The 215,368-nt window shown below is 42.8% G+C and overlaps 2 protein-coding genes across 7 annotated transcripts; one reads left to right on the forward strand and one right to left on the reverse strand.

Annotated features, from left to right (window-relative positions):
* Positions 1-94,633: 94,633 nt before the first annotated feature.
* LOC139765109 (protein D2-like) lies at positions 94,634-121,114 on the reverse strand. 4 transcript variants are annotated; one of them, XM_071692289.1, is made up of 6 exons: positions 120,983-121,114; positions 107,904-108,066; positions 106,672-106,755; positions 96,963-97,055; positions 95,888-95,936; positions 94,634-95,537 (listed from the first exon to the last, which is right to left on the reverse strand). In XM_071692289.1, exons 2-6 carry the CDS (start codon positions 108,054-108,056, stop codon positions 95,320-95,322), a joined length of 597 nt encoding a protein of 198 aa, XP_071548390.1. In that variant the 5' UTR covers positions 108,057-108,066; positions 120,983-121,114; the 3' UTR covers positions 94,634-95,319. The 4 variants fall into 4 exon arrangements, with proteins under 4 accessions (XP_071548390.1, XP_071548391.1, XP_071548388.1 ...); XM_071692290.1 differs by having other exon boundaries at positions 120,933-120,997; XM_071692287.1 differs by lacking the exon at positions 120,983-121,114 and adding an exon at positions 120,770-120,789.
* An 11,432-nt stretch (positions 121,115-132,546) lies between these two features.
* Tsp26A (Tetraspanin 26A) lies at positions 132,547-214,807 on the forward strand. Of its 3 annotated transcripts, XM_071692292.1 has the most exons (10): positions 132,569-132,767; positions 136,825-136,945; positions 142,257-142,330; positions 155,609-155,683; positions 158,218-158,316; positions 163,459-163,587; positions 168,099-168,149; positions 169,423-169,539; positions 170,054-170,167; positions 211,449-214,807. In XM_071692292.1, exons 1-10 carry the CDS (start codon positions 132,681-132,683, stop codon positions 211,515-211,517), a joined length of 936 nt encoding a protein of 311 aa, XP_071548393.1. In that variant the 5' UTR covers positions 132,569-132,680; the 3' UTR covers positions 211,518-214,807. The 3 variants fall into 3 exon arrangements, with proteins under 3 accessions (XP_071548395.1, XP_071548393.1, XP_071548394.1); XM_071692294.1 differs by lacking the exon at positions 169,423-169,539 and having other exon boundaries at positions 132,547-132,767; XM_071692293.1 differs by lacking the exon at positions 170,054-170,167.
* Positions 214,808-215,368: the final 561 nt, after the last annotated feature.

Consider the following 215,368-nt stretch of genomic DNA (forward strand, 5'->3'; position numbering starts at 1 on the left):
AGCCAACAACGTTACCAGGAAGAACGATCCACCAGGACGTGTTACGTGCCTCCTCACAGTGCAGGAATCAGGATGTGTATATATACATACGTATATATATATCCTCAAAGAAATATATAAATTCTAAGCGAAAAAGAAAAATTTATTTTCGTTTGTCATTTACATGTTGGTAATGACTTGAGTCGACTTAGTTCTGGTCCCTAATTACTGGGCAGCTGTAGCCTGCTTTGTCCTCCAGTGTTATAGTAATTTACAAGATGGTCAGTACACGACTGAGGAAGGTCGTGGGAAACATCTCAGCACAACAAGTGTTCCAGCTACTCATGATAATGTTACGAGTTTCTTTATGTATGCGGAAGTGACTGGCTCGGACCGTCTTACCCAAATCTAGGATCATCGTACTTAAGGGTCGTACCATCGTACCCAGCGATCGTGCTCAAGAGTTTAATGTTTACAGAGGTGAGGGGTGAGGACTGCTGCTGCAGGTGTTGCGGAAGCAGGAAGGTGGCTGGGGGTAAGGGGGGGAGGAAGAAGCCTCACCTCTCATGGTATGTGTTTTGCCTGGTGAGGCAGGCATGCTGTGGGACCCTGACCAAAAGCAGAGAGATAATGAAGGTGTTGGGTCGTGTTGCTAGGGATGTGAGGACGGGTGAGTGGGCCAGGCACTGGGGGGTGTGAGGGACTCCTGGTGACGGTGGTGTTCCTCAGGTATTAGGGAGAGGAGGCAGGAGAGGAGGCAGGAGACAGAGAGGGAACGTTAGTATGGTCCCTGGGAGAGAGAGACGTGGCCTGCAACAATGGTTGAGTCAGGCTACCCGTACCACTAAAATAATCTACAGTAAATATAACCATTACTGGCCGGTATTGCTTGCCAGATAAACAAAATGCGCTGGCAAGATGCCCGGCTTTTTAACCTCCCGCCTGCATTCGAGTCATGAAGCCACCATTACGTTGGTTCTATAAATAGACGCCAACATCACCAGTTGGCCGCCGACCAAAACACCAGACTTGAAGGGTACAAAAACTTGTTTTGGCTTGGGGTACCCAAGCTGGCTGCCATGATGAGGGGCTGGGCTGTTGACGGGCACCTGAGGTCTTCTGCAGCGCCTTCTGCCACTACTTCAGGCCCCGAGTAGTGCCCCTCTGCTCCGATGTACTGGTTACGCCGCAAAAAAGGCGCCAAGTTTAACAGAAAACAAAGAGAATCACCCAAGTCTGGGTTGCAGCCCACGCGAGAGTTGGTAGATCCAGTTTTTCCGACCCATGGCACTCGTGCTCCTCCCGTTGCCCATACACATCACACCACAATCAGATGCAAGCGGGCAACCGGCCAGCTCAGGTTGCGGCGACGCCCACCCAATCAGGGTGACGCCCTGCTACGTCATCATTTGTAGGCGACCAATGAAGGAGACGCCCTAAACGTCACAGATTGAAAGCGGGGCGGACGCCACGTCACATCAGGAGGAGGAGCTCGAGCCGTGACATCATCCATGACATCACCCGGGGCGACCTTGTCAGTGACGCCCCACAACCCTGCAGCTTCTCGAAGCGTATGACCCTCGCCCCCGGCCTGCTGGGATACTCACAGGGCGTACCAGACGCTTCTTCAAGGCAGCCCCCACTACCTTCCACAGGCACCCTCCACCCTCCCCCAGAGTTGCCCGCCTCCCCCAGGGGCGCCCTGCCACAACCAGGGTACACACGGCCACCACATATCCACCACCCAACGGCGCCTCACGAACCCCAGAGTCTCTTGCTATCATCACGAGTGTCACATTGTTCAAGGATCACCCAGGACCACCCCAACCTCCCTGAGGGCGCCTAACTATTGAAGGAGCCACTCCACCATCCCTGAAAACGTCCCACCATCACTGGAGGCACTGCGTTGCCTCCTGGAGGAGCGGGGTGACCAACAACACCCACAAAGAAGGACAGAGCAGCGTATCCTCGCCAGCGGGAGACCAGAACTCTCGGGGAAGCCTTGGAGAACCACTCGAGCGGTTGAGTCACTGAGAGGAAAGATGATCCCGAGTGAGAGGTCGTGGTGGATGAATTATTCTGAGGGCGAAGCAGAGCTGGTGTGCCTCTCACCGCCCGGAAGTCCGCGTTGTTCTTCAGGGAATGTGAGGCATGTCACTACGGCAGGCCAGCCCTGACTCACTCTCTGACACCTACCCCCTCCATGTTACTGGGAGAGAAAGAGAAACTTCCTGCTAGAGAGAGAGAGAGAGAGAGAGAGAGAGAGAGAGAGAGAGAGAGAGAGAGGAAGGGAGTGAGGGAGAGGGAGAGAGAGAGAGCAATTCTTACTACAGAAAGATTAATAGAGAAGTCAAGGAAGAGTGAAAATACCTCCAGCCAAGTCATGTGTTGCGTGAACACGGTATCACATGTGTTGTGTGAACCAACAGATGCGATAACTCGAATTTCGCTCTGAATGTGTTCCTCAACGATGCAGGGAACGTGAAGCATCCCGTCCCACTACGTAACATACTTCAAAAGAAAAAAGCACAATACGAAACAGTTTGTATAGATAAAAACAGGAGGACCTTCAAGTGCGCGGACGGGTTCCAGAAAAACGTAAACATTGTTGTCGATAAGAATAAGGATTTGAAAAAAGTTGAACGTGTTATTGTGTCTTTGATAACGCTTGTGAATCCACGATTAAACCATATGAATTCGTTTCATTATTGCCCGACGACTGCTCTAAACATTCAAGTATCAGTTGACATAAAAACATTACATTTATATGAATCATTATGTGCCTGCAATTATACCCCCCAGGGAAGCTATTGAACCCAAAAATGAAAAAGGACCATTGAGCATCAGACAGATCCGATTAAAAGGTTTGATTACGACTTAATGCACAGAGGCTATGGATTCAAATTACTTTTACCTCGTTAATTAACTATGAAGAATTTTTGCCGAGTCCTTTGTTGGTGGATTCTATAAGCGCGCTGAGTCTGAGCAGAATAAGGAATAATGATTAATGGTGACGATATGTTTTAGAAGTTGGCGAAGGTGTCGAGAAATATAGGTTTTGAAGGATGGAGAAACATCTGTGTACCGCAGGCCGCTCATAGCGAACATCCCCTAGGGGTGGATGAACAGATAGGGTGACTGTAGACCGACTGCCGCAACCAGGATTCGAACCTATGTGCCCGACCCTGGGCGGCCCCCGAATGCGTCACTTTTTATCTTTACTGTAAGGGGAGGAGGGAGTTCGACACTTATGAAGCCCCATCTCCTAAACATTCTCTGGCGTCGTACATCTATTTCAAACATTTGTATACTATGCACATTAACACTATCATTATTCAGTATACTCCAGTCATCCACCTCATTACACTATGATAGTAATTCTTCACAACTTTTGAACAAGTGTTTTCCATAGCTTCATGTTATGTCCTGTGGTTGTTCTATCCTGGTTTAAACCAAAGGTTATGATCAGGTCACCCCGCACTCATCTCACTTCCATTGTGGGTATATTCAAGATCTCTAACCTTCTCCTGTAACTCAACTCTCTTACTTCTGGCGCCATCTTTGTCGCTCTCCTCTGGACCTTCTCTATTAGCTCTTTCCTCTTCTTTAGGTGAGGTGACCAAACTTGAGAAGCATATTCTAGCTTTGGCTTTATGTATACATGTGTAACTCTCAACTGTGGTGTGTGTAAACTGTATCATGGTAGATATGTGTGTGTGTGTGTGTGTGTGTGTGTGTGTGTGTGTGTGTGTGTGTGTGTGTAAGACAAGACACTAGGAAATCCAAGACCATACTTAGGCACCGATGCTCATATGACGTCTAATTCCTTGTCCTTAACATTCATGACATTCAAATATCACTCTTGATCCTCCTGGTTGCTTCCTTCTACCACCCTCAGTCACGACCAGAGTGAGCACATGATAATCTTCGTACGTTTATCTGCTCAGCACACTGAAAGGAAGTCATGCATCTGGTAAACAAATGGAGACATTTTACATGGAAAATGTGCCGCGGGTAAATTTCTCTTTTCCTCTCATAAGCGGGACATGTTCTCACATCCTCTGGTGATAGAGTTTATTCCGAGACACCAGAAATGTAGTCGTGTCGAAAGACATCCGGTGGAGTTTGTCTGCGGGACGAGAGAACCGTTCATGTGGGATAAACAATACAGTGACAAGTGCTTCAGCAGGAGATAAGGTAGTCAGTCGTGCCAACCCTCGAACCTCGTGATTGGCTGGAGAACCCTTACCGGAGACGTTGGCACGACTGATAGTATGGTGGAAGTGTGTGTTGCTGAGATGCTCCTTGGATGACTCAAACGTGAGCTAAGTTAATCAAAAATGACTCAAACGTGAGCTAAGGTAGTCACAGATGACTCAAACTTGAGCTAAGTTAGTCAAAGATGACTCAAACTTGAGCTAAGGTAGTCAAAAATGACTCAAACGTGAGCTAAGGTAGTCACAGATGACTCAAACGTGACCTAAGGTAGTCACAGATGACTCAAACAGGAAGTGGAGTGACGATGAATGTGTCTGCGACGAATGGATTCCATAGAGTCACAGACGTGATCAGGTTAAAGCGGTTCTCTGTATGATCCTGATCCAGCATGTCGTAAGTCATTCTCACCAGAGGCCAGGGAGACTCGATGTCTGTCTCCAGCCGTCCTCCCAGCCAGCCTCCTCGACTAGTTCCTCACCTTGCGTTCTCTGTGTTCATCATCACCTTCCTCCAGCATCTCCTCCTCCTCCTCCTCCTCCTCCTCCTCCTCCTCCTCCTCCTCCTGATAGCCTCAGTCCCTCATTCTAACGTCCAGCTCCACGTCTGTCAGGGGTCACTGTTCAAACTCCTGCTCACACACCTCGCGTCTTCCATGCTTGATATATCATCAGTCTCCATTACCTCCTTCTTTTCAGTTGTTTTCCTGAATGGAACATTGAAATCTCTCATCTTGTGTCTGGTTCTGGTCATATTCATCACTCCTATGTGACCTCTACTGATTTTCCTACCGTCTCTGCTCAGATTACCTCACCAGCGACTCATCGCAGCCTGAATGTGTCTCTCGTGTTCATTCATGATAACTACGTCATCATCATACGTCATCATCACACGTCATCATCATACGTCAACATCATGCACTAACATTATCTCTGAGGTTATGATATATCGTGATGATTAATGACAAACAGACGGTCACAACATGAACACGTTAGGCAAGACGTAAGACAGTATGTTTCCAGCACGAGTGGTGGATGTATACAATAAACTAAGTGATAAAATTGTTAACGCTGACAACAAACAGTTTAGGAATTTGTTGATGGTGGAGAATGTTCAAGAGATGGTGCCCCACCAACACCGAACTCCCTCCCTGTACAGCACACTTTGTTGATTACAAGTGGGGCATTACGTACACTTTACCTGGCGTAATGTTTACATGGTACACGTACATATATTCAAGGTTTAGAGACGGGACAACACACGTGTACAACTCTCTCCTCGTAACACACACACACACACACACACACGGAACAAGCGACCTTTAAGCAGTGTTGTCAGCGTTGTAACTCCTGTAATAAAACCTCAATGAACCCCTGATCTCTGCCTCGAGCCCCCTAGCCTTCACCACCCACCCACCCACCCCACCCAACCCACTATCTTATTACCTCTTTAGTTCATCTCGCAACTCTTCTTGCTCAATATCTACTTCCCGAATATTCTCTCTCTCTCTCTCTCTCTCTCTCTCTCTCTCTCTCTCTCTCTCTCTCTCTCTCTCTCTCTCTCTGGTGTCCAGCGTTTCATGATCCTGGTCTCCTACACATGGTCGTCTGGCCGATAATGATGTAGGAGAAGACGCATCCCAGATTCCAGAGGCCACATCATAGGTTCCAGTGACCATCATGTTGGGTTCCAGTGATCAGTAACTTTCAAGGGCCAAATAAAGTAAGTCATCAACACGAGTGACATTCCAGTGACTTTCCATGAGTAACCACATCCAGGTCTTACCCCCTGACGAGCGTTCCAATGACTCTCCGGAACCAGCTAGTTATAGAAGTCCCCAAGAAATACTTTCCATGTGACTCTCCAGGATCATGTGTTGACAAACGTCACCAAGAAGGACTTTCCAGAGAATTTCTAAGACCACACAGCTGCAGTGGTCACTGCCACAATGATCCCTGGGACTCCCTACAGCCACACAGCTGCAGTGGTCACTGCCACAATGATCCCTGGGACTCCCTACAGCCACACAGCTGCAGTGGTCACTGCCACAATGATCCCTGAGACTTCCTACAGCCACACAGCTGTAGTGGTCACTACGACAACTGCTCCAGCGATTATCCCGGACGGTTAAGCCCCGGTAAGCTCCGTGCGCTGGCTCCCCGCTGAGCGGAAGTCTTGCTCATACCTTCGGCTGGCTCCCGGGCGCCAGGCTTCTGGAATGAGCCTTTTCCTGGAGGAGCATCAGGGGGGAAAGCAAGTATTCCAAATGCCTCCCTAGGAGTAAAGCAATCATTCAAGGTCTAAATACTTGGGGAGACAACTTTCCAAATGTTCGCTGATCAGGTGTTCGTTGGTCAGGTGTCCGCTGACTTAGAAATACACGACTTACAATGGCCTCTTTAGTAATTGAGGTCATGTGGTGTTTCATGATTCCCAGAATGTGTGTAGAGCAGATAATGAGATCTGTTACAAGAACAGACGAGGGGAGTTGATGAATGTGGTGACCATTATACAGGTGGAGGGAGAGACATTATGACGTGGTGCCCATTATATGAATGGCTGGGGAAGCTGACTACTGGTTACTACCCATCACAGGGCAGGATGGAACCAGAGAAGACATCATGATTACAAGGCTTATCAGTAGTGCCTCATGTTATCAGTAGTGCCTCATGTTATCAGTAGTGCCTCATGTTATCAGTAGTGCCTCATGTTATCAGTAGTGCCTCATGTTATCAGTAGTGCCTCGTGTTATCAGTAGTGCCTCATGTTATCATGGACCTCTGTGGTGTAGTGGTTAGCGTTCCTCACCGTGACGCATTCACAGGCCGCTCAGGGTCGAGCGCATAGGTTCGAATCCTAGCTGCGACAGTCGGTCCACAATCAGCTGTCCATCCACCGTTAAGATTGGTCGATGAAATAAGTACCTGGCTCAGGCTAGGGTGTGTGTATGTGTGTGTGTGTGTGTGTGTGTGAGGCAGGGAGAGAGAGAATATTACATACATACTGGTATATACATACATACATACTTTTTCTTTTAAACTATTCGCCATTTCCCGCGTTAGCGAGGTAGCGTTAAGAACAGAGGACTGGGCCTTTGTGAGATATCCTCACCTGGCCCCCCTCTGTTCCTCCTTTTGGAAAATTAAAAAAAAAAACGAGAGGGGAGGATTTCCAGCCCCCCGCTCCCTCCCCTTTTAGTCGCCTTCTACAACATGCAGGGAATACGTGGGAAGTATTCTTAATCCCCTATCCCCAGGGATAACTGGTATATACATACATACATACATACATACGCACATGTGATCGTCTATACCTACATAAGGCTGCAGCAGATGTGTGTTATCATCACACATGTCAAGGATGCTCGTGTGAGGCTCCTGCAGCCTCACGCAGTAGCAGGGAAGTGTTGGACTCATGTAGAGCGAGATGCTGCTCCTGTCTGTCAAGCGATGGTGGCACAGCTCAGCTGAAGGTGACATGCCGCTCTTGCCGTAACTCCAAGCAGGTGGAGTCCGGTAACACCGCTGAGGCAACACGCATGTATACCAGCAAAATGGTAGACAAACACAACAATTCAATCTGAAGACGAGTCTTATCTGGTCTCCCCCCCCCCACCACCACGTCACACTGACGCATTACACACACACACACACACACACACACACACACACACACACTGGCTCCGGAAATACCGTGAGGTTGAGACAGACAGCCAGAGCCAGTGAGTTAGTCACCTTTATTGGGAAACTCTGGAGACTTGACATAGTCTTGTATACACAACCATAACTCATTTACGTATACAAAATATTTTTTTGATATATATATATATATATATATATATATATATATATATATATATATATATATATATATATATATATATATATATATATTCGCCATTTCCCGCGTTAGCGACATAGCATCAAGAACAGATGACTGAGCTTTCGAGGGAAAATCCTCACTTGGCCCCCTTCTCTGTTCCTTCTTTTGGAAAAGTAAAAACTGGAGGGGAGGATTTCCAAATTAATTTTGATTTCAAACTTGTTAACTTTGATGTTTCCTCACTTTTCACAAAAGTTCCAATAGATGACCTTTCAGAATTTTTATTTGATGTCCTGGATGATATTCGTTTACCTGTTTCAAAGTCTATTTTCACTGAACTGATAAAAATTGTGCATAAAAGACTGTATTTCAATTCAATGGAGATTATCATGCTCAAAAATTTGGTATGGCAGTGGGTAACCCTCTTTCACCTGTACTAAGTTGTCTTTATATGGAATTTTTTGAAACAAAATTACTAAAGAATATCTTACCTTCTAACGCAGTTTGGTTTAGGTATGCAGATGATGTTCTTTGTGCTCGGCTAACAAATGAAAATTTACGAATATTTCTCCCTGTACTTAACAATTTAGTACCTTCGATCAAATTTACTGTAGAGAATGAAAATAATGGTATGTTACTATTTCTAGCTTGCATGATCCATAGGCAAGGAAACAAGTTTAAGTTTAGCATATACAGAAAACCAACCAATGTATGCTCTTATATCCATTATTACTCATCTCAACATGACAGACTTAAATTATCATCATTTCAATCTATGTTCCTTAGGGCATTACGTATTTGCAGTCCAGAGTATATTGATGATGAGTCTGAGATCATATATTCTATTGGATCTAAGTTAAAGTACCCTAGATCTTTCATTTTATAGAGTTTTATAGAGTTGAGCCCAAACCTCCCATTGACACCAAGAATCTCTTAGTTCTCCCTTTTGATAATAATTCTACTTTACTTCCTATGTTGCTTAAATCCTGTAATGTAAATGCTGCCTTCAGCAACAATAATACTATAAAGAATATCTTAATCAGGAATTCACCAGAAAATTCTCCTGGGTGCATCTATAAAGTGCCATGTAGAAATTGTGATAAGTTTCATGTTGAGCAGACTGGTAAGGAGCTTTCTGTTAGACTTAAGCAGCAGAAACATCGTATAAGAATGGGACAAGAATCAAATGCCTTGTTTAATGTTAAAAACTATGATCAATGTATTGACTGGAGTAATGCCATCTCAGTTATTAACTCTAACTCTATTACCATGAGAAATATCATTGAATCTTCTATTATTGAATACACAAAGAATTATAATCTTGATATTAGTGATGATCTATACAAATTGGATAACTTTATTGTTGATAGAATTTGTAAACAATTCGCCTTCTTGTCCACAAAATAAATTTATGATAAGCTCATTGCCTGTCTTGGTCAATCGCATGTTTAGTAAATGGCGTCCTAGCTACGTCTCTTCGTTGTATATCAACTGACTGTTATATTTCTCTCTTGTGTCTCCCTTGATGATGTGATTATTACACGAAAGTGCACTTGGGAACTTATCGTGTTTCATTTCCCCGTGGACTCATAGGAATATACTTGATCACGCGCAAAATTGTGAGCCTTTCCAATATATATATATATATATATATATATATATATATATATATATATATATATATATATATATATTCTTTTTTCTTTTTTTTGTCGCTGTCTCCCGCGTTTGCGAGCTAGCGCAAGGAAACAGACGAAAGAAATGGCCCAACCCACCCCCGTACACATGTATATACATAAACGTCCACACACGCAAATATACATACCTACACAGCTTTCCATGGTTTACCCCAGGCGCATCACATGTCCTGATTCATCCACTGACAGCACGTCAACCCCGGTATACCACATCGATCTAATTCACTCTATTCCTTGCCCTCCTTTCACCCTCCTGCATGTTCAGGCCCCGATCACACAAAATCTTTTTCACTCCATCTTTCCACCTCCAATTTGGTCTCCCACTTCTCCTCGTTCCCTCCACCTCCGACACATATATCCTCTTGGTCAATCTTTCCTCACTCATTCTCTCCATGTGCCCAAACCATTTCAAAACACCCTCTTCTGCTCTCTCAACCACGCTCTTTTTATTTCCACACATCTCTCTTACCCTTACGTTACTTACTCGATCAAACCACCTCACACCACACATTGTCCTCAGACATCTCATTTCCAGCACATCCACCCTCCTGCGCACAACTCTATCCATAGCCCACGCCTCGCAACCATACAACATTGTTGGAACCACTATTCCTTCAAACATACCCATTTTTGCTTTCCGAGATAATGTTCTCGACTTCCACACATTCTTCAAGGCTCCCAGGATTTTCGCCCCCTCCCCCACCCTATGATCCACTTCCGCTTCCATGGTTCCATCCGCTGCCAGATCCACTCCCAGATATCTAAAACACTTTACTTCCTCCAGTTTTTCTCCATTCAAACTTACCTCCCAATTGACTTGACCCTCAACCCTACTGTACCTAATAACCTTGCTCTTATTCACATTTACTCTTAACTTTCTTCTTTCACACACTTTACCAAACTCAGTCACCAGCTTCTGCAGTTTCTCACATGAATCAGCCACCAGCGCTGTATCATCAGCGAACAACAACCGACTCACTTCCCAAGCTCTCTCATCCACAACAGACTTCATATATGTATACATATATATATGTATATATATATATATATATATATATATATATATATATATTTGTGTGTGTGTATAAGCATAAACGTAGAAACATCTTTTTTTTGGATATTTCTTTTCACTCAGATGCAGGTTATCTCCTCTTTAGCTGATGTAAGCTATCTCTTCTTTTGCTTTTTATATCGGCTGAGAAGAGACCACATGTTCCCAGAGATTGTGTACATTTTTGCACATACCTTTCATTATGGCCAGGCCAATTGGAGGGCAGACATGAGCAACACACGTAATTCCTTCAACCAATCAGGAAGGAAGGAGTGAATGCCTTCGGTTCGATGATTGGTGGAGACTCGCCTTCTTCCCTCGCTAAGCTACGCCCCCGTCTCCCACTGCAGCCAATCACGGCTCGAACTAAGACTGTTTGCGGAAAGACATTAAGTTCCACCAGGATAATGGAAACTGGACCTTACCTCCCAAGTACTGCACAAGTTCTAGTCTGATTGAATGATAACGATTTCTACTTCCATCACTTGAGTGCCGCCTAGAGACAACCCGAGGTTCATCTGATGATTCCTTTTAATCAATCAAACTGTAATGTGTTTACTGTTCACTCACTGGGCACGACGACTTAATCTCCCTGAATACGACGACTTAACCCCCTGAATACGACGACTTAACCCCCATGAGTACGACAACTTAAACCCCTCAATACGACGACTTAACCCCCATGATTACAACGACTTAACCCCCATGAGTACGACAACTTAAACCCCTCAATACGACGACTTAACCCCCCTGAGTACGACGACTGAACCCCCTGAGTACGACGACTTTCCCAAAGTCTTACCATCATACCAGCCGTGTCCTCCCCACACTCAGACACTCCTCACCACACGGGAACCAACCCTTCCTCGGGTTGTTGATGACTGAGGCACCAACACTGCTGGGTGACGACCGACGACAGAGAGATGTGCATCATAAGTAACATCACTGCAGTGGATGTCGAGGTCGTATCCTAAGCATTGGACGCAGATCCCAGGTGCCTCTGTACCACATCCTACCAACGTTGGTGGATACCATGCCATCATCACTATTCTGGTGAGCCTCTTTCACTAGGGATGGCCTTAGCATTTTCCTCCTCCTTGTCGCCCCCCCCCCCCCCCGCACCTTCCTAATCTCCCTTCCTCTCCCACCCCTCCTCTTACTCTCCCTCCCTCCCTACCTCCCTCCCTCCCTACCGACAAGCACTCCCAACCCCTTCCAAACACACCCTCCCGAGGGAGGCTGCAAATCAACATTCCTGATCCAGCACGTCATGAGCTGCATACCCGAGTCTGTGGTACTACTGACTAGCCAGTACCACACACACACATACATACACACACACACACACACACACACACACACACACATACACACACACACACACACACACTGGTACAGAAATCAAGAAGTTGAGCAATCTGCTTCACTCGTCATTCTGCAACAGAAGCTGCTCAACTTATAAGAGATCATCTGGCCGCCCAGAAAGTGACCCCCACCTACACAACCTGAGAAACTTGCGAAACAAAACGTGAAAAGTGAAACAGTTTGATAGATCAAGACTTCATCACCAGCAACAGAGCACATACAGTGGTAGGAAACAGACCATGACTGAAGATGACCCACCTGGAGAGGTGATAATGAGGATGGGATGACTGAAGGTGACCCATCTGCTGAGGTGATGATGAGAGTGAGATGAGGATGATGTCAGCTTCAGAAAGAAATCAAAAGAAATCCAAAAATATCTAGATACCATTCACAAATGGCCGTGAGGGAACACAGAAGGGGGCCAAGTGAGGATTTTCCCTCCCAGGCTCAGTCTGTATTGTGTATACTCAAGATTGTGGTCAAGTCATGTGTTATACCACACGACCCACACACATGACAGATGTGACAACACAAACTTTACGACAGTCTCATCAGCTATGTTAACCTCTTGACCACGACGGTACGACCCCTGGGCACGACGGTACGACCCTTGACCACGACGGTACGACCCCTGGGCACGACGGTACGACCCTTGACCACGACGGTACGACCCCTGGGCACGAAGGTACGACCCTTGACCACGACGGTACGACCCCTGGGCACGACGGTACGACCCTTGACCACGACGGTACGACCCCTGGGCACGACGGTACGACCCTTGGCCACGACGGTACGACCCCTGAGCACGACGGTACGACCCTTGACCACGACGGACGAGCCTTGACCACGACGGTACGACAGATGAGTACGACGGTACGACCTTTGAGCAGGACCCAAGACTGAATTCATTTTTTCTTAGAAACAATTGTAAAAGTTTAACATGTAATGTTTCCCTGTACATGAGGCAGTAATGAGGTGTTGCCCGTTTCATGAGGCAGTAATGAGGTGTTGCCCTGTACATGAGGCAGTAATGAGGTGTTGCCCTGTACATGAGGCAGTAATGAGGTGTTGCCCTGTACATGAGGCAGTAATGAGGTGTTGCCCTGTACATGAGGCAGTAATGAGGTGTTGCCCTGTACATGAGGCAGTGAGGACTTATCTCAGATTAAGATCCTGGATGAAGACATGGCCTTTCTGCTTCCTTCTTTTCACTGCAACATTTCCAGCTGATCGACCTAAGCTGAACAGTGAAAAATGAAACTAAATTAATTCTCCCGAGTTTTATGTAAATACGAATAGTTTTTAACCTCTCTCTCTCTCTCTCTCTCTCTCTCTCTCTCTCTCTCTCTCTCTCTCTCCTCCACACACACACACACACACACACGTCACAGCCAGAACCCAACCATGTGCACGTGTGTGCCTACCTCACCAGCACCCGCCTCTCGCAACTCGCTCCGGGGTCAGATAGCCGTGGTGGGCGGACCAACACGCGCTGTACTATATCTTCAGAATCCCTTCACAATTACCGCCCGGGTCTATTCACTCGAGGCACCGAATATGGTCGCCGAAGTACGTAATGTAGCAGAGATAATCGCTGGTAAGAATCTGCGCGCGCACCTAGCGGCCAGGGGAGTGTGGGCTGGCCATAGCAACCAAAACATGGATGATGCCATCTATGTTCGACCTTGATCCACCGACCTTGGCTAGAGCTCTAAGAATGTAATAACATGAAACATCTACTCCTTTACTCCTCTTAAATATGTTTCCATGTATTAGAAAACCTGTTCATCAGCAGGACGGTCAGTACATACAGCGTATATGTAATATATCATGACACATATTGTTAAACCTTCACCGTGGGCGATCGTTCGAACGCAGCCGTCCTGCCTCAACCATAGCATTATGTTGGCGACTATCCTGTCATCGTTCCTAATGACCTTTTAATCTAGTGATGTAAACTCATAATGAACATGGCATCCGTAATGCTACCTCTCAGCCTCGTAGGTAATGACATGTATAATTAGTCATCAACTAAATGAAACTGAAGTAGACTGTAGATTTCGTATTAAGGAAGGTGACGTGAATGACAGACGAACAAAAACTAGACTACTTAAGGGTCTTGTTGCCCAATTAGACTGTCGAATAATCGGCCCTGTAGGGAGGTTGGGTAAACACCCTCGTCCCCCTGGTGGTGAGAATATAGAAGTAGTTCATGTTTCATCCCATGAACACAACGGCACGATCATTGAACACATCGATACGATCATTGAACACGACAATAAGATTATTGAATACGACAATACTATCATTGAACGCGACTCATGTAAGAAAAACAACAAAACGTTTAGATGTTTGGCCTCGCCTGGCAATGTCTTCCTCTGTACAGGATGTCCCTGATATTAAGACCTTCCCAGACACTACAGACAGACACTCACGGTGTGTGAGGCCGCCGAGCAGAGGTAGAGGGACCATGATACAGCAATGTGTGACACGTCAAGCATCCCTATAAGACCTGACTCAGGCCTGAAGTGTAGTCATGTAAAACGAGACCAATTGAATTTCCAACCTCAGCCTAAACTTAGCTTCGTGTGTTGACTTGTGCAACACTGTGCTCTACACCTTCTCTTTCCTCGGTATTTTCCCATTGTGTCTGTGGGTTGGGTTAAGGCTCTTCAATAACCATTTATAAACAAACCTAGTTAAACTGGTCTAGCTTTGCCAGGATGAGTTTCATCATACAGACTTCGTTTCAGAATTACTTGTTCAACTTGGCTTCGTTCTTCAGTCTTGGGGTAAGATAATGTTCTCCTCCTCCTCCACACATAACACTGCTATAATGTTCTTCAGTCATCCAGTTCCATCATGTTTTCCCAGGTGTTTCGTCCCTATGAGATCTACGTCGTCCAGTATGGTCGTTGATCAGGTATGGTGACACGATGATTCCCGCCGTGATGAGGTAATGCCGCCGCTTGTCCTGCCCTCTAAATATGGAGCAGACTCCTCGCACAATCCTGCCTCACTTTTTTCATTGTTTGTTGATCGATCCTCCTGTATGTCTCTCTTCAACCTCAAGTTATTAGGATTTACATGTGTGTGTGTGTGTGTGTGTGTGTGTGTGTGTGTGTGTAATAAGCATAGACCCACAAATCTAGCAGCGTTAGAAAAAAGGAGTTTGACAGACGTTACCAATAGAGAAACAAGGAGAGAGAGAGAGAGAGAGAGAGAGAGAGAGAGAGAGAGAGAGAGAGAGAGAGAGAGAGAAGCCGCCTGGCCATCACCAGAACCGCCCGGCGTCCAGGCTGCACCACGCTGTTCCATACCTCCTCCTCCTCCTCCTCCCTCGTGCTCCTCCTCCTCCCCGTGCTGCTCTCTGTGGCCCATGTTGGCGTGTGAGCGTCGTCACCACAGTCTATACCAGACCTACCTAACCTAACCCGTCCTTAGAAATCCAGATCAGCGAAAACCCTTTGAAATCACCATTCATTACCCTATACACCTCCTCTAGCACCTCCACCAGCGTACACACGTTCCCATGTGTACAGAAGCGCTCCCGTAATAAGAACCGGTGATGTCATGGTCCAAAATAGCCCTGGGATCATGGAAAGAAAGTTAAGAGCCAAAAATGGTATGGGCTACGGGACGACGCCTGTCCCTGGGGCGACGGAGGAGTCCACACTATCCCGGTATCTTATGGGATGACGCCCACGGATAGGCCGAAAGTCCCGATGGGAGAGATGGACAGACAGGGATGTGTAGATGGAGAGGTGTGGTGGGGATAGATGGAAAGATATGTTGGTGGATAGATAGAGAGAAAGTGGAAAGGGTAGAGTGAGAGAAGCAGAGACAGAGATAGGAAGAAATGTAGTGAGAATTGTACAATAAGTGAGATATGATAATAGATGGAGAGACAGAACGACACAGAGATAGAAGTATGAAAGGAGAGATGAAATGAGACGAGACGAACGGGAATGAGGGAGATGTACGAAAACAATGAGACCAAATAGTACGATCGAAAAGAAAAAGTTTACAATAACTAACACAGATGAAAATAAATCTGGAATTAATCAGAAATGAATGTTTTTACAAGAAACAGGCATTAAGATAACTATCATTATCATTATTATTAGCATTATCATTATTATCATCTTTATCATTGTCATCAAAAATAGAAATATACTAACATATATTTCATACGTATTCAGTTGATGTACTGTCATAAACCAGTCATGTGACTTAAACTGGTCAGAATCTAAAAGCCAAACAGGTGTTATCATAAACCGGGTAGGTCATGTTAACCCACTAGGTGATATAAACAGCTCAGGTGTCACAAACCAATTGTGATAAAAATCATTTACGTCATATAAAGTTATATAAAGCAGTCTGGTGACATCAACGAGGTAGTCTTATAAACCAGTTAGGGTAGATAGAGCAGGTAGATGTTATAAACTAGGTTAGGTTTATAAGCCAGTCAGGTGATATAAACCAGTAAAACCCGTCGCTCTCTTCACTGTCCAGAGTCAAGTCTTTCTTTTCTACAATCAGGTCAGTGAGACTGTGTGCAACAGTGATATAACTAGAATTTTGTTCTTTTTCTATATTTTTCTAGATGCACTGCCGGGCGTACGTCTGATTTACGACTACATGAACCACTTCCGTACGATGTATATTGTATGTGTACTTAATAACATTTATGTAGCCGGTTATACTCACGTGTGCTTCTCTGTGTTATGATCTACTGGTTGTGTGTATGGATGAAGCAGCAACGTTGCTTAGCATGTTATGGCCTCGAACACAACCAAATGGTCCATCCTTTATAGAGTCAGTTCTCAAGTGTTATCTAAAAGCTTCTTGGGGCATGAGGCTGTCCCGAGGTCTCTTCCTTAAGAGGTTGTTACAACATGAGGGCAACAAGCTATCTGTACAGACTCCACTCCAGGTCAAAGGTCAGGTCATCACACCCAAGGGTTGATTCACTCTAGTCAATGGTCGTCCCGTCGCGCTCAAGAGTCGTACCATCGTGTTCAAAGGGAGTACCGTCGTGCTCAAGGGTCGTACCGTCGTGCTCAAGGGTCGTACCGTCGTGCTCAAGGGTCGTACCGTCGTGCTCAAGGGTAGTACCGTCGTGCTCAAGGGTCGTACCGTCTTGCTCAAAAGTCGTACCGTCGTGCTCAAGAGTCGTACCGTCGTGCTCAAGGGTCGTACCATCATGCTCAAGGGTCGTACCGTCGTGCTCAAGGGTCGTACGGTCGTGATCAAGGGTCGTACCATCATGCTCAACGGTCGTACCGTCGTGCTCAAGAGTTGTACCGTCGTGCTCAAGGGTCGCACCTGCACACGGTAAGCCAGGTATGCTTGTGTGGTGGACTCGGGAGGAGGGAGGGTGAGGCGTTGCTTTCACATGCATGTGTAGGCGGTATTCGAACCCCATGTCCTACAGCGCAACAAGTGGTTGCTATAACCACTCAGCCAACAGGTCCTTCATAGGTAGGGTCAGAAACTGCCCAGGGATCGATAATGATGATGATAATGATAATAATAATAATAATGATAATAATAATAATGATAATAAGAATAATAATAGTAATAATGACAATAATACTAATGATGAGAATAGTGATAATAATAATAATAATAATAATAATGATAATAATAATAATAATGATAATAATAGTAATAATAATAATAGCAATAATGATGATAATGATAATGATAAGAATAGTGATAATAGTAATAATGATAACAATGATAATAATAATAATAATAATAATAATAATAATAATAATAATAATAATAATGATAATGATAATAATGATAATAATGATAATAATAATGATAATGATGATAATGAGGATGATGATGATAATTTCTATATCCTTAGTCATTGTCATTATTATCATTATCATGATTATCATTATGATCATCATCGTTGGTAATGCACAGTGCGTTACATGGCGACGGGCCTTAGCATCTTGGTCAAGGGTCGTACCGTCGTGCTCAAGGGTCGTACCGTCGTGCTCAAGGGTTTAGACATGCCGTGCTGACTGACCCTTGCTTGACCTTGGTCATCTGAACGTAATGAAGTCACCCGTTAACCAGCGCTTTGTACAAACACACAGACATACAGACACGCAGACACACACAAACGCAGACACACAGACAGGCAGAGCCCAGACACACAGACAAACGTGAAAGAAGACACCAGCAACAGACAAGCTACACCAACAGACGTCTGTAATGCAGAGGGTCCTATCATCTCCGCCCAGGCTGCCCACGCCGTGCCTGCACGGCTGTAACAGTACCGTGCACGGCTATTGCCAAGACAGGCGGCCCACCACGCGCCGTGCATGGACCACGTGTGCTGCACTCCCTCATGACTGCAGGTGCGGCCAAGACATCTGTCTCTGTTTCGTACGCGCAGGTGTCGTCACACTGGCCTCCACCGATAGTCCGTTTTTAGCGAAGGAGGAACGAGATCAACGCCCCAGACGCGTCCCTCTGAGCGGGGCAATCCGTGGCCAGGGGCGGGACCGGCTGGTGAAAGGAAGGGCGGGTTCATCTTGAGGGAAGGTAAGGAAGGTGACGAGGGAGAGGCAGACCACAGCAGACCTGGTGGTACATGACCACGTCGTCTGCTGCAGGACGGTACGAGTGTCCTGGGGTTGAAAAGCTTCTCTGTGGCGAGGCAGGAAGGTAGATGACAAGGCTTCTCCCCCACCCACCACTCCCTCCGGCACAAAAACCGAAGGTAAGAAAGCTGAGGCAGACCATCATTACATAGTGTAGAGCGTGTGTGACACTATAGAAATTATACAAGACAGTGTGAAGAACTAGTTCCCTGTTTTGGGGGCAGTCCGGCCCTTAGATATGATGGCTCGTCCGTAAAAAGTGTTAATTACAACACAATAAATCTGAATATTATCTTTTTCACACAACAATTGTTTTTGCTGATGATACGAAGATATCAGTGAAGCAGTTCTCCAGCTTTGATATCACGGAACAGATGTTCTTCCTTATGACAACATGTGGCAGCGTGTCACTCCAGTGTTCAACGACCTAACAAGTGTAAGGTCTTCGGCCGATGTTGTTGTTATTTTTATCCATTTCATATTGTCAGAGTTGGTCGCTGGACCTGCGTCTGATGTCGTCCTCAACGGTGAGGGAGGGGAGGAGGAGGGTGATCTTTAGTGGAGGAGGAGCTCGTCTTGGAGTGAGTTTGGTGTTTGCGTCGGGGGTCAGGAGGGTCGTTTGTGAAGGTAAGCGTGGGTGGGTGACAGTTATCGCCAGACGTTAATGATAACGACGGGTGGTGACCCACGAGGAGGCAGATGCTGGTTACCTGGGTGGCCAGGGTTCACCAGGACACCTTGAAGGAGGACTTAGAGGAAGATGGCGCTGACAGGTCCTGTGTTGGAGGGCGAAGGATGTGGTGGTGTTGGTGAGGCTCTGTGGAGTCCAGGTAGGTTCCAGGTGTTGGTAAGGTGGTGCGGAGGCCAGGCGATATTCGTGGACTTGAGGCGAAGTATTCATCCAGTGAACGTATCAACAGTTCTGCTTTCCTCCATTGTATTTGTTAAATCATTCCATGTGTTAACAATCTGTTGAAAAAGTATTTCGCCTCACGTGAGGTTAAACGTTTGCTATCGAGTTTGTATCCATCACTACGAGTGACATCAGACAAATAAAGTCTTAAATTGTTTGTTAAATCGAGATTATCAAAGGTTTTGATCATTAAGATACCTGTATTAGATCACCTATAAACCTTCTGTTTCCTAAGTTAGATAGTTCATCAGTCGTGTAGTCGTCATCTCTCATAGGATGTATTTCTTAGTCAGGGAATCATCATGGTAGCTCAGCACCGTACTCTCCAGCCTGTCTTTTAGGAGTAGGGTAAGAAAACGTAACAAATGAATTGTAAAGACTGAGGATGATTTCCATAGCCTGAGATTCGAGAGCCCCAACTATGAATCCAGGATTCATGTTCGCTCTCTTTGCTACATCTGTGCGCTGCTTCCTTAGCTCAGATTATCAAACCTGAGTCTTTTTCCTCATTTATCATCTTTAATTCAACAAAAGTCATAGCATACGTTACCCTTCAGTTCTCACCACTGGTATGTAAAACCTTACATTCATCGATATCAAAATTCATTTATATATATGATAGACAGCAGAACACAGCAGCAGCAGCGGGTCATTAGATATGTTTGGTGCCAGTGTGTGCGTGTGTGTGTGTGTGTGTGTGTGTGTGTGTGTGTGTACGTCAGCCGTTGCTCACATGTTACTACTCTAGACATCCTCTCAACAACAACAACAAAAACAACCACAACAACTTTGGCGTTAAAGACATATTTTTGTGAGAATATTTGTTTAATCTCTCTCTCTCTCTCTCTCTCTCTCTCTCTCTCTCTCTCTCTCTCTCTCTCTCTCTCTCTCTCTCTCCTTCCGGAACCTTCCACACCTTGAAAATCTTCTTATCTCTACCTGTAAGTCTTTTCATAACCATCTGCTGGCGCTACACGTACATACATCCTGTTGGCGGTGAGCTCCCCAACCTGGCCTCCCGCTGGGGTCACAAGGACCTTATCTGAGGACCAGCATTACATACTCTCCCCGACATACGTCTGTTCTAGAAATGGTAAAATGGTAGCTAGAGACACCATTCCTCCTGGACGTATCTATAAGGTCATCTTAGCAATCCTCATTATCTGTACAGTTATGATATACTTCGTATATCAAGACCAATGCATGACGGTCATGTTTTACACTCCATGATCGCATCATGAGAGACGAACTGCTTTACATGATCATATGACACCTGGTGCCTTCTGTTGGTTTGGTCTAGTAACATACAACACTCCCATCATGTTAAGTAGTGTATTGTGATAATGTATGATTATACAGCTGTTGGAATGTTGTGGCAACATAATATTCTCTTTCTGTATTATGCAATAAGTGTTTAAACAAGTGTAGTAATGTAAAATGTTCTCATGCATGACCATTTCACATATATATATGTATATATATATATATATATATATATATATATATATATATATATATATATATATATATATATATATATATATAAGCAGGGCATGTGAAGCGTCTGGGGTAAACCATGGAAAGCTGTGTAGGTATGTATATTTGCGTGTGTGGACGTATGTATATACATGTGTATGGGGGGGGGGGGCCATTTCTTTCGTCTGTTTCCTTGCGCTACCTCGCAAACGCGGGAGACAGCGACAAAGTATAATGATAATATAATATATATATATATATATATATATATATGATCCTCTCCGTCAGTCTACCTTCATTCATCATGAACCATTTGTGTAAACCACTTCAGCACACCCTGGTCAGCCTCCTCACTCAGGTCGGCCGTATTACCACAACCCTCTTACCGTGTCATTCCTTACACGATCAACCTTGCCAACACCACATGTTGTCCTCACGCATTCACTCTGCTACACGTACACCGTCTTCCTCTGTTTTGTACTCAGAGCCTTGCACTCGCTACCGTGTACCACCGCCTGCAGCAGTATATCCTCAAACATACCCATCTGTGCCCCTCACAGGTGCTGACGTCTACTCCTGCACACTCCTCAGTGTACCCTGAACCCTACACTGTACTATACTATTAGTCACCAGCCGACGTGCTGTATACACGTTACAGAATACAGCTGTCATGCTGTATATATATACAATTTTGTTTAGAAACTGCATTCGGTGACACACAGTGTAGTTCGTCACTCTGTCTTAAACACCATTTAAGTGGACGAATTTTAAGCTGTAGTATTGTACATTTTCTTTATCATAGAAAAGTTCTTTTACAACTATTGCATTAAGACCTATTTCGTCCAACAAGTGGTACATTACTGTCTTACATGATTGCTCGCGGGTCACTGGGCCGTTCTCAACCAGGTTTTCAAGATGGTGGTTTAGAAGGAGAGGCATGTTAATGGCGGGTCCACAAACCCCATTGTTCGTAGAGAATTGGGAGGGAACATATGGTTGTTTGGAGTCTGGTTAGATCGTGGGTTCACCATACTTTAATGAATGGTACTTTTTGATCATCAAGATATTACTTATCCTTATATATTAACCAAGAGCTGCTGGATACATCATTCTGTGAGGGATGCCCTGAGACATGACACGTCCAGAAATCTATTGTTACATCAGGTGTTGCTCAGCGGTGCATAACGATAATGATAAGAAGATATAAGATGAAATTCGTTACGTCAGAAGTTTAGGTAAGTGGGTCCTGGCCACAGTATGGTAAGTGGATCCTGGCCACAGTATGGTAAGTGGGTCCTGGCCACAGTATGGTAAGTGGGTCCTGGCAACAGTATGGTAAGTGAGGTTCTGGCCACAGTTACGTATCTGAAGTTAGACCTGGAGCTGCCGGGCGACAGGGTCGTTCTCCGAGGCGTGGACGACGGAGGCAAGATCTATCTACGACATCCTGACGATGTAGGAACAAGTGATGGAACTCCTGACGGAGGAAGTGGATATCGTGGCTGAATAACTTGAAGACGAGGCCAACAGTCTTTTAGAGACGACCATCATCTCCTCCTCTAATGAATCCTTTCATTACTGCGTTAGGAATGAATTACGTCGTTTGGATGGTTGAGTTAATCACCCTGGCATCCACTCCTACACTTTCTACATTTCATGACCCCAGTCAAAGCACGGGTAGCTGAGCAGTTTGTACATTATGTAAGTCTTGTCTAGCTGCAAGACCACGACAAAACCATTTTCCTTTTATTTTGAAAATCCATCGTCACATTGCAATTTGAATTATATATGAGAAAAAATACAAGCACAATATGGAGGCATTGAATCACCAAGTGGAAAATTTCTGACATACGGTTTTTGAAATTTGGCTTTGCAATTGTGGCTCGTTGTGGGCATGTACTGTGGTGCTCACAATGGGGGATTTTTGTGCTTCGTGTGAACTTGGTATTTTATAACCTGACTCAAAAATTTGTGGTGCTTGTGTTGTGGGAAAATTGATGATATGGAAAAGTGGGTTGATGTGATTGAATGGTGAGTTAAGTGGATGGCTAGATAGATGGAGTGATAATGAGTAAGTGGATGGCTAGATAGTAGGAGTGATGATGAGTGAGTGGATGGGTAGATAGATGGAGTGGTGATGAGTGAGTGGATGGGTAGATAGATGGAGTGATGATGAGTGAGTGGATGGCTAGATATATGGAGTGATAATAAGTAGGTGGAGGGGGTAATGGGCGTAGTCGTGTGGAAGTTTACATAGTAGACTGAGGTGTTAAGATGATAATTGCCTTGACAGTTATATAGATGAATGATTGAACTGGTGGTCGAGGGTTGGATTACATTACAAAAGGCTGCATAATTGATTAGACAAATATGAGTGAAAAGTGAGTATATGAACTGACTGACGAATTCAACTGCAGAGAAAATTGTTGCGTGGATGGAACTGAATGTAAGTTAATTTAGACTGGTAGAAGGATAGATCAAATGAGAATTTAGATGAAACATGACGTAGATTCTTACAGATGAGAGAAGAATAGACAGATAAACAGGATACATCCAGTGGTCATGTAGAGAGCAGATCAGTGGATAGGGAGTGACTGTGTGCTGAGGGAAGAGACAGGATGGAGTTGTCTTCTCGAGGATAATATCCAAAGGATTGATGAACTGAAAGCAAAGTTGAGGGACAGGTTCGTGCTGAGGTAAGAGATTAGCTACAGGATGATGGAATGGATAGCCAAGTTGAGGAGTAGGACATATATATATTAGGGATCAAGCATACACGAGGAAGAGTATGAATTGTTGACGCATGATTTGGCAATTCAATGAATAATGGATAATGATGGAGGATAAACGAACAGGGACGTGTGCATGTAAAGAAATGATGAGGATAGATTATCATTGACGGGTTAGTAAATCATTAAGGATAAATGAATGAAAATTGAAATTGATTATTGGAAGATCAAATGATGATATTTCTCGTGTGTCTGTTATGGAACTTCCTCCACCTCTTCCTTAACCACAGTGGAACCAAACACCTTTCAGTTTAGTAACTTTCTTCTGCCATCACCTCTCCTCATCCCGTCCCACTCTGTGTGTCACGATGATGGTTCCCTCTCTCCATTATACAGATATTAACTTCTCCTACCGCTCTTGTGAGCTGTCTGCGCGTATCCCAGCTCCCCAGATCTGCAACCACAACTGAAGTTTCCTGTGCTTTCTGTGTGGAGCCCAGCCACACGAGGATAGATCGTTATGATGCTTCGTACAGGGAAACTGGTTCTCATCCTTCCTTTACCTTTCCCTCCTCCCAACGTTGCGGGTTGGTCGGGTGTACACACACCTCAGGAGGCCACATTAACCCAACTTTGTCCCTCGTCCACAATCATCACCTCACCTTCCATGTACACTGGTCATGACCGGGGCTTGCTTAAGCCTTTGATATTTTGGCTACGGAGAGGAAACATAGTGAATTATCAACGTATAACTTACCTGTCAGTTGAATATGTAAATAAACAAAAAATATGTGTCAAATTGTATAATTTTCATGAAATTTTGAAAATTGAATAATTTCAAAAGAAGGGGGTTCAGTTTAAAGAGAAAAAGGTGAAGCGAAAGTTATATTTACATCCTAGAGCAAGCAGAGGTCATATCGAGGTCATGGCGAGGTCAGCAGAATGGAAGCTGCCGTAGTTAGTGTATGTAGATGAAGCTCGTATGTTAAGGTACGACTCGGGGAGTGAGTGAGGAGCCTCGTCATCGAGGGAGGGATGTGAAGGAAGTTGCTGACAGTGAATGCAAGAGATGGAAGTTGTTGCAAGTGACGTCATAGCATCGTTCCACAGTGGATGATGACAGAGCAGAACAGGAGGACGACCCTGGGGAAGCTAGAGTGAACGAGGATTAGTATACAAGCAGGATGAAGCGCAGGTCCACAGCAGGTCATGATGACTCGCCTGTGGCGTGCAGGACCCTTGCAGGAAGAGACACTTGTGCCAGTGGTAATGCATGGTTGTTGAACCCAACTGTATGTAAGACACGATTGATAAAAGATAAGAACAGAATAGATGGATTGCTTGCGCAGTCTGGATAAATGAGAGATGAGGACATGAGAGGGATATGTAATGTGAAGAAAAAATATTAGAAAGATACTTGGATGATAATCATTTAGAATAGTATGGTCATGTGAACCGTATTACAAATGACTGACTGGTGAAGAAGAAGACATACAAGAATGCAGCAGTGGGTACAAGGAGGAGAGGCAGACCACGAGGGCGGTGGGTAGATACAGTGGGAGATGTAGTACAGCTGAAGTGATCATACAGATTACAGTTGTGTGTGGTAGCGGCGTTACTGGACACACTGATCTCACTTGACGAATCAGCTAAGTGTGGAAAATGAAGTGAGAAGCACTTTTATAAGTGTAAACGTCTATTTCACTTTAATCTACTGAGCCAAGGTTTATGATGTGTGTGTGTGTGTGTGTGTGTGTGTGTGTGTGTGTAAAGACTGATATATATATATATATATATATATATATATATATATATATATATATATATATATATATATATCATGATGAGAGACTGGGAACACGAGTGTAAAACTCTCTCCCCGTACCACACAAGCAGTCATCATCAGATATTAACCACACAGCACCACAGACATACATGATCATATCAGCCACATAGTTAGGCCCACTATATTCTTGTCTGTAGGTAAGAAGGACGAGATGCCGTCTTTGTCGTGTGGCCGTCAGGTGACGGGTGTGCGGAGACAGAAGACAGAGGGACAGTCCCTCACAGACCTATGAGACAGGAGGCTCTGACAGAAACAGTTTATCACAGATCGGAAATTCCCGTCTTAGCCAGTCAGAGGCTCGCAACGTGGAGGGAAGTGCCGTGAAAACCTCAGTCTCGTCAGAGCTGTTAGTTTCCCTTCCTAGTCTCCCAAGAACCACATCTACACGACCCAAAACGAGCTAACTACAACTGCCTTGTAACTACTCACTGAATGACACCGATAGCCACTTCCTTGGCAACAACAGTCTGCTTCTCGTCGACCCAAAACTGACACAGTCACCAGAATACCCCAGTTACCTCGGCCACCACCAGCGCCTTGAGCCACACGAGACAAATTGTAGCTACCGACGTGTAGAGCAGAGGCAGGGAGCGGGTCCTGCACTTTCTATACCATCAAACAGTCTTATAAACATTTCAGTATTCTGGTCATGTACAATCTCCTTGTTTCACCTGTTCCAAGCATCCGAGAGTTTACAAATGTAGGTGAAAATGTTAGATTTACTGGAGTATACTGAAGGACTTCAGTACCTCTGATATTCCTTCCTCCTACAAGCAGAACAGAAAAAGATATTCATTCACAGCTTTATGTCCAGCCTCCTGGAGAAGACATACATCACGATATCAGAATCATCTGAGAAAAATTCGCATATATAGATTTCGTGTGAGGAATTAATCACCAAGACTGTACACAGGTTATGTACAAAGGTTTTCCCAGTTTAGTAAGACAGTTCCAGAAGGTTTATCGTACAGTATCGACACCACAACTTGTGTTCACTAGAGCGGGAGGTTCTGCAACAACTCCCAGACCATCAGTATCTACACGACCATACGACCCTTTCACAAAGCGTGACGACCTGCAGGTATGATTGTCTTTGACCTAATGGCTTAGGATCAGGTCAGAAGCCATGCCATGTAGTTTAAGGTCGTGTCATTCTGCTCAAAGGTTCGTTGAGCCAATTACTTGTTGATATGGCAGGAAATACTCAGTAAAGTTCTCGTGTTACAAACTGGATATGTCACCAGATTTCATGTAGCATGTGAGACGTGACACCTCTGTCACGTCACGCTACGACATCCGGGTGCTGTCTTACCTATAACGACCACTTCTACTTAATGTTCTGAAGGCTGTAGCAGCCAGTGTGAAGGTTAGGTACAACGACCATCCTTCCATCGTGTCTGGTTGACAGGGATTCTCTGTGTAACATCTAATCCAACTATGAAGACCACATCTCTAACCCGTTATAACTGACCGAGGCTTCTATACTTGTGTCTGTCTGTAACAACTCGTTACATCGTGTGACCGACGATCATGACCGCCTCGGTAAATAGGTCATGTGAGGACAAGTCGTTATGTGCATGAAGATCACAGCTGGTAGGTGGCTCGCACAGTCTGACCCGTACAGGAAGGTCATCTTGAGAGCTACAATGACCTTTATTTCAACTGTTCCAAATCTATAATTTTCATTTTCATGCCAAACATCTGTTGATGAAGTTCTTTAATATCTTATCTGCAAAAAGAAAATGTAAAACTATCTTCTTTCTCTCCATATGTATTAATATCATGTATACTCTCGCTTTCCCTGTTCTAATTCCAGGTCACCAACTTGTGTGAGTCAAGAGAATATTTCCCCAGCTGACCACCAGGGGGTTGTGCCATACTTTACCACAAGTGAGGAATGGCTTGCTGGTGGCTGGGGCCACCTGTAGGGCATTTCTATATCTTATTATAAGATAACCTGAGTTTATCGGAACAGTGTGGCCGGCGCCGTGCGTGACCGGCCGGCTGGCACATGAACACCAGGAGTTGGTTTTGTCTTTCACATTCCTAACGAGCAACATTATCGTACCCCCGACACCCCAGTTTGAACCTTAACTACTGTACCACAGATCATTACACACCCACACCCGATATTACCCTGCGTTACTGACTTTAATTACCCCATTGGTAATTACCAGTAGTTAGGTTAATGACACAACGAACTCACTGGTTGTGTCATGAGTACATGATAGCTACTGTAACCATGGTACAGGTAGTCCCTCAGGCTCCTGTAACCCTCGGTGATATCAAGTGTTTGCGCTGCTCTGGTGAATCCAGCTACGGACGTCCTGCCCCAATCGCCAAGCGGGTGTTCACTCCGTGTTATTGTCGCTGAGATTCGCCTCTACGGACTAGTGTGTGTGTGTGTGTGTGTGGTGGCGGACAACCTCACATGATTCTGGCGAGGCGGCCGACAAAATGGCCGGGACCAATCATTATCTTACTCCTGATTCGATGCAAGATTCACTTCGAAAAAAAAATTCAGACCATCTGAATGAGACTGACATGTCTGTGTGAGGCTCTGTATTGCAGTGATTCCCTCCCATACCTGACGTCCAGGATCATGTGCTTCACGACGCCGTCATGAAGCATGTGTTGTGGCGGGTCCGAGACTCCGACCCTGCAGGACCGATGTGGTTCAGAGTTTTGGTTTCTGAGGCTCAGGAGTCGAGGTTCGAAGCTTGTGTCAGGGTGATGTACTTTCTAAATCTTTGCCTGTGACGATACGACCCTTGAGCACGACGGTACGACCCTTGAACACGACGGTACGACCCTTGAGCACGACGGTACGACCCTTGAACACGACGGTACGACCCTTGAACACGACGATGCGACCCTTGAACACGACGGTACGACCCTTGAACACGACGGTACGACCCTTGAACACGACGGTACGACCCTTGAACACGACGGTACGATCCTTAAGCCCAACCTTACGGTCCTTGGCCACGACGACACGCCCTTTGGGTCTGATGGTGTGGTATACTCAAGAGACAATCTAATAATAATCATAAAAGAAAATAGAACCACGATACTTCAGCTTGAGTGGCATAATGACTCTAATTATAACACCATGTTAACCAGGCAATCAATAAACTAGTTTAACAAGGCAGATCTAAACCCATAAATTGGTAAAACTACCGTCGTAAGCTGTTCTTGCTGCAGGTCCTTGATGCATCAGGTCTAGATACGTTCTGTGTGATCTGTTTTGGGTTCAGTCCTGTGCTAAACTAGTTTAACAGATTCCATCTTACGTTAGGTCTAGTACTTATACTTTAATAGATCCTGTCTTATGCTCGGTCTCGTCCTTTATACACGAGTTTAAACATGAGAATCTTATCTTATAATACGTTTATTGTTCTGTAGAAGTAACTGGAGTGGAAGAGTTTAAACGTAGGTTCACTCAATGTACTAATGTAGACTTTCATTATTGGATACATATTTTGAATGAATGACTTAACCTTTATTTTAAGTTCAATATTATATGAGTTAGAGAGAGAAATTGAACCTTGAGCGGGCTTCGCGAGTATTACAGTATGCGGTATACAGCTCCGTGTTGAACTTTGATCATAGAGGGTTTACATGGTTTACACTGAGTTCACATCGGTAATTAAACTATGGTTTAGAATAATCCATCCTCTTTTGTAATTTAATTCTAAGGTAATTCTTTAAATTAAATTTTAGGGAGAATAAAAAGATGTTTTGGAGGAGGTAAATAAAGTGCGTAAGACAAGGGAGCAAATGGGAACTTCAGTGAAGGGCGCTAATGGGGAGGTGATAACAAGTAGTGGTGATGTGAGAAGGAGATGGAGTGAGTATTTTGAAAGTTTGTTGAATGTGTTTAATGATAAAGTGGCAGATATAGGGTGTTTTGGTCGAGGTGGTGTGCAAAGTGAGAGGGTTAGGGAAAATGATTTGGTAAACAGAGAAGAGGTAGTAAAAGCTTTGCGGAAGATGAAAGCCGGCAAGGCAGCGGATGGAACCATGGAAGCGGAAGTGAATCATAGGGTGGGGGAGGGGGCGAAAATCCTGGGAGCCTTGAAGAATGTGTGGAAGTCGAGAACATTATCTCGAAAGGCAAAAATGGGTATGTTTGAAGGAATAGTGGTTCCAACAATGTTGTATGGTTGCGAGGCGTGGGCTATGGATAGAGTTGTGCGCAGGAGGGTGGATGTGCTGGAAATGAGATGTTTGAGGACAATGTGTGGTGTGAGGTGGTTTGATCGAGTAAGTAACGTAAGGGTAAGAGAGATGTGTGGAAATAAAAAGAGCGTGGTTGAGAGAGCAGAAGAGGGTGTTTTGAAATGGTTTGGGCACATGCAGAGAATGAGTGAGGAAAGATTGACCAAGAGGATATATGTGTCGGAGGTGGAGGGAACGAGGAGAAGAGGGAGACCAAATTGGAGGTGGAAAGATGGAGTGAAAAAGATTTTGAGTGATCGGGGCCTGAACATGCAGGAGGGTGAAAGAAGGGCAAGGAATAGAGTGAATTGGAGCGATGTGGTATACTGGGGTTGACGTGCTGTCAGTGGATTGAATCAAGGCATGTGAAGCGTCTGAGGTAAACCATGGAAAGCTGTGTAGGTATGTATATTTGCGTGTGTGGACGTATGTATATACATGTGTATGGGGGTGGGTTGGGCCATTTCTTTCGTCTGTTTCCTTGCGCTACCTCGCAAACGCGGGAGACAGCGACAAAGCAAAAAAAAAAAAAAAAAAAAATATATATATATATATATATATATATATATATATATATATATATATTCTCGCCTGATTTAATTTCAGACATGAGTTCCCAGGTCACACTTAACTGAATTCAGGCGTCTTCAAACTCAAGGTAATTTTGACAAAAGCTGTAGTTGGTAAACAACTGAATCACTTATTGTATTGTGCTGCTGAAAGAGAAACATCCAATCAATCACATTAGATATGATTTTCCTTCATATATTTTTGAATGAATAATCATAATAATGATATTGGTGATAATAACAATAATGATAATGATGATAATGATAATAACAATAATTAATGATAATAATAGCTATGATAATGATAGTAATGGTAATGATAATAATAATAAATATGATAATAATAACAAAAATAATAATGATAATGATAATAATAATGATAATAATAATAATAATGATAATAATGATAATAATAATTATAATAATAGTAATAATGATAATGATAATAATAATGATGATAATGATAATAATTGATAATAATGATAATAACAAAATAATAATGATAATGATAATAGTGACAGTAATAACAATAATAGCAATGATAAAAATATTAGTAATAATAATGATAATAATAATAATAATAATGATAATAATAATAATAATAATAATAATAATAATAATAATAATAATAATAATAATAATAATGATAATGATAATAATAATAATACTGATGATAATAATAATAATCATAACAACGATTATAATAATGATAATGATACTAATAATAATTATAATAATGATAATAACGATAATAATAATAATAATGAATATCATACCTAATTCTGTTTTCTGCTTTAGGGAGGTAGCGCCAGGGAAAGCCAAATAATGGCCTCTCTTGTTTACGTCACCTGTCTAGCTCTAGTGTACAATGCGTCGAGAACAGATCCTTCCATCCACAGCCAAGTCCTACAGACTAATCCCTGGTTTGCCTTGACCGCTTCATATCCCTTATACTTCAGCCAAATGACAACACGTCGCCCCATGTATATCACATCAATTCATTCTTTTCCATGCACGCCTCTCACCCTCCCGAATGTTCAAATCCTTGTACCCTCCAAGCCTTTAGCCTCCTTTGCTCCATCCTTCAATGTCCTTCTTGGTCTTCTTATATGGAATGAACAGAGGCAGCCAAAGGCTGAAAATATGTAAACTGAAAAAATACGCACACTAAAGAGATCGAGGCTACAACAGTGTACCAAAGAGACAGTCTTTGAGCAGACATTTAATGTTAGTTGATGTGTTCAGAATGGTTGGAACAGAATCGTTGCCCATAAATTTCATAACATCTGCTCTTGGCAATTACCTGTTAAACTACAGGCGGTACAACCCAGTGCTGTAGTATTACCATCACGGTTGTTACAACTGTTGATATGACAACTGTTGTAATATTAGCAATATTTGCATAGTATCTGTTGACAGATACAAAATTTAATCATCTGTTGTAAGATGATCATTATCAACAGTGCATCTGTTGAAATATTTAACAGCAAACATTTTACTTTTATTGATCTACTGCTGTTAAATTCCTTTCTTTCGATATATGTAATGAAGAATGAACATATGTTAAAGTGTCATCGAGAGATTTTTGACATCAGTTGAAATATGTGCGGTAAAGATTTGATATAGTTTGAACTAAGAGGAAATATTCGCTATAAACATTTTAAGATCCGTTGTTCTGAGCGAGATGAAATCAATATCAATCTATCGTTACTGATATGAATTTAACCTTAATAAATCATCAACGATAATTATTTGATAATAGTTTACTTTCTAACGATAAAGATTAACATTCCTTTTTTGAGTATGTTCGATAATGAAGTCACACTAATTTGATCATTCGCGGCGGTTATCTACATGTTTAATTATTAGTAATTAATAGATTAATTGTTAGATATACTTGACACAAGTTTATAATACAGGAGTGACCCCTTGATCTTACAGGCACAACGTTATCAGTAAAGGTCTGACCTGACTTGATTGTTCGCGGTCATTGCTAAGCATATATTAGCCAGTCATCACCTGGTGATAGCGATTAGTGGTGTATTAATTAGCGGTCATGAAAAACACCTGTGGAGACAATAACCACTGTAGACATTATAGTTCACATGAAATATTTACGTTTATGTTGATGAATGACCCCATCTTAACTCGCCGTATATATATATATATATATATATATATACATATTTTTTTTAATTTACCATTAGCGATACTAGAGTTGTTAACACCTGTCCCTTACGTTTTATAGGCCAATCAAGCGAAACACCTGCACCTTATACATTAGCGATGGTAGCTCATTAATCATCTGCTGCTCCTGCTACATGTTAGCACTGATCAATCACAAACTTCCCAACTCTAACTTGTAACACCTTGTAAACCTCAATAGTTAGGTGTTAGCCGTGGCAGATCAACACCTGTACACTAACACCGCTGTTGCAACACCTCTTGTTGTATGGCATTAACGGATACATCTGGTTAAACATCTGTCAAAACATACGTGACGAGGTATGAACACCTGTACTCACCGCTAAGCAGATATTCCAGGAATGTTTTATCCTCTTCGTCCATCTTGTCAGGCCGGGGAAGGAAGACACCTGTAACCCACCTGTACAAGAGACAGTGGACATGTGGAACGTGTACTGGACATGTACAACACCTGTTTATCATGTGGCAACACTTTTGACTTTTTTAGGACAGACAGAACACCTGTTAAACATACAGGACACCTGTTGGAAATACAGGACATCTGCTAGACATGTAGAATACCTCTGTGGCCATACAGGACACCTACTGGATTTAAAAAACATCTGTGGGACAGACTCCACACCTTTTGAAACATACAGGGACAACAGATAGAGTCTAAGACATTTGTTAGATGTGTGGGATACCTGTTACACCTGTTACGACGTAAGTGGGATATGTGGGACAACAGTTAGACGTGCTAAACACTTGTTGAGTATGTGAAACACTTGTTGGTTACGTTAGATTCTTGATAGATATTTTGGAACATAGGTTAGATATGTTGGATATCTGTTGGCTTATGTTAGGTATATGTTGGATATGTTAGATTCAGATGGATATGCTTGACACCTGTTGAATATGATGGACACCTGTTGCCTTATGTCAGGTGCCTGTTGGATATGTTGGACACATGTTTTATATGTTAAGTAACTGTTGGATATGTTAAGCATCTAGATGTGTTAATCATTTATTGGCTATTTAGACAGCTGTTAGACATCTGTTCAATATGTGGAGCAATTGTTGGACACGTAGGAAAACATCTGTCAAACATAAAATGAGACATGACACCTGCTGAACATCTGGGACGAATCTTAGGATTGGATGGATTGGGCAAATGTTTGGGACACTTGGGATACAGAGGTAACGCTTGTCAGATATGTGCCTGTACGTATATATATATATATATATATATATATATATATATATATATATATATATATGGCTGGCACATAGAGCACTACTGATAAGGAAAGTATACACCCTGCTCATTATGTAAACTTGTTTACAAATAAAGTAAGCACTTGCTATACATCTGTGGTGGTAATCGTGTACGTCTGTGTGCCTGGAGAGGTGGACTTGCTACTGGTCCACACGTAAGGCATCCAAGTGTCAGCAGATGATGGAATATTTCTGCTTTTCTCATACATAACAGTTCTTAGTATGTATATGTCTGCTACCGGAAGGAAACATCTGTACACATGTTCTGGCCAGTAGGGAACTTACTCCCTAACACTTGTTTACACAAATCATATACATTGTATATATATATATATATATATATATATATATATATATATTTCTTTTATACTTCTCCCACTCAATTGCATTTTTTCCCTGCAAAAATCGTCCAAATGCCTCTCTCTTCTCTTTCACTAATACTCTTACTTCTTCATCCCACCACTCACTACCCTTTCTAAACAGCCCACCTCCCACTCTTCTCATGCCACAAGCATCTTTTGCGCAATCCATCACTAATTCCCTAAATACATCCCATTCCTCCCCGACTCCCCTTACTTCCATTGTTCTCACCTTTTTCCATTCTGTACACAGTCTCTCCTGGTACTTCCCCACACAGGTCTCCTTCCCAAGCTCACTTACTCTCACCACCTTCTTCACCCCAACATTCACTCCTCTTTTCTGAAAACCCATACTAATCTTCACCTTAGCCTCCACAAGATAATGATCAGACATCCCTCCAGTTGCACCTCTCAGCACATTAACATCCAAAAGTCTCTCTTTCGCACGCCTGTCAATTAACACGTAATCCAATAACGCTCTCTGGCCATCTCTCCTACTTACATAAGTATACTTATGTATATCTCGCTTTTTAAACCAGGTATTCCCAATCATCAGTCCTTTTTCAGCACATAAATCTACAAGCTCTTCACCATTTCCATTTACAACACTGAACACCCCATGCATACCAATTATTCCCTCAACTGCCACATTACTCACCTTTGCATTCAAATCACCCATCACTATAACCCGGTCTCGTGCATCAAAACCGCTAACACACTCATTTGGCTGCTCCCAAAACACTTGCCTCTCATGATCTTTCTTCTCATGCCCAGAGAAAGGTGCAAGAGGTGAAAAAAAGGGCAAATGAGAGTTGGGGTGAGAGACTATCAGTAAATTTTAGGGAGAATAAAAAGATGTTCTGGAAGGAGGTAAATAGGGTGCGTAAGACAAGGGAGCAAATGGGAACTTCAGTGAAGGGCGTAAATGGGGAGGTGATAACAAGTAGCGGTGATGTGAGAAGGAGATGGAATGAGTATTTTGAAGGTTTGTTGAATGTGTCTGATGACAGAGTGGCAGATATAGGGTGTTTTGGTCGAGGTGGTGTGCAAAGTGAGAGGGTTAGGGAAAATGATTTGATAAACAGAGAAGAGGTAGTAAAAGCTTTGCGGAAGATGAAAGCCGGCAAGGCAGCAGGTTTGGATGGTATTACAGTGGAATTTATTAAGAAAGGGGGTGACTGTATTGTTGACTGGTTGGTAAGGTTATTTAATGTATGTATGACTCATGGTGAGGTGCCTGAGGATTGGCGGAATGCGTGCATAGTGCCATTGTACAAAGGCAAAGGGGATAAGAGTGAGTGCTCAAATTACAGAGGTATAAGTTTGTTGAGTATTCCTGGTAAATTATATGGGAGGGTATTGATTGAGAGGGTGAAGGCATGTACAGAGCATCAGATTGGGGAAGAGCAGTGCGGTTTCAGAAGTGGTAGAGGATGTGTGGATCAGGTGTTTGCTTTGAAGAATGTATGTGAGAAATACTTAGAAAAGCAAATGGATTTGTATGTAGCATTTATGGATCTGGAGAAGGCATATGATAGAGTTGATAGAGATGCTCTGTGGAAGGTATTAAGAATATATGGTGTGGGAGGCAAGTTGTTAGAAGCAGTGAAAAGTTTTTATCGAGGATGTAAGGCATGTGTACGTGTAGGAAGAGAGGAAAGTGATTGGTTCTCAGTGAATGTAGGTTTGCGGCAGGGGTGTGTGATGTCTCCATGGTTGTTTAATTTGTTTATGGATGGGGTTGTAAAGGAGGTAAATGCAAGAGTCCTGGAAAGAGGGGCAAGTATGAAGTCTGTTGGGGATGAGAGAGCTTGGGAAGTGAGTCAATTGTTGTTCGCTGATGATACAGCGCTGGTGGCTGATTCATGTGAGAAACTGCAGAAGCTGGTGACTGAGTTTGGTAAAGTGTGTGGAAGAAGAAAGTTGAGAGTAAATGTGAATAAGAGCAAGGTTATTAGGTACAGTAGGGGTGAGGGTCAAGTCAATTGGGAGGTGAGTTTGAATGGAGAAAAACTGGAGGAAGTGAAGTGTTTTAGATATCTGGGAGTGGATCTGTCAGCGGATGGAACCATGGAAGCGGAAGTGGATCATAGGGTGGGGGAGGGGGCGAAAATTTTGGGAGCCTTGAAAAATGTGTGGAAGTCGAGAACATTATCTCGGAAAGCAAAAATGGGTATGTTTGAGGGAATAGTGGTTCCAACAATGCTGTATGGTTGCGAGGCGTGGGCTATGGATAGAGATGTGCGCAGGAGGATGGATGTGCTGGAAATGAGATGTTTGAGGACAATGTGTGGTGTGAGGTGGTTTGATCGAGTAAGTAACGTAAGGGTAAGAGAGATGTGTGGAAATAAAAAGAGCGTGGTCGAGAGAGCAGAAGAGGGTGTTTTGAAATGGTTTGGGCACATGGAGAGAATGAGTGAGGAGAGATTGACCAAGAGGATATATGTGTCGGAGGTGGAGGGAACGAGGAGAAGAGGGAGACCAAATTGGAGGTGGAAAGATGGAGTGAAAAAGATTTTGTGTGATCGGGGCCTGAACATGCAGGAGGGTGAAAGGAGGGCAAGAAATAGAGTGAATTGGAGTCATGTGGTATACAGGGGTTGACGTGCTGTCAGTGGATTGAAGCAAGGCATGTGAAGCGTCTGGGGTAAACCATGGAAAGCTGTATATATATATATATATATATATATATATATATATATATATATATATATATATATATATATATATATATATATATATATATATATATATATATATGTATATATATATGCTTTCAGAATAGTACATATATTCCAGACATATGACTTAGTATTTGCATTTGTTTCCACCATTGATCACACAGGTGTAGGACGCGGGCTCGGCCTGCAGGTGTCAGGGTGGCATTTGTACACATGCTCTCGTATAGACAGCATAGTACCTTGGGCAGCTGGGTAAGCCAGGAGGCAGAGGCAACTGTTGCACACAGTAATCATCTTTTTTTTAAAAGCTGTATTTATCTAATAGTTCAATAATCAAAACAAACCACTACACATTCACTTTGACGTAGACATATAATACTTTCGTAATTTCTATGGTACAAGGGTTTCTAAACTCCGTCATAGACGTGATACTTAGAGACAGTTTCTAACGATGGTTATTCTTTTTTCTTTCTTTCAAGGAAAATCTTCACATCTTCAACTGTTCTATATCAGGATTCTTATGAGAATTTCATTTGGTGTTTGGTCGTTTGCTGCGAGGAGGTTGTTATTAGTGATGGAGGCAGCACCGTAATGGCAGGTCATGGGTTGTTAGCGTGGGGTACTGGACGAGGCAGTTGGCTGGTAACCATGGCACCCACTACAAACAAAACTCACCAGCGCAAGGCTTCCACCCGCCTGACACGTAGTTTCCAGACGCCTGACACGTAGTTTCCAGCCGTCTGACACGTAGTTTCCAGCCGTCTGACACGTAGTTTCCAGCCGCCTGACACGTAGTTTCCAGCCGTCTGACACATAGTTTCCAGCCGCCTGACACGTAGTTTCCATCGACGTGACAAGGAGTGTCTTCCAACGACCGGACAAGAGGCACCTTCCAGGGGCTGGACGCGAGGTGGCTTCCAGCGAAGGTCTTGAACAGAGATGATGATATTTCAACCCACAGATCACAGATGGAGGTCCTGTGAGACAAGCTCCCGGGTGTTGACTGTAACATTTTGTCTCTCATGTACTTATGAGTAGCTGCTGGATGCTGTGTGTGTGTGTGTGTGTGTGTGTGTGTGTGTGTGTGTGTGTGTGTGTGTGTGTCTCATGTTGCATGATCCGTCTTGATTCCAATTGTAACTGTTGCCTCCTGGCTGTGCTGCTTGAGAGCTGGTTCCGCCCTTGACCCCGGCTCATTTAGGGCATATTCCTGTACCAACACCTACCGCACGAGCAACGCCTTAGGTAACAGGTTACAGTGAGCAGCTGCCCGGGGAAGTACTACCCTCCTCCGTACTCCGTGCGAGTACTGAAGTGATGCCTGGACCCGTCTTATTACACGTGTCAGTAAGTCAAGGAACCTCACATCTCGCGCTGCGCATCACTCACCTGTTTCCCTAAGTTCTGTTTCTTTTCTTCACGTTTCTTCCTTCACCTCTTCTTTCTTGTTGCACGAAACATATTTCCTCAGCAAGACACGAACTTTCCCTGTTCAAAAAGCAGGTTTTCTTCCTCAAAAGCTATTACATTACTCTTTGCCTCTTTTTTTTTTCCTTTCCTCTTCAGGCCTAGATTTGATGAGGACTTTTCCTCGTTGCCTGGGGCCTTCACTACGACAAAAAAAGAAAGTAGGATAAGATCAAATACCCCGGAAGTATGAGATAGACTTGACAGGGCCTGTCCGCTGAGCACCGCAGTAGGAGCAAGTATACACAGGCCTAACCGACTGATAATGTCTTTCATGAGAAATCTATTGATCTACTTCATATCTTGCTGGAGCGACGGGTAACCCAGGTCTCACAGGAGGAAATTAGTTCCAGGTTGATCCACAACACACGAGCGAAAACACTCAGACTTTGGATCAAACTTTAATGTTGACGTTCCATCGTGGCACGTCCACTGCTTCAGACGACACCAACCTCCCCTTCCTGCGGCCATACGCCTCACAGCCTCACTGTTTTGCGGCGATATATATATATATATATATATATATATATATATATATATATATATATATATATATATATATATATATATATGCTAATTCAGCATTTAGCAGTTTCTTGTTGAGGTTCTCAACTTGTCTAACGATTATCTTATACGTGTTAGGTGATTATATGATGTCCGTTTGACCTTTCATGTCTTTAGAAACACTATCATTGTAATGAAATGAGGAAGTAATCACACAGGTAAAGAGGTAATCTGGGGAAGTTAATTACCACTTGATTACAAGACCTCGACTGTGGCTGTTGTTTTCACAAGTCATGACCTGACCCTTACCCTGGGGTGATACCACGACCTGACCCTTACCCTGAGGTGATGCCACGACCTGACCCTTACCCCTGTGTGGTACCCGAACAGTACCCTGTGGTACGCCACTGATCAAGAAACATTTCGAGAAGACTCCCTCGTCATACGTCCTTGTTCCTCTCACTAAGATGTTCATCGAAGGCGTTTACTTCTCGTTCCTCCCTGGTCACCCAGCTTCTTAACTGGCCTTCTATACCTGTGCGCGCGTGTGTGTGTGTGTGTGTGTGTGTGTGTGTGTGTGTGTGTGTGTGTGTGTGTGTGTGTGTTCCCTGACTCCCTGTGGTCATGCCCACTGGTCGTTTTGATGTGACCCACCCACCAGAAGGGTCATGCAAGCAGCTGGATCAGGTACAGTCCTGAGTAATGGTGATAAAAAAAAAGTCATGTAGGAGAGGACGAGGTTGTCCCTGACGAGTCATGGGAAGGCTTTACGGAGGAAGCAAGACTGCAACACAAGTATCCAGAACATACCAACAACATACCTGTCCCTCATGTGTCACACAACGCAGTCCTACTGAGCAAATACTTACCGTTACACTACGTATGTGTTACGACGTCAGGTTTGGTAACGATGCAGCCGACGTTAGCCGTTACGTCCAGCCTCAAACATATAAGTTATGCCAGATTTACGAAGGCAAGATCAACCCCTGACGTTATGTGTACACCCATCGTGGAGGACATCACCCAGGACAACATAGCGGGGGTAGGTGACCCCGCCTCACTGGAATCTACGTTTGTGGTAACTGGGGAATCATCATCAGGTGAACCCTGGGGGACACCTGGGGCCGACACAAGCGAGGTATATATGCAAAATTGATTATCTTCTTTAGGAAGATGAACTGGGATGCGGAATTCCTCATTCGTAGTGAATAGTATTACGCGAACTTCTGGGAAATGGACGACGAGGAAGCCAGGAAATGGGCAACAAGGACTAGAGGGAAGGAGAAGAGAGCACAGAAAGAAGAGACAGTGTTTGCTGGAGGTGTTGTGAGAACGAAGACAGCTGAACCATGTCGAACCCACAGCAGCTAGGGAACGTTAGCGAGCTTCAAGAGAATAATATTACAATAAGAAAACACAAACAAAATGATGACGAGAAATACAACCTGGACAAGCAAGATAAATGGAAACTAAATGTTATTTAAAGAAGAAATGACTTGACTGAGGCAGCCAGATAGAAGGGTTACTGAGATGATGAAGGAAAAGTACGTCAAGATCTGAGCACAAAGTCTTATAGTCTGTTGACCTGCCGTCTCCGGGGCCACCAGACCTGAATGGACGAGAGGCCAGGGGAGGCAGTGACACCAGTGACGAGACTTAGGCTCAGGAAGGAGACCAGATCATTATGAGTCTCATGACACTTACGATAAGACGACCGACGTACGCAAAGTCGACCGACGTACGCAAAGGCTACAGAAACGCATGATGGATCTCGTTATATAGAAATTCGAGGGGAGAAGGACCAATGCTAAGACAGTCGGAGAAAACAAACCCTGAGCCTTATTTGGTCTGTCAACTTTTGTGTGATAAAGAGAAGCAGATTACTTAAGACGGGGAACCTACTTAACTGGGAGGAAACACAAGTTCAAGGGAAAGTCATATCCTACAAATGTTAACAATTGATAGAGTGAGCGTTGATACAGGGAGAGGGAATAGACGGGAGGTTAGATTTACTGAATTCAAACTGTCGCAAATCCTTTGGACAGAGTCGTCTCACATAACAGCAGGACAAGACTGAGTCGTCAAGCAGACATCTAAAGTAAGGATTCCTCGATGGATCATTGACCAAGTGGGAGGGAAACAGAAAATGTTTGTCAAATGTACTTTTGTCGGACTTGGCAAACATCAGCCGTGGTGTCCCGCAAGGCTGGAACCTGACGCCACCGTTGTTTCTATGTCTATGGTATTCGAGAGAAAAGAGAATTTGTGAACACGTTTGGGAATGATACTAAACTTACAAGATGAAACACAACGGTCTGAGACTGAGGCAAGTCACAGCGACCCGGAAAGACACCAGTACTGGCCATGTGCTCGTCCAGTGTAACCTAACCTGCACAAGAGCTAAGCCAGACTTTGAGTACTAGTTTACGTGGAGTGTTCCAGGACCCTCCAAGTGGAACAGTAACGAGGGGCTGAGCAGACTCTCACCAGAAACCAACGTTACAATAAAACTGAAGAACACGAATTAAACATTGGTCAATTGTCCAGCTAACCTTCAACCACTTGTAGATGATCGGAGGACCATGAAGGGGATATGTTATACCCAAAGTACAGTAAAACATAGATCAACACTTTCGTCTCCTTACTTAAAAGACATATACTTACTTACAGAGGTATAAACTTACATAAAGAGGTATATGCTAACTTAATAAGGCATTTACACACTTAACGAGGCATATATTCACTTAACACGGCATATGCTTGCTTAAAGAGGCATACACCTACTTAAAGAATCATACACCTACTTAAAGAATCATAAACTTACTTAAAAAGACATTTACTTACTTAAAGGGGTTTATAGTCATCTCAAAAGGCATACATTCAAAAAAGGCTTGTACTTATACTTATCTAAAGGAACATATACTTACTTAAAGAGATATATACATAAGTATATACAATGACATGATTGACTTGAATATGAAGCAACCCTTCCACGCAGGGAGTAACTGATAGGTGAGTAACGTGAAACTAAGAGAAACTATGTCAACAGGAGAAAATGAAGATTAAACTCTGGCGACAGAAGAGCCGTAGAAAGTGAGGCAAGAAATATGGAAATGGCTCTCTCTCTCTCTCTCTCTCTCTCTCTCTCTCTTTCTCTCTCTCTCTCTCTCTCTCTCTCTCTCTCTCTCTCTCTCTCTCTCTCTCTCTCTCTCTCTATATATATATATATATATATATATATATATATATATATATATATATATATATATCTTTCTTACATTCACGATAACAATTAACAAGAAACAGTGTTCTTTCCCTTCATCAGTGATTAAGTCAACATTTCCCCACCTCTGTAACTCTGTAGGACCAGACAGTTTCGTGTTGTGAGAGATTGTCTGGGAAAGTGAGGTGAAAGGTGAGTGAGAGACAGTATACGTGGGAGAGAACTGGGGAGGAGAAGAGATGGAAGAATTAGGGAGAGAAATAGTGGATGATGAGAACAGGAAGGTAGGGAAATCCTCCCACCCTGATGCTGAATGTCAGACCAGCCCGATAGCTACATATTGAACACATAGTCACTGCCTCACACAAACTAAGGATATGCCAGTGCATTGTGAACAGTGTGTCTATTGCTTGAACTAACACTACTCTGTATATACGACCCTTGTTTTGAATGACGACCTGATCATTACTCCATAATATATGGCTTCCACTCGAGCCATCTGAACTTATTGCTAAAAGCTGGTTTAGTTTCAGGAGGCATCACACCCGCTCGCCAAGGTCTCCTCACTTGCGCGGTAATGAACCTCTTGTCCAAATGTTATGGTCTTAGGGACTCATACAAGGCACTCTATCCTTGGCACTTCCTTCTTAGATACGCAAATCCATATGTCATCTTCACATGCAGCTGACTGCCTTCACGAGACACAAGTGTAAATGGCTACGAGAAACTGTTAATATCCTCCTCCACCCAATCACATGGTCGCAGTGCTTTCCATAAAAGCAATAATTCCTTTAAAGTTTCTCCTTCCGTAGATATATTCCTGGCTACCATATAACCTATTCCAGAATCTAAAATTACATCTCCACATGCCATATACAAGCACATTGTTCCATCTCTTCTGACGTCTTCAACATGAAGTGTAGAGACTAGTGTGTACGTCTTGCGTGAGGTTGCATGCGTGACCTCGGCACATTGACCAAGACGGGACGACCCTTGACCACGACGGTACGACCCTTGACCAAGACGATACGACCCATGAATCGACTGTACGACCCTTGCATGTGAAGGTATAACATCTGTCTTAACTGGAGAGCGTTAGGTGTAAGGTCACCACCAACATCAACATCGGCATCAAAATTATCAACATCACCACCATCACAACATCATCAACATTACTGGAATAGTAACCTTAGCAACACCAACAAAACAGTACCAACAACCTCACCCGTGGCCACTCCACCACCAGCAACCCCACCCGTGGCCACTCCACCACCAACAACCTCACCCGTGGCCACTCCACCACCAGCAACCCCACCCGTGGCCACTCCACCACCAGCAACCCCACCCGTGGCCACTCCACCACCAGCAACCTCACCCGTGGCCACTCCACCACCAACAACCTCACCCGTGGCCACTCCACCACCAACAACCTCACCCGTGGCCACTCCACCACCAGCAACCTCACCCGTGGCCACTCCACCACCAGCAACCCCACCCGTGTCCACCCCACCACCAACAACCTCACCCGTGGCCACTCCACCACCAGCAACCTCACCAGTGGCCACTCCACCACCAGCAACCTCACCCGTGGCCACCCCACCACCAACAACCTCACCCGTGGCCACTCCACCACCAACAACCCCACCCGTGGCCACCCCACCACCAACAACCTCACCCGTGGCCACTCCACCACCAACAACCTCACCCGTGGCCACCCCACCACCAACAACCTCACCCGTGGCCAACCCGCCACCAGGAACCTCACCAGTGGCCACCTCACCACCAACAACGCCATTCGTGGCCACTCCACCACCAGCAACCCCACCCGTGGCCACTCCACCACCAGCAACCTCACCTGTGGCCACTCCACCACCAGCAACCTCACCCGTGGCCACTCCACCACCAACAACCTCACCCGTGGCCAACCCGCCACCAGGAACCTCACCCGTAGCCACCTCACCACCAACAACGCCATTCGTGGCCACTCCACCACCAGCAACCCCACCCGTGGCCACTCCACCACCAGCAACCTCACCTGTGGCCACTCCACCACCAGCAACCTCACCCGTGGCCACTCCACCACCAGCAACCTCACCCGTGGCCACCCCACCACCAGCAACCCCACCCGTGGCCACTCCACCACCAGCAACCTCACCCGTGGCCACCCCACCACCAACAACCTCACCCGTGGCCAACCCGCCACCAGGAACCTCACCCGTAGCCACCTCACCACCAACAACGCCATTCGTGGCCACCCCGCCACCAGCAACCCCACCCGTAGCCACCTCACCACAAGCAACCCCACCCGTAGCCACCTCACCACCAGCAACCACAACCTGAGCCACCACAGGAGGGGGGGTTGGGGTCGTTGGCCTGGCATTGGTACCAGACTCGGCCGTCCGACCTCCCACCTACCTCTTCCCCCGACGGTTTTTTCACTAATAACTCCACCCACGGCCACCAGGCTGCAGGTGGCCCTGCGCATGCGCCTTGTGCTCCCACTACTACCTGTACACTGCTGGATTTACACTCATATATATCTTCTTTGCCTTCTGGAGCAAGAAGAATGTGGTGTTGCTTTGCTAAGTGGCTTTCAGTGTCGAAAGAGGTTGAATATTACTTTATTTCGTGTCTAATGATGCCATAATGGGTGTGTGTGTGTGTTTGTGTGTGTGTAAGCAGGCAGTGCGCATGCGCTGTGCGTGTTGATGTTGTGGGTGGCGCAGTGTTGCCAGAGGGCGTCCACACACCTCCCCCTCCACAGGCGGAGCACCGCCTTTCCCGCCATCGGACCCTCAGTACCAACCCAACATCCGTCGGGTGTGGATGTGCTCCATTGTCATCTTGAGGGCACTCATTCGAAACCACCTTGTTGTCAAACGAGCAATAACGTACTGCCCCGTGACCTACGGTGGTCAAACACCAGATTTCCCGCCATATGTATGAGTCTGATGGACTGGAAGTATCCAAATTCTGTGTGGACCAGACCTCATGGCCTTATATAGTTATGGGACCTGTAGCTGAAGCATAATGTCGACCCACTGAGAAAGAGCGAGTTTTTCCTGTGGTAAAGTTGTTTCTAATGGCACGTTGGACACGTGATGACTGAACTACCGTCAATAATTAATAAACTTATGTGTACGTTCAGTTCGTGTAGATGAACAAGTGTGGCAGCTTGAGGAACAAGACAACCACGCCAGGCGCAGTTGTTGACAAACTGTTTTGAAGATCGTAAATTACCTTTTTGGATCATATCCTCTGTTCTGCCAGTACTGAATTAAATATTTTTTCTTTAGATATAGTTTCTTGTCAGTTCCTTTCAGAATATCATCAGAAAATAAAGACCTGACAAGATTCAGGTGACGAGGTAATCTCATCTATTTTCCTACTATAGATGTTACAGTTTTCAAGATGCGAAGAAAGAAAACAATAAAGAACATCGTTGGAAGTGTTCCACGAGTGAACGTTACAAATATTCTTGATATATAAAAAGAATCTGAGATACTTGTTTTCTTATGAGGTTGGGGGGGACAGCTAGACGAGGAGGCCGCAAGGATAGCGTGACAATCAGGGTGCAGACTCCTCCATACACACATACTGACGGATCAACAGTTATATAAAGACACAGGCACATACTTTCCCTATTCCCCAATGCACAGGTTCCTCTCTGGCCCTTCCACTGCAGTACTCTTTGACGGAGCGACTTCCTTTCCTACCTTATCAACACCGGTGCTCCTCGAGGTTTGCTAGATGATCTCCTCACGTCTATTTCTGGAGCTGTTCATCCATATACTGCTGATTCTACTTTACATACTTCAACTCACTTTCTTTCTCCTCCGAATACTTGCTCTTTTTCTCATACTGAACACATTTCGTCTCTCTTACACTTGACATACATAAACCACCTTTCCTAAAAGCATGTGCCTCTTCCATCCTCTTACATTCCCCGCTCATTCCTCTCCCATTCTATTCCACAATAACAGTCTCCATATCCTGGCGTCCCAGGTAACAGACATGCCTCTCACGTCCGAGGCCACATGCACCTTTTGCGGGGATTCTGCAATGGTGGGGTCCATGGCACAAGACCCGCAGGCAAGCACTGGGTCGGACACCTAGTTCCCCAGGGTAAACTTGTTTACCAAGTCGACGACGTCTTTCGTCATAACTTTCATTCCACAACAATACGAATTATGGAAATTACAACGACTCAGGAACCTAGCGAGCAAGATATGATCCTGTTCTCCAGGAACATCCTGGCCATACGTCCTACTGGCCACCAGTCGTTAAGGTTCCTCGTGAGGCTGGGCGTCCTCTGAACCCGCCACGGAGGAACTATTCATGACACCCATGATGTGCTGGACCACTTGCCCTGCGGACGATCACATGGAAGGTTCATGAATAATGACTAAAATGTTCTGAATGAACAATACTACTCAGTGGGAAGTGATAGGTGGGCAGCGACGTGACGAATTCTGCTCATGTGGGCTCACGAGGTTGGACTACATGGGAGGTGACACACGACGGAAGACCTGATGGCCAATGACGAGGTTATCTGCTGGACAGTAGTTCTACCCAAGCATTCCTCACATGTACAGACAGACACAGAAGGACGGTAGAACAGACGGCTCCTCCCTACCCACCATTCCCTCCGGCATATCAGCAAGTGTAGGGTCCGTGATGGATTCCTTGGCCTCATCACAGGTAAATAAATGAATAACATGATCTGGGAGAGTCCATGTTCACAAACCCCATCCCTAGCGAGCGTTGTTGCCAGACAACACCTGAAGTCAACAAAAAAAATACAATCATGAGGCCAGGCAACTGAAATGATACTGAAGTCTCTGAAAACCTCATGAATATCTGAAGTATCCCTCGCGATCAGAACATGGGGGTGAGTTCGTCACTGAAATTACGACGAAAAAAATGGGAGAAGGAGTTGTGCGGTAGAAGAGGTTTGTGATGTGTAAGGGGCGTGGTAGAACGTCTGGGTACGAGCATTCGTTTCTTATGGCGCGCTGGGCAACAGGTGATCAATCTATCCAGATAAACAAGGGTTCGAGGGACCATCTTAAGGCAATGTGCACTGGTGCTTCGATTGTGTGCGCCTCATTCCGTTCTCTAATGTTTCTCTAGGGTTCATTCTCTACCCGCGCTGCACGGTGGTTGAGGCTTGGTCTTATGTGCTTGTCATATTCCGTCTATGCACACTAGGTCTCAAGTATGGTTCATGTCGGTATATCTAAACGTCACACAACAGATGAAACACCTGGAGATTAAGGTCAGCAGCTTGAGGATGATGGTACGAACCACAGGTCCGGTCAAAGGTCAACCCCTCATACCCAAGTGCCGTACCGTCATATACCCTTGGGTCTTAACCGTCATGCACGAGGAGATAAGTTCAGAGGTCATGGTCACAGTGTCACTTGACTCAAATTGGTCGTTCACAGACTGAGCATTGCAAGGTTGTACATGTCCAGTGACGCTGTGTGTTCGGGGCTGTAGGTGAAGGAGATGAGGTTATTTGCATAGAGGTTTGGGTCAGGGCTGACCTGGCTGACCAACACGGTGCTCTACGGTCGCGGGTAAGGGATGATGATACACTGCTGAATACGGTGCTCTACGGTCGTGGGTGAGGGATGATGATACGCTGTTAATATCTTCCGTCCAGTTCACTGGAATATTTCTGTCGAAGGTGAATGATCAGTTTGCTTGTTTGATCATCTTGGTGGCGTAAGTCATCACTCGATCATGTAACTTATTCCTCCTAAAATGTGATTTCATTTCCATCCTTTCTACATAGGATGATGAGCCGTCCTCTCGACCTACGTACACATGGTAATGTTGGAAAAGGAATGAGGATAACCTTTGCAATAATCCTCATCTTGGAAGACAAGGATCCGTAGGATGTCCGTCATGGTGCGTCCTGCTGTTATTTTTACCTCCAGGTAGAAATACACTTATGATCCTCTGAGTAGACGTTGATCTCCCGCTGTAGATAACTGGTCTAAGTATCTGCCACACCGGGAAAGTTCCGATTTTCCATTTGTTTTTCTCTGACGTGGCCGTATATAGTACCCAGCTTGGCGGTTCAGCAAGTACTTCAGTTTACGTTGATTTGATTTCGAGTCCAGAAGGCATGCATTGTATGGGTGGGTGGGTGGGTGTGGGAGGTTCACATTTTTCTATATCAAAACAGATATGATGTGGTTCATTTGATGCATTATAGAGACACAGTAGTGAAACACTGAAGATACAGTAGAGAAACACTGGAGATAAAGTAGTGAAACACTGAAGATACAGTAGAGAAACACTGGAGATAAAGTAGTGAAACACTGGAGATACAGTAGAGAAACACTGGAGATACAGTAGCGTGACAATCAGTATACAGTGCTGGAACTATAATACAACTTCTCAGGCCTCTGAATGCTGCCCAGATTCAGTTTCACAAGGCAGTGTATCCCATTCATCCACGACTCCTACACTAACACGTTCCTTAGTTAGTTTTATAACAGCCTCTAGTCGTCCTGCGTTTGCATCTTTCAATGACCAACTTACTCCTTACTCTTCTTTCTTACTTGGTGGACAAATTCATGGCTTCTAACATTTTCCTATAAATCCGTTCAATTAATTCTGGTATCGTTCTTGTTGTCCTCCTCTGGACCTTCTCTATGATATCTTAGTGATTCTTTTGGAATAATGACCAAACATGAGAGGCATACTCTAGCTTGGCTCAACGTAGGATATGAACACTTTCCTAAATATTTCCATGATGTAAACTTCCTCGTACTTCCCCATCGGTGAAGTTCTGGCGCCAGGCTAGGTACAGCGTCGACTCCCTGGTACCTCCTGCTCAGATTCCTGCAGCTTATTTCCTGCTGGATGGTGTTCGCATCGAGACCTTCCGTTCATGTATTACATACTTGAATTCACTTGGGATGAATCTCATTAGCCAACTCTGCTGTTTGTTGAGGGTCTCCTTGTAGGTTGTTGCAATCCCCTCAGTCTTGACTTCCGTCATGATCTTGGCATCATCTGCAAACATGTTCAGGCAGGAGTCCAATCCTCCTGACGGGTCATTCACATAGATCAAGAAGAGTAACAGTCCCAGGGCATGACCCTGCGGCACTCCACTGCTGACCCCGACCCATTTCGTGAAGGCTTCCCTGACGTACGTCCTTTGTGTTGGAGTATGAGAGACAGAGAGAAGGGGAGAGTGGTGGAAAGAGTTTGTGAGGAAGTAAATGTAGCTTTTTGTAAGCGTATTGTATAGGATTTGTGTGGATCTCGTGGGGGTGTGTGTTGGGTTGTTGTGTGGTAAGGTTGTGAAGGAGTGTCATTGAATCTGTGTGGGCGTGGTTTTTAATTTGTTTCAGATAGGGTCTATGTGTGAGTGGTGTGGGGTTACTGTGTGAGTGGTGTGGGATTGCTGTGTGAGTGGTGTGGGGTTACTGTGTGAGTGGTGTGGGGTTACTGTGTGAGTGGTGTGGGGTTACTGTGGATGTGGTGTGGGGTTTGTGTGAAATCACATATCTGAGGTTTGGGTTCTGGTGAAGGATGTAGGGTTGTGACAGCAGTGTTGTGAATCGACGTGCAGCTGGTGTGAGCTTAGGACTGGGTTCGTGTGTAGAAGGAATATCATGGTGGTTAAAAAGGGTTTCTACGGGAGTGGGTTTTTTTTAAGATCATTATTTGTCGGTTTTGATGGCCAGGTATTTAGATTTCATGTGTGGGATTTGGTATTGGTGATGTTTGGGAAGGTATGGCACCCATAGTGCCGTATTTCCCTACCCCACAACCGCCGCAACTCATCCTATTGTAAACAAACCTATCAAGCATAATTAAATAATAACCAGAGAGGCAACTCCCTCGAGACGCAGCTGGTGGTGCCTGAAGTTGTGTTGTCTCTCACTCAGTAGAGTCTCCTCTGCTGTACGTAAGTCATCCATTCACTTTCTGATTATCTTGTCCTTCCAAACCACACTAGTCAGGCAGACTGGGCCGTCTCTAGACCAGCTCCAAGTTTTCTTTCTTCTACTTAAGTATGACGTTTGTTCTCTTCCACTCTCTCGCCACTTAACGTTTTCTAACGACATTCTGAACAACATCTCCCATGGTTTTTCAAGTGTGTCTGCCACACACCATCAGCACACGTGCAGGTATTGTGTTAGCACCAAAAGATCAAGAGCCTTGTTTGAGTCAAGATGCCTTTATATATATATATATATATATATATATATATATATATATATATATATATATATATGCTGTGCTGTGCTGCACATGATCGTTGTTATGTGTCATCCAACGGTCAGTGGTGGGAGTGGTAAGCTCAGGGTCAGGGTGAGGGAGGGAGAGGCTGGTGTGGGGAAGCTGCCGCGGGATCACACACACCGGCGGGGACGACAAGCTACACAGGTGGCGAGAAGCTCCAGTTCGAGTTACCTTGGGAACCGAAAGTCTTCCATGATTCTGCCGTGGTCGACATCTGAGACATGTCCGTAGCTTGTGTCTTGTCTGTCTTACAGTGTTTGCCATAGTGTCTGTCCTCTGCTTCTCATTTACATCCATCGATCGGTTTAAAGTCCTTAAGGTTACGTGTCGGTGTAGGTTTCTTCAGTGATGCATAGTGAAGACTTATTTAGTACCGTCAGCAGCAGCGGTAGACGTAATTAGTAGGTGAGATGATCGGGTACTGGCTAGTAGTTGGCTATAGCTTGTATTTTACAGAACCTTTGGTACTGTACCTGATTTCCCTCTACCACAATGTTGCTTGGTTTCACTCAGTCCTGTGCCACAAGTGTAGACATTAATGATGAACTTTTCAAACTCTTCGTACCTGACGTGTCCGGACGCCTGCCACTGTACACGTTGGATGTGTCCAGGATTGTGTTATCACAGACAACTGTTTGTGTGGTGTCATGTGTATGAAAGATGTCCATGTTCCTCACCGGCGGAGCGGTACCTGATGTATTTCTTTACGTCCCACTGTATGTATACCCGTCCAGGGTGATCCTTGGTGTCTGGTGACCGAGGGAGGTGTCGTCCTGCCCACAGTGCTCCAGGTGTGAGAGGGGGATGTACGAACCTTCTTCATCAACACCATCTACAGCCTCCAACACCCAGCTCCCTCCTCCTTCATCGGTTTTAATTACCACAAAAACAGTGATGTGTCTCCATTACGGAGGTTCTGCCAGGTCGATCACCTGTGTGTGTGGGGAAGAGGGCAGTGTCGCGAACTTAGGATCATAATGTTATGACCTCATGGGTAAGGTCATGACCTCATTGACCTCATGGGTAAGGTCATAAGCTCAAAGATAATATCGTGACCTTTTGATATATGGCCATGACCTCGTGATAAGGTCATGACATTCTCTGCGCGTTTCGAAAATGAGATGAGGGAAATTGACATGATGGTAGGTCAGTAAAAGTCATCTTGAATTAGGTAAGGTCGTCGTCACCTTACTCTACATCACTGAAAGGTCGGGTCACCAGAGGTCACTCTTGTAAGATTTGTTAAGAGTAAGTACTGGAGGTCATGGGTGTGTTGCTGGAGCCGCCAGCCTGATGAAAGGTGTGGGCGTGGTGCTGGTGTGAGCATAGTGCTGGTGTGGGTGTGGTGCTGGTGTGAGCATAGTGCTGGTGTGGGCGTGGTGCTGGTGTGAGCATAGTGCTGGTGTGGGTGTGGTGCTGGTGTATTCATGAGTTTGAGTGAGGTAGGAAAGTGTAATCATTGTAATGTCAAGTTCCTGATATTGCTGCCCTGGGATCATGTTGCTGTGGGTACGACCTCTACCTGGTTGCTGAGGAGTAAGCGACGTGGGTCTGGGAGCCGTGTGGGAGAGAGTGGGGCAGCAACATGATGCTGGCGCATGATCGTGTGGGTGCACAGGACGCACGCCAGCCTCACACTCACTATACTACTACACATGTTGGCTCTGGTGCTAACCTGGCGAACATGTTACTTGCTCTTACTTGATCTTGACCCAAAGAAAATGATATTTGTCGTGAGTTCAAAATCTTCCTAATTCCATATATTCCTCCCAGCACCTACATTCTCCCCGCTAGTAACTATATCCTCCCCGACCCAGCACCTACATTCTCTCCCCCGGTATCTATATCCTCCCTGACTCATCACTTCTACCTCAACCTTAAGGCTGTCTGTCTGCCGACAATTTCCCAACAATATCCATTTGATCATCTGTTATCTGTAGTTTATTTATTATTCTGTGGTATACCTCTCCAGCCTTCTCTTTCCTTAACTCTCAAGTCTTCCATCAATCTCATAAGTACTCATAAACCCTCTCTCTCTTTCACACACTTTTTCCTTAACTTCATATGTGAAAGATGAAAGAATATGTACTTGTAGTGCTGAGACGTCTCGCCATCATGTTGTCTGGTTCATCAGGCTCTCTCTCTCTCTCTCTCTCTCTCTCTCTCTCTCTCTCTCTCTCTCTCTCTCTCTCTCTCTCTCTCTCTCTCTCTCTCTGCTGATAACATGTTCATCTTCCTTCATCCTTCCTGTTCATATCTGTTCTTCCTTCTATAACATCCTTGTCATCATTCCTCGCTAACTTCCTCCCCCCTGCTCCAGTTCTTCTTGCTCCATTAAAACGATTCTATTTCTTTCCTTCATATCATTCCCCTCTCATCCTTCCTTCCTTCCTTCCTTCCATCTCTCGTGTGCTGCTCCCCCCTGGCCGTACCCCCCATACCCTGGTATGCGCGGCCGTGCGCGCCTGGTGGGCGTGGAGGGCGTGGTGCACTCGTTCCCCCACGCCTGGACTCCTCAGGTCAACGCATCCGACCATCGACGCCGATTAAGCGAGTTTTCCGTAAGCGAGAGTCGAATAAGCGAGTGTTTACTAACTCTTACATGAGTGTTTACCAATCGAGGGCCAACTAATCGAGTGTTTATGTGAGTATTGCATAACCCGAACGAGTTAAGCGAGTGCTTGAAGGAGTATTATATAACCAAGATCTATTAAGTGAATGTTTCATCGAGAATAACCTAACCAGGACCAGTTAAGCGCACTTTAGTTACGTTTAAGTGAGGTTTCCATGAATTATCATCATTGTCTCATAATTTTTCAACCACTAGAAAAGCCGTTTCTCTGCTCACATGAACAACTTAACCTAATAAGTACCAATGTTTAACCTAGTTTTCTGAGGGTCAAGTTCGAATAATCTATTGTCAAATCATCTATGACCAAATATGTATGGCTCAGGCCACTGGAAACCAGTTGATGACATGAATAATCTTTAGATCAATTACCTGATTATTTGCTCATCGGCAAAGAGATAAATGATAGTTAGGACCCCCTCAAACTGGACCAGTTAATCGTACATCTCAAACTATAAGACCAGTTACCATGTATGCAGGTCTTCACGTACAACAAAAAACAAGATTCCAATCTTACGAGGCCAATCATCAGAACAGCCAATCACTAATGACAGACTATCAGAACGACCAGTCACAAACGACCAGTTAAACAAGCTTCCAGTCATAGCCAAAATTACAAAATGGCTAGGAATTTAAGGCCATTTACCCAAATGGACCATTGTTCGTGGCTCTGTAAATGAATGATTTATGACCAATGGCCAGTAAAGCTGATAGTTGATAGAGAAAGATCTATCCGTCTGCCTGATAATGAAAATAATGTAGTAGGTCGATGAGAGATCAATATAACATTAACATTCGGATCATTAGCCAAATAATGCATCATTAACAACTGGTTCATTAACAAGATATTTCAACATTATCAATATGACAACTTACAATCACCTGAGGCGATTTATCAATCTTGATAACAGTGAGTTCGTAATGAAATGAAGATATGATATAGAAATGATACAGAACTGAGAAACTATACAATGAATATAGTGATTCCCGGATCATGATGATTCTCGGGACAGTACATCCTAGACAGTCGTCAGTCCTCACACAGTACACAGCAAGAATGTACAAAATATAGGATTCTGGACCCACAACAGCTTTCTGATCCACCATCTTCGTAGAGGATTGGACGTTGGGAGTTGAAAGCTCATCCCAGCTTCCTACTTCAGCGCCTCACCATAGCTAACCAAGGAGGGAATGCAGGATATGTTATAGGTTCACATTCCCTCCCAGAGAAGCGGGTGATCTTAACAAGTATCATTCCAGACAACTTCTGGCTGAGAATGTTGTGATGGTCAGCTAATACTTTGTTTGTACTTTGACTCAGGAAAGATCAGTGGGGTAAGGGACCAGACAACATGTCACCGAAAAAAGATTTCTTCTTATGACTGATACTTGTTCTTTGTTCTCAAGCTATATGTTCCTTAAGTTTAACTCTGAGGTGATAACCCTGGAGAGAGAGAGAAGAGAGAGAGAGAGAGAGAGAGAGAGAGAGAGAGAGAGAGAGAGAGAGAGAGAGAGAGAGAGAGGGGGGGGGGGGGGACATATGACTGAGCCTTAGAGGAAAGTATTAGCGGTAGCGCTCCCGCTTGTTGCACAGGGGTCCCGGGTTCGATCCTGGCTGTTGGAGGTTTGTATGATATATATATATATATAAGGCAACCTCCAAGAATATCATTAACTCCCATTTCTAGTGGTAATGACATGCGAAAATAACCCAGGCGTAAATAGCAATTCACATTTGTTAAAAACATTTATAATAAATCGAGTGAAGCAAGTCTTCTAGTTAATGTTCAAACCTTTGTATTACAATTATCTGTATCTAACCATCCTATCGACATAAAGACATCATTAATTCTGAAGATGTTTTGATTCGCGCGCGGATGACAGCGCATGTGCAGGGCGACCTGCTGTCTGTCTGTCTCAAGGATAAATACTAGATCGTAAAGCAAGTCGCACCAAGTCTTCATGATGGGTGATCACTTAACACAATTAATGGATCCTCAGGAGTGTGGTAAGCCAGGCTCAGCCATCATGACTAATGGTCATCCCTATCCGAATTGTTGTCATTCAGAATCCAAAGGACTCCCCCCCCTCACACACACACACACACACACACACACACACACACACACGAGCTGCCCACTCCCCTGCAGGCAGCCAGCCACACTCCTCACTCCCTTACCTGACCCATCATCCTCCTGATCGTTGACACCTTCAGGCAGCGAGCGCTGCTCACAATCTAGCGTTCCTCAGTTGACAACTGGACATAAGCTCGTCAGGATTCATTTTGAAAACATTCAGATCCCTACGCACACACACGCACACACACACACACACACACACACACACACACACACACACACACACACACACGCCTCACATAATGAATTCCAGCCATCAATCATTCTGTCAACAAAGAGAACATTTCCTTCTTTCCCTTCCACTGTTTCCACTTCTGTTGTCATGGAGAGTTGAGTGCGACTGACGTGCGTGGGTGCCTCCCGCATCATCATCACTGTACCGACGTTCAAGATGCCAGAACGTGAATCTTGTGTACGATCCTTCAACGTTGTCATTTCAGAAGTTCACTAAGTCCATGATCTCTATTTTGTCAGTTGATCAAACCAAACTTTACAGAATGATTTGACCTGTATGGAATCATGCAAGTCGTAATGAGCGCCTCTCTTGCCCATCTGGTTTATGGAGTCCTCCTGTGTTTGCGTTCTTAGGTCCTCCTGACCGTCAGTACCTCACCATCCTCACTTAGTTTCAGTAATGCCCCGACCGTCGCCATCTTTACAACCACTAGCTGCCTCACGGAACTTCTCCTTCCCTACATAAGGAACTCATACAAGTCTGGACCATGAACGTCCAGGTTACGATACATCGTCTAAGCAAATGCTATTACCTCCCTGGACATCCATAGGTGATGAATGTGGCCTAACATGATTCCTGGTTGACAGTTCGGTGGTCAGTGTGCATCTGTCTGACTTAATGTGTACGTAAACAGTTACCATATTTACTTATGTAAACAATAGCCTGGACTAGATGTCGTACTTGCTCTCCTCAACTGATGTTTTCTAAATCATTTTCTATCTTTCCTCTATTTTCTCAAATGCACGACGGATGCTGAGGCTTGACCCCAGCGTGATAAAGTGTCTGGATCATGGATAGAAATGCAGAGACAGACAGAGAGACAGACAGAGAGACAGACAGAGACAGAGAGTTCAGTCGCCAGGCCTACCAAGATTAGCTGCGTCATGAGGGGCAGCCCTAACCACTGTCCATAAACTGCCTCCCTCCCGAGCCTCACCAGACCTCCCTCCCTCCCTCCCTGTGCCTGCCCTCCACCTTGCCCTCCTCCCAGCACACACATGCACAAGTTGAGGAACATTTTGGTACTCACGTCATGAGGCCAGGACGATGATGGGTCTCGGAGGAGCTGAGGGCATCTTCAGGGGTCGCTGTCTTCAGTGCCGTCCCCACAGGGTCTTATCAAGGGTCGCTGCCTTCGGGGCCTTATCAGGGGTCGCTACCTCCAATCCCGTCCCCTGAGGACCTTATCAGGGGTCGCTGCCTTCAGTGGCGTCCCTTCAGAGCTTCAGGTGTGTGTGTGTGTGTGTGTGTGTGTGTGTGTGTGTGTGTGTGTGTGTGTGTGTGTGTTGGGGAAGGGGGAGGGGGAGAGGGGAAGGAATAACCTGGTGGAGCGAGGTTCTCAGGGTAGAGGAGGAGAACGATGGACGAACAGAGTTATAAAAGATAATGGAGGACGGACAGAGAATGATATAGTAAAAGAGTGAGAGGTGTTTATACGAAGAGTCTGATCCTCACAGAGAATTAGAAGAGGAACAATATGTGTCACGAGGAGGGAGGGAACAATGAACCTTCAGGTTGTAAGTCCAGAAGGCACAGGCAGCCAGGCAACCTAGCACACTACCTTACGTCCAGGGAAACGTAGACGATGTATCAATGATTCTATATTGAACACCAGGAATAGAACGAGAGGAAAAGTACCTGTTGTTACGGCCGTTGTTTAGGTAGACATCAGGCACTTCAGGCAGAGTGAAAGATTTGACGGTGAATGAATAGCTATCGATCGATAGATGTTATGAAAGAAACCAGAGGAAAAGCGGAGTGGACGGGTAGGAGGGGGAGGTGGACGGGTGACGGGAAGTGGCGGTGTGTTTCTCCTATCTGCAAGTGACGATTGTTGGGTGGTTCCCTACAGTAGCCGTCTACCACTATCCACGGTCTTGCTGGGACCACTACCAGCGGTCCTGGTGGGAGCACAGAGGGACCTCGGGAGACCCAAGCACACGACCTGGGACCAGCAGTCTTGGGGAGAGTAAACAGGAGTTCAACAAGACCACAGATGGCGCTGCTGTGACCACCAGGGAATCGAGCAGAGGTCTTGGTCGCGCAACATATTGACCCATGTATGTATGTACGTGGGTTACTGACTCACTCTCCAGCAGATATTCATCGAAAATTAAAACTTTCTCATTTTCTTGCCACACACTCAACTATTGGTTGAGACACATACAGATCTCAAACTAATGTTCCACAAGTCCACACACACACTCACACTTGTGGCTGGCTCTGGCCTTACGCCATATTTCATGTTCTTCTCACACTTTCATCTGGTTTTGTAAGTCTACAGTTTAATCCCGCGAAAGTCATTGTAACTTTGAATTGATCTATTTTCTATCATCTAGCGCACGCGTTAAGTATAAAAGCACTTTCAGGTACAATCTACCACTTCGATATTTTTCTAAGTTACTTAAAGCAAATCTGAGAACACACTTGTATCACAGGATTTTAGCAATTCCTCTACGTTGCTACGCAAGCTACAAGGACACATTATTGGCAGTTGTGAAAGTTACTTTAAGGCTGCTTTTTTCTGCAATAAATCACTTTTTTCACTTTTATCGACATGTCTTCATCATAATATTTTACAACTTAATATAAACAGTGTCAGTCCACCTGTGTGTTTCAAGCAGTTTTGTGTTTGTTTTTTTGTAAAACAAAACGTTCGTCTCCGGAGAACTGGACATTTGTTCTACATATATTATTTTTCTGATCCTGTCAATAAAAGAAATTCTGTAACCTGTGAAAGAAGAACAGATATTGCTTTATCTATCGGGAATAAACACCAATGATTGGGAGAAAGATGTGGCTAAACACCTGTGGATATCATACATAAACAAACATATGTTTAAACATAATTATCATGGATAAAATAGCTATGGCTAAACACATATAGATATCATAAATAAACAAATATAAAGTTAAATGCATATCATCGACAAAACTTTGACTCAGTGATCAAACATAAAGATTCATCCTGAGATGTCTAGATCTAGACATGTGTCCTCATCTCTTCCCTCACAAACGGAGACAAATGAGAAAAAGTTAAGAATTATTTCCCGCGGTATTTGACCCGTGGCTTCCCAGCTGTCCCTCCACTCTAACCCGAGTGTGTGCTGGTCATGAGGTCGTCCCCAGTCGTACCTTGGCCTCCCTCCCACCGTACGACCATGGTCTGCTGCTATATAATGGTCGTCATCATTGGTGCTCTGGCCTCCTCCCGTCTGTACGACCATAATGACATGCCATGAGCCATGGGGACCAGATGGTTTATGGCTCAAGTTCAGACGAAGGAGTGTATGGCCTCTTCCTAAAATTTCGTAAATTTGTGTAAACGACATACATCTCCTCCACCTTACACACACACACACACACACACACACACACACACACACACATCCACACACACTTTCTCATCCACAACGAAGCTACTGAAGACTCAGCAAGACATCTTCAATGTCTAAGCAAACAGTTCGAAGCTGTGAGCAAAATTTGTGTTTAACACAGAACAATGATGTATGAGGGAAGCGCGAATTTATGAGTAAGATAACTCTTGTATGAGCAAAATAGCCATGTCTTATGAGATACTGGTGTATGAGGTCAACCCATCTTTTTGTATGAGGGGTACGCCTTCGTGGGTACTCATACTAGGGAGACTTTGGTATATAAGGAAGATGTCGTTGATGTATGGGGAGAGAACTGAGAGGAAGATGGTCTTGACGCTGGTGGATGATGCAGGTTGTCCTGATGAACATGGGGCTACAGTATGAGGAAGTCAGGAACAAGCAGTCCTGCTGTAGGAGGAAGGTAGTCCTGCTGTAGTGTGTTGGGGAAGCGGCCGGAGCGTGAGTCAGGCGGCGGGAGAGACAAGACAGACAGTCAGACTGGCAGCCACACGCGCCCCCTCCCTCACCCCTGACCTGCTGTGTGTCAGACGGTGCCTACATTACCCAAGGTCAGTGTCGTCCGCGATGCAACTCGGCCTAAACCTCCTCTTCCTCCTCCAGCGAAGCTGACAGTAGGTGGGGACGTGGCTGGTCGGGGTATGGGGCTCCGGGGCGGGACTGACCGGGGTGTGGGGTTCCGGGGCGGGGGCCCGGGGCTTGGGGGTAGAGGGTAGCGGAGCGAGAAGCAGCAGGAGGCCCCGTAAGGTCGGTAATACCGCTAGGGAGAGGCCCGGGCTCGGCCTAACAGGTCCCGCGGCTGTCGCATCCCGAGGCACCACAACGTCTGCTTCTTCGCTCTCGAGTTCCGTCGCGACGAGCTCCGGGAGGCGGTGATTACCCTCCCATCAAACTTTACCCTTGTGGGGTGACTCAGGCCGCAGCAGCGACCCCGTGGGCGTGATGGGAGGGCGTGGGTGGCGTGTGGAACCAGCAGGTGTGAGGGTGGGTGGCCAGGTGTAAGGGGCGGCAGACGAGGTAGAAGCGGCGCCCCACCCAATATGGAACGACACTGGGCCCATAGTCCTTTGACCCAGCCACTACTGAGGTGCATCCAGGTCACGTGACGTCACGCTGGGCAGCACCCTGGTCACGTGACGTCACGCTGTGCTCCAGAGCGTCACATACTCCTCCTCACCCTGAACACATCACACCCCCGCCGTACCTGCTGCCCTCCTCCTCACTACTCGCGTGCTCCCACATCATTCATGGGCTGCGACGCCCACTCCCCACGCCATTCACGGAGCCCACACACCCCCACACATTCCCAGTCCCCAACAAATGTCACTCCGTACGTAACCAGTGGGGAGTGGGCTGGCAGCTGATTGGCTGAGGGCCACTTCTCTCTCATTGTAACCAGTTCATAAAACAGCTGATGCCTCACCAGACCCAGCACTTCCGTACTAATAATGTCAACATGAATCCTGCTCGACACCCAGACCTTTTTGGACCATGTCGGTCTGGCCAACGTATAAACTCCTTCTGAAACTGAAGTTTTGCTGAGATCGTTTAACATATTGTTTTGAGAATTCTTTATCTTATTACAACTTTTCTTTGATTTCAGACTTTTCAATTGAAACACATATCTCGTATTTTATCTGTATTTCTTGACTCATCCGGATTTCATTGATGTGTTTGAAGTTATCAATCTGTTCAGCTTTTATCACTAAGTACGGCTTGAATCATTATGTCCAGCCTTTATTAATTTGTCCAGCCTTTAATGATCACTGTAGCCTTTGATTATCATCATGATCCTTTACGAACGTTTTCTATTTCCACATCCGAGACTGTGAACCTTTCTTCAGGAGGGGTTGACCTGAGCACACGCCCCGTCCGAGACTCCTTCCTCCTATAAGGTCTAATGTATAATGGTGTTCAGGATGGTGCTGGCCGACCGCCCACTCCTCTACCGACGCTTTACCCCACAACACATGTTTCCTCATCACTTATGACTCGCTTTTTTTCGTCTCATCTCTGTTTGTACTTAGTGACTTCACTCTGTCTTTCTACCTCCCTTTCTCCAGTCCTCTATCGTTTTTTCCACCCGGTGATAAAGATAAGATTAGAATCAGAAGAGACACAAGTGTAACCTGATTACCTTCACTTTATGGAGAACTGCAGTCGTCCGCCTTGGTCAGTTACCACCAGATCGTCTCCTGCACCACAACACTTCATGTTTCTTGAGTTGTTCTTCTCATATTATTGTGATCTGTTATAAAAACATTTCGTATATCACTTCCCTCCTTCTCTTCCTCTCAGTGCAGTGAGCGCTCCAAGCCACACATGCAAGACAGGAGGGGAAAATGTAGCATCAAGGAATGATATTGACGATGTTTTGTTGAGGTTAGAGAGTCGGTGAGACGCTGGGCAGACCCGGCCTCCTCTGCCTCACCAGGTCCAGGATGGGAACACATCACAGCCTCCCAGGCTGTCATCCAGGTCAGTAGGTCAGGCTCATGACCTGACAACTTCATCTGACTTTGATAATCGAATTTAGATTTGCTTTTACTGAACTTCAGGTTTGTTTCTCATTTATACTAAACAAGTAAATCCATGATGCACGAGACGAACTACTTCCATAACTCACTAACACTCACATCCATATAAACAAACGTCCACAAAATAACATGTGGGATTAACACACACACACACACACACACACACACACACACACACACACACACACACACACCTGAAACAGTAGGCTCCTGGCAATACTTCTTCCTCATTTTTTGTCTCCTCACCTCCTCATCAACAGCCTTTCCTCGTGTGAGCAGCGGTCCGTGAAAGAACAAGTCTTGTGATTCCTCCCTCTTGCTCTTACTTCCTCGTGTTATTGTTTTATATTGTCAGTTTTGAGTCACGCGGCTGACGATGTGGCTCTTGAACATCAGTCAGAATAAGTGTAAGAGGATGAGGACGGGAGACAGTCAAGGATGACCTCGGTATAAGTATGGCCTTGCAGGATATAAGTCACAGGATTCTATGTGTAGGTGAGACCTGCCTGCCCAGTCCCACATCAGGAGAATAGTTGGGGAAGCAAAGTGACTACTGACAGATATTAATATCATCTTTGGATATACTGATGATGAAATGTTTGTTGAGATATTCACATGACACATGAGGCTAAAACTGGATCAGGCCTTCCAACTCTGGCCAACGAACCTACAACAATACAGTGACATCATTGAGAAGAGCCAAAGAAGAGCAGTTAAGATGAGACATGCAGTATGAGAGATAAGCTGTAGTGAGAAAGTAAGGGTTACAGATTTGGGCTACATGGAGGGAAGGAAAGCGAGAGGTGACCTGAATGCAGCCTTCAAGCACCTAAGTCAGTTGGACGAAGGTGATAATGAAGAGTAGCTGCCTCGTGAGCTGCTGTACCCAGAGACCACAAGCTATGTACAAGATGTCAAGAAGTACAGGTCTAGTGTAAGGTGGCCGATGACTGGGTGACACTGAACATGGAAACTGCAGATGACGAAGGTGACACAGGTTAGAAAGGCTACTTGACTGCAGAGAAAGATGAAGAGATGAAGACACACGAGTGTAGTAGACCATTCCTCCCAAACTGTACAAAAGGATAACCACACACACACACACACACACACACACACACACACACACACACACACACACACACACACACACACACACGTCATAGGTAATATATTCATCATCAAGAACTTCGACATCAACTTATCGTCTAGAAATAAACTTTACAAATGAGTGACGTTTATCAGACGTTGTAAAATTCATATTTGACGACGAACCGAGAAAATGATCGTCCCAACCAATTGCCTCGCAAGTCACCCCTAATTAAGGATCCAAAACTATGATTTAGGAAAAACACGAGGTGTGAGATGTGGGTGGTGACGATCACCGGTTTTGCCTAATACGTGCAGAAGGTAATGCTATACGAACATTAAACAACAGAGGCGAGCCATCCATCATGACCTGGGACACGTTCTACACTCCACCCAACTTGTCCTTTGCCTCCATCACGGGCCTAACCTGTCCATGAGGCCCACACATACCTACTACATCCCGACACATTCTTAGCATTACCTGGAGGGACGGCAGGATAGTACACTCGGCTGCCATCTGTCACTTCTCTCCGCTAATGGTCGTCTGCAACCCACTCTCCCTGGGACACAGGTCTTTGGGCGGGAAGTTTACAGCGTAGGAATACAGAGCGGCTGTGTCATACTGGGGTTATGATCGAGGCTTCTGTGTCTCACAAGGTTCTTGGAAACCGCTATTACAGAATACTGAAACGATTCATGACTTGACCATGGCTGAAGACAACACAAACAGACTTAACCCTGGACATGAATGGCATGAGTCATGATAGAGTACATTGTCTCGTCATTCTACTTCCGTCACATTTCTCATCATCACACATCTTCCTTCTCTGGGGAAATTCACGATTGTACGTTATCTTCAACGAAATCAAGATCATTCTGTCTTTGGCGTGAGAAATTAGATAAACAGTGATAGCTAGACAAATGAACTATCTCACACATTAACAGAAGGTACATAGACAAATACTAACAGACAGGCGAACAGATGAGGAGGTAAGTTCACAGAGAGACAGACTAAAGGTAAAATATGTAGACAGACTGATAGATTTACAGAGGGCGAGTCAACAAAGACAGACTGACAGAAAAAAAAAAGACACAGTTTGACCAACATAGTGAAACAAATGATGTCACAAACACAGCCATAAAGAGATAAAACAGACACGAGAAATTTACAGAAAAGAAACTCCACACACACACACACACACACACACACACACACACACACACACACACACACACACACACACACACACACACACACACACACACACACACACACACACACACACACACATACACACTCACACAGGTTGTCACTGTGAACCTTTCCCCTCGTGACGTCACACTATGGAAGCATCACCAGGGTCAGGCCAGACGTCAGCGTAGCGACCAGCCCAGCAGGTGGAGTGTTGGCCGCTCCTGGCGCCACACCTGCACAACCACACGACGTTTACTGCAACGACACGTAAACAAATGCCATCGTTGTCTACCCAGACACAAGACAGAACAACAATAGTCGTCGAGTTGGTTACGTCATGACTTGTGTCACGACAGTGACTGAGTTAGACGTGTGTGAACGTCTGTGTGTACACCTTAAGGCGGGGGAGAGGGGGTCGTCGTTGCCTTGGACCGGTGTGAGGCGAAGCAATAAAATAGCGGGTCTTCAGTAACAGGATCTAGTGAGGGTTCGAATCCTGCCACGATGGACGAGAGACTCAGGGTAACATCAACACCATCTGTTGTTGATACAGTTCCAGATTAACCGTTTGGCCAGAAAGACCCGCACCCTCCACCAGGTGACCCACTCACAACCTCCTTCTTAAGATGCAAGTCTCCGTCAGTAGCAGGAGGAGAGCGGGGACCTGGACGTCATAAACTGGAAGTGTTCAGAGCAACTGGTGCCTCGTAGGCGACTGGTCATGTCTGCAGGGCATGATTTGCTCACCAGGTCTTCAGTCATGAGTATTCCTTTCATAGAAACAGTTCGATAGCAACAGTCAAAACCCAAGAGGCTGGTCCTACTGAAGCCATGATTACACCCACAAAAACACCCCACGTTTACATATCTTCGCCATGATGCCGTCGACCAGGCTGTCCACACCCACTCCCAGGACAGCCTCACCATCACTAATGCAACACCAGTAAAGATTTAAGATATAAAAGACGAGTTGTGAAATACTCTGAGGGTGAGGTGGGTCTGAGCGGCCACTACCCGCCCATCATGCCACCCTTGCTACACCGACACTGAATCACCATGAGACACAGACCACCTCACCTGCCTCCTTATGAGGCCAGATACAGACAGTTCCTCTCTCCCTGGTCGTCAGGTCGGGCCTGGGGAATGAGGTAATTGGGATGTTAGCAAAGTGAGACGCTTGACGGATTCTGAGTTTCGCTTATGGGCTACTCTTTGCGCCCTCTCCTGCCAGACCGACACAAACAGAAATAAAGAAGTTACCTTACCTATAAGTAGCGATGACGAGATTTTGTCATAAGGTATCGCGGCACTCACATATGCACGACAGTTTAGTGATCTTAAGACAGAAAATATGACCAGCCATCCTGACACGGGGGATATAGTAAGATGGTTCTGGACATCAACACTCCTACCTCAGGAGGGAAGTACTTCCCTGAGTGGCTGCTGTCTGCAACCCTGTGTTCACAAGGACCACATACATACACACGTAATAAGCAAAGTTATACTGGGGCGGCTAAACACCAAGATGCGGAGGTCCTTGATACGTTCGTGTTGTCCACAGGACTGAGAGCCTGATACCGGGACGGCTTGAGGCGCGAGCACCTGCTGAGGAGGATAACCAAGTCTCGTGAGGATTTACTACAATGTCGCTGGATGAACTGATGGCGAGGTGGATGGTGTAGTGTGCGGTGCGGGACACTCGCTATCCGTCACTAAACAATGGTAAACATAGAAAGAAAGGATGGAAGATGTAATAGAGAATGTGGAAGAGAATGGATAAGAAATAGTCATCTGACAACCGAATCCGTTTAACCATCTAGTCTCGAGCCAGTATCATTCAGATTCAGAAAACTAAACCTCATGTTAAGGTTTTATGGACGACTGTCTGAGTACAGAGCCAAGATCCATCAACAAACAGATGACAACAAACAAACAACATCCCAGATCAAATCTTGCAACAAAACAGAATCACTGACAGTGTCGTAAAGATCACTGATAGTAACCAAATGAAGAATAGAAGAATCAATACTTCACTAAACCTGATACGTTCCAACACGAGACTAAGACGTTACCGCTGTATACCAAACCATTGGTTATCAGGTATTACCTTGTAAGGGGGACAGATGGTGCGCACATGATGGTGTGCCAATCGTCGTGGTGACGTTCACTGGAACCTGTGATAACTTGGCTCATCTGGCATGAAACTGTCCACAGACAATACTACATCTGTACTGATAACTTGGACCTTGGAGAAGCCTTTACAACCTTTGGGAAGTCTTGGATTTGTGTGTGTGTGTTGGTAAGAGAACCATTTCCCTTGAGTGCAGTCAGCCTCAAACTATTACCCGTGAAGAGAGATAGACTCAGGTCATTGCCTTAATGTTGAGACAGCTGTCAATTCTTCGTCCTTGGTGAGAGAATCGTGGAATCCTTATGCCATAGTTTTGTAGTTAGACTTGAGTCCTACCTTATCCTGGTAGAAAAGTAAATAGATAACTTACGAAGAAATTCCTGTCAACTTTACCACCACAGTGATGAGTGTAAACAATGTCTGTCGTGGATGTGAAGATCAGTATTTGTCACACCTGCACTTAGCTGTGTCTAGGTATGTTTTCACATACTCAGTGGATGAATCATTCCTTATGAGTAAAAATATTTGCCTCATTCGAAGGAAAGCGTTTACCCACGAGTATATCATGTCCACCACCACCAGTACCTGTCTACACCTGGTGACCGGCTGGGTTATGAGGCAGAGTAGCTTCGTGGTGCCGTTATGTAGTGTCACTCGTGCGTAGTGAGATATGCTCGTGGACCTGGGCCAGTGTGCAGCCCCACCCCTCAGCCAGGACGGTAGAGAAATACTTTAGTATAGATTATATCGCCTCACCCAAGGACTGCGGTCTGCGAACTGGCTGGCAGATGGTGACGACGGAGTTACGACGGAGAAGCGAGCGGAGCGCGTCAGACGACGGACCAAGTAGCGCTGGCGCGCGTGGCGGCCGCTGTGCTCCGCCGCCGCCGCTCCTCCTCAGCTCAGTGTAACCAATGTCATAGTGCTAAGTATAGCAATAACACTATACCAGCGCTGATGACTGGTATCACATGATAGTCATCTATATTTTACATAACTATGTCTATTCGTATTTTAAGAGCGAACATAAAATCTTTTGCTGTTGTAGGTTTAGCGTTACCCAGAGTTCTTCAGTGTTTATAATACATCAACACATGTCCTACAGAGAGACTCTGGCTTAGGGACAGTGTCGACTCTCCCATGTCTCTCACAAACAACATCCTGCCGTTCATTTCCCACGGAATGATACTGACAGTGAAGCATTCTGCCACGGTGGCCGTCCTTATCACTGTACATATCCTCGGGTTGAATTTCATCAACACATCAGACGAACTTTTTGTCTTGATCTCCTCGTATGTTCACGCAAACCTCCTGGTGTTTTGTGTTCCTCAGGACCTCAGAGTGTGTGTCATTACCCATTCGTAGTATACGGGGAGGGAAGTCTACACTCGTGTGTTAAAGAATATTCTGTTCGGTGTAAAGGGAAATGAAACTGAAGGTTAGTAATGAAGAACAAATCTACCTGACATTAGGTGAAACAAATGTACTTATAGCAGACCTGTGGTAATAGAACTATGTCTTGCATCATATGATAAACACATCATCATTTCTCTACGTCTTGTGTGTCGTACAGGAGTGTTCCAGGGCAGCTGTAGCCACCTATCTAAGTGTCTGTCTTACCTATATATCGCCACAGAAGTAATCAGTCTCCATATCATCTATCTCCTGCAATATATATAACGCAGATGACGATCACCAGATAGATCGTCCACTTATATCATGCAGATATGGTGAGCTGCTCCACCTTAGCCTTCATTAGCCCAGTACTCGTCATGTCTGCATCATGGTTCTGAAGCCACTGGCGAGCTCGCTATATATGGCCACGACAAAGCGACTGGTCTCTCCACGTCTGATTATGGTACGTCAGGTAATTACCATTAGTAAAGTAGGATCAAGGCGGTCGCAAGCTTAGCTTGCTCAAACTCGCTAAAATATTTAACTTTGGATTAAACTAAGTTAAGTGTTAACCTTAGCTAACACAGTGAACATTTACATTATGTATATTACAGTGATACAACTCATATCAAAACTTTCTTTTAGTTACGAATTTATTCATAGTCTTCACTGTGCATAATAAGTCGTAAGATGTAAAATGCATGAATTTCAATACAGCTATTGTAGATATAGATAAATATGTGTTATGAGTATCAAGATCATACATTGTAGAGAGATATGGAGAGTTAATAACACAGATCATGATGCAGACAACGGGTTGAAGTTGATGTAGTCTACAGTCATGTGTTGATGTGGTCTACAAACTGACGTTAACGTAGGCAGGTCCACTGCTGACACCCTCCACCCCTGCAACAGCTTCAGGACAAATTACAAGAAGCTTTCAGAGGAAATACTGGAAATGTGGAGACCGTGGACGCTCCTGGAAGACTGTAGACAAGTGTAGACAGATCTGGACGTTCCAGGAGGGACTGTAGACAATGATGGAGGGACTCCAGGAAGAACTGCAGACAAGGGTGCAGGAATGTTATGGAAAGGAGGAGGATTAGCAACACTGGTATAGCTCCTGTATACCACCTGGATAACTCCCTTAACAAGAGAAAGAAACCAAGCTTTCATTCATTATAGGATATATATGGAACATTTCATTCATTACAGGAGATATCAGGGATTATTTCATTCATTACAGGAGATATCAGGGAATATTTCATTCATTACAGGAGAGATCAGGGAATATTTCATTCATTACAGGAGATATCAGGGAATATTTCATTCATTCCAAGGACATGATGAATATTTCATTCATTACAGGAGATATTATGGTAAGCAGAATCAGAAGGTGGACCTCACCATCAACAACCTCACGAATATCTACACTTTGAAAAATATTTATCAAGATGGAAGATACATACGACGTGGTGAAGTATGTATGTATGTATGTATGTATGTATGTATGTATGTATTAGTATGTAGAAGTATGACCGAGTGTAGAAGCAGGCGCTGACAGCCGATTACAAAATAACATGGAAGAACGGTGCTGACGTTACCAGAAACTACCTAAACACACACACGAAGACTGCTCTATCACACACACACACACACACAATTGCTTCATAAATCGTTACATGTAATTAGTGATCTGCTAATCAGGCGTTAACTAGAGTGGATTAAAAGATGTTCAGATAAACATCATCCTTACATATAAGGAGGAAATTTTGTTTTCATTTTTTTCTCGTCTTGGACAACGAGTTGTATTGGTGATGATATAAGACCGACCTTCCTGTAACCCGCTCCACGCCATGTAATTATCTTCGCTGATATTTCTCTCCGCCGTGACAGCTTGCTTGGTCTGATATGGCGTCCTTAACGAGCTCTTATACAGCGAACAGCCACGCACAGCGAACCAGCAGCACCGAGCTGCTTCGCCAGGACGCGCCGGGAGGCGAGAGGAGACGTGGATGTTCGCCCAGACATCCTGGACGTCTGCTACACATGGTAGGGACGGACGCACCCCATCACCATAGTGGTCAAGGATTGTAGGCTTCCGCTACCTAAAGCGTCAGCAGCATAGCTATATACAACGCCGTCACTATAGCTGTTTATAGCACCAGCGCTACAGCAGGAAGGTCTGCCAGGTCGGGTTCCTACCACCCAGATCTGACCTGGGAGTATTGGTGGCAGCCCATGTTGCATACGTGGCCGGCCGGTGACTGTGGTAATAACCCGGTGCGTCGGTCTGTATTGACCACACTATAATTACCGCTCGTATCAAAGGATATGCAGTGTCCTGCGCCAGGCCCAGGCCTTGTATAGAGGCGCCATCTTAACACTCATCGCTAAGGTACTCAGGATGCTTCTCCGTAACCCCCTGAGCACGACGGTACGATCTTTGAGCACGACGGTACGACCCTTGGACACGACATTATGACCCTTGACGCATGAAGGCACGACCCTTGTCGCACGACGGCACGACCCTGCGTAGGATGGGCCGACCTTTGCCCTAATCCTTAAAGTTCAGGTCAAAGGTCACGGCCTCATATCCAAGGGTTACACCGCCTTCCTCGAGTCATACCGTCCTCCTCGTGGGGTGACGTCATTCACTATGTCCTGTTCTTGACGAGGTACGATGGCGCTCGTCATACACTGATGGGTAGCAGGGCAATGGATCATTCATGACTTGTATGTATGATGAATGTCTACCACGTGTGGTGAGGGCATACTGCCCCTCTCATGGTGGTCCGTAGTGCGGTGGTCTGTGGTGTGGTGGCCCGCAGTGTGGTGGTCCGTAGTGTGGTGGTCCGTAGAAACGATGGTAACACTGGGATTTGCTAGCAAACCATCATCAGACTACCGTTAGAGGTCAAGGAAGTCTGTTTATTGGCTTGTTTTAGATGCTAATTATTATCATTATTGCTATTATTATTAATATTATTATCATCATCATTATTATTATTATCATTATCATTATCATTATTATCATTATCATTATTACTATTGTCATTATCATCATTATTATTATCATTGTCATTATTATTATCATCATTACTATTATTGTTACATTGGAACATGTTTAACTCGTTTCCTACCTCACCAGTGAGAGAATTTTAAGCCAATATTCTAAGATTCCTTGACATTTCTTGTAGACATCGACTCCCAGTTTATCTTTCAATCTTTCTCTTCCTTTAAGGAGACAGTTAAGACTATCTGGCACTTTGGTAAAATCTTCGTTCAACTTAGTGTTTCATATGATGGTCATGGGAGGCTGACTAAATCCTACCACAAGTTGATGGTTATAATTTTATTGAATTTCCATTTGTGTTGCTGGTTTGCGGTATGTTGCATCGAGACGTCCTTATTTTGTTGCCTTATTGACGAATATTGAATTTTCTTGTTTGTTTTGATGTACATACTTGTAAAACCTCTGAGAAATGTGTTTAGATCCTGAGTTTTATATTGTTGTTGGTATGTACTATACGTCAACAACACGCACTTTACTTCAACATGATGTTCGATAATTCAGTAACACGCACGATAAGCAACCTTTATGTACGGTAGTACACCATCACATACGGTAATTCACTAAGAAGGTAGATAATACACCATCAAGTACGTATACGATAATTCACCAACATGCACAAGATTTCCTCAACACGGACGATACATTGATACAATGTATGATCATTCACAAACACGTATGATATTTTACAGACACGTACAATACTTCATGAACTCGTGTATGATAGTTCACCATCAATTATGTTCCTGCACCAACTTGTACTTACTAGATCCCTACCAACACGTGTGAATGTAGCTTTACCTGTAGGTGCGATACTTCATCATCGCGTACAATACTCACTAACTTGTACGATACATCAACACGAACGACACTTTCCATCAAGTACGACATTTCCCTATCGCGTACGATACTTCAGCAAAGCTGCGAAAGATAACCCACGTTGCAGCTGGCCGACACGACGGGCCGGCCAGTCGTGTACCTGAGACGGGAGACAGTTGACGACGATCATAGCTGGAGAGGCGATCATGGAGACCAGCCTCTACAGGGACCATCAGTCTCGCTGTGCCTTGGTATGTACAGGTCAGGTTGGACAGGAGGGAAGGTGGGAGACTGGAGTGAGGGGTGATGGGGGAGTCGAGGGTGTGGCGGCAGCCTAGTAGAGAGGGTCTATCACCTCAGTGTGTGGTGGACCGACCATCAATAGATTATCACAAGGTCGGCAGGACGGTGTGAGGTGTGAGGGCAGCGCACCTCCCGAGATGTGAGGGTGATGCTCATCAGATAAGCACCAAAGATAAGATAACAATGACTGGTGGTGGATGGGGCGAGGGAGCAGGCGGGGAGGGGCTGAGGTTAGCCACACACACACACACACACACACACACACACACACACACACACATACCAACATTTTCCAGGTGTGGTTAGCGGCAGTACAGAACCCGCTGCTATGCACTGCAGCCAACGTCGCAATGTGTTATCAAAGGAACTACTGAGCCTCATAGCGTCATACGTCTGTTTATATCTTTCTTGACATAATATCAATCCGCCCAGAACGACCATTACCTTTGACCTGACTCCTAATCATCAAGACCAGATTATCGTACTCAAGGGTCATACCGTCGTGCTCTAGGGTCGTAGCGTCGTGCTCAAGGGTCGTAGCGTCGTGCTCAAGGGTCGTACCGTCGTGCTCTAGGGTCATTGCCGTCGTGCTCAAGGGTCGCACTATCGTGATCAGAAGATTGATCAAGAAACAATGAACATGTTTGATGGTTAAAGTCATCATCACTTGCTGTATTCATCTCTATGTCATGCTCCCACACACACTCATGTTCACACACACACACACACACACACACACACACACACACACTGTCATGATCAGAAATATCTCTATGTTTTACTGAAGAAACATATTTTCTTCTCTCACTAATTATGTTCATTTGATGCATAGGTAAACAAGGTCACACAACGTCTGACTTTACAAAAATAAATAAGACTTTTTTTCAGCATTTTTCTCGCATTTTTCTATTTATTATGAACAATTTACAGTGACGCTATTAGTTTACAAATTTATGGTCCTGTATAGATTTTTTCTCATAAAGAAACGAAAATATTGATATGATCGTAGGTAAAGCCCAACACTCGTCCACAAGTGAACTTAGTCATTTGTTGATGTAAAATATAATTTAAGAAGCAAAGAAACATGGAATATTGCTGGTGTTGCTGCAGATGATTATGGTCTATCTTCACGCCCAGCAAATTGTGCAACACTCATACGTACGATAGTCTCACAATGTGCTGTAGTTCTCATACGTACGATAGTCTCACAATGTGCTTAGTTCTCATACGTACGATAGTCTCACAATGTGTGTAGTTCTCAAACGTACTATTTTTCGATGTGTATGATGATCTCATTGTTCTTAAAGGTATGATATTCCTGCAATGTACGATTATTTTCTGAAAAGTACTATACTTTCACTGTGTCAGATATTTTGACAATGTACGATATTCTCAAAATATCGATGTTTGTTGTTTGTGAAGATCTCAGTGTAAGATGTTCTTATGTCTATAAAACATTTTCTTCTCATGTAACAGATTGAAACACCAAAGCTCCTCTCACTGTTTTACATCCAACAATTCACTTCCTCTTTCGTTGACTACAGTCCGCCTCCTTTTAAGGATTCAAACAGCAAAGTTTTCTACTCTTTCCATGAAGCCACAAAGGCCTAACAGTCTCTTGTTATGTCTTAACGTAAGTAGCGGCTACTCGCGCTTGTGTTGTCTGTTTCTTTCCTTCCATCGCTAAGCTTTGGAAGTCTTCAGCTTCTCATGCTTTTCCATACAGATATGACATGATGCTTTAAAGACAGGTTTTACCATTGGCTCCACAACTCTAACTCTATTCTTCTCTTTGTCTCCTTACATCTCTGTCGGGTTGACCATCTCCATACATCAGGTCAGACCTGGCCTTGATGGCAGACTACTATCCTCGGTAGGAGCCATCCACATGTGGTCAAACTTGACCTCTGTCACCTTGTGTCCTGGACCACTGCCTGCAGAACTAGATTAACCCTCACAACGTAACATGCACAGATCTTATTTTGGACAGCCAGTTACTGCAGGTGTATGTGGCCGGCTTGTCGCTTGTGTCTCTGTTCATTCAAAGTCTTCGATTTACAAGACTTTAATGTATCTCATCATATCATGACAGGGTTAGCCAACTCCTTCTTGAAGGGAAAAAAAATATGATTTTGCTTTCAAACTTAGCATAAAATAAATCCGTGATTCAAGAGAAATTCTTATACGAATCCAAGGAATTTCAAACCCAGTCAATATCATAAAATGAAGTTTTGTAATATTGGAAATAAAATTTCAGGTTTTCTAATATTTATGAATATTCGTGCATCCCATTAGCATGTAAGACAGCCCAGCGCCCTTCACGGCAGACGACGTTTTTGTATACTGTATACGATAAATGTCCAACCTTCAACGTCACATCTTGATATTTACAACACAAGTCTACGACGGTTCTAACCTGTACACACATCACGTCCTCAACCTAAGGACAACAACAAACAAACCGTCATAGATAGACAGACTGAAGACAACAATAATGGATGATCTTATCATTATCACACACACACACACACACACACACACACACACAATCCGTGCTAATAGCCATGTCTCATATTGCCTGGTCATTACAGGGGCGTCTCCCGTAACGTGTCTCTCTCTACCATCCAGCAACAGCCGGGAATTTATACCTTTAGCCAGAGGTGTTACAAGGCCCGGAAGGAGCTGGTCTGTACCCGGAGATGTTTTAGCAAGATATGTTGGATGTATGAGGTTGTTCCAGTGTTACTGACACCAATTTGATAATGGGTGTTTCTTTACGCTGGAGATCTGTTAGGTGTTCCCTTTCAATGTTAAAAAATATGACACACAGTTTGAGATAAAGGAACAATAAGACGTTATTGTAGCCTAAACAGGATGGGAAATCAGTGAGGGAACACAAGTTACGTAGCTTGGTGGGTGTAGAGAGGTATGAGTGACGCCTTGGGGAAACAGTGGGGGATAAGTAACTTGAGAGGGATGGGGTCGAGCCAGCCATGTAACAGATGAACAAATGTTTGTTTGACACATTCTGGTTTTCTTTTGAAATGCTCTGCCTTGTGAGAGACTGGGCATGTGTCTCGCGCCAGAAGAGGCTCGAGAGATATTCAAACTAGTTCCTAATTGAGACATTTATATTCAGTTGCTTACAGCCGTTTGAGAAAGTTGGTTTTGAAACGTAAATCCCTGTAAGAGACAGTCTCTGCTTGGTACGCGGTTTAAGAGATGTTTGAGAGATACTCAACCATTGATGATACGCATGTAGAGATTTTGATTATCAATTGATAGAAATTTATGGTCATGTTCCTGAGGTACATAGAGAGAAAATGTTGATATAAGTTACGTTAAGACGAAAAGTCTTTATATTGATATGACCAGGATATATGTTAGTGTGGTTAGCATATACGTACTACTCTCTCCCCTCACCTTACGCCAGAGCCAGTTGTGGGCCCTACCCCACCCCAGAGCCAGGTGTGAGGTTCCTACCCCACCCCAGAGCCAGGTGTGAGGTTCCTACCCCACCCCAGAGCCAGTTGTGGGCCCTACCCCACCCCAGAGCCAGTTATGGGCCCTACCCCACCCCAGAGCCAGGTGTGAGGTCCTTACCTTACCCGAACTTAGAGCCTGGTGTGGGGCCCTTAGCCCACACAAGAATCTGGTGTGGGATCCCTAGCCCATACTAGAGCCTGGTGTGGTCCTCCAGCTTACTCCATCCTGTCCTCTGTACAGTCAGCACCTCACCTGAAGCTTCACCTGCCTCGGCTCGTAACCCAGCCCACACCTGGGTAACTGGCCCACCAGTGCCTCACGCCCACACGCGAATCACACATGTGACCTAACCTTTGACCTAACCCTTAATGGTGAGGTCATAGGTCACCCTAATATGCACAAGAGTTGTACCATCGGGCTCACAAGGTCGCACTGTTTTACTCAAGGGTCGTACCGTCGTACTCAAGGGTCGTACCGTCGTACTCAAGGGTCGTACCGTCGTACTTAAGGGTCGTACCGTCGTACTCAAGGGTTTGACCTTAACATTCACAATGATATTACTAGTAATACTCACAGGGGAGAAATTCTCTTCTGAGACGATGGATATCTTTGTGAGAGCCGCATGTCTTTGTGAGAGATGGATATCTTTGTGAGTCAGTGGATATATTAAATTGTTAATACTAGCAAGATTGTGTCGTATTCCCTTTTATTCTTAGATATGTTTTGATCTGTTTTTGTCTTTGACATCTTCACTTTTACGGGGAATCGGATCGACAACCACGTCTTATGGCTACGTACAAGCCTTATAGCTCAATGACCAAAATCCTAAGTTCGCATATCTTTAAGTGACTACTCATACTGCTGTCTGTTATCTATCATATATCTATACGTATATACAAGGTGGTCAGGAAGAAAATGCCAGCGGAGAGGGTGGGATGGAGGAATGGGACAGCCATCAAAGTGCTGGATCACCGCGTCACCGTCACTAAACCCCTCGACCCCCAGGCGCTATTACCAACCCAGTCTATGGTCGCCTACCTCCTGCTGCTTACTAGTGGAGTAAGTAAGCGGGTCATTCAGCAGGGCTGGTGAACCAGTCATGCTGGTGCTTAACTCACGAAAATCTATTCCATACATTGACTAATTCATTCATTAGAATGAACTCGTACCATGGTATGATTTTTTTTTAAGGTTCTGTGTGGGGGGAAAATAATGATGAAACTGATGATCCAAGATTAGAGACACAGACTTTGGGACTAATGACGAAGATTTGTTGCAGTGATATACTTGGGGAGAAGCAACATGGCGGCCAGAAAGACCCCGACGATAGCAGGAGATGTAGTCATCATCTCGAGCACAAGCAGAGTGAGGCAGCGACCCATCACCATGGCAACAGACGTGCCATAAATAGTCGCATAATGGTTCACTGGCGGGGATGGATGAGGGAGAGTGTTGGAGAGGTGGGGAGGACATGATGGAGAGATGGGGGAGGCGTGCTGGAGAGGTGGGGGAGGACATGCTGGAGAGATGGGGAGGCGTGTTGGAGAGATGCGCGAGAGGTAACGTGTTGGAGAGGGGCGTGTTAAAGACACAGGATTTGGAAGAGGGTGTTTAGAGAGACAGGATGTGGGAGAAGGTGTTGGAGAGACAGGATGCAGGAGAAGGTGTTGGAGAGACAGGATGCAGGAGAAGGTGTTGGAGAGACAGGATGCAGGAGAAGGTGTTGGAGAGACAGGATGCAGGAGAAGGTGTTGGAGAGACAGGATGTAAAAGAGCAAACTGCACGGTAAAGAAAGACAATGTAGATTCTAGGATAAGAATGGAGACTGTGTGGCGAGCCGTGAGGACAGTATGGTGGAGTTGTGGTGTGGGAGGCGTGTGTGGGGGAGTTATACTGGTGTGGGATGTGGGAGGCATGTGTGGGGAGTTATGCTGGAGCGGGTATGTAGGGGGAAGGTCAAGGGTAAAGATGTTTCCTGCACTACACATCAAGGACCACATTCCTCAGCACAACCGGAAACATTTCCCTGAAAATTCTGCAAATGTTAGCTTGGTTGTGTGGTAGGAGAGAGAGTGTGTGGTTAAGAGAGCAGAAGAGGGTGTGTTGAAATGGTTTGGTCACATGGAGAGAATGAGTGAGGAAAGGTTGACCAAGAGGATATATGTGTCAGAGGTAGAGGGAACAAGGAGAAGCGGGAGACCAAATTGGAGGTAGAAGGATGAAGTGAAAAAGATTTTGAGCGATCGGGGCCTGAACATGCAGGAGGGTGAGAGTTTTATGATAAAAGAATAATTTGGGTTGTCCTAAACCCGGCTACGGATACATAAAACACATCTATCCAGGTTTTCACTCATTTCTCCGTCCTGGGTTCGCACGAGGGTAGAGGGAGGGCCACCACTCGATCGCCAGGAACGCCCCAGACTATTCTAGATTGGCCTTCACCCATCTTGGTTCATGTCCAGTGTCTGGAGTGTTGAAAAGTCACCCCTGAGGACGAACGCTTGCCTCGAGGTATTCAAAGGTTAGATCTTTAATTCAAGATTATTATTTAAAGTCAGACGTCACGCCATTGAAGGCGTTCGTTGGTGGTACTCGGGGCTGAGGTCTTGAATTATGATGGTGGAGACAACTAAAGGTCAGAACCACAATATTTACTGATAGGATCTTTAAAGTCGAATATCTAGAGATATTCAGAGTCTAGAACCGTAGAACTGAGTTATTAAAAGTATCTATTTGTTCAACATCTACGTCGAATGTAAAAGGATATCAAAATGCCAGAGCCAAGTCGTTCATAGGTACCTAACACTGCCAGGCTAACAGTAAAATCAATAAACCTTGCAACCTGACGCTGGTGTTGGTATCATGATATCAAATAGCAATATCTCTAATCACTGTCTATTGTTCTCTGATTGGTCGTGTGTTAAGTGATCGTAAAGTACTTTCGTTGATGATTGGGTGTTTGTTATATCCCAAATGTTTGACTAAGTATGTTAGGATAACCGTACGACAGAAAATATTACCTTAATAAACACGAAAATATATGAAAACATTTCACATAAGTTATTCACAATGCGTTCTGTGTAAACACATGATCTATGATGTACTCTTGGGTATAAGAAGCTGTCTTAGACTTGGGTTTGCAGGTTGCGCTCAGACAGACGCTGCAACCCCTTTCTAGTTACGTTTTCTTTGCGTTCGTCCACACTTTACGTTCTAAAGTATAACTTTATAAGAACAGTCAGATGAACAGCATCCTTGATAACTAACCTCCCTGTGCATAATGATAATATATTACACGAAGGATATATCTCCATACATACTCTCAAAATAGATATCTCTCATATACAAGTGACAGCAGATAACTACACCATATATACAAGATGAGAGAAAGGGCAATATGGCCCAGTGAGTTGTTATATGTGGGTTGCTCAGGGTAAAGTATAGTTTGGTTGTATATGATATAAAACTTCCTCGCTAATGGTATGTTACAAAGTTCATAGCACGAAAAGCTTTCAGTTATATACGAAGCTACAATATATTTTGTTGATATTCTTTAATACACACACACACACACACACACACACACACACACACACACACACACACACACACACATATATATATATATATATATATATATATATATATATATATATATATATATATATATATATATACCTTGTGAAGCGTCTGGGGTAAACCATGGAAAGCTGTGTAGGTATGTATATTTGCGTGTCTGGACGTGTGTATGTACATGTGTATGGGGGGGGGGGAGGTTGGGCCATTTCTTTCGTCTGTTTCCTTGCGCTACCTCGCAAACGCGGGAGACAGCGACAAAGTATAAAAAAAAAAAAAAAAAAAAAAAACCTTGTCATACAACCATTGTGTTCTTATCTTTCACTGTAAATCAAATCCAGACACCTGAGTAAAATGTCACTGAGCTTATGTAAGAGATGAGCTAAATATCATGAAACACAAATATGAATTTCTCACCAACACTAAGTTCTTGAAGCATTTACTCTAAGAAGAGAAAGAAAACACAGAAGAGGAAAGAGTTAGCACAACTAGTTTAAAATCTTGATTAATACCACAAGAGAAAAGTTAGTTCTCAAACTGTTGACCTGCTCCTCAGTGCTCACACTATGCAAATTATGTGACACATCTGCTGTAATAGTAGACTGTAAGTGTTTACGTCCTGCATGAATTTGCAACCAAGATTCAAAATTGACTGGAAGAAAAATGGGACAATATATCTTGCTCAAGCTTATGCTGCACGTCTACAGAACCTATGTATACATATCTAGCTGTAGTATTGCAGCATTATACATCATTGAGTGTGTTTCAGCATATGCAGCGTCATGCAGTGCCTTCGAAAACAGTTGAAGAATTATGTAATGCCTAATGATGCATTTTGGTACAACATCTACAATACCCTTTAACACGTCTACAGCATTATACAGTACCCTTTAACATATCTACAGCATTATACAATATTGTTCCATATACTTTCAGCATTATTAAGTCCCCATGAACACTTAAGTGTTGCATTACACTGCACCCATGAGTGCAGCTCCAGCTGTATAGAATGCTATGCAGATAATCACAGCATCATACTACATATATGAGTGTACCTCCAGCACTATACAGTACCCACTCGTGCTCAAGTACATTATGTACCACTGTAGCGCTGTAACCATTAAAATGCTTGCATTGTACAGTACCCATAGGTAGAGTTGCAGCATTATATATTACACATAGATATAGCTGCAGAATTATAAGGTGTCCATTGATACTTGAATGTTGTGCCCAGGAATATAGCCACAGCATTATAAAGTATCCATGAACACTTAAATATATAATATATTACCCACGAATATAGGTACAGCATAAAACAGTACCCATAGATATAGTTACAGCATTTTACAATACCCAGGAATACATTTGCAGTATCATACTATTCCCATGAATATAGATGCATCATTATACAGAGACCATGAATATAGTCGCAGCATTATGCAATTCCCATGTATATAGTTACAACAATATACTATACACATAGATATAGCTGCAGCGTAATACAGTACCCAAGAATACAGCTGCAGCATTATAAGACATCGGTAAATAAAGTTGCAGTTCAATACAAACCCAAGAATATAGTTCCAGTATTGCACAGAATATAAGAGCAGTATTGTACAATATTTATGAATATAGCTGCAGCATTATACAGTACTTACGAACACAGACGCGGCATTATGCAAAATCTGTGAATATAGTCGCAGAATTATACAATACCCATGAATGTAGTTACAGCATTATGCAATACCAATGAACATAGCTGCAGCATTACATGATACCCATGAACATAGCTGCAGCATTACATGATACCCATGAACATAGCTGCAGCATTGACCAGGGTCATGTATCTAGCAGTAACAGGTGTCGTCAAGGAGGAAGAGGATGGGAGTCGCTATACCTGGCTAACAACGCTTCCGCTCTGCCCTCCTTACCCGGGCCGCGAGCTGTGCGGAAGAGCTACCAATGTATCTTTGGTGCCGTGACGTTGTGACGTGCTCGCCTCTGCTCATAATCACCTCAGGTTACTGCAGATGCCTCAACCTGGACTGTTCTAGCGTTCTTTTACATGAACTTCCCGCGATAAGAGCGTTCAAGCCAGCCGGAAAGCACCAGGAACAGCGCTTGCTGCCAAAGTTGACTCTTTACGACGCCAATCGTGAGATTTTCACGAGACAAAAACGTAAACAAAACGTCACGACGCCATATTGGCGACGACTTCCAAATTTAGGAACTTTAGTTCTCATACCTGATCGCTAGATCGATGACGCTTACAATCAAAATGGCGCCTGTAGGCGGAAGGGAAACAAACCGATGCGCGGGATATCCTGCTTGTTTCCGGGCCGTCAAGCAATTTATTCCGGTCGAATCTGAACAGATTTTCAATCTTGTTTTGAAATCCACCATCATGGCGCCTGAAATTCGATATGATGAGGCAGCGCTTAAATCTATTCTTTAATGGCATCAGTAAATACTAACATATATAGATATAGAGTATATTCATGAATATAAACCTATATTTCTTGTGTAGAAACATTGATAATGGGCACTAGTGCCCACACCAAGGTTGGGTACAAAAGATAAAATTAGGATACAGCGTTTACGGTCTTCAGATGCCGACAGACACATGTCTCAGAAAAACATGAATTGGAAGACGTGTGAATAATGTATAAAGACAGCCATACACACAGTCTTCCACTAGAAAGACAGAGGCAAACATGAACTCTGCTAATGCTTGGATTACTACTTTTGCGACCATAGAATATAAGAAATAAGAATGAGGAAAAAATAATGTCCGGGAGAAAGAAATAGAGTTAGTAGATTGGGATGTTCAACCCCAATTTTGTATGGATTATACAGATGACCCTGATCGCTGAGGCTTCTCCAGTTCGGGGAACTTTCACAACTTGATGAGATAAAAGATTAAGTCAAAAAGATTACGGTCGGTGTGTTCAACACGCGGGAGACCGTCCGTGAGTAACTAGTTCTGTGCAACTACCTCACACACTCCTGATGTCACGACGTCACTGTTGGTGGAGACATGACAGAGTCCCAGATATATACGTCTGAAGACGTGAGGAGTCCTGTCGGGGAACGTCTGGCCTGAGAAGTGACCCAACACTTCCCTGCAACTGATTGTAGCTCAGTCTCAAAGCTGCGGAAGGCCCATGTGAGGGGACATGGCCTTTTTTTTTATAACGATAATGATATTGCTTCGTGATCGCTTTTAATCCCCCCAGCTCAGCACTGAAGTGGGCGTCTTCAGCACAAACTACTACTCAGTTTAAGTTATTCTTGGATCCCGCTTGCTTTTTTGTGACTATAAGGCACAGGAAGGCGTCAACAAGAACACATTCAAATATCAGCAAAGGAACAACGCATTTTCAGAACTGATATTAGACTTTCCAAATGAATTCTAAGATTCGCGTAATGATCACACACACACACACACACACACACACACACACACACACACACACACCAGCAAGTGAGAACACACTTCAGACCTCGCCAGTGTAGGTGGAGGGAGGGATGTATCAGTCATTTCCCAGACTCCTGTTAACTCCAGCCCTGACTGGCACAGTGCACGGGCGTCCACTCCTCTCATCAGGAGGTCTGCATGAACCTTCACGTGTATGCAAAAGAAACTTGAAAATACCTCGAAAAATATTCCGGTAACTTATTGACCAACTCCGTGTTCGGCAAACGACGGGAAATAAAAAAGGACTGGCCTGGGAGATCACAGCACGGCCTGGGGAGAACCACAGGACTGACTGGGGAGACCACAGGACTGACTGAGGAGACCACAGGACTGACTGGGGAGACCACAGGACTGACTGGGGAGACCACATCACGGCCTAGGGAGACCCCAGGACTGGCTGGGGAGACCACAGGAGTGGCTGGGGAGACACCAGGACCAGGATGAAGCGCTTGGTACAGGAGAGAGAGAATTCAGGAACGAACAGTTGGGTTATTGATGCTGGTTCAATGAAAGCCTCTCGTTAGCCCGCCTTACTGTTCACTGCTCTTCATCCGACCAAAACTAACTCGAAAAAATGACCGATGAAAATAGTGACGTCAGCAGTGAGAAGAGATATTGATATTGATTGTACTTGGGTCCAAATTATTGGGTTTCATTCTTATCCATCTGACTCCCCATCTGTCTATCTATCTAAGATTATTCCTTTACCAGTTTAATTAGATAGATAAGTTGGCAGATTTACCTTCTCCTTCCTAACTCTCTTCATTTCCCTGCACCAGTATTCTTACATCTTCATTCCACAGTGTAGTATCTCTCTCGCCAGACTCTGCACATGATGGTGGAAACACGTCGCTCCCAGCCTTCAGTAAAAGAGTGTTCAGTCCCATGTACATGAGGACTTTTGTAGAATTAGGTAAACTTTTTTTCGATGTAACTCAACAGTAACTTCACTTGTGACATGCCAACATAGATAGCTTGTAGGTGGATGTATCACAAAAGTCAGAATTCCATTTTGATATATTTCATCTTTATTATTATCATATTTAGTCATAAACGTTCAGTAGTACGAAGTCGATATATGTCAATACAACATATTAATTAGACTCATTATATTGTTCTACCTGGAAGTACGTGTGGAAGGCGTAGGTAATGGCAGTAATTATAGCTTTGTCCAGGATATTTGAGGACCGGAATATCCTATGAATATCAATCATATTAACAGTATTCTTTTGGGCTATCCCTAGCTAGGGTCTCCACAGGACTAGGAAAACAGGGAAAAAACATGGAAAGAAATTCTTTCTCAGGGAGAAATCAGGAAATTTGAACGAAAAGGGAAATGTTGGAGAAGTGAGCAGGTACATTAATACCAGAAAGGTTATCAGGAAGTTGTGGTGAAGTTGTGGTAATGAAAAACTTGCAGGTGAATCATCACATCCAGCTACAGAATGATCACCAACCACCTCCTCTGTAGCCACCTACCATATCTGTAACTACTATGTCCTACAGTAAATATCGGGGTATAGAAATACAGGTTAAATTAACTCCGAATCTGAATTAGAATTGAAGAATTTATGATGATGAAAAGTGCCGCTATTATGGGTGGCTAATTACACGGTTGATTAGTGTCATTTTATTTACCACGCCACTGGTGATGACGTGGGCAAGATAGTGCCGCACATATGACGGGTCTGCTCATACAAGAACAGATGGGGTCACACAGGCTCCTGCGGGTCACACAGGCTCCTGCGGGTCACACAGGCTCCTGCGCTGAGGGAGGGATGGCCACACATGGCTTTCCTTTCGATTTCCAAAACAAATTCAAAATTATTCGGGAAAAAAATCAACGTATTTTAGTTGTACGTGGAATCTAGCGGGGAGCATCAGGGTCTCCGAAAAATAACTTTGAAAATAAGTCAGGGAAAATCAGTCGTTTTAATGAAATCTAACTTTGATCAGGAAAATCGTGGATTTTTTCTTTTTTTCTCTTTCTGAGGAATCCATGAAGCTATTGAGTGTATGATGAATGTGGTATGTACGTGTTGGGTGTGCTGTATGATTATACATTCATCATATCAGTTAGGTATATCATGAGTATATCACTCGAGTGTATGATATGATTCCGTCGTGGCTAGCTTTAGTGCATGACGGGTGAGTGACTTGAGAGTGTAGTGAGTGTATCACTTCAGCATGAGGATATCATGTGAGTGTCATGAGTGGATGACATATCACTTGACTTTGCTGTGAGTGTGAGACAAGTGTGTTGCTTCTGTGCGTTGCAACAAGTGTGTATAAAGTGTATGATTCTTGACTATGTGTTGAGTGCACCAGTGACTACACCTCAACCATAGCTAATATGTGTGAGCCATGGAATTAGAGACAGAAATGCAAAATGTCTCTCTCTCTCTCTCTCTCTCTCTCTCTCTCTCTCTCTCTCTCTCTCTCTCTCTCTCTCTCTCTCTCTCTCTCTCTCTCTACACACACACACACACACACACACACACACAACATTACGTTACGATACAAGATGGCGTGGCCTCAACGCGAGGTAGGCCTAAGACGGGGAAAACCTCAACACGGGGTGCCCCTACACGGGGTCATCGCAGCAAGGGTTAGTTTTAACGCAGGGTAACCCCAGGGGAGAGTAATGACACGAAGGTAATGTGAATCGTCAAAAACAATACCGTTATCCTGGGGGATAACTACACTGTTATCCTGGGGGATAGCTACATCGTTACCATGGGGGATAACTACATCGTTACCATGGGGGATAACTACATCGTTACCATGGGGGATAACTACATCGTTACCATGGGGGTTAACTACTCAGCTATCCTGGGATGTCGGGGAACAAAGTCTACGGACGTTCCTCTCCAAGTCCCGCCACCTGACCACTGACCACACACTGAGCCAGGTAATCAAGGAGCACCAACAACAACATGATCACTCTAGCACCATCCTCGTGGGCAAAATTCATTTGCATACGTAAGTGAGTCATTGATGACACGGGTGAGTTGTATTAAGATACAACAACGCACATGTACAAAGGTCAAGTACCTGTGTCATCTTCAGTAATTACATTAAGTACAGTCTGTATCCCACCTCCACACACTATGTAAATGTAAGATATCATAGTATGCAAATTCTCTCTCTCTCTCTCTCTCTCTCTCTCTCTCTCTCTCTCTCTCTCTCTCTCTCTCTCTCTCTCTCTCTCTCTCTCTCTCTCTCTCTCTAAACACACACACACACACACACACACACACACACACACACACACAAGGAAAAAATACAAAATCTGTTATTTCTTGAGAGTAGGGAGTGAGTGCAGAGCGGGTGGTGGCCACGCCAGTGGTGTCCCTCCCTCCACACCTGCACACGTGCGGGTGATTAGCGGTGGGTTGGACACCTGCTGCTGCTGTTGCTGCGGCTACAGTTACGTAGGAATGACGCCCCAACCAGCCAGTGACGTGAGGACAAGACACATGTGCTCAGGGCACGTAGCACTTGAGGCTAGGATATAAAAAACTGAATGTACTAAGGTCTGGGACATGTACACCAGTTCAGTCTGAGATGTACTTACTGCGAGGGAACTAGAGGATCGTGTGGGTCCCCAGGTCAGTCACTGTTAGCTCTCGTGAGGTCACAAACATGTTCTGCACCTGTTAAGGCTCGACTCATAACCACACGACACGTTACCGTCTCAACACACAGGCCAGTAATGCCACAGACCTGCCTGGGCTTCACCGGAGGCACACAACACAACTCACAACTCAAGTTCTGGAAATAACCATTTACGATTGCTTGCTTGTGCCTCCCTCAGGTCGTCACTCACAACTACTGAGAAAACCAAGAGCCACACTGGCCGACGATACACCGACTTCCTTCCTTGTTGTGTTAGCCATCATGGCGTACACTGACCCAGTCTCGACCTTTCCTGAACGCACTGGTAGAACGCGACTACGACGCGTGTCTGGTGGGAACCACCGGCGTGTTCCTGTACACCAGATGCCCGACACTGACTGTCTCACGACGCACTCACTTCCTGCTTACCCAAGTCGCTCACCCACCGTGTCAGGGGACCCACCAGGACCACGTGAGGGCCCGCTAAGGGCCCACGGAGTCCACTCGGGTCCCACCAGGAAGCGGTGCCACCGGGAGACTCGACCCTTAAAAAGGGCCCTGGTGTGAGTGACGAAGGTTCCTCTCGCTGACTTGATTAATGACTCGGAGTGTGAGGGCGGAGGTTGGCTGAGGGTGAGGCCGAGGGAACTCTCGGTGCACGAGTGAGTGTGTGGGGCGGCGGGAGAGGCGGGAGGACACCGTCCAACGCCCACCATCACCAGATGTGGACGCGTGTGCGGCGGGACGCAGAGGACCCGGCCCCGAGTCAGCCCGCAGCCACGTCGTTCAAGGCACTGGAGGTTCCCAGCGCTCGCACTCCCAGCTGCCCCGCCACGCCACGCCGCACCAACTTCCCGCCCCTTACCTACACCTGCCGCCCGACCTACCCACACCCACACACACCAGGCCTACCCACACATGCTAGGTCTACCCACACACACCAGGCCTACCCACACATGCTAGGTCTACCCACACACACCAGGCCTACCCACACATACACCAGGCCTATCCCACACACACCAGGCCTACCCACACACACCAAACCTACCCACACATACACCAGGCCTACCTACACACATCAGGCCTACCCACACATACACCAGGCCTACCCACACGCACCAAACCTACCCACACATACACCAGGCCTACCTACACACATCAGGCCTACCCACACATACACCAGGCCTACCTACACACACATACACACACACCAAACCTACCCCACACACACCAGGCCTACCCACACACACACACCAGGCCTACTCACACACACCAGGCCTACCCACACATGCTATACCTACCCAAATACACCAGGCCTACCCAAACATACACCAGGCCTACCCACACACACCAGGCCTACCCACGCATGCTAGACCTACCGACACACACCAAGCCTACCCACGCACACACCAGGCCTACCTACACATACACCAGGCCCACCCACACATACACTAGGCCTACCCGCACATACACCAGGCCTACCCACACATACACCAGGCCTACCCACACACACCAGGCCTACCTACACATACACCAGGCCTACCCACACATACGCTAGGCCTACCCACACATACACCAGGCCTACCCACACACACACACCAGGCCTACCCACACATACACTAGCCCTGCCTACACACACACACCAGGCCTACCCTCACATATACCAGGCCAACCCACACATACACCAGCCCTACCCACATATACACCAGCCCTACCCACACATACACCAGGCCTACCCACAAACACCAGGCCTACCCACACACACCAGGCCTACCCACACACATTCAGCAGGTCTAGCAACAAACCTGACATAGCATCACACACCTGATACAGCGCCACAGCGGCACACACCTGACACAGCGCCACCACCTGACACAGGAGGGAGGCCCGGGTGCCTTGTGGCTGGTGTTCGGGCGTGGGCGCCGCGACACGTGGGCAGCGGCCGCCCACGCCACCTCCACATGGCCGGCTCCGTACTTCCGCACGCCCCCCCACACTGCTCCTGCCACTTACTCCCACACGCCACTTACTGCGGCCTTCACAGCGCCACTTACCACCACCCGTCAACGATATCTCGACCCCCTCCCCCTCCCTCAACGCCTCAACGGCTCTCATCCACCACAACACACACACACACACACACACACACACACACACACACATGGGTCTCCTTGACGTAGTGTTAGGTTTACTGACCATGAGTCAGCACGAGGCCAGCAGGGGTCGGGCCTACATGGGTTCGAGTCCTGGGCACAGCAGTTGGCCCACACCCAACCCAGGTGTTTATCTTCTCCTCGAGGCTTGTCGATCAATGGGTACCTGGCTCCGGCGTACAGACCTGCTACATATAGTCGACGGGTACCTGGCTCCGGCGTATAGACCTGCTACATATAGTCGTCTTCATGAAGCATATTTCTCAGTGACGGCTTTGGTATTATTGCTCTTCTCTGAATTTATTCTTGTTTTTGTTTGTTCTTCATCCTTGGTCATGTTTGGTGGCCAGAGCTGAAGAAGGCGAGTGTTGCACATGATGTGTGAGCAGTAAGGCATTATAACCCTGCCTGAGCGGTGCCACACCTGACTGTGTCTACAGCCAGAACACATGTGTCCTGCTGGCGTAACTTCCTGCAGGTCGTCACTGATCCTCATCTGCAGGTCTTATGACCAGCTTTACTGCTGCTCATGATGAAGGTGTCGTCGTCCAGCACCCCCGCTCCATGCTAGGGCTGGACACACACACCTTCATTTCCTCCTCCACCAGGTAGTCGTCATCGCGCCCCCCGGAGCTCGGCCTTGAAGGATGACAAAGATCGCCTTTAATGGCTCAGAGTAACGTGCTAACCCACAACCCATCACACATGGCAATGTTTTCTTTCATCAGGCGACCTTGAAGACCATCGTCTTTATGGGCAAATCTGATAATGTTGACGTCACGGGAGGTTATCACACTCTCACGTCCCCTGTGTCACGCTGAGCCCTCTGCTCCATCTCACCAAAACTCTGTAGCGTCACCAGGCACATGTGTTGTACTGACTACCTTCCCAAAACCCACTCTTTACACACACACACACACACACACACACTAAACTACAATTACCACAGGATATATTACCATATCCTCTCCAATACCTCACTATTTTCTGATTCCATATTTCCTTCAAATTTTCACGTTCATCATTCTTACTTGATGAATGATCTCTTCACATCATCTCAACTTTTTCTTTTTTCACAGAAGCTGTCCTGTGCTGGTGGCTCCGTGTGAGACACTACACTTCTTTTTCTGAGTGTGAGTCAGACTGACCCACACATCTATCCGCAGCTCACAATCTTTATTTACCTTTCAATACCCCTGAACACAACCACCTTTGTTAAGACTACAGAACAACCCAAGTATTTCATGTTTATATAATCATGTCTCCATATTTTCTCTCCATTCATAAATATTCCATATTTGATCCAGTATGATCGCTATTATCTCAGCGTCATCTTTCTTTCTCGTATCCTCCGACCTTCTGTACTTGTAACCATTTCCTAAATGCTTTCTGTGAAGTGTAAGGTCAAAGCCAGATCAACAAAACACCGGTTTGTGCCATCGTGATCAAGGGTCATATAGTTAGGTTTAAGGGTCGTACCGTCGTCCACGAGTCGGACCGTCGTGCTGAAGGGATTAAACAGCCATACGACTTAACGAGCTTCGTTACTATCTCACCTAAGACCTCGATCGATTCGCTCGAACCACTACATTGTATCGTCCTCGCCCTGTGACCGTCTTCACAATAGACCATTCCAGCTTCGACCATTTCCTGAGAAGTGGTTGTCTCTAACACCTTAGATGATCGTAAGTCTAAACGATCAACCTACAGTTCCGCGTCCACACGAAGCCCAGGAACCATGCAGGACTCAGAACCTGGCCAGCCAGCCAGCCTGGGTGCAGGCAGCGTAGAGGGGAGGAAGACCCGAGCCACGGCCTTCACTCACCACTCACACCTTGTTGACTGATATCATATTATTTATCTATGACACACACACACACACACACACACACACACACACACACACACATTTCCCGCGTTAGCGAGGTAGCGTTAAGAACAGAGGACTGGGCCTTTGAGAGAATATCCTCACATGGCCCCCTTCTCTGTTCCTTCTTTTGGAAAATAAAAAAAAAAAAAAACGAGAGGGGAGGCTTTCTAGCCCCCCGCTCCCTCCCCTTTTAGTCGCCTTTTACGACACGCAGACATGAAGCCTCAGGCAGATACGTGACCAACATTTTATTCCATCAATATCATTAACGATGAGGTGACCCATGTTACAGTCACACATGTGAGGAATATAATGTGGCGGGTGAACACTGTCGCCTCATACGGGGAGGGTGGGGGTAAACACTACCTCCACCCTTCCCCCAAGTTGGTGGACTCGAAGCCTATTGGAGAGAGAGAGAGAGAGAGAGAGAGAGAGAGAGAGAGAGAGAGAGAGAGAGAGAGAGAGAGAGACGTAGTGGACAGACGGAGGCTACTGGTGTAGGGTCATTACCCCATGGACGTATTCTGGCCCTATACAGGTGAAGCAATACGTCGGAACGCTAGCGAATGTGGATTCTGCGTGGAGGCGTGGGTAACGGCGTGGAGGCGTGGGCGTGGAGGCGTGGGTAGCGGCGTGGAAGCGTGGGTGGTGGCGTAAAGGCGTAGGCGGGAAGATGGTGCGTGTGAGGCACGTGGCTACCACGGCAGAACAGGTGGTGGTGGACGGGAGAGTCGAGGCGCGGCAACCTCCCACGACCAGACGCTCACTACCCGCGCCTCGCGCTCACACATTCACGCCCTCCCAGTCACGCACGAGTGGTGCTGCCACCCCGCCCGTAAGTGGCTCCCGTCGGGGGCGGGCGCGTGGGTGGCTCCTGGGGCAAGACAGTGTTATGACACAAGAGGTGTAACTCTGCAGGTGTCGTAAAGGTGTTGTGGTGGCCTTAATGTGAGGTCGTGAGGCCGTCTGCTTCCTCTTGCTACTGCCTTCTGGAGATGTATTGAAGATGTGTGTCGGAGGTCACGACCTGTTAGGTCAAAGGTGATACGAGAAGGTCACCTGTTTGTTATTTCTGTTCCCTCGACCCGAAGTGGGGATGAAGGTCAAGTTATGTGTCTATACCCAGGTTCGCATCCCGTCTGTAGCCACCGGTACTAAATCCCTGAGAAGGGACTTTATTTCTGTGAAGATGGAAGAGCAAAATGTATCTGTAAAATTGTCTTTACTTGCGTTGGTAACGTAACCCTTGATTACGACGACTTAACCCCTTAAATACAACAATCTGATCCTCTACGTACGTACGCGATGCCATAATCCAGTGGTGTGACCCCAGTATGACCAGGATTCAACGGTCTGAGTATAACAATTCGTTCCATCGATCCGATCAAAGCTCCGGCTTAGAGGCGGAACCGAATCAAACATTCCCGCCTCTGTGCACCGCCTCACATCCAACTTTAACCTGCAGACTCTTTCGCGCTCCTTCCTAAATACATTTAGATTTGTATCGCTCCTGTACAGAGAAATCCCGTTGACCCTGACATTATAACCATAGGTGAACCTGGCTCAACTCTGGCTACAGATCGTGGCACTTCTTTTATATTAGTTCTCCAGGAAGAGATAACACATACCCAGCTGAAGGACGGAGTGACGCCACGTACAGTAATGTGTACAGTACACGCAGGAGGTGTTGCACTGGTAGCACTCTATCTCTCGTGTAATGACCTGTGTGTACTGTGCACCGTGGAGCCTCATCTCCCGATCTTTCGCTCTTGTCATACAAGTTTTCAGATTCCTGTAAGATTCCTTCCATACACTGTCGGCATCAGCAACTCCAATACTCACTTTCTTCCATTTATCCGCTAATCTTATAAATGTTCTTCACGTCTTTTCTAACAAGTTTCTTCCTTAATTCTGTGTTCTGTCCTCAGGTTGGTCTCTCTCTGCATCATTCGAAGAACTCTTCACTGTCTACGTCATCAAAATACTTTAAAAACTTAGTTTGCGATCAAGTCACCCCTTACTCTTTTTCTTCTGTAGTAGACATACAGACGGCATCTAAACCTCCCACTATAGCTGGTCCCCTTCACTTCCCAACGCTAACCTTACAGAGATATTATTCACCTCAGATGGAGCTTAATGAGTCACGTCATCGACCTACATATGGTGTTAGAGGACAGAGAAGCAGTCAACGTGTCTGTGTTTGTCTGTCTGTCTCTTCCCCAGTGTCCATATTTTGACTAATGCATATTGGATTTTCCTCAGACTTGTTGAGGCAGACGCTCACTCCTCCAGTCATCAGATCACACCTTAATATGCAACAAAATCCTTCAGCTGAAGCTACATATCCCATGAGGCAGCTAAGTATAGCTGCTGATCAATGTCTCTCTCTCTCTCTCTCTCTCTCTCTCTCTCTCTCTCTCTCTCTCTCTCTCTCTCTCTCTCTCTCTCTCTCTCTCTCTCTCTCTCTCTCTCTCTCTCTCTCTATGTACCCACGCCCTGGCTGCCCCTGCGCTCCAGGTTAGTGCCAAGATCTTGTTCGTTATGGATTCTGGAAGTTCCACGATGGATCATCTGATGACAAGTCACGCACAGGGGAAGGGACAGGTCCCAGGACGTCCCCGACCCCTGCCAGTGATGAGGGAAGTTCCCACATACTGATAAGACGCCAACAGTCTACGGCTTCCTCCAACCTCGGCTTCTGTCTTACTAAAAGCAAATCATAAAGTAGCAGAATCTCATTATCACACAATTCGTAATTACACACACTTATGGCCCCCACCTGTGCCATCCACCCAGCATCACATGTGGCCTCATGTTGTACCATCCAGCCTGCATCACATGTGGCCTCATGTTGTACCATCCACCCTGCATCCCATGTGGCCTCATGTTGTACCATCCATCCTGCATCACATGTGGTCTCATGTTGTACCATCCATCCTGCATCACATGTGGCCTCATGTTGTACCATCCACCCAGCATCACATGTGGCCTCATGTGTACCATCCACCCTGCATCACATGTGGCCTCATGTTGTACCATCCATCCTGCATCACATGTGGTCTCATGTTGTACCATCCATCCTGCATCACATGTGGTCTCATGTTGTACCATCCATCCTGCATCACATGTGGCCTCATGTTGTACCATCCACCCAGCATCACATGTGGCCTCATGTGTACCATCCACCCAGCATCACATGTGGCCTCATGTTGTACCGTCCACACCTGTACCACGCTCCTGTTATTTACTATAATGCTGGCCACAAACCCAACTTGCAGGATATTATTGACTAAAGCCAGTATGTGTCATGCCTGGTAAGAATATACAACGATGAGGCAAATGGTAGACTGTGTCAGAGGTTGACCTAACGTGTCACAGGCGGGCGGGTCATCCCCAGGAATATCATTGTCTCCCCTCCACCGCTGATGATAACTCCTCCCCTCGACGTGCAACATTCTCCCACACACGACCATCACCAAGATGGTGTCTCGCTACGCTATATTCAGCCTCAAGGGATGAGATGGGGTGCTTGTGTCCAGTTAATGTAATCAACGGTAGGGGAGGGAGGCTCCCAGCTTCCTGATGGAGCCAATATAGAGTGTGTGTGTGAGGTCAGAGCATCGGTCATCTGAATCCTACAAAACTGGTGATTTGATTCCTCAATGTATTAATATAAGATCTTATATATAGCATATTGCTTACTTCAGCTATATATAGAACATTCAGGCAAATCACTTTATGTGTGTGTGTGTGTGTGTGTGTGTGTGTGTGTGTGTGTGCATTAGTGTCTTAGTAAGATGACCACAGGATAGTTTACGAATAATTCTTCAGTGTTGTCTTCAGTGTAGTAGTTTCATGATTGGCAGATGAAGTAGTGTAACCCGTACATGTCTGGAGAGGTGGAGTTTCAGGCGGGGTATATCTGGTGAGGTGAAGTTAAACATTGGGTGGAGTGAGTGAGTGAGTGTGTGGTTCGGGGGGAATTGTTCGATGCTAGTTGAGTCATTACGGTATGAATGTGTTTTGTTGCTACTCTGGTTGTTGCACAAGGGTGAGAATAGTGGTTGTAGCCTGGGACATAAGTACATAAATAACATGAAACAAAGAATTCAAAATATATGCGATTATACAATAGTTGATATGCTAAAAATATAAAGGACCCAGAACCATCCCAAAGTCTGTTTTAACTCCGGCAGGTACTATACTCATCACCTCCCACCTGACCTCGGGCGGGTGGTCGTGGGTGTCGAGGACTGTCACGTTAAGAGAGGCTACTGCGACTATATTAAGACAACCAACCCCTAGGGAAGCGTCAGCCCAGTCCAGGAGTGTGTACCCGCTTCCTTCTTCAGTTGACGGTGAGCGGGCTATTTTCATACGGTCTCTAGCTTGTTAGGAAGGGATAACAAGGCCATCCATCTGTGGTGGGTATGAAGGCTCAGGTGCAACGCTGGGGAAGGCTGGTGTCAAAGGAGGACACATGGCCGGGATTGTGTTAGGTGTTGCTGGTCGTTGTGTGGGTCTAGCTAGAGACTCCTGGTGGATTATGTAGATGCTAATGTTAGCAATGTTTGCCTCTTGGTAAGGAAATGTGAATGTTAGTTGTATACCAAGATGTGTTATACGCAAGTGCTTGGCCTTATGTTTAGGTAGAATGCATGCATCTACATACATGCATTCGTTGTTTGATTCACGATATATATATATATATATATATATATATATATATATATATATATATATATATATATATATATATATATATATATACTAGACCAAAGGAGAAATGGCAGGATAGGGTACCAGGAACCCTGAGCAAGTACTTGCCAACTTTACAAGGACCAAGACTGATGTCTGCTGATAGACTGAGGTGGAGTGGCAGGCTGAAGACCTTCCTGGGGACTGATACATTGTTCTTATCAACTGGAAACGCGCGTATAGACAAGTCTTGCTTCCTTGTGCGTACCGCTCCTTTTTTTGGGTATTCAGTAAGATCAAGTATTAGTTCCATAATATTAACATGTAAAGGAAACAAAGCCTTCACATCATCATGTTTATTGACACTAGAATAGAACAAGCCATAACTTCTCACTCAAAGCCTCAAGCACTAATCATAACTAACATATCTACCTAGCTCAGATGAACAGTAAACTCTCACACATAATTAGACCTCCATATAAATCAAGTAAAGACAGTTTTCCTATAATAAGTCCAAGTCCTTCACATATTCCGGGACAGTTTATGCAGCAGATGATCGTATGATGGTCGCCAGGTGTTGACAGCCACCATCTGCTGTATACTGACCTTATACCAATAATCTTGCAAAGGTAAACAAATGATAATGTTTACAGAAACAGTTGAGGAAAAGCAAAGTTATTATAATTATCAAAAGTCTTACAAGGTAAAGCGATGCCAAGCTGTAAACATAACAACAACAAATAAATCCAAACTTTCATATTCTAATAAAGGAAAACGATATATGTTGTATACTGATTGATCCTTTCTAAGCTATATTAGGCTGACTGGCTAACTAAAATTTTATCTCTCAGTACAAATGACAACAAAGAGAAAAAAAATCATCTCCATCTTCTGAAGCAAATAGTTATGACGGGAACACATCCCACAGAGGCACCATCATCCGTGGCCAAGAAAGACACGGAGGATAGCGTTGTGTTGCTACAACTGTGTCGAGCAAATCCTGTGTTTAGAGCCTGGGTTGCCGCTCCTAAATGCGAGCAGCAAACTCAGCGAGGAACATGTTGTGAGCGACGGGGCCGCACAGATCATAGTTCTGGGCGTATAAGTGTAGGTCGAAGCGAGACCTCCTCTTGAAGGTCCCAGGGAAGGGCACGAACTCAGGGTCTTCGGGAGGGAACTCCTCGTACAGGTATATTACGTACCTGTGGACCCCCGTACCCTCTGGTGGTGTGGGCCTCGCGTACTCTGGTGAAGAGGTAACACTAAACTTTGAACATCACCGAATGTCATGATAACGAAATATTTCACATAATACGTACGGAACATTATTGAAATGAATGTTGATAAATATGAGAAATATCAAAAATGCTTAATTCTAATGAAGGTTCAAAATTTCCAAGACCTAACCACGGGACAACACACATCTTTAGTGCAGGTGAGGGGTTATGAGAGACATCTGGAATCACCTACAACCCAACCATCATAGTAGTTCACTAACATCTCTGGTGCAGGTATTACATGAAAATTTAGGTTCCTACCTGAACTTTGATTTATTCATATTATTCATCCATGACCATGATGTTTCACGTACTTACCCACCACGCTAGTGCCAGTCAACTGATCTCCAGACAGTAAATCTTTCCCCTGTTATGGAAAAATAAGACATTATTTACAGCGCCAACTGTACAAACTCATACTTTGCCAGAAATAAATTTGAAAAGGTCAGATTACATTTCTAAAATGATGTGTACAAATGACTAAGTTGTCGTGACTGTTGTAGTTGGTGGAAATGTAATACCTCCAGTGAGAGCAATGTCTCACAACTTAACATCATTATTTTCTCTCAAATCACATTTCTAATATTATCTTTATAAATAGAATAAAACACGTTACCATAAAAGCTTTATAAACGTTTCACTATTCCATGTAAGCTAACCTTCAATGCTTTCTCAGAATGACCCATCATCATACACCCGTCATACGATGACCCATCATCATACACCCATCATACAATGACCCATCATCATACACCCGTCATACAATGACCCATCATCATACACCCATCATACAATGACCCATCATCATACACCCCTCATAAATGAATTAGAAAGGTATGTTAGCAGCAGTAGACCAGCTGGTCCTTCCCGGGCTGGTGGTGGGAGCGGTACAGATCAGAGCGAGAGATAAGCTTGGTCAGAGCAGAACAACAAACAAGATTTAAGGAGAAATGAATATCTGTACACCTTATGTGTTACGCAGGAGGCGCACGTACTGTCAGCCGTGAACACGAAGCAATGTCTGGTCTGTTCCTAAAAGTACCTATGGTGCTGCTTTCAGCAGCGTTAAGTGGTACATCAGTCCAGAGGGGGACTGGCGGAGCCAGGGGAGGGAAGGTGGAGCCAGGGGAGGGAAGGTGGAGCCAGGGGAGGGAAGGTGGAGCCAGGGGAGGGAAGGTGGAGCCAGGGGAGGGAAGGTGGAGCCAGGGGAGGGAAGGTGGAGCCAGGGGAGGGAGGACGTTAGTGGTGGCAGGTTAGGGGTGACTAATGGTGTTAGTTCAGGTTGTTGGGTGTGGGAGGTGTTACGTTAACGTGGCTTATGGTCTGTGATGGTGGTCAGATGATGATGGTCAAGGCTATGTTGCACCAGCACGAGACCCACGTGAGTGCTCACCGAGATGCCAGCACGCAGCAGGTGGAGGTAGGCCTGACCATCAGTGTGGCCGGGGGCGTCAGGATCAACCATCACCAACGTGTACGTCTTGAGCTGCGAGGAGAAAAAACACGAGGCATTACATCTCTCAGGTCAGGTCTGCCATTGATCACAGCACACAGTGGAGGAGGTTCATAATGTTACCGAAGACGGCACGGACAACTGAGTGAACCCAGCCTAGGCCATGTCATTAACACTCTCTCTCTCTCTCTCTCTCTCTCTCTCTCTCTCTCTCTCTCTCTCTCTCTCTCTCTCTCTCTCTCTCTCTCTCTCTCTCTCTCTCGTACCGCAGCTGTAGACCACATTCGACCACACATCAAGACAATGTTCTCCCACTCGATCTCTCGAGGTTCTGCTTGAGGGCAGTAGGTAGGGCATCGTGTGTGTGTGTGTGTGTGTGTGTGTGGCATCTGTCTTCAACAGGCTAACTAGACCTGTCTGGTTCTGTGATGCCACACCCCAAGAATGACTGGTGACCTGAAATAACCTCATTGTCAAATGACGATCGCTAATGTTAGCGACTCGACCCCGAGCATACCTGCCTGATATAGAAACGCTAACTGCTGCATTATGGGAACGTGCGTCTTTTTCCCCACACGGCGAGTGTACCGGCACGAGAGCAGCAGCCTTGGCTGCCAGTGACAGAGACGACGACCGAAAAATGTCGAACCCTCGAGCAGGTCGACTGTCACCGCGGCCATGCAGGAGAACAAGGATACTTCACGAAGAAGAATGCCGGGCTCTGGTGACAGCAAAGGGCTGCACGCAGGCGTATCCTTCCAGACTTGTCAGCTACAGTGCATGAGGATATTCAGCCATGTTCTTTCAGTCTCTGAATACCGACGTCTGGTTCAGCCAGGCAGTGGCGTGTGTACCCACTTGTTTTCCTTGTCAAACCCCTGTTCCCCGGGCAACCCGTGCCCACATACATCTCAATCACCTGTGCCCATGAATCACTCAGCATCTCATTGTCCACATCAACACCTCCGCTGGGAACAATACCTTAAGGTCGGGTGATCGCCTTGACAGATGGAAGGCGATAGTGGGAGAGATCTTATCCACACTCATGTTCCGTGCGACCATTGAGGTTTAGACCTACCTGTTCATATACGAGGCTGTGTATGTGTGTGTGTGTGTGTGTGTGTGTGTGTGTATGTGTGTGTGTTCTCTGTAGGCAAGGATGATGAAGATACAGCAGTAGTGGTAACAGATTAACATCTGTTACCACTACTGCAGGTACTGCTCCCACTCCCTCGCAGTGCAGGAAACACAACACAACACAACGCAACACAACACAATGTTTCTGTTGTAACAGCTTGCATAATACATGTGACAAGCCTTGGCTGCAGTACGAAGTTCCACCTTAAAGCCAGCAGGTGGCATTTCAGTGTAAATATAACCACAAAGATAAAGATTACAAATATTGATCAACCACTTCCTTCACCAGACCCATGACACAACACCAAAACATTGTCTCCTCTGCTCTCCATCTACTTATTTAGGCCATTTTGTAATGACGAACTGTAGTACGTGGGAGTGTTCAAGCTAATCCTTCCTGCGGGAGATGTGGCTACAATCATCCTTTTACATCACCGAGTAACAGGAGGAGAGGGAGTCTAGCTCAGGGATGGAGGTGAGTGGGAGCAGACACGTCAGCCATCCACGCTAAAGATGAGACACACACACATACTGAGCCTCACTAACACCAGCTGATGTAACAATAATCGTCAGGTTCATAACAACGGGAAAAGATCGTCCACGACACACACACACACACACACACACACACACACACACACACACACACACATAAACGGATGACAGTTAATCTGGTAACAAAAGAAAGTATATGAGCGAGAAATGTACTTACGATTAACAAATAACTACGAGAGAGAAACAGACAGACCGACAGAGAAATACCCTATGAATGTTGTGCCATGAAAGACAAACTCTAACCTGCCAAATTTTGCTTTGAGGAAGAGGAAGAAAAGAATGTCTACGACATCTTGTCACGAGTGAAATAACCATGAGATGTTATCATGATGATAAATCTCTGAGTATCAGCAATAAGAATATTACGTAAAAATACCATCCTTCCAGCAGCAGGACACACCTGGTCTGGACCAGGCAGGTGTATGGGACCAGAGTATCATCTGGACCTGAACCCTCCCTCCTCATAACACAAATTAATGACCAACCATCTCTCTCAGACTGCCCTCATACCTTCCATCTCGGTTCTCATTCATCCAGTGTTTCCATCTCCCTACATACCTAGACTCCCTCACTGCACATGTTACCCTCCATATAGGGACAAATCATGGTTAGTATCTTTTCTGTTACTTTCAACTTTCCTTACGTCATATCTTCTGTCCTCTGCTTCCATCCTCCCTAGTCTCATCCCTCAGCTCTCTCCAGCCTGCATTTTGGGCAGAATCTAGTCGTAAGTACCGTAGATATTCTTTCCCTGTACGTCATGTCGTCAACACTCGCAAGTACTCCTCTCTCTCTCTCTCTCTCTCTCTCTCTCTCTCTCTCTCTCTCTCTCTCTCTCTCTCTCTCTCTCTCTCTCTCTCTCTCTCTCTCTCTCTCTCTCTCTCTCTCTCTCTGCCATACTAGACAGACATAGACATCGCCTCTCGGCGTTACGAGACACGTCCTAGCAAGAACGGCCTGAGGGCAGTCGGCAACAAGAGCTGTATCCCTCCTGTAACACCAGACCGGAACGTGTGACGACCGACCTACTGCCATATGACGTCACATTTCATAATACACTTCATCTAGCGGCCGGGGGGAGAGGGGGGAGGGAGGGGGATCACCTTTTAACCTTCTGTATTATATCAGTTACAATGTTGTCGTTTAATCTTAAGTTATTTCACTGTCGTTTGAGAGTCACTTATCACTTACAGGGCTTCTCTCTCTCTCTCTCTCTCTCTCTCTCTCTCTCTCTCTCTCTCTCTCTCTCTCTCTCTCTCTCTCTCTCTCTCTCTCTCTCTCTCTCTCTCCAACACCACACACACACACACACACACACACTCTTTTTCTCCACTCTTTTCCCTCCCCTGCGCAAGCTTAAAGGTAACACGAGACGGAGACAACCACCTTAAAGGTGAGCGACCACAGTACTTTCCCGAGCTCAGCCCAGGAACAGGCGGCAGCAGCAGCAGGGGCGAGGGGCCAGGCTGACGTGAGGGTAAATGGAGGGTAGGGTCATGCACAGGTAAGGCAAGGTGGGGAAGTGTAGGGTAGGGTCATGCACAGGTAAGGCAAGAAGCTCAGGCGAGGCACATTAAGGAGACAGGTCGAGCTGTGAGGAGGGTGTGGGTCAGGCGTACGAGGACGCGCCATCTGGTGAAGGGAAACAAGTTTAGGTCAGGTGGAAACTCTGGTGTGACCATCTGTGGTCGAGACACCCACCTGCTGGGTGTTGATCACATGGCAGCACATGAGAAGGATATGTAGGGAACATGAGGACGGACGACCTGGGACCAGGTTATGTGCTGCATGACGGCAATGGTGTCCCGGGGCCATGAGGGCAGTGGTGTCCCGGGGCCATGAGGGCCGGTGGGCGGGGCAGGAGGTAGGACGGGTGGGTGGGGGCGGGGCAAGGGAGAGCAGGTCAGGACGAACCTGAGTTGTGAGAGGAAACCCCAGAGGTTCGGGGGATGAGGAGAGGCGGGGGAGGAGGGGAGCGGGGAAGGACAACTAGAGGTCAGGTCAGGTCAGGTCAGGACAGGGGGGAACGACTGGTGGGTGGGGTAGGGTGAGGGGGGGATGGACAGTGGAGGGACAAGCACAGGTCAGGGTGACTGTGGTCAGGTCAGGCAGGACCTACCCCCAGGTTGTGACCAGGAACGGGTAAGCGGGATATCTGGCACAGTATAACAACCAGTATAACAACCAAATGTTCAACCTTGTCTTATAAGGGGACATTCCCTTCAAGTACGTGACCTCTGTCTTACTGGGGAAATAAATCCATGAATCATTCCCTCCATGATCATTTAACACGAGGCCATTAACTTCCCCGCCCTAGTAATACGAGGAAAAAACCATTCCTCCTCATCAGTGTAACAAGATTCATTGTAGGTAAATGAAAGCTTTGCTTACGCTGAAGGTAATAACAAATCCGGGAGGCGCATGGCCATTGGCTGGCTGGCTGGTGACGTCACGCGCGTGGGAGGGTTCATTCACAAATCGTGACGCAGGTAGTCCCGAGTAGTGACGTCAGGGGCGTGATCAATACAGGCGGGCGGGCGGGCGGGCGGCGGCGCTGGTGCGGCCCCACACAACCCTACTACTACCCCACTTTCATTCACATTCTTGATTCTTCCCTCTCTCTCTCTCTCTCTCTCTCTCTCTCTCTCTCTCTCTCTCTCTCTCTCTCTCTCTCTCTCTCTCTCTCTCTCTCTCTCTCTCTCTCTCTCTCTCTCTCTCATCTTTGACCACTTCCAGTCTTCCTCTCCCCATACGTCATTCCTCGCCTCTGTATTTCGTCTGCCATTTAACGTTACCCTTTTCTCCAGGCTGGGTCTGTCCTCTGCCCTCCACCCTCCCATACCTGACACCTTCACCCTTTACCACCCCCTACCCCAACCCACCACCCCTTAATCCTGGGCTATTCTACCTGGCTGGTCATACACGATATATATATGTGTGTGTGTGTGTGTGTGTGTGTGTGTGTGTGTGTGTGTGAATATCAACACCGTCCACCATGCTCATGGTATCAGACAATAACTGCACATATAGTAAGAGCAGATAAGGACAAACATCAAGAAACTAGCACGTTTGTTATGTAGTTAGGTTTCTGGCGTGTCCACCACCTGGGTCATTAAGGTCAACATCGTCAACCAACAACCGAAGAAGCATATGAAGTACTGACATGTAAGATCATCATCACATTCCTCTGAGATCATCATCACATTCCTCTGAGATCATCATCACATTCCTCTGAGATCATGCTATACGTCAAGTGACATGTATGAGAAGAAGGTAAACACAAGTATACCCCAAGTTGATCCTTAATACGAAAGACGTTGCTCATAATGTTACATTAGCCCACACCTCACGGCAGGCAGCACCATACAGACTGCAGATATGTGTGTGTGTGTGTGTGTGTGTGTGTGTGTGTGTGTGTGTGTGTGTGTGTGTGTGTGTGTGTGTGTGTGCCCGGCCTCCTGCTGCACACCGGACCATTTCCCGCTCTGATGCCACGCTGACCCACACACCATCTCCTTTAACCTGGATCCTGCAGCCACATCTCATTCATCCCAAGCTTGACCCCCGTCCCATACCTCTCCCGCTCCACCAACCCAATTTAAACAAACTCGTTCGATACAGAAGGTGAGGATGACCAGGGTGACATACTTGACCCAGACTGGGCCGACCTCTGACCCGAGACATCGTGGATGACGAGGCAGCGTAGCGGCCAGGCGGGCCGTGTTACTAGGCCGGCCAGCCAGGCCCGGGCTCACCTCCTGCTTTCATTCATACCGGCATCAATTATGCTACGTCATCGCTCCTCTCCCTCATATTTACAGGTTACTGGTATGGCTGGGGCGAGGGCCTTGCCAGCCGTGCCACAGAATGAGTGAGCGTAAGGTGTTAGTAGGCCGGCCTGTGTACAGGTGACTGCAGCTCTCGCGTGTTCATTCATAACTCGGTTCATTCATGGTCGCCTCGGTCGTGCTCTTCACCCACTGTATTTACTTGATCTCATTTTTGAATGACCGACTTGCAGTGGAGTCACGCATAAGTTGTACCCATCACACGTCTCTACTGACGTCCACCGAATCCTGCAAGTTGTCGTTAATGCGAGAGCCGCTCTTCACCTCGCCATCATGTCACTCTGCCCAAGAGAATATGTTGTTATCACAGTCATGTGTGCCATGACTCAGTCACACGGCATGTTGATAGGTCTGTACCATTCTTGGCAGTCAGCCATGAGGGAGTACCTCGCTGGTCAGCACTACAGTACTGGCCACTCGTTCTCCCTCGTTCACTGGAACGTCTGCAAGGGAGAGGAGAGGACGCGATCAACTCCCTCCATCAGAAGTCAGTGATACAAGTTGCAGTGTTGTAGTCAGCAGGGAAATTGTTTAGGTGCTTACATTACACCTTCCAGTGTCTGCTTCCTTCTCTGGCTCCCAGCAAGGCCACGTAAAAAGCTACAACCTGCGACACTGAGTAGTAAATAAACTGAATTGGGTTGACGTCGGTCACTTGGTACTTGTATGTCGCATCCAGCTTAATACTGGTGACCAGAGCCTGGTTCTGACCACAGGGAATTACGAGCCACCACCAGGGTCGTGAAGGTCAATGACATTGTTCACCACAGCTTGGCTCTGCACAAGGTTGTGTGATCACTATATATGCATCCCACGCCACAGCATAAGACCCAACACTATTTAAAGAGCATCACTTGTACTATAAACAGAATTGTACAGATTAGAACAGTCAGTGAAGTATGGCACAGAAAAAGACAAGGCTTGAAAAGAGGATGGACGCTATCGGCAAAAACGCTGCTTATATGAAGAGAGAAGAGAGAGGAGGTAACAAATACCTGGGTCATCAGCCACCCCCAGTGCCATAGTAACATCAGAGAAAGGTCAAAGGTGCACCCGTGCCATGAGTTGAAGGTGAGGGGACCGAGTGAGTGGACGTGCTGGGATGTGTGGGTTTGGGGAGAGGCGTGAATGAAGCGTGGGGAGAGGTGCGGCCTGGATGAGGGGAGATAGAGAGCAACTAGGCAGGGACAAGAGGAGCCCGTGAGAGGCGTAGCATGCATGAGGAAAGTACTGAAGGGAATGGAGGGAAGGCTGAGGGGGAAGGGGTGGCCTGGGTGATAGGAAGCGAAGAGGCCTAGCCTGGGTGAGGGGAGGTGGTGAGAGGCCTAGCCTGGGTGAGGGGTGCTAATGCATGGCAGGAATCAGGTGGTGAGGCGAGGAGCACACGAGGGAAAGTTGTGATAGGCGTGGCGTGGGTGAGGGAGCATCTGCTGGCTGGAGAGTGGAGACAGTGTCGCGTGGTCAGGGGTGTCATGCTCTGAGCCTGGAAGGGCGTGAGTAAGGCTGCATGATGAGGGGCGTGAGTGAGGCTGCATGATGAGGGGCGTGAGTGAGGCTGCATGATGAGGAGCGTGAGTGAGGCTGCATGATGAGGGGTGTGAGTGAGGCTGCATGATGAGGGGCGTGAGTGAGGCTGCATGATGAGGGGTGTGAGTGAGGCTGCATGATGAGGGGCGTGAGTGAGGCTGCATGGTGAGAGGCGTGAGTGAGGCTGCATGGTGAGGGGTGTGAGTGAGGCTGCATGGTAAGAGGTGTGAGGGTCGGAAAGAGTAGAAGCGTATGATATCAGTTAATAAATGGGTGGGTGATAAAGAGGCGTGGGTGTAGGACGAGATGAGAAGTGAAGGAAAGCGAGCGAGAGCTGGCGGCGGCAGAGGACGTGGGAGGGAGGCAGGTGAGAGCCAAGGTCACCGGTGAGTGAGAGGAGAACATGACGCGCAGGAAACAGATAAAGCAGAGAGCGGCATCCAGTCACCCAGGCAGCCCAGCACCCACCCTACGTACTGCACACGACGCCACCCAACATGTAATAAAGCACTATGTTATCAGCGGCACGTTAGCGCAGCAGCAGCAGCAGCAGCCAACACTTTCAGTATAGCATTATATTCCCAGCTGTGAAAAGCTGAAAAAAGGAGGAAAAAAAAAACACATAACAGAAGCTCCTGCGCTGAAGAGGATACATCCATATTATATAATGAGTAAGTAATGTATACATCCTAATATGATAAGTTCATTGGGAAAACAGAGAAATGTTTGAAGTAGATACCAGGGTATTAGGCTCTGTGCTATATGAGCGGCTCCCACCCTCTGTAACAGCAAGTGGCAGGTAGATGGGTCTTGCCACACACTGTAACAGCAAGTGGCAGGTAGATGAGTCTTGCCACACACTGCAACAGCAAGTGGCAGGTAGATGGGTCTTGCCACACACAGTAACAGCAAGTGGCAGGTAGATGGGTCGTAGCACATAATACAAGGGCAAGTGTGATGCAGATAGATAGAGTACAACACATCAAACAATATATACAGTAAGGAAGTCAGGATATCACATGATATACAGATCATAATGAAAATCTTCAAAGAAAATAGTTCTATTTCTAAGCCGTTCAGCAGACAGGATCAGAGGAGCCACGAAGCTGGTGCACCGCCCGCCCCAAGTACTGGTGCGCGCAAAGGCAGCGGTATGCACAGAGTGCCTGGCGGAGGCACGATGGCTTTTAAACTGAAATGATGACTGATGAAACGGGTAATCTCGCACTCAGTTAACAAACAAACCTCCTCAGGCAATCTCGATGATGAAAAACCACAACTCGTAGTGTATATAAGTAAAGTTCTACACACAGTGGAGCTCCGTGGCAGCATAGGACATGGGGTACGTCGTACGTTATCTAACAAAGAAGAATGAAAACTCAGCACCAGAGTAGCGGAGGTCGTGTTCCCTATGAATGGATCAAGACAAAGTTCACTACAGTGTTATGAAGGTAAAAGGTGACGTCAAGGTAAGGTGTATGAGGTATGGAAGTGGATATGTACACCAGACATGAGGGTTCAGGAAGGTGTGAGTACACCAGACATGAGGGTTCTGCAGAAAATGCTCAGGATGAAAAACTGTATCGGTCGTATATGGACTCTAAAAAAAAAAGCTTATATCAAAATGAAGTCGGAGGAGGATTTTGAACGATTTGAATCTTGATTTTCTGTTAAGACTGTAAACTGATCATTTACGAGTGGAGTGATGGAGTAAATGAGGCTACGAAACGGTGGAAGTCAATATGAAAGTCACGGTTGTAGAATTCATCATGGCTTCATAGCATTCTTATGGCGTCAGTAACACGTCAGGTGAGTGATGTGGGATGACAGGGGTACGACTCTCCTCACCTACCAGGCGCTGATGAATAATCTGTATACTGAATTCAAAAGGAATCTAACGGAGGGTAAACAGCTCCGATGGCTGGAAATCCCTAATGTGCAGAGGCAATCTAAAACAAACATGACAGAAATGATACAAACATCAAGTTATAGATGATCGATGGAGAATGGTAGAGGAAAAATGCGTGGAGAGGGGAAACACAGCGGGGGCTCTCGTTTTTAAAGAGGACCAGGACAATAACCAAGCCAAGGAAAGGTGGAAGGTCATTATCGATGGTAGCATGGAGGAGGCGTTGGTGGGTGGAGGAGCACGTGATTAGGTACGCCGTGAGTACGGCTGTCTGAGGAGAGGCAGGCGTACACGAGACAGGGTCCCGACACGAGGCCCTCCACCACACACACAGAGACGCCGGCCACAGCTGATGCCTTTCAGTGGATTCGCAAGGTTTGTGTCACCAACCAAGGCGGGAACCTCCTCAGGCCAACGCACAGCAAAGCTTGACAGGCCAACGCAAGGCAGAGAGATACAACTTACGAATAATTTCCCATACGAGGAAGCGAAAGTGAGTCTTACAACACATTACAACAAACGTTCTATTTTCTTACTAAATCTAATTTTAAACGCGCCCTTCATGCACTTATGACTGGGCTCATGATCTGAAAAATAACAGAGCAAGTGAGTGATCAGGGAAGCAGAACTCCTCGGCCAACATGTCTATACAACATCAGTCTTTGTTACTTACTGGATCAGCCTGGTGGTAGGTGACGGCAAGCATGGTCTTCAACATTTCCTTGTCATACAGACCTCCACAGCTCTCCAAGGTAACCTGTGATGAAAAGGATACGTCAACCCTCCAGTGTATCTTGTTAGGTCAGGAGTAAAGAGTCCACAGCATATATCGACTTTTATGGAAACTGTGGTGCAGAATGTTACTACTAAACATAAGATACATATGTTATGTTTGCTGATGTACCGGGAACACTATATCATAGTTGGTGGGCCTGGCAGTCCCTGGAAGACTCGTCATAACGCAGGATGCTGTTCAGTGTTGTGGAATTTCAGAAAAAAAATTTCCCCCACCATCACCACCACCGTCCATTGAGTGACGAAGGTGGCTGAAGGTAAATGTCATGTACGTGCGAGCTTTGTAAGGTCAGCGTCCTCATTTACAGGTTATCATATTAATGAGAAATAATGGTATCAAGAATACAGGAAATTTACAGACGAGTTACAAGTACAGAAGTAAAAGTATCCAGGACTGCCCCTGGATTTTGAAATAAGAACACAGCTTTACAACATCCTTGGGGGTTGGGATCAGGGGACTGGAAGCACTGACCTCCTCTCGTATGGCTCTCTGAAAGCAGGAACTGCAGCCAAGCCAGGAATCTTCCTTCATAATGGGACAAGTCGCGTTCCAGGTGCTATCTTGCTAGGCGGCAGGATCGTAAGGCATGGGGTATATACCTCCTGCTGCCTTACCTTATCATACACACATTATTTCCTCAAATGGTAAACCAAATCATTCATCTTGATCTACTTTACATGGCAGAATGTAGCACTATTTAACTTCTGACATTATCTTCCTTATGACCACATTATATTACCTAACCTTGCTAGTCACTCTTCCAGGTAATTCTTGCTGAGATTTCTTTCGAAGCTTCAAAAACGTTAGTAAAGCAAAACTTGTGGGAAGTAAAGCAAAACTTGTGGAAAAGTAGTAAAGCAATAATACTTGGAAGGGCAAAGCTCTATGGCGGGAGTTAAACTGACTTTCCACTAAAGACGTACCCAGATAAAGCGACTATCGCTACGGCTGCTATAAAGTGTGAGCAGCTTCTGCCTAGTCTTCTGAGTACAGCTTTCCTTCTGTACAGAAAGTCGTCTGTCATACAGCCAGCATGAACGGTTTGGAGTGAACCTGACCCACTGAGGAGTCAGCTACGTCGACCTCCCGGCCGGTGGAAGGAAACTCACCTGCTCGAAGATGACCGTGAGTTTGGGATCATCTGTGCAGCGCCATGATGGTTGCTGAAGCTGGCAGCGGGAGGCGATGGTGGCCCTCTCACTACACAACACGGACCCCACCACCAGCAGCGTCACCAGGGTCTTCACGTACTCCAGCGCCATCTTGTGTCGCCTGTGGATGAGATTTTGACACATTCAAGTACCATGGCGAGGCTGTATCATTCCCATCAAAGAATTTCTCACTCCTATGAATCCACATTTCTCTGCAACAGGATGTAGAGCAGCCTTGGGCCGCAGGCCACTCTGGCGTGAACCCTGGCCAACACCACAACTGTTTCTTAGAATGAGTTCTGGTGTTACCCAGGACCCATCCCAGAAACTCCTGCTCTGCTTCCTGTATTCATGAGCTGTGCTATGATACCCCAGGATGAGTGACCGATGGTGAGAGGTCACCATCCCAGACGGTGTTGACGCTGCTTCCTACATACGTCAGATTACTCACAACAAGAGGAGGAGGAGGAGGAGGAGGAGGAACCTTCTTTAGTCTCATTATTACATGCAGTTAACAGTGTCAGTGCTACAAAATAAAGCACTTCCTCTGAGTTTGTTTGCTGGTAGATCACCGAACAAAATAAGGTAATAACTAACATATCCATGAGAGTGTATACGTAGGCACATATCAAACAATTTTCGCATTCAAATACCTGAGCATCAGTCTCCGTCAGATAGGATAAAATTCAGTAGAATTAACTTCAATTTCCCGAGAGAAAGATGAAAGACAACGATCCATGCCAGGCTGACCTAACCCTGGAATGGTGGGCTCTGGACTGTGCATCAACACCACCTGTGTCTCTACTGCCACAACCATACGTAGTCATAAAAGCAACCATGCCAGTCGATGCCCAGGGAAAAGTACCACAACATACGCAACCCCGCACCATTGATCACCACCTCCTACGCAAACGCTCTCTGCATATGAATTCACACTGAAGAATTTCTATTATGTAACTCCTTTGGTACCACGGTATGATGATCGACCACGACCTCTGACCCGACCCTTGGGTGTCTCAGGTCACACTCTCAACCCCAAAGGTCGTGCTCAAGGGGTTAACATGATCACAGTGTCGTCAAACCTTCACATGACCATCGTAAAGGCAGCTTCAAACCTGCGCAGAAGAGGCGCACAAACTCAGAATTTCCGTGGGCCAGCTGCAGTCTACAGCAACGTGTGGTAAGCCCAAACTTCCACACTACTCACTCAACCACACAGTACTCGCACCACACACCACGCATCACAGCCTTAACAACCACACTCTATCACTCATCAAGAGAGGCATACAAACTAGGAGCAATCAATGATACTTTTCTCACATACGTAATGATATTTCACATTCAAAGGGGCGCATTTTGGAAGTTATCTTGCCAAACTGATACCAAGTACCAGTCAGGTGTTGTAAAGGTTATCATGCCATTATATGTAAATATATACATATATAGACCTGTACACCCGCTCTCACCTCTGGCAAATAACGACAAACTTGTTTGTGCAAAGCGCCACTCAATTACAGAGGTGCGCGTCCACTGCGACCGTTTTCGCTCGATTATATCCTCGTCAGGAGGACGGGAGTGTGCCAGATGCACAGGTCATGGTGCAGCAGGCCTATCAAACTACGCCATTATAATCAATTCACACATGTACCTCACCTAATTCAGCAATCATGGGATAATGTGAGGTTTCCATTCATTCCCCCCAAAACGAACAACATTTAGCACGATGATTTACAACTTTTACTGAGAAGAGAGTAACACAGATATGCCATATTAGCGACCACTTAACCTGGGGTAGAGTCGGTCTGGCGTAGTGTACATATCATTACCGCGACGACACATATGCAGACCCTGCCCACATGAGGCAGCGCCCACGCCTCTGCTACTACCCACAGCTCTACGCTGCCCACGCACCACTGGCCGGCCACTTCTTACCTGCCTCTCCCCGCTCCGTACCCATCATGGTCATGTTAGAGATTCACGTTACCCAGGCTACACTCACCGCACGTATGTCACCCTCCACACAACCCTAACTTATGCATTACTCCATGAGGCAGGCATTCCGCCTTCCCAGTTACCTCCTCAAAAAAGGCTTCAATCATTATCATGGCCTCCAGCCAGCGCAACAAGCTTGCCTCAACTTACGCATATTCCTTGGCCATTCTTGGTCGTCCTCCCAACTATTTACAACACAGGAATGCATGACCAGCCTTAGAGCAGTTCACTTATTTGACACTCTGCGTACATTTCGTCAGCTGATGAATAACACATGAAATGTCCAGCATCACCAAATATTTTCCCACACCTGATCGTCATTTTCCGCGATAGCAAAGTAGCACCACGAACGGACGAAGAAAGGCCGCATCCACTATCATCCATTCTCTAGCTGCCATGTGTAATGAGCCGAAACCACAGCTCCCTATCCACAACCAGGCCCCAGAGACCTTTCCATGGTTTATCTCGGACGCTTCACATGACAGTCCACTGACAGCACGTCGACCTCAGTATAGCACATCGTTCCAATTCACTCTATCCCATGCACTCATATCACCTTCCTGCTTATACACACACACACACACACACACACACACACACACACACACACACACACACACATATATATATATATATATATATATATATATATATATATATATATATATATATATATATATATATATATATATATATATATATATATATATATATATATCCAATTAATTATATATATATAAATATATATAATTAATTGGATGAATTACACAGCTGTAACTTCTCCTGTTATTGAATCTCGTAAATCATGTGACAAAAAAAATAGAACAAAATATTTTCCACAGGCTGAGGCTAAACCCTGAATGAATGTTATCTACACACACGTGAAAAGAAGTCACAAGGAAAATCTACTGAGTATTTTGTGGTCAATATGAATACTAGAGTCTTGCCTTAAGCCATAGAATATATGTACACACCTACTCCAAAATCCAGGCAACCTCCATGCATCACCCACCACCCACCCATTCACCACACACACACACACACACACACACACACACACACACACACACACACACACACACACACAAACACACGTACATAAATGCAGGTATATCATATGTCCATGTAAGCCACACACTACCCAGACCTATCTGACACCCACACGTTTACATGCCCTGACAACACATCACCCACCCACACCACTACGCCCACAGTTCGAACAAACGCTGACACGCCCACACAGATACAATGCTCACATTCATGACCCACATAACACCTACAAATTCCCAGTCCACAAGATACCCACATGCTCACGACCCATACATACAAGATACCCACATGTTCAAGACCCATACATACGAGATACCCACACGTTCAAGATCCACACATACGAGATACCCTCATGCTCAGGATACCCACACATAAAATCACATATTCAAGGCATCCACACGTTCAGGACAGTCACACACGCAAGATACCTACAATATCAAGACGACCGTTCCACCCACAAGTGAACCAGCTACACACCATCCTCACCTTCATAACCACCACACAACCGCTGTACACATGTCAACAGCTGATCAACACCAGCATATGCCCAAGGAAGTCTTCCCGCCTGTCAGCCCACAGATTCGTGAGACACCCCACGCGTTCACACATCCGCGCTACATCACACGTGCCCGACACCCACACACCACCCACACATGCCCACACACCACCCACACGTGCTCGACACCCACACACCACCTACACGTGCCCGACACCCACACATACGTGCTAGACACCCACACACCACCCACACGTGCCCGACACCCACACACACGTGCCCGACACCCACACACCACCCACACGTGCCCGAAACCATATTCACGACTGAGTGCAAGCCACCAGCCAATTCAGCCCACACAATCACACCCACACACCCGCACTAGACATCCATTCATCACACAGTAAGACCCATGATCTAACTGTAGGCCATATTTCACCCACGTCCCAACACTGGATTAATCTATACCAATTTTTTCCACGAGGATTTGCCTTAAAGTGTTCCAGTTGGTGCAATATGGTACACTCTGCTCTCCTAATATGGTCTCACCAGGAGTGGATAAACTGGTTTACGACGTCACCAGCCTTGTAGTAACTCGTGGTCGCGGTAACGTAACCAAGACAGCCCCTCCGACGCCTCGCCAACTCCGACGCCAAATCTATAAGACGACGACGACTCCCTGAATTTCGCAACGACCCGTCGCTCGCCTCCGACGCCACGTATGTGCCGACCGTTCCATACATATGTGGACTCAAAGATCTGACTTTAAACTCGTCTCTTAAACTGTTATAAATATTCCCATTTGGAAGAAATCCACACGTCATCCTACGCCACCCATCACCACACATCATCCTACGCCACCCATCACCATACATCATCATACGTCACCCATCACCATACATCATCATGCCAACTGGTATATTTGTATGGTTGGCTGCCATCAGTAGTGGGACTCAATGTTGAAAGAATATTAAAAAAGAATCATAGTTTCTACCCAGCTGTTCGTCAGGCAGACGTCACCATCAGACAACAGCCTAGTGTACAGCTGTCACCTGCAACGTGTCTGACCCAGACTGCTGCTGCCATACATGCCCATCAAACATCCCGTGTGCGGCCCCCACCAGGCCCACCCCGGCCACGGGCTCTCCAGAGCGAGGTCCCGGACTTTACGTAGGTGCTCATACTGTGTCAGTGTTGACAGATGAATATGGTGACCAAGAGGCTGCATACCTTTCCTGGCAGCCATAGTCAACAGCCGCATGCGTCCACCGCACCTTCCATGAGAGGACTACAACCTCCAAACACAGGATGGCGCAGGAACCAAACACCCACCAGGACCTGACCTCCCGATCCTCAAACACGGATCATCTTTCTCATCTCCTTCAAATATGACGAAAGACATAAACCACAAGACTGGCTTTAAATGTCCAAGAAAATGCTGACGGCCATAAGTCACACCCAGAGATGATATGGAGCAGCCAGCACCTCCTGATGACAGGCCTTCTCGGCAGGGCATCTAAACAGTCGTGAGTCGTTATTTCACATGGAAGGAGACTGAAGGAGCTTCTCTGTCCACTGTCCCTCTCTATACATTACTGATCTCACTACACACATTATCAGACTTCATCTAGTACATTTCCCCCAGTGTGAGGGAACTTTACTAAGTAAGATAGGAGGAGGTTATGTCCGGTGGAGGTTCAGGCGCCACCCCCCCCCCCCCCCTCTCTCTCTCTCTCTCTCTCTCTCTCTCTCTCTCTCTCTCTCTCTCTCTCTCTCTCCCCCCCCAAGTGGTATCAAGTACAGTGATATCTTCAATCGCTCCCTCCTATCATCACGCATTTGCAGCCTTTTGAATACAATAGATCACTATCATCATAAAAATACATCCTTGCTTACTCATCGGCATTTAGAAAAAATCTACAAACTATTTCCTTTATTGTTTCCTTAGGAAAAACCAACAAATCCCATGTTTGGTCAAGACAATACAAGCTTCACGAGTTTTGAAAACACTACCTTGCCAGTCAAGCAAGACCTTACATGTATACATTAGAAGGTTGACAGCAGCCTCACCTGCATTCCCGAGGAAGTCAATTTCATTTCTCAAATTCTCCACAACCTCTGCCTTTACAAGCAGTGACAACCCTGAACCACAACCTTCCTGCCTGTAAAGGTAGTGTTAAACCTGAATCTCATTTCAGTATAGTTTTTGTGTGTGTTTTGTCTTTATTTATGATTGCGTTCCCGATCATCACACACCATACCTCACCAACCATAAACCACCAGTCTTACCTCAACCAACCATATCAACCACACCACCATGTTCTACACCATACCATCACCCACGCAACACCGAACCATCCACACATCGGGCCTGACCCAAGGGTCGTACCGTCGTGCTCTAGGGTCTTACCGTCGTACTCAAGGGTCGTACCGTCGTGCTCAAGGGTCTTACCGTCGTGCTCAAGGGTCGTACCGTCGTGCTCAAGTTTTGATACTTAAACTGCAGCACAATCAGCTGGTACACACACACACACACACACACACACACACACACACACACACACACACACACACACACACCTATCATCTTTACTGTTCAATATGACGGTCAAATAGCATCAGGCCAAGTATCAAGTCCTTTTCATTACCTGTCTACCAAATGTTCTTGCCTCGTTTACCTTACCCCACACCCACGATGCTCCAACGCATCCAAGCCACCTACATCCCACGCCCACGCCAACCAGGCTCCAACGCACCCAGGCCACCCACACTCCACACCCACGCCAACCAGACTTTAACGCACCTAAACCACCACATCCACTCCAATCAGACTCCAAGACAACCAAGCCACCCACACCCATGCCAAACACACTCCATCGTCGTCTTTCCATCACTATCCCTATCAAACTCGACACACCCACGTCAACACCGACCACACACCAACATACCTAGCCAGCCCACAACACCGTCACCACCCACACAACTTGACTTTTTAAAGCATGTCAAGGGCAAGAGTCCCCTGCTCTATACATTATAATGATCTGGTAATCCCCATTAAAATTTCTCAACGCTTGTCTCTATGTGTAACTGTTCACGCGGTCTTGCATTCCCCAACATAGAGCGAGTAATTTATACTTGCCAGCAACACTCTCCCGTTACAGGTATATTTACCGGGTTGTATGAAAAAAAAAAATGGTTAAGAAAGCATGGTGTAAATGAACGCTTCACCGTTCGTTCTCGTTTGAATACGTAAATCTAATAATGTAATCACATAAGCATATCACTTTCAAGACTTAGCAACATCAGTTTTTTTCACTAATTAATTATGCATCAGATGGACTGACTAATTCGTTCGCTCGGTGTAACAAAATTAATCTGAGAATCACAACTGCGCTATCTGTATGAATGAATATGTAACGTGTCGTAAGATTACTGAAGACATTATTAGCTCAGCCATCCTCATGTTTACAGATCAGAGTCTACATTGGATATTTTCCATTCCTGGACCATCATATGTTTCAGATTCCCTTGCATCTTAACAACCCATATGTTTCTGTATGATTTAACGTGTTAAGATTATATCAGAACCGGAAGCATCTTTATCTAACTAGAGCACTTAAACATTACCTTTTCATACTTTATATGTTCTTATAATTCAATAAAAAAATAACTGAAATTATCATTATCTGACCCCAGTGGTGAACAAACTGCACTTGAATAACTGAATTGCAGTATATACCAACCAAAAATTTCTTCTCTCTTCCATAAACGTCAAAACGTTGCTATATATAAAGTGCATCTGATAAACCTGGGCAAAATATGGCATAACAGGTTGCAGTATGTACACCACACAACACTGCCTGCTTAGCTCAATTGCCAGCTTGCTGAAATAGTGATAAAAAAAAATCATCCGTCAGAAACACGTAACATGTGCAAGATTTTTAGAAAATAGATAAACGTTATATAATATCTGAACAAAGAGCGTAGCTTTCCAACTAAGTCGCAGTAAATACAAACCATCACAAGATACGTCATAAAGTACTACAGGAGACAAAATATTAATAGCGTGATGGCAACGATGACCGAAACGCCCCTAGAACAAAGTTTTTTTTTATAGTACAAAGTGATCGAAGCTGACATTTAAGCAACAATAACTCACAACTAACTTAAGAAAAAATAATCTTCATTTGAAACTAATCATTGGTAACAGAAACCAAAACATTAAGCAGACAAAGAGAAGCGGAAGGAGGGACAGAACAGAAGTACAAAACCCTTTTGGATATTGTTCCGTGCGTTATACAAGGCTTCAGTCAGTAAGAGGACGAGTAACGCGACCGGCATATTCTTCCGTAACCCAACATGATCTGGTCTATAGACAAGCACTGGATACTGCTAATTCCTTGTATATAGGGCAACGTACACAGCCCAGAACTAAAATGCTATGAAGTATACATCTGAATACGAAGTATACAAGCCCACTTCAAAGGCAAACTAAGCAAAGAACAAGAAATACTAAGCTACGCTCAACACATAAAGAGAATATGCTATTCAGCTTAACGTTAAAAGAAGAAATCTATAAATCCAAAACCTACACGGAGATGAAGCTGTAGAGTCTAAATACAAGAAAAAGTTTTTAAAGCCTTACTTTAGGCAAAGTACAGCACTCAAGTGTAAGGACTAACTGAGGAGAAACAAGCCGGATCAATAGTCTGAGCCCGAAATAAACGCAAACACATTACGTTATCACAGTTGATTTATACCATCTCCGTCTTCGAAATTTAACCGCAGTCGAGACTCCGATATCGTCACTTTCAAGAACTTTTTCTAAGCTAACTTATTCCAGCCTACTAAACTTAACCCATAGTAATCTCACACACCTAACCTTACCTCTCCTGATCCTAGGTAAGTTACATAACTGAGACCATTTTTTTTTTTTTTCGCTAAACTAACCCTAAAGTTACCTAAACTAACCAAACTAATTCGGCTGCAAAGTCACTCTCGAAGAAAAAGAATCTTGTCCGTTTTCAGTTTCTCAACTACTCACAGTAACCATATGGGTTAGGCTTCAATAAAATGGTGTCAAAACTCGAACAGATTTAGATTGGGTCAAATTTGGCCCAGAATGTCAGATACGACGATAAATCAACAGTTCATTAAAACCCCAAACTTTGATTATCGTCAAATTACCTAAAATTAACGATGTATCATATCAACATTTTAAGTTTGCAGATAATTAGTCTAAATTCGAAAAAAAAAAAAAAACATTAACACACACTGTGCACTGCTTCCAGCTCCGTCCTTCCGCCTGTGTTTAAGTTTTATCCTTTGCCGGTTCCAACAGCCTTGCATATTTCCATTAATAAACAAACGTTTGCTGTTGACTTACTGGTTATCACAGAAGGTAAAGGTCATCAAGCCGTATTCTGTAATGAAGAAACCACTGACGCAGATATTTTTATCCACATCTACAAACTTCTTCCATTATTCTTTCGTTTTGGCTGAAAGACCTACACCATAAGCAAGCATTCAGCTCAGTGTAATATGTTCTACAATAACATTTAATAAAAGGCTTCACATCAACATTTTACACGCAATAGCTGAGTATTTGTACATCACTTACCTCGTAAAAGTCTCACCAACGAAATTAAAAATTTGATCTGGTATATATGCACTCTGGTCGACTGCCTCCATACGCGAAGGCCGGTGTCACGTGACATGGAGCAGAAAAGAATAAAATGAACGTATGAAAGAATAACAATACCCTAATGCAAAACTACTTTATCCATGATATAGAGATATAATCTAATGAAGAGTTCCACACTATCATTTATATCAATTATTTTTAGAGTATAACCAATAATGAAAATATTTTGAGAACTTTTTAATCTTAATTTGATATGAAATTCCGATGAATTCAGCTAATGAACAATCTGGACTCAATTCTTCATGAAAAGTCATACTGCATATTTGACAGACAACGATCTATATTTCGATGACAGCAAAATGATGACAAAGGTTTGTGGCTATCATCTTAGCAGGACTTTGTCACCTTCCCTCGTCCTAACATATGGGTCATTTTTTTCAAGCTATTATCGTTGAGAAAGCCACATAAAAGCTCTTTCCAAAGATCCATTTACCGGTCTAAATGGGAAAACATAATGGCGGATAAAATAAGGAGCCGAAGATAAGGGAAACTAATAGGAAAGAATCTAATAATGAATTACTCCAAAAAAATCAGAAAATATCGAATAAATCCCTATGATATATATATATATATATATATATATATATATATATATATATATATATATATATATATATATATATATATATATATATATGTATATATATATTCAAAGTCTTCAATCTTTCCTTTAACCTAATACAGGCAGGAGTCCAGTATACACCCTCCTGTCATTTAGGATGGTCAGTCTCCGCCAGTGAGCAAAACACTAACTTTTCTCGGTATTACACACGACATTCTTCCCTACATCGTCATATGAACATAGAAGTAACGAACTAGATAGGTGCCACACAACACACACTGTCACAAGATCGGGACAAGAAAAAGAATCCCTCAATAACCTATACAAACAATTCATCCACTACACTTTACACTATGCCTCTTCACCTGCTCGGTCGTCTAACCTCTCAAAATCAAATATAAAAAGTCTTCAAACCACACGCAAATGTCCACTTAGAACAATCACCGGCTGCCCAGCAACGACAAACACTCAACTCCTCACAATCAGACAAAGATCCTTCCAATTCGGTCTCATCTCAAAATGCTCGGCATTCAGTTCTGTGCCTCAACACCAGGCCCCTCCCACCCATACCAACGCATACTGATCACCATCCACCAAATAGAGATAAAAACCTTCCTTGTGCCCCACACTCCAGTAGCCTCTACATACAGATTCCTCCACCCCAACAAATTTAACACGGACAAAACATACACAACAAAATAACCCGCCAAGCACTAAAGAAACGGATTCCCAATTCAGTCTTCAGCCCACAAGGCATACTACATCCATCAGTAGCCACACTCCCCAGATAAATACGTCACAATCTCCCGCATCCGCTGTGAACATCATCCATCACTTCAGCACCACAGAAACTGTTGCAACATATCCCAGGGTTCCTCATGCCCACGATGCAACTACCATAAAGAAGACCAGCACTTAATGCTCAGTTACCCTCCACTCTCTGCACACAGTCGCACACACAACACTTTATGATCTGTGATCCAGAATGGTGAACGTGGCCAGCTTCCTGAGTGCTGCAGGCGCCTCATAAGTGTAAAGTGCACAGAAGAAAATGATAACGAGGCTCCTGCGGTGTTAGTAGGCTTTGACTCTTAAATGGGAAACGTTATAAGAAGGAAAGACGAAGGAAAGAAGAGAATTTCACAGCCTCTCTATCCATGTAAAAGAGGTATGATAACGGCCAATTCTCGTGTGGTCATTACCCAAACAAAATCTATGGGAAGCAACAGTAAGACGCGTGACGCAGGTACAAGGACACACGCAGACAGCTCTGGAGTGAAGCACTCAGAGCAAGACCTGCGGCAGAAGGAGAAGGCAGCACATGACTGTTGAGCATTAGCGTTAGGAAGAGTAAATAAACCGACAGCTTTTGATTCCATTCTCGCTACTTGGAAAGTGGACCAGGAACCAACCTAGACACGTATGTTCGCAGTGTTCCGTCCTACGCCGAATGAAAAACCTTCGTAGATTTCAATAGCTGGTCACAAGAAAAATATTTGCAGCACCTATACAGCTACCCCAGCTTTCGGGAAGCAGACTTTTTGATATCGAGTATGTAGGGTTTCCAGTGTAAAGTTATGCCCAACATGTTCGTGCTAGAGTTGAATTGTGGTGTTTTGAAACTGAGGAAAGCAATACGAGTCTCTCTGACGTAGGTGGAGGGAGATATTGCGTCTTGGCACTCATTAATTTACCAGGTTATTGCTTGCCTGTTCTGAGACGTTGCACTGGTCCAAAATGAGACGGGAGATATGTTCATTTCGATAAGAAAGCGGTCAGACTTATAAACTCTCCCAGGCTAACTTTATAACTTGACCCACTTGTTCTACGTCGCAATGTTGGTTCACTTTCCCTCTTGTATAGGTATTGCTTTGGTTTTTCTTCCCGAGAGCTGGCTGCTTGTGTACCCCTACCACTAGCTAGACCACGCACCACTCAGCAAGCTGCTGCGTCACATGATAACTATGTGGTCATCGGCAACTCAAGGGTGGGCCGTTTTGATAACTGTTTCTCTCCCTACACCTCGAAACTTTGGAACTCTCTACCCTTTCATGTCTTTCCAATTAACTATGACGTGACACATCTTCAAATACAGGTATTTCACTACTTTCAAAATTTGTAAATGCTTTCCGTTGTCTCTTCTTTTTCCCCTTCACCATTCTCTTGATATCTCTGATGTGACCTTCTGTCCGTGACTGGTGGAACTACGAAGAGGTGAAGGAAGCCCGTATCTGCCCACATTTGAAGGAAGTAGAGGAAATAGTGACATGGAAATTTTATATGACAACGTTAACATACAACTGTTCTTTAAAACAAGCTGAGTCCAGAACAAGAGAGCACAACTGGAGGACAGCAAAAGGTATAGGTAAGTATAGGTTAAGAAGGGACAACAGACTTCTGGGTTCGTGCAGCAAGCTAAGCCAAGGGCAAACGATAAGACAGCCTCCGGAAGACACGAAAACTTACACGACAACATACGAGGATAAGATAAGAGGCAAGGCCCTTTATGTGGCCAACATCTTCCCTTCCCATAACCTTTCCACTTCCTGGGGTCACGTCAACAGGTCAACTAAGACCTGAAAAGCTCACTTTAACCGCACTGTTATCACTTCATTGACAATCTCATCGTTTCTCATATTTTCAACAGATCTGGCGGAGACTGGCATCTTTCTGTCCGCCGGGTCGAGAACCAAGAAAAAATGGAGAAAGTGTTTACCTTCTCGAGGTTAGATCACGTTGGCCAGTTGTATATGTGACATAATATCATTAGACCATCAAATACCTTTTGACGTAACATGAATCTTCGCGGTTTATTTCACTTCATTCCGTTCAGAAAACATCGTCATACTGAGCTGAAGTTGTGGGTGGTTACTGGCAAGCACAAACAGCATTATTTTTAGTATAATCTAAAATCAACTGTTGTTTCTAGTCAAGAAAAATGTTCAAGCTCAAGTTGATACAGATGTTTATGAACATTGTATAATTTACTGTTTATAGAATATTCACACTGTGTGTATCACTTCATCAATAAACACAGTATCACTCTCTGGTATGGAACTCAGTGCCACGCAGATGTTACTCTCTCGTGTGTACATTGTGAAGATAAATTCGCATTTCTCTCCACATTTGTTGTCCGATTTAGCACAGCCACAGTATATGTACTAACTATCACTAGATACTCACTTCCTGGGTTAATATAACACATCAGCTCACAGGGTGAGAGATTTTCCTACCTCACTCAGTAGTGGAACAGCCAATACACAGGATGTAAAATTAGCATATAAGTACGCTCGGTTAGGGGCGTTAGTAACCACGCTCGGTCAGGGGCTACCAACACCTGTTTAATCTCGGACATTGATCTCTGTCTTCTGTTTATACACATATTCCTTTTCTTCTTCTTCTTCTTCTTCTTGCTGTGCACATGCAAAATCTTAAGTAGGTGTAATGCATTTCAATGTATATACGACTTCAAGAAGCAAAACTTTTGGCGTTTCATTTTCTGTGGTGACCCAGGCACAAAGAGAAAGTACAAATGCCAGTTAGTATTATCAGTAATACAAATACTGATGTTACTGATGCTTTGTGAACACTGATGTTGCTGATGCTTTATAAACACTGGTGTTACTGATACTTTCGTTTTGAATATGTACAAAAGAACATCTTCATTTGCAATGCAAGATTATCATAAACATTCAGAGATATTAATCACATAAAACTAAGTATGTATGTATGTGTGTGCAGTTATATCACAGTGATGCGAGGGAAGGATGACATGTATGTATGTATTTATATGTATGCATATATGCGTGTATGTTTGGCACCGGATCAAGAAATAGAATCCTGCAGCCTTGAAGTTGAAGGAGTCCCTGGGAGAGGAGCCCTATTGTGGTACCTGCAGGACTTTCTCAAGAAGGGAATCCCTAAGGTGATCAAAGATAGATACATACATACGTATGTATGTATGTATGTATGTATGTATGTATGTATGTATGTATGTATGTATGGAACCTAACCAGATTGTTGTACTTCTTGTACACATCATTGTACATAGTATATATGACAACACTGGGTCATTCTGATTGTTTATATTCTTTATTTGTATGTATGGGTTGTGGCCCCGACCTACAGACGTGGTTTAGTTGAGTACATGACCGACCTGTGTGTGTATACAGATGGCGTTGGAGGATATCATGTACGAGATATACACAAGAAATATGTTCACCTGTAATGATAATAATAAAAATAATAATAATAATAATAATAATAATAATAATGATAATGATAATAATAATAATGATAACATAATGATAATGATAATAATAAACGATTTACTGAATTTACTGAAGCCAAAGGTTGAAAATACATTAATGAAATACATAAAATGATTAGAGAATCTATATGAAAAAGGAGACTGGGTGATAAATAGACGGGCCACACAGATACCAAAAGGTAAAGGTTGATGGGCAGTCTACTGAAAAATAATGATAATGATTGTGAGTGGTGTCGGGTGGTGCTTGGTCAGGCGTGTCTATCTGGAAGGAAGGTCATGTTAGATAGACAATGTCCACATGTCCAGTTATATTTCATAAATGATTTTACGACACAAATGAGGGCGGGTGTCAATAAGAGTGGTGGAATCGGTGGGGTTGGAATGAGAGGCTGGTGGTTTATGGTAGTCATGGGCTGAATGTCTCGTGGATATGGGCTGTGGATGAAGGACATGCATTGTTTGTGTGGTTTATGGATGTATTCATGTAATAGCCGAGTCTGACTGGTTTGGATGTGGGAGGTGAGCGTGGAAGGAGGCTGTGTACTGTCGTTAGGTTTACTTGGCGTAGTTAAGGATGGTTGATAGTGTATACGAAGGAGAGCGGAAGTGAGAAAGTTCTGATGGAGAAAGCCATATCTATCGATTTTGACGGGATTACCGACGTTGAAAAAGATATCTCATTGGCATTTCTGTGATAAACGCCAGAGCACGGAACGTCATATTTTAAAGTAGAGCCCCCTCAAAATATCTAGTCGTTTTCTATGAGTCAAAATTTCTAGAAACGTTTTCTTTCAATGTTTATTTTTGTCTAGAGAAGAGATTTCACTCAAAATTACCGAAATCCTTTGATAATTAAAACATACAACGTATACCAGTAAACCAGGATCGTGTAAGACTGATGGATAAGTAGCTTTTTGACCAGAGGAGGTATTCTATCTCGTGTTCCAACGAAAACTAACCGGAATCTGTACGTCATGTATTATCCGGTATGATTACAGCTTGTGATTACTACTTGTCTGTTACGGGGAGAGTTTTCAACTCGTGTTGCTCCGTCTCTTAACCCTGTACATATGTACCATGCTCGTCCCCTATGTTTGTACATACGCACAAGCACTCCGGCCTAAACCATGTACCCATTCAGTAACAACTCCCGAGTGGAGGATGAACATCTGGGTTGGGTGTGGGCCGACTTTCACTTCCAAATTTCTGGGCCATGCGAGTCCAACTTCGGGTAGGCTTGTACTGACTCATGCTTAGTACTCAGTACTGTAATTACTTGTGTGTGTGTGTGTGTGTGTGTGTGTGTGTGTGTGTGTGTGTGTGTGTGTGTGTGTGTGTGTGTGTGTGTATGTGTGTGTGTGTGTGTGTGTGTGTGTGTGTGTGTGTGTGTGTGTGTGTGTGTGTGTTGCTCATTTTCATTAATCTTGAACAGATTCTGAAAAGTATTCGACCAGTTTTGATTAACATTTATAAGTATATCAAGGTCCCTCAAGGGAAAGCAATCAAGTTTGGATGAACGTCGGCTGGTGCTTGTTCAGGCGTGTCTAACTGAAAGGAAGGTCATGTTAGATAGACAATGTCCACATGTCCAATTATATTGCATAAATGATTTTACGACACAAATGAGGGCGGGTGTCAATAAGAGTGGTGGAATCGGTGGGGTTGGAATGAGAGGCTGGTGGTTTATGGTAGTCATGGGCTGAATGTCTCGTGGATATGGGCTGTGGATGAAGGACATGCATTGTTTGTGTGGTTTATGGATGTATTCATGTAATAGCCGAGTCTGACTGGTTTGGATGTGGGAGGTGAGCGTGGAAGGAGGCTGTGTACTGTCGTTAGGTTTACTTGGCGTAGTTAAGGATGGTTGATAGTGTATACGAAGGAGAGCGGAAGTGAGAAAGTTCTGATGGAGAAAGCCATATCTATCGATTTTGACGGGATTACCAACGTTGAAAAAGATATCTCATTGGCATTTCTGTGATAAACGCCAGAGCACGGAACGCGATATCTCAAAGTAGAGCCCCCTCAAAATATTTAGTCGTTTTCTATGAGTCAAAATTTCTAGAAACGTTTTCTTTCAATGTTTATTCTCGTCTAGAGAAGCTATTTCACTCAAAATTACCGAAATCCTTTGATAATTAAAACATACAACGTATACCAGTAAACCAGGATCGTGTAAGACTGATGGATAAGTAGCTTTTTGACCAGAGAAGGTATTCTATCTCGTTGGCTTCCAACGAAAACTAACCGGAATCTGTACGTCATGTATTATCCGGTATGATTACAGCTTGTGATTACTACTTGTCTGTTACGGGGAGAGTTTTCAACTCGTGTTGCTCCGTTTCTTAACCCTGTACATATGTACCATGCTCGTCCCCTATGTTTGTAAATACGCACAAGCACTCCGGCCTAAACCATGTACCCATTCAGTAACAACTCCCGAGTGGAGGATGAAAATCTGGGTTGGGTGTGGGCCGACTTTCACTTCCAAATTTCTTGGCCATGCGAGTCCAACTTCGGGTAGGCTTGTACTGACTCATGCTTAGTACTAGAACAGATTCTGAAAAGTATTCAACCAGTTTTGACCAACATTTATAAGCATATCAAAGTCCCTCAAGGGAAAGCAATCCAGTTTGGATGAACGTCTGCCAGGGGTCACGGTCGCTGTCAACAACTCATGACCTTCATTAACCCCTTGTGTACTGTGACTTAACCGCTTGATTGCAACAATTTAACCCTGTGAGTGTTGCGACTTTAATCCTTCGAGTATGACGAATGAACCTTAAGTACGATGACTTTCTTAACGTATTAAAGGGTTAAATAATAATTTTCAATAGTCCAAGCGATCGTGCTGCAGATTAAGTCATCGTACTCAGAGAGTAAAATCGTCGTACCCAAGGGTTATCACCACACTCTTTGGGTTAAGTCATCGTACTCAAACTTGGGTTATGGCTAGTTATGTGGAACACAAACTCAGAATGCAAACATCGGACCAAGGCAAAGACGTTGTTCCTATGTGAATCAGAACTTTCAACACCAAACAAAGCTCACCAACCGAGCAAAGGGTTTCTTGATCTTTCGATTATCTCTTAACTATGATCCTTTACAATATCTTAGCTATGATCCTTCTCAACATCTTAGCTATGGTCCTTATGAACATCTTAGCTATGGTCCTTCTCAGAATCTTGGCTATGGTCCTTATGAACATCTTAGCTATGGTCCTTATGAACATCTTAGCTATGGTCCTTATGAACATCTTAGCTATGGTCCTTATGAACATCTTAGCTATGGTCCTTATGAACATCTTAGCTATGGTCCTTCTCAGAATCTTGGCTATGGTCCTTATGAACATCTTAGCTATGGTCCTTATGAACATCTTAGCTATGGTCCTTATGAACATCTTAGCTATGGTCCTTATGAACATCTTAGCTATGGTCCTTATGAACATCTTAGCTATGGTCCTTATGAACATCTTAGCTATGGTCCTTATGAACATCTTAGCTATGGTCCTTATGAACATCTTAGCTATGGTCCTTATGAACATCTTAGCTATGGTCCTTATGAACATCTTAGCTATGGTCCTTATGAACATCTTAGCTATGGTCCTTATGAACATCTTAGCTATGGTCCTTATGAACATCTTAGCTATGGTCCTTATGAACATCTTAGCTATGGTCCTTATGAACATCTTAGCTATGGTCCTTATGAACATCTTAGCTATGGTCCTTATGAACATCTTAGCTATGGTCCTTATGAACATCTTAGCTATGGTCCTTATGAACATCTTAGCTATGGTCCTTATGAACATCTTAGCTATGGTCCTTATGAACATCTTAGCTATGGTCCTTATGAACATCTTAGCTATGGTCCTTATGAACATCTTAGCTATGGTCCTTATGAACATCTTAGCTATGGTCCTTATGAACATCTTAGCTATGGTCCTTATGAACATCTTAGCTATGGTCCTTATGAACATCTTAGCTATGGTCCTTATGAACATCTTAGCTATGGTCCTTATGAACATCTTAGCTATGGTCCTTATGAACATCTTAGCTATGGTCCTTATGAACATCTTAGCTATGGTCCTTATGAACATCTTAGCTATGGTCCTTATGAACATCTTAGCTATGGTCCTTATGAACATCTTAGCTATGGTCCTTATGAACATCTTAGCTATGGTCCTTATGAACATCTTAGCTATGGTCCTTATGAACATCTTAGCTATGGTCCTTATGAACATCTTAGCTATGGTCCTTATGAACATCTTAGCTATGGTCCTTATGAACATCTTAGCTATGGTCCTTATGAACATCTTAGCTATGGTCCTTATGAACATCTTAGCTATGGTCCTTATGAACATCTTAGCTATGGTCCTTATGAACATCTTAGCTATGGTCCTTATGAACATCTTAGCTATGGTCCTTATGAACATCTTAGCTATGGTCCTTATGAACATCTTAGCTATGGTCCTTATGAACATCTTAGCTATGGTCCTTATGAACATCTTAGCTATGGTCCTTATGAACATCTTAGCTATGGTCCTTATGAACATCTTAGCTATGGTCCTTATGAACATCTTAGCTATGGTCCTTATGAACATCTTAGCTATGGTCCTTATGAACATCTTAGCTATGGTCCTTATGAACATCTTAGCTATGGTCCTTATGAACATCTTAGCTATGGTCCTTATGAACATCTTAGCTATGGTCCTTATGAACATCTTAGCTATGGTCCTTATGAACATCTTAGCTATGGTCCTTATGAACATCTTAGCTATGGTCCTTATGAACATCTTAGCTATGGTCCTTATGAACATCTTAGCTATGGTCCTTATGAACATCTTAGCTATGGTCCTTATGAACATCTTAGCTATGGTCCTTATGAACATCTTAGCTATGGTCCTTATGAACATCTTAGCTATGGTCCTTATGAACATCTTAGCTATGGTCCTTATGAACATCTTAGCTATGGTCCTTATGAACATCTTAGCTATGGTCCTTATGAACATCTTAGCTATGGTCCTTATGAACATCTTAGCTATGGTCCTTATGAACATCTTAGCTATGGTCCTTATGAACATCTTAGCTATGGTCCTTATGAACATCTTAGCTATGGTCCTTATGAACATCTTAGCTATGGTCCTTATGAACATCTTAGCTATGGTCCTTATGAACATCTTAGCTATGGTCCTTATGAACATCTTAGCTATGGTCCTTATGAACATCTTAGCTATGGTCCTTATGAACATCTTAGCTATGGTCCTTATGAACATCTTAGCTATGGTCCTTATGAACATCTTAGCTATGGTCCTTATGAACATCTTAGCTATGGTCCTTATGAACATCTTAGCTATGGTCCTTATGAACATCTTAGCTATGGTCCTTATGAACATCTTAGCTATGGTCCTTATGAACATCTTAGCTATGGTCCTTATGAACATCTTAGCTATGGTCCTTATGAACATCTTAGCTATGGTCCTTATGAACATCTTAGCTATGGTCCTTATGAACATCTTAGCTATGGTCCTTATGAACATCTTAGCTATGGTCCTTATGAACATCTTAGCTATGGTCCTTATGAACATCTTAGCTATGGTCCTTATGAACATCTTAGCTATGGTCCTTATGAACATCTTAGCTATGGTCCTTATGAACATCTTAGCTATGGTCCTTATGAACATCTTAGCTATGGTCCTTATGAACATCTTAGCTATGGTCCTTATGAACATCTTAGCTATGGTCCTTATGAACATCTTAGCTATGGTCCTTATGAACATCTTAGCTATGGTCCTTATGAACATCTTAGCTATGGTCCTTATGAACATCTTAGCTATGGTCCTTATGAACATCTTAGCTATGGTCCTTATGAACATCTTAGCTATGGTCCTTATGAACATCTTAGCTATGGTCCTTATGAACATCTTAGCTATGGTCCTTATGAACATCTTAGCTATGGTCCTTATGAACATCTTAGCTATGGTCCTTATGAACATCTTAGCTATGGTCCTTATGAACATCTTAGCTATGGTCCTTATGAACATCTTAGCTATGGTCCTTATGAACATCTTAGCTATGGTCCTTATGAACATCTTAGCTATGGTCCTTATGAACATCTTAGCTATGGTCCTTATGAACATCTTAGCTATGGTCCTTATGAACATCTTAGCTATGGTCCTTATGAACATCTTAGCTATGGTCCTTATGAACATCTTAGCTATGGTCCTTATGAACATCTTAGCTATGGTCCTTATGAACATCTTAGCTATGGTCCTTATGAACATCTTAGCTATGGTCCTTATGAACATCTTAGCTATGGTCCTTATGAACATCTTAGCTATGGTCCTTATGAACATCTTAGCTATGGTCCTTATGAACATCTTAGCTATGGTCCTTATGAACATCTTAGCTATGGTCCTTATGAACATCTTAGCTATGGTCCTTATGAACATCTTAGCTATGGTCCTTATGAACATCTTAGCTATGGTCCTTATGAACATCTTAGCTATGGTCCTTATGAACATCTTAGCTATGGTCCTTATGAACATCTTAGCTATGGTCCTTATGAACATCTTAGCTATGGTCCTTATGAACATCTTAGCTATGGTCCTTATGAACATCTTAGCTATGGTCCTTATGAACATCTTAGCTATGGTCCTTATGAACATCTTAGCTATGGTCCTTATGAACATCTTAGCTATGGTCCTTATGAACATCTTAGCTATGGTCCTTATGAACATCTTAGCTATGGTCCTTATGAACATCTTAGCTATGGTCCTTATGAACATCTTAGCTATGGTCCTTATGAACATCTTAGCTATGGTCCTTATGAACATCTTAGCTATGGTCCTTATGAACATCTTAGCTATGGTCCTTATGAACATCTTAGCTATGGTCCTTATGAACATCTTAGCTATGGTCCTTATGAACATCTTAGCTATGGTCCTTATGAACATCTTAGCTATGGTCCTTATGAACATCTTAGCTATGGTCCTTATGAACATCTTAGCTATGGTCCTTATGAACATCTTAGCTATGGTCCTTATGAACATCTTAGCTATGGTCCTTATGAACATCTTAGCTATGGTCCTTATGAACATCTTAGCTATGGTCCTTATGAACATCTTAGCTATGGTCCTTATGAACATCTTAGCTATGGTCCTTATGAACATCTTAGCTATGGTCCTTATGAACATCTTAGCTATGGTCCTTATGAACATCTTAGCTATGGTCCTTATGAACATCTTAGCTATGGTCCTTATGAACATCTTAGCTATGGTCCTTATGAACATCTTAGCTATGGTCCTTATGAACATCTTAGCTATGGTCCTTATGAACATCTTAGCTATGGTCCTTATGAACATCTTAGCTATGGTCCTTATGAACATCTTAGCTATGGTCCTTATGAACATCTTAGCTATGGTCCTTATGAACATCTTAGCTATGGTCCTTATGAACATCTTAGCTATGGTCCTTATGAACATCTTAGCTATGGTCCTTATGAACATCTTAGCTATGGTCCTTATGAACATCTTAGCTATGGTCCTTATGAACATCTTAGCTATGGTCCTTATGAACATCTTAGCTATGGTCCTTATGAACATCTTAGCTATGGTCCTTATGAACATCTTAGCTATGGTCCTTATGAACATCTTAGCTATGGTCCTTATGAACATCTTAGCTATGGTCCTTATGAACATCTTAGCTATGGTCCTTATGAACATCTTAGCTATGGTCCTTATGAACATCTTAGCTATGGTCCTTATGAACATCTTAGCTATGGTCCTTATGAACATCTTAGCTATGGTCCTTATGAACATCTTAGCTATGGTCCTTATGAACATCTTAGCTATGGTCCTTATGAACATCTTAGCTATGGTCCTTATGAACATCTTAGCTATGGTCCTTATGAACATCTTAGCTATGGTCCTTATGAACATCTTAGCTATGGTCCTTATGAACATCTTAGCTATGGTCCTTATGAACATCTTAGCTATGGTCCTTATGAACATCTTAGCTATGGTCCTTATGAACATCTTAGCTATGGTCCTTATGAACATCTTAGCTATGGTCCTTATGAACATCTTAGCTATGGTCCTTATGAACATCTTAGCTATGGTCCTTATGAACATCTTAGCTATGGTCCTTATGAACATCTTAGCTATGGTCCTTATGAACATCTTAGCTATGGTCCTTATGAACATCTTAGCTATGGTCCTTATGAACATCTTAGCTATGGTCCTTATGAACATCTTAGCTATGGTCCTTATGAACATCTTAGCTATGGTCCTTATGAACATCTTAGCTATGGTCCTTATGAACATCTTAGCTATGGTCCTTATGAACATCTTAGCTATGGTCCTTATGAACATCTTAGCTATGGTCCTTATGAACATCTTAGCTATGGTCCTTATGAACATCTTAGCTATGGTCCTTATGAACATCTTAGCTATGGTCCTTATGAACATCTTAGCTATGGTCCTTATGAACATCTTAGCTATGGTCCTTATGAACATCTTAGCTATGGTCCTTATGAACATCTTAGCTATGGTCCTTATGAACATCTTAGCTATGGTCCTTATGAACATCTTAGCTATGGTCCTTATGAACATCTTAGCTATGGTCCTTATGAACATCTTAGCTATGGTCCTTATGAACATCTTAGCTATGGTCCTTATGAACATCTTAGCTATGGTCCTTATGAACATCTTAGCTATGGTCCTTATGAACATCTTAGCTATGGTCCTTATGAACATCTTAGCTATGGTCCTTATGAACATCTTAGCTATGGTCCTTATGAACATCTTAGCTATGGTCCTTATGAACATCTTAGCTATGGTCCTTATGAACATCTTAGCTATGGTCCTTATGAACATCTTAGCTATGGTCCTTATGAACATCTTAGCTATGGTCCTTATGAACATCTTAGCTATGGTCCTTATGAACATCTTAGCTATGGTCCTTATGAACATCTTAGCTATGGTCCTTATGAACATCTTAGCTATGGTCCTTATGAACATCTTAGCTATGGTCCTTATGAACATCTTAGCTATGGTCCTTATGAACATCTTAGCTATGGTCCTTATGAACATCTTAGCTATGGTCCTTATGAACATCTTAGCTATGGTCCTTATGAACATCTTAGCTATGGTCCTTATGAACATCTTAGCTATGGTCCTTATGAACATCTTAGCTATGGTCCTTATGAACATCTTAGCTATGGTCCTTATGAACATCTTAGCTATGGTCCTTATGAACATCTTAGCTATGGTCCTTATGAACATCTTAGCTATGGTCCTTATGAACATCTTAGCTATGGTCCTTATGAACATCTTAGCTATGGTCCTTATGAACATCTTAGCTATGGTCCTTATGAACATCTTAGCTATGGTCCTTATGAACATCTTAGCTATGGTCCTTATGAACATCTTAGCTATGGTCCTTATGAACATCTTAGCTATGGTCCTTATGAACATCTTAGCTATGGTCCTTATGAACATCTTAGCTATGGTCCTTATGAACATCTTAGCTATGGTCCTTATGAACAAGAGAGAGATTGATCCATCAACAATCATGGAAACAGATTGGCCAGAGCGAAACATGTCTCTCTTGTAATGACGTGTGGGATGGAGGCAACAAGAAGAGAGCTCGCACAAGCTTGTAATATATCAAACGCAACTACATAGGATTCTCTAAAGTCTTTAAGACATGATGACCAAACATTAGTAAGTAAAGTTCATCGTTAGTGAATCTTGCCTTGCGAAAGCCATATCTATGAACAAGGGAGAAGGGTGAGATATTCACAGTTGTCTGAGAAAATGGAAGTACGTGTGTATCATTTAGCAGTCGGAAGACATTAAACCCAATAGTATGTGTCGATCACGAATGGCCATTTCTGACATCTTGCCTACGGCAACCCAGTACAGAGTAAAAGAAGTCAGTCTAACCAGGCCACGACTGTCAACGTTTGGCTTTGAAAATAGAAAGACCACGAAGGATTTGTTGTATCGTACTTGATGAAGCCATGTATTTGTACAAAAGTTAAGAGGCAACGCAAGTGTAAAACGTACTGCCCGTAACACACACTTGCATACACAATAACGACTTGCATTAGTTCGAATGAATTGGCCACAGCATGTGTTAGAACCAAGACTTTTTAGGGTTACACCTGTAATATGGTAAAGTCGTCTCATTTTGAGGTTTACTTCCAATGGAAAGGGTGTAAATTTCATATTCAATCTCTGAATGCTTTCTCTTGCACAAGTTAGCTCACCGTAAGCTGGTTAAGACATTGTAGGCACTAGTGACCGTAATTTTGTACTAATATGAATCAGAATGAGTTTGTTGCTGATTACGGCACAAATCAACCTACCCTGGGGGCTCATTGGTAGTCATATATGAAACTGTCATTTTGGTCTGTTTTTTACCTTCAAAATAAATTAAATGCTTTTGCTAAATGACATTCTACAAGAAATAACATACATCATGTATGTAGGAAGTAAAGAGCACAAGTTACGCAATTAACTCTTTCAGGTTGTTCCGTTTTCTGTGTGTGGAGGCAGCGTCATCTGGCGGCCAGTGAGGTAACTGGTCCGACGAGTAGTGGGTGAGCATGATGCTCGATTTATCATAATTCATTGCTTCCAGGCGGCGATTCTGATCAAGATGCCAGTTAAACGGTATAGACGAGATCAGAGCGAAGTCAGCTGCTGCCTGAAATATGTCATATTTGGCTTCAATGTTATATTTTGGGTGAGTACCTGTCCAATGTTTACATCCTCCACTGTTGATGACCTTTCTCCTGTCAGCTGTCAACAACTTCCATGGCTGGGTGTTTATTGATGGTCAGAATTGTTTTAGAGTAGATAAGAACATTGTAACCAGAAAGCTAATGTATTAACATGCAAGTCAAGTGAAGGTAGAAAGTCATTGCACGGGAAGTGATCTAGGACAAAGAGAGACTTCCCCTCCGCTCTTGACATCACTTCCTGGACCTGCACCAGTTCCTCATTGTTCCACTGCCCTCGTAAGTGGACAGTTAGATACCTGGCTGGCCTAGTTGATGTGCTGTATGTACTTCGCATTGAAGTTATGCCTTGCGTAATGAGGCATTGTTTATTAAATTACTTATTTTTAAAGTACAAAAGTTATTTAACTAAATCAAGTTGGAGACAGTCTCCAACTTAATTGATATATCCTTTCGGTTATTATGATGTTTATGTGCAATACTTCAGGCACGAGATTCACTGATTTGCTTTTCCTCTTGATAGTTTGCCGCAGTTAGTGTGGAATGAGACGGTGAAAGTTATTATTTCTTCTACATTAGTAATTTATTAGAGAAGGATAAGAACATCGGGGAGAAGTGTGGTAAATTAACATAGAGGTAGGTGAAAAACTTTTGTGATTTTCACAATATGTGGTGTGAGGTGGATTGATCGAGTGAGTAATGAAAGGGTAAGAGAAATGCATGGTAATAAAAATAAGTGTGGCTGAGAGAGCAGAAGAGGGTGTGTTGAAATGGTTTGGACACCTGGAGAGAATGAGTGAGGTAAGATTGACGCAGAGGATGTATGTGTCAGAGGTGGAGGGAAGAAGGAGAAGTGGGAGACCAAATTGGAGGTGGAAGGATGGATTGAAAAAGATTTTGAATGATTGGGGCCTGAACATGCAGGAGGGTGAAAGGCGTGCAAGGAATAGAGTGAATTGGAACAATTTGGTATGCAAGGGTCGATGTGCTGTCATCGGATTGAATCAGGGCATGTGAAGCATCAGGTAAACCATGGAAAGTTTTGTGGGGCCTGGACGTGGAAAGGGAGCTGTGGTTTTGGTGCATTGCACACGACAGCTAGAGACTGAGTGTGAACGAATGTGGCCTTTTTTTCTTTTTTTTGTCTGTTCCTGGCACTGCCTTGCTGGAGGGGGGGGGGCTGCTGTTTCGTGTGTGGCCAGGTGGTGATGGGAATGGATGAAGGCAGCAAGTATGTATATGTGCCTGTGTATATATGTGTATGTATATGTATGTATACATTGAAATGTATATGTGTGTTTGTGTGGGCATTTATGTGTGTACATGTGTATGTGGGTGGGTTTGGCCATTCCTCGTCTGTTTCCTTGCACTACCTCGCCAACTTGGGAGACAGCAGTTAAGTATAATAATGAATAGATGAAAAATATATTTGTATTTTATTTATTTTACTTAATTGCTGTTTCCCGCATCAGCGAAGTAGAACCGGGAAACAGACGAAGAATGACCCATCCACTCATATTTATTTATGAGTGGGGATAAGGGAGAAAGAATACTTCCCACATATTCCCTGCGTGTCTTAGAAGGTGAGTAAAGGGAGCGGGAGCTGGGAGCTGGAAACCCCGCGTCCTTGTATTTAAATTTCTAAAAGGGGAAACAGAAGGAGTCATGCGGGGAGTGTTCATCCTCCTCGAAGGCTCAGATTTGGGTGTCTATAATTTCCATCATCTCATATATAATATATATATATATATATATATATATATATATATATATATATATATATATATATATATATATATATTTTTTTTTTTTTTTTTCATACTATTCACCATTTCCCGCGATAGCGAGGTAGCGTTATGAACAGAGGACTGGGCCTTTGAGGAAATATCCTCACCTGGCCCTCTTCTCTGTTCCTTCTTTTGGAAAATTAAAAAAAAAAAAAAAAAAAAGCGCAAGGAAACAGACGAAAGAAATGGCCCAACCCACCCCCATACACATGTATATACATACACGTCCACACACGCAAATATACACACCTATACATCTCAATGTACACATATATATACACACACAGACACATACATATATACACATGCACACAATTCACACTGTCTGCCTTTATTCATTCCCATCGCCACCTCGCCACACATGGAATAACATCCCCCTCCCCCCTCATGTGTGCGAGGTAGCGCTAGGAAAAGACAACAAAGGCCCCATTCGTTCACACTCAGTCTCTAGCTGTCATGCAATAATGCCCGAAACCACAGCTCCCTTTCCACATCCAGGCCCCACACAACTTTCCATGGTTTACCCCAGACGCTTCACATGCCCTGATTCAATCCACTGACAGCAAGTCAACCCCGGTATACCACATCGATCCAATTCACTCTATTCCTTGCATGCCTTTCACCCTCCTGCATGTTCAGGCCCTGATCACTCAAAATCTTTTTCACTTCCTCCTTCCACCTCCAATTTGGTCTCCCACTTCTCCTCGTTCCTTCCACCTCTGACACATATATCCTCTTGGTCAATCTTTCCTCACTCATTCTCTCCATGTGCCCAAACCATTTCAAAACACCCTCTTCTGCTCTCTCAACCACGCTCTTTTTATTTCCACACATCTCTCTTACCCTTACGTTACTTACTCGATCAAACCACCTCACACCACACATTGTCCTCAGACATCTCATTTCCAGCACATCCATCCTCCTGCGCACAACTCTATCCATAGCCCACGCCTCGCAACCATACAACATTGTTGGAACCACTATTCCTTCAAACATACCCATTTTTGCTTTCCGAGATAATGTTCTCGACTTCCACACATTCTTCAAGGCTCCCAGAATTTTCGCCCCCTCCCCCACCCTATGATTTTCACTTCCATTTCCATGGTTCCATCCGCTGCCAGATCCACTCCCAGATATCTAAAACACTTTACTTCCTCCAGTTTTTCTCCATTCAAACTTACCTCCTAATTGACTTGACCCTCAACCCTATTGTACCTAATAACCTTGCTCTTATTCACATTTACACTCAGCTTTCTTGTTTCACATACTTTACCAAACTCATTTACCAGCTTCTGCAGTTTCTCACCCGAATCAGCCACCAGCGCTGTATCATCAGCGAACAACAACTGACTCACTTCCCAAGCTCTCTCATCCACAACAGACTGCATACTTGCCCTTTTCCGTATATGTGCATATATACATAAATGCCCATATATGCACGTATACATACACATATACGGACATATACACATGTTTGTACATGTTCATACTTGCTTGCCTTCATCCATTCCTGGCGCTACACCGCCCCACAGGAAATAGCATTTCTACCACCTGCTTCAGTGAGGTAGCATTAATGGGGTGGCCTTGATTAGGGCCTCAGCTGCCCATGCCATCTATTCTTACATAGAAAAAGTACAAAATTTATTGACCTTTCACATTTGTGTAAGACAGAGGTTGCTCTCTTGTCTAAGTATGAGGGGTTTGTAACACATGACCTTTCCCTAAAACTGTGCCGTGTTGTGAAGATGCCCACAGGAATATGTTGCTACTCGTCTCAATGGATGCACCTTAGAATTTACTTAGCATGGATGCTAGTTAGTCCACTACCAGGTTATGTTGTTGATGCCCCTTTCTTAATCTTCACAGTTGGAATAGCTTTTGTTACAAATGTAAATCAACAAAGGACAGTTCACCACGTTCTGTGTTGAATACACACTCCTATTTCCAAGTATTTTTTCTTCTTTGAAAATATTAATTCCTGGCATCTTCCACTGTTACAGCTTACTTACAGGTCTTTTATTGGAGCTATTCCTTGGATATCTTCATGTATTTCACTGAGTATGTTTCAGGTACTGTGAGTTGGTGGAACATCACAGTCATGTTTACAGATACATAATGTTGTGTGAAGCCTTTAAATTACATTAAAAGTTATGAAAGGCCCTTCAGTGACTTCTTCTATCACCACTGCTGTTTGTTGTGTCAGACGTGTACTTTTTTAAGTGAAGTAGGAAGCCTATCTCTTAGAAGTTAATTTTGAATCAATTCTTGTTCACAGCTGCTGGGACTTAGCATCTTGGCAATAGGGGTGTGGGCATGGACAGAAAAAGATACATTTAACAACCTCAGCCGTCTCACCAATATTGCCCTTGATCCTGCTTTTGTTCTCATTGTAACTGGTAAGTTCACACTTGCACTGTTATCTATTATTCACTCAAGAAATATCTGCTAACATGTTTTAATATATGGTGTGGGAGGCAAGTTGTTAGAAGCAGTGAAAAGTTTTTATCGAGGATGTAAGGCATGTGTACGTGTAGGAAGAGAGGAAAGTGATTGGTTCTCAGTGAATGTAGGTTTGCGGCAGGGGTGTGTGATGTCTATATGGTTGTTTAATTTGTTTATGGATGGGGTTGTTAGGGAGGTGAATGCAAGAGTTTTGGAGAGAGGGGCAAGTATGCAGTCTGTTGTGGATGAGAGAGCTTGGGAAGTTGTTGTTCGCTGATGATACAGCGCTGGTGGCTGATTCATGTGAGAAACTGCAGAAGCTGGTGACTGAGTTTGGTAAAGTGTGTGAAAGAAGAAAGTTGAGAGTAAATGTGAATAAGAGCAAGGTTATTAGGTACAGTAGGGTTGAGGGTCAAGTCAATTGTGAGATTAGTTTGAATGGAGAAAAAGTGGAGGAAGTGAAGTGTTTTAGATATCTGGGAGTGGATTTGGCAGCGGATGGAACCATGGAAATGGAAGTGAATCATAGGGTGGGGGAGGGGGCGAAAATTCTGGGAGCCTTGAGGAATGTGTGAAAGTCGAGAACATTATCTCGGAAAGCAAAAATGGGTATGTCTGAAGGAATAGTGGTTCCAACAATGTTGTATGGTTGCGAGGCGTGGGCTATGGATAGAGTTGTGCGGAGGAGGGTGGATGTGCTGGAAATGAAATGTTTGAGGACAGTATGTGGTGTGAGGTGGTTTGATCAAGTAAGTAATAATAGGGTAAGAGAGATGTGTGGTAATAAAAAGAGTGTGGTTGAGAGAGCAGAAGAGGGTGTTTTGAAATGGTTTGGTCACATGGAGAGAATGAGTGAGGAAAGATTGACCAAGAGGATACATGTGTCAGAGGTGGAGGGAATGAGGAGAAGTGGGAGACCAAATTGGAGGTGGAAAGATGGAGTGAAAAAGATTTTGAGTGATCTGGGCATGAACATGCAGGAGGGTGAAAGGTGTGCAAGGAATAGAGTGAATTGGAATGATGTGGTATACCGGGTTGACGTGCTGTCAATGGATTGAACCAGGGCATGCGAAGCGTCTGGGGTAAACCATGGAAAGTTCTGTGGGGCCTGGATGTAGAAAGGGAGCTGTGGTTTCGGTGCATTATTACTTGACAGCTAGAGACTGAGTGTGAACGAATGGGGCCTTTGTTGTCTTTTCCTAGCGCTACCTCGCACACATGAGGGGGAGGGGTTGTTATTTCATGTGTGGCGAGGTGAGAATGGGAATGAATAAAGGCAGACAGTATGAATTATGTACATGTGCATATATGTATATGTCTGTGTGTGTTTATATATGTATACATTGAGATGTATAGGTATGTATATTTGCATGTGTATATATATATATATATATATATATATATATATATTTTATTTTTTATTATACTTTGTCGCTGTTTCCCGCGTTTGCGAGGTAGCGCAAGGAAACAGACGAAAGAAATGGCCCAACCCCCCCCCATACACATGTATATACATAGGTCCACACACGCAAATATACATACCTACACAGCTTTCCATGGTTTACCCCAGACGCTTCACATGCCTTGATTCAATCCACTGACAGCATGTCAACCCCGGTATACCACATCGCTCCAATTCACTCTATTCCTTGCCCTCCTTTCACCCTCCTGCATGTTCAGGCCCCGATCACACAAAATCTTTTTCACTCCATCTTTCCACCTCCAATTTGGTCTCCCTCTTCTCCTCGTTCCCTCCACCTCCGACACATATATCCTCTTGGTCAATCTTTCCTCACTCATTCTCTCCATGTGCCCAAACCACTTCAAAACACCCTCTTCTGCTCTCTCAACCACGCTCTTTTTATTTCCACACATCTCTCTTACCCTTACGTTACTCACTCGATCAAACCACCTCACACCACACATTGTCCTCAAACATCTCATTTCCAGCACATCCATCCTCCTGCGCACAACTCTATCCATAGCCCACGCCTCGCAACCATACAACATTGTTGGAACCACTATTCCTTCAAACATACCCATTTTTGCTTTCCGAGATAATGTTCTCGACTTCCACACATTCTTCAAGGCCCCCAGAATTTTCGCCCCCTCCCCCACCCTATGATCCACTTCCGCTTCCATGGTTCCATCCGCTGCCAGATCCACTCCCAGATGTGGGTGTATGTGTATGTGTATGTGGGTGGGTTGGGCCATTCTTTCGTCTATTTCCTTGTGCTACCTTGCTAATGCGAGAGACAGCGACAAAGCAAAATAAATATAAATAAATAAATAAATGTTTTAACTTATACCTATTTGTGAGTGTGAAAAAATATCTCTAGATTTTAAGCATGGTTCATATACAGAATATCTTCACAGATCAGTTAGATGATGTCACTAGTGAACAGTTCTTCATAAGATGCATTGCCAAAATAACCAGATGCCTTGACAAGATAGAAAAGATGTGACATGTATACAGTTTTTGAATGAGTATACCCTCCAGGTTTATAGATCAGTTGATCCTACCAGTGAACAGTTCTTCACGAGATGCGGTTTCAAAATAACAATATTCCTGGACGAGATAGAAAAGATGTAGAGAAATACTGTTTAAGTTTAAGGGTAGTGGATAAGTGAAATGAATAAGCAAGTGAAACAATGCTGGTAGCTTGCAAATGTTTAAAAGGTTACTTGTTCTTAAAGTAAGTCCAGGAGATGTGACTGCACTGGTGTAGAACTCTATTCCTGCATTATTCACATAGTTGTTACCCAAAGAACTAATAGAGAAGTTCCAGAGCAGTGATTCCCAAATGGGGTGTCCCAGACAGTTTGAAAAATGTGACTTTTGAGGGATGGAAAGGTAGATTAGTAATGCATTTAAGGGTTGAAGGATGCCAGAATATGAAATGTATTTAAATGATATTTTTGGTTACTTTTTTCTTGCTAAAAATTGTTAGGTTTTAACACTTTATAAATTCCACATTTAAGAGTAAATGTGAATAAGAGCAAGGTTATTAGGTACAGTAGGGTTGAGGGTCAAGTCAATTGGGAGGTGAGTTTGAATGGAGAAAAACTGGAGGAAGTGAAGTGTTTTAGATATCTGGGAGTGGATCTGGCAGCGGATGGAACCATGGAAGCGGAAGTGGATCATAGGGTGGGGGAGGGGGCGAAAATCCTGGGGGCCTTGAAGAATGTGTGGAAGTCGAGAACATTATCCGGAAAGCAAAAATGGGTATGTTTGAAGGAATAGTGGTTCCAACAATGTTGTATGGTTGCGAGGCGTGGGCTATGGATAGAGTTGTGCGCAGGAGGATGGATGTGCTGGAAATGAGATGTTTGAGGACAATGTGTGGTGTGAGGTGGTTTGATCGAGTGAGTAACGTAAGGGTAAGAGAGATGTGTGGAAATAAAAAGAGCGTGGTTGAGAGAGCAGAAGAGGGTGTTTTGAAGTGGTTTGGGCACATGGAGAGGATGAGTGAGGAAAGATTGACCAAGAGGATATATGTGCCGGAGGTGGAGGGAACAAGGAGAAGAGGGAGACCAAATTGGAGGTGGAAAGATGGAGTGAAAAAGATTTTGTGTGATCGGGGCCTGAGCATGCAGGAGGGTGAAAGGAGGGCAAGGAATAGAGTGAATTGGAGCGATGCGGTATACCGGGGTTGACGTGCTGTCAGTGGATTGAAGCAGGGCATGTGAAGCGTCTGGGGTAAACCATGGAAAGCTGTGTAGGTATGTATATTTGCGTGTGTGGACGTATGTATATACATGTGTATGGGGGGGGGGTTGGGCCATTTCTTTCGTCTGTTTCTTTGCGCTACCTCGCAAACGCGGGAGACAGCGACAAAGTATAAAAAAAAGAAAAAAAAAAAAATTCCACAAAATCAAATACAGGGAAAAGTTAGAAGCATTGAATTTGTCCACAGCAGAGGAAAGAAGAGAAAGGGGAGACCTAATTACAACTGTGTAAGTTTTTAGATTGGTTTGATAATGTCACCAGAGAAAATTTGTTTGAAAGATGCAAGAACAGAAGAACTGGAGGTCATGTCATGGAATTAAGAAAGGAATGTTTGAAAAAGATGTGAAATTGTGTCATTACATAAGAATAGTGTATGAATGGAATAAACTGAATGATGAAATGTTGAATGGGGACAGCTTATAGAAGTTGAAAAAGATGCATGATAGTAGAGAAAATTCAAGAGATATGGCTCTGTGAGTGTAAAAGTCCCTGCCCATTCAGATAATTACAAATAGCTGATGGTACACACTTACACTCACTCATTGCACTGGTGGACTGTTACTCTTGCTTCCTAGCCACCATCTCTTCCCCCACTCTCTCTTGGTTACCACTTTTAGATACAAATTCTGTATTATATTTTTAAATGTCTTCTTATTATTGTGATGCAGCATAGTTAAGATAGTACAGTAGCCATGCAGGTAAGTCATTTTATCACACAGAAAGTAATCTTGATGTAGAGAGTAAATTAGGAAATCATTAGATATTTAGATTTTTTCTTACTTGATCACTGTTTTCTGTGTTAGTGAGGTAGCACCAGGAAAACAGACGAAGAAAGACGTCCACTCAAATACACATATATATACATATTTGCATATACATATACATTATATACATACATACATACATAATTATACACACATGTACATATTCATACTTGCTCAACTTCATCCATTTTTAGTGCGACCCTGCCCAACAGGAAACAGCATCACCACCCCATGCATCAGTGAGGTAGCACCAGAAAACAGATGAAGAAAAGCTACATCCGCTCACGTCCATACACAAGCTTTCGTGTGTAATGCACTGAAACCACAGGATTTTGTTACAACATGTTTAACTTTTTCATAAGTGAATTGATTTTGTGATGTAAAGTTACAGTATGGTGAAACTCTTGTAAATGAACTGCCATTGTGTTGTATTGGTTGTATGCAGGGCCAGGCTGTGTGATCAGTTTGGGTTCCTGAAAATGGGGAACATCCAAATACTGGTATCTGCTTGGTTCTGAGCTTAACCAGAGTTGAGATGGTATAAAGTCTGCTTTGTTATATGAGGTTAATACCAAATTCTGCTATTTGTAGCCATGTATTGCATTGGTTTCATAGAGTTTAGTTTGTTGAGCTGATGTACCTCATTTGGGCTCTCACTGTCCAGGCATATATTGTATATGACTTAAATCAATAGATTTTTTATGTTTTAGTTTGTACCAGGTTAAAGCATTCCGAGTTTTATGGAGTTACCCTGCACATTTTCTTTTTCAGGTCTGATAACCTTCACAATTGGCTTCACTGGGTGTGTTGGAGCCCTGAGGGAGAACACCTGCTTACTAGCATGTGTGAGTAGCTATAGGAGTCCTGCACAAGAGTTTTCACAATTCATATAGTTATATCCAGAATGATGTATATCATATTAATTGGAGTAGGACTGTTTTACAATTACCATCTCAGCATAGACACAAACAGTTTCATACCAGTGATATAAAATGAGTTGGAGAACTTACAGTTAATGTGAGGAGGTGACTTATTTTGTGATAGGCTATTTATGTACTCAGTGTGTTATAGAACATGTCTGTTGCTAAATTTTTTTGTGCATATGAAATTGTGAACTTCCTCTTTACCAATACTGAATTTTCATTTATTTTTGAAACTGCAGTTGATGACTGAGTTTGGAAAAGTGTGTGAAAGGAGAGAGTTGAGATTAAACGTGAATAAGAGCAAGGTTATTAGGTACAGTAGGATTGAGAGACAACTTAATTGGGATTTAAGTTTTAATGGAGAAAAATTGGAGGAATTGAAGTGTTTTAGATATCTGGGAGTGGACTTAGCAGTGAGTGGAACTATGGAAGTGAAAGTGAGTCACAGGGTAGGGGAGGGGGCGAAGGTTCTGGGAGCGATGAAGAAGGAGAGAATGTTATGTTGAAGAGCAAAAATGGGTATGTTTTAAGGAATAGTAGTTCCATCAATGTTATATGGTTGCGAGACATGGGCTATAGATAGGGTTGTACAGAGGAGGGTGGACAGGACGGAAATGATATGTTTGAACACAGTATGTGGTGTGAGGTGGTTTGATCAAGTAAGTAATGAAAGGGTAAGAGAGATGTGTGGAAATAAAAAGAGTGTGGTTGAGAGAGCAGAAGAGGTTGTTTGAAATGGTTTGGACATATGGAGAGAGTGAGTGAGGAAAGATTGACAAAGAGGATATATATGTCAGAGGTGGAGGGAACAAGGAGAAGCGGGAGACTGAATTGGAAGTGGAAGGATGGAGTGAAAAAGATTTTGAGTGATCGGGGCCTTAACACACAGAAGGGTAAGAGGCATGCAAGGAATAGAGTGAATTGGAACGATGTGGTATACCGGGATCGACGTGCTGTCAATGGACTGAACCAGGGCGTGTGAAACATCTATGGTAAATCATGGAAAGTTCTGTGGGACCTGAATGTGGACAGGGAGCTGTGGTTTCAGTGCATTACACATGACAGCTAGAGACAGTGTAAACGAATGTGGCCTTTTTTTTCTGTTTTTCTGTTGCTACTTCACTGAAGCTGGGGGTAGCAGTGCTGTTTTCTGTTGGGCAGGGTAGCACCAGAGATGGATGAAGGCAAGCAAGTATGAATATGTACATGTGTATATATATTTAGGTCTCTGTATGTGTATATGTTATGTATATGTATGGGCGTTTTTGTGTTTATATATATGTGCATATGAGTATTTGGGTCATTCTTTGTCTGTTTCCTTGTGCTACCTTGCTGACGTGGGAAACAATGATTAAGTAAAATGATAATATTTGGAAAGCCAGCCTCATGGAAGTTTGTTTTAACTGCCGAAAGTTACCAGTTGATATGATGCACATTGACACAATTGCTGTCGGAGAAATGATTGTAGCACCTTGAAAGTGATTGAAATTTGAACAGTTAAACACTTTTGCATTTGAGGGAGTGAGTCCTTCTGGTACTCAAAAGTTTTTGTTGATCACTGCTTAGAATGTTTATAAAGATATTTTATTTCATAATTTCTTGAACTAAATAGCATTTCATCTTACATTTCAGATACAAGCTTCAATTTTTGCAAAAGGTTGATGCATATCTCAAATTACAGAATGCTCCCATAGGCTCATAAATGGACTTTTAGAGAATTTTCATAAATGTAGACACATACTGTGTCCTCAAAAAGACTTGCATGTGTAAGAGTGTTAGATGCTTTATGATCTAAATCCTTGTAAGTGATCCATTGAAACAATTCAAAAACATGTAGTTAAGGGTGCTTAACTATATTTCTTATCCCTGGGGATAGGGGAGAAAGAATACTTCCCACATATTCCCTGCGTGTCGTAGAAGGCAACTAAAAGGGGAGGGAGCCGGGGGCTCGAAATTCTCCCTTCTCGTATTTAATTTTCCAAAAGAAGAAACAGAGAAGGGGACCATGTGAGGATAGTTCCTCAAAGGCTCCGTCCTCTGATCTTAACACTACCTTGCTAATGCGGGAAATGGCGAATAGTATGAAAATAAAAAAAAATTTGTTTCTAATTTACATATTCTCTAGGCTCTGTCAGACTCAACATGCATAAGGTTACACTGCAAAATTCATCTTTAGTGAGGTTGTATCAACATCAGATGAAAAGGAGTACAATCTTTTTAAGGACTTTTCACTCCATCATTTTCATATGATTGACTGTTCACAACCTTGATGCTACAGGAGCTCCATAAAAGGGGTTTTGAGGTTATATAGTTGAATAAATGTTCATTATGCAGCTGTGCATTTTATTAGTATTTTTTATTCTCTTTTAGACATATAAGCAAGATGTTTCAAGTTCTTAATGTATCCCTGGTTTTTTAATTAATTGACTTTGAAGATGCAATAATATATTTTCTTTTTGTGTTTATTGGTCATAATTTCCATTCCTTGTTATAGTTTTTTGAAACTTCTCCTGTTTGAGTTAAATGAGAGGAAGAGGTAGATGGAAAGGTGGGCTGTTTCATCTTTAGTAAGGATATTTTATATTTATATTTGTTATACATAATTGCTTTTTCCCGCGTCAGTGAGGTAGTGCCAGGAAACAGACGAAGATTGGCCCTTTCACTGAAATACACATATTTATAGCAGAGGGGAAAGCTAAAATTGAGAGTAGTCATGCAAGAGGAAAGAAAAATGGAGTTACACTGAAAGCTTTGAGTGGAATAATTTTGAGCACAGTGTGTGCAAGAAGTCTGATGTTGGATTACTTGTCACTGCAGTTTTAAAATGTTACTCAAATTTACATAAGATTAGGCTAGAATAAAGAACAGTAGAGGTTAGTAATGTATGCTGTTGTTGGATTTGGAAGGATAAGTAAAATGAGGTTAGGAAGGTTATGTGTAATGAAGAAATCCTGAGACAGACACCTGGATTAGTGTTTTAGGTTGGTATGGCCTTGCAGAATGTAAGTCAGATTGGTCAAGAAGATATATAGTAGTATAGTTTAAGGTTTGAGGAGGAGGAGATAACTACAGAGGAGATGTTTAGATAAGGTTGCCAGTAGAATTTTCGTATATACTCATCTATAAGTCTACCTTTTTGTCTAGGTTGACCCTTGATTTTTGGCCATGAAATCATTATAATATGCCTTGTTTATAGGTCATCACAAGTTTTTGAGGTTAATAGAAGAACATATTAAGGTAATAAAGCACCATAATTTATGGCATATAAAACATTTCAGAACCTCACTAAAAAACACTCTATGTCCTATAAACTTAGGGTTGCAGCCTGAAATACCAAGTGCCAAAGGCAAATTATTTACCATTTATTATTACAGCACTTTATACTGAAACATGGGTAGTTTCAGCAAAAATATTGTGTATTTCCTTTCAATTATTTATTCAAGTTGATTAGATAAGATATTATTGTAATACTTTTTTACTGAAAAATCTTTCAAAAAGCGATTATGGTAACATTTTTTTGAATAGCGAAAGAAAACAAATGTTGTTTGTATTCATTGATTTTATCCATCTTTCTACTGTAATACATATGTCATTTCAGTGGAATTACATTTCCATGAATTTGTTATATGAATCGCAGTATGAATAGAATATCTTTGTGATATAATAGTATTTTGACTGAAAACTATTTAAAAACAAGTAACATCTCTTGAACATTGGATGGGTAGGTAAAGTCTTTTTTTTTCATCGTTTATTTTATCCTATTTAAGATTGAAATACATCATTTTTCAGCAAAACTGCTATTTATTTCTGAGAATATATTTATTGAGGCACAGTTGAGGTAAAATATGCTTGTAAGTTTTTTGATGGAAAACTATTTGAAAAACACGTACCATCTAGTTGATATAGCAGCTCCCTGGTCGAGGAGGGTTTGCCTTTGCAGTGGTCCTTTGATATGACCATACACTGAAATTTTGTTTATACTCTTATTGTCTTACTTCTTGTTTTCCAGAAGTATGACAGGTTTGTTTATAATACATTTCTATGGTACTTTTAAGTTATAAGAATTCATTTTTGAAAATATATGAGACACCAAACAAATACCAGTATGGGTATTTGTGTAACTCTCCCACAAAAAAATGACCAGACGTGCTTGACCCATATTCTCTTCGGCATGGATTCAAGAAGAAACAAGTTAACAGCATTGTTCAAGCTCCGAGTTATTGAATATGCAGAACAGACTAACATCTGTGCAGCAGCAAGGGAATTTAAGATATCAAAAAAAAAAGTTTATAGAATCTGGAGAAAGCTCTCTGCACAACTTAAGCATATGCCAAAAAACAAATGTGCTAACAGAGGAAATTGTAACAAGTGGCCACAGTTGGAAGTTGAAGTGGCAAAGCATGTCAGTAAAAACCAACAAAATGGATATAATGTTTCCCGAGGATCAGTTAGAATTTTGCCTTTGCATTACAGATGTTAAGGTAAGCCATGGTTGGTGTACAAGATTTATGAAAAGAAATTATTTTGTCTGAGAAGATATTACAGCATCTTCCACAAGAAATTGATGAGAATGTTATTGAATTTCATAGGTTCATAATCAAACACCAAAGGAAGAACGCACATAGACTTTCAAGTATTTGAAACATGGATGAAACACCCATGAATTTTGATATGCCAGTCAGTCAAACACTGAATTAAGTTGGTGAAAAAACAGTCTTAGTTAAAACTACGGGATATAAAAAAATCAAGATTCACAGTTGTGCTGTCACGTATGGCTGATGGCACAAAGCTGACTCCTATGGTAATATTTAGAAAAAAAAATTCTAAAGACAAAGTTTCCAAAAGGTATAATCATCCATGTGCTCGAGAAAGGATGGATAGATGAAGGTGACATACAAATATGGCAGACAAAAGTCTGGAACTTTTGACCAGGGGGACTGTGCAAAAAAAAAAAAGTCTTCTTGTGTGGGAAAACTGATTTTTTTTTTTATCATTATTATTATCATAACACTTTGACACTGTCTCTCATGTTAGTGAGGTAGCGCAAGGAAACAGATGAAAGAATGGCCCAACCCACCCACATACACATGTTTATACATAAATGCCCACACACGCTTATATACATACCTATACATTCCAAAAGGACTGATGATTGGGAATACCTGGTTTAAAAAGCGAGATATACATAAGTATACTTATGTAAGTAGGAGAGATGGCCAGAGAGCGTTATTGGATTACGTGTTAATTGACAGGCGTGCGAAAGAGAGACTTTTGGATGTTAATGTGCTGAGAGATGCAACTGGAGGGATGTCTGATCATTATCTTGTGGAGGCTAAGGTGAAGATTTGTATGGGTTTTCAGAAAAGAAGAGTGAATGTTGGGGTGAAGAGGGTGGTGAGAGTAAGTGAGCTTGAGAAGGAGACCTGTGTGAGGAAGTACCAGGAGAGACTGAGTACAGAATGGAAAAAGGTGAGAACAATGGAAGTAAGGGGAGTGGGGGAGGAATGGGATGTATTTAGGGAATCAGTGATGGATTGCGCAAAAGATGCTTGTGGCATGAGAAGAGTGGGAGGTGGGTTGATTAGAAAGGGTAGTGAGTGGTGGGATGAAGAAGTAAGAGTATTAGTGAAAGAGAAGAGAGAGGCATTTGGACGATTTTTGCAGGGAAAAAATGCAATTGAGTGGGAGATGTATAAAAGAAAGAGACAGGAGGTCAAGAGAAAGGTGCAAGAGGTGAAAAAAAGGGCAAATGAGAGTTGGGGTGAGAGAGTATCATTAAATTTTAGGGAGAATAAAAAGATGTTCTGGAAGGAGGTAAATAAAGTGCGTAAGACAAGGGAGCAAATGGGAACTTCAGTGAAGGGCGCAAATGGGGAGGTGATAACAAGTAGTGGTGATGTGAGAAGGAGATGGAGTGAGTATTTTGAAGGTTTGTTGAATGTGTTTGATGATAAAGTGGCAGATATAGGGTGTTTTGGTCGAGGTGGTGTGCAAAGTGAGAGGGTTAGGGAAAATGATTTGGTAAACAGAGAAGAGGTAGTAAAAGCTTTGCGGAAGATGAAAGCCGGCAAGGCAGCAGGTTTGGATGGTATTGCAGTGGAATTTATTAAAAAAGGGGGTGACTGTATTGTTGACTGGTTGGTAAGGTTATTTAATGTATGTATGACTCATGGTGAGGTGCCTGAGGATTGGCGGAATGCTTGCATAGTGCCATTGTACAAAGGCAAAGGGGATAAGAGTGAGTGCTCAAATTACAGAGGTATAAGTTTGTTGAGTATTCCTGGTAAATTATATGGGAGGGTATTGATTGAGAGGGTGAAGGCATGTACAGAGCATCAGATTGGGGAAGAGCAGTGTGGTTTCAGAAGTGGTAGAGGATGTGTGGATCAGGTGTTTGCTTTGAAGAATGTATGTGAGAAATACTTAGGAAAGCAAATGGATTTGTATGTAGCATTTATGGATCTGGAGAAGGCATATGATAGAGTTGATAGAGATGCTCTGTGGAAGGTATTAAGAATATATGGTGTGGGAGGAAAGTTGTTAGAAGCAGTGAAAAGTTTTTATCGAGGATGTAAGGCATGTGTACGTGTAGGAAGAGAGGAAAGTGATTGGTTCTCAGTGAATGTAGGTTTGCGGCAGGGGTGTGTGATGTCTCCATGGTTGTTTAATTTGTTTATGGATGGGGTTGTTAGGGAGGTAAATGCAAGAGTTTTGGAAAGAGGGGCAAGTATGAAGTCTGTTGGGGATGAGAGAGCTTGGGAAGTGAGTCAGTTGTTGTTCGCTGATGATACAGCGCTGGTGGCTGATTCATGTGAGAAACTGCAGAAGCTGGTGACGGAGTTTGGAAAAGTGTGTGGAAGAAGAAAGTTAAGAGTAAATGTGAATAAGAGCAAGGTTATTAGGTACAGTAGGGTTGAGGGTCAAGTCAATTGGGAGGTGAGTTTGAATGGAGAAAAACTGGAGGAAGTGAAGTGTTTTAGATATCTGGGAGTGGATCTGGCAGCGGATGGAACCATGGAAGCGGAAGTGGATCATAGGGTGGGGGAGGGGGCGAAAATCCTGGGGGCCTTGAAGAATGTGTGGAATTCGAGAACATTATCTCGGAAAGCAAAAATGGGTATGTTTGAAGGAATAGTGGTTCCAACAATGTTGTATGGTTGCGAGGCATGGGCTATGGATAGAGTTGTGCGCAGGAGGATGGATGTGCTGGAAATGAGATGTTTGAGGACAATGTGTGGTGTGAGGTGGTTTGATCGAGTGAGTAACGTAAGGGTAAGAGAGATGTGTGGAAATAAAAAGAGCGTGGTTGAGAGAGCAGAAGAGGGTGTTTTGAAGTGGTTTGGGCACATGGAGAGGATGAGTGAGGAAAGATTGATCAAAAGGATATATGTGTCGGAGGTGGAGGGAACAAGGAGAAGAGGGAGACCAAATTGGAGGTGGAAAGATAGAGTGAAAAAGATTTTGTGTGATCTGGGCCTGAACATGCAGGAGGGTGAAAGGAGGGCAAGGAATAGAGTGAATTGGAGTGATGTGGTATACCGGGGTTGACGTGCTGTCAGTGGATTGAATCAAGGCATGTGAAGCGTCTGGGGTAAACCATGGAAAGCTGTGTTGGTATGTATATTTGCGTGTGTGGACGTATGTATATACATGTGTATGGGGGGGGGGTTGGGCCATTTCTTTCGTCTGTTTCCTTGCGCTACCTCGCAAACGCGGGAGACAGCGACAGAGTATAATAAAAAAAAATAATAATAACATTCCAAGTATACATACATATACCTACACAGACACATACATATATACACATGTACATATTCATACTTTCTAAAAGGGTAGACAGAAGGAGTCATGCAGGGAGGGCTCATCTTCCTCAAAGGCTCAGAGTGGGGTGTCTAAATGTGTGTGCATGTAACCAAGATGAGAAAAAAGGAGAGATAGGTAGTATGTTTGAGGAAAGGAACGTGGATGTTTTGGCTCAGGGTGAAATGAAGCTCAAGGGTAAAGGGAAAGAGTGGTTTGGGAATGTTTTGGAAGTAAAGTCAAGGGTCAGGGAGAGGACAAGAGCAAAGGAAGGAGTAGCACTACTCCTGAAACAGGAGTTGTGGGAGTATGTGATAGAGTGTAAGAAAGTAAACTAGTTTGATATGGGTAAAACTGAAAGTGGATGGAGAGATATGGGTGATTATTGGTGCCTATGCACCTGGTCATGAGAAGAAAGATCACGAGAGGCAAGTGTTTTGGGAGCAGCTGAGTGAGTGTGTTAGCAGTTTTGATGCACGAGACTGGGTTATAGTGTTGGGTGATTTGAATGTAAAGGTGAGTAATATGGCATTTGAGGGAATAATTGGTGTACATGGGGTGTTCAGTGTTGTAAATGGAAATGGTGAAGAGCTTGTAGATTTGTGTGCTGAAAAAGGACTGGTGATTGGGAATACCTGGTTCAAAAAGAGAGATATACATAAGTATACGTATGTAAGTAGGAGAGATGGCCAGAGAGCATTATTGGATTATGTGTTAATTGATAGGTGCGCGAAAGAGAGACTTTTGGATGTTAATGTGCTGAGAGGTGCAACTGGAGGGATGTCTGATCATTATCTTGTGGAGACGAAGGTGAAGATTTGTAGAGGTTTTCAGAAAAGAAGAGAGAATGTTGGGGTGAAGAGAGTGGTGAGAGTAAATGAGCTTGGGAAGGAGACTTGTGTGAGGAAGTACCAAGAGAGACTGAGTGCAAAATGGGAAAAGGTGAGAGCAAAGGACATAAGGGGAGTGGGGGATGAATGGGGCCATATATATATATATATATATATATATATATATATATATATATATATATATATATATATATCCCTGGGGATAGGGGAGAAGGAATACTTCCCACGTATTCCCTGCGTGTCGTAGAAGGCGACTAAAAGGGGAGGGAGCGGGGGGGCTGGAAATCCTCCCCTCTCATTATTTTTTTTAATTTTCCAAAAGAAGGAACAGAGAAGGGGGCCAGGTGAGGATATTCCCTCGAAGGCCCAGTTCTCTGTTCTTAATGCTACCTTGCTAGCGCAGGAAATGGCGAATAGTTTGAAAGAAAAAGAAATATATATATATATGTATGTATGGAAGCGGAAGTGGATCATAGGGTGGGGGAGGGGGCGAAAATTCTGGGAGCCTTGAAGAATGTGTGGAAGTCGAGAACATTATCTCGGTAAGCAAAAATGGGTATGCTTTAAGGAATAGCGGTTCCAACAATGTTGTATGGTTGCGAGGCGTGGGCTATGGATAGAGTTGTGCGCAGGAGGATGGATGTGCTGGAAATGAGATGTTTGAGGACAGTGTGTGGTGTGAGGTGGTTTGATCGAGTAAGGAACGTAAGGGTAAGAGAGATGTGTGGAAATAAAAAGAGCGTGGTTGAGAGAGCAGAAGAGGGTGTTTTGAAATGGTTTGGGCACATGGAGAGAATGAGTGAGGAAAGATTGACCAAGAGGATATATGTGTCGGAGGTGGAGGGAACGAGGAGAAGTGGGAGACCAAATTGGAGGTGGAAAGATGGAGTGAAAAAGATTTTGTGTGATCGGGGCCTGAACATGCAGGAGGGTGAAAGGAGGGCAAGGAATTGAGTGAATTGGATCGATGTGGTATACTGGGGTTGACGTGCTGTCAGTGGATTGAATCAGGGCATGTGAAGCGTCTGGGGTAAACCATGGAAAGCTGTGTAGGTATGTATATTTGCGTGTGTGGACGTATGTATATACATGTGTATGGGGGTGGGTTGGGCCATTTCTTTTGTCTGTTTCCTTGCGCTGCCTCACAAACGCAGGAGACAGCGGCAAAAAAAAATACATATATATATATATATATATATATATATATATATATATATATATATATATATATATATATATATATATATCTTTTCTTTTCTTTCATACTATTCGCCATTTCCCGCGTCAGTGAGGTAGCGTTAAGAACAGTGGACCGGGCCTTAGAGGGAATATATATATATATTTTTTTTTTTTATACTATTCGACATTTCCCGCATTAGCGAGGTAGCGTTAAGAACAGAGGACTGGGCCTTTGAGGGAATATCCTCATATGGCCCCCTTCTCTGTTCCTTCTCTCATTTTTTTTTTTAAATTTTCCAAAATTTCCAAATATTTTTTTTTTCTTTTTTTTTTTTTTTTTTGCTTTGTCGCTGTCTCCCGCATTTGCAAGGTAGCGCAAGGAAACAGACGAAAGAAATGGCCCAGCCCACCCCCATTCTCATGTATATACATACGTCCACACATGCAAATATACATACCTACACAGCTTTCCATGGTTTACCCCAGACGCTTCACATGCCCTGATTCAATCCACTGACAGCACGTCAACCCCGGTATACCACATCGATCCAATTCACTCTATTCCTTGCCCTCCTTTCACCCTCCTGCATGTTCAGGCCCCGATCACACAAAATCTTTTTCACTCCATCTTTCCACCTCCAATTTGGTCTCCCACTTCTCCTCGTTCCCTCCACGTGCGACACATATATCCTCTTGGTCAATCTTTCCTCACTCATTCTCTCCAAGTGCCCAAACCATTTCAAAACACCCTCTTCTGCTCTCTCAACCACGCTCTTTTTATTTCCACACATCTCTCTTACCCTTACGTTACTTACTCGATCAAACCACCTCACACCACACATTGTCCTCAAACATCTCATTTCCAGCACATCCATCCTCCTGTGCACAACTCTATCCATAGCCCACGCCTCGCAACCATACAACATTGTTGGAACCACTATTCCTTCAAACATACCCATTTTTGCTTTCCGAGATAATGTTCTCGACTTCCACACATTCTTCAAGGCTCCCAGAATTTTCGCCCCCTCCCCCACCCTATGATCCACTTCCACTTCCATGGTTCCATCCGCTGCCAGATCCACTCCCAGATATCTAAAACACTTTACTTCCTCCAGTTTTTCTCCATTCAAACTTACCTCCCAGTTGACTTGACCCTCAACCCTACTGTACCTAATAACCTTGCTCTTATTCACATTTACTCTTAACTTTCTTCTTTCACACACTTTACCAAACTCAGTCACCAGCTTCTGCAGTTTCTGACATGAATCAGCCACCAGCGCTGTATCATCAGCGAACAACAACTGACTCATTTCCCAAGCTCTCTCATCCCCAACAGACTTCATACTTGCCCCTCTTTCCAAAACTCTTGCATTCACCTCCCTAACAACCCCATCCATAAACAAATTAAACAACCATGAAGACATCACACACCCCTGTCGCAAACCTACATTCACTGAGAACCAATCACTTTCCTCTCTTCCTACACGTACACATGCCTTACATCCTCAATAAAAACTTTTCACTGCTTCTAACAACTTGCCTCCCACACCATATATTCTTAATACCTTCCACAGAGCATCTCTATCAACTCTATCATATGCCTTCTCCAGATCCATAAATGCTACATACAAATCCATTTGCTTTTCTAAGTATTTCTGACATACATTCTTCAAAGCAAACACCTGATCCACATATATATATATATATATATGTGAGTCAGTTGTTGTTCGCTGATGATACAGCGCTGGTGGCGGATTCATGTGAGAAACTGCAGAAGCTGGTGACGGAGTTTGGTAAAGTGTGTGGAAGAAGAAAGTTAAGAGTAAATGTCAATAAGAGCAAGGTTATTAGGTACAGTAGGGTTGAGGGTCAAGTCAATTGGGAGGTGAGTTTGAATGGTGAGAGGCTGGAGGAAGTGAAGTGTTTTAGATATCTGGGAGTGGATCTGTCAGCGGATGGAACCATGGAAGCGGAAGTGGATCATAGGGTGGGGGAGGGGGCGAAAATTTTGGGAGCCTTGAAAAATGTGTGGAAGTCGAGAACATTATCCCGGAAAGCAAAAATGGGTATGTTTGAAGGAATAGTAGTTCCAACAATGTTGTATGGTTGCGAGGCGTGGGCTATGGATAGAGTTGTGCGCAGGAGGATGGATGTGCTGGAAATGAGATGTTTGAGGACAATGTGTGGTGTGAGGTGGTTTGATCGAGTAAGCAACGTAAGGGTAAGAGAGATGTGTGGAAATAAAAAGAGCGTGGTTGAGAGAGCAGAAGAGGGTGTTTTGAAATGGTTTGGGCACATGGAGAGAATGAGTGAGGAAAGATTGACCAAGAGGATATATGTGTCGGAGGTGGAGGGAACGAGGAGAAGAGGGAGACCAAATTGGAGGTGGAAAGATGGAGTGAAAAGGATTTTGTGTGATCGGGGCCTGAACATGCAGGAGGGTGAAAGGAGGGCAAGGAATAGAGTGAATTGGAGCGATGTGGTATACAGGGGTTGACGTGCTGTCAGTGGATTGAATCAAGGCATGTGAAGCGTCTGGGGTAAACCATGGAAGGCTGTGTAGGTATGTATATTTGCGTGTGTGGACGTGTGTATGTACATGTGTATGGGGGGGGTTGGGCCATTTCTTTCGTCTGTTTCCTTGCGCTACCTCGCAAACGCGGGAGACAGCGACAAAGTATAAAAAAAAAAAAAAAAAAAAAAAAATATATATATATATAAATATTATCCCTGGGGATAGGGGAGAAAGAATACTTCCCACGTATTCCCTGCGTGTCGTAGAAGACGACTAAAAGGGGAGGGAGCGGGGGGCTGGAAATCCTCCCCTCTCACTTTTTTTTTTTTTTTTTTTTTTTTTTTTTTTTCAAAAGAGGGAACAGAGAAGGGGCCCAGGTGAGGATATTCCCTCAAGGGCCCAGTCCTCTGTTCTCAACGCTACCTTGCTAATGCGGGAAATGGCGAATAGTATGAAAGAAAGAAAAGATAATATATATATATATATATATATATATATATACATGAGTGGATGGGCCATTCTTCATCTTGTTTCCTGGCGCTACCTTGCTGATGCGTGAAACAGCGATTATGTATAATATGTATAATAAATGAATGATATATAGAAGCACTTTTATAAATATTGACACATTATTTACAAACTAAGCTTATGTTTTATTTCAGAAGCTGTGTGTACCTGATCCATCTCATGGGATTGGGAATGGAAATAATGGATTTTTTTTTTTTTTTGACAAATTTTTTTGGACATAATTTGGCTCTGTTTTTTCAAACTTTGTATCATACTTGGCGCATTTTTCTCAAAATATTTTTTGTTTTCATATCAGTAGTAAAACTAATGTTGTAACCTTGTCTACAGTATGCAATCTTCCTGGCCATCTTACTTCTCCTGGAACTGACAGCTGGTATTCTAGGATTCATCTTTAAGGATTGGGTAAATATCTGCAGTTTCTGCTCTCATTTCTGGTGCCAGACTTTTTTTCCTCTCTCATAAGTATTTAAAAAATACAAATACTAAGCCATTGGGCTCTGTTCTTAGCATTAGTAAAAAGTATTTGCATATTATTTTGAATTTCCAGAAACTTATAGGCAAAATGGAAATAGCTACCAAGGGAAATAAGGAAAATTGTGAGCGAGATATACACATGCCAGTCTTTTAAACTGAAAGTTTTCGTATTTTCTAGATAGAATAATGTGTACATTTAATATTTGTTAATGTGTAATAAGTTCAGCATCATAATAGTTTTACTTACCACTTAAGTGATGGTGTTGTGAGGAAATATTTGAACAGGTTATGGTTATACAGTTGTGCCCCAGCTGTATGTTTCAAAATGTAGACATAGAAACATTATTTTAGCATCATATTGCATTGTGTATGTAACTTTGTAAAGGATTAACAAAGAAATGAGATTCAAGTCATGAGTGTAAGATAATAATGACAGATTGTTCAGGGATACACTATTTACATATACAGGTACACCACTGAATTTCCAGCAAATGATGGTTCGGCACCTCCTTTAGTCTGGACAAAATTATGTGAGGGAACTTGAAATTACCATGGGCACTAGACTAGTTTACTGGGCAGCCACAGATGGCGTTGTGTGTAGGGCGCGCTTATTTACATTCTTTACACTGCACTTGTTGGTGGTGATGCCGTAATTCTGTGAGATTCTTAGCTTATTTTGCTTAGATTTAACCCTAGCTATGGCTTCTAAGACATATGAGTGTCAGTCGTGGTGTCAGAAGTAAACACCAGTCCATATTGATCCAAGATAAAGTAGAACTGTTGAAAAAATGGACTGTGGTGTTTTGGTGCATAAGCTGTGTGACATCTTCAGTATTGGTTCATCAGCTGTTTATGATATAAGGAAGCAAAGGAAGAAAATATTGAAATTATATGCAGACTGATTCCAAGAAGCGAATGACGATTAGAAAAACTATGAAAGATGGTAAGAGTACTGAGCACGATCAAGTGATGATGGAATGGTTTCAACAGCGTTGGAGTGATGGATTAGGCTTATCAGGCACCATGATAATGAACCAGGCTAAGTTGTTCCTTAAAGAACTTTGATTACAACATGAGCATGACTATAGTGAAGAATGGCTTCAAAGATTCAAGATGCGTCATGGAATTTCCATGAATAAAGTGTGCGGAGAAAAGTGGTCTGCAAACCACAAAGGAGCTGCCTAGTGTGTGGATGAATTTGCAAAACTTGTAGTTGATGAGCACCTCAGTCCTGAGCAGGTATATAGTGCAGATGAAGCCACATTATTCTGGCGATGCACACCTAGGAAAACACTATGAACAGAAGACGAAGAAGACTCCACAGGATTCAGACAATCTAAGGACAGACTGACCATCTTAGGGTGCTTAGATATTTAATATTTGAATAATTTGAATTTCTAGCAGTCCATGGTATACATTAGACACATGGGAGATGTATAATTAGTGGGTTAGAGGTGTGTTGATGAATTATTGTTACATGACCACGGTTGATCCGGCAAAATGGTTAATCCGGCAAGGCTTTGGAACCAAGAGTGCCAGAAAAACAGTGGTGTACCTGTACAATAGTTTTTAAGATATGGTTTACATACATAGTTTTGCACTTGTGTAAAATTTACCATAGAAAATTTTTAGCTTTGCACCAAAATTGTTTGTTAATTGAATTAGAACCACAAGGATATCAAGTTGCGTGTTAGTCTATCTATATCTCTGAGGTCCATTCACTGTACAAAGTCCCATTAAGTGGGTAGCCAGTACTACCTACCTGGGTATCAGGATGGTTAGTGGTGGCTACGTAGTGAGCCAGCATTTCAATGCTTGTCAAGATGTTCTTTGACCCAATTAGTTGTCTTTTTTTTTCTGCCTCACCCAGATGTGGACTACTAGCATTCTATCCATGCTTATACAATCTCTCCTTGTCAAAAATAACAGTTGACAACACTTAACTCACACAGTAGAGCAGTTTGCACTAGCCCAGCCTTTTGACAAAATTGTAAGAGCAATGGATAGAAGTAGTAGGGAGGAACATTTCGGCAGGAGCATTAGGTAGAAATAGTTGGTAGGAATATTAGGCAGGAGCATTAAGTAGACATAGTCAGTAGGAACATTAGGTAGAAGCCTCTGCAAATAGTGCGTTAGAGTTGACCTCTGCCAGTGATCTGTTAAAAGTGAAGCACTAAGGGTTAGGAAGCTACACTGGACTTCGCTAGTTACGGAGATTTTATTGACCTGGCCTCCTCCTTGAAGTAATTCCCAGTGGGAATAGGCCTCATAGATATAGATAGATAGATAGGATATCAATTGAAATGGCATATTCCATAAGAGGGAATTAGGTTACTGAGACCCATGAAGTTAGGGTGTTTAGTATTAGGCACAGTTCAGGCCAGTACTAACATTCAGCTCTAGGTTGTTGAATTATTAGTGTTTGGTTGTACCCTGTGAAAATGTTCTTGGAAATTTTTCAGATAAAATCTCAAGCCACTAATGGCTTCCAGGCATTTATAGTACACTATCGTGATGATCCAGACCAACAAAACCTCATCGATTGGATACAGGAGAAGTGGGTGAGTTTAGATACTGTTCTTTTTTAGGACTGACCTCTTAGTTATGAATTAAAAGGCATTTGATATTTTAGAGAAATTACTTCACATGGACGATTTTTGCAGGGAAAAAATGCAATTGAGTGGGAGATGTATAAAAGAAAGAGACAGGAGGTCAAGAGAAAGGTGCAAGAGGTGAAAAAGAGGGCAAATGAGAGTTGGGATGAGAGAGTATCATTAAATTTTAGGGAGAATAAAAAGATGTTCTGGAAGGAGGTAAATAAAGTGCGTAAGACAAGGGAGCAAATGGGAACTTCAGTGAAGGGAGCAAATGGGGAGGTGATAACAAGTAGTGGTGATGTGAGAAGGAGATGGAGTGAGTATTTTGAAGGTTTGTTGAATGTGTTTGATGATAGAGTGGCAGATATAGGGTGTTTTGGTCGAGGTGGTGTGCAAAGTGAGAGGGTTAGGGAAAATGATTTGGTAAACAGAGAAGAGGTAGTAAAAGCTTTGTGGAAGATGAAAGCCGGCAAGGCAGCAGGTTTGGATGGTATTGCAGTGGAATTTATTAAAAAAGGGGGTGACTGTATTATTGACTGGTTGGTAAGGTTATTTAATTTATGTATGACTCATGGTGAGGTGCCTGAGGATTGGCGGAATGCGTGCATAGTGCCATTGTACAAAGGCAAAGGGGATAAGAGTGAGTGCTCAAATTACAGAGGTATAAGTTTGTTGAGTATTCCTGGTAAATTATATGGGAGGGTATTGATTGAGAGGGTGAAGGCATGTACAGAGCATCAGATTGGGGAAGAGCAGTGTGGTTTCAGAAGTGGTAGAGGATGTGTGGATCAGGTGTTTGCGTTGAAGAATGTATGTGAGAAATACTTAGAAAAGCAAATGGATTTGTATGTAGCATTTATGGATCTGGAGAAGGCATATGATAGAGTTGATAGAGATGCTCTGTGGAAGGTATTAAGAAAATATGGTGTGGGAGGCAAGTTGTTAGAAGCATTGAAAAGTTTTTATCGAGGATGTAAGGCATGTGTACGTGTAGGAAGAGAGGAAAGTGATTGATTCTCAGTGAATGTAGGTTTGCGGCAGGGGTGTGTGATGTCTCCATGGTTGTTTAATTTGTGTATGGATGGGGTTGTTAGGGAGGTGAATGCAAGAGTTTTGGAAAGAGGGGCAAGTATGAAGTCTGTTGGGGATGAGAGAGCTTGGGAAGTGAGTCAGTTGTTGTTCACTGATGATACAGCGCTGGTGGCTGATTCATGTGAGAAACTGCAGAAGCTGGTGACTGAGTTTGGTAAAGTGTGTGAAAGAAGAAAGTTAAGAGTAAATGTGAATAAGAGCAAGGTTATTAGGTACAGTAGGGTTGAGGGTCAAGTCAATTGGGAGGTAAGTTTGAATGGAGCAAAACTGGAGGAAGTAAAGTGTTTTAGATATCTGGGAGTGGATCTGGCAGCGGATGGAACCATGGAAGCGGAAGTGGATCATAGGGTGGGGGAGGGGGCGAAAATCCTGGAAGCCTTGAAGAATGTGTGGAAGTCGAGAACATTATCTCGGAAAGCAAAAATGGGTATGTTTGAAGGAATAGTGGTTCCAACAATGTTGTATGGTTGCGAGGCGTGGGCGATGGATAGAGTTGTGCTCAGGAGGATGGATGTGCTGGAAATGAGATGTTTGAGGACAATGTGTGGTGTGAGGTGGTTTGATCGAGTGAGTAACGTAAGGGTAAGAGAGATGTGTGGAAATAAAAAGAGCGTGGTTGAGAGAGCAGAAGAGGGTGTTTTGAAATGGTTTGGGCACATGGAGAGAATGAGTGAGGAAAGATTGACCAAGAGGATATATGTGTCGGAGGTGGAGGGAACGAGGAGAAGTGGGAGACCAAATTGGAGGTGGAAAGATGGAGTGAAAAAGATTTTGTGTGATCGGGGCCTGAACATGCAGGAGGGTGAAAGGAGGGCAAGGAATAGAGTGGATTGGATCGATGTGGTATACCGAGGTTGACGTGCTGTCAGTGGATTGAATCAGGGCATGTGAAGCATCTGGGGTAAACCATGGAAAGCTGTGTAGGTATGTATATTTGCGTGTGTGGACGTATGTATATACATGTGTATGGGGGTGGGTTGGGCCATTTCTTTCGTCTGTTTCCTTGCGCTACCTCGCAAACGCGGGAGACAGCGACAAAGCAAAAAAAAAGAAAAAAAAAATTCACATGAAGGTAAGAAAGTTCTTGTGCTGTCTGATGCTCTTTCCTTTTTCTTTTCTTCCTAGAAGCAGAAGACTTTTGAGTACTTACCTGCAAGGTGTTATTACAATATTTGACAAACATTTTAGGCTGTTTTCCCACTATAACACTCGAGTTAGAATGGCTACCAGTTGGTGGCATACAGTCAGTCATCACAGAGATTGCTAGGTATTCCTAAGATCTTTAGTTGTTAGAAATTTTGGATTTTAGTTTTGGTGTTTTAAGTACATTATTTCATATATTTCTTTATGAAAGTCATCTTGTTGTGCTGCTACCTCGCTAATGCAGGAAATAGTGAATATGTATGAAATATTTATTTATTTTTATTATACTTTGTCGCTGTCGCCCGCGTTAGCGAGTTAGCACAAGGAAAAAGACAAAAAAAATGGCCCAACCCACCCACATACACATGTATATATATATACACGTCCACACACACACACACATATACATACCTATACATATCAACGTATACATATATATACACATACAGAAATATACATATATACACATTTACATACTTCATACTGTCTGCCCTTATTCATTTCCATCGCCACCCCGCCACACGTGAAATAACATCATCATCTCACACTAACCACTTTGATTTTATTGTCATACACTTTGCTTGTAAACTCCTCATCTTGTATTCTTTCTACATCCCCAAACCCCCTTATTGTTTCACCTTTTCTTCCACTCTACACAATTCATTCCCTTCCATACCACATCTCTCATACACCCCACCATTTCTTTCTTCACTCTATCATCTGCAAACAAGCTTGTCACTAGCCACCATACCTCACTGCCACACCCCATCTCTTCATCCCCTTTCCTAAGTTTTGCTTTCATCTTTCCTGTCACTCCAATATATATGTTGATAAAGTCACAGTGACATCATACAGCCCTGCCTTAAGCCCACATGTATACCAGAACTTTCAGTCAACTCTCCATCCACTCTTACACATACATTCTGTAGGAAACTTTTACACCTTCCAACAGCTGTCCCCTTACCTCATATCCTTAATGCATCCCATAAAGAATTCCAGTTGAAAATGTCATACACTCTCTCGAGATCTGTACAAGCTGCATACAACTTCTTACCTTTCACTAGATACTTTTTTACAGTCATTTTCACAACAAAAATCTTATCCATACATCTCTTACCCTTCCTAAAACCCTTTGCATTCAGTCACTTCCATCACTCTATCAGTTAACATCCTTAAGTACACTTTTCCTGGTATACTTAACAGACTTATTCACTTATGATTGCTACATACATCCTGAGCACCTTTTCCTTTGAATAAAGGAATTATAATAGTTTTCATCCAATCCTGAGGACAACCTTCTGGTTTTATGCTAAATTACATAACAAACACATCCAGTCTATCACGCTTTCTCCATACCTCAACATTTTAGCTATAATCCCATTCACTCCAGGTGCTTTTCCTATGTGTGCAGATGTCAGTTATGATCTCCATAAAAGATTCATTGGTTTACCCCAAGGCACATGACATGATAAGCAGATTCAAGTTTCCCCATGATATATATGTGAATTTTACATTTTTTCATGCCTCAGTCACTTGCCAGCATCAACAGCCAACAAAAGTCCACATTTTTTTCATTCATATATGGCATTTGGAGATGTTTCATGTTATGAACAGGCTAAAGTGGAACAAAGAGTAAGTAGCAACAGGTGTGGCTCGAAAAAAGGGTACACTCTTTGGATGGTTCAAATGAGCAGGACCAAAATGCAACACAGTGAAGCCTTATTAGCATGCCTTTTTAACATTAGACTTGATCATTTTGAATGATTATTAATCAAGGTTCATACACTTCCAATAAGAAGCTAGTAACAGTTCAATATTTTAATCACAATGGCTTCAGGTATATGTAGTGTTGAAGGCTGTAGGGAAAAGTTTTTTTTTTTTTTTTTTTTTTGTGCCATGGCAATTTTAGTCAATAGTGATTAAAACAGTGCCTATGGATCCATTATAGTTAGGAACGATATGGTAAATCAGTAAGTTCTTGATATTTTCTTAACCCTTTTCAAGCAAGGAGATTGCCACTGTATGTCGAAAGAAAGTTGAAACCCCAGAGCTCCTGGAGTCGTGTCCCTCCACCCTGCCATATAGTTAAAGTTATTAATTAGTGTCTCTTCTTGATTGAGCAAGTGAGCAAGGCAGCAACAAGAACAAATGACTCAGCCTTAGAAGGAAAATTCCTCTCTAGGCTCCTTGTTCTGTTCCTTCTTTTGAAAAGCAATACAAGAAGGGAGAATTTCAGCCTCCTGCTCCTGCCCCTCTTAAGTCACCTTCTGTGATGGTCTCCATAGATATTGAAGATATTGAAGTAAAGTGAATTTTGTTATCCAGTGTGAGTTGTTTATGCTCTTATGCTTTCTATTATTGCTTAACTTACATAATGTCTTTATGAAATGCTCTTATTGGTTTGTTTTTTATCATGAGTTTTTTGGGTAAACAGCACTGGTTAGTGATCAAGAATCATAAAAGATGTATAAAACATTCTGCTTGATTGACTTACAGATCATAAACAATATATAAAGCATTTTGACTGGCTGATGGAAGAATTTAAGTGAATCATTCATTCCCTTATGTCTGTTCCACATAATATCTTATTATGTAAACCATTTAGTTGATGAAGCAGCAGACAAAATTTACTTAACCAAGTTTAAGCTAACTTAACTTATGTGGCTTCACTCAGTAAGCAAATACACAAAAAATCATGGCCAAAACAGTAGGATACTTCGCTTTTATCATAGCATGGTGATGTTGCATGAAATCACTTTGTTGATGGTGAAGTAGCTGCAAACAGTTCATTCACTGCCTTCCAGTGAGGTACCTCACTTTGAAAAATCTGGGTGATTAAGTCACTGATTCTTCTTTTTCTTTGATGCACAGTTGGAGTGTTGTGGTATTGAAGGTCCCAAAGACTGGGACCGCAACGTCTATTTTAACTGTTCCTCAGAGGCTGTTGGCTCCAGGGAGGCATGTGGAGTCCCATTTTCATGCTGTAAACAGAAAGCCAATGTAAGTGAAATTTATTTATGTGATATAGTTTATAGAAATTAATAGCTGGTAATGAAAATAGAAATGTAGCCCTTAGATGAAGTGTTTTAGTGTGGGAAAAGAATGCCTGGTTAACTTGTTAGTTAGAAGACTGCTTTAGTTTCTTTGTAATTTTTCATAAAACCTTACCGTGAATATTAGGAAAATTGCTGAAATATTTACTAGTTTTTCAATGCTTTTATTGATATAATTTTGTTTTATGTATAAGGTTCTTATCATTTATATCAGATTCTCCAAAATATTGGATTATGAACATGATTAATACTTTACAATCAGAATTAGGTTTCATATCATTGTCCTTAAACAAGAGTACTCTAATACATTTTGACTCCAAATATTTAATCTCCTTATAGAATATCATATATACACAGATTTTCATAAGAATCTGAGGAAGTTGAAAGTCTGAGCAAAATGCAAGGACTTGGATTTTTCTTGATTTTTTTGAAAAAATGGATTTTCTTGAAAATTTCTGTATAGATGCTCTTAAGTATGCTGAATATGATTGCCAGCTTAGCTGAGGTAATAAGGAGGTGTATCTTTGATTTCAAGCATTATAGAAAAAACTGTAGAGCTAGAATAATGTTTGGTTTGTAAGCCATTGTTTAGATTGGTCACTTAAAAGTTACATGTGTGGTGTTGAAAAGAGTGTGGTTGAGAGAGCAGAGGAGGATTTGCTAAGGTGGCTTGGACATAAGGAGAGGGTGAATGAGGAAAGGTTAACAAAGAAGATATATGTGTCAGAAGTGGAGGGAACAGGGAGACCAAATTAGAGATGAAAGGATGGAATAAAGAATTTTTAAGCAATTGGGGCCTGAACATGCCAGAGGGTGAAAGGCGTGCAAGGAATAGTGTATTGGAATGATGTGGTATACCGGGGTTGACATGCTGTCAGTGGACTGAACCAGGGCATGTGAAATGTCTGGGATAAACCATAGAAAGATTTGTGGGGCCTGGATGTGGAAATAGAGCTGTGGTTTCGTTGCATTACTCATGACTGCTAGAGACTGAATGTGAATGAATGTGGCCTTTTTTGTCCATTTTCCTGGAATTACCTTGCTGAAGTAGGTGGTAGCGATGCCATTTCATGTAGGGCGGGGTAGTGCTAGGAATGGATGATGGTGACTATCAGTGTATCACATCCTTCCAGTTCACTTTATTCCTTGCACGCCTCCCACCCTTCTGTATGTTCAGTCCCCGATCGCTCAAAATCTTTTTCACTCCATCCTTCCACCTCCATTTTGGTCTTCTGCTTCTTCTTGTTCCATCCACCTCTGACACATATATCCTCTCTTTGTCATTCTTTCCATATGTCCAAACGATTTCAACGTGCCCTTTTCTGCTCTCTCAACCATACTCTTTTTATTTCCACACTTCTCTCTTATCCTTGCATTACTTACTCAATCAAACCACCTCACACCACATATTGTCCTCAAACATTTCTTTTCCAACACATCCGCCCTTCTCCGTACGACCCTATCTATAGCCCATGCCTTGTAGCCATATAACATTGTTGGAACTACTAATCCGTCAAACATACCCATTTTTGCTCTCTTAGATAATGTTCTCTTCTTCCACACATTCTTCACCACTCCCAGAACCTTTGCCCCGTCCCCCACCTTGTGACTCACTTCCGATTCCATGGTTCCATCCACTGCTGAGTCTACTTTCAGATATGTAAAACACATCATATCATCAGGGGAGATACAAGAGAGAAATATAACAGTCAGTTGATATGCAATGAAGAGACATAGCTAGGACGCCATTTGGTAAACAAGTGACTACCTAAATGGAGGTCGAGTGTGTTCAAGTCTGGCCTCAAATTTATTATAAACTTACTATGTGGACAAGAACGGGAACTGGTAACAAATTTTATCAATGTTAAAGCTATGCAATTTGTATGTACCTTTACTATTATTAATGTTACAATTCTTTGTGTATTTAATAATAGAGGATTCAATGATATTTCTCTTGGTTAAGGAGTTAGATTTGATAACTGAGATGGCATTACTCCACTCAGTACAATGATCATAATTTCTAACATGATTAAACAGAGCATTTTATTCTTGTCCTGTTCTTATTTACGTTGCCTAAGTCTAACAGAAAGATCCTTACCAGTCTGCCCAGCATAAAACTTATCACAATTTCTACATGGTACTCTATAGATGCATCCTGCAGAACTTTCTGGTGAGTCCCTGATTAAGATATTCTTTATAGGATTGTTGCTGCTGAAGTCAGCATGTATGATAAAGGATTTAAGCAACATGGGAAGTAAAACTGTTATTAAAAGGGACAACTAAAAGGTTCTTGAATGTTAAGGGGAGTTGGGTTCAACTGTATAGAATTATTTCTTTGCCAACTTAAGGGATTTATCAGTGAAATGTGGATCCAATAGAATATATCTTCTCAAACTCATCATCAATAAACTGGACTGCAAATATGTATTGTCCTAAGGAACATAAGACTGGATGGTGATAATTTAACTGTCATGTTGAGCTAAGAAATAATGGATATATGAGCATACATTGGTAAGTTTTCTGTATATGTTAAACTTAAAATTGTTTCCATCCCTATAGATCATGCGGTCTAAAAATGGTAACACCATTATTTTCAATTTTTACAGTGAAGTTGATGAAAGGTACTTGATATTTAAATAAAGGGAGGAATGTTTGTAAATTTTCATTTGTTGGCCAAACACAAAGAACATCATCTACATACCAAATTGCATTAGAAGGTAAGATATCCTTTAGTAACTTTGTTTCAAAGAATTCCATTTAAAGATTACTTAATAAAGGTGAAAGAGGATGGTTTTTGATGGATCAGCCTCCCCCTATTTCTCTATCAGCACTGGTGTTTCTCAAGGGTCTGTCTTATCCCCTAGGCTTTTTCTCCTTTTTATCAATGATTTCCTTTCTTCTGCAAATAGCTAAATGCACTCTTACACTGATAACACAACACTGCATTCGTCCACATCCTTTGTTTCTTTTTCTCCTTCTCTCACTGGATCAGCATCTCATCTCGACACAAACTCCCTCAGTAAACTCAGACTTGAACAGGATATATCAATGAGATAGACAAAATCTGGTTGAGTTTAATGCCTCCAAGACCCAGTTTCTGCCCATCTCTCTATCAGAAACTCCTCACAACTCTCATCTCCTTTGATGGTTCTGTAATTCCACCTCTTGACTCAATGAACAAACGTGTTATTATTGTAACTTCCTCTCATTTTTGGAAACCCATATCATGGAAGTAGCTAAGTTGGTCTCCAAGAAAAAGGAAGTCCTGCTTAGATTTTTTCTTTTGAACTGTTGCTCCATGTATACAAAGGATTAATTCAACATTGTTTGGAGTGCTGATTTCTTACCTGGGGTGGTTCTATCTATGTATCCGTGACAGAGTTGAGTGGAAAGTGGTTCGACTTATAAACTCTCCTAGACTAACTTCCAGACTTGACCCATATGCCCTATGCTGCAATGTTGGTTCATTTGCCATCTTCTGTAGTCATTACTTTGGGTTTTGCTCCCAAGAGCAGGCTGCTTGAGTTTCCCCACAACTAACTGGGCCATGCAATAATCAGCAAACTGCTGTGTCACATGATTACTGTGTGGCTGTTGGCAACTTAAGAGTGGGCCATTTTGATGATTGTTTCTTTCCCTACACCTCAAAGTTTTTGAACTCTCCACCATCTCATGTCTTTTCCAATGACTACAACCTGGCACATTTAAAATGACAGGTTTTTCACTACCTCAAAAACTAGTAAAAAGTTTTCCTTGTCTCCTCTTTTTCCCCTTTCATAATCCTCTTTATATTTCAGCAAAGGCCTGGCCTTGATGTGCACTTTTTTCCATGACTAGAGCCTCCAGCATAAAAGAAATGCAGATTTTTGATAAGTACTAAGGGGATTCAAGACCTCCAGGCCCACTTCTTCCTCTCACACCATGCCTCACCACCACCTCAAACCTTGATCACCACACCCTCCCTGGCTACTGTGCCCTTTATCACCACTACTACACCCACCTTCACTGCCACCATTCCCACTCTCCATGGCCACCTCACCACCACCACTCCATCTACAGATGGGCAGATGAAACTTATTGGTATTTAATGAAGAGAAGTTTGAACAAATAAGTTCTTGCCTTTCTGTCTCACCCTCAAGTGGACTGATCTTATTTTGTCAGCAAACATACAGTCTCTCTGTGTCACAGAAGCACTTAACAACACTTAAACTCACACAACTCATTCTTTTTAACTAGATTTTCGTGTGGTGAGCTTTTTGCCAAAAGGCAAAACGGTAGGAACAATAGATAGAAGTAGTAGATAGGAACATTTGACAGGATTGTTAATTCGATGTGGTTGGTAGGAACATTAGGGAGAAGTAGTAGGTTGGAACATTAGGTAGAAGTAGTCAGTAGGAACATAGATTTGAAGCCTATTGTGTTGTATGAATGCTAAGTATTAATGTTCATATTTTTCAGGAAATAATAAAAAACAAGCAGTGTGGATATGATGTTAGAAAGCAGGATTATGTAAGTAGAATGAAATTTTTCTTTTATAAAGTAAAAAGTTTTTGAAATATGTTAATTTTCCTGGTTATGACTGCAGATATACCTTCAGTGAAGCAGGTGTTTCATAGCCAGTATAAATTGTCTTTCATGTCATGGAATGATAGCTCAGTATCTGGAATAAATCTTGTTTATATACCACTGACTAGAGTAGGTTGTGTATGTTAATAATGTAGTTTAATCTTTTCTGTCTGTGATGAGGAAGGGAGTACTCAGTCATACCTAGTGATATTAGAGATAAAGAGTATTGATATTAATCTTGATGCTGTTAGTAAATGCTTTTTTTGTAATTGATAAACTTTGATTAGGGTGTAGTAAGAAGGCAGGATTTACATTGCTGATAGAAATTAGTTTGAAGGAGTTGCTTTGTAACATAGTTTGCCATTATGTTCGATGCTTGTGAATACAGTATGTAACATACACTTTGATACTAGTGTTTCTCTCAGTTTTGACTGAGTACTGTTAGTATTGTATTTCTTGATTATAAGCTGTTCATTATATTCATTTTATATTGACATATTACATCTTGGAGGTAACATGTACTGGTGATTGGTTTAAGCCTTGCTTTGAACTGCAGAGGATTATACTTATAATCATATGATGGTGAACAGTATTTTCAGATACCTTTAGTGTTGTGAGCTGGAGACATCAGCATTCTGTATGTTATTTTCAGTGTGTATGGTCACCAGTTGTAATATTTGCCTTGATATTTTAAAACTGTAAGACAGCCACATTACTGAACCTTTTGTGGCAGGGTTAACATTGCTTGCACAGCCACACTGTTATGGAGTGCATCCTGGACCAAGGCAGGATAAGCAAGAAAAGTGATTTATTGTACAGTAGAGCCCCTAACTAAGCTGACCTTTGTTATTTGGATAGATATTTTTAAAAACTTGTGTAGTTTTATCAATCTCTTTATTGCAATGGAAACATTAAAATGCTTCCTTTGCTGTCAAATAAACTCACAACACTAAAGTGTAGATTGGTAGATTACTAAGGTTCCTGGTGTTAAGTGACAGCATGGTTATCTGGAAATAGCTACTTGAATAAGTATCTTTTACCTTATTCTAAATACAGACAAATCTAAAATAATTTTTCTATTTTTTTGTGTTTGCCATAAACAAATACCATAAGGTGAGTGGTTAATGGATTTCTTTCTTAGATAAACAAACTGCATTTGATTTTGCTGATACACTAGCATAAACTAAAATGGTGATGGGATGTGTGGGATCCACAGCAGGGTGATCGGTCCCTCGTTATTTACGATCGTGGATGTCTGCGAGCAGGTGAAGATTGGATAGAATCGAACCTAGTGCCTGTGGCGGGTGTAGCAGTTGGGGTGGCGGTATTGCAGGTAGGCGGTGTTAGGGATTCCACCAACACTAAACCATATCAAATGTACAAATGGAGATTTCATTGTTTAAGCCTCTGCATGATAGTAGTGCATGTTTCTAGATGCTTGAGTATAATATTTTTCTTGTTAGTATTGTTGTAGATACTTTATGTATTTTTCTTTTGGGCCTATTAGCATTAGACATATTTATTACAAGCATTATCATGTTTCATTGCAAATCACTCTGCTAGAGCTTAACAGTATATTGTTCATCTCATGTGATCTCTGTTTTTGGGTGATGATTTTGTTTAATAAAAGCATCACTATTATATCAGCATGCAATAATTGACAATGCCAAGCTCATTCTTTGATAGTACATTTATAGCATGTTTCAGTCATAAGTTGGTTGATGCACTTGCTTGATGGTATCTTAGCTTGTGATTCTTAACTGAAATTGCATGGGATAGTTAAGCCTGTACTTAAAAATATCTTTGAAGGTATGACAGTATTACCAATTTGCTCCCTTCTGCTACAGCGACTGGATGCATCACATATATATCAAAAAGGCTGCTTACAAGCAGGGGAAGAGTGGTTAGAAAGAAATCTGCTCTTTGTTGCTGGTGTAGCAGTAGGTGTGGCTTTCTTGCAGGTGAGTTTGAAACAGAGTACCATTTTATTATTATTTTTTTTATTATACTTTGTCGCTGTCTCCCGCGTTTGCGAGGTAGCACAAGGAAACAGACAAAAGAAATGGCCCAACCCCCCCCATACACATGTATATACATACGTCCACACATGCAAATATACATACCTACACAGCTTTCCATGGTTTACCCCAGATGCTTCACATGCCTTGATTCAATCCACTGACAGCACGTCAACCCCGGTATACCACATCGCTCCAATTCACTCTATTCCTTGCCCTCCTTTCACCCTCCTGCATGTTCAGGCCCCGATCACACAAAATCTTTTTCACTCCATCTTTCCACCTCCAATTTGGTCTCCCTCTTCTCCTCGTCCCCTCCACCTCCGACACATATATCCTCTTGGTCAATCTTTCCTCACTCATTCTCTCCATGTGCCCAAACCACTTCAAAACACCCTCTTCTGCTCTCTCAACCACGCTCTTTTTATTTCCACACATCTCTCTTACCCTTACGTTACTCACTCGATCAAACCACCTCACACCACACATTGTCCTCAAACATCTCATTTCCAGCACATCCATCCTCCTGCGCACAACTCTATCCATAGCCCACGCCTCGCAACCATACAACATTGTTGGAACCACTATTCCTTCAAACATACCCATTTTTGCTTTCCGAGATAATGCTCTCGACTTCCACACATTCTTCAAGGCCCCCAGAATTTTCGCCCCCTCCCCCACCCTATGATCCACTTCCGCTTCCATGGTTCCATCCGCTGCCAGATCCACTCCCAGATATCTAAAACACTTCACTTCCTCCAGTTTTTCTCCATTCAAACTCACCTCCCAATTGACTTGACCCTCAACCCTACTGTACCTAATAACCTTGCTCTTATTCACATTTACTCTTAACTTTCTTCTTCCACACACTTTACCAAACTCAGTCACCAGCTTCTGCAGTTTCTCACATGAATCAGCCACCAGCGCTGTATCATCAGCGAACAACAACTGACTCACTTCCCAAGCTCTCTCATCCCCAACAGACTTCATACTTGCCCCTCTTTCCAAAACTCTTGCATTTACCTCCCTAACAGCCCCATCCATAAACAAATTAAACAACCATGGAGACATCACACACCCCTGCCGCAAATCTACATTCATTGAGAACCAGTCACTTTCCTCTCTTCCTACACGTACCAACAGAGTACCAACATTTTACAAATAAAGTTTGAAATTCAGTTGTATGTATTGATTTCACATAAAAGGTGTAGATGATAGAGAAGACTTTTTTTTTTTTTGAGACATGAGCAAAGTTGGCATAAATGTTATGGTGGTCAAGACTCCATGTTGCTCTAAGGCTTGATATTATGTACTGGTAAAGTAGTTACAGTGAAACCCCGTTCTGCTTAAAGTTGTGACGAAGAAAATTATTAGAAAAGTCTGAGTTAAAGCCCCATGATGCCCTGAGACTTTATATTAGGACTGTGATGCCCTGAGACTTGATATTAGGTAAACTGTCAAAGGACTTACAGTGAAACTTAATGGACTGATTGGGGAGAGAAGCAGTCCAGTAGAAGCCAGATTCCATTATTACATTCCCCAGGGGCACTAGGAACTCAGTATTTGTACTGTCAACTTTCCTTGGCCCAACTGGGATATGATGTTCTGTAGGTCTCCTGTTCTTGAAGCTGGAGGTGTTAGGAAGTAGCAAAGGCTACTCAAAACAAGAAAAAAATAACTCCTATAGTGGATTTGAAATCACTTGAATAACCTGGGAACTTAACATGTTTCATTTTCCCATGGATTAGAGGGATATGTTTGAAGGAATAGTAGCTTAAACAATGTTATATGGTTACGAGGCATGGGCTATAGATAGGGTTGTGGGGAGGAGCATGGATGTGTTGGAAATAAAATGTTTGAGGAAAATATGTGATATGAGGTGGTTTGATCGAGTAAGTGATGAAAGGGTAAGAGATGTGTGGTAGTAAAAAGAGTTTGGTTGAGAGAGCAGAAGAGGGTGTTTTGAAATGGTTTGGTCACATGGAGAGAGTGAGTGAGGAAAGATTGACAAAGAGGATATATGTGTCAGAGGTGGAGGGAACGAGGAGAAGTAGGAGACCATATTGGAGGTGGAAAGATGGAGTGAAAAAGATTTTGAGTGATCGGGGCTTGAACATGCAGGAGGGTGGAAAGGCGTGCAAGGAATAGAGTGAATTGGAACAATGTGGTATACCGGGGTCGACGTGCTGTCAATGGATTGAACCAGGGCATGTGAAGCATCTGGGGTAAACCATGGAAAGTTTTGTGGGGTCTGGATGTGGAAGGGGAGCTGTGGTTTCAGTGCATTATACATGACAGCTAGAGATTGAGTGAGAACGATTGTGGCTTTTGTTGTCTTTTCCTAGCGCTACCTTGCACACATGAGGGGGGAGGGGGTTTTCATTTCATGTGTGGCGGGGTGGCAGTGGGAATGAATAAGGGCAGACAGTATGAATTATGTACATGTGTATATATGTATATGTCTATGTGTGTATATATATATATGTATACGTTGAGATGTATAGGTATGTATATGTGCGTGTGTGGACATGTATGTATATACATGTGTATGTGGGTGGGTTGGGCCATTCTTTTGTCTGTTTCCTTGCGCTACCTCGCTAACGCGGGAGACAGCGACAAAGTATAATAAAAAAGAAAGTGCCGTATATGAGTCATGGTGAAGTGCTGGAGGATAGGCAAAATGCATGCATAGTGCCAGTGTACAAAGGCAAAGGGGATAAAGGTGAGTGTTCAAACTACAGAAGCATAAGTTTCTTGAGTATTTCTGGGAAATTACATGGGAGGGTATTGATTGAGAGGGTGAAGGCACGTACAGAGCATCAAACTGGGGAAGAGCAGTGTGGTTTCAGAATTGGTAGAGGATTTGTGGATCAGGCATTTGCTCTGAAGAATATGTGTAAGAAATACTTAGAAAAACAGATTGATGTGTATGAAGCATTTATGGATCTAGAGAAGGCATATGATAGGGTTGATAGAGATGCTTTGTGGAAGGTTTTTAGAGTATATGGTGTAGGAGTAAGTTGCTAGAAGCAGTGAAAAATTTTACCAAGGATGTAAGGCACATGTATGAGTAAGAAGAGAGGAGAGTGATTGGTTCCCAGTGAATGTTGGTCTACAGCAGGGGTGTATGATGTCCCCATGGTTGTTTAATTTGTTTATGGTCATGGTGGTTAGGGAGGTAAATGCAAGAGTTTTGGACAGAGGGGTGAGTATGCAGTCTGTTGGGATGAGAGGGCTTGGGAAGTGAGTCAGTTGTGGTTTGCAGATAACACAGCTCTGGTGGCAGATTCATGTGAGAAACTTCAGAAGTTGGTGACTGAGTTTGGAAAAGTGTGTGAAAGGAGAAAGTTGAGAGTAAATGTAAGTAAGAGGAAGGTTATTAGGTTCAGTAGGGTTGAGGGACAAGTTAATTGGGATGTAAGTTTGAATAGAGAAAAATTGGCGGAAGGAAAGTGTTTTAGATATCTGGGAGTAGACGTAGCAGCGAATAGAACCATGGAAGTAGAAGTGAGTCACAAGATGGGGGAGGGGGCGAAGGTTCTGGGAGCAGTAAAGAATGTGTGGAAGGAGAGAACGTTATCTTAGAGAGCAAAAATGGATAAGTTTGAAGGAATAGTAGTTCCAACAGTGTTATATGGTTGCGAGGCATGTACTATAGATGGGGTTGTATGGAGGAGGGTGGATGTGTTGGAAATGAAATGTTTGAGCACAGTGTGTGGTGTGAGGGGGTTTGATCGAGTAAGTAATGTAAGGGTAAGAGAGATGTGTGGAAATAAAAAGAGTGTGGTTGAGAGCGCAGAAGAGGGTGTGTTGAAATGGTTTTGACATATGGAGAGAATGAGTTAGGAAAGATTGACAAAGAGGATGAATGTGTCAGAGGTGGGGGGAGCAAGGAGAAGCAGGATACCAAATTGGAAGTGGATGGATCAAGTGAAAACGATTTTGAGTGCTTGAGGCCTAAACATACAGGAGGGTGAAAGGCGTGCAAAGAATAAAGTGACTTTGAACGATGTGGTATACTGGGGTCGACATGCTGTCATTGGGCTGAAACAGGGCATGTAAATTGTGTGGGGTAAACCTTGGACAGGTCTTTGGAGCCTGGATATGGATAGGGAGCTATGGTTTCGGTGCATTACACATGACAGCTAGAGACTAAGTGTGAACAAATGTGAACTTATTTGTCTGTTTTCCTGGCCCTACCTCACTGAAGCAGGGGGTAGCGATTCTGTTTCGTGTGGGGCAGGGTAGTGCCAGGAATGGATGAAGACAAGCAGGTATGAATATATACATGTGTATATATTCCTATGAGTCCATGGGGAAAATGAAACGTGATAAGTTCCCAAGTGCACTTTCATGAAATAATCACATCATAGGAATATCTTGATCATGCGCAAAATTGTGATCCTTTCCAGTGTGTATATATGTATATGTCTTTATTTATATATATATATATATATATATATATATATATATATATATATATATATATATATATATATATATATATATATATGTATGTATTTATTATTATATATATATATGTATGTATTAATTATTATTATTATTTATATTTATTTTGCTTTGTCGCTGTCTCCCACGTTAGCAAGGTAGCGCAAGGAAACAGACGAAAGAATGGCCCAACCCACCCACATACACATGTATATACATACACGTCCACACATGCACATATACATACCTATACATCTCAACGTATACATATATATACACACACAGACATATACATATATACACATGTACATAATTCATACTGTCTGCCCTTATTCATTCCCATCGCCACCCCGCCACACATGAAATAACAACTCCCTCCCCCCACATGCGCACAAGGTAGCGTTCGGAAAAGACAACAGAGGCCTTATTTGTTCACACTCAGTCTCTAGCTGTCATGTAAATGCACCGATACCACAGTTCCCTTTCCACATCCAGGCCCCACAAAACTTTCCATGGTTTACCCCAGACATTTCACATTCCCTGGTTCAATCCATTGACAGCACATCGACCCCGATATACCACATCGTTCCAATTCACTCTATTCCTTGCACACCTTTCACCATCCTGCATGTTCAGGCCCCGATCGCTCAAAATCCTTTTCACTCCTTCTTTCCACCTCCAATTTGGTCTCCCACTTCTTCTCGTTCCCTCCACTTCTGTCAATCTTTCCTCATTCATTCTCTCCATGTGACCATACCATTTCAAAACACCCTCTTCTGCTCTCTCAGCCACACTCTTTTTATTACCACACATCTCTCTTATCCTTTCATTACTTACTCGATCAAACCACCTCACACCACATATTGTCCACAAACATCTCATTTCCAACACATCCACCCTCCTCTGCACAACTCTATCTATAGCCCACGCCTCGCAACCATATAACATTGTTGGAAGCACTATTCCTTCAAACATACCCGTTTTTGCTTTCTGAGATAATGTTCTCGCCTTCCACACATTTTTCAACGCTCCCAGAACTTTCGCCCCCTCCCCCACCTTGTGACTCACTTCTGCTTCCATGGTTCCATCCGCTGCCAGATCCACTTCCAGATATCTAAAACACTTCACTTCCTCCACTTTTTCTCCTTTCAAACTTACCTCCCAGTTGACCTGTCCCTCAACCCTACTGTACCTAAAAACCTTGCTCTTATTCACGTTTACTCTCAACTTTCTTCTTTCACACACTGTACCAAACTCAATCACCAGCTTCTGCAGTTTCTCACCCAAATCAGCCACCAGCACTGTATCATCAGTGAACAACAACTGACTCACTTCCCAAGCTCTCTCATCCACAACAGACTGCATACTTGCCCCTCTCTCCAAAACTCTTGCATTCACCTCCCTAACAACCCCATCCATAAATAAATTAAACAACCATGGAGACATCATGCACCCCTGCCGCAAACCTACATTCACTGAGAACCAGTCACTTTCCTCTCTTCCTACTCGTACACATCCCTTACACCCTTGATAGAAACTTTTTACTGCTCCTAACAGTTTGCTTCCCACACCATATATTCTTAATATCTTCCTCAGAGCATCTCTATCAACTCTTATCGTATGCTTTCTCCAGGTCCATAAATGCTTCATACAAATCCATTTGCTTTCCTCAGTATTTCTCACATACATTCTTCAAAGGAAACACCTGATCCACACATCCTCTACCACTTCTGAAACCACACTGCTCTTACCCAATCTGATGCTCTGTACATGCCTTCACCCTCTCTATTAATACTCCCATATAATTTCCTAGGAATACCCAACAAATTTATACCTGTGTAATTTGAGCACTCACCTTTATCCCCTTTGCCTTTGTACAATGGCACTATGCATGCATTCCGCCAATCCTGAGGCACCTCACCATGAGTTACACATACATTGAATATCCTTACCTACCAGTCAACAACACAGTCACCCCCTTTTTTAATAAATTCCACTGCAATGCCATCCAAACCCACTGCCTTGCCAGCTTTCATCTTCCGCAAAGCTTTTACTACCTCTTCTCTGTTTACCAAATCATTCTCCCTAACCCTCTCACTTTGCACACCACCTCGACCAAAACCCCCTGTATCTGCCACTCTATCGTCAAACACCTTCAACAAACCTTCAAGATACCTAACTCCATCTCCTCACATCACCACTACTTGTTATCACCTCCCCATTTGCCCCCTTCACTGATGTTCCCATTTGTTCCCTTGTCTTACTCATTTTATTTACCTCCTTCCAAAACATCTTTTTATTCTCCCTAGAATTTAATGATACTTTCACCCCAACTCTCATTTGCCCTCTTTTTCACCTCTTGCACCTTTCTCTTGACCTCTTGCCTCTTTCTTTTATACATCTCCCAGTCATTTGCATTATTTCTCTGCAAAAATCGTGCAAATGCCTCTCTATTCTCTTTCACTAATAATCTTACTTCTTCATCCCACCACTCACTACCCTTTGTAATCTGCCCACCTCCCACGCTTCTCATGCCACAAACATCTTTTGCGCAAGCCATCACTGCTTCCCTAAATACATCCCATTCCTCTCCCACTCCCCGTATGTCCTTTCTTCTCACCTTTTTCCATTCTGTACTCAGTCTCTCCTGGTACTTCCTCACACAAGTCTCCTTCCCAAGCTCACTTACTCTCACCACTCTCTTCACCCCAACATTCTCTCTTCTTTTCTGAAACCCTCTACAAATCTTCACCTTCGCCTCTACAAGATAATGATCAGACATCCCTCCAGTTGCACCTCTCAGCACATTAATATCCAAAAGTCTCTCTTTCGTATGCCTATCAATTAACACGTGATCCAGTAACGCTCTCTAGCCATCTCTCCTACTTACATATGTATACTTATGTATATATATATATATATATATATATATATATATATATATATATATATATATATATATTTTTTTTCTAAATTGTTTCTTACATTTTTCATATGTATATATATGTATGTGTGTGTGTGTGTGTGTATGTGCATATGTGTGTGTGTGTGTGTGTGTGTGTGTATATGTATATATATATGTATATTATCCCTGGGGATAGGGGTGAAAGAATACTTCCCACGTATTCCTCACGTGTCGTAGAAAGCGACGAGAGGGGACGGGAGCGGGGGGCCGGAAATCCTCCCCTCCTTGTATTAACTTTCTAAAATGGGAAACAGAAGAAGGAGTCACGCGGGGAGTGATCATCCTCCTCGAAGGCTCAGAGTGGGGTGCCTAAATGTGTGTGGATGTAACCAAGATGTGAAAAAAGGAGAGATAGGTAGTATGTTTGAGGAAAGGAACCTGGATGTTTTGGCTCTGAGTGAAACGAAGCTCAAGGGTAAAGGGGAAGAGTGGTTTGGAAATGTCTGGGGAGTGAAGTCAGGGGTTAGTGAGAGGACAAGAGCAAGGGAAGGAGTAGCAATACTCCTGAAACAGGAGTTGTGGGAGTATGTGATAGAATGTAAGAAAGTAAATTCTCGATTAATATGGGTAAAATTGAAAGTTGATGGAGAGAGGTGGGTGATTATTGGTGCATATGCACCTGGGCATGAGAAGAAAGATCATGAGAGGCAAGTGATTTGGGAGCAGCTAAATGAGTGTGTTAGCGGTTTTGATGCACGAGACCGGGTTATAGTGATGGGTGATTTGAATGCAAAGGTGAGTAATGTGGCAGTTGAGGGAATAATTGGTATGCATGGGGTGTTCAGTGTTGTAAATGGAAATGGTGAAGAGCTTGTAGATTTATGTGCTGAAAAAGGACTGATGATTGGGAATACCTGGTTTAAAAAGCGAGATATACATAAGTATACTTATGTAAGTAGGAGAGATGGCCAGAGAGCGTTATTGGATTACGTGTTAATTGACAGGCGTGCGAAAGAGAGACTTTTGGATGTTAATGTGCTGAGAGGTGCAACTGGAGGGATGTCTGATCATTATCTTGTGGAGGCTAAGGTGAAGATTAGTATGGGTTTTCAGAAAAGAGGAGTGAATGTTGGGGTGAAGAAGGTGGTGAGAGTAAGTGAGCTTGGGAAGGAGACCTGTGTGGGGAAGTACCAGGAGAGACTGTGTACAGAATGGAAAAAGGTGAGAACAATGGAAGTAAGGGGAGTGGGGGAGGAATGGGATGTATTTAGGGAATCAGTGATGGATTGCGCAAAAGATGCTTGTGGCATGAGAAGAGTGGGAGGTGGGCTGTTTAGAAAGGGTAGTGAGTGGTGGGATGAAGAAGTAAGAGTATTAGTGAAAGAGAAGAGAGAGGCATTTGGACGATTTTTGCAGGGAAAAAATGCAATTGAGTGGGAAAAGTATAAAAGAAAGAGACAGGAGGTCAAGAGAAAGGTGCAAGAGGTGAAAAAAAGGGCAAATGAGAGTTGGGGTGAGAGACTATCAGTAAATTTTAGGGAGAATAAAAAGATGTTCTGGAAGGAGGTAAATAGGGTGCGTAAGACAAGGGAGCAAATGGGAACTTCAGTGAAGGGCGTCAATGGGGAGGTGATAACAAGTAGCGGTGATGTGAGAAGGAGATGGAATGAGTATTTTGAAGGTTTGTTGAATGTGTCTGATGACAGAGTGGCAGATATAGGGTGTTTTGGTCGAGGTGGTGTGCAAAGTGAGAGGGTTAGGGAAAATGATTTGGTAAACAGAGAAGAGGTAGTAAAAGCTTTAGCGGAAGATGAAAGCCGGCAAGGCAGCAGGTTTGGATGGTATTGCAGTGGAATTTATTAAGAAAGGGGGTGACTGTATTGTTGACTGGATGGTAAGGTTATTTAATGTATGTATGACTCATGGTGAGGTGCCTGAGGATTGGCGGAATGCGTGCATAGTGCCATTGTACAAAGGCAAAGGGGATAAGAGTGAGTGCTCAAATTACAGAGGTATAAGTTTGTTGAGTATTCCTGGTAAATTATATGGGAGGGTATTGATTGAGAGGGTGAAGGCATGTACAGAGCATCAGATTGGGGAAGAGCAGTGCGGTTTCAGAAGTGGTAGAGGATGTGTGGATCAGGTGTTTGCTTTGAAGAATGTATGTGAGAAATACTTAGAAAAGCAAATGGATTTGTATGTAGCATTTATGGATCTGGAGAAGGCATATGATAGAGTTGATAGAGATGCTCTGTGGAAGGTATTAAGAATATATGGTGTGGGAGGCAAGTTGTTAGAAGCAGTGAAAAGTTTTTATCGAGGATGTAAGGCATGTGTACGTGTAGGAAGAGAGGAAAGTGATTGGTTCTCAGTGAATGTAGGTTTGCGGCAGGGGTGTGTGATGTCTCCATGGTTGTTTAATTTGTTTATGGATGGGGTTGTAAGGGAGGTAAATGCAAGAGTCCTGGAAAGAGGGGCAAGTATGAAGTCTGTTGGGGATGAGAGAGCTTGGGAAGTGAGTCAGTTGTTGTTCGCTGATGATACAGCGCTGGTGGCTGATTCATGTGAGAAACTGCAGAAGCTGGTGACTGAGTTTGGTAAAGTGTGTGGAAGAAGAAAGTTGAGAGTAAATGTGAATAAGAGCAAGGTTATTAGGTACAGTAGGGGTGAGGGTCAAGTCAATTGGGAGGTGAGTTTGAATGGAGAAAAACTGGAGGAAGTGAAGTGTTTTAGATATCTGGGAGTGGATCTGTCAGCGGATGGAACCATGGAAGCAGAAGTGGATCATAGGGTGGGGGAGGGGGCGAAAATTTTGGGAGCCTTGAAAAATGTGTGGAAGTCGAGAACATTATCTCGGAAAGCAAAAATGGGTATGTTTGAGGGAATAGTGGTTCCAACAATGTTGTATGGTTGCGAGGCGTGGGCTATGGATAGAGATGTGCGCAGGAGGATGGATGTGCTGGAAATGAGATGTTTGAGGACAATGTGTGGTGTGAGGTGGTTTGATCGAGTAAGTAACGTAAGGGTAAGAGAGATGTGTGAAAATAAAAAGAGCGTGGTTGAGAGAGCAGAAGAGGGTGTTTTGAAGTGGTTTGGGCACATGGAGAGAATGAGTGAGGAAAGATTGACCAAGAGGATATATGTGTCGGAGGTGGAGGGAACGAGGAGAAGAGGGAGACCAAATTGGAGGTGGAAAGATGGAGTGAAAAGGATTTTGTGTGATCGGGGCCTGAACATGCAGGAGGGTGAAAGGAGGGCAAGGAATAGAGTGAATTGGAGCGATGTGGTATACAGGGGTTGACGTGCTGTCAGTGGATTGAATCAAGGCATGTGAAGCGTCCGGGGTAAACCATGGAAAGCTGTGTAGGTATGTATATTTGCGTGTGTGGACGTATGTATGTACATGTGTATGGGGGGGGGTTGGGCCATTTCTTTCGTCTGTTTCCTTGCGCTACCTCGCAAACACGGGAGACAGCGACGAGGTATAAAAAAAAAAAAAAAAAAAAAAAATATGTATATGTATATGTGTTTGTATGGATGTTTACGCATATATATGAGTGGATGGACCTTTTTTCCTCTGTTTCTTGGCCTTACCTCGCTGATGCGGGGAACAGCAATCAAGTAATGATAATATGAATATGCCATCAGTGGACTGAACTAGGCAAGTGGAACTTCCAGAATAAGGAATGGAAATGTGTGTGGGGCCTGGATGTGGATAGGGAGCTGTGGTTTCGATGCATTACACATGGCATCTTGTGTATGGATGTGAGTGGATGTGGCTTTTGTTCATTTGTTTCCTGGTGCTACATCACTCATGCATGGGGTGGTGAAGCTGTTTCCTGTAGGGAAGAGTGGCACTGGGAATGGATAAAGGCAAGCAAGCTTGAATATGTACATGTGCATGTATGTATATGTATGTGTGTAAAATAAGATATATTTATTGTCAAATGGCATTCATGATACAAAATGAAATTCTTTGTGGCTAGAAGCTCAATTCAAAGTTAAAAAGTGTAAGAATTATATAATAAAAATTCTCAGATATCACATAAAAGTACCACATAAGATATCACATGAAAAATCATATATTGCACTCATAAACTATATCACAGAGGAGTTACAGCATCTTTAGTTGGTTAAACAGTAGAATGGTTTTTGGTACAATTGATTTCCTAAATTTATCAGTGTGCTGTTTAGGTAGAGACAGTCTTCTTCCTGACCTTGAAAGTACATAGTATTGGTGTAGAGGATGGGTTGCATCTTGCATGATCTCCACCTGCTTCGTTGCACTTTCCTGATGCAGCATACCTGATGTTTTAGTGTTTGTATCCAATTTCCTAGCTTTCTTGAAAAATTTCTCTAGTTTATTTTTATCTTTACTGATTAGCTTGCCATGCCAGGCAGTAATTGATAAATATAAAATTGATTCTATAAGTGACCTATAAAAATGATTCATTATTGCATTTTTTATGGTGACCTGTTAAAAAGATTGATTATTGCTTTTTTTTTTCATACATATTGGCCATTTCCTGCATTAGCGAGGTAGCGTTAAGAGCAGGGCTGAGACTTAGAGAGAAAATCCTCACTTGGCCCCCTTCTCTGTTCCCTCTTTTGGAAAAGTAAAAACTGGAGGGGAGGATTTCCAGCCCCCTACTCCCTCCCCTTTTAGTCGCCTTCTATGACACGCAGGGAATACACGAGAAGTATTCTTTCTCCCCTATCCTAGGGATAGTTAAGATACGTACAAAGTGCAGTCTTTGATTACATTTCTTATACACCACATGAGTATTTGCTCCAACTTTTAACTGATCATCTGTGATAAAGCTTAGATACTTGGTCTGACTCTCTCTTTCTACATTTTCATCTTTATTTATAATTAAGTCTGGTATGTGTAGTTTTTTGTCCTAAAATTTATTATCATCTCTTTAGTTTTCTATACAATCAAGGGCAGATAATTTGTTTTACACCACTCAACAAAGCAACTAACCTGTGCAGTATAATCATTGATATTATCATTTACAATTTTTCTATGATTACTGTATCATCAGTATATTTGTAAATAGTGCATTTGCTAAAAACTCTTCTACAGTAATCAGTATACAAACTGAACAAAGTGGGGGGACATGCACATCCCTGGGGTGCACCTCTATTGGTAAATATTATGTTGGACTTATTGTTATCTATCTTAGTATACTATGGCCTCTATGTTAAAAAGCTGAGGATCCATTTTAGTAAGTTACAGTTTACATTCATTCCTAATGATTTATTTTTAAAAAAAATTGTGGCTTGATTGTATGAAAGGCAAAGTTAAAATCATTGTATAAGATTCTTGCTTGTGAGTTATGTTTTTCTAAATGTTTGCTAATCTCATTCATAAAAGTTAACCTTACATCCAGCACACTCCTATTTTTACAATACGCATACTGCAGTGGATCTGTGAAATCATTTATGCTATTACACAAATAGTTTCTCATTATGTCTTCAAGACATTTCATAATATTTGATGTTAAAACAAAAGGTCTGAAATCGTTGAACACTTTAGGAAATGAGATTTAGGCGATTGGCTTTATTTCTGACAATTTTTATGGCAGGCACTACCCCCTGATCTGGTGAGTCCTGAAATAGTTGGTGACATATGGATGCCATTTGTTCAGCACAGTGTTTAGTTAAAGTCTTGGCTAGCACACTATCTGGCCCTGTAGCCTTTCCAGGCCTTATATGCTTCAGACTGCAGTACATGTTTATGCGTTCATCTGTTTCCTGGCGCTACTTGCTGACTTGGGAAGTGGCGGTCAAGTATGATGATAAGAATAATAATAATGATGGTAATAATGATAATTATAATAATAATAATAATGATGATAATAATAATAATAATGATTATAATAATAATAATAATAATAATTATAATAATAATAGGGGAGAAAGAATACTTCCCACGTTTTCCCTGCGTGTCGTAGAAGGCGACTAAAAGGGAAGGGAGCGGGGGGCTGGAAATCCTCCCCTCTCGTTTTTTTTTTTTTTTAATTTTCCAAAAGAAGGAACAGAGAAGAGGGCCAGGTGAGGATATTCCCTCAAAGGTCCAGTCCTCTGTTCTTAACGCTACCTCGCTATCGCGGGAAATGGCGAATAGTATGAAAAAAAAAAAAAATTATAATAATAATAATGATAATAATAATAATGATAATATTCTTTCTCCCCTATCCCTAGGGATAGGGGAGAAAGAATACTTCCCACGTATTCCCTGCGTGTCATAGAAGGCGACTAAAAGGGGAGGGAGCGGGTGGCTGGAAATCCCCCCTCTTGTTTTTTTTTAATTTTCCAGAAGAAGGAACAGAGAAGGGGGCCAGGTGAGGATATTCCCTCTAAGGCCCAGTCCTCTGTTCTTAACGCTACCTCGCTAATGCGGGAAATGGCGAATAGTATGAAAGAAAAGAAAGAATAATGATAATGATAATAATAATGAAGGTGAAATCACACATCAGTAGGAGTTCATACAATTTTATTTACCATGTAATTTTTCTATACATGTGGCATGACATGTTTCGTGGAAACAATCCACCTCATCAGGTGCCAGTACTTAACAAAGTTATTTAAATCCCAACATCACACTTGCTTCCTGCTGTCCAACACCAATCTTTATAGACTAAGCACTGTTTTGAAAAATGTGTATGAGAAATACTTAGAAAAACAGATGGATTTGTATGAAGCATTTATGGATCTGGAGGAGGCATATGATAGTGTTGAAAGAGATGCATTTTAGAAGGTCTTAAGAGTATATGGTGTGGGAGGTAAGTTGCTAGATGCAGTGAAAAGTTTGTACAAAGGATGTAAGGCAGGTGTACGAGTAGTAAGAGAGGAGAGTGATTGGTTCCCAGTGAATGTCGGTCTGCAGCAGGGATGTATGATGTCCTCATGGATGTTTGATTTGCTTATGGATGGGGTGGTTAAGGAGGTAAATGCAAGAGTTTTGGAGAGGGGGGGGGCGAGTATGCTGTTAGTTGGGGATAAGGGGACTGGGAAGTGTCAGTTGTTGTTTGCCAATGATACAGCTTTAGTTAATTAGGATGTAAGTTTGAATGGAGAAAAATTGGAAGTGAAATGTTTTAGATATCTGGGAGTGGACTTAGCAGCAAATGGAACCATGGAAGCAGAAGTGAGTCACAGTTTGGGGAGGAGGGCAAAGGTTCTGAGTGTGATGAATGTGTGGAAGGAGAGAATCTTTTTGCAGAGGGTATAAATGGGTATTTTTGTACGAATAGTAGTTCTAATAATGTTGTATGGTTGCAAGACATGGGCTATAATTAAGGTTGTATGGAGGATGATGGGTGTGTTGCACGTGAAATATTTGAGGACAACATTTGGTGTGAGGTGGTTTGATCGAGTAAGTAATGAAAGGGTAGGAGAGATGTGTGGAAATAAAGAGTGTGGTTGAGAGAGCAGAAAAGGGTGTGTTAAAATGGTTTGGACATATGGAGAGAATGAGTGAGGAAAGATTGACAAAGAGGATATATGTGTCAGAAGTGGAGGGAACAAGGAGAAGCGGGAGACCAAATTGGAGTCGGAAGGATGGAGTGAAAAAGATTTTGAGCGATCGAGGCCTGAACATACAGGAGGGTGAGAGGCGTGCAAGGAATAGAGTGAATTGGAACAATGTGGTGTACTGGGGTTGATGTGCTGTCATTTGACTGAACCCGAACATGTGAAACGTCTTGGGTAAACTATGGAAAGGTCTGTGGGGCCTGGATATGGATAGCGCCAGGAAAACAGACAAAATGGCCACATTCATTCACAACTCAGCCTCTAGCTGTCATGTGTAATACACTGAAAAAAGAAAAAAAAAGAATATATATGGAAGGTATTAAGAATATATGGTGTGGGAGGCAAGTTGTTAGAAGCAGTGAAAAGTTTTTATCGAGGATGTAAGGCATGTGTACGTGTAGGAAGAGAGGAAAGTGATTGGTTCTCAGTGAATGTAGGTTTGTGGCAGGGGTGTGTGATGTCTCCATGGTTGTTTAATTTGTTTATGGATGGGGTTGTTAGGGAGGTGAATGCAAGAGTTTTGGAAAGAGGGGCAAGTATGAAGTCTGTTGGGGATGAGAGAGCTTGGGAAGTGAGTCAGTTGTTGTTCGCTGATGATACAGCGCTGGTGGCTGATTCATGTGAGAAACTGCAGAAGCTGGTGACAGAGTTTGGTAAAGTGTGTGAAAGAAGAAAGTTAAGAGTAAATGTGAATAAGAGCGAGGTAATTAGGTACAGTAGGGGTGAGGGTCAAGTCAATTGGGAGGTAAGTTTGAATGGAGAAAAACTGGAGGAAGTAAAGTGTTTTAGATATCTGGGAGTGGATCTGGCAGCGGATGGAACCATGGAAGCGGAAGTGGATCATAGGGTGGGGGAGGGGGGGCGAAAATCCTGGGAGCCTTGAAGAATGTGTGGAAGTCGAGACCATTATCTCGGAAAGCAAAAATGCGTATGTTTGAAGGAATAGTGGTTCCAACAATGTTGTATGGTTGCGAGGCATGGGCTATGGATAGAGTTGTGCGCAGGAGGGTGGATGTGCTGGAAATGAGATGTTTGAGGTGGTTTGATCGAGTAAATAATAATAGGGTAAGAGAGATGTGTGGTAACAAAAAGTGTGTGGTTGAGAGAGCAGAAGAGGATGTTTTGAAATGGTTTGGTCACATGGAGAGAATGAGTGAGGAAAGATTGACCAAGAGGATATATGTGTCAGAGGTGGAGGGAACGAGAAGTGGGAGACCAAATTGGAGGTGGAAAGATGGAGTGAAAAAGATTTTGAGTGATCGGGGCCTGAACATGGAGGAGGGTGAAAGGCGTGCAAGGAATAGAGTGAATTGGAACGATGTGGTGTACCGGGGTCAACATGCTGTCGATGGATTGAACCAGGCAAGTGGAACTTCCAGAATAAGGAATGGAAATGTGTGTGGGGCCTGGATGTGGAAAGGGAGCTGTGGTTTCGATGCATTACACATGGCATCTTGTGTATGGATGTGAGTGGATGTGGCTTTTGTTCATTTGTTTCCTGGTGCTACATCACTCATGCATGGGTGGTGAAGCTGTTTCCTGTAGGGAAGAGTGGCACTGGGAATGGATAAAGGCAAGCAAGCTTGAATATGTACATGTGCATGTATGTATATGTATGTGTGTAAAATAAGATATATTTATTGTCAAATGGCATTCATGATACAAAATGAAATTCTTTGTGGCTAGAAGCTCAATTCAAAGTTAAAAAGTGTAAGAATTATATAATAAAAATTCTCAGATATCACATAAAAGTACCACATAAGATATCACATGAAAAATCATATATTGCACTCATAAACTATATCACAGAGGAGTTACAGCATCTTTAGTTGGTTAAACAGTAGAATGGTTTTTGGTACAATTGATTTCCTAAATTTATCAGTGTGCTGTTTAGGTAGAGACAGTCTTCTTCCTGACCTTGAAAATACATATTATTGGTGTAGAGGATGGGTTGCATCTTGCATGATCTCCACCTGCTTCGTTGCACTTTCCTGATGCAGCATACCTGATGTTTTAGTGTTTGTATCCAATTTCCTAGCTTTCTTGAAAAATTTCTCTAGTTTATTTTTATCTTTACTGATTAGCTTGCCATGCCAGGCAGTAATTGATAAATATAAAATTGATTCTATAAGTGACCTATAAAAATGATTCATTATTGCATTTTTTATGGTGACCTGTTAAAAAGATTGATTATTGCTTTTTTTTTTCATACATATTGGCCATTTCCTGCATTAGCGAGGTAGCGTTAAGAGCAGGGCTGAGACTTAGAGAGAAAATCCTCACTTGGCCCCCTTCGTCTGTTCCCTCTTTTTGGAAAAGTAAAAACTGGAGGGGAGGATTTCCAGCCCCCTACTCCCTCCCCTTTAGTCGCCTTCTATGACACGCAGGGAATACACGAGAAGTATTCTTTCTCCCCTATCCTAGGGATAGTTTAAGATACGTACAAAGTGCAGTCTTTGATTACATTTCTTATACACCACATGAGTATTTGCTCCAACTTTTAACTGATCATCTGTGATAAAGCTTAGATACTTGGTCTGACTCTCTCTTTCTACATTTTCATCTTTATTTATAATTAAGTCTGGTATGTGTAGTTTTTTGTCCTAAAATTTATTATCATCTCTTTAGTTTTCTATACAATCAAGGGCAGATAATTTGTTTTACACCACTCAACAAAGCAACTAACCTGTGCAGTATAATCATTGATATTATCATTTACAATTTTTCTATGATTACTGTATCATCAGCATATTTGTAAATAGTGCATTTGCTAAAAACTCTTCTACAGTAATCAGTATACAAACTGAACAAAGTGGGGGACATGCACATCCTGGGGTGCACCTCTATTGGTAAATATTATGTTGGACTTATTGTTATCTATCTTAGTATACTATGGCCTCTATGTTAAAAAGCTGAGGATCCATTTTAGTAAGTTACAGTTTACATTCATTCCTAATGATTTATTTTTAAAAAAAATTGTGGCTTGATTGTATGAAAGGCAAAGTTAAAATCATTGTATAAGATTCTTGCTTGTGAGTTATGTTTTTCTAAATGTTTGCTAATCTCATTCATAAAAGTTAACCTTACATCCAGCACACTCCTATTTTTACAATACGCATACTGCAGTGGATCTGTGAAATCATTTATGCTATTACACAAATAGTTTCTCATTATGTCTTCAAGACATTTCATAATATTTGATGTTAAAACAAAAGGTCTGAAATCGTTGAACACTTTAGGAAATGAGATTTAGGCGATTGGCTTTATTTCTGACAATTTTTATGCAGGCACTACCCCCTGATCTGGTGATCCTGAAATAGTTGGTGACATATGGATGCCATTTGTTCAGCACAGTGTTTAGTTAAAGTCTTGGCTAGCACACTATCTGGCCCTGTAGCCTTTCCAGGCCTTATATGCTTCAGGACTGCAGTACATGTTTATGCGTTCATCTGTTTCCTGGCGCTACTTGCTGACTTGGGAAGTGGCGGTCAAGTATGATGATAAGAATAATAATAATGATGATAATAATAATAATTATAATAATAATAATAATGATGATAATAATAATAATATAATAATAATAATAATATAATAATAATAATAATTATAATAATAATAGGGGAGAAAGAATACTTCCCACGTTTTCCCTGCGTGTCGTAGAAGGCGACTAAAAGGGAAGGGAGCGGGGGCTGGAAATCCTCCCCTCTCGTTTTTTTTTTTTTTTAATTTTCCAAAAAGAAGGAACAGAGAAGAGGGCCAGGTGAGGATATTCCCTCAAAGGTCCAGTCCTCTGTTCTTAACGCTACCTCGCTATCGCGGGAAATGGCGAATAGTATGAAAAAAAAAAAAAATTATAATAATAATAATGATAATAATAATAATGATAATATTCTTTCTCCCCTATCCTAGGGATAGGGGAGAAAGAATACTTCCCACGTTTTCCCTGCGTGTCGTAGAAGGCGACTAAAAGGGAAGGGAGCGGGGGCTGGAAATCCTCCCCTCTCGTTTTTTTTTTTTTTAATTTTCCAGAAGAAGGAACAGAGAAGGGGGCCAGGTGAGGATATTCCCTCAAAGGTCCAGTCCTCTGTTCTTAACGCTACCTCGCTAATGCGGGAAATGGCGAATAGTATGAAAGAAAAGAAAGAATAATGATAATGATAATAATAATGAAGGTGAAATCACACATCAGTAGGAGTTCATACAATTTTATTTACCATGTAATTTTTCTATACATGTGGCATGACATGTTTCGTGAAACAATCCACCTCATCAGGTGCCAGTACTTAACAAAGTTATTTAAATCCCAACATCACACTTGCTTCCTGCTGTCCAACACCAATCTTTATAGACTAAGCACTGTTTTGAAAAATGTGTATGAGAAATACTTAGAAAAAACAGATGGATTTGTATGAAGCATTTATGGATCTGGAGGAGGCATATGATAGTGTTGAAAGAGATGCATTTTAGAAGGTCTTAAGAGTATATGGTGTGGGAGGTAAGTTGCTAGATGCAGTGAAAAGTTTGTACAAAGGATGTAAGGCAGGTGTACGAGTAGTAAGAGAGGAGAGTGATTGGTTCCCAGTGAATGTCGGTCTGCAGCAGGGATGTATGATGTCCTCATGGATGTTTGATTTGCTTATGGATGGGGTGGTTAAGGAGGTAAATGCAAGAGTTTTGGAGAGGGGGGGGGCGAGTATGCTGTAGTTGGGGATAAGGGGACTGGGAAGTGTCAGTTGTTGTTTGCCAATGATACAGCTTTAGTTAATTAGGATGTAAGTTTGAATGGAGAAAATTTGGATTTTTATTATTAGAAGTGAAATGTTTTAGATATCTGGGAGTGGACTTAGCAGCAAATGGAACCATGGAAGCAGAAGTGAGTCACAGTTTGGGGAGGAGGGCAAGGTTCTGAGTGTGATGAATGTGTGGAAGGAGAGAATCTTTTTGCAGAGGGTATAAATGGGTATTTTTGTACGAATAGTAGTTCTAATAATGTTGTATGGTTGCAAGACATGGGCTATAATTAAGGTTGTATGGAGGATGATGGGTGTGTTGCACGTGAAATATTTGAGGACAACATTTGGTGTGAGGTGTTTGATCGAGTAAGTAATGAAAGGGTAGAGAGATGTGTGGAAATAAAGAGTGTGGTTGAGAGAGCAGAAGAGGGTGTTTTGAAATGGTTTGGTCACATGGAGAGAGTGAGTGAGGAAAGATTGACAAAGAGGATATATGTGTCAGAGGTGGAGGGAACGAGGAGAAGAGGGAGACCAAATTGGAGTCGGAAGGATGGAGTGAAAAAGATTTTGAGCGATCGAGGCCTGAACATACAGGAGGGTGAGAGGCGTGCAAGGAATAGAGTGAATTGGAACAATGTGGTGTACTGGGGTTGATTGTGCTGTCATTTGACTGAACCCGAACATGTGAAACGTCTTGGGTAAACTATGGAAAGGTCTGTGGGGCCTGGATATGGATAGCGCCAGGAAAACAGACAAAATGGCCACATTCATTCACAACTCAGCCTCTAGCTGTCATGTGTAATACACTGAAAAAAGAAAAAAAAAGAATATATATGGAAGGTATTAAGAATATATGGTGTGGGAGGCAAGTTGTTAGAAGCAGTGAAAAGTTTTTATCGAGGATGTAAGGCATGTGTACGTGTAGGAAGAGAGGAAAGTGATTGGTTCTCAGTGAATGTAGGTTTGTGGCAGGGGTGTGTGATGTCTCCATGGTTGTTTAATTTGTTTATGGATGGGGTTGTAAGGGAGGTAAATGCAAGAGTTTTGGAAAGAGGGGCAAGTATGAAGTCTGTTGGGGATGAGAGAGCTTGGGAAGTGAGTCAGTTGTTGTTCGCTGATGATACAGCGCTGGTGGCTGATTCATGTGAGAAACTGCAGAAGCTGGTGACAGAGTTTGGTAAAGTGTGTGAAAGAAGAAAGTTAAGAGTAAATGTGAATAAGAGCGAGGTAATTAGGTACAGTAGGGGTGAGGGTCAAGTCAATTGGGAGGTAAGTTTGAATGGAGAAAAACTGGAGGAAGTAAAGTGTTTTAGATATCTGGGAGTGGATCTGGCAGCGGATGGAACCATGGAAGCGGAAGTGGATCATAGGGTGGGGGAGGGGGGCGAAAATCCTGGGAGCCTTGAAGAATGTGTGGAAGTCGAGACCATTATCTCGGAAAGCAAAAATGCGTATGTTTGAAGGAATAGTGGTTCCAACAATGTTGTATGGTTGCGAGGCATGGGCTATGGATAGAGTTGTGCGCAGGAGGGTGGATGTGCTGGAAATGAGATGTTTGAGGTGGTTTGATCGAGTAAATAATAATAGGGTAAGAGAGATGTGTGGAAATAAAAAGAGTGTGGTTGAGAGAGCAGAAGAGGATGTTTTGAAATGGTTTGGTCACATGGAGAGAGTGAGTGAGGAAAGATTGACAAAGAGGATATATGTGTCAGAGGTGGAGGGAACGAGGAGAAGAGGGAGACCAAATTGGAGGTGGAAAGATGGAGTGAAAAAGATTTTGAGTGATCGGGGCCTGAACATGCAGGAGGGTGAAAGGCGTGCAAGGAATAGAGTGAATTGGAGTCATGTGGTATACAGGGGTTGACGTGCTGTCAGTGGATTGAATCAAGGCATGTGAAGCGTCCGGGGTAAACCATGGAAAGCTGTGTAGGTATGTATATTGCGTGTGTGGACGTTTATGTATATACATGTGTATGTGGGTGGGTTGGGCCATTCTTTTGTCTGTTTCCTTGCGCTACCTCGCAAACGCGGGAGACAGCGACAAAGTATAAAAAAAAAAAAAAATAAAAAAAAAAAAAAAAAAAAAAAAAATATTATATAGATATTATATATACCCCCCCCCCCCCCCCCCCCCCCCCCCCCCCCCCCCCCCCCCCCCCCCCCCCCCCCCCCCCCCCCCCCCCCCCCCCCCCCACCCCCCACCTAACAGTATAATGTATATGTGTTTGTATGGATGTTTACGCATATATATGAGTGGATGGACCTTTTTTCCTCTGTTTCTTGGCTTACCTCGCTGATGCGGGAACAGCAATCAAGTAATGATAATATGAATATGCCATCAGTGGACTGAACTAGGCAAGTGGAACTTCCAGAATAAGGAATGGAAATGTGTGTGGGGCCTGGATGTGGATAGGGAGCTGTGGTTTCGATGCATTACACATGGCATCTTGTGTATGGATGTGAGTGGATGTGGCTTTTGTTCATTTGTTTCCTGGTGCTACATCACTCATGCATGGGTGGTGAAGCTGTTTCCTGTAGGGAAGAGTGGCACTGGGAATGGATAAAGGCAAGCAAGCTTGAATATGTACATGTGCATGTATGTATATGTATGTGTGTAAAATAAGATATATTTATTGTCAAATGGCATTCATGATACAAAATGAAATTCTTTGTGGCTAGAAGCTCAATTCAAAGTTAAAAAGTGTAAGAATTATATAATAAAAATTCTCAGATATCACATAAAAGTACCACATAAGATATCACATGAAAAATCATATATTGCACTCATAAACTATATCACAGAGGAGTTACAGCATCTTTAGTTGGTTAAACAGTAGAATGGTTTTTGGTACAATTGATTTCCTAAATTTATCAGTGTGCTGTTTAGGTAGAGACAGTCTTCTTCCGACCTGAAATACATAGTTATTGGTGTAGAGGATGGGTTGCATCTTGCATGATCTCCACCTGCTTCGTTGCACTTTCCTGATGCAGCATACCTGATGTTTTAGTGTTTGTATCCAATTTCCTAGCTTTCTTGAAAAATTTCTCTAGTTATTTTTATCTTTACTGATTAGCTTGCCATGCCAGGCAGTAATTGATAAATATAAAATTGATTCTATAAGTGACCTATAAAAATGATTCATTATTGCATTTTTTATGGTGACCTGTTAAAAAGATTGATTATTGCTTTTTTTTTTCATACATATTGGCCATTTCCTGCATTAGCGAGGTAGCGTTAAGAGCAGGGCTGAGACTTAGAGAGAAAATCCTCACTTGGCCCCCTTCGTCTGTTCCCTCTTTTTGGAAAAGTAAAAACTGGAGGGGAGGATTTCCAGCCCCCTACTCCCTCCCCTTTAGTCGCCTTCTATGACACGCAGGGAATACACGAGAAGTATTCTTTCTCCCCTATCCTAGGGATAGTTAGATGTTACTTAGTGCAGTCTTTGATTACATTTCTTATACACCACATGAGTATTTGCTCCAACTTTTAACTGATCATCTGTGATAAAGCTTAGATACTTGGTCTGACTCTCTCTTTCTACATTTTCATCTTTATTTATAATTAAGTCTGGTATGTGTAGTTTTTTGTCCTAAAATTTATTATCATCTCTTTAGTTTTCTATACAATCAAGGGCAGATAATTTGTTTTACACCACTCAACAAAGCAACTAACCTGTGCAGTATAATCATTGATATTATCATTTACAATTTTTCTATGATTACTGTATCATCAGCATATTTGTAAATAGTGCATTTGCTAAAAACTCTTCTACAGTAATCAGTATACAAACTGAACAAAGTGGGGGACATGCACATCCCTGGGAGTGACCTCTATGGTAAATATTATGTTGGACTTATTGTTATCTATCTTAGTATACTATGGCCTCTATGTTAAAAAGCTGAGGATCCATTTTAGTAAGTTACAGTTTACATTCATTCCTAATGATTTATTTTTAAAAAAAATTGTGGCTTGATTGTATGAAAGGCAAAGTTAAAATCATTGTATAAGATTCTTGCTTGTGAGTTATGTTTTTCTAAATGTTTGCTAATCTCATTCATAAAAGTTAACCTTACATCCAGCACACTCCTATTTTTACAATACGCATACTGCAGTGGATCTGTGAAATCATTTATGCTATTACACAAATAGTTTCTCATTATGTCTTCAAGACATTTCATGATATTTGATGTTAAAACAAAAGGTCTGAAATCGTTGAACACTTTAGGAAATGAGATTTAGGCGATTGGCTTTATTTCTGACAATTTTTTGGCAGGCACTACCCCCTGATCTGGTGAGTCTGAAATAGTTGGTGACATATGGATGCCATTTGTTCAGCACAGTGTTTAGTTAAAGTCTTGGCTAGCACACTATCTGGCCCTGTAGCCTTTCCAGGCCTTATATGCTTCAGACTGCAGTACATGTTTATGCGTTCATCTGTTTCCTGGCGCTACTTGCTGACTTGGGAAGTGGCGGTCAAGTATGATGATAAGAATAATAATAATGATGGTAATAATGATAATTATAATAATAATAATGATTATAATAATAATAATAATAATAATGATTATAATAATAATAATAATAATAATAATTATAATAATAATAGGGGAGAAAGAATACTTCCCACGTTTTCCCTGCGTGTCGTAGAAGGCGACTAAAAGGGAAGGGAGCGGGGGCTGGAAATCCTCCCCTCTCGTTTTTTTTTTTTTTTTTAATTTTCCAGAAGAAGGAACAGAGAAGAGGGCCAGGTGAGGATATTCCCTCAAAGGTCCAGTCCTCTGTTCTTAACGCTACCTCGCTATCGCGGGAAATGGCGAATAGTATGAAAAAAAAAAAAAAATTATAATAATAATAATGATAATAATAATAATAATGATAATATTCTTTCTCCCCTATCCTAGGGATAGGGGAGAAAGAATACTTCCCACGTATTCCTGCGTGTCATAGAAGGCGACTAAAAGGGAAGGGAGCGGGGGCTGGAAATCCTCCCCTCTCGTTTTTTTTTTTTTTAATTTTCCAGAAGAAGGAACAGAGAAGGGGGCCAGGTGAGGATATTCCCTCAAAGGTCCAGTCCTCTGTTCTTAACGCTACCTCGCTATCGCGGGAAATGGCGAATAGTATGAAAGAAAAGAAAGAATAATGATAATGATAATAATAATGAAGGTGAAATCACACATCAGTAGGAGTTCATACAATTTTATTTACCATGTAATTTTTCTATACATGTGGCATGACATGTTTCGTGAAACAATCCACCTCATCAGGTGCCAGTACTTAACAAAGTTATTTAAATCCCAACATCACACTTGCTTCCTGCTGTCCAACACCAATCTTTATAGACTAAGCACTGTTTTGAAAAATGTGTATGAGAAATACTTAGAAAAAACAGATGGATTTGTATGAAGCATTTATGGATCTGGAGGAGGCATATGATAGTGTTGAAAGAGATGCATTTTAGAAGGTCTTAAGAGTATATGGTGTAGGAGTAAGTTGCTAGAAGCAGTGAAAAATTTTACCAAGGATGTAAGGCACATGTATGAGTAAGAAGAGAGGAGAGTGATTGGTTCCCAGTGAATGTTGGTCTACAGCAGGGGTGTATGATGTCCCCATGGTTGTTTAATTTGTTTATGGTCATGGTGGTTAGGGAGGTAAATGCAAGAGTTTTGGACAGAGGGGTGAGTATGCAGTCTGTTGGGATGAGAGGGCTTGGGAAGTGAGTCAGTTGTGGTTTGCAGATAACACAGCTCTGGTGGCAGATTCATGTGAGAAACTTCAGAAGTTGGTGACTGAGTTTGGAAAAGTGTGTGAAAGGAGAAAGTTGAGAGTAAATGTAAGTAAGAGGAAGGTTATTAGGTTCAGTAGGGTTGAGGGACAAGTTAATTGGGATGTAAGTTTGAATAGAGAAAAATTGGCGGAAGGAAAGTGTTTTAGATATCTGGGAGTAGACGTAGCAGCGAATAGAACCATGGAAGTAGAAGTGAGTCACAAGATGGGGGAGGGGGCGAAGGTTCTGGGAGCAGTAAAGAATGTGTGGAAGGAGAGAACGTTATCTTAGAGAGCAAAAATGGATAAGTTTGAAGGAATAGTAGTTCCAACAGTGTTATATGGTTGCGAGGCATGTACTATAGATGGGGTTGTATGGAGGAGGGTGGATGTGTTGGAAATGAAATGTTTGAGCACAGTGTGTGGTGTGAGGGGGTTTGATCGAGTAAGTAATGTAAGGGTAAGAGAGATGTGTGGAAATAAAAAGAGTGTGGTTGAGAGCGCAGAAGAGGGTGTGTTGAAATGGTTTTGACATATGGAGAGAATGAGTTAGGAAAGATTGACAAAGAGGATGAATGTGTCAGAGGTGGGGGGAGCAAGGAGAAGCAGGATACCAAATTGGAAGTGGATGGATCAAGTGAAAACGATTTTGAGTGCTTGAGGCCTAAACATACAGGAGGGTGAAAGGCGTGCAAAGAATAAAGTGACTTTGAACGATGTGGTATACTGGGGTCGACATGCTGTCATTGGGCTGAAACAGGGCATGTAAATTGTGTGGGGTAAACCTTGGACAGGTCTTTGGAGCCTGGATATGGATAGGGAGCTATGGTTTCGGTGCATTACACATGACAGCTAGAGACTAAGTGTGAACAAATGTGAACTTATTTGTCTGTTTTCCTGGCCCTACCTCACTGAAGCAGGGGGTAGCGATTCTGTTTCGTGTGGGGCAGGGTAGTGCCAGGAATGGATGAAGACAAGCAGGTATGAATATATACATGTGTATATATTCCTATGAGTCCATGGGGAAAATGAAACGCGATAAGTTCCCAAGTGCACTTTCATGAAATAATCACATCATAGGAATATCTTGATCATGCGCAAAATTGTGATCCTTTCCAGTGTGTATATATGTATATGTCTTTATTTATATATATATATATATATATATATATATATATATATATATATATATATATATATATATATATATATATATGTATGTATTTATTATTATATATATATATGTATGTATTAATTATTATTATTATTTATATTTATTTTGCTTTGTCGCTGTCTCCCACGTTAGCAAGGTAGCGCAAGGAAACAGACGAAAGAATGGCCCAACCCACCCACATACACATGTATATACATACACGTCCACACATGCACATATACATACCTATACATCTCAACGTATACATATATATACACACACAGACATATACATATATACACATGTACATAATTCATACTGTCTGCCCTTATTCATTCCCATCGCCACCCCGCCACACATGAAATAACAACTCCCTCCCCCCACATGCGCACAAGGTAGCGTTCGGAAAAGACAACAGAGGCCTTATTTGTTCACACTCAGTCTCTAGCTGTCATGTAAATGCACCGATACCACAGTTCCCTTTCCACATCCAGGCCCCACAAAACTTTCCATGGTTTACCCCAGACATTTCACATTCCCTGGTTCAATCCATTGACAGCACATCGACCCCGATATACCACATCGTTCCAATTCACTCTATTCCTTGCACACCTTTCACCATCCTGCATGTTCAGGCCCCGATCGCTCAAAATCCTTTTCACTCCTTCTTTCCACCTCCAATTTGGTCTCCCACTTCTTCTCGTTCCCTCCACTTCTGTCAATCTTTCCTCATTCATTCTCTCCATGTGACCATACCATTTCAAAACACCCTCTTCTGCTCTCTCAGCCACACTCTTTTTATTACCACACATCTCTCTTATCCTTTCATTACTTACTCGATCAAACCACCTCACACCACATATTGTCCACAAACATCTCATTTCCAACACATCCACCCTCCTCTGCACAACTCTATCTATAGCCCACGCCTCGCAACCATATAACATTGTTGGAAGCACTATTCCTTCAAACATACCCGTTTTTGCTTTCTGAGATAATGTTCTCGCCTTCCACACATTTTTCAACGCTCCCAGAACTTTCGCCCCCTCCCCCACCTTGTGACTCACTTCTGCTTCCATGGTTCCATCCGCTGCCAGATCCACTTCCAGATATCTAAAACACTTCACTTCCTCCACTTTTTCTCCTTTCAAACTTACCTCCCAGTTGACCTGTCCCTCAACCCTACTGTACCTAAAAACCTTGCTCTTATTCACGTTTACTCTCAACTTTCTTCTTTCACACACTGTACCAAACTCAATCACCAGCTTCTGCAGTTTCTCACCCAAATCAGCCACCAGCACTGTATCATCAGTGAACAACAACTGACTCACTTCCCAAGCTCTCTCATCCACAACAGACTGCATACTTGCCCCTCTCTCCAAAACTCTTGCATTCACCTCCCTAACAACCCCATCCATAAATAAATTAAACAACCATGGAGACATCACGCACCCCTGCCGCAAACCTACATTCACTGAGAACCAGTCACTTTCCTCTCTTCCTACTCGTACACATCCCTTACACCCTTGATAGAAACTTTTTACTGCTCCTAACAGTTTGCTTCCCACACCATATATTCTTAATATCTTCCTCAGAGCATCTCTATCAACTCTTATCGTATGCTTTCTCCAGGTCCATAAATGCTTCATACAAATCCATTTGCTTTCCTCAGTATTTCTCACATACATTCTTCAAAGGAAACACCTGATCCACACATCCTCTACCACTTCTGAAACCACACTGCTCTTACCCAATCTGATGCTCTGTACATGCCTTCACCCTCTCTATTAATACTCCCATATAATTTCCTAGGAATACCCAACAAATTTATACCTGTGTAATTTGAGCACTCACCTTTATCCCCTTTGCCTTTGTACAATGGCACTATGCATGCATTCCGCCAATCCTGAGGCACCTCACCATGAGTTACACATACATTGAATATCCTTACCTACCAGTCAACAACACAGTCACCCCCTTTTTTAATAAATTCCACTGCAATGCCATCCAAACCCACTGCCTTGCCAGCTTTCATCTTCCGCAAAGCTTTTACTACCTCTTCTCTGTTTACCAAATCATTCTCCCTAACCCTCTCACTTTGCACACCACCTCGACCAAAACCCCCTGTATCCGCCACTCTATCGTCAAACACCTTCAACAAACCTTCAAGATACCTAACTCCATCTCCTCACATCACCACTACTTGTTATCACCTCCCCATTTGCCCCCTTCACTGATGTTCCCATTTGTTCCCTTGTCTTACTCATTTTATTTACCTCCTTCCAAAACATCTTTTTATTCTCCCTAGAATTTAATGATACTTTCACCCCAACTCTCATTTGCCCTCTTTTTCACCTCTTGCACCTTTCTCTTGACCTCTTGCCTCTTTCTTTTATACATCTCCCAGTCATTTGCATTATTTCTCTGCAAAAATCGTGCAAATGCCTCTCTATTCTCTTTCACTAATAATCTTACTTCTTCATCCCACCACTCACTACCCTTTGTAATCTGCCCACCTCCCACGCTTCTCATGCCACAAACATCTTTTGCGCAAGCCATCACTGCTTCCCTAAATACATCCCATTCCTCTCCCACTCCCCGTATGTCCTTTCTTCTCACCTTTTTCCATTCTGTACTCAGTCTCTCCTGGTACTTCCTCACACAAGTCTCCTTCCCAAGCTCACTTACTCTCACCACTCTCTTCACCCCAACATTCTCTCTTCTTTTCTGAAACCCTCTACAAATCTTCACCTTCGCCTCTACAAGATAATGATCAGACATCCCTCCAGTTGCACCTCTCAGCACATTAATATCCAAAAGTCTCTCTTTCGTATGCCTATCAATTAACACGTGATCCAGTAACGCTCTCTAGCCATCTCTCCTACTTACATATGTATACTTATGTATATATATATATATATATATATATATATATATATATATATATATATATATATATATATTTTTTTTTTCTAAATTGTTTCTTACATTTTTCATATGTATATATATGTATGTGTGTGTGTGTGTGTGTATGTGCATATGTGTGTGTGTGTGTGTGTGTGTATATGTATATATATATGTATATTATCCCTGGGGATAGGGGTGAAAGAATACTTCCCACGTATTCCTCACGTGTCGTAGAAAGCGACTAGAGGGGACGGGAGCGGGGGGCCGGAAATCCTCCCCTCCTTGTATTAACTTTCTAAAATGGGAAACAGAAGAAGGAGTCACGCGGGGAGTGATCATCCTCCTCGAAGGCTCAGAGTGGGGTGCCTAAATGTGTGTGGATGTAACCAAGATGTGAAAAAAGGAGAGATAGGTAGTATGTTTGAGGAAAGGAACCTGGATGTTTTGGCTCTGAGTGAAACGAAGCTCAAGGGTAAAGGGGAAGAGTGGTTTGGAAATGTCTGGGGAGTGAAGTCAGGGGTTAGTGAGAGGACAAGAGCAAGGGAAGGAGTAGCAATACTCCTGAAACAGGAGTTGTGGGAGTATGTGATAGAATGTAAGAAAGTAAATTCTCGATTAATATGGGTAAAATTGAAAGTTGATGGAGAGAGGTGGGTGATTATTGGTGCATATGCACCTGGGCATGAGAAGAAAGATCATGAGAGGCAAGTGATTTGGGAGCAGCTAAATGAGTGTGTTAGCGGTTTTGATGCACGAGACCGGGTTATAGTGATGGGTGATTTGAATGCAAAGGTGAGTAATGTGGCAGTTGAGGGAATAATTGGTATGCATGGGGTGTTCAGTGTTGTAAATGGAAATGGTGAAGAGCTTGTAGATTTATGTGCTGAAAAAGGACTGATGATTGGGAATACCTGGTTTAAAAAGCGAGATATACATAAGTATACTTATGTAAGTAGGAGAGATGGCCAGAGAGCGTTATTGGATTACGTGTTAATTGACAGGCGTGCGAAAGAGAGACTTTTGGATGTTAATGTGCTGAGAGGTGCAACTGGAGGGATGTCTGATCATTATCTTGTGGAGGCTAAGGTGAAGATTAGTATGGGTTTTCAGAAAAGAGGAGTGAATGTTGGGGTGAAGAAGGTGGTGAGAGTAAGTGAGCTTGGGAAGGAGACCTGTGTGGGGAAGTACCAGGAGAGACTGTGTACAGAATGGAAAAAGGTGAGAACAATGGAAGTAAGGGGAGTGGGGGAGGAATGGGATGTATTTAGGGAATTAGTGATGGATTGCGCAAAAGATGCTTGTGGCATGAGAAGAGTGGGAGGTGGGCTGTTTAGAAAGGGTAGTGAGTGGTGGGATGAAGAAGTAAGAGTATTAGTGAAAGAGAAGAGAGAGGCATTTGGACGATTTTTGCAGGGAAAAAATGCAATTGAGTGGGAAAAGTATAAAAGAAAGAGACAGGAGGTCAAGAGAAAGGTGCAAGAGGTGAAAAAAAGGGCAAATGAGAGTTGGGGTGAGAGACTATCAGTAAATTTTAGGGAGAATAAAAAGATGTTCTGGAAGGAGGTAAATAGGGTGCGTAAGACAAGGGAGCAAATGGGAACTTCAGTGAAGGGCGTCAATGGGGAGGTGATAACAAGTAGCGGTGATGTGAGAAGGAGATGGAATGAGTATTTTGAAGGTTTGTTGAATGTGTCTGATGACAGAGTGGCAGATATAGGGTGTTTTGGTCGAGGTGGTGTGCAAAGTGAGAGGGTTAGGGAAAATGATTTGGTAAACAGAGAAGAGGTAGTAAAAGCTTTACGGAAGATGAAAGCCGGCAAGGCAGCAGGTTTGGATGGTATTGCAGTGGAATTTATTAAGAAAGGGGGTGACTGTATTGTTGACTGGATGGTAAGGTTATTTAATGTATGTATGACTCATGGTGAGGTGCCTGAGGATTGGCGGAATGCGTGCATAGTGCCATTGTACAAAGGCAAAGGGGATAAGAGTGAGTGCTCAAATTACAGAGGTATAAGTTTGTTGAGTATTCCTGGTAAATTATATGGGAGGGTATTGATTGAGAGGGTGAAGGCATGTACAGAGCATCAGATTGGGGAAGAGCAGTGCGGTTTCAGAAGTGGTAGAGGATGTGTGGATCAGGTGTTTGCTTTGAAGAATGTATGTGAGAAATACTTAGAAAAGCAAATGGATTTGTATGTAGCATTTATGGATCTGGAGAAGGCATATGATAGAGTTGATAGAGATGCTCTGTGGAAGGTATTAAGAATATATGGTGTGGGAGGCAAGTTGTTAGAAGCAGTGAAAAGTTTTTATCGAGGATGTAAGGCATGTGTACGTGTAGGAAGAGAGGAAAGTGATTGGTTCTCAGTGAATGTAGGTTTGCGGCAGGGGTGTGTGATGTCTCCATGGTTGTTTAATTTGTTTATGGATGGGGTTGTAAGGGAGGTAAATGCAAGAGTCCTGGAAAGAGGGGCAAGTATGAAGTCTGTTGGGGATGAGAGAGCTTGGGAAGTGAGTCAGTTGTTGTTCGCTGATGATACAGCGCTGGTGGCTGATTCATGTGAGAAACTGCAGAAGCTGGTGACTGAGTTTGGTAAAGTGTGTGGAAGAAGAAAGTTGAGAGTAAATGTGAATAAGAGCAAGGTTATTAGGTACAGTAGGGGTGAGGGTCAAGTCAATTGGGAGGTGAGTTTGAATGGAGAAAAACTGGAGGAAGTGAAGTGTTTTAGATATCTGGGAGTGGATCTGTCAGCGGATGGAACCATGGAAGCGGAAGTGGATCATAGGGTGGGGGAGGGGGCGAAAATTTTGGGAGCCTTGAAAAATGTGTGGAAGTCGAGAACATTATCTCGGAAAGCAAAAATGGGTATGTTTGAGGGAATAGTGGTTCCAACAATGTTGTATGGTTGCGAGGCGTGGGCTATGGATAGAGATGTGCGCAGGAGGATGGATGTGCTGGAAATGAGATGTTTGAGGACAATGTGTGGTGTGAGGTGGTTTGATCGAGTAAGTAACGTAAGGGTAAGAGAGATGTGTGAAAATAAAAAGAGCGTGGTTGAGAGAGCAGAAGAGGGTGTTTTGAAATGGTTTGGGCACATGGAGAGAATGAGTGAGGAGAGATTGACCAAGAGGATATATGTGTCGGAGGTGGAGGGAACGAGGAGAAGAGGGAGACCAAATTGGAGGTGGAAAGATGGAGTGAAAAAGATTTTGTGTGATCGGGGCCTGAACATGCAGGAGGGTGAAAGGAGGGCAAGAAATAGAGTGAATTGGAGTCATGTGGTATACAGGGGTTGACGTGCTGTCAGTGGATTGAAGCAAGGCATGTGAAGCGTCTGGGGTAAACCATGGAAAGCTGTGTAGGTATGTATATTTGCGTGTGTGGACGTGTGTATGTACATGTGTATGGGGGGGGGGTTGGGCCATTTCTTTCGTCTGTTTCCTTGCGCTACCTCGCAAACGCGGGAGACAGCGACAAAGTATAAAAAAAAAAAAAAAAAAAAAATATATATATATATATATATATATATGTATATGTATATGTGTTTGTATGGATGTTTACGCATATATATGAGTGGATGGACCTTTTTTCCTCTGTTTCTTGGCCTTACCTCGCTGATGCGGGGAACAGCAATCAAGTAATGATAATATGAATATGCCATCAGTGGACTGAACTAGGCAAGTGGAACTTCCAGAATAAGGAATGGAAATGTGTGTGGGGCCTGGATGTGGATAGGGAGCTGTGGTTTCGATGCATTACACATGGCATCTTGTGTATGGATGTGAGTGGATGTGGCTTTTGTTCATTTGTTTCCTGGTGCTACATCACTCATGCATGGGGTGGTGAAGCTGTTTCCTGTAGGGAAGAGTGGCACTGGGAATGGATAAAGGCAAGCAAGCTTGAATATGTACATGTGCATGTATGTATATGTATGTGTGTAAAATAAGATATATTTATTGTCAAATGGCATTCATGATACAAAATGAAATTCTTTGTGGCTAGAAGCTCAATTCAAAGTTAAAAAGTGTAAGAATTATATAATAAAAATTCTCAGATATCACATAAAAGTACCACATAAGATATCACATGAAAAATCATATATTGCACTCATAAACTATATCACAGAGGAGTTACAGCATCTTTAGTTGGTTAAACAGTAGAATGGTTTTTGGTACAATTGATTTCCTAAATTTATCAGTGTGCTGTTTAGGTAGAGACAGTCTTCTTCCTGACCTTGAAAATACATAGTATTGGTGTAGAGGATGGGTTGCATCTTGCATGATCTCCACCTGCTTCGTTGCACTTTCCTGATGCAGCATACCTGATGTTTTAGTGTTTGTATCCAATTTCCTAGCTTTCTTGAAAAATTTCTCTAGTTTATTTTTATCTTTACTGATTAGCTTGCCATGCCAGGCAGTAATTGATAAATATAAAATTGATTCTATAAGTGACCTATAAAAATGATTCATTATTGCATTTTTTATGGTGACCTGTTAAAAAGATTGATTATTGCTTTTTTTTTTCATACATATTGGCCATTTCCTGCATTAGCGAGGTAGCGTTAAGAGCAGGGCTGAGACTTAGAGAGAAAATCCTCACTTGGCCCCCTTCTCTGTTCCCTCTTTTGGAAAAGTAAAAACTGGAGGGGAGGATTTCCAGCCCCCTACTCCCTCCCCTTTTAGTCGCCTTCTATGACACGCAGGGAATACACGAGAAGTATTCTTTCTCCCCTATCCTAGGGATAGTTAAGATACGTACAAAGTGCAGTCTTTGATTACATTTCTTATACACCACATGAGTATTTGCTCCAACTTTTAACTGATCATCTGTGATAAAGCTTAGATACTTGGTCTGACTCTCTCTTTCTACATTTTCATCTTTATTTATAATTAAGTCTGGTATGTGTAGTTTTTTGTCCTAAAATTTATTATCATCTCTTTAGTTTTCTATACAATCAAGGGCAGATAATTTGTTTTACACCACTCAACAAAGCAACTAACCTGTGCAGTATAATCATTGATATTATCATTTACAATTTTTCTATGATTACTGTATCATCAGTATATTTGTAAATAGTGCATTTGCTAAAAACTCTTCTACAGTAATCAGTATACAAACTGAACAAAGTGGGGGACATGCACATCCCTGGGGTGCACCTCTATTGGTAAATATTATGTTGGACTTATTGTTATCTATCTTAGTATACTATGGCCTCTATGTTAAAAAGCTGAGGATCCATTTTAGTAAGTTACAGTTTACATTCATTCCTAATGATTTATTTTTAAAAAAAATTGTGGCTTGATTGTATGAAAGGCAAAGTTAAAATCATTGTATAAGATTCTTGCTTGTGAGTTATGTTTTTCTAAATGTTTGCTAATCTCATTCATAAAAGTTAACCTTACATCCAGCACACTCCTATTTTTACAATACGCATACTGCAGTGGATCTGTGAAATCATTTATGCTATTACACAAATAGTTTCTCATTATGTCTTCAAGACATTTCATGATATTTGATGTTAAAACAAAAGGTCTGAAATCGTTGAACACTTTAGGAAATGAGATTTAGGCGATTGGCTTTATTTCTGACAATTTTTATGGCAGGCACTACCCCCTGATCTGGTGAGTCCTGAAATAGTTGGTGACATATGGATGCCATTTGTTCAGCACAGTGTTTAGTTAAAGTCTTGGCTAGCACACTATCTGGCCCTGTAGCCTTTCCAGGCCTTATATGCTTCAGACTGCAGTACATGTTTATGCGTTCATCTGTTTCCTGGCGCTACTTGCTGACTTGGGAAGTGGCGGTCAAGTATGATGATAAGAATAATAATAATGATGGTAATAATGATAATTATAATAATAATAATAATGATGATAATAATAATAATAATGATTATAATAATAATAATAATAATAATTATAATAATAATAGGGGAGAAAGAATACTTCCCACGTTTTCCCTGCGTGTCGTAGAAGGCGACTAAAAGGGAAGGGAGCGGGGGGCTGGAAATCCTCCCCTCTCGTTTTTTTTTTTTTTTTAATTTTCCAAAAGAAGGAACAGAGAAGAGGGCCAGGTGAGGATATTCCCTCAAAGGTCCAGTCCTCTGTTCTTAACGCTACCTCGCTATCGCGGGAAATGGCGAATAGTATGAAAAAAAAAAAAAATTATAATAATAATAATGATAATAATAATAATGATAATATTCTTTCTCCCCTATCCCTAGGGATAGGGGAGAAAGAATACTTCCCACGTATTCCCTGCGTGTCATAGAAGGCGACTAAAAGGGGAGGGAGCGGGTGGCTGGAAATCCCCCCTCTTGTTTTTTTTTAATTTTCCAGAAGAAGGAACAGAGAAGGGGGCTAGGTGAGGATATTCCCTCTAAGGCCCAGTCCTCTGTTCTTAACGCTACCTCGCTAATGCGGGAAATGGCGAATAGTATGAAAGAAAAGAAAGAATAATGATAATGATAATAATAATGAAGGTGAAATCACACATCAGTAGGAGTTCATACAATTTTATTTACCATGTAATTTTTCTATACATGTGGCATGACATGTTTCGTGGAAACAATCCACCTCATCAGGTGCCAGTACTTAACAAAGTTATTTAAATCCCAACATCACACTTGCTTCCTGCTGTCCAACACCAATCTTTATAGACTAAGCACTGTTTTGAAAAATGTGTATGAGAAATACTTAGAAAAACAGATGGATTTGTATGAAGCATTTATGGATCTGGAGGAGGCATATGATAGTGTTGAAAGAGATGCATTTTAGAAGGTCTTAAGAGTATATGGTGTGGGAGGTAAGTTGCTAGATGCAGTGAAAAGTTTGTACAAAGGATGTAAGGCAGGTGTACGAGTAGTAAGAGAGGAGAGTGATTGGTTCCCAGTGAATGTCGGTTTGCAGCAGGGATGTATGATGTCCTCATGGATGTTTGATTTGCTTATGGATGGGGTGGTTAAGGAGGTAAATGCAAGAGTTTTGGAGAGGGGGGGCGAGTATGCTGTTAGTTGGGGATAAGGGGACTGGGAAGTGTCAGTTGTTGTTTGCCAATGATACAGCTTTAGTTAATTAGGATGTAAGTTTGAATGGAGAAAAATTGGAAGTGAAATGTTTTAGATATCTGGGAGTGGACTTAGCAGCAAATGGAACCATGGAAGCAGAAGTGAGTCACAGTTTGGGGAGGAGGGCAAAGGTTCTGAGTGTGATGAATGTGTGGAAGGAGAGAATCTTTTTGCAGAGGGTATAAATGGGTATTTTTGTACGAATAGTAGTTCTAATAATGTTGTATGGTTGCAAGACATGGGCTATAATTAAGGTTGTATGGAGGATGATGGGTGTGTTGCACGTGAAATATTTGAGGACAACATTTGGTGTGAGGTGGTTTGATCGAGTAAGTAATGAAAGGGTAGGAGAGATGTGTGGAAATAAAGAGTGTGGTTGAGAGAGCAGAAAAGGGTGTGTTAAAATGGTTTGGACATATGGAGAGAATGAGTGAGGAAAGATTGACAAAGAGGATATATGTGTCAGAAGTGGAGGGAACAAGGAGAAGCGGGAGACCAAATTGGAGTCGGAAGGATGGAGTGAAAAAGATTTTGAGCGATCGAGGCCTGAACATACAGGAGGGTGAGAGGCGTGCAAGGAATAGAGTGAATTGGAACAATGTGGTGTACTGGGGTTGATGTGCTGTCATTTGACTGAACCCGAACATGTGAAACGTCTTGGGTAAACTATGGAAAGGTCTGTGGGGCCTGGATATGGATAGCGCCAGGAAAACAGACAAAATGGCCACATTCATTCACAACTCAGCCTCTAGCTGTCATGTGTAATACACTGAAAAAAGAAAAAAAAAGAATATATATGGAAGGTATTAAGAATATATGGTGTGGGAGGCAAGTTGTTAGAAGCAGTGAAAAGTTTTTATCGAGGATGTAAGGCATGTGTACGTGTAGGAAGAGAGGAAAGTGATTGGTTCTCAGTGAATGTAGGTTTGTGGCAGGGGTGTGTGATGTCTCCATGGTTGTTTAATTTGTTTATGGATGGGGTTGTTAGGGAGGTGAATGCAAGAGTTTTGGAAAGAGGGGCAAGTATGAAGTCTGTTGGGGATGAGAGAGCTTGGGAAGTGAGTCAGTTGTTGTTCGCTGATGATACAGCGCTGGTGGCTGATTCATGTGAGAAACTGCAGAAGCTGGTGACAGAGTTTGGTAAAGTGTGTGAAAGAAGAAAGTTAAGAGTAAATGTGAATAAGAGCGAGGTAATTAGGTACAGTAGGGGTGAGGGTCAAGTCAATTGGGAGGTAAGTTTGAATGGAGAAAAACTGGAGGAAGTAAAGTGTTTTAGATATCTGGGAGTGGATCTGGCAGCGGATGGAACCATGGAAGCGGAAGTGGATCATAGGGTGGGGGAGGGGGGCGAAAATCCTGGGAGCCTTGAAGAATGTGTGGAAGTCGAGACCATTATCTCGGAAAGCAAAAATGCGTATGTTTGAAGGAATAGTGGTTCCAACAATGTTGTATGGTTGCGAGGCATGGGCTATGGATAGAGTTGTGCGCAGGAGGGTGGATGTGCTGGAAATGAGATGTTTGAGGTGGTTTGATCGAGTAAATAATAATAGGGTAAGAGAGATGTGTGGTAACAAAAAGTGTGTGGTTGAGAGAGCAGAAGAGGATGTTTTGAAATGGTTTGGTCACATGGAGAGAATGAGTGAGGAAAGATTGACCAAGAGGATATATGTGTCAGAGGTGGAGGGAACGAGAAGTGGGAGACCAAATTGGAGGTGGAAAGATGGAGTGAAAAAGATTTTGAGTGATCGGGGCCTGAACATGGAGGAGGGTGAAAGGCGTGCAAGGAATAGAGTGAATTGGAACGATGTGGTGTACCGGGGTCAACATGCTGTCGATGGATTGAACCAGGGCATGCGAAGCGTCTGGGGTAAACCATGGAAAGTGTGTGGGGCCTGGATGTGGAAAGGGAGCTGTGGTTTCGGTGCATTATTACATGACAGCTAGAGACTGAGTGTGAACGAATGGGGCCTTTGGTGTCTTTCCTAGCGCTACCTCGCACACATGAGGGGGGAGGGGGTTGTTATTCCATGTGTGGTGAGGTGGCGATGGGAACAAATAAGGGCAGACAGTATGAATTATGTACATATGTATATATGTATATGTCTGTGTGTGTATATATATGTGTACATTGAGATGTATAGGTATGTATATTGCGTGTGTGGACGTTTATGTATATACATGTGTATGCGGGCGGGTTGGGCCTTTCTTTCGTCTGTTTCCATGCCCTACCTCGCAAACGCGGGAGACAGCGACAAAGCAAAATAAAAAATAATAAAAATATAATAATAATATATATATATATATATATATATATATATATATATATATATATATATATATATATATATATATATATATATGTTTTTTTTTTTTTATACTTTGTCGCTGTCTCCCGCGTTTGCGAGGTAGCGCAAGGAAACAGACGAAAGAAATGGCCCAACCCACCCCCATACACATGTATATACATACGTCCACACACGCAAATATACATACCTACACAGCTTTCCATGGTTTCCCCAGACGCTTCACATGCCTTGATTCAATCCACTGACAGCACGTCAGCCCCGGTATACCACATCGCTCCAATTCACTCTGTTCCTTGCCCTCCTTTCACCCTCCTGCATGTTCAGGCCCCGATCACACAAAATCTTTTTCACTCCATCTTTCCACCTCCAATTTGGTCTCCCTCTTCTCCTTGTTCCCTCCACCTCCGACACATATATCCTCTTGGTCAATCTTTCCTCACTCATCCTCTCCATGTGCCCAAACCACTTCAAAACACCCTCTTCTGCTCTCTCAACCACGCTCTTTTTATTTCCACACATCTCTCTTACCCTTACGTTACTCACTCGATCAAACCACCTCACACCACACATTGTCCTCAAACATCTCATTTCCAGCACATCCATCCTCCTGCGCACAACTCTATCCATAGCCCACGCCTCGCAACCATACAACATTGTTGGAACCACTATTCCTTCAAACATACCCATTTTTGCTTTCCGAGATAATGTTCTCGACTTCCACACATTCTTCAAGGCCCCCAGAATTTTCGCCCCCTCCCCCACCCTATGATCCACTTCCGCTTCCATGGTTCCATCCGCTGCCAGATCCACTCCCAGATATCTAAAACACTTCACTTCCTCCAGTTTTTCTCCATTCAAACTCACCTCCCAATTGACTTGACCCTCAACCCTACTGTACCTAATAACCTTGCTCTTATTCACATTTACTCTTAACTTTCTTCTTCCACACACTTTACCAAACTCAGTCACCAGCTTCTGCAGTTTCTCACATGAATCAGCCACCAGCGCTGTGTCATCAGCGAACAACAACTGACTCACTTCCCAAGCTCTCTCATCCCCAACAGACTTCATACTTGCCCCTCTTTCCAAAACTCTTGCATTTACCTCCCTAACAACCCCATCCATAAACAAATTAAACAACCATGGAGACATCACACACCCCTGCCGCAAACCTACATTCACTGAGAACCAATCACTTTCCTCTCTTCCTACACGTACACATGCCTTACATCCTCGATAAAAACTTTTCACTGCTTCTAACAACTTGCCTCCCACACCATATATTCTTAATACCTTCCACAGAGCATCTCTATCAACTCTATCATATGCCTTCTCCAGATCCATAAATGCTACATACAAATCCATTTGCTTTTCTAAGTATTTCTCACATACATTCTTCAAAGCAAACACCTGATCCACACATCCTCTACCACTTCTGAAACCACACTGCTCTTCCCCAGTCTGATGCTCTGTACATGCCTTCACCCTCTCAATCAATACCCTCCCATATAATTTACCAGGAATACTCAATATATATATACATATATATATATACACATAAAGAGAGAGAGAGAGAGAGAGAGAGAGAGAGAGAGAGAGAGAGAGAGAGAGAGAGAGTTCAAGTAATTAGATATTGGAATATTCTGCAAGCTCTTTACATCCTTTATAAGGCCAAAACTAGAATATGTTTCTAAGACATTTTAAAAACAATGTAAGGAAGTAGTTTAATAGAATAAGAGTGATGAATGGATTAAACTGAAAGAGGACTTAGTGAATTAAAACAGTGCTCAAAGAAGTTTAAAAGGTCTTGTGATAGTAGAGAATGTTCTAGAGTTGGGGTCCCATATGTATTGAACTCCCTCCCTGTACAGCACACTTAGGTAATTACATACACCCTTAGCTAGCATTAGGTACCCTTTCAACACCCATGTATGATCCTGAAGGGAGAATGAATAGCTGGGTTAGCTGTGTGCAAGCTGCCTTGTCTGGGAAGCAAACTTGAATCCATTTGATAGATGGAGTGCATTGTTAACCACCACCCTAAACAGACTTGTTTTTTATGTTTGTTTGAGAAACAAGGAGAGATTATTATTAATAAATTTAATTTGACATGGCTCATTGATTGGATGAATTTAGGAGCTTGTCACTCAAGGGATTGTTACTTTTAATTTTTACCTTTTTATCCAAATATCAATTACATATTTTCATTGTTGAATGAATTTAGTAGCCTGTCACTTGATAGGTTAGGAGGGTATAGTTACTTTTTTTTTTCAAGTTATAAATGTCCTTTTGTCATTCTCAACAGAACCATCAGGCATATGTCCTTTAAGTTCACTCATGCATTAGTACAAAACTGAATTCCATATATGCAAAATTGAATTTGAATTTCCAATCCCTCCAGATTCTTGGCATCTGCTTTGCTCAGAACCTTCGAGCTGACATCTATGCACAAAAAGCAAAATGGAACTGACGTTTAGCTCCTGCTGCGGTGTAGTGATAAGTCTGCCCACACTCCAGAACACTCATATGGTTGGTTTAATTACCCTTCTCATTTTGTAGAAGTTTGTTTCATTTCTTATTTAACAGTAATGTTATTACTTTATTGCCTTAAAATTTTTGTGGATGTTCTTTTAGAATTGGCTTAGTTGAGTAGTTTGATATGCAGATTGTATCATAAATCTTTTAGATTAGTTTGCAGTCTTTCTTGCGTCAGTGATTTCAGTACAATGATGAGTCAGAGAAAAAATAGACTCACAATACTTCATATTCACCAATTCATAGCTTTAAAATCTGTTATCCTTAGTGTTTGTTTCTTTCTGTAATGTGATCCTTATATTGTTGTTTGATTTATTAATCAAAATAGTGGCATTATGTTACTGATATGGTGAATGATTAAATGTATTTTCTGTAAATTGATTTTCTGGGGTGTGTTAATTTTCCCCACCCCTAACCCACTACACAACCCTCTGCAAAGCATTGTATCTCTTGATATCTCAAAGGATTCATTTCTTGAAGCCTATGAGTATTTTATTAGGTACTAGCAGAGAGTTGTTCCTTTTGAAGGGGGCAGGGTGCAGCATGCTAGTCAGCAAAGACACCGTTGACTACAGTCAGGTGCAATGTGATCAATATGCTGTGAACAATGGGCAGTACTTTCAGGATACTAAATTTTTTTTCCTTTTTATATCAAATTCACATAAAAATGGTCTTACAAACCCTGTGTAATGCTCATTATCACTAATCTTGTCACGCACTCTACACACAGTTGACTTGCCGCAGCAGGAATATTATTTATCGAGGTTAGATTATCCAGACTGATGGTGTTTTTTATAGAATCAAGGTGTACAAGAATGTGTAGTAATGTTTAGAATGAATGTCTAATTATACAGGGAGTTAATCTAAACATGTTAGAAATTTTAGGTGCAGAAGTGTTTCTGCTCGCTGACCTACGTCAAGTTTTGGGTCATTGAGGATCTGTTTAACCTATTTTGACTGTCATAGACATCACATTTGTTGTCTTAGTTCATAAAGTGAGATTGTATACAAATATTGAAATGAACTTTGCACCAAATGTATGCAAGTCTAGGTACTTCTGACTCATCCTGGATATTCCAAATGATAGCGTATATAAGAGGCACATTTTTTGTTAGGGTTGCTATGGCACACATTTCTTGGAGATTACAGTGTTTTGGTGTCATTAGCTTTTTAAGGAAAACTTTTGAATGATGATAAGGTACTTTTCTGAATAGATCTTTCATGTTTTACTTTTTAGGAACCTGTTTGAACTACCTATGTTACAATTTAAGCTGTATATATTATATGCATAAAACCTTACGTGATAATATGTGTTGTCCAAGTCCATATGAATTTATTATCGTGGGGTCAGTCAGATCTGATAAAAACTTTGGTAAAGATGAGCCTTGATACCCTTTCATTTAAGGCTAAACAATTGGCCCAGTGTTTTTCAAGTTGCCATATCTGCTTCTATCTCGAGCTGAATTGTCATATTTCTGCATTTGTTTCAAACAAGAATGAAGTTCTTGCAGAAAACTTGTTTTGAAGTACATTCACAAATTAGCAAGTCTGTTTTGTCACTAAATAATGTACATTCCATAAGCATTAGTGTATGTCAGGTTGTTGTGCTCATTTACAGTTTTACAATGTCTTTTTCATAGAGTCATTGTCTGGCTAGGCTGTCTGTTTAATGAGAGTGATTGTGTGAACCTGCTTGCTTGCATGCTGTTAGTGTTTGCTACTAGTCCCTTGCCATGGTTTTACTTTGCTTGTATGTGACAAGAAGAATGTTAACCCAACTGCAAAAGTAAACCATTAATATTGTAATAAGAATCTTTCTACATGACGTGTTAACTAGTATTTTGGAACTGACTTTATAGAGTATTTAGATATTCATAAACTAGTGTATAATGAAGCCAAAAATATTGTCCTATTCTAATGTCATATGGATCGTATATGGCTGCACTCAGTGTATTTAAGACATTTGTACTGTAAGATTGAAGGGCACAATTTTTTTATTGTACAGGTAGTTTTACTTGATTTGTATATAAAGTTAATGCTTGGGTGAATGCTTTGCACAACTTTGCAGCCATTATACGTATTTATGTTAGCCTTTTTATTATAACATGTAGTGTCACAGAAAGTGGCAGTAATTTATCTGTTCCAAGAAAATATTAGATAAATTTTGTTGTGGATTTCAAGCTAAGTTACTATCATTCCTGTGTGTTGCTCCCTTGTATTAATTAGTATGAAAGAATTTCTTTAATAAAGCAAAAAAGAAAAATGTCTCTGGTTAGCTGACCTACCTTAATTTAAATTTGTAACCATCTAAAGCATTTTTCAGAGGGGATGTTTTTTCTGATTCTCCTTTTTCTCTGAAAATGGTGCAGCCTTTCATTTTTTCTCTTTCCTTCATAGTGCAATAGGAAACTTTTTTTTATACCATTAATGTATTACCACATCTTTCTTGTCTGCATAATATGTGAAAAATGTTATACTACTTACTGAGACGAGTGGTGCAAGATCTTCCTGTGTACTATGAAATGCTGTTTCATCTAATACTGTCCTTTTGATTGATTAAAATATATGGCATATGAGTAAAGCAACACTTGGAGAAGTTAAAATGTCAGACGTTCTTTTAGGTTAAACTCACTATCCTCCTAAGTTTTATTGCATCTAGTCTTGAAATCATAAAGTTAGGAAAAAGAAAGGTTGGGTTTTGGTTATTGAAAATTGGTTACTTGAAAGCCTAAATATTGTTTCATGGTATCTTGTGAAGATAATGTGAACTCATCCCATTAACATCAGAGATGTACTTTAAAGGAATAATGGAATTGTTTTACTTGAATTGTATTCTTGGTGCCCTTGTTCTTGTGACTGGATACGGCTGAATGGCCAAGCATTACTTTTTTATTTTGATATTATTTAAATGCACTTATGAGATCAATGAAACCAACTCTAGAAGAGAGTAATAATTGCATTCCAAGACTGTACATTTTTAAGAGTGTTCAATCATCATTTTTTATTTTACTTGCTCAACTTTGTGTAAAGGAAGATATTGATATCCTGTAAATCAGTCCAGTTAAGACCTTTGGAGGAGGAAAACTCCTCAAATGTTCAAGATGTAATGCACAAGTAAAAAGCATTCAGATTTTTCTTTATCCCATTTGTGGGAATGGTTGTTGTGAAGAAAGTATATTACTTTTATTCCTTTCCAGTGTCAACACAAATAAATGTTTCTTATTATGTAATATTTTATGTAGTCCTTTTTTACAATGTGCATAATTCCTTTATTATACATAGTACCAAATTAATTTGCACACATTTTTATACTAAGTATAATAACATCATTCCTAAATCTTAGTTAATATGCACAAATTAGTATGGATTTTTTTTAACATCAAATGGTATTGCCCAAAAATGTCTTAGAGATGCCACATTGGATTTATCTTATTGGATGATATTGATGAATGTGCACATATAACGTTGTCATTCCTACATCTTAATTAATGTGCACAAATTAGTATGGATTTTTTAACATCAAATACTTTTGCCGATAAATGTCTCTGTTAAAGAAGCTACAATGAGTATTGGATGATATGAACTTTATTGTTGTATCCTGTAAAATTACTAGATGTAGAGTTGTTACTCAAGAGGATATGGCTTTGTGCAATTAGGTTGGGAGGAGGAAGAGTGGTTCCAGGTGAAGGTGGTTTATCTCAAGGGTGTGTAATGTCACCATTGCTGTTTAATATGTTTTAAGGATTGAGTGGTTAGAGAGATAAATCTGTTAGGGTGGAGGAGCCA

Source organism: Panulirus ornatus, chromosome 52 (genome assembly GCF_036320965.1).
Source record: "Panulirus ornatus isolate Po-2019 chromosome 52, ASM3632096v1, whole genome shotgun sequence".
NCBI lineage: Eukaryota > Metazoa > Arthropoda > Malacostraca > Decapoda > Palinuridae > Panulirus > Panulirus ornatus.

What these genes read in the sequence shown, in the direction of transcription:
- LOC139765109 (XM_071692286.1), bottom strand. Translation starts at nt 117,174, where the DNA reads ATGGAGGCAGTCGACCAGAGTGCATATATACCAGATCAAATTTTTAAT. An exon ending in TGCTGCGTGCTGGCATCTCG is followed by an intron (nt 95,937 to 96,962) that starts GTGAGCACTCAC and finishes TTTCCATAACAG; the next exon opens with GGGAAAGATTTACTGTCTGG. An exon ending in GACTGGCACTAGCGTGGTGG is followed by an intron (nt 95,538 to 95,887) that starts GTAAGTACGTGA and finishes CCTCTTCACCAG; the next exon opens with AGTACGCGAGGCCCACACCA.
- Tsp26A (XM_071692292.1), top strand. Translation starts at nt 132,681, where the DNA reads ATGCCAGTTAAACGGTATAGACGAGATCAGAGCGAAGTCAGCTGCTGC. An exon ending in TTGGGGTGGCGGTATTGCAG is followed by an intron (nt 169,540 to 170,053) that starts GTAGGCGGTGTT and finishes CTTCTGCTACAG; the next exon opens with CGACTGGATGCATCACATAT. An exon ending in TAGGTGTGGCTTTCTTGCAG is followed by an intron (nt 170,168 to 211,448) that starts GTGAGTTTGAAA and finishes CAATCCCTCCAG; the next exon opens with ATTCTTGGCATCTGCTTTGC.